This window comes from Pteronotus mesoamericanus, unplaced genomic scaffold, assembly GCF_021234165.1.
Source record: "Pteronotus mesoamericanus isolate MK-2021 breed Mesoamerican mustached bat unplaced genomic scaffold, CSHL_Meso_final contig_65, whole genome shotgun sequence".
In the NCBI taxonomy this organism is placed as follows: Eukaryota; Metazoa; Chordata; class Mammalia; order Chiroptera; family Mormoopidae; genus Pteronotus; species Pteronotus mesoamericanus.
Genome location: NW_026555228.1, coordinates 11,414,022 through 11,702,379, shown reverse-complemented (window position 1 = coordinate 11,702,379; position 288,358 = coordinate 11,414,022). Strand labels below are relative to the sequence as shown.

The 288,358-nt window shown below is 41.2% G+C and overlaps 2 protein-coding genes and 1 pseudogene across 2 annotated transcripts; 2 read left to right on the top strand and 1 right to left on the bottom strand.

Annotated features, from left to right (window-relative positions):
- The first annotated feature begins 54,521 nt into the window (after positions 1-54,521).
- On the top strand, positions 54,522-54,896 carry SPACA4 (sperm acrosome associated 4). The gene has a single exon (XM_054581206.1). It carries the CDS (start codon positions 54,522-54,524, stop codon positions 54,894-54,896), a length of 375 nt encoding a protein of 124 aa, XP_054437181.1.
- Positions 54,897-107,630: 52,734 nt separating this feature from the next.
- Positions 107,631-108,143, top strand: LOC129076988 (ubiquitin-conjugating enzyme E2 D3-like; annotated as a pseudogene).
- Positions 108,144-110,704: 2,561 nt separating this feature from the next.
- PHEX (phosphate regulating endopeptidase X-linked) lies at positions 110,705-272,502 on the bottom strand. Its single transcript, XM_054581205.1, has 22 exons — positions 272,385-272,502; positions 266,645-266,713; positions 259,268-259,429; positions 236,516-236,602; positions 235,245-235,471; positions 231,277-231,345; positions 228,688-228,804; positions 225,299-225,382; positions 224,000-224,145; positions 217,412-217,505; positions 215,103-215,231; positions 197,953-198,054; positions 173,223-173,300; positions 165,057-165,160; positions 155,828-155,886; positions 136,554-136,608; positions 129,716-129,783; positions 127,228-127,358; positions 118,673-118,738; positions 117,567-117,671; positions 113,388-113,464; positions 110,705-110,807 (listed from the first exon to the last, which is right to left on the bottom strand). Exons 1-22 carry the CDS (start codon positions 272,500-272,502, stop codon positions 110,705-110,707), a joined length of 2,250 nt encoding a protein of 749 aa, XP_054437180.1.
- Between the last annotated feature and the right edge of the window lie 15,856 nt (positions 272,503-288,358).

Below are 288,358 nucleotides of genomic sequence, written 5' to 3'. Positions count from 1 at the left end.
TATAAAAACATGTTTCTTTCGACTGTGTAGTTCAGAGCATTTTTGAGCATGATGCTTTCAACAGCCTTTTGAAAACTTCTGTTAAATTTTAATTGAGTGGTTTGTATTTTGCCTTTGAAGTAGTATTTTAAGGGAAGTATAATGAACTTTGTTGTATGAACCTACAGCTCAACAGCGGGAGGAACACCCAAGCCTGCAAAAATCACTCTTGGGATGCCCTGAGGGGCTTACGAAAGGAGAGAGAGTGAGGAGACTAAGGGGCAGATGGAGAAAGATGAAGGGCAGAGTGTGTGAAGAGCGTGAGGAGCGAGTGCCAGAGCGTGCCAGGAGCAAAAGGGAGAGCCAGGGAAAACTGAGGCGTGAGCGTGGGGCGTGGGGTGTGCACAATCCCAAGGCCCCAGAACCCAGTGATGCTCTTTCTAGCTGCTCATAATCCCGCCAATTCCTCTGGTGGGAATGGATGCAAACTTTCTAAGAAATTGGATTTTGGAAATGGGGAAATTTGCTGACTGTAAGACATGCATTCTTAAAATACTTAGGGAAAAATAAAGATATTGTCAAGCCCCAAAATACAGGAAGTATACATAACAGGAAGTGAGGAAATGAGGCCTGAATGCAGAAGTGGCTTTCCTGCAAATTCTAACTGGAGGCAAACCTTGGGGGAAACACAGCTCACCGTTCTAAGAGAATGCCTTGCCCACTGCTTTATAGAGCTTTTTAAGGTGAATATTGCTGGTCTGGACATTTACCTTCATTTGCTCCGGAAGTTTTCTCCCTCAAATAATAACAAACTACAGTAAAACAAAACTACTTTATCTGAGGTCATTGTTGTTTTAAAGTGGCTAAATAAATATGCTCAAGTTTCAATCAGTCCAAGAGACGTCATGCTTATTAAAAATGAAGTCTTTCTTAACCATAAATGTAGTCATCAGGTTTTCAGACACTTCTATTTAAACATGCGTAGATTTCAGAGGTTTAGAGGTGGTTAAGCTTTTCCCCATTCTTTGAAGAGTTCCACAAATGAGACATGCGGCCATTTTATAAAAATGATAAATTGGCCTGTTAAAAGTAGCCCAGGATCCTATTCCTCATGTCTATTTCTCCCCGCACATGGTATCATTTCCTGCAAGTATTAATAGTTGCATTTCATTTTCCTATATAAATATTTAAGGACCGTAATTCTGCCCAGTTGACACTGCAAGTGCCGATGCACGGCGATGTTTCATTATCCGCTCCCCGCATCAACATAATCTTGTCAAACTTTGTTTCCAATAAATAGGGCAGGCTGTATTTGGAATATTTTAATAACCAAGCTCAGTCATATTGCTTTCAATCACGGCCTGCTTACAAATCCCCAGCTAAGGGGTGCAGTTACATGGAACAATAACCCGTGAGCGGCGTGCCAATATATTTTCATTAGTCAATGACACCCAGCTGCAGAGAGAAATTGGGCTGTGTCCTTTCAAACTCATCGTTCCCTGGTGGCAGAGCCACAGCAGGCCAGATTGGCTTCACCAAACCTTCCTGCCATTGTTCGGCGAGTTGCTCCAGCTGGGTTGTGTTTATCATAAACCCTAAGTCTGCAATTTTTCAATTCCATATTAGGCTCGGATTCAAAGCCTATTGTTCTGACGTTATTGGGAAGGCAGACAAGGAGAATGTCATTGGGTAGCTATTGTCTAAAGCACTTCTCCTCACCCTATTATTCTGGGTCACTCGGAGAAATAACTTATCTATGGAAACCTGGCAAACAATGATTGGTTTGGCATTATGAATTTTTCCCTGCTCTTTTAATTCTTCAGCGATACTCTCGGGGCAGTCGTTTTTCAGACTCTCCAGGGCAAAGTGGCCCAAATGGGAACACTGGGAAGGAAGCAAACATTTCACACGGAAGCAGCTTCCTCTTAATTTATGTTCTCATCTTGGCTTTACTACCAGTTTATTTTTTGCTTTTTCATCAATCACCTTAAAAGCTAGGATATTGAAACCACATATTCCCCTAATAGACAGGCTGCCATTTAGATTGGAAAGACACCAACATCCCATCTCTCTCTCCTTTTTTTTTTCCACCTCTCACCACTCTATTTGCACCTCCTCCCGCCCTCACCGCACCTTGCACGTTTGCATCAGCAGAGGGCGAGAGGGATGGCTGAGCGGGCTGTGCTGGAAGTGCACCTGGCGGACACTACCAGGTGGGATGGCGACCCGAACAGATGGGCAGCCCGGCCTCTGAGGATGGCGGCTGCACTCAGGCCTGGTTTTCAGGGACCCCACAGAGGATGTAAACCAGCCACGAATGACTCCCAGGACCAGCTCCGGATTTCTCTAGGCTGATGATGCCAGTCCTTGCTGCTGGGTTCACAGCTTTTATAGTGGTGTTTTCCCACCCTGGCTGCACATTAGAACACCTGTTTTTGTCCGTTGTTGTTCTTTTAAATACTGATACTGGGGCCTCTCCCCCAGAGAATTGGCTCTAATTTCTCTGGGTTGAAACTTGGGACATAGGCGTTGGTTTTGTTTGTTTTTGTTTTTTGTTTTTTGTTTTAACACTGCCCGGATGATGCTAACGGGTAGCCAGGGCTGAGAAACACCTCTGGGGCATTTGTGAAAACCATGACTAAACACAGCAAAGGCCTTCTCCCTTAACTTGCTTATCTATTTTTAGACAATACTTTGACCAACTGTACTTCAGACTCTCGGCACTCTAAGCAAAAAGAAATGAGAAACTGAGCTGCACACCTGTGCGGGGTTCACACCACACTGAAGTTTCGCCACTGAGGTGTTCTCCAGCTTGGGTCCTCCTGGGCAATCAAACTGAAATAGCTACGACGACAGGGAAAATGATGTGGGAAGTGTGCATAGTGTGAAAAACAGCACGCAATAGCAGGAGTCATGAACTAGGGGGTGAACTGCCTTTCTAAAAGGGAGCGGTTGCTACTCAGATCCAGCCAATTGTTGCCCTGTAAGAGTGTGAGTCCCCTGTACCCAAAGATCTTGATTTCTTTCTTAGAGAAACTAGAAATCTAACATTTTATGTGAGATCTCCCAATTTGAGAACTTTGGCTCACAGTAAAAAATATGGCAGGGGACTGCCCTGGCTGGTGTGGCTCAGTGGATTGAGTGCCAGCCTGCGAACCAAAGGGTTGCCGGTTCAATTCCCAGTCAGGGCACATGCCTGGGTTGTGGGCCAGGTCCCCAGTGGGGGGGCGAGGCGCACATGAGAGGCAACCACACAGTGATGTTTCTCTCCCTCTTTCTCCCTCCTTTCCCCTCTCTCAAAAAATAAATCAATAAAATCTTTAAAAAACATTTCAGGGGACAAACAAAGCAAGTCACCATTGACCTCAGATCATGGCCAATGGGTAACTAGTTTACAACTTCCATAAAACAAATGAACAGATCTCTCATATTCTGTCTGAAGATCCAATCACTATTAGAAGCATAAATGTTACATCTCATATAAAACTAAAATAAATCCAATTTAACCTCATTATTTAAAAAATAGTGAAAGTAGAAAAAACATAAGAAACTTAAGCATTCAGAGATAATGTGAACTTGCTCATGATGCTGCAAACAGATGCCAGGATTTCAAATTCCTGGTCCAGACAGTCTGTATGGACATCAAAGTAAACCATTCTTGACTCTGTAACTCAGGACATTTCTTTTTTTCTTTTTTCTCTTTTATTGTTCAGATACATTTGTCTCCATTTTCCCACCACCACTTCCCCCTGCCCCACCTACCCCCACCTCCCACCCTCAATCCTTCCCCACTTCGGCTTTTCTAGATTGAAATGGCAAAGGCCATGCTTTGAATAACAAAAGCAATGACTGAGCACCTGGAGATGTCATATAATGTGTATGGCAAGACTTAAACACCCATGATACTTAAAGATATTAGGGGAAATACAGACTGGGATTTGTGCTGCTGTGGAGGAAAGAACTCCTCGGGTACAGTACTGACCCCCTGCTATGAACCACACTCTGGGCAAAGAGCTGTGAGTGAAAACTGTCCGCTAGTTCACCGTCAAAAGAAACAAAAACTAATCCTATCTGTCACCCTCTACTTGTAATTCTTCAATGGCTTCTCCAAGCTTTAGAATAGAAGACAAGTAAATAAAAACTTACTGTGAGAAGTTAGGCAAACAAAGAGAAGTTGGGGGTTATAATTGTAGTTACAGATGATCTGCACTTAATGGAAATGTTGCCCTGAAGTATGTATCTTTCAAGCAAACTAGGTATTCGGTTGAATCATACAAACTTACCAGTATTTGACTTTTTAACTACAAAACTAGCAATCTCAGATGACTCAATGTCCTACGTAGAACCCAAGCTTGACACTCATTATCATCACTGAGCCCTCTCCAGAGACTTCTACCTCAGAACTTCTCCTTCCTGAAATTCTCTTGCATTGGCTTCCGTTATGTTTTGCTTTTCTGATTTTGCCGCCTCATTCATTACACACTGCTCTTCCATCTCCTCTGCTGGCCCTCTGTTCCCTATCAGAACTCGAAATGCCCAGTTTCTGCTTCTCTTTTCTAAGCATTTGCCTATAATTTATTTAAAAATAGCTCTTTGTAGATAATGTCCGCATGTACATCTCTACCCAACACTTCCTTTCTAACCACCTTTCTGATACATCCAATGGATAACTTGATATTTAAAGTTGGGTCTCTTCTCCCGGGCATCACACATATATGATATTCAAGTCCAAGTCCTTGGTCTTTTCTGAAATCTGCCCCTCCTTCCTTCTCCATTTCAGTAAATGCTACTTCCAGCCACCAGACTGCTTAAACCAGAAAAATTGGAGTCACCTCAACATCTCCCACACTCGGACCAAGTCCTGATGGTTCTACCTACAAGACATTTCTCAACTATATCTCTATCCGTCTTTAATGTATCTGCCAGAGAGTGAGACACCTTTGGCTGGTATACTCTTGTAGCTCCCTAATAGTTCCCCTCTCATGCTTCTGGTCTGTTCTCCAAATCACAAATGACACTGATTGTTATATTCTTTTATTCATTCCTGAGATATTTGAGGGCCTACTACGTGCCAGACTGTGGCATACTGGAGATTAAATACTGGAAATAAATCCCCAATGAAACAAACACCAGATCATGACACTTTTCTACCTGAAACCTTTCAGTGACTTCTCATCCCACTTTGAAAAAGATCCAAACTAATTAACATGATGAAAAGGTCACATATGACATGGCTCCTGGACCCCGCTCCAGCGCCATCTCTCCGTGTATCCCCCTCACTGTCTGTACTTGTCTGTACTCCAGTCACACTGATTTTCTTTAGTTCCTCAAATAAGCTAACATCTTGCCTGATTTTAAGCCTTTCTTCATGATTCTTTCTCTGCCTAGAAAATTCGTCCTCATCACTCACCTCGTCACCGCCCCATCTCTCCTCTATCACCTCATTTAAATGAAATGGATTAAAAGCATTTAACTTCTTTCAGAGTGAAGTATTAAAACCCTGGAGTGAGTCCTCAAACCCTGGACCTAAAATCACGAATTTCACACACACGGCCTGGATCTGTGGAAGGTTTGCCATCAGTTGTCTCACTGGTAAAGCGAAAGGTGAACCGCAAGCCCTACCAGGGCTCGGCATTGAAGATTATCTATTGCAAACTTCTGTCTTACTGATGCAGAAATCAATGCTCAGAAGAGTTGAATAAATTTACCACAGTACAATAAACAGCTCTTTGGGTTGTGCAAACCCTTTCTCTAACACTGTGTGTATACTATTGGTCTTTGGAACTAGATAGTTGTTTTGTACTGAGGGAAAAAAGACAAGCATACTTAGCCAAGGTAGTAATTCAAAATGTCTGCACTAGTAGGTAGGCAGAAAATAACAGTAAATTAAGAATCTGGGATGCTTAGTTATACATATTAAAAATATGTTTTGTACAGATGCAAATATTCTTTGCAGCAGATGGATATACTGTTCATAAAAAGTGTTCCCCTGATCTATAAATTCTGAACCTTCCAATTCTGCAGTACTTTCATTAGTAGACTGGTTTAATGGCCAATAGGAGGAACTAAATTAAACTGAAATAAGGTAGGAGTGTACCTTAGGATGAAAAAACCAGCTGGATAACGTTGGTGGCTAAGGTTCAGACTAAATGAACCACTTCCTCCGAGACCTTAAAAATTTAAGTTTGCAAGTCTGGAGACAGAGGAATAATACGACAAGTGGCTCAGTCGACATGATGTTTAATTTCTGGGGCAAGAGTGTATCTCCAAGGCATCTCAAAAGGTAGTGATGAGGAGAGCCAAATATTTATTTTATGAACACATGATGTGTGGCACTATCACCATACATAGACATAGAGATAGTAAAAAAAAAAAAATTAAAAACAGGTCACCAACAGAAACTGCAGGAAACATTCATTTACATAGTTTAATTTGCAACAATTTGTAAAAACCTCTCATCCTCTTTCATAATTAAGCTATGTAGAACCCATCAAATGCCATAAATATAAGCCACCTTATTCAACACACAAGGTATAAAATTGAACAGAAATATTTCAAATAGGAATCTGAGGGAGGATGAAGATTTAAGTGTTTTAAAGTCTTGTTTACAGTACATTTGAAACCCAAATGAGACAGCATATAATAATTCTTCCATCCTTGAAAAAAAAATCACGGAGAATAAAAAGTTATCTTTGAGAAAAATAATTAATCTGGCTACAAAAAAGAAGTCATTTTAAAAGCTTTTTAAGTGCAATTCCTTTCATTTTCAATGGCCAATTCTCTCATCTAAGCCCATGTAAATCTCTCCTGTCTTTCAAGGTCAAATCCATCCCCCACCATAAAAACATGGAAAACACTCAACTTTTATGGGATTATAAATTAAAGATTTGATTTTCTAATTTTCAAACTAGCAAAATTTTTTATTACATTCTTCCACTACCGTTTATCCTCCTTAAGCCCCGCTCCCCTCCAATCACCACTCTGCTGTCCAAGGTCATGAGTCCTTTTTTAAAAAATGACACCAAAGCTGGGGAGGGGGCAGTGGAGCAGACTCTCAGGTGTTGCTGGAAGAGCGGTGGGGAATATACCAAGAGGCTTAAAGGACTCATATTCTTTGACTTAGTAGTTTCATTTCTGGGAATATATACAAAAGGATCTCATAATGAAGAGAAAACTTTTTACACATAAAGATGGCTGTTTCTGTTATTTACAAAGGAAAATTGGAAATATCAATATGTCCAACAGTAAGAGAGTTGAAATTACAGTATCAGTGATTGCCATTTTAATAATTTTCTGCTCCCTAGGTTTATGTTTATGCTTTGAAAATCGTATATGCTGTACTACATCTATAACACTATTTACATTTTATAATGCTGCATTTCTTTTACATTGCTGAATTACTTGTTTAACTTGTGTCTCTACAGGGAAGTCTTAGTTCTAGTTGATATTTAAGACAATTCTATAAAGCTGTATTCTCAGAATTGGGGACAACAGTGGGATTTTGACTGGGAATACTATCACCAAAGGAAAGTGAGGGAACACTGTTCTTGAGGAAAACTGACCAGTGTCCTTTGAAGACTAGAGGCGGGCGTCTCAAAGGTTTTTGGGCTCTTTCCTGGAGCTGGCAAGCGCTGCTTCTAATGTCACGAGGGAAAGGTTCTTATACTTATTACATCCTACCAAGGAGAACTAGAGAATTAGAGCATATTTGACGTTAGAGTGTTTCAAATAAAAGATCTTTAGGTCTAGCAAGCAGACTGAACAAATGGGTGCTATAGCCACAGGAACATGGCCATTTTTGTAAAAGCACATTAAGAATGCTTGGCACTGCCAGACAAGTTAGAGGTGGGCATTCGGAGGGGGATAATATATTCAAAGACACAGAGATGTGAAAAGGCATGCTGTTTGCTCTTGGGAGAGAATAAAGGGAAAATGGAAAACACAACATGAGGCATGAATAAAAGTAAGGAGCCAACCATGGAAGGCCTTTTGTGCTATGTTGAGGAGCTGGGAACGAAGAGCCACCGGTGTTTTTTCAGTCAGGGCCGAGATACGATCAGATGTGCTGCTTAGAAATATATCAGTGGAGAAGAAGGGTAAAAATGGAACCTGAGAAACCAGATAAAGTTTCTTTGAATAGTCCTTGAAAGACACAATTAGGATTTTTATGGGCTGGATGCATCTTCCGGACTTGAATATACATAAAGGTAAGTTCAGAAGATTTAGTGAATAAAACCCAGACGGTAATAAAATCAAGGGGAATGCACATTTGTATTTTCACCAAAAAGAACTGGGAATTAAAGAGCAATGACCATGGCAATAAAAAAATATTCAAATTTGAAAACAAAACCTTCTTATGTTTCTCTATTTAAGTCTGTGGTGGTTAATAGCCAAATGCTAGAAACAGCCTAAGTGCCCATCAGCAAATGAGTGGATCAAAAAACTGTGGTACATTCACACAATGGAATACTGTGCAGCAGAAAGAAAAAGAGGAACTCCTACCCTTCATGACAGCATGGATGGCACTGGAGAGCATCATGCTAAGCGAAATAAGCCAAGCGGTGAAAGACAAATACCATGCGATCTCACCTATAAGGGAAACCTAGTCAACAAAACAAACAAGTGAGCAAAATAAAGTCAGAGACATGGAAATAAAGAACAAACTGACAGTAACCAGAGAGGAGGGAGGAGGGAGATAACAGGAGAAGAAGGGGAAGGGGCGAGCAAAGGAACATGAATGGAGGACTCGTGGGCACGGACAACGGGGAGATTGACCGTGGGAGTCAGGGTGGATGGGGTACAGGTGAGCAATGGGGAAAAAGAGAAGACAACTGTAACTGAACAATGATTTAAAAAAGAATTTAAGAAAAAGAAAATATCTGCCAAAATTTTAAAATATATATGTGGTGGTTATACTGTATGTCCACAAGTTCTTCAATCCTTCAAAAAGATGGAGTCCATTCCCCCTCCCAATGAATAACCAGTCTTGGCAACTATCTCCTAACGTAAAATGGAGCTGAGATATAACATCCTAGAATAGACCATAAAAAAGCAATACAGCCCTGGCTTGTGTGGCTCAGTGGATTGAGTGCCAGAGCTGCGAACCGAAGGGTCACTCGTTCAAATCCCAATCAGGGCACATGCCTGCGTTGCAGGCTGGGTCCCCAGTTAGGGGCATGTGAGAGGCAACCACACATTGATGTTTCTTTCTCTCTCTCCCCGCCTTCCCCTCTCTCTAAAAATAAATAAATAAAATATTTTTTTAAAAAAAGCAATACAGCTTCTAACTCACTCTCTGCATTGGGATGTTCTCTCTTAGAATCCAGCCACCATGCTGTAAGGAAGCCCAGGGTAGATCGAGAAACCACTTGTACTAGCCATGTGTTTTAGCCATAGCTCAGTTGAGGTCCCCCTACACAGCTAGCCTCAACCTTAAAACATGTGACTGAAGAAACCTTTGAGTTGACCCCAACTCCAGCTACTACAACTGCAGGACAAACCCAGGACCAATCCCAGAGAAGAACTGCTAGCTGAACTCAATCAATCCCTGGAACTATAAAAGATAATTTCATAAAAATAATGATTTGTGTTTCTAAGTCACAAATTTTGAGACTAATTTGTTATGCAACAAAAGATGACTAGGGCACATCCCATACCTGTTTCTTTTAAAATGACAAGGGACTATTAAACCAGTTAGAAAAAGTGCATGATTCCACTTACATGAAGTACCTAGAGTAGTCAAATTCATAGAAACAGAAAGCAGAATGGTGGTTGCCAGGGGCTAGGAAGAGAGAGGAATGGAGAGCTATTATTTAATGGGGACAGAGTTTCACTTGAGGAAGAAGAAAAAGTTCTGGAGACTGGTTGCACCACATTGTGAATACACTGAACACTACTGAACTATACACTTAGGAATGGTGAAGAGTTTTTCAGCACAACCGAAATAAAAATCTTATCACAGCACTGCAAAAATCAACAAAAATAAATAAATACAGGACAGAATGTAGGTAATTGGGCAGCTTTGAACCTCAGGCCTAAAAAGAAAAGAACTCTAAGGAATAGAATGTCAATGAAGGATTCCAAGAGGTCTTAAAAAAACACTAAACAAAACAGGGCTTTAGCAATATAGAGACACAAAAACATGTTTATCAATTTTCAGGTAATCAAAGAAGTAGGAATAACTAACTCCTTAATGGTTAACTTAGAATTCAATAGCACTTTGATCTTGGTTTAAGAGAACAGATAATGTTGTGGAAAATACTCCTGGTACAGAATACCTGAAGAGGCTGGAAATGTTAATGTACATACATGTATATATACACACACATACACTCATATCTCCAATACATAGTCGATAGCCAGATAATCAGGTAAGTAGCCAGGTACATACAATCAGTGGTTGGCTGGATGAGCTGGCTAGAAAATGAAGGAAGTCTTCAGTGGCCAAAAAGAAGAAATCCAGGCAGAACAAAATGATAATGCCAGAAGCTGCCCTGAGGTTATCTTTAGAGCTTTGGCTGCCTAGTTTTCTCTTTTAGAGAACAATGACTGGGCCCAAGCAAAGCAAGAAGTTGGATAGGAGATTCCTTTATAATGCCTGGTCCCTCAGGATCTGTACTCACTGTGAAAAAGGGAAAAATTCCAGCTCACACAGAATCATGATGAAGTCATTTTGTCTTTGTTAGTGTTTTCTCTTTTGTGGTAGGGGGTGGTGGGGCCTCTCCTGAGAATGGATAGCTGCAAGCTGGTACTCATGCAAAATTGGATCTAGAAATAACACGATTTCAAAGAACTGAAAAAACAGGCAGAGACTTACTATAAGAGGTCACAGAAGTAAACAATCCTTTCTGGAAGAAAGCACAACGAAACCCAGGTTTCAAAGAATTCTCACAGATACAATTTCTACAAATATGACTACAAAAGAAAGGGAGGAAGAGAGGTCGAGAGAGAGGGAGACAGGGAGGGAGGAAGGGGATACAGGAGCAGGGGAGGAAATAGATCACAAAATACACAATGAAATAGACCACCGTTTTACACCAGTTCATATCCTCTTGGCTTTTTGCCTGACGCTTGCCCAAGCTGCCACTGTGATCGCCAGATCTTCCTATATTCCAACCAATTAAAAGCTATGCTCCTGAAGGCAGGAGCAACCTGACAGCGCCCCATTTCCTAACCTGGGCATTGCACCTCTTCCCTCTCTTCTGAAGCTTCCTGCGAATATCACCCAAGGACCTCACTGGACACAACACGGTTGTGTGAGAGAGCTAACACCTTGGTAGGGGGTCACACTTGGACCAATGGGAGCTAAAAGAGGAGGGGCGGATGGCTCTCCTTTATCCTAACCAATGGCAAGCTTGAGCTGTTGCCGATTTGGCTAAAGGGAAACATGACACTCGAGACAAACCGAGGGTATGCTAGCAACACACCTTCAGTAAAGAAATTCTAAAAAAGATGCACTTCATCCCGGGAGATGACGACCACAGCAGGCAGGTGTGGGATGCAGGAAGAAATGGTGAGCCAGAACTATGGTAAGCTGTGGGTGACTAAACAAATGCTGTCTCTGTAAAGCCAGAGTGGTTTTAGTTGGTGATATTAAAAACAAGATGTAATTACAGTAGTAAATAATAAAAGGATAGTCAGAATTGGGTAAGGAAAGTGAAAGCTTTCCAAAGTCCTCATGTTCTTCAGGAACAGGGTAACTATTCCTGAATTTCAGCCTCCATTAAGCTAAATATACAAGTGTAACTGGCTGTTCGGTTGGACTCTTCTTGGCTTGTTTTTAACTGAGACATCAGTAAGGAAATAGATACCAAGGTGAGTGAGTAATTGAAGCTCCTAAGTACTTCATTTACAAAGGAATATTCCAGAACCAGTTCAAGGACTTTGGATACTCCCAATCAGACCAAGAATACAAAGAAAAGTCAGAATGTGGACATGGGGAAGATTTGATGAAGATATTTCATCTCAGAGAGCTGTTGCCAAGTTGTGACTTCCCACGTGGTTGGGGAGGACTTAGGCGGTGTGACCTTCCAACCTCAAGTCTAATCCGAGGAACGTCCATGGTTCCACCCCGAGTGCTTAAGTATGTTTCCCATAATTAGAAAATACAGAAGACTTGTGAGTGTCTCATGCCTGAAAAAGTTAAAGCAACCTGTGATGGAAATGGCCACCTAAAGACTCCAGCAGCAGGAAGCTGATAGCAACTGACAGATTCCTAAGGAGCCATCAAAGAAAAAGAGACTCTATGGCAAACAGCACACTGTGAAAGCCAAACACAAATCCCCTTTGAGACTGGGAACAAAAAAGAAAAAAATGCTCCAAATTACCACTGTTATTCAATCTTCTCCTGGATGCCTTAATCAAGCAATTAGACAAGAAAAATAAATAAAAGTTATAAGAACTCAAAAGGAAGAAATAAACCTGAGAGATGCTATGATTGCCTATGTAGAAAAACTAAAATAACCTACAAATAACATTCCTTAGGAGAGTTTAGCAAGATTGCAACCACACTATGATACACTATTAACAAGCAGCAAATAGAGTTTTTCAAAAGATACCACTTATCTGCAAAATAGGAACAAAAGAATATGAGGCACATAGGAAAAAATTAAAAGTTGCTTTAGATACTTACTGAGAAAGTTATAAAATAAAACTATTAGAAAGCACTAAGAGAGAATTAAATAAATCGGTAAATCTATTCATAGAAAAGAGTATGATTTAATAAGGTTCTCTCTTCTCAAAAAATTCACCTATAGAGTCAATGAAATTATGATAAAAAACTTTAACAACTTTTTAAAAGATATTTAACAAGCTCATTCTGAGATTTATATTGAATAACTACAGACTAAGAATAACCAAGACATTTCTGGAGAAAAACAAGGAATGGAAGCTCCTATCAGATATCAAAGCTCTTTATATATTATAGCAATTAAAACTATAGTTTTGGCAAAGGAATACACCAATTGACCCCAGTACTAAAACAGAGAGCCTACAAACAGCCTCATCCCTAAACAAAAACGTGGTCCACGACTAAAGGGTCATTAGAAATTGGGAGAGAGTTTGGACTCTTGAACAATTGCTCATCCATAAGGAAGAAAATAAAATTGGCTTCCTTCCTTGATTAAAAAAAGAACTCTACATAATACAAGGACTTAAATGTGAAATGTAATATTTTAAAATATTTCAAAGAAAACATAGGGCTTTCTTTATGCCACTGGGGTAAAGAAAGATTAAACAAGATCACAAAACACCAACCACTCAAAGGTGTCTAAAAATAAAAATTTTTAAAAATGCAAAATGTAAACAACACCTCCCCTTGTGAACATCACACCTTAGGAGGAACAGTACCAAAGAGATCCGTGTCCACACAAGGATAAAAACCATGGTGAAGAGCCTGTAAATCTCACGTATAGAATAGATGCATAAACTTGGGATTTTTAATTTTTTAAAAAGAGAAAAATAGATTTACAGGGCAAACAATAATTACCTTCAACTATTTAAAGCACAAAAATGTTAAGAAGGCTTGATGTGTGTTGGGGGACAGGAACGTATGACCACATACCTCCAGTTTTCTTTCTTCTCTCCAGGAGGAACCATTATGGAAGGAACTCTCAGTTTCTCTCCTCAACCCACCCCCTCCTCTATATAGGAGATGAGGAAAGAGTCTCAGGAATGTGTAGACCCCTACCTTGCTTGCTTTTTCTTTTAGAGCTGATGGTGAGTTCTGTCTGCCCCATAGGAGCAGACAGGTAGCTGTCTGCCCTCCCTGCCAAAAAAAAAAAAAAAAAAAGTCCAGTTTAGAGGGACACTTCCAGTTGGCTCAGACCAAAAAGAAGAACAGTATGAGTAGTTACCCACACGATCAAAACCCCCGCCGGACTTTGGAGTTCTACATTTGTCCTTGATCTGGAAAGGATTTTAAACAACATGCTTTTCAGGAGTGGCTCTGCAAAAACAGAACAGAGAAGAAGGGGTAGAACTTCTAAAAAGAAATATTTCAATTTGAACTTGCTAGTATTGAAGAACATATTAAAAATTGGTTTGTGCAAGTGTGACACAAAAGTTTGCCAGCAGTTTTCCAGTGGAGATCACCAACTCACAAAAACAGGAAAGTATTACTATATAGTATCTGTGGCCTCTAGTGCCCCTTCTAACTGTAAGAGTTAATGAAATAAAATAAATGCAGGCCTAAAATGTAACTTCGTCATTAACGGTAACAAAGAACAAGAACAATGCATGGTTTTTCACCAATATCCTTAAGTTGCAAAGGAACTTTTTAAAAATTGTTATGCTGTTTTCTTTACATATTTTGCCATCAGAATCCCACAGGAAACTTTTTGACAGAAACTTTGAAGTGTGAAAACCACAACAGCAAGACTATTCCTCACAAAAAGAAGAATGTTCTTACCTGGAGAATTAGTCATCACTTGAAAGGTTCTGAAGACTGAGTCAGATGCCTGTAGATAGAACAGAAAGCATTCTGTATATGTAACTAACTTTATCTGCCTTTCCCCAAACACCCATTTTGCTTTGTTCTTCTGTCAATGCCATCTCTAGCTTTTCCTTTATGAAAATGGCCCCTTATAAGAGAGTAGGTTGATGTTACCACATTTGGTGGGTCCCGTGCTTGTCTGCATATTAGAATCACTGGGAATAATAATCTCAAGGTCCAGCCATGTTGTCACAAATGGCAGTATTTCATCTTTCCTTATGGCTGAGTAGGATTCCATCACTTGTTCTTTATCCAGTTCTCTATCGAAGGACACTTTGGTTGTCTCCATGTCTTGGCCACCATGAAATGTGCTGCAATGAACATAGGGGTGCATATATCTTTGTGAATGCATGTTTTCAAGTTTTTAGAATAGATACCCAGGACAGGGATTGCTGCATCATATAGCAACTCGATTCTTAATTTTTTGAGGAACTACCAGACTGTTTTCCTTAGTGGCTGTACCAGTCTACATTCCCACCAGCAGTGAAGGAGGGTTCCCTTTTCTCTATGACCTCTCTAACATCTTTTTTCTTTCTAACATCGTTTTGTTTAAGCAAAATAAGTCACTGAGAAAAAGCTAACATCCTTATGAGTTCACCCATATGAAGACTATAACACTGAAACTCATAGACACAGACAACAGTGTGGTGGTTACCAGAGGGCAGGGGCCTGGGGAGGTAGTGAAGGGTAAACGACGCCGAAATATGGTGACGGAAGACAATCTGACTGGGCGGTGGGCACACAATGTAACATACAGTTCACGTATATTTAACCAATGTCACCCTATCAGATTTAATTTTATAAAAAGAATCACCGGAGAAGTTCTAAAACATTCAACAATCAAGCCATACCCAAGACCAATTCTATTAGAATACCAGAAGGCGGGAACCAGGCACAAGAATTTAATTTTAGAGGCTTCCGATCAAGATGGTGACGCAGGCAGACATGGCTCACCTCTTTGCACAACCACATCACAATTACAACTAAAACATAGAACCACCATCACTCAGGAAGATCAGAAATCGAGTGGAATGGGAGTCTGACAACTACAGAATTGAAGAAATTATACCCATCCAGACTGGTAGGAGGGGCACAGATGCGGAATGGGCTGGCCCCACACCCAGACGGATAAAAATTCAGGAGGGATCTCTTAGGAGTGAGGAGTCCCTGACCCACACCAGGCCCCCCAGCCCAGGGTTCCACTGCCAGGAAGCTAAGTCCCCACAACTTCTGGCTGTGAAAACCAGCGGGGATTGAGTCAGTGGAGGAGGCTGCTGGAGCCCTAAGTAGTTCCTCTTAAAGAACCCACACATGGACTCACCTACTCAGACTCTCTCTCTCCGAGCTCCAGCACCAGGGTGGCAGCTTGAAGGGCACCAGTGGTGCACAGGGAGAGACTGAAGTGTCTGGCATGGGGGCGAGCAGAGGCTCTTTCCCATTTGCTGAGCCCTCCCCCCACAGAGCTGGTAAGCTGATGCCATATCGGAGACTCCAACAACCTGGCCAACACTGTGTGACCCGCCTTGTAGATCCCCAGAGATTCTGACCCACCCAACTTATGGGCTCACCCAAGCTGCTTTTCCGTAAGAACGGCTGGTCTTGGCTCCGAAATCCTACCAAACAAGCAACAGCTGGCTTTCATGGGCCCTAGCAGCAGTCAGATTAGAGTCACAGCTTGGCTTCACCTGGGAATCTCCAAGCCCAGCACGCGTAGCAGCCATCTCAGATGGCTTTATAGCTCAGGCAGGGTGCCCTGGGCAAAACACAAGTGAGGGCTAAACTTGGCCTGTGCCACGCAGGAAACCCCAGGGCCAGCACACCCAGTGGACAGCTACAGACCACCTCGGAGCACCACCACCCTGCCCCACACAGTTGATCCTCTACGGAGGGCGGAGGTTGGTGGTCCATGGTCACAGCCAGTCCTTGCAGCTGCCTGGCCTGGGTAAATCCCTCCCGTTGATCTGCCAACAGCAACCAAGGCTCAACTACAAGAGGAGAGTGTACTCAGCACACACAGAAGGTGCACCTAGAGTACCCAGCTTGGGTGGTAGGGGAGGCTGTGCCATGGGACCCCACAGGACACCTACTACATTAGGCCACGCTACCAAGACACGGAGTCATAGCAGCTCTACCTGATACATACAAACACAGGGAGGCTGCCAAGAAGAGGAGACAGAGAAGCATGTCCCAAATGAAAGAACATCAAAACTCCAGAAAAAGAGCGAAAGGAAATGGAGGTAAGCAGTCTATCAGATGCAGAGTTCAAAACACCGGTTATAAGGATGCTCGGGGAACTTCGTGAGGACCTCAGCAGCATAAAAAAGACCCAGTCAGAAATGAAGGATTCACTAAGTGGAATAAAGAACAATTTACAGGGAAACAGGAGGACGGATGAAGCTGAGAATCAAATCAATGATTTGGAACATAAGGAGGCCAAAAAAAAACCCCAACGCAAACACAGAAGAAGAAGAAGAAAAAAGAATCCAAAAAAATGGTAGCGTAAGCGGCCTCTGGGACAACTTTAAGAGGTCTAACATTTGCCTCATAGGGATGCCAGAAGGAGAAGAGAAAGAGCACGAAATTGGAAATCTCTCTGAAAAAAAATAGTGATAGAAAACTTCCCTCATTTGGGGAAGGAAATAGACATGCAAGTCCAGGAAGCACAGGAAGTCCCAACCAAGATGGCTACAAAGAGGCCTACTCCAAGACACATGATAATTAAAATGCCAAAGAGCAAAGATAAAGAGAGACTCTTAAAAGCAGGAGAAAAGAAGTTAGATATCGGCAGGTTGCCAGATGGGAGGGGAGTGTTGGGGGGATGGGTGAAGAGGTGAGGGGATTGAGAAGTACAGATAGGTAGTTACTGAAAAGCCATGGGGCCGTAAAGTGCAGTGTAGGGAATGCAGTAGCCGAAGAACCTGTACGCAGGACCCGTGGACATGAGCAGTGGTGGGGGGAGTGCCTGAGGGAGTGGGGGCGCTGGGAGGAGGGGGGCAGAGAGGGAAAAACCAGGACAACTGTAATAACATAATAAAATATATATTTTTTTTAAAAAAAGAATTTCTTTGTAAAGTTCTCTAGGCGATTCCAATGGTCAGACGACGTCGGGACTCACTGGGTTAGTGAACATCAGAAGTTCTCCAGCTGGAGCATGCACCATCATCTCCTGGAGTTCTTGCTCACGCAGATTGCTGGGCCCGCACCACAGGGTTTCCGACTCAGTCGGTCTGGAGCAGGGCTGAGGATTGGCATTTTCACCAACTCCCAGGTGATGCTGGTGACCGCACTGCAATGACCACGGGACTACAAACATGTGTGTGCTTTTGTCCATCTGCTTCCCAAACAGGCAGGCTTCGGGGTGAAAATCGTGTTGCTTGGTGATGTTTACATTGTGAGATAGATCCCCACACAGGCGGGCAATCAGAAATAGTTCCTTCTCTCTAGTTGTTTTTTCTTTTCAGCCTGTGTTTAAACAGGATGTCTTTTAATACCCCAGGCCGTCTCAGCATAGAGCTCACTTTTTTAAAAGATTTTTTATTGATTTATTTTTAGAGACAGGGAAAGGGAGGGAGAAGGAGAGGGAGAGAAACATCGATGTGCAAGAGACACATCAGCGGGTTGCCTCTTGCACACCCTCGACCAGGGACCTGGCCCCCAACTCACGCATGTGCCCTGACTGGGGATCGAACTGGTGACTGGTGACCTTTCGGTTTGAGGGATGACGCCCAACCCACGGAGCCACACCAGTCAGGGCCAGAGCTCACTTTCAACGGCTCTAACGCTGTGATAACCACAGGAGATCCAGAAGGACTTCCAAATTTCCAACAGCTGTGATAGAAACAGGTTGGAAAAAAGTCAAATCCAAAACCCGCATTGCCACCTCTTTAAAGGGGATTTTAAAAACATACATGTGCCTTATACATGTATATTCACTTTCTTTTTATAATACTATTTATAACTAAAATCGTGAAGCAATCTTTCTGTTCAAGTGTAATAGGTAATCTTGCCATTGTCGGCAAGCCACATCCTTGCGGTTTGAGATGAACAAACCCACAGTGCTCCCAGGAATACATTCTTCTCTGCCTATTTCCCGGGGTACTGAAGAACTCTGTGTGAAGGGAAATTCAAGGTGCACCTGCTTTTTCCATCTGTTTCAAGCCTTGATAGCCTTACAGTGTTTGGGAGGATTCGTTACTGAAGAACATAGGAACAAAAAATTAAGTTATTCCTGTGAAATTTGCACAATCAATCTCAGCAACCTGGCCGCAATCGTTGAAGCTATCTTTTCAAGCAGTTCTGGCCTCAAGTTTCAGATTCATGCAATCTCCCTGCTTTTGACAATCAGCAAGTTGTTTCAGTATCAAACCCTATGAGTAGAGGGCCAAGACTATTATTTTCTTTAAATTCAAAGGGAAAACTTTCATTTTTCTACTTTATATTCAGCATTTGCTGCCACATTCCGAATGTCTTCATTGCCTTTCACAGTCTTCTTTCAAGTTGGGAGTGAGAACCTAATGAAATGCAGGGAGAACAACATAAATGCAATCTCTTCTCCAAGAAAAACGTCAGCTCGTGCTCCTTGAAAATGTGCTTGCAGACCATCTTCATCACCACCCTCATTCTATTCTGGGCAAAATGAGAAAAGTATGTGTGAAATACTCGACAACATGCGGGTGGGTTGTTAGGACACCCAGACATGGGCTGCTGCTCAGATGTGGGATTCCCTTCCACGGTGACTCAAAGGTCGGTAAGGCTTCTCACAGCTGGTCCAACAGGAATAATCGGTAATTTACGTAGCTCTCACTCTCTAATGCATGGGGCTGGGAAGGGGAGTCCCATGGGGACTTTAAACTACTGTTTCATGATCTTTGGAGTATCAAACCGAAATTGGGTCTGTAATTGCGCTCAGATCCACCTGGGTAGGGCAAGGGGCACTTTGAAATTTAAGGCCTAACTCTAGCTGGCCTCACATTATAACCACATTTCGAGGGCAGGGGGTCCCTCTAATTCAAGCTGATTTACACACGGGCCAGAGAAATCCAGGGGCATACATGGACTTGCCTGGTGTTTCACAGTGACTTGGAACCAAGCAGGACCTCTATTAACAATCCTGCTGTCTTTAGCTAAAGCGCACTGAACGGAGGCCCAATGGTTAGTAGATAGGTAGAAAGGCAGATTCTTTTAATGCAGTATTTATGGATGCACATAGGAAGCTGGTATGAACATTGAGGATTTTGTTGACACGTCTTTTGAAAAACCAGTCTGCAAAGTATTTCCATCTGTGGTAAAGTAGGCCTCGTACCCATTAATAATTCACGAAGCTCAGCCAATGGAGCGGAGAACAAATCTGATCATTAGTGGGAACTACTGTCAGGGCTAATAAAGGTAATTAACGTCAATGTTTAAGTTTTGTGCTTATCGAGTAATTGGCAAGAGATTAAAAAAAAATAACTTCATGAGGAAATTAACCAGCCATCCCAGAACTCTGTACTTTTGTTCCATTGTTTTAAACATCTTAATTGCCAGGAAAGCTTAACCACACAAAATTTTAAAAAGAGGTTAGGAACTCAGGGAATGTGGTTCATCATTTTCCACGGCTTACTTTTTCCATTATAATACATTTTCCATTTTTAATTAAATGAAGAAAATAGCTGTGTTGCCTGTGAGATTATATGCATTTGCCAAATAAAGCTGCAGACATCTCTCTCCTTAATGTGCTTAGAGAAGACTGTTGTGCTGTCTTTTAAATAGACACAGTTTCTTCACTTATCTTGTTTTCAATTTGTACAGGCTTATAAAATCACAACGGATGTTTCCTGTGGGTCCTGGATACCAAATAAATTATACATCAGTTTCCCGTTGGTTTTCTTTCTTAGCAGTCATCAGATTCTTTTGAGCTCAAAACTGGGGAAGACAAAACCAACTCTATCTTTTATCTTCTCTATACTCCTGCATGGAGAATGAAGGCCAAGCTAATGACAATAAAACCTGGACATTCAGAACTTTGAAAAAGATTTTTAAGAGGAAAATGTGGACTACCTGTTCATTTTCCATTATATCAAAGTTTAAACTCAATACACCAATAGACCAACAGGCATTTACTCTGTAGGGAGCACTATCAAGGATGGAGAATGATGAGACATGGTCCCAAAATCAGGAGACTACCATCGAAAGTAACCACATTCAACGCAAGAGTAATACAGTGAGGGGAATCCTGGAGTTCCTCTCCCCAAAATTTGGAAGCATTTTCTATCATAGGTAGAGAGTTAGTTATAAGCAAGATGGCCACCCAAGTTTTCTTAAGTCCTAGAGTCAGACTTTATCCAGTTCTAAGTTGTGGGGACTTGAAATATTAGGCCAGAAAAAAAAAAAACCACAAAACACTAAATTTCAGCAGTGATACATGAGCTAGAAGAGACAACTTTGAAATTGGCTCTGCCATGCCCATGCATCGTTAAAATCATTTAGTATAATGATCACACTTGGATAGAGAGGAAGAAAGCAAGAAGGTGCCAAGGGTGAAGTCCTCAGTGAGTCTCCAAGACGTGTGAGCGTGATGGTGTAAAGAGAGGGATCTCGGGAATAAGGAGTTGGTGTGAACACTAGAGAAAGAGTGATTTCCCAATGACAGCGCAAGTACAATGGCCGTGCCCCTGGCAGGTCCTGGGTCTTGGAGGAGCAGTTATAGTTAATGGCACCGGCATGGCTGTAGTTTCAAGGAGGAGAAGGGGGTGTGATCGTGTAACTAGATTAAGTGCATTCATTTACAGTGCAAACATGTGCAAGAGGGGAAATGAGAAGTGGCAAAAGGTTAACTAGCAGGGGAATTGTAAACTGAAGGCCAAGACAGTCCCAGACTGGTTAAAGGAAATAAAAAAAAAAACTGGAGAAGTAGGAGGTATACCTTGGGTGACGGAGAAGCAGAGATTCTGGAGATACAACCATGAGGCTACCAAATAGCCCCTCCCACGTTCTCATTAATTATCCAAGCCTGGAACGGCTTGTGTTTCCCAATTTATAGAGGTGAGGCCGCTCCACGAAGACTGACAAACTAGGAATTGAAAACTTGTCTCAAATAATGTCTTTATTATAGTACAGGCCTCAGTAAGTGTTTACAACGTAGATCATAACTTCAAACTGTTCACATCTTAGCCCAAGGAATATATACCTTTATTACTCCTCCACTTCATTGTTTGGGCAACTCCCATCCCCAAATCTAAAGAGCCATTATCATTGTCATTTATAATTATAAAGATGGCCGATGATACGACAACCTAGAAATGACCATTTTTGGTATGACCCAGGCTTTGCAAGTATGGCTATGGCTAGTCCCTGTCACTACCGAAATTGCTTGTCACTACTCAATGCAATGCGTACATAGTGGCAGCGGCAATTGGAGAAAAGAATTTCTTGCTGCTCATCATGAAAAGTGTTCAAAAAATGTCTTCTGCAAGGCAGCTCTCTTCTAAATGTGACCCATTTTTGGAATTTTAACCATTTTGTTCTAACAAGTCAAAGGAGTAATAGGCCAAGGAATGAGTGCCCACAGAGCTGGTGACAGCCTGGCCTCCTTTGCACGACTTCTCTTGCCCATCCATGGCTCATGGACCGAGCGAACGGCCCACACTGGAGCCTCTCCTGGTTTCTTCCACACGCCTGGGTTTGCGTTCTACTGGCCCCAACATAAATAGCTGGGCTTCTGTGCTGCAACTAGAGTTTTCTTGACCACCAACCATACCTAAGACCTTATATCTCCCCCACCAACCACAACCGAGGACAATACCTGAGCACACCTGTAACCTGACCCACAGCTTCCCTGCCTTCTCTCTCATTTTCCTCGTGTTCCTATATGCTTTAATTGCCTGCCTTAGCTCTCATTCTCAATACTTTCCATTCTAAAACAGAAGACTCAGGCCAGGAAAAATATATGGTGTGCACTGCATCCTAAACGCTGCATTCTGGGCACCATCTTTGCTTTAACTTAGTCCTGACCCTGGAGGACTCATGCTGCCCTACAAAGCATTCGGCAGGACCTTGATGCCCTGTGCTATGTTAGTTGTCACTGTGTAATAAACCACCTCCAAAATTCAGTGGCTTAAAATATAATAACAACCACTTATTTATAACATGACTCTGGAGAATGGCAACTTCAGCTGGGCTCAGTTGGACAATTCTTCTGGGATCAGCTGTGACACCTCATGGAACTTCCTCAGCAGTGGGTGGGCTAGGTGGCTTTACTTCTGGGGTCGACTGGCTGTTCAATGGATGGCCTCCGATTGCCCCCACGAGGTCTCTCATCCTCCAACCAGGGCTTGTTCTCACGGAAGGTAGGTAAGGTTCCCAGATGGAACGGAAGTGCACATCTTGGTGCCTAGGCTCAGTGATGACAGGCATTTCTGCTGCATTCTATTGGCCAAAGAAAATCATGAGGCCAACCCAGATAAAGTGTGAGGAATTAGCTCTACCTCCTGATGGAAGGAACTGCAGAGTCACATTACAAAAAGCCTACATACAAAAAGGGGTGAAAAACTGCAGCCATTTCAGTCAGCAATCTATCACACCTTGCCTAGCTTCCCCCTGCCTGGGCCTCTTCCACGGGACTGGCCATGATTTAGAAACCCTTAGTCCATTTAATAAAAATTCCATGCCCAGTGACCCTATCAAAAACAACAGATATATCGGTAATAAACAATTAGGGAAGGCTAACATCTCGACTCTCCTGATGCTGTGATACAGACTGGGGCAAAAGCAGACGAATCAGAAATGTAACGAGACACAGCAACAAGAAGACCTTGCTAATCAAGAATCCTATATCCAGCAAATCTATGCTTCAAAAATGAAGATAAAATAAAGATATTCCCATATAAATAAAGTGCTAGTAAACAGCATTACTTACAAAAGCCAAGCTATGGAAGCAGCCCAAGCGTCCATCAGTAGATGAGTGGATAAAAAAGCCGTGGTACATTTACACAATACTACTGGGCCATATAAAAATGAAATCTTACTAAGAGTGATAGCATAGATGGACTTAAAAGGTATTATGCTAAGTGAAATAAGTCAGAAAAAAAGACAGATACTGTAAGATTACACTTGTATGTGGAATCTAAAGAACAAAACATACAAATTAACAAGACAGAAACAAACTCATAGACACAAAGAACAGACTGATGGCTGCCAGAGGGGAGGGAGTAGGGGGGGTCCACTGAGGGATTCCACTACACATGGAATGATATCTAAATAATTGGATAATTAGCCAACCATCTGCCAAGTTTCAACAGTCATCTTGATTTTCAACTATAGAGAGGTCTACACATGCCTCTGAATTCATTGATATCAAAACTTCTAGAAGTTGTACTGAGATTGTAACATTCCTTTGGCAGTGCTCATAGACTGGTATAACCTCCCCAAGGAGCCAGCCTCCATGTCAATTTCAGTTCCATCCTCTCCACTCCAACCCTGTCCTTGCCTTCTCTCTATCATGAAACCCTTCCTCCTTGCCCTGACGGACCCAGGTACCTTACACCTGAGTCTGCCTCAATGGCAACAGTCATGAAAATTTCTTATCAGAATCAGTGCTTTTCGAAGAATAATTCCTTCTACAAATGATGCTGGAACAACTGGGTGTCCACATGCAAAAAATAAAGGTGTATCACTATTTCATATCATATAGAAAAATCAACTTAAAATGGACCAAAGACTTAAATATAAGAGCTAAAACTATAAAACTCTTAGAAGAAAACATAGGGATAAATCTTCATGACTTTAGACTTGGCAAAGGATTTTTAGATATGACACAAAAAGAAAAAAAACAAAAGAAAAAATAGATAAATTGGACTGCAAAATTAAAAACTTTTCTTCATCAAAGAATACCATAAATGTAAAAAGGGTCCTGGCTGATGTGGCTCAGTGGATTGAGCACTGGCCTGCGAAGCAGAGGGTCGCTGGTTCCATTCCCAGTCAGGGCACATGCCTGGGTTGTGGGCCAGGTTCCCAGTGGGGGGTGCACGAGAGGCAACCACACACTGATGTTTCTGTCCCTCTCTTTCTCCCTCCCCGTCCCTCTCTCTGAGAGTAAATAAATAAAATCTTTTAAAAAAAGAATGTAAAAAAGCAACCCCCTAAATGGGGTAAATATCTGCACACCACGTATCTGATAAGAATCTAGTCTCCAGAATATACAAAGAACTTTACAACTCAACAGCAAAAAGGCAAACAACTCAAGAAGTGGCTATGGAATTTAGTGAACAGCTAACAGCCCCTGCAACAGATGAAAGTCAAGAGCTTGTGCCTTGCGTGGGGCCGAGTCACTCAGAGTTTTCCTGGGTAGCGTGGATTAAACAAAGATCAAAGTGGACAGGGCTAGTTTCACCCTGTGTTAGATTGCCTATTTTGGCCCCAATTCATCACAGCTTCCTGCATTCACATCCTTGCCACGGCCTCGTCATAGGCAAAATAAACCTCTCTGCCCCTTGACTGTTATTTTGCCCATGGGACTTGCCTGGGCCAATAAAATGAAACAGAAGTGATAGTGTGTCAGCCTAGGCCTTAGGATGACTTTATGTTTATGCCTTCTCTTTTGTCTTTTTACCACCACATTGAGAACATGCTTAGGCTGGCCCATTGATCTCAGTAGGAAGACAGAGCAAAACCAAACTGCCCCAGCTAAACCTGGCCTGGGTTAACCAATCTCCCGTCAACGCCCAGATTTGTGAGCCACATACACACTTTTGTTTGCTGAGATTTTGTGGTTCTTTGTTATATGGCATTATTGTGGCCATAATTAACCGAAACACCACCCCCACGCCATCACAACCACAGTTCTTGGTCACATGGCCCACAGTGTCCTCAGATATTCCAGGTTTGGGACAGCACTTTCAGTTAGCTACTTCAAGTTAAATGTCCTGCTGATTTTGTGGTAAAGCCAAATAGGGGCTGCATTCTAGAATCCATGGATGCCCAGGAAGAAATACAAACACTCCTCCTTCCCAGTTTATTAGGTACATGACGCTGCTGGCAGAATCATATTCCAAACCTCATGACTCATAACGCGTTCCACAGAGGAAGCAGATGTCATCTGGACAGGATTTCTTTGTTTTCTCACTGGATGCTTCAAGGGCTGCCCGTGCTCTCTAGAGCAGGCAATTTATCCAGAGATCAAGATTATTCACTGTGTTTTATTAATACATTTTATGCAGTCATACTGATTTCAAACAAAGGTGTCTCCTGTCTAATTGTTTTTGCCTCTGATCTGACGGGAGCATTATTTTAGAACAATTGTATCAATCCCAAAGTTATCTTGAGTATAAAATGTAAAGAGACTACACAAAGTGCTTCTACCTATAACAAAGTGTCAAAAACTTCCTGAATCTGACAGCCTTACCTAAAAATTGAGAGTAACATTTTGCTTTCTCCCCCTCTGTAATACCGTTTTCCTTTTTAAGCAGGAAGACATTAGATGCCATGGAATTCTCAAAAGAACATAGTAAAACCAGCTGCAAATCAAACTAATCTTTTTAAGCAGGCAAGTGGCATGTTGAAATTTTAACAACGTAATAATCTCTGAATTGGCCTTACCCTCCCCTTTCTACCACCAAAAGTCCCTCCCTCTTTGTGAAACCACTTTCATGTTGTGAACCGCCCCCCCCCGCTCGGAAACTCTGAATGCAGTAAGCAAACAGAGGTATAGATTGTTGGAGAGTCCCAAGAAGTCTGAATCATGTACATTATTGCAACCCACAGAATAACCTCCCAGACATCCAAGTACTGGGGAACTGGGCCCCAGCTTCTGTGCTCCGGGAGCCGCTGCTGCATTTGTGTGGGCCCACACCTCCCCCGGGGTGCTCGCAGCCAGTGACTGAGCATGGCAGGGGCACTAATTAAGGTAGGCCCCCCTCCTAGCAGACAGGGAACACCTCTGATGGCCAATGTTGGCTGGAGGACACCTTGACAATCTTCCAAAACTTTTATTTGACTGCACATCAGTCTAGGATGCTTCCACCCGACCTCTTACTCTCCTCTTCACTCCAGCTCACACACGCACTGTGGTCTGGTGGCTCTCCTAGCCTTGCCCAGCCCCCTCGCCATTTTCTCTCACAGGCATTTCTCTTAATAAAAGCCTTGCACACTTCATCCTGTCTTGACATCTGATTCTCAGAGAACTGGAACCAATACATACATATCCTCATCCTAACTTGTGGGCCAACTGCTCAGAGGATGGTCTCTCTGCTCTTAAGAAAACCTACTCTTAAGTAAACCCAATGAATTTTCTGGCTGGCCTAATATTAAATTCTCTACATTTGCTTATTATAATGTCTCTATGGTGAAGACTCTTTCCCAGAAAAGAGGGTCCTTCACTTGGTGGGGATGAAAGGGGGAGGGTAATTCAAGGGTTGGTAAACACCTGAGCAGCTTTAACATTCGATCACACCAAAACCCAACCTCAAAACTTTGAAGTCTTCTCATTTCGAGACAACAAAGTCCAAACTCCTTACCGTGATATATGTAACTCTGTTATGAGAGTCAAAATCTTTCATAAATGGTCCCAATTGACCTCCCTAGTTTCCGCGCCTCTGGTCACTTTCCAGGGCTCTGCTGTGGACAACTCCATTCTTCCTATCTATTTCCCAAAGAATTATAATGACATTTGAAGAATAAGAGCTCCTGTCCTGCTTAATCACAATAGTGACAAAATGGAAGTTGGGGGAGAGAGAGCGACACGGGGTTGTCCAGGAAGAGAAAGGGAAGAATAATTAGCATCTGAATGGGGCCCAACATCTAAGCATTCAGAACCTGTCTTTGTAATTAAAGCAGCGGATCACTTCAACATAGCTTTTCCCCTACAAAAATAACATTTTCCTTGGATATTCACCTTCATATTGACAAATAGCTGTTTTACAAATGATTTTTAGTTCTCAACTCACAAAGCAGCATTTTATCACAGTCTGTAGGAGAGTGACTAAAAGAAGCTAATATTGATTTGCCTCACCGATGTGCAGGGGCTAACTGAATGAGAATGCTTGGTGGGACCACATCTCCGCCCCTGCCCTAGCCATGAAACCTTATCTGGGATGCTCCATGCCAGCCTACCATTGGTCTATGCAAGACTCTTACTGCTCTGTAGGAATGACATAGTCCACGTCTTCCCATTTCCTGATGTCACCACTTTCTCTATCCTGAATTTCCAAACCCATGTTCTATTCTGGACCCCTGTGATAAACTTTTAGTTCTTATCTAATTAGTTCCCGATATCTTGTTGGTTCTTGGTCTGTGCTGTATTTTCTGTCTGAAGTGTGAGTGCTTGTCCCCTAAGTGCCCGGAACACAGGGCACTGAGGCACCACTGGCAAATGGCTCCATGTCAGGATGTAGAACAGACTAGAAAAGGCAAGAACTGGAAGGAGACTGGAACAAAGGCACTATCCCATTCCTCCCATAGAGCCTTATCTAGCAACATTAAGACTATCTGCCGCTTCTCTAAGGATCAAGCTCCACCCAGGTCATCTGTGAATGAGACCTCAACAAAGAGTACAGACTGGGAAGATCAGAGAATAAAAACAGACTTTAGGGAAGTCTTTTTTCACCAGAGCCTTTATCCAAGAAATATATTTCCCCAGAGTGTGATCCACAGGAAACCAGTTCCATAAGTCACTAAAAGGTACTGCATAAGAGAACTATGTCGTACTTTCACTGCGGGACTTCACCAGGCTCTTCTTACTTCACTTATAGGAATTATGAATTAGCAGAAAGTAGACACAAGATGCAGCCATTCTCAAAGTCATTTGGCCAAGGAAGCTGTGTTTTGGTTTGTTCTCAACGAAGACCCACTGATGTCTTACATAGCCTAGAGGACAGAAGATCGTGATTTGGAAAACACTAATCAAAAGCAATGCCTAGCATGGCTGGTGTGGCTCAGTGGATTGAGCACTGGCCTGCAAAACAAAAGCAATGCCTTGCAGTCAGATTCCATAGGGGAAAAGGAATGATGAAGGATAGCTTCTGAAAAGCCATGTTGCTCCTCTACCCCAAGTGATCCCACACAGTCGTTCCCCCTCATAGGAAACTATACTACTCTGGGTCACCACAGCACTGGCAAGAAGAGTTTCGCTGCAGTGACCTTGAGGAAAGTTACAAACCTGTCTCAGGCACGGTCCCTTCATCTATGACAACTGGCCATAGAGATGTATCTCCCTACCCTAGTTCCCAAAGCTATAAGAATTCATGGAGTCATTCCTAAAGAGTGGTGTGAGTTCCTTGGAGAAAGTCTCTATGTAAATAGAAGGTCTTGTCAACTAAAACGCTGTGCATTTATGGCCCGGACTACAGACTACGTAGCGACACCTCTGCAGAGAAAGCATTCTTGTTATTTTTCAAAACCATAGAAGTCTGATCAACATATTATTAGCCTTTTCAGACACTGTCATTTATAAACACTCTCCTTGCAAACACAGCCTTTTCACATGAAGTTAATATTTCTTTCTCTGTGAACTGGTAAGATGTGGCAGCAATGTCCCCATGGAAGCCAAAATTCTTTAGTGTTTCAGTCTTAATATTTCTAAGGAACAGAAAAGGTAAAGGACTTGCAATGTAAAGTGCATGTACATTACAACGTTTACTTCCGCAGCAGAGGGTGAATCGGGTTCTTCATTAGTTACGCAAATTGGCCTTTGAGACCTAATTCTTAAGTGTTCAATTGCATGAAAGGAAAATTAAAGCGAGGTTTCAAATTAAGTTGGCACAAAGCTATTTAATTGCATCGATGAATACAAAATGTTTTGGTGATGTGGATTTGTGGTATTTGAAACACTGCTTCAAACTGACTCTTATTTTTATTGCAGACCAGTTTTTTAAATGTTAAACAGCCAGACAAAGGAGGTACAGATAGTAGGATAATCATAAGCATGAAGATTTTTTTAAGTAGCAGCAACCAAGATAGAAAACACATGATGTTGACTGACTAATGTAAACTTGCCCACTGTCCTGTGGGTTGTAGGTGATCAAGAGCTAAGTGGATAGAGGACATATGGCTCAGAGGAAACAGCTGGTTACATTCGCATTACATTTTTTTTCAGAGATTCTTGTGCTTTGTACCTAATTTATTCTTGTGTCTTACCTGCCCCAGGGAATTCTTTGCTAGAGCTGAGTTCTTCCTTCTATATAAATGTATCCTCCCACCTTGAGATGCGCCATCTCCAGGACCACAATCGTTCCTCCGCCCAAAAGGCTTTTTAGCTTCTAAACTGTAACTTTTGCTCCCACTCTACCTCAACGAAAGTTTCTCAATACTTTGGAGGTAAAATGACAACTGAGAGGTCTTTTTAATATCTTATTGCCCCTGCAGTTTTTCTTAAAAACACTCACCCAGTTCAGATTCCAGGGCGTTTTTTGGACTCTGCCTTGTAAGTTCTGCATGTACCTCAGAGTGCTGATCTTAATTTAAAATACCAGATTCCTGCTTCAGAAGTAATGACAGTTGAAAACATTCATTGTCTTGCTTCTGATTCTCTGAAATGCCTCCATTAAATAGCTGCATGGCCTGTAGGAATTGTGGCATGATGCCGGTGAAGATGAGTGGAGCTTTGGGAACTTTGAATCTTAGCCTATTTATGTAATCTCTCTGACACCATAAGCATCCAAATATACAACCTGTGATTAATTACTAATGACAAAAGAATGTGATACCAGCATAAGAATTGTCTGCACAGAGCTCTCTGGGAATATCCAGAAGGAAGCCAGTCACTTGACATGAAAGAACGGAAGGAGCCACTCAGAGAAAGGGATGTGTTTATCCCTACTCTCTCCCTGTACATCATGATTCTATTCAATAAAGTTCTGTTTTTTCCAAACCAATTATTTTGACCTTAATTTTCTAGTTAAACTTATGTTACCTCTTTAAACTGTAAAATCAAAGTTCTGCTTCTCACTCCTACTTGTAATGTAGGGAGTTTAAAGGAGTTTTGCTTCCGCAATCACAATGAAAGAATTAACCATACCTCCAATTTATGACGTTTTCAGACCCATCAGAGAGCTGAAGTCACAGGACAGCCAAATGGCAATAGCGAGAATGCAGAGCAACCAGCCCTCTCATACACTGCTGATGGGAATGCAAAATGCTCGAGCCGTTTTGGAAAAGTTTGACAGTACTGATAAAGGTAAACATATATCCACCATATGTACCAGCAATCACACTCCTACATACCTGCCTGAGAGAAATGAAAGCTTATGTTCCCACAATAATCTGAACATGAATGTTCATAGCAGCTTGATGCATAATCACCCAAACTTAAAACAACCAGATTTCTTTCTACCAGAGGTATATAAACTGTGGCATATTTATATAATGGAATATTACCCAGCAATAAAAAGGATGGAATATTAATTCATACAACAATGTGGGCTGATCTTAAATGAATTTTGCTAAACAGGCCAGAACAAAAAGGCTATATATTGCGTGAATCCATACATATGATATTCTGGAAAAGGCAAAACTGTAAGAATAGAAAACAGGACTATGATTACCAGGCACTGAGGGGTCAGGGAGAGGTGACTATGAAGAGAGCAAAAGGAAATTTTTGGAGTGACAGGATTGTTCTGTCAAGGACTCTGGTGGTAGACACATGACTCTGTGTCTGTCAAAATCCATGGAACTATAGGCCACAAAGAGTGAATTTTACTGTATGTAAATGAAAATTTTCAAACACTCAACTAGGATGTGGGGGAGAAGATAAAATACAGACTATAACAAATCAAACTGTATTATAAATGAATCACATAACCATCGTGAAGGTAGTGAGGAGAAAAAAGAACCGACCTAAATCACTTTGGAAAATAGTGTCTTGATTGGATACTGTTAAGACTATAGATAAAAGGAGAAGTATACAAACACTACACTCTAGTAGGTAAATTTGTTTCTCACAGGATTATAGGTTAGCAATTATTCAACTATTTCTACTCTAGAACTTAAATAAGTAAATACACTGTAGATAATGAAAGTCATATTCTCACTGTCAGAGCAAGAAATTACAACTAAAGAAATGGGGAATGGTAGAATAAACCCTGCAGTGCTAGAGTCAGAAATACCAATATGGTCTCTCTCTCTCTCTCTCTCTCTCTCTCTCTCTCTCTCCATATATATGTATGTGTGTGTACATATACACACATACACACACATAGTCACATACACACGCACTCCCCATATATATAGTCTGTCTGGAAAAGGTCCAGCCATTGTTAATATAATGAGAACAGTTCGTGTGACATTGATGTCACCTGGCAGCCAAGGAGAGTGGACTGGAATGCACATGCATGAACAATGATGACTTCACTGTACTAGTCAGTGGGGGAGGTAGACACCATTGAGTGAGCATGTGTACTGTGTGGCCCTCGCATTCAAAAGGACTGAGTGAGTAGAGCAATGAATCTGCATCCAATTTTGCATTAAGCTTGAACATTCCTCCTTGGAAACTTTGGATGATTCAGAGGCTGCAGCTCTGGGCAACTGGTGATTGGCAGCTTCATCACGACAAGGTGCCCACTCACGCATCACATTCTGTGCAGAGTTTTTTGGCAAAACATCAAGTCACCCAGGGGACTCAGCCATCCCTGCAGCCCAGATTTGGCACCCTGTGATTTCTGGCTTTTTCCAAAACTAAAATCGCCTTTGAAAGGGAAGAGATTTCAGACCATCAATAAGATTCAGGAAAATATGGCGGGGCAGCTGATGGTGATTGGGAGAACTGTGTGAGGTCCCAGGGTGCCTGCTTTGCAGGGGACTGAGGCGTCATTGTCCTATGTACAATGTCTCTTGTATCTTGTATCTACTTCAATAAATGTTTCTATTTTTCATATTACATGGCTGGATACCTTCTGGACAGGCCATACACACATATGTATATATACATATCTGTTATACATGTATGTGTTATATGTATAACATATATATACAGATAGAGAAATACAGATGCATGTGTATATGTATGACCTCCCAGTAGCAGTGTTTAATCTAATTACCCAAATCTTGGTTTCTAAATACCATTGTCCAATAAAAGGAACTAGGGCTCCTTGAAGAACGGGCTGATTTGAGGGCTTTGGCAAAGAAAATGCCAAGATGAACTTGGAGCATGTTTTGGTGCCAGAAAGTAAAGAAGTATTCAGAAAATTAAAAATAAAAAAAGGATGAGGCTATACGGAAAGGGCATTGGAGTAACCTGAAAAAGCTCCCAATGGCCAAAGTCAGAACAACTCGAACAACAAAATAAATTGATAGTATTGGAATATAAACCTAAGAATAAATAAATATCCATGGGCCCATGATAATACAAATGAAACTGAATAAATAAACAGGGGAGAAGAGACAGCTCTCCCATAGAGAATTCTAATTAAGTAATATAGATGGAATGAGGAAAATTGAAAATAACCATTAGAACACCACAGTAGTAATTGCTACAGGCAAGATCCACCAATGGATGCTAAAATGAGTTTGTTAAAGTTTAAGTAGAAAGAAGATTGTTTGCCTAGTCTCAAAGTGTCTCTCCAAAATATTTAGTAATTACAAAAATAAACATTTTAAGCTTATAGCCAAGAATACCACTTGGCAGATGAGCTAAAGTGTTCAAGATTAACATCACAGTAACACAAAGGAATGTTATGCAGCTTCTAATATGATGCACTCAAGAGCGCGCCTCCCCTCTGTGACACCCTTCCCCAGAATGTGGGGCCTCAGCTTCATCGTGAGGAAACAGCAGGCAAATGCAAAACGAGGGGCATTCTACAAAAGGACTGACCAGGACTCTTCAAAAGTGTCAAGGTCATGAAAGACAAGGCAACAGTGTGCAAATGTCACAGACTGAAGGAGGCCGAGGAGACAAAACTAAAAGCAACATCAAATCAAGGGTTATACTCTGGAACACACACACACACACACACACACACACACACACACACACACACACACACGATATTAGGGTAAAAAATTAATGAAATCCAAATAAATTCAGTATTGCACAAGGTTAACTTCTCAGTTTTTATCACTGCTGTATGGTTATGAAGGATGAAACACGGGGGGAAGCTGGGTGAAGGGTATATGGGGAGTCTGCGCTGTTTTTGCAACTTATCCATAAGCCTACAATTATTTCAAACTAAAAAGTTATAAAACAACAATAGAAAAAAATCAGAGGTATAATTATTAAACTCCTGGGACTGTCTTTTCCCAAAATGGTCCCACTTGCTCTTCCAGAACCTTGGTATTCCCCTCTTAAGAGATGCCATCTATTTTCCCTCCCCTCGAACCCCGGCAGGAGTTTATGACAACTTCAAGGAAAGGAATAGAAACTGCAGGACTTCTGAAAATAGGTCATAAGAGGTTCAGCTTCTACTTGTCTCTCTCTGTCTTTCTCTCTCCATATACTCACCCTTGGAATGCACTCACCATTTTGTGAGCAAGCACAAGCCACATGAACAAGTCACATAAAATCACATAGGGCCCCAAAGCCAGCTATGGGCTTTCAGCTAATAGGTAAACCAACAGTCAGACATATGAATACACATTCAGATAATTCTAGCCCTCAGCCTTCAAGTCATCCCATCAGTCACTGAATGCAGCAGAGATATGCTGTCCCCAAACTGGGTACATGAGAGCATAATTATTGTTGTTATTGTTTTAAGCGACTCAGGCTTGGGGTGATTTGTTATGCAGCAAAAGATAACTGGAACAGCTGCCTTAAACTAATATGATTAACTGCTATTAGAAGATACTGGATTATATTCACTTCATCCCTTAAAACAAAGCTTGACACACAACAATAAAAAGAGAGTGCATAGGTGTGTGAGTTCGGTAGCATTTTTGCCCTTTTGTTTCTACAGTGATTTATTTTCCGATATAGTATCCCTTTCTGAAGGAGATCAATATGACAGGGAGTTATTGGGACATATCCATGGGTCATTAGGCCCATGACTCATTCTAAGCACATCCATATTCAAGTCTACCTGCTTGCTTTCAGAACTACATCATCCTGCTTGTCAGTGAGTAAGGGGCAAAGTGATCACTGTTCTCAGTTTCTCCCTTTCCTCTGCGCTCTATACTCACCCTTTAAGTTCAAACCAATAATCCCCTATTATTTAAGTTTCAAATCAATAATATGAATTCTTGCCTTCTAAGCAGAGCTGGGACCACACAAATAACTATCATTTGCTTGCAAAGGGATGTTTTAATGGTCTTCTATTAGATTTCTTCCTAAATTTGTCAAATTCCACACTAAGAATTAGGCTGAAAATAGAACATCAACTTCGTAAAGTATACTCATAAGAAAAATAACAAATAATATAGGTCGATGGGTCACTAACGATCTTAGGAATATTAGAGAATACCCTTTCCTTAGAGAGCCCCTAACTTAATTTTCACAGTTAAACTAAATTACTACCTTGGTCTTAAGGAAATTCCAAAATAAATCGTACCATCTTTGAGATATTAACATGGAGAAAACAAAACAGAGAATTTTCAATGCTTATTTTTTTTCTTAATATAATTAAGGAACAGACTAATATCCTAGGGAAATATATTACAAAATTATTTTGTTGTTACAGATTGAATTAAAGCAAGGTAGCTTTCAATATATCATCTTTGAAGTCACTGTTACCATCTGGGTGCACATGAATTTCTTGCTTCTTCCTACTTTGACAGCAAGGGAGACAGCATCGGAAGACTATTGAGTTTTGAATCAGAAATACCTGAGTCTGAATTCTGGTTCTCTATCATCTATTTGCTATGTCTCAAAATTTTAACATGCATCAAAATCACGTGGAGGCCTTGTGAAAACACAGACTACTGGAGCCCCTCCCAAAGGTGTTTGATTCAGTAGGTGTGGGATGAGGCCTGGCATTTGTACTTCTTACAACTTTCCAGATGATGTGAAGTTGTACACTCTTGAACAAATTGCTCGTTTTGGAGTTCAGATTCTATGGCTAAAAAAATTAGGAAGTTTCTACCTACACCATAAATATTTATTTCCTTTACATCAGGTAATACCCATTAAATGGGTTCAAGACCCCTTTCCACAATTCTGAAACCCAAACATTGCAGAAAACAGAGCTTTTTCTTTTTCTCTTAAGTTCGATTCCAATTCATTTGACAAGAAACCTGGTCTATTAACAGTCTTCATTTATTACATATTGTTTTTACTTAATATATTTTTTATTATATGTATAGTTTGGTTATTGGGTGCTGTGGACCTGCCCCAGTAAAGTTGTTTATTATACAAGCTACAAACCATATTACATTTCTAAAATGAGAAAAATGCCTGACTTCTAAAGTTCTGGCTCTAAATGATTTAGATAAGGAGCTTGGAACCTGTCTGTAGCACTTCAACATATTTATGTATTTTCCTTGACTTATTTAACTGTTTTCAGCTTTCCCAACTTGATTATAAACCCTTCAAGAGCAGAATCATGTCTTATGTGGCACCCCTCACATCACCTAGTACATACATATTTAGCACATGATAAACCACCACCAGTTTGAATTTGTTCACCCTAATAAGATCTAAGTAACAGACTGACATGATTCCATACTGTGTTATTTGAAAAGGAAAGATGAATTGAAAATATTGCAAGGCTCCTGAAATTGAAATTGTGACTATAATCCCCATAGTCCCAAATAGTTCTGACCAGAAGAAAATGTGATAATGACATTCCTGCTCTTCTTTGTCCTTGTCGCACATCACATACAAGGTATTGAAACTGCACCTTGTTTCCTCTCACCTTCTTAAGGACCTGTGCCCTGTTCCTCCCATACTTCCATTTCACCTCTCTCTTTTAATGGCTCCTTTCTATAAGCCTTTACATATTTTTTCAAATCTTTTTTCATCTTATAACATGAAAGAGCCTTTTCGATCAACTGTACTGGAGTAATTGGACATCCATAGCTCAAAACAAAAACAAAAACTCTTGACCTAAACCTTATACCTCATATAAGAATTAACTGAAAATGGATTAGGGATTTAAATGTAAAACATATCTATAAAACTTTCAGAAAGTATATATGATAGTATCTTTGGGACCTATGGCTAGATGAAGAGTTCTTAGAATCAACATCAAAAACATGATCCACAAAAGAAAAATTGATATACTGGACCTATTGAAGTTTAAAACTTTTCCCTGTGAAAGACCACGTGAAAGGCTGAAAACAGAAGCTACAGACTGAGGTGAAGTAATTGCAAATCACATATCCAATAAAGGGCTAGTATCTATGACACATACAAAACTCTAAAAACTCAACAGTAAAAATATCCAATTAAAAGTGGGCAAAAGATATAAACATTTCACCAAGGAGTATACATAGATGGCAACTAATTACATGAAAATGTTTAATATCATTGTACTTCAAGTATAACTGAAAAATAAAGTTTAAAAAAAATTCATCCCTGGATGATGTGGCTCAGTGGATTGAGTGCTGGCCTGCAAATCAAGGAGTCACTGGTTCAATTCCCAGGCAGGGCACATGCCTGGGTTGCGGGCCAGGTCCCCAGTAGGAGGCATGTGAGAGGCAACCACACATTGATGTTTCTCTCCCTCTTTCTCTCTCCTTTCCCCTCTCTAAAAAAATTTAAAAAAAAAGATATTCAACATCAATAGTTTTTTGGGGAATAAAAAGTATAACCACAGGGAGATATCACTACCCACCTACCAGAATGGCTACAGTAAAAACTAGTGACAGCAAATGCTGGTTGAAGTGTAGAGAAACTGAATCACTCATACATTGCTGGTGGGATGTAAAATGGTACGTATAGTCACTCTGGAAAGTTTATTAGTTTCTTAGTAAACTGAACTTTATTTGTTACAGCCCCAACCTGAAAACAACTTAGATGCCCTTTAGTAGGCAAACAGATAAATAAACTATGGTACATCCACACCGTAGTGAAAAGGAAAAGGATCGCTGACACACATAATAACTTGGAGAAATCTTCAGGGAATTTTGCTGAGTAAAAATGGCCAATCCCAAAGGATTATATCCTACGCTATCCCATTTATATAACTTTTTTGAAATGATGAAATCGTAGAAATGGAAAACAGAGTAGTTGCCAGGGGTCAAGGTCAGGGTGGGAGAAAGGTGAATGTGGTCATTTAAAGGAACAACATGAGGGATCCTTGGGACGATGGAAATGTTCTGAATCTTAACTGTGGTGGTAGATACACAAACCTACGCATGCGACCAAATTGTATGGAACTAAATACATACACACACATACAAGTAAAAGTGGGGAAAGTTGAATCAGGTCAGTGGATTGTGTCAATGTCAACATCCTGGTTCTAATGTTACAGTATAGTTTTGTAAGATGTTACCAATGAGATGAAAAGGCACATGGATCTCTCACTATTATTTTTTACAACTATATGTGACTCTATAATTACCTCAAAATAAAAAGCTGAATTTTAAACAATGAAGGGAAATGAACAAAATTTTCCTTCAACCCCACCGAATTCTCCATCTACCTCCTGCCCTACCTGTTTCTTCCTTTTATCAGCAAAACTTTCTCAGGGATGGTCAGATTCTCTGCTTTACTCTGTGACCTCCCAATCACCAGTAGACCAACTTCAGCTTGGCTTCTAATCCCAATACTCAACTGAAACAGCTATTGCCAAGACAATCAAGAATTTCTTGATCACTAATTCCAGCGGGCATCCGTAGTCCTTATCTTAATCAACCTCTTGCAGCATCTGACTGAATTGAATGCTTCTGCTACTGCTAAGTCTGTTACTTTGCTCTCCATGATGCCGAACTCATCCAGTTTTCCTCCTACCTCTCTGATAATTCCTTCTGAATTCCTCTCAATTTTTCTTTTTTTTTAAAAAAAAGTGTTCTTTAATCCCAAACCCTCTTTCCTTCTCACTTAACTCATTCTCATCATCTAACTGCCTGTAACTCCCTAATCTGTATCTCCAGGCCAGATCCTTGAAGCCCCAACTACTATAACTATCTACTACAGGCCTCTCCATAAATAACTCAAATCGAATAGCCAAAGCTGAATTGCGATTCCTCCTGCTTCTTTCCCCATGTCCCCTGTCTGGGTTACCCAAGCCCAAAGCACAGAAGTAATCACTGGCTAGTCCAGTGGTTCTCACCAGGGGGCCATTTGTTTTCCTGACCCAGACGGACATCTGGCAATCTCTGGAGGCAACTTTGGTTCTCACTGCTCGGGGGATGGGGACTGCACGTGGTACTGGCATCTCATGGGCAGAGGTCAGGGATGCTGCTAAACATCTTACAATGTAGAGGAGAGCCCTCAGATAAGCAATGATCCCGCCAATAGTGCTATGTCAGTAGTGCCAAGTTTGAGAAACCCTGAACTAGACCCTCGCCCTGACTAGCCATGTTCAGTAATGTCCATGATTATTCTATCTCCTGAATAACTCTTGAATCCATCCAGTATTCCCCAGTACTATTCCTCTAGAGATGGTCAGCATTATCTCTTACCAGGATTACTAACAGTCTAATTCATTCCCCTGTTCACAGTCTTATCCATTCTTCTCGCTATCATCAGAGTGAGTGTTTGAAAATATTAATCTAATCTTGTCACTCCCCTAGTTAAAATCTTTCAGTGTCTTCCCATTGTCTTAATTTTTAATAGTTTATTTTTATTGTATTTTTTCCATTATCAATTCTACCCCTTATACCCTCTTCCACCTCCACCCATCCGCCCCCGCAATCACCACACTGTTGTCAGAATGAAGACCACACATAGAAAATTCACAAAAAAATTACAAATAGCAAGTAAATGCATAAAACAGTTTGGTTCTTCTAGAAATCAGCAAAGTGCAAAGTTAAATAAGATAGATTCTCCCAATCAAATTCAGGAAAATACAAGATGAGGCAAAAGTAGGCTTACAGTTGTAGTACATGAAACAGTTCATTCTTGTATTATCATTTATTATTGTATTATTTTATGTATAAACCACTCTAAAGCTACTTTTGCCCCACCCTGTACAGAGAAACAAGTACCTCTTTATACTGACGGTGAAAAAAATAAAAATGATGTAAACTTTCTACCAAGTAATTTGGAAATATTTATCAGGAGCTTTGACAAAGGTCATACATTCTAACCCAGTAATGCAATTTCCAGAAATTCATACTTACAAAATAATGAAGGGTACAATAAAAGATGTATAGAGAAGAAAGTCCACTGCTGCATCATTTGTAATTTGCAAACTATTCTAAATAACCTAAGTGATTAATAGTACAAAAATAAAATAAACCATACATGTATACATGCATACACACATGTATGTCATGGAATACTGTATATATATTTAAAATCATCTCTCCAAAGAATATTCAATGGTGGGAAAATGCTCTAAAGACGATTTTAAGTAAATAGATCATGTTGTAATATTATATAGAGTATAGCCCTGGCTGGTGTGGCTCAGTGGGTTGAGTGTCGGCCCGCGTACCAAAGAGTTGCGGTTCAATTCCCTGTCGGGGCACATGCCTAAGTTACAGGCCAAGTCCCCAGTAGGGGGCGCACAAGAGGCAACCACACATTGATGTTTCTCTCCCTCTCTTTCTCCCTCCCTTCTCCTCTGTCTAAAAATAAATAAATAAAATATTTTTTTAAACATTATATAAAGTATGACTCCAATGCAACATGTATGCATTAAAACACGATAAGAACATGCACTAAAATGTTAATAGTGTTTATTTTGGAGTAGTAGGTACTATAATTTTCTTCTCTATGCTTTCCTGTATTGTTGAAACTATGACAACAGGCAAACATAGTATCTGAAATATAAATTACTAAAAATATTGGTATATGAACTATGTGTGGATGCACACATGCATGTCTATAAGGGATAAAGAGGTGGAGAGAAAGGAAGCATGTTATGCACAGAAGAACAAAGGTATTCTGACTTGAGTTGTAACATCCATGACACGGTGACATACTCCATTTGAGATCCAGGAAACAAAAGTAAGTTTGGCAAGCAGGGTAAGGACAGTCAACAAGGTCTTCTTTTTTTTTTTATTGACTGATTTTTAGAGGGAGAGAGAAACATCAATTTATTGTTCCACTTATTTATACATTCATTGGTTGCCTCTTATATGTGCCCTGACCAGAGATCAAACCCACAACCTTGGTATATTGGGATGATGCTCTAACCAGCTGAGCTACCCGGCCAGGCCCAACAAGGTTTACTTTCAAGAAGCTCACAAGAGTCCAAACTCTCACCCAGAAGACAAGCTTTTACTGGAAACTGGACACTAGGCTCCTGGACCATCGGTGGGGCAGTATGACAAAGCTTGTTTGTCCAGGTTTGCTTTATTGGGCGGTACATTTGTAGACATTTTTGCCCCCATGGTCTTAAGGTTACTACTCTTTTAACAATCCTTCTGTACTGCATCCCCACACCCAGAAAAGTCCCCTTGAAACTAAAAGCCCAAGTAAAGAAAAAAGCAACACTATTCACATGCAAGAATGGTGGTACAAACAAATTAACATTCTCATAAAAAATTTCACACGCCACTGCTTAGGCTGGACCACAGGACCTCCACTCCAGATATACGAAGTGCATCAGTGGGTTTTCAAATTAACACTTATTGAAATTTGAAACTTCTTCTTTTTCTTAATTTTTTCCCAGTAATATCTATTAATATCTATTGAGTTTCACAGCTGGTATTTTGAATAATGCACATGAGCTTGCAAAGGCAAGAAAATAGAGAATGAAACCATGAAAAGAGAAAGAGAAAAAGAGAGAAAGAAGGAAGAGAGAGAAAAGATCAGAATTAGCTATATGAAATTGTTGTGCTCTCATGATTTAATGTATAAAAATGGCAACCGCAATCTCATGTGGTTCAACCTCAAAATATATACTATTCCCCATTTTTATAAATGAGAGGCATTATACATAAGAATGATCTAGGTGTATATGGATTCTACAACTCTGTAATACTAACCATGATCATCCACTTTTAGAGATGCAAAAAATAAGTGTCCATTATGGACCAGGCCATGATTTTAGAGACCCACACGGATGGAAAGAAGGCCTTAAAAAGAGTGATATCAAAATGAATGACTAACGGGTCAAATGCTAGACCCATGTTTTCCTAGTTGCCATTCTCCCTTTAGATTCTTAACTCAATAAACTGTTGACTGCCCACTTTCTCGGAGACCGCTCGAATCCGTCACTGTGACACGGAGCGTTTATTCTTAGTGCTGCCTTTACTGCAAAAGACCCAGGTTTCCCCTGTGGTATCAGTCAGAGCGCCCAGGTGCCCATGGTCTGATAAAAGCATGCTGCCATTTCTATTTATTTCTTTGTTTCCTGGGTAAGAGCAAACTGCTTCCGATTTTGTCACTTGACAATTTGGCTTTTGTCAAGAGTCAGTGTCTCTCACCTTAGGGAGAGCAAAGGAGAGAAGGAAATAGCAATAACTGCTTTTCCTCCACACATATATTTTTCTGACACTCCGCTTTCCATTAGTTGAAAACTGGATCTTTGCCAGAGCCTCCGAATGAGGAAGGTGCTGTCATCGGCAGGAGAATAAATCGGGCAGTGGTTCTCGACTCTGGCTGATTAGTGCGCATTAAAACACACATTCGCAGGCCCCGTCCCAGGCCTACTGAGCCAGAATCCCTGAGTCTGTCCTCCTCGTTTAACTCAGTGGTTTTTGACTGGGGGATGATTTTGCCCTCCAGGGGACATCTGGCAACATCTGGACACAGTTTGGGTTGTCATAACTAGGCAGAGGGGTGGTACTAACAACTAGTAGGTAGAGGCCGGGGATGCTGCTAAACCTCCTACAGTGCGCAGGACGGCCTCACAACAAAGGATCTTACCTCAAATATCAATGGTGTCAAGGTCAAGAAACTCAGGGGTAACTACTGAGGCAGTTCTGATGATCCCACAGGTTTCAGACTAGCAGTAGAAGTAGACATTGCACGAAGATGCGAAAGACTGGAAAAGAGTATAAATGGGTCATTACAACTTGTTGTCAAGAATAGTTACTCACCACTGCACCTAGCCTATATTTCAGACACAGAGAGAACAATAAGAAAAAACATAGTACAAATTTTGCCCCTCTTGTTTCTTACATTAGTGTGTGTGTGTGCAGTGAGGTAATACACATATATTTGTATATACTATATATACAAATACATATTATATATACATATGTGTATATATACATATATTTATAGTATATTTAGTATATAGTATATATAGTACACTATATATACAAATACATATTATATATAACTACATATACTTAATCTTATTCTTTACATGTGAAAAAGTGGCATTATTAAAAGTAAGATGTGTACTCGTGGCTTAAGGCATATTCAGGGGGAAGCAATGTTACTAATGCAGGCAATGAACACTTGTATTTAGTTTTATGCCATGCCCAATCTTCTTTGTAAAAGTCCCGAGTTTTATAGTGAATACTGAGATTCAAATATGGAGTAAGCAGAAAGAGAGCTTCTGCTCTTCCTACCTGATACAACGGTTTCTACCAAGGAAAGTGAAAGGATTTGTGCCACTGTTATTCCTTGTTGGGAACCTTTCCCAAGGTTTCTGGGGACAGCAGTTACTAGTGAAGAGAAACCATCCCCAAAGGCTTAGAGGCAGGTTGGAGGTCCATCCTTCTTTAGACTGACTCCTATATCTCACGACTTCTCTCCTTACATGCATGGCTATTTCAGGGAATTTTATAGAAAAAGGAGATAGTCATTTGGGTCTTATTTCTACATCCATCCACCCATTCATTTCCACATGCAGTATTGCTTGCGAGTCTATCATCCGGGCATCAGTGTAGGTGCTGAGATATGTGGCTAGTTGCACAGACAGAGTGTTACCATTCCTGGAAAACTATTCATGCTTAGGGAAGAGTCAAAAATCAGTGGGCATTACTACTAAAATGAGGGATGTGCTCAAGGCACCGGAACTCTGTCCACTAAAACATACCGATAGCTGTACAAAGCGAATCAATGAACAGACACCTTGAGGGCCCGTGGGGAACAGGGCAAAAAGCAGCCCTCAAGGAAAGGGCTCTCTTCAAGACGTCTCCCAAGAGGATCCCCAAGACATGACAGAAGAGCAGAAGAAGGCAGTTCCAGACATTGAAAAAGTCCAAACAAGAGCAGATCTGTGCCTGGTAAGCTCTGCATGTTCTCAGACATGGCCTTTACATCTTTAAGACCCCAAGCAAGCCCAGTCACCTTATGGCCATGAGATGTCACAATAAGGAGCTGCATTTTTGTCTCTTTTGCTCCTTTTTTTCAGGAGCAGATGTTTTCTTCATACATCATCCAAAAGCTTCTGACATCCTGAGATTGTACAGCCAAAAGAAAAAGAAAAAAGAAAAAAGCTTAATTATTCTAATGTCTGGGTCTGCAGTTTTTAAACTCATGACTGCAGAACACCCTGGGAGCTTGTTAGAAATTTCACTGTTAGCCCTCTCCAACACCCAACACACCCCCCGCCCCTGCCCAAAGGTGGTAAATGGAGGTCTAGGGAAGAGGCCAGGAATATGCATTCTTACACACATCCAAAGGCATTCCGAGCCCTTGTAGGTCAAAGGACCTTATTTGGAAAACCACTGGCCCATCCTTGTCCACTTCTACCAAAATACCCTTCTCCTTACTGATAAAATGTGGTTGTCTGGGGAGAGGTGAAGACGGGAAATAAGACGTGGAAGTTGCTCAGATTGCCTTGTAATTGTCTCAGATTTTGGTTCCTGATTGCAGAAAGTTTGTGTTTATGCTCTTCTCTGTCCCCAGATTCAGGCAGTTCTTTGAATCAGGACATACCTGTCTACACGGTGTAGGATGAAGAGAGGTGGCAGGTGTGCCGACCCAAGGTGGCTGCTCCTCATGACATGCCCAGAACTGCATTCCACCTGGTCAAGTCAAGGACTCCCTCTAGGAAAACAGGAAGGTGCATCGGCCATACTGTGCCACTGTCAGAGACCCTTCAGGGAGCAGTAGGGAGCAATCCTGAAAAGGAAATCAGGAAGTACGTTACTGTGTCCCTATGGTAATGAGACCAATCAATCCAGTTGCCGCCCATGCCGACAGTCAGCTTGTATTTCTTTTATTTGACCAAAAGCAGTGAGTGAGTGGAAAGAGAAGAAAGCTGGGGGTAGGGCCCCACCCCTGCCACAGCCCCTGAGTAGCTGCGAGATCTTAGCAAAATTACTCCTTTTCCTGTGAAGGATCAGAAGGTGGACTTAAAAAACAACAGCAAAAACAACTTCTTCAGGCCCTTTGGCTCCCGCTGGTCATGAATCCATGAACTGAGCAGGGTTCATGTTTAGCTTTCACTGTGGAGATGACGGTCAAACACGGGTTGCTCTCCAGCCAGTAGGGGAGGAGCAATTTGTGACACGAGTGACAAGATTAGGTTGTGGGGACCCAGGGCATGAGGAGCCAGGGTGGAGGCAATCCTGGCAGGGTGGATATTCTGGCCCCAGAAGTTCTCTGCTGTGGGGCCGTCCTGTGCGTTGCAGGATATTTAGCCGCATTCCTGGCTTCTACCCACTACATGCCTGTAGCAACCCTCCCCCAACCCAGTTGTGACAACTAAAAATGTCTCCAGACATTGCCAAATGTCCCCTTGGCAGGAAAATTATTCCCGGTTGAGAATCACTAGTTTAAATGCAACAGAACACTATGGCTTTATCTAGCAATGACTATCCCATACAGTCAAAAGGGACATGTGTCATTTCTACCACTGTGCCCTAAAACTATCACTGCTTGGGTATTTAACTTGTGAACAAGGTAAATCTGAAAGGCAAAGCCTACCCCTTCTCAACTGCAACCTCCAACAAATTAAGATATATGTCAATCAAGGGAAGTGCTGGGGGTGAAGGGGTGAAACTCACCAAAGGAATAGAAATGGAGGATTGGAAAAGGCGTAAGGCAGGGCAGAACCTGGGATTATGGAGGGGCAGCCTTTGTTGTAAGAATGAGAAGACCCTTGAGGGCTAAGGGAGAAATATGAGGATGAGAGAGAAAGAAATCAGAACCTACAAAAGGAGGAGGAAACTTGCAAAGCTGGAGACCGGCCATAAGGCTGTGCATGTATGTGCGTGTCACTGTGTGCATGTGTGCCTGTGTGAGTGGACATGTATATGTATCTGTGTGCGTCTATGTGTGTGTGTGTCTGTGTCTGTGTATGCATGTGTGTGTTTTAAACAGGTTTCTCATGGCGGATGCAGAAAAGTCTGGAAGGACAGAGTTACCACACTGTCAGGCAAGGAGACTGGGTGGAAAGGAGAAGTGAGAGCTGAATTCAGAAGAGCACAGAACCAGAGGCTGGAGCCAGAAGAAACGGAAGCACGGGCAGGGTTACACCTGGGCACAGGACATCACCAAGACAGCAGCAATGACTTCTAGGGAAACAGAATCAGGACAGCCACTTCTAGCCCCAGCAAGCAACCATTGAGTTCGCATGCACTGAGTATACACTAAGGGTCTACTAAGTGCCAGGGAAAGTGCTACCAACTGGAGGTACAGAGGAAAAAAAATCCTTTGGCCCTGCTCTTGAGAAGACTGGTCAAGTTCATGAAGAATGAAAGAGTCCACGATTGCCTCTCGGGGAGGAAATGCTCTGAGACTCTCGCAGTCCCTGTTGCTTAGAGGATGAAACAGCAAAATCAGGAAACAAAAGCAGCTCCTATCGTGCTCCCTACCATCTTCAGTTGGCTTGAAGACAGAAACAGGGATAAAGGGCCTTATAGAAGGTTCCAGAAACCCTCTAGTGACCCCTCCACTTGGAGAACGAAGCTCAGATTTACAGCAGTGATTTTCAGGGAGACCTTCTTACTGTCAAGTCAGCTGAATTTCTGTGAATTTTAGATGCCCAAGGGTAGGGTTGCTGTTTTGAATTAGTTCTTCTTGCCAAGGGATATAAGAAAAGGCTCCCGAAGGAAGCCTGCAGAAACAGCTCATTACTGTGCAATCCATTCCCCCGCCACCTCGCAGAAGATTCAGGCGGAAAAGCTTTGTTGCCACCGTCTGATAACAGAGGTGGTGGCCTGAATACTAACCAGAAAGCCGCAGAGAAGGAAATGTTTTCTGAGAAAATGTGTCTCTTCGGCAAGGAGGTAAACAACAAGACAAAAAACCACAGGTCTCCGTTCACAAATCTCAAGTGGGCAAAGCGGCGAGAGTCTTGGGAACGGCTGGGAAGGTCAGGCCTGGGGGTCTGGTGCTGCAGGAGCCGTTTTCAAAGCTTTCCTTTTTGCGTGCTCACGTTCCGTGCAGTTGGTTTGCTCAAATGAGTGCAAACAAAGAAAAAAAAATTGTTTGGAAGGACAGGCTTCATTATACTCTAATTAATGTAAATCTCACAGAGAGGAACCAAAATAAATACAGTAATTAAAGTTGAGGGGTTTGGTTTGGTTTGGGGGAGGCAGTTCACAAGTGCCTCAAAAGGATTAAGATTTGATGTGGTTTTAGGAACTTGTTTTCGTATGATAATTTTTCAAAAAAGCAAACTACCTAAAACAATTGGGTTGTTATCCCAAATCCACAACAGTAGAAGCTTTCATCTCTAGGAAGGGAAATACATCATGTTCCCGCAAAGGAATTTCCAAAAACAAAGAGTCTAATGTTAAGTACCAGAGCTCCTAGAGATGTTAAAGAAAAAAAGCCTGAAACAGTGAGGGGGAAGGAAATGAAACCATTACGGCACTGTCGCACTGAAAGAACCAGACCGGCAGGGCTGAAAGATCAAAGCTGAATCTATTGCTCACTAGGGAAGGGGAAATCGTGCCAAAGTGAGTTCAGTGAGCATCCCCAAGCAGAAGGACTGGGTAGGGTCAAAGAGGAATTTTTGTCAAATAAAGTAGGAGCCTGAAAGGCATCATTTGACTGGTTTAAAAAGCGATTATAAACTCTCATTGGGGATTGATCATTGCCTGCTGTCTGCCACAAAAGCACAGGCAAATTCCTCAACGTGGTCCAGGGTGTGTTACAGCGAGGTTCTCTCAGGTTCAGGGTCATGTAGCAGCCACCTCAGTAATAAAACCCCAAGCCAGGGCTAGCGATTTCCAAGTTGTACTTTTCAAGTTTCCCTAACGATCTAACACAGGATGTCCGTGAGGCCAAGTTCAGTGCACACCCACATTTCTTTGACTGGCATGGCAATCAATGTCTTGCTTGCTTTCATCTGTGAATACCCACATGCCTGGTGAGGGAGCCAAACATGCAAGACCTCAGAGTGGGAGGAATGGGCAAGCGCAAAGCCCCAGAAGCTCAAATGAGCCTGGTGTGTTTGATAAACAGCCAGAAGGCCAGAGGGCTTAGATTAAAGTGAGGGAGAGGGGGAGTGATACAAAAGAGAGGAAGTAGGGTTCAGATCTCCCAGGACATGGACTTTTACTCCAAATGCGATTGAAATCCATTGAAGATTTTTGAACAAGAAAGTGACACGATCTGATTTACAACTTTTAAAAGGTTACCCTGTCTGAGGTGTGAACGTTCTCTAGGCGGGTAAAAGCGGCAGCAGAGACTCCAGCTAGGAGAAATTCAGAGAAATGTGTGGCTCCTAGTGGCAGTTCAGGAGACGATGGCGGCCCAGACTGCAGGAATGACGGGTACAGGTGAGATCTGCGGTCTCTCTGTAAGGTAGAGCTCACAAGCCTTGGTGAGGCATAGAGGGTGGGAAGAAAAGAAGAAAATTAACATGACTTCTGGCTTTTCAACCAAAGCACGTTTTAAAATTTATAGGCAGTGCTGAACACTAGAAAAGTAAAGGATTTAGGGGAAGATTGGAAGGCCACATTTGAACACGTTAAGTTGGAGATTCTGGTGAGACATCCAGGTTTATATGTGTACAGGCACACGTGTGCACGCACACACACATACACACACACAGCTGGATATATGAATTTGGAGCTCATACTAAAGGTAGGCATATAAATTGCAATCATTTTCATATAGATGTTATACAAAGTTATGGGACTGGTTGAGGCAATTTAGAGAGTAAATATTGATGGAGAAGGCAAAGGGGGGAGGGGAAACAAGGAGGGGAAAAAGCACAAGACTGAGCTATGCAGAGACCATGTTGTGGTTGTTTGTTTAGATGAAGAGTATGACAGCATGTTTCTACATTGCTGCTAGAGAGGGAAGAACATACAATGCACACAGAAAAGGAAGTGAAGGAAAAAAGTCTTCGGGTAGTTGAAAAGGCACAGGGGGATAGGTTGACCCTAGAGAGGAGTGGTAAGAGGCTAGTTGTGGCTGGAGGGAAGGGAAAACATAACGTTATAGATGCCCACAAGTAAGTTTCTAGAGTCAGTGGTAGTAGGATGAGGCAGTACTTTTCGGAGTACTTCTCATTTCTCAGTCAATTAAGAAACAAGATCGTTAAGAAGAGAGATGTTTGAGAGAAGGCACTACTGGGACTTTTGCGAATAGAAGCTTATGAAATAGTGGTGGCAGAAAGGGAAAGCAGCCCGATCGGGGAGACATCACAGAATGGTCCAAGTAGAAATCTGCTGTCATCAGCTTAAAGTGAGGCCAGTAGCAGGGGGCTGTGTGTTTTTCTCTGGTGACATGCAGCTCCTCAGATGTAAAATGGGCACGGATTTTAATTTAATCCGGATCAGGGCAATCAAGTACCTTAGAGGCCGGAAGTTTGAGTAGAAGATCTACTTGGATGTCCGAGTTCCAGGAGAGCAATCACCAGAGTAGCAGTGGAGAGGAAGGCGGGGAAGGAGAGCGAGCCACAGCTGACATCTTCATTGAAAGAGGGGAGGTGACTAGGAAGTTTGCAGATGCAATAAAAGGTCTGTAGCGGAATAAAAGGCTAGTAAGATGGTGGCATGTGCTTCAAAGAAACTGTAGGGGTTTTTTGGGGGGGATGGAGGGAGGAGGGGAGCGTCTAGTTAGAAGAGGCCAGGGATGCTGCTGAACACCATGGTGCACAGCACAGCGCTGAGGCTGAGAAAGCCTGACTTAGATCAAGAAGGTAAAGGGAATGCTTATAGGAGAAGGGGATTCTCAGTGGGCAAAGTAGAAGGACTTGAGGAGTGAAGAGGCTGTGGAAAGCCGAGTGGAAGGAGAGCCTTATGGGGAAGAAATGTGTGGGCATTCAGAGGGACCAGGGAAGGCTGGCTACTTGGTAGTGGCTGAGGGGGTACAATATGTCAAGGGCTTGGTTCTGAGGAGGAGATGGAAGAGCAGTTCTATTTACAGCCTTCTTTGGAAAGTTGTGGATGGAGAGAAGAGCAGGATGGGAAATGGAGGGAGCACCGCTGGTGCGCTCACCAAGCACAGAATCAGCCCCTAGGACTGTTCTTCTGTCCTGCTGTCAGTCCTAAAACAGCAAGGGATGGGGCCATCTTAACAAGAGATTAACCTAAATTCTCAATCTAACCCATGAAAAGAAGACAGAGTTTTATTGTACAGTATCAAGATAGATGTCTATAAATGGGCAAAACCTCAAAGCATAAATTCTGATGTTAAAATGTCACATTCTGAAAATGATGGAAACTGAATGCACCTTAAATGTGTCATTTGCATTTTGTCAGTTTCAAATGTTCCCTTTTTATCCTCTCCTTTGTGCTCAAACACTGCAAATTCAGAGAAATGTGTGGCTTTTGGTGTAGAAAGATGTCCCGCCCCTATCTTCATAGATTTATCAATTTGAAGAAAAAACTACAGGTTTCTTAGAAATATTTTCCCCAACACATATGAATAATTTCACTGAGATATTTTGAAAAAAAAATAGTATTAATGAGTACCCACTCTGTGCCAAGGACAGCCCCAAAGGAATACAGTACTTCAATGATAACATTTCTAGCTATTTCACTAAAACACATTTTTCATTCTCTTGGAGCAAACCAAAAGGCTTGAAACTTTAACATGATCATTCAAATTCAACTGTAATGTTTTTAACTTCACAAGAATTTTTAAATTTACCCATGTGGAATATTTTATATTTCAAAATGTGCCAGTTCCAATTTGAAATATATCTGTGATTTAAACAATTGAATGAGATTTCAATATCAGGTATACTAAAATTTAGTCAACAGTCAAAACACTGATTACAATCCTGAATTATTTTATTTCAAGTTCCAACTTATTAAATCGTGCATTATAAATCCAGATTGTTCAGAGATATTTCTGTAATGAGCAGATGACCAAATGGTATCAATGCAGCTGTTTGACTGATTGAGACCAATGGTGATTTGTCACGTGATCCTCCTACCATCCTTCTTTACCGCTTTGTCAAGACATATCCTCGGTCTCAAGGGGACCTGAGTTGCACCATGTGGATACATCAACAGAAATTCAGCAATACTACTGGGAAGACATCCTAACGTTGATAATGAGTGGGAGGGAAACAATGGAAGTCTCACCTTGAAACACTGTTTAAATATCAATAAGGTGTTTGGTTCTGTGTGAATGACAGTTGGTCTATAAATAACTGTTTCTGAGTAACTCTATTATTGAGGTTGTTGGTAAATTTTGGTGCAGGTTACCTCTTGCTAGGATGACCAAGAAAAGTATCATCTGTAAGGGAAGCTGTATCCAGCTCCATCTCTTCCTCCCAACAAGTAAATCAGGATGGAAAGGGATTGAGGTAGGCGAATTAAAAGGAATGAAGTCATTTATCCCTTTAGAGAGGGCAAAAGAAAAGGGCGTGGGTGGGAACAAGAAAATTACTACATCCATCTAAAACACCTTGGTAAAGACTTTTTTCCTCTTCTTTTTATTTGTCTGCCTAATTCAAAAACCAGAAAGAAGAAAGAGAGGGAGAGGGAGAGGGAAGGGAAGGGGAGAGGGGGAACAAGAAAGGGAGAAATAAATGCAAGGAAAGGTAATAGAGAGTAGATGCTCTATCGTTCTCTCTCTTCCCTGCATCCACCCCCTGCCGTAGGACTCCTCTGGCAGCCGATGGAAACAGAGACTGAGAAAGAAGCTGCGGTCCTGTTGTGAATGAGGAAGCTGTGAGGACTTTAAATCAAAGCAAAGTGACAGAGCAGTAAAACCAGGAGGAGCTCAGGGAGTTCAGCTCCACAGCAAGCAGATGAGAAAAAGGAGCCAAAGGTTTCCCTTTCTAAAGATATAAAAGAGAGAGGAAGACCAGACATTATCATACTTAACAAAGGGTGAATAAAGGAAATATTTTAACTTAGGCTGGCTAACTTTGCAAACTTCAATTAAATAACCTTTTTAAATGCTGTATATTTTATAATATAAGTTTAATAAATAGATGCACATTTGCTAATTGTAGTGTAGAAAATGCCCAGTCATTCATCCTTAGGAGAGAATTTAGGCAGAGAACACCATTCAAGCTTCAGGAAAGCTGTCATAACAGCCACAATGAAACATGAAGAAGGCATTGGCACCCAGCTGACATTCAATAAATATTTTTTGAAAGGATCAAGAGTGACTTCTGGTCAAGATGGAGGTGTAGGTAGACACGCTTCGCCTCCTCGCACAACCATAGAAAGAATTACAACCGTATCTCAGAAACAAATAGCACCCAGAACTGTCAGAAAATTGAGCTGTATGGAAGTCCAACCATGAAGGATTTAAAGAAGACACATGTATCCAGACAGGTAGGAGGGCAGAAGTTGTGAAGCCAGGGTGGAGAGGATGTGGTGTGGTGCACAGAGGCGGTGGCAGCATGGACAGTCCCTTGTTCCCATGTAGTAGATAAAAATTGGGAGGGATACCTTGGGAGTGAGTGATCCCAGCCCCAGACCAGACCACACAGACCAGGGTCCCAGCGCTGGAAAGATAAACCCCCATAACTTCTGGCTGTAAAAACCAGTGGGGGGTGGGGCAGCAGAAGAAACTGCTGGATTTTCACCACTTAAAGGGCTCATACACGTTTGGAACAAACACAAACCCCACAGCAGCAGCTGGAACAGTGCCAATCATATACAGGAGGTAGGTAAGGTCACTGGAGGTGGGGTGAGTGCCTGGCAGGCCTCAGAGGCCAGGCAATGGCATTGTCCCCTCTCTGGGGTCTCCCTCATACAGAACCACAGAGCAGTGAAGTGGGTTGCCCTTCCCTGGCAATTACCTAAGGTTAGACCCCACACAATTTACAGGGGCCTTTTCTACAATCTGCCAGGCTACTAATATAGGGAGTAAAAGCAGTTCTACCTAATACATAGAAACAAACACAGGGAGGCCATCAAATTGAGGAGGCAAATAAATATGGCCCAAACAAAAGAACAGAACTCCAGAAAAAGAACTAATGAAATGGAGATAGCCAACCTATCAGATGCAGAGTTCAAAACACTGGTGATTAGGATGCTCAGAGAGCTCATTGCGTAAAGCAAAAACATAAAGGAAGAAATAAAGATTACAGAAAGTGCAATAAATAAGAATGTAGAGGGAACCAACAGTGAAAGGAAGGAAGCAAGGATTCAGATCAATAATTTGGAACAAAAGGAAGAAATAAACATTCAACCAGAACAGGAAGAAGAAACAAGAATTCAAAAAAAAAAAGAGGAGAGGCTTAGTAACCTCTGGGACAACTTTAAATGTATAAACATCTGAATCATAGGGGTGCCAGAAGAAGAGGAAGAGCAAGAAACTGAAAGCTTATTTGAAAAAATAATGAAACAAAACTTCCTTATTCTGGTGAAGGAAATACACATACAAGCCCAGGGAACTCAGAGAGTTCCAAACAAGCTGGACCCAAAGAGGAAAACACCAAGACACATCATAATTAAAATGCCAAAAGTTAAAGAGAGAACCCTAAAAGGAGCAAGAGAAAAAGCAGAGAGTTACCTACAGAGGAGTTCCCATAAGACTGTCAGCTGATTTCTCAAAAGAAACTGCAGGCAAGAAGGGACTGGCAAGAAGTATTCAAAGTGATGAAAAGCAAGGACCTACCACCTATATTACTCCATCCAGCAAAGCCATCATTTAAAATGGAAGGGCAGATGAAGTGCTTCCCAGACAAGGTAAAGCTAAAGGAGTTCATCATCAGCAAGCTCTTATTGCATGGGATGTTAAAGGGGACTATGTAAGAAAAAGATGATCAAAACTATGAAGAGTAAAATGACAACAAACTTACAACTATCAACAACTGAACCTAAAAACAAAAACTAAGCAAACAACTAAAACAGGAACAGCATCACAGAAATGGAGATCACATGAAGGGTTATAAGCAGGGAGGGGAAGTGGGAGAATGGGTGAAAAAGTACAGGGAATAAGAAGCATAATTGGTAGGTACAAAATAGGGGAATGTTAAAAGTAGTCTAAGAAGTGAAGAAGCCAAGGAGCGTATATGCACGACTCATGGACATGAACTAAGGGGGGATTGCTGGAGGGAAGGGGGGGACCAGGCGAGGGGGCAAAGGGGGAAAATTGGGACAACTGTAATAGCATAGTCAATAAAATATACTGGAAAAAAAAGCATCTAGCACCTGTCTTGTACACAGTTGGTGCTCAATAAATGCCCTCTTTGGAATTAAATAAACCTGGGCTCAAGTCATTGTCTCATCCTGAGCCTCAGTTTGCCCATCTGAAAAATGGGCTCACAGTGGGCACTCGGCAGGAGCAGCATCCAGCACCTAGCAGAGTGGATGACTTAAGTGGGCAGGATGGCAAGTGTTGTGCCCCAGCGTTCTTACTTTGGAGGGGTAGACATGGAAATAAAGAACAAACTGAAGTGACCAGCGGGGAGGGGGATAACGAGAGAAAGAAGGGGAAGGAGCAAAGGAACACTCCCTGGTAAGTCAATGGGCAAGCCTGCCCCTTAGATTGTGACACCCCTCCCCCACGTATGACGTCACTCCGGAGTTGCCAATGGTAACCCTGAGGGCTCTGTGAGGTCACCCCATTCCACTCCACAAAGACTCATCGGGCCCTAGTCACTGGCTCGTCTCTGTCCCAGGGAAGCTGCTGAGACCTGCGGAACCGAGAGCCGTGGTCACGACAAAGCTCCTGAGAGAGACGCGGACTGTTGGGAACCAAGGACACTGCAAGTGGTGACTGTGGGAGGCCGGTACCAGGGGGAAAAGTCTCGTGGGCGTTAGTGGGGTCATTCGGCAGTTCCCGGGAGGCCTAGCTGGGGCCCTGTCACTGACGATGGCCATCATGGTCCTCGGTTGGCTGCTGTTTGTGGTGATACCTCTGCCATCCGGCACAACCGGCATTAAGAGCTGTATGTTCTGTGAGCTGACCGACTCTCTGAGCTGCCCCGGCATCCTCATGAGCTGCGGCGAAGATGAGGAGTGCTTCACGGGCGAGGGGACGGCTCCCGGCGTCGGCGCCATCACCAACAAAGGCTGCGTGCGATCCAGTTTGTGTGGCCGCGAGGAGCCTGTCACCTACCAAGGCGTCACCTACAGCCTCACCTCCAACTGCTGCTTCGGCAACATGTGTAACAGGGCCCCAAACCCCGCAGGCAGCCAGATGGCGGTGACCCTCATCGGACTTGCGCTGACCGGGCTGCTGCTCCATTGGCTGTGATGGCAGGGCCTAGGACTGGACTCGAGGCTCTACTGCTCCTTCTACCCCCTGCCTCCACCCCTTTTCCCCCATTAAATGGTGAAATGCCTTAAACAACTTGTGGTTCTGGCTTCACTCATTCCAGGGGTTAGCGGTTGGGAGAATGCGCCATGGGTTTCACTGTACTACTGTTATGTCATTGGTCCTAAGACGTGTATCTTTTCACACTTTGATCAGGACACTTCCTTTCATTGGTGATACCTTATAATTGATGAAATATGGTAAAAAAAAATAATATTAGGGGAAGGGGCAAAGGAACATGAGCAGAGGATTCATGGGAACAGACAAGGCGGGGGAGGTGGGGGAGGGTGGGGGGAGGTGGGGCGGGGGGGGGGGGGTGGGGGAGGGGCGGGGATTACCGGGGGGGAGGGGCCATGGAAGAGCAATGGGGAAAATGGCAGGACAACTGTAACTGAAAAATAAAGTAAAATAAAAATAAACAAGTGAATTGCTGAAAGGTAAAGTGAGGCAATAATATTAAAAGGTTTAAGAGTCTGAACAAAAATCAATTTGAATTGCGTAGTATCTAGTCTAGCAGGAAGAAAAGGACTCCAAGGAGCTGTCGAAAATGAAAGAGTTCCCTAGGCAAACGGGAACAGGAACCAAGACATTGTGCTAGACAAAAAAGCAGGTTGGTTTCTGCAAGGTCACTTTCCCTTAGGGGGTGGCAGGGGTCTATCAGGCAGATGACCTAACTACTGCTGACAAGGTGATTCCTGATTGGCTGGTGTAAGATTGCATTTCTGGGAGAGCTAAAACTGTAACCAAGTCTTGGTTTGGTAACATGGGGCTTAGCATAAGCAACTCCATTTTGGGTCTATTGTCTTAAAATAAATGGATGCATGAATGAATAGATGAATACAAGCAAGCTGGTCACAGAATCCTGAAAATTTCAGGAAAATGTGTTAAGATTGAAAAAGCAAACTCTGGATAGCAGAAAACCAAAGTTACAAAATAAAAGAAAATGCCTCCTCCTGTGGAGAGCATCACTCAGCTTTTAACGACAGACTATCTGCATATTTACATTGAACTAAACACATGGACTTGACAGCTTACTTTACAGTGTGTTCTCCTCACCACTGTGTTTCTTCAGAAATCTGCTAAACAAGAACTAAATGCCCAAATGTATGCACTGTGGCATTTCTGACGTTGAATGACAATGCACAACCTCTGTGGCATAATATGATAGGCATTTCCTCCCAAAAAAGCTTTCCAGAATGTAAAACTTGCATCCCATTTGCAGTGCTTGAGACAGAGTGATTTGCCCTCCATTAAACACACTTTGCAGTTAATCCTCTCAAAAGTGTGTTCATAAGCCAACCAAAGAGCTCTGTGCATTAAAAGATTTGGTCATGGCCATGTTCTAATGACCATCAGATCACCAGGCAGTGGAGTTCTTTTACCTGCAATTTTCCTCTGATAGGACCTGTTTTAAATATGCAGGTGCTGGGAGATGGCTGGGAAGCCAAGCCAAGAGGAGCAAGTGTGAATTATAAGCACATCAGAGCCTTGGAAATTGGCAAGCCCACTTCATAAGTAGAAATGTCCCTTAGCAGAGGCCATCTGTCTCACATTCCATGTTGAGTCTTTTACCTGTTCTTTTAAGTAACAAAATATGGCACAGCAGGAACTTACCACTCAAAGGACACGTCTTCAAGAACAAATTAATGGCTCCATTTAAAAGGCAGTCAAAATATTGGCTATGAGTGTGGGGACCAGGCAAGGCTGGCCTTCCCACACGCTTCCAACCTCACTTACCGCTTTTCCCTCCCCACACGTGCCCCCACACTACGAAATACACAGTCTCACCACAGTCTCCTCTGGCGTTACTTTGTGATTTTCACTTAGTTTTGGTCAAAGCAGCAAAGATAACGAGTCAGGTGACTTCCAGATTTGAATCTAAAACCTTCACTTTCAGGCAAAGTGGTCCTGGAAGAAATAACCTGAACCTCTCTAGGACTCAGTTTCTTCATCTGCAAAATGGGATAAAACTAGTACCTTTCTCGTGGGGCTGATGTGAGACATGGGGGGAAATGCATGTAAACTGTTTAGCAGAGTGGCGTGCAATGCATACTCACTGGATGGTCACCAATTATAACAGCAGCTCTCTAATACTATACTTATAGCGATCCTATGCAGTTGTCAAACCATAAAGTTAGTAGAGGTTTTAAGAGCATTAAAAATCAGAGTTCCCCATTAAAATCTACTGTTGTCATTGTTTTGTTTTGTTCTTAGCACTGATCCTCCAGGTTCCACCCTCAAGAGCTTGTGAATGAATTGATTTTGGTGGGTCCTGGGTAGTAGGGTTATTTTTAAACTCTCCCAGGGATCCCAAGTGCTGCCGGAGTTGAAAGCTACAACTCCCCTCCCTTTCACAGATGAGGCTGAGCCCCCAAAAGCTGAACTGACCTCCTCCAGGTCCCATGGCTGTTTGGTACGATCAAAGAAAAACCAGGGCTAGATAGCAGTGAAAGTAGTAGAAACGGATTCTATTCAGCATTGTTGTGATAGGGGCAAGAGACCTCGGTGAAGAGCGGGGCCCAATTCTGAATACAGCACAGGCAAGTGGGAATCTATAGCCAAGGTGCAGGGAGGGGCGCAGTGAATAAAAAATCACTAAGAGGAAACAACAGGAGTAAGGAGGAGACTTTCTAAACTGACCTGGCAGGGTTCTTTGATAAAGACAGGGTATGGTGGTCGGACATCACCTGGGGATGGTGGAAGATGAGGAACCTGATTTGATGCTGAGGGAGATTAGATATGAAGGATGAGGGCTCTTGCCAGACTGACTTAGAAAGGTTCTTGCTAAAACTGATTTTACAAAGAAATGCCCAGATGGGCCTAGGAGAAGGTCTAGGAGCCTGACTCAAGTTTGGTCAAGCAAAGGCTCTTGGTCAGTATGCTTAGGCCTCAGCCTCAATGTTGGTATTTGTGTCCCTTGCATATAATCCTGAAGTGTCTACTCAGTAAAGTTCTACCTGAGAAGACATTACTTATCTTCTAAAGAACATTTTCACCCTGGCTGGTGTGGCTCAGTGGACTGAGTGCCGGCCTGCAAACCCAAGGGTTGCCGGTTTGATTCCCAGTCAAGGGACATGCCTGGGTTGCAGGCCAGGTCCTCAGTAGGGGGTGCGTAAGAGGCAACAACACATTGATGTTTCTCTCCCTCTCTTTCTCCTTTCCTTCCCCTTTGTCTGAAAATAAATAAATACATAAAATCTTTTTTAAAAAGAATGTATTTTTCACCTACAATGAGGCTTTCGAAAAAGAAGAAAGATGCCCAGTCCTTAGCTGGTAGATAGCCCTCAAGGGACATCGGTTTAGGGACCTAAGAGTTTAAGGTTCTAGGACCCAAAGGTGATTGCTGGGTCCTGGCCAGTGAAGCACAACTTGTTTGGATGTTGTCACCAGAAGCATGTGTGACTGAGGGCTTCACCTCCTGTCTGGTGCTCAATTTAATAGCAGTCACAAAACGGACAAGAAAATGTCTACTACAGCCTGTTCCGTATCAAGGCCAGGGTTTTGCCTGCTTCTGTTTTTCTTTATTTTGGATCATGGATGTCTAAGTATGAAATCTAAAACTTAAACAACATAAATTCGGTTATGCAGCAGCCTTACTCCAGCCCAGCACTATTCCTGCCCCCGGGCCTTTGATTGTACTGTTCAAAGTGTTCTCCCTTCTCCTCCTTTCCCTCTGTGCAAAATTCTACCTGCTCACCAAGGTCCAACTTTGTCTTAACTAGCCGTAACCCTGAACATTTTTTTCTTGCCTATGAACTATCACACCAAGTCAATATCACACAGTTCAATATTTAATCGAATTTAGATACTCAATTATGAGCTCCTCAGGGTAGGGAATTGTGGGAATGCTTTTCTGTATATAACACTAGAATATAGCTGAGCACACATCAGACTTTTTGATAAACAACTCTGGTTTGGTTTAGTTTGGGTCTATTTCTTCTTAAAGGGGAAGCAATGGGTGGGTTAATGAAGGGAAAAAATGGTATGGATAAGCTAGAAATTAAAAACTTAATGGGCAGATCAACATTGTCAGAACAGATTGAGGAGGAACTAATAACAACAGGGAGGAAACGAGCATGTAAAGAATCAAAACCTCTACTCCAGAGAGCAAAAGTGGGCCTCCTGGAGGTAAAGCTTGGAAGAGAATATGACTCTTTAAAGCCCTCGCTCTCAACTCACACAGAATATTTACAAGGAGAGTTCAGAAAGTGCTTTCTTCCTTTTGAAATCCAGAGAGAAATCTGAGGTGCCTCCTGTAACAGCGTGAATTATTGCTGAGCAAATATTCCTTCTCCCCCACCCCAATTATGAATACACTGCACTTCCTTGGCCCCTTGACATTGGACTTCACCATGTGACTCACTTTGCACAATGGCATGTTGAAAGACATAACACAAGCAAGGCCTTAAATGTGCTTATATAACTGGGCTTGGATCATTCATCCCCAAATTCATCCATGAAAAGACCATGCTGTAAAAGCCGCTGCTCCTTCAGTCTGGGACCCATAACGAGATGCATGAAGCCAACCAACAACTTGGAGCCAACTCCAGCCAATGTGCAGCTGGAAGAACAGCCGCCCAGTCTTAACCAGCTAAACCACAATCAACTTACCTGTGGACAGGAGAACAGATGCTTGTTATAAGCCACTGAGTCTGGGGTTGTTACACAGTATTATTGGGGTAGCAGCTGGTTAATACACCTTACATAGTCTGAAGGAGAACATTGGGTTGAATGTGTTGAAAAGTAATAACCCAGATAAATTCATTATCTAAGTCTCAAACACCTGGTTTTATAGCTTACATGACTCGTGGCCCTCTAAGTTAGAGCCAGCTAGAAACAAAAGTTCTAACACGGAGAAAATATCCCCCTGCTCACGCCAACATTTTCTTCAATAGTAGCGCTGAAACTTATATATAAAAGCAGCTTTGGAGAGGTAATAGGCTGGAGGTGGGTGGCTACGGCGGAGCTTAAATCTCCACTTGCGTAACACTTAAAGGGGAACTGGCCGACGGTGAGCAGGAGGGAGGTCTGAAGAAGCCCTTATGTGACCATTTGGTCTGTTCTTTCCTCCATATGAAGCCATGGAGGGAAGGAAGGTAAGCATCCACAGGTTTAAACAAGACCCATCTGACCCTATTCTATTTTGGGGTTTGAAAGGAGGTACAATTAATAGGGACCACAAGAGGGAAAGAAAAGGAGAAGGTAAAGATAAAAGGCTAAAGTCAGGACTTCAACATCTCCAACCAATAATATACCATAGTACCTTTCAATTTTAAACACATATATTTACTTTTCCAAAAAGGTAATACATTCATGTAATGTAACATTCATACACACACACACACACACACACACGTCTGTGTGCATTTACATACATGTATATGTGTACATATACAGTGAAAATGCTCCCTCCCACCTTGTCCCACATTAGTCTACTTCCCCAGCCCCTAAAACCCAATTACTTTTAATTTCTCAAATTATTTCCGTAATTCCTTAAATAGAAATATGTCATTATAATTTTCTCATTTTTAACACAAAAGATAGCATACTATAACCACTGCTCTATAGTTGTTTTTTTTTAAACTTCAGAATATATCCTGGAGGTCTTTCCATGGACATAAAGATATTCCTCATTTTTAAATAGCCCCCCAATATTCCATTCCTTGATTGTTATTGTTGCCTTTTAAACTTCCAATAAGACCATGTTATTGCTTGAATGATTTCAAGTTTTATATTTCTGACAGGTAATTGGGTTATTAGTACATTTATTATAAATGGGATAATGATTATTCAAACTGAAAATGTGGTGATTACGGGATGAGTTTTATGGTGTTTGAAACAATCTCTGAGATGTCAGGAACCAGAAATTAAAAAAAAAAAAAAGCCTCCAGAATCCCCAAGACTTCTTGGCAGAAAATGTGAACTGAAGAGTAAGAAACTGCTCTGGAGGCAACATCATTACAAAACGGAGGAGTGGACCCGCATTAATGAAGCGCCCACCACTGTGAGCTAAGGGATCCAGTCCTTAGGTGTTTATGTTTTATACCTTTTCCTGGGGAGCAAACCTATTTGGGCCAAAGTCCTCTTTTTGCTTTCAAAAAAGTTCTGGGGATTTAATTACTGTTTCCACAGGTCTTTGGGGGCCATGTTTTCTCTGGTTTCTATCTTCTCCCAGGATACCATCTGGATTTGGATTTAGTGTCTATTCAAAACTCTCACTTTTATAAAATCAAAACCCTTGTTTTTCAAATACAAGGTGTTGAGCCCATTGTCCGAGCTATCATCAGTTATATGGCAGAATTTCGCATGAATTTCACCATATTACCTGGTAGGAGTTAAAGAATGGGCTTCACCAGGAAAAGGGAAATTTACAAAGTCAGGGTCAGGAAATATGGAAGCCACACATACCCCGTCCTCTAGTTTCCAGTAGAGAAACGTGCTAATACTTGGACAATCTGCTGGTCATGCAGCACGAGTCTGTCTTCTGCCAAAGCAGTGGTTCTCAGCTGGAGATGAACTGCCCGTTGGGGTCACTTGGCAGTATGTGAAGACAGTTTGATTGCTGTAACTGGGGTTGGGAGGAGGGACTTTTTTACCCTTTAGTGGGTAGATGTCAGAGATGCTGCCAACCATCCTACAATACACAGGTCATCCCCCCACAGGAAAGAATGATTGGGTCCATAACATCAGTCATGTTGAGGTTGAGAAACCCAAGGTAGAGGGACTCTCCCAATATGGAAGTCTCTCTCCAACTAGGTTCTGAATTTCAAGAGATCTGCTCTGCTAACATTGCATGCTACAGGAGAATGGGCGTATTGCCACCTTCTGATTTTAGTTCTCCCAAAAAGCAGAGCCTGAGACAAGGCTCTCATGGCATGACTTGCATACAGGTAGTTTATTTTAAAATGTAGCCTCAAGGAACAGAAGTGGAAGTACAGAGAAGACTGAAACAGGGAGGATGGGAAGCCAATCTAAGGGGACCTTATTAAGCTCTCACCACTGTGAGCAACTGGAGCTCAATCCTTCTGGAGATCCCTTGAGGGACCATGTTGAATGTGCCCCAGAATTGTCTACCCAGGGGACCAGTATTTGTCTCCTGCCTGCCAGTCCCCAGAGGTCAAGCATTTTCCCGTGGGGGTTAACGCCCTTCAGGTCTGCACATACCCTCAGAACACAGAGGCTACAGGACAGCCTTGGGTCAGCTCATGAGGTAAGTAGTTAAGGCAAGGTGCATACATCCATGTGCATAAAGCTGGCTGCCACCACAGAAATATATGCGGGCCAAGGGGATAGGTTAGACACAAGGTATGTCCAGTACATTCAGCTTAGCTATTTATTTTGCAGTTAGGAGGGGCCTCTGTTAGACCCTTCCTAATGCCCACGATTTGGCTTTACAGATAGAAATAAGCAATCAAACATCTAGCGATTTTCCTAGCCAAGAGTGAGGCGCTAGCCTGGAGGGAGCCTGATTTTCTTCCCTGGTAATGTTCCATTTCTAGCTGTACTGGGTTTTTTTCTAAGCAGCTCCTGGGTGATGTGCTTAGGATGTACCCAGCTGCCCGGATAGCATCCTGGGGTGAAAAACTCTCCATCCTCTGTCTTTGGGGCTCAGGGCTTTCAGACGCTTGAGGGGAGAGAGTGAGCTGCTTCAGCAAGCTGATGCCACCATTTAGCACCCCGGATTCTGCTCTCACAGTGAATCCACCGCCCCAGGATTTCCAAACGTCAACCTTCTCCATGTCCTAGTATTGTCAGATGGACGCGACAGCTACTGGACCTCCTGGGCTGAGTTGCCTAGCCTGCCCTCCCAGGGACGGTGGTAATTCAAGGTCGCCGTGGTCAGCCGCTGGCCTTCCCTCACCACAAATGAGCCTGTTCACCAGCCCTCCGGATACATTACCTGCACCCCCGGGAGGGGTATTCCTGAATTCCAAGGTGGCCCACTGGCCCCTTCCCTGCTGGACAAATTATTTTTTCACCTGATGTGTCAGGCAAGTCCACTGTGGTTATCAGGTCTTGTGTTAAAAAGACTCGAAACAAATTCCACAATGGCACACCCCATCATATGGAAACGTACAAGGCCAGGGTCCTAAGAGAAAAAAGGGCGCAAACATTCCTCCCTCCCATTAGGTACAAGGAGAAGCATGTGAGGGCCGTGTCACAGGTTTGCATCACAGGAAGTGGCACTGGCCCTTTCGTGGTCAATCTTAAGAGAAAACATGAAAGAAACCAGCCTTGTCAGACACACTTCCGGGCACCACGCTGGCTGGCTTTGGGTCCCAGCTGTTTGAAGGAGGTGCCTGAGAACACCAACCGGCAGGTAAGGGGGGCGTATGGGACCTATAGAAAGCTACAGCCACTTTTGGCCAGGTGTGAGCGCCACCAATCGCGTGGAAAGCTGAGCTTGGGTGAAGCCACCCCCCCTGGCAGAAGTGGCATGACTAGGCTGAACAAGCATTACACAGTCAGGTAAAATTGTCTGAGGCGTCTCTCTTTCTCTCTCCCTGCCACCCCCTTTTCTGAGAAAGATAATGATTTATTTCACATATCATACAACCTGTTTCCATATTTATGTAAATCATATAAAGAAAAAGTTGCTTTTTATTTGACTGCCACTTAGTTATTTTCATTATTTAGAGATCATTGCCTTTTTAACAAAGAGATGACATCATCAGACATATCTTTTCTTACTGTCGTTCAATTACAGTTGTCCCCATTTTCCCCCCATTACTCTCCCCCCCACCCACCCCTACCTCCCACATTCAATCCTCCCCTCTACCCCACTGTCCTTGTCCATGGGCCCTTTACACGTGCTCCTTGCCGACCCTTCCCTTTCTTTCCCTCGTTATCCCCCACCCCGCCCCCGTTACTGTCGGTGTGTTCTTTAGTTCCATGTCTCTGGTTCTATTTTGCTCGCTTGTTTGTTTTGTTGATGAGGTTCCAGTTATAGGTGAGGTCACATGGTACTTGTCTTTTACTCCCTGGCTCACTTCACTTAGCATTAATGTTCTCTAATTCCATCCATGCTGTTGCAAAGGGTAGGAGCTCCTCCTTTCTCTCTGCTGCACAGTATTCCATTGTGAGAATGCACCTCAGCTTTTTGATCCACTCATCTACTGATGAGCACTTAGGCTGTTTCCAGCACTTGGCTATTGTAAATAACACTACTAGGAATATTGGAGTACACAGGTTCTACTTAACTGGTGATTCAGGATTCTTAGGGTATAATCCCAGGAGAGGACGTATCTTTTAGGAAATAATTTATGAGCAAAGATAAAGGATTGGCAAGTAGTTACTGGGCACCCAGACACACGTACTGAGAGAAAGAGGGGCCCCAGTCCAGCCAGCTCATCAGCCAGGTCACCTAGAGCGGGCCGCCTGGGTCACTGTTGTATCGGTACAATCCGGCCCCTTGCATCCCAGAACCGCTGCAAAACACTCATCTCTTAGCAACGTCTCAGTGAACTACTTCAGCTAGCGGTTCTAATTTTATTGCTAGGAATGCCCTCACATTCGTGTGCATCACTCACTTTTTGCTACAACATTTTCCTGGCTTTGCACATGTACATCAGCTGAAAACCTCAGCTCCCTACACCAATCACAGAAAGGAATGTAACTCCAACTGGACAGATTTCCTAAGCAACCAGCTACATGACCATCCAATTCCTTTAAAAATAACAAAGAAATCGAAATATGTAAGAGAGGTTCACCATCGTTGCATTAAGACTCCAAAGAAGTCCATGTGCTTGGTTGCTAAAATACAACCTAGAAGCAGCAAAGGCGGCTTAGGCGACATTCAATACGGGGTTGGGAAACAATGGGGAGACACTAACAAGCAACGCATGGCCTCTGTTCCACCTCTCTCTAGCCACTACTGCATCCATTCATTTTCCGCCCGGATGACAGCATGCCTCCTAATGTTTGCCTTGCCTCTTTTATTTTTCTCAATCAGCTCAAGCAATCCCCCTGCAAAAGGAAAATAAAAACAAGTGCCTGGGAAGGAAAACACAAACAAAGCCTCACAGGGCTAGACAGACCGGTGCCGTCAGCAGCTCTTGACAGCAGCCTAAGAAAAGGAGCAGCCAAAATGATGTCGTTCCATTAAAGCAAAAAAGAAAGCAGGGAAAAGATGCAATGATAATGCATATTGATTGGGGAGGTCTCCTCAAATAAAGGAGGTCATAAAAAAATACAGCCATTGTGTTTGAACCCAGCTGATTTCCAGTGTGTTTATGGCACAGATGACAAAAACATGAGGGACTGCAAGTAAACAAAACTGCAAATGTCATTTGGTCCTGAGGGGTGCAGCACCCGAACAGCCAGCGCTGGAGAGAATCAGTAATCACATCCTCCTTCAGCCTGTGGTTAACAAATCAGATAGCAGCACAGGGCTCTCTAGGTATAATGGCGTTCTAAAAATAACCGCCTCGCCTCCTTATGTAACCCCCAGGCAATCTCATTCAGCTTCTAAATTTAGAGCCCTCAGCAAAGGCCAGTCTGGTGGGGAGGTGGCTGGTGGTGCCAGTTAGTAGAATGACTCATAGAGCTCAGCTAATCAAAATTACATTTCTCTCTCTCTGGAATAACACATGAAAGCATACGAGTGTGGGGACTGCTTTTAAGAGCCCCAAATAAGATAAAGTAAGCTCCATCACTGCAATCAGGGAGGGAGGGGATGATTCAAATTCTCCTGTAATAGAGACCAAAATCACACTATGTTTATCTGGTAATCTTACAAGGAGGAATTCTGCGAGCCATCCACTTGAAGCCACTGCTTGCAGACTGTTTGTATGTGTGGGTCAGCAACTGGGTTCCTGGTGACAATTTCTGAGGCAGAAACAAGATTTACTGACTTTGAAGTTTTCCATTAAACAGACACAGGCTTTCCTTCTCTGACCCTCCCGGGTGTTCATCTCCTGTATCTGTTCTAACAGCAAGTTTACAAACAGAACTGCACACACCAACACACACCCATATTACAAATGCATATCTCTGCCATAGCATGCTGGAATGCTTAAGCAAATAAAATCATCAGTTTTGTTGCCAGTATCTTTTCACTAATTTTTTTTTTATCATTTACCCTGGTAAAAAGCTTCCATTTATCCAGCATCCACACCACCAGAAAATTCCAACGGCCAGAACTCTTCACAGTAATATCCCATAGTAACATATGCCCACAATGGTGGCTGAACTGTTACAATAACCTGAAGTATCTTTTGAATTATGATAGAAAGACCGCTTTCTGGTTGGAAGGAAGTTGCTGAAATGCACATGGGCAAGAGGAATTGCCCAAGAGCTTCAGGGTGGAGAACCTGAGTTGGAGTCCAGCCTGCTAGCAACTCACTTCAGAATAATTCATTTAAACTTTCTGAGCCTCAAAAATCCTCACATATAAATAGGGCTACTAATAATTTCTTAGCAAAGTGCTGTAAGCATCAAATTGTTCAATTTTGGTTTTTATGCTCTAATGGCTAGGTCGAACAAAATTTGTCAGCATAATCCTTTCAACAACTATTCCAGATAAATATAAATGGATTGTACTTAATGTGTGCATTTGTACAGTAACAAAATACATCCACAAGGAAAGCAAACTTTTATCAAATTCATAGCTTCCACCTTTCATTTTCACATCCCTTCCCAAAGCCAATTATTTATTCACATAGGAGCATCTTCCCTCAGTAGAGCCTGTAGGGAAATGAGATGCTGGAAAACAAGGAAACATAATAATAACAACTACCACTTATATTGCCCTCAGGTTGTAACAAGTGCCTATTTTATACTGTTCAAGTATTTTGCAGACATCAATGCATTTAATCCGCCTACCCACCCTCTGAGTAGGTACTATTACTGGCTTTATTTTTTAGATGGGGAAACTGAGGTGCCGAATGTAAAAATGACTTTCCTGAGGTCTCTCAGCATCTGAGTGACAGCTAAGAGTCCCAAACGGAGTCCAGCCCTTGAGTCTGGGGGCTTCGCTCACTGCTATGCTGCACTGCCTGGACCTGGGACTGTCTTCCTCGCAGCAAGAGTGCAGTCTGCCGACCCTGAGTTTGACTCCACTTCCAGGAGCACCAGCATCGCCATCCGTAAACTGTGCTCAGTGAACAAGAACTATTAAGCCATTTCTCTAAAATTCTAGTGCTCTAAATCTACTGACTCAACTTAAGCAAACAAAGAAAATGAAAAGTACAAATATACACATAAGAACAAGTAGGGGTGATCGTAATGGACTTTCTGGGTCAGGCTCTAGGGCCCTGTTTTCCACTAGGGCCCAAGCCTTTTGGGGAGTTTCTTGCCCAAAGGAAATCCCCAAAAGTTCTTGGACCCTGTAGACATCTAGATAGGGTCCCCAAACCCACCCAGAAAGTCTGTTAGAATCATTCTCTATTTTCAGGTGAATCTGCCAGCTCAACAGAGAACATTTGCAAAATGTTAGCCCTCCCTAGCATATGATAGTCTGTCAGCCACACCCTTTAAAATTCCAAGCAGAACCACAGAAGCCACCCATTTGGTGCGCCAGACCTGGAGGCTTAGTGAGCACTAGTGCTTAAGAGAGAAGGAAAACCGATGGAGAGCCAACCACCAAAGCACCAGAAAGGAACGCTGTGACGGTCCCTACATTCAGAGCAAATAATTTATGAGGGAAGTACACACATACACATGCACGCACATGCACACACACAGAATATGGTCAAATTCTCTTGTCTGTAGCTAATTCACCTACACAGAAAGCAGGAAATTACAAGGAAAAAATATAAAAACTCCAAGCAATCAAAATAGATGATGCCAAGTTCATGTACAAAGCTCAAACACTCTGCTCATAAAAAAGAACCTCCACTCCTCACTGAGAATTTATGTGTTCTAACTTTACGTGCTGTTCCAATAAACTGAGTTACCTGGTTGCCACATTTTTTAAGAAGAAGAATAGCTGCAAGTGTGAAGGGGAGATTTGTAGAAACCGACATGCTGAGTGGGATAATAAGGAGAAAAAAGACACCTACAAAGGGAAACCCAAGGTAGGATTGAAAAGGTACAGTAATGGCAGGCCACTTAAGGAATCAAAGCTGCTTGATTGCATCAGCAGGGCCTGAGCACTCAGCGCAGCCATCACCATTCACGATGAAAATAAATCAGTCACTACATTTAGACCACGTTCGGAAGTCTCAAGTGAAGGAGTCAGGGATGTAAAAACACTTTATTATACATTTCCATCAAATAATTAAAATAGAATGTTGACATGCATACAGGTTTTCTGTAAATGGAAATTTACTTTGACTACATCATTTCCTCATAATGTCAGCACATTTACTGGTGATTATCCTGAAGAATCTTTGCAACGCACCGTACTAAGAACTCAAAGCAATGGCATACAAATTAGACAGTCGGACAAAAGAAGGAAATAGGGTTTAAGGTTTGCTCTCTAGACAAGGTTAATGGAGAGACTGAATGTGATGAAGAAGGTACAAATGATGAGACACGAGACCGAAAGAGCATTTGCAGCTGGAAAGACATTATCATTTTAGATACAAAACCCCTGGATTGATGATATCATTATCAAAGCTCTGAAATCCTAATCAAAATGCTTATCATATGTGAACAGATGCTCTCTCGGAAATTTAAATCCCTGGACCTGTTTGCTTATGATTTCTTGAGATTGCAGCACCAACACCTAGGTTTTCAAGGGATGCTTCAGATTCTCTGGAAGACAGCAATCTTCCAGAGAGCGCAGTCCCACACTGGCGCCGCGCAAAGGAATCTTCCGTGGGGAGCTTGCTGGCACCACAGCGCCTTTAAAGGCAGGTGGGCGAATGAAACAGCCAGAAGAGTTCTGGTGTGTGGACGAGCGTGAAACGCATCTTCTTTCTTCGCGCTTGGAGCTGGCCATGAAGCGCGGAGCAGTTAAGAAGCTTGTTTTGTGCCACCAGGGCCAGGAAGCTCAACAAATCCTAATATGTATATACACATTACACATTTAGCTGAGTCCACAGTATAAATGCTCTTTATTTCCTCCTAGAGGCGCAGCATATTGATTCAACTGCTATCCCTGGGCAGAGAGACAGAATTAAGATTTCATCTATTTGCCTTTGTACAGAAAATCCTTTCCATCCAACGGCACAAGCAGGGACTGCTATGTTTACTTTCTTCCTCAGATATTTGTGTTTCCCCTGTATATGTGTGTATATACAGCCTGGTTTCCCTCATGACTGTTGAAGTGAAAGAATTGGGAATACGATGATGGAAGACCCCCTCACAGAAACCCCTACTGCCAAGCAGCATCTCTTACTGAGTCATTTACTACTCTAACTGCCTATGAAAACGGCCTCTTCCAGTGAACTAAATGGCATCTCAAGTTGCTTGAGAAATCTAATGTGCCACCTTCTACCAGGCATCTGTTCTCTTTTCATATGTACCGTTCGGCCTGCTATCCTTAATTCCACGCCCACACAGGCTGTTACCTAGGCAACGACATCGTGGATCACGGAATGGTCAAGCCAAAATTTCCACCCATCTTTGTGAATCAAATGGGTGGCTAATATGATCAAACATACCAAAATTGACTTTCAAACTGTTATACAAGGAAATTTGTAAAAATAGCTGAAATCTCAATGGTCAAAAGGAAGGTTAACGTGTGCATGGAGGTGTTTAGGTGGTTTTCAAGGCATAAAGAGGAGATGTCTACAGGCCAGTAGAGCCAACACTTACTAATATTTAGTCTCCCCAATTCAAGTAGAAACCAAGGAGATGCTTGTAGTGGTTTGGGGGATTTTTTGTTGTCGTTCCTTAGACGAAAATACATGATATTGTATCACTTTTGGATCTCCCAGAGGCAGATCCTGAGCCCAGGATTTGGGTACAGGCGGTTTCTTCGGGAGAGGATACCAGACAGGCAGAAAACATGAAGAGGCCAACAAAGCACCAATGAGCTGGTTACAGCTGTGGACAGTTGGGGCATAATCCCACCGGCGACCCTATAGGGAGAATACGGAGCCTAACTCAGAACTGTCCGACCTGAGCAGGGAAGCTGGGTAACATGCTTCATCTCATGCCTAGCACCCCCTAAGCACTCCTTACGTAGTACGTCAGGGGAAGAAGGGGGCTAGAGTGAGCTTGTAGACTGGGGGTATAGAGGGTGTGAAAGTGAGATGTTTGATGATGAAGTTGGAAAAGAGCATCCTGGAGGGAGAAGGGGATGGAATCAGGAATCGAAAGCATTATGTCCCCTAAGAAATTCTGTTTAAAGTTCTCTAATAATGGTTCGCCTCGTCGTATTAGAATTCATTGTTTATGGGCCTACATTTCCCACTGGACGCAAGTCCTCTGTGAGTTATCTATACTTATTGAGCCCAACCTATGTGGCAGGCCTTGTTTCTGGCACTAAAGCAGCGAACCGAACAAAGCGCTGCCCTCGCAGGTCTTACAGTGGGGTGGCAGGGGACAGGCGTGAAGGAAGACATAAACGAGTATGTAACAGGAAGGGTACAAAAAAGAGGAAGAGGTAGGGGGGCGGTCAAGTGCATCGGGGAAGGCTTTGCTGACAAATGGACATTTGAGCAGAGAGGGATGCCAGTGAAGGAAGAGGTCACGTGCATACCCTGGAAGGAGTGTTCCAGGCACAGGGGAGAGCAAAACTAAAAGCCTTGAGGCCACGGGACCATCACTGAAGAGTGTGAGGTGAGCACGGCGGCCAGCGGGGCGGCCAGCGGGGCGGCCAGCGGGGCTGGAGCGCAGAGAATGGGGAGGGGGCCGTCTGAGCGAAGGTCCCGGTGATAGCAGGAGGCGGAGGTCAGGTAAGGCAGGGGGTGTCAAACTCCAGCGCACAGTTCAGTCACATGGGATGCTTTGGAAAATCCTGAACTTCAGGCTGTAGCACAAGCGGGATTAGTGAGAATCTGGGGGGGGACCCAGGCAGCGGATCCGGGGGGACGGATGTGTAGCAAAATATGGGAACCACTGACCTAGGACTTTGAGGGCCATTTGAAGGCCTCCTGCTTTGACTCTGAGAAGGGAGGACATTGGAGGGTTTCCAGCAGAAAAGGGACACTATTTCTACTGTAAAAGGCTTGCTGTGGCTGCTGCAAGTCGAACAGGCTAGAGAGGAAAGAGGAGCGACACAGCTGAAGCAGTCAGGAGGCAAACACTGTCTTATTGATTTTCTGTGTCCCCAGCACCCAGGACAATTGCAGACATAAAATTAATATCCCAAAGACATTCCCGCTGCCTGAAACCTCTCCCTCCAGACACAGGCATGGTTTATCACTGCGGTTCCTTGGGAAGGATGCGAGAAAAATTCAGGCCACCTAGTTATATTTGAATTGCAGATAAACAATGAATAATTTTCAGTATTGTATGAGGCATGCTTATACCCAAAATAATATTCATTGCTTATCTGACAGTCAAATTTAACTGGATGCCCTGTATTTTTATTTGCTAAATTTGGCATCTCTGCCTTCCGTACTTACTCAGAGAAAGCCTTTCCAGACTATCAAATATATAAATGAAGCACTGTCCCCCAAGGATCCTCTAGCTTTTTTTATCCCACTTCATTTATTTTCAAAGCTCTGATCATTATCTGACGTGATATACACTGATTTGTTTCTCGCTTGTCTCGCGCACTAGAGTGCGCTGCAAGGGAGCAGCAATGCTGTTATATTTGCTGCGGTATCCGCAGAACCGAGAACGGTACTGGGCGTACACTGTAGATACTCAACAGATATTCACAGAAGGAAGGAGGGAGAAAGGGAAGGAGGGAGATGATAAATGCACATAGAAGACAAGCATAGATGCCACTACAGGTACGTTTTCTGGAGGAGGGAAGGGAGTTTAGAAAGCTCAATTCTGACTTTTTTCCTCCAGCCACAGGAGTGGGGGTTATCCGCTAAAACTGTGGGAGTCCCAGTTGGGCAGAAAATTCAATGAGAGAGAAAACTCTTTAGAAAGTCGCAATGGAGAAATGGGGAAGTGAGTAAAGAGTGGAAAACGTAAAGAATCGTTGGAATACGGAGGGCTGCCTGAGGTTGATAAGCATAATTTGTAATAAAGCTCATCTGCATAGGCTCACAGTTATCTCCCATGGGACTCAGGCAAAGGGCTAAGCCTTGAGGGCCAAATGATCATGGACCCCAAAAAGCTGATTCGTAACATAAGATAACCTATAAGATTCAGGCTGGGGTAGGAGGAGAGAGGATCTCAGGGGCCGTTACTAGGGGAAGTAGCTAGGGGGAAGTACTTGGGGAGTTACTAGGGGGAGTGTGTCTGAGGAAGGGGCTGAAAACCAAATCTTGGTGTGGGGGGGGGGGTGTTATGGTAGGATCTTGTAGCTAGAAGAGAAGAATTTTAGAGTCTGAACCACCAGAAGAGGTAGTAATACTAGAGAGATTAATTGCTCAGCCTTTTAAAGCCAGTCTGTTGGAGCCTGAACCCCAACCCTGCCACTATGCAGCTGTGCAACTCTGGGCAAGCTTAACACTTTTGTGCCGCAGTTTTCTCGTGTAAAATACAGATAATAATCATGCTTGCCTTAGAAACTGTGTTGTGGCGATTAGAATAGCAGGTACTTAGAATAGCTTACAGTAGGTAGTTTGTAAGTATTAGCTATTATAACAATAGGTGTGGGTAGTTTCCATTTTGTAAAATAAAAGAGATTGTAATACAGGAGATCCACAGTGAGACAAATAAATCAAATATGCCAGATCAGTTTCATCTTGAGCAAAAAGGCAAAAATTACTCCAAGTAAAACAAAAGAAAGAAAAAAGAAATAAAACAAACATATAGAAAATATACTTGAAAACATCACAGCAGAACTCATCAAGACTTAGTTCCTTGGATAGCAAGTGCTGGCGAGGACGTGGAGGAAAGGGAGCCCTCGTGCACTGCTGGTGGGAATGCAGACTGCACAGCCGCTCTGGGAACCAGTGTGGAGGGGCCTCAAAAAAGCAAAAATGGATCAGCCACACAACTCAGCAATCTCATTTTCAGGCGTGTATCTCCAAAGGAAAAGAAATTATTATCTTGAAGACATATTTCCTACTCCCATGTTCACTGCAGCATCCTTTGTAAGAGCCAAAACATGGAAACAACCTACCTGTCCACGACTAGGTGGATGGATAAAGAAAATGTGGCATATCCCCCATTTCTGCAGGGCATATGCTCCAAGGACCCCAGCGGATGCCTGGAACTGTGGATAGTACTGAGCCCTATATCCACTGTGTTTTCTTCCTATACATATACACCTATGATAAAGTTTAATTTATAAACAAGGCACAGTAACAGATTAACAATAACTAGTAATAGAATAGAACAATTATAATCATATACTATAATAAAAGTTATGTGAATATGGTCTCTCTCTCTCAAAATATCTTACTGTACGGTACTCACCTTTTCACTTAAAGGAGCCACTTTACGGCTTCTCTTTGGCGAGTCCGATGAGCCAGCACCACTACCCTTGTGCTTTGGGGCCCTTATGAATTAAGACAGGGTTACTGGGACACAAGCACTGAGATACAGCGGCAGTCTAGCTCATAACTGAGGCTAAGGCTGCTAAGTCAGGGCTAAGTGGCTAATGCATGTGAATGTCTAAAGTGTGAAGACCCTGGAAGAGTCACGTCCCAGGCGGGATGAGGCAGGACTGCATGAGACTTCATCACTCAACTCAGAATGGTGTGCTATTTATTTTTTTTTAAAGATTTATTTATTCTTTTAGAGAGAGGGTAAAGGAGGGAGAGAGGGAGAGAAATGTCAATGTGTAGTTGCCTCTTAAGGGCCCCCTACTGGGGACCTGGCCTGCAACCCAGGCCTGTGCCCTGACTGGGAATCAAACCAAGGACCCTTTGGTTCATAGGCCGGTACTCAATCCACTGAGCCACACCAGGGTATGAACAGCATGCCATTTAAAACTTATAAATTGTTTGTTTCTGGAATTTTGCATTTAATATCTTCAGACCTCACCTAGATAGGCTCATAAAACTGAAAGTGTGCAAAGCCAAACCATAGATAAGGAGGGATCACCATATATACAAATCGAAAGAAGGACATCTGCCTTGCAACCATATGGATGGAACTTCAGGGCACTATGCTAAGTAAGTCCGGCAGAGAAAGACAAATAGTGCATGACCTCACTTATATGTGGAAACTAGAAAAGCTGAACTCACAGGAACAGAGAGTAAAATGGTCGTTGTCAGTAGACAGGACGTGAGGAAAATGGGGAACAAACTTCTAGCATTAAGATCAGTAAGTGTGGGGGATCTAATGTACAACATGGTGATTACAGTTAACAATATCATATGCTTGAAAGTTGCTGAGAATAGATTGTAAATGTTCTCACCCCCCAAAACAGTAATTATGTAAAGTACTGGTGGTATTAACTAACTTTCTGTTGTCATCATTCGAAAATATTTACATGTATAAAATCACCATATGTATACCTTACCCTTACACAATGTTATATGTCAATTATATCTCAATAAAGCTGGGAGAAAAAGACTTAGTTCTTTGGGAAGTAAATAAGTCTATTTTTTAAAGATTGAAACCAAAAAAATGTTTAAATAATGCAGGGCATAAAGTATAAGATATTCATATTTTAATAATTATAATCATACATGAGCTACCAGACAGCAGAGATTTTTATCTTTTTCATCTTTGTATCTGTTGTGTATTGCACTAGTGTGTCATCAAATAATTTGATGGATAAATAAATAAGTAAATGGAAAGAATGTTTACATCTTTTAACATTTATCTTCTATGATCTTGCTTTTCCCCCCTAATTTGAATAGGCTTCCAGCGGTAAAGGAATAACTGGCAGCAAAGCAATTTTGGGGTCAAGAAACAATCGAATGACCATATAATTATTTTAAAAGAGAGAAAGGGGGGAGAAAGGGATGGAAGAAGGGAGGGAGGAAGGGGAGGTCTGTTGGAAAGAATCAGAGAGCTGCTAAGGCAAATAGCAATACGGAAGAATATAAACTCAAATATATCAGTAATTGTATTATGTGACAAACTATATTACAAATATATACATTACAAATCAGTGGATTAAAAAACCAAATCCCAAGTATACGACAAACATCTTTTTACTAAATGCACTGGGATGACATTACATAAACTTTAGGTGTACGTCTTTATAATACAGTATCTGTGCACTCTACCATGTGCTCCCCACCCAAAGTCTAGTCTCCTTCCATCACCTCGTATTTGACCTCCTCTACCTAATTTGTCCTCCCCCACCCCCTTTCCCTCTGGTAACCACCATTCTGTTGTATCTATGGAAACTGTACAAGAGAAGCAGCAAGGTCCTTCTCCCAGCACCAGAAATCTACATGTCAAGTCCAAAAGCAAGTGGACATTCTTTGTAGCAGTGGCATGTGAAATTATTGATTCATTTATTTAACAGGCATCTATTGAGCTAGTTTTCCATACAGGCCACAGTAAGACACTGACGTAGACAGGAAGAGAAATAAAACGTTGGTACCCTGCTATCAAGGACTTTATAGCTTATGGCCGTATTATCACAGGAGATGCTATTCAAAAAAAGCACTGACTGGCAATACCCTAAGGTTCTTTCTGTTGTTTTTTTTTAAAGGTGAAGGAAAAAGAATGCATTTTGATGTTTAAATGGTATGGTCCTAAATCTACTCTCTAGGGAAGTTGCTAAAGATGGATGGATGGGAGGCCATCATGACTGGTGTGTACAAGGACCAGTCACCTTCATCTAGAACGGCAAGAGAACAGCCACAATCATTCATACCCTACAGCACGATGACTTCCATTTAAGTATTAACATTGTGATCACAGAGGACTTTAGGCTGCCACCAACCTTTAGCCCACATAGGAAGCACAAGAAACTTGCTCCAATCTATGTTTGAAAGTGTATTGATTTGGGGATTGTTGAAAGCAATATATTTCTTTTCAATTTCTTTAAAACAGGAAACTGCTGGGGCCTCCTGGGGAAAATAACCTATTCTCAATGCTGAGAGGACACTTGAATTAAAGTGTAAGGTACTCAATTTCCATGATAAATATACCTCATAGCAAATATGGCCTTGAAGTTTCCATTTGGAGCCTGAGAGGGAATAAAGTTATTTCTTAGAAGCATGACTTCTCTAAGGCAGCTGTATTAAAGGGGGGGAGGGGTGAAAGCTAGTCTGCTAAAACAAAACACATCCTACAAATCCCCGTTCTTAAAGGGCTATAGAAATGTGGAAAACCAATGTCCTCTTACATCACTCTCCTAATCTGTGTTCCTGTATAATGGGTGGCCCAACGGTCTAATTAAAGGTAGCATTTCTTAGGTGGTTAGGTAGTTGTTGCGTGGATTATTACAGGTGCCTGGTTAAGAGTTAATTTAAGCATATTCTATAAATAGGTAACTATAGATGTCGGGCATGTGTAGTCACAGAAAATTTCAGAGAGATTCTGGATTAACTACCACTTCTTTTTCACTAAGAAATGGATAAAACCACTGATTAAGGATAATCCAAGATAGCAAGCTTTTTATGGTTGCAATTCACTTTCTCTCTCAATACATTCCTGGTGCATTGCACGTAAATACATTTCTGTACTGTCCAATGCAGGCACAAGCTGGTTTGTACTGGACTCACCCCGCCCGCATTCAGAGGTGACAGACATTGCATTTGAGACATATGCTCGGTTTCCAGGTGGTAACTTATGAAAGTTCAATGTTTAAAATTCACGCCCTTCATCAAATGCATTCCTGCAGCTCCATTTCCATCGCTATTTGCTAGTGCAAAGGAAAGACATGAAGGTTGTAACTATTCTGCAGTATAAATGAGTTTTATAATACCTTCTGCCAAATGCCTACAAGGCAAAGCCTCCTACACAGTGTCTGCAGGGGTTATTCATCTCTCTATCTTCAGGCAAGAATAGGAAAAGTTATGGTTGTAAAGTTGTTTGCAAGAGTATCCCCGTTATTCAGGCCACTCTCAGCTCCCTAGAGGCAGCAGCTGAACTTAAGAGCTGCTGTTAAGATATGGCCATTTAAATGTTTTTGTCTCCTACACTTAATTTATTTAAGTAACTGAAGATGTGAACAGCCCTCTTTGGAAACCGGGGACCCAAAGTTTCTAATAGGGACAAGATTCTGGAAGCCAGGGCTGGTCACAAAAATGGAAAAGGGGTTGCTCTCAACTGGGAAGCATGGAACTGGAGCTGAGCAAACACATTCACGGGGGCAGGCAGACTGAAACACGCACAGGCAGTTCGATGGAACCTCAAATCCCAAGCCACATGGAGAGGGGAAAACCAATGCAGTAACGAGGCAGCCACGGACCACAGGGCTCTGGGTGCCTGGGTTCAGGAGACAGTCGTGAGGCAGGTCTGCACAATCACCTGGGGCTCTTAAACATACGCGACTTTTTAAAGGACACCTCTGGCCCTAACTAGGAATAAAAAGGGATACCACTCACAGAAGACTTGGCAAGTTGGCAAGTTTGACCTAAAAACAAGCTCTGGGGTGTTTGCTATTTTTTTTACTTTAAATTTTTTTTTTTCAATTACGATTGACACACAGTATTATACTAGTTTCAGGTGTACACCCAGCGATTCAACGTTACATAACTTAATAACTATCATCCCAATAAATCTCATGCCCATCATACGCAGCTATGGTATTAAGAAGCCAGTGTAGTGGTTACTGTCAGAATGGGGCACAAGGGACCTTCCGGGGTTGCTGGCTATGTTCTGTTTCTTGATCTGTGTACAGGTTAAATGGATGTGCTCGCTATGTGATCTATGATTTGCACACTTTTCTGTAAGCATGAGAAACCTCAATAAAATGTTGACAAGATCCACACAAAAACCTGAAAAACAAAGATAAATAAAACCAGACTCTTGAGAAAAAAATGTTAAAGTATTCACCTGCCCCTCCTCCAAAGATATGTCATTTGATAATACATTATTTCTCTTTTTAAAATATTTGAGTTGGTTGATTTTTAACACATGGATACTATTATTTTCATAGCTCATGGTCTCTAGTTGCCATCTGGGACCTGTTTTCTTGGGTAACCTTGAGTGGAGTTCAGATCTTACGGTCAGAACTATAAAATCCTGGGGGTAGGGGTACTCTTTTCAGTAAAATGTACTAGATCACCTGAAAATTTTCAAACCACTCTCGTCACAAGAAATGACAATCCGAAAAGGGGAAGCCTTGTTCTCTCCAAACAGTACATGAAGTAAGGCAACAGGTAGTATGAATTTTACTTACATGCCCAAAACTCAAGAATAAATGTTGTGCTAGGGAGAATAATGCCTCTGCCCCAAAATGCCGGCATCCAAATCCCTGCTCTCTGAATATGTATGTTACAGAGCAACATGGAACCAAGTTTGCTAGCAGCAGACCTTAAAATAAAAGGTTAGCTTGGGTTACCCAGGTGGGCCCAGTGTAATCACACAAGCCCTGAAACGGAGACGAGAGAGGCAGAAGAGTCAGAACCAGAGGGACGCCATCATGAGAGAGATTCAACGAGCTACTGCTGACACGGAGAATGGAGGAAGAGGTCACACGCCAAGGAATGCAGGGAGCCCCTGCAATCTGGAACAACTGAGGAAATGCACTCTCCCCTAGAGCCAACAGAAGGAACAGGGCCCTGCCAGCACCTTGGTTTCAGCCACCTGAGACCCATTTCAGACTTCTAACCTCCAAAACTGTAAAATAATACATTGATTTTTGTTTTAAGCCACTAAATTTGTGGTAATTTGTTACATGAGCAAATTAATACAAGTGTCAAAATGCTTTGGAGCATCCTGAACTTCCTTGGTGCTGCCAGTCCCTTTAGAAAAGCTGGTATGGAGGACAGTATCTGTGGAGTATTCATGCATCTCCTTGCGAATAATTCCCATGTTTCTTAGCACGCCACGGTGACCAGCCGGTATTTCCCTGTCCTACTAAAGGATTTGCCCCCAACACCAATTGCTGGGCTCTGCCCCGAGAGTTTCTGATCTGGGGTGAGGCCTGAGAATTTGTACCTCTAACAAATTTCCAGGTGAGGCTGAAGCTGCTGGTCAGGGGACCAATTGTGAGACACACTATTCTAGTGGACTAGAAAGGAGTGTAAAGAAATAATTAAAATACAGTATGATAACTGGCATGATGTAAACATACAAATGGTATCGTGGTCACAATGCTGAAGCATCCAGATCATGCACTTGGTTGGAGAAAGGCTTTAAAAAGAAGTGATATATCTGCTAAGACTGAAGAATGTATTCCAAAGAACAGAGAAGACAAGAAAAAGCGAGAGGGACGAGGAAAGGAATATCTGGCAGAGAGAAACCTGCATTGGAAGACACAAAGTGGGAAACAAACAGCTTCTTTTTTTTTTTTTTTTTTTAATACTAAGAAGGTGGGAAATGAGGCCACAGAGGGAGACGGGCCAGATAGGAGGGCCTTTCTGCGCTAAGTAAAAAAATTATCTGACATTATCCCGAACGTCAGAGCTGTACATTAGTGTCTATAAACAGACTTACATGTTGGAGGGCTTACCTGGCAGCTGTGTTAGATGAGTGCGGCTGGTTTGAGAACAGATGCAAAAGAAGTGCCAAGAAGGCTCTTCCCACAGTCCCCAGAGAAGCCATGCGCGCCGGCACTATAGCCAAGGTAGAATGTACTTACCATGGTTCCCAATCGGAGATGGGAAAATGAGGGAGGAGTGTGGAGGAGGGAGAGTGGCCACCAGGGTTCTGGCTTGTACACTTTTGGCTGCCTAAGGGAAATGGTTCGCCAAGAGAGGAAACACTAGAGGAGGCGTTTGCTGGCTGGGAGGTGATGACACAGTGATGGATTTATTGGGACTGGGACTGAGGTGACTAGATTCACCCAAGGCAAATTGGCCTGGTGATAGTCATCAACAACTGAGTCGCTAGTATACCAAAGCACAACGTGAACGTCTGCGTTCAAATCAAATAAAAATGTTACTTACAGACTTTTAAAAACAGTGCTGGTAGTTGTAGTTTCATCAGATATTTTTTGTAGAACAGTGCGCAGCATCCTTCCAATCCTCTCTCGCCTCATGTGTGGCAGGCCCCTTCTAAAGTCAAAAGCTTTGGGAAACAAAAAAGAATTGGAAAGGATTTAGTAATCATGTATTTGTGGCAAAATACATCTAATGGTAATTATACTGTTCTAGAGTTGGCAACTGCTTAGCTCCTTCTCCCCTATAAATACACAAAGACTAGTGCACATGTTCTGTGTCCTGAAGAAATAACCAGGTAGCCCTGGCTGGTGTGGCTCAGCGAACTGAGGCCTATGAACGGAAAAAATTGCCCATTCAATTCCCATTTGGGGCGCATGCCTGGGTTTGGGCCAGATCCCTAGTTGGGGAGCATGCAAGATAGCTGCACATCAATGTGTCTCTCCCTTTCTCCCTCCCTTCCCTTCTCTCTAAAATTAAATAAATAAAATCTTTAGAAAAGAAAGAAAAAAAAATAACCAGGTGTGTTGACTGCAGTGAAAGTATAGAGTTAATGTTTTCAATTTTAAGTGACCATATAGATATTGCATTAAGAATCTAAGTAATTTATTTTTATTGAGCCCTAACTAAAACGTATCAAATGCCATCATATATTCAAATGCAAATAAGTCATGTGGTTTTAAAAGATAAAAAGTAAAAGGACTCTCTAACAAATTGAAGTGATTATTAATAAAAAAGAAAGATGGTAGAAAAGAGGGGAAACTTGAAAACTTTTTTCAGAGTATAAATGCATATAAAAATATACACCAAAAAGTAACCTATAAAATTACAGATTTTAAGTTTCAATCCTTTCCTACATTGTACATTCAATAACGAACATGTATCACTTTTTAAAACTAAAACAATTATTTTAAAGCTATTTTCCCTAATAAAAAAATAGAAGTATTTTTAATTACATTCTTAAGTATATTCTAAACTGAAAACCTAAGATTATGCAGACATCTGTCCCTAAAACAGATGTTTGCCCAACTGCCTCCTCGCTGTTTAAAATGCAGCCAAGTGGTCTTGGTGACAGACATCTGGGCTTATGCGGGGCTGGGGGGAGGGGTAAGAGCTCACTTATATGTGACTGCAATATAACAAGGAGAGAGATGATCGACTTAGAAAGCCATTTCAGATTGTTGGGAGCCATGAAAGGATGGGGTTAAAAGGATGGTTTTCCTCCAAAGTAGCCCATGTTAGAGCTTGAGCCCCCTTAAGTGCAAAGATAAAGAATATACACCATAGCAACTATGGCTCTATATGCTTCCTGAACACACGGCCCTCAGTCATAAAGAACAGAACTTAATCTTCGCGATCAGAGCAGACTCCCATAGCTCAGCTGTTGCACAAATGGCTGCCACAAGCTTAGGAGATCCCAAGACAGCAATTCAGAAGAGACAATCTGGAATAAGGTTTTATGCTGATGAGCACAAGACTTTGCATACAGTCTTCAGTAGTTTGATCGCCAAGACTCTAGGAAACACCAGCTGCATATGTAATGTCTACTTAAGCTAAATTCTCCACAATTTTTTCACGGTTACTACGCAGTTTCTTGACGGTTAATCATCCCTATGGTTTGGATATTAATGAGGAAACTGGGAAATAAGTATGTGTAAATGACAAAATCTGAAGAACAGATTTAGTGTATTAAACCCTTTGAAAAGTACACTCTCCCTATGTCTGAACATCAGATAGTTGTAATCCATGTTTTAAAAATATCAGATCAGAGTAAATTTTAATTGTAACACTGAATAGTGTGCAATTCTTTGACCACAGAGGGAAGGTGAGGGCAAAAATGGCATGTATGAGTTAGCTATCACTGTGTAACAAAACATCCAAAACTCGGTGACTTCAAGCAATGAGCATTTCTGTTATTGCTCACAGAACTACAGGTAACCTGGGTGGTTCTTCTGGTCTCAGATGAGCTCCTGGATGGATGTGCAGTGAGGTACGGCTTGGGTTAGTGGCTCTGCTCATCTTAGCTGGGCACTCTCACATGTTTTGAGGTTGGCTGACTTTAGGCTGGCCTAGGATGGCTTTGAATAAGAAAAATACGCTCTCCTCAGTGCGCTCTCTCATCTTCCAGCAAGGCAGGACAAGCTGGTGGCAGAACTCAGGGACAGAGTGGAAGGGCACAAGGCCTCCAGGGTGAGAACTGGCACACTGACACCTCTACCACACTCTGTGAGTCAAAGCAAATCACAAGGCCGGCCCATGTTCAAAAGGACAAAAAAAATAAACTCCTCTTGATAAGGAATTGTGAAGACATACTGAAAGGGTGTGGATGTAGGGAGAGGTGAAGAACTGAGACCAATTTTGTAGTCAGTCTCCCACATACATAAACCAAACAGGAAATCCAAGTCAAATGTTAGGAAAAAGTTAAGACACAGCAAGCAACAGTCAACAAAGTAAGCAGTCCATCTTTTCCTATAGTGTGATGACGTGACTTAAAAAAAAAAATACTAGTTTCATTCAGCAGAGAAAAAGGGTTCTGTATCCCCACTTCATCCCAGTCACATAAAACTCCATTTACATCCCAGTTTTACCTAGGTCTGACCTTGGAAGGTGGTTAAAATACAACTGAGTTCTCCCTGAGTTAGAAATGATATATCTCTGTTGACCATTTTGTCTTTGAAAAAATGTATTCTTTTATTCATCATGATGTTTTTGCAACTGTTATGAGATGTGCCAAATTCTGACACCTTTCAGAATGATTCAGATAAAACTTTGCCAAGAAAATTCCAGTACCTGAGGCATTTTTCTGAATTATCCATTTAATTACCTATTGCTTCCCCTTCCTTCATTTTTGTAGACACGCTCCAAGCAGATTGGATTTTCCCATCTGTGTGTGGTTCCTGAGGCATTTGAAAATCAAGAATAGTTGGGCCCAGAGTAATGATAAAAATATTTAATGAGCAGGACGGCATAGGCACTGACCAGTCAGAACACAGCCTCTCACCAGATTTTGCTACGCTGGGACTCCCACCACCACCTCACTAGGAAGAAGGGACAGAAAATGCCTCCCATTTCACCTCTCAGGAGTGGGGCAATGTAATGAGACCAGTGAGAGGGCTAAATATGCGCTCTCGGGAACATTAGTGACACACTAGATTGCTCTCTGAAAAATGCAAGTCGCAGGATACAAGCAGACTAGTTTCTCTGACAGCTGAGGATGGCAGGGAGCTGCTAGCATTGGGATTGACCAGCACAGCCAGAGTGTATGAGGGAAAAGGAAGTGTTTCTCATGGGCCAGGTACTGCCCCTCAGTAGAGGGGGCCCGTGTGGAGTTCATGTTAGGTCCTGACCCGGGGGGCCACGTGGACGTGTGAACACTACTCAGCTGAGAAGAGCAGTGGGTATTGCCAGATTCTCAGGCACTGAAGGGTAAATAAGGAACTAACTGGAAGAGAGGCACTCATCGTCATCGAGGGAACTACAGGGAGAGATCTGTAGCAAGGAGAGCAAGTCTTACCAACTATGATAGTGCTCCTGAAAGAATCAATTCTTAAAATGTGCAGTCAAGGCCCAGAAAACAATAATCCTGGATCACGGAGGACCAACCCAGTAAGTAAGACCTTTCCTACCTCCCTCACGTCTCCTACCCCAATCCCTTGCACTCCAACTCTGGAGGCTCAAGACTTTCACTTAGTGAAATAGGGTAGAAGAAATAAAAGCAAATATGGGTAAGGCAAGAAGTCGACCACAATGTTCTCCCCTAACTGCTAGATTTGATTTCCACCAGCCACAGCTGGGGAAGTGGGGAAAGGCCTCACCCTTCAATCAATTCCGAAGTTGGACCATTGCATCGGACTGGTCCTTTTAATTACTAACTACAGAACTTTCTATCTAATAATGTAGAGAAAAGTCACAAGGTGGCCTCCATTTTCACCTGGGGCAAAAGGAAATATAACAAGAAGCAAACAGCAAGAAACAAAATAAAAGTATTTTATAATTACATATCACTCTTTGTCTTTATTTCATGAACCAGTAAGAAGACCCACCTCTCTTGAAAATGATATTCTTATGGAGGAGACAAAGCTAAGAAAGCAGGAAGTTATAGAACAGGTAGTGCTAGTGCCATGAAGAAAAATTAAGCAGGATTAAGAGATATGGAGGGAAGGTGGGGGTAGTTCCATTTTCCAGAGTAGCAGGGAAGGCATGTGAACAGAGACATGAAGTGAGAGAGCGAGCCACATGCAGATCTGTAGGGAGACGGTCCAGACAGAGGAAACAGCAAGTGCACCATGCAGAGGTAGGATGGGCTTGGTGGTCTGAGGATCAAAGAAAAGCGTGTATGGCTAGAATAGAGGGAGGGAGGAAAGAGTGGAGGTCATGAGTGTGGAATATTCACCAGGAGACTAATTGTAGAGAGTCATGAAAAAGGAATTGCACCTGAAGTGCAATGCAAAACTATGTGAGGGCCAATTTCCATTCTGAAATGATTACCGTGGCTGCTGCATACAGAAAAGATGGTGCACCCCTGAGAACAGAAGACTGGATGACTAGTGGCTAAATTTGTTGGGAAGCTGCTTGCAAATCACCTAGGATACTTACTGAAAGGGCAGATTACAAGCCCCACCTATCCCCCAAACCTACTGAATCAGAATCTCGTAGGAATAAAGCACAGGCTGCTACGTTTAGGTGACTCCCCGGGAGATTCTCTCATGCAGTCAGATTTCCACAGTGACCACTTTATGAGCAACCCCAAAAGAACTTCAGCTGAGTTATCGGACTTACGCTTTCCATGAAATGTGCGCGTTTTGACTTGCTTCTTTGCTCTAAGCACATTTCATGTAACAGTGACAACGGTGCAGGACCTTCTGGTTCAAATTTTACTGGTTCCAACTTGAATTTGGGCTTGATTTTATTATTTATTCTACCTTTATTACCTTTCCCCCTGATTCTTACTTTTATTTCTTATAAATACTATTTTTTAGTATTTATGCATCCATCCTATTGTTTTGAGCAATTACAATGCCACATCAGCAGTCTTCAGAGTGATATAATGCACTTTACATACATTTAATTTAGGCTTACGTTCATTATAGCCTCAGTCTTTTCTGATATAAGGCAGGGTTGACATTATCTTTTTCCTTGAAGAAACATTAACAGTAATCTGAATATCTTTCTACCCACCACAGCCATTCAAACAAAAACTGGATGAGTTTACTCCTAATGCCATTTAAATTTTGTCTGCTAAGACTTATTCATTGGATCTGCTTTGCTGCCTAACATAAATTTCCTAAACCTAACTGAAAATGAATCATTTTTAAAAGTCTACCTTTTTAGCATGTGAAATTTTATCATGATACTGATTTTTTTGTCCAATACAATGTCCCAGGCAGTTTCAGACCACATTCAACCCTAGCAAAGTTCAATAAAAGCAGGAGAGCTCTTCATAGATCATTGAGAAGGCTTAAAGTGATTTTGGCTATTTTCTTATTCCAGGAAGCATGGAATGATATTGTATCTTAACAGTAATATTTTAACAGCTCCTAAACTCGGGCAAAAAAGGGAATCAAGTTTATACCAGTCCAAGTACCTACGATAATATAATAGAAGCATTTACCACCACCGTTTCACACTATTGCACTCTGAGCTTCTAATAACAACGCTTTCTCACCAGAAATATTGCATTAACACTGGACTCCCAAATTGCTAGGTGTGAAAATATCACTTACTTTAGAAAAAGTGTATTAGTTATTTCAGACTGGTCAAGGTTAAAATGGCCATTTATATGATTTCTAACTTCAGCTCTAAGCTCGGAGATGTGTTGGCATTTGATCAGCCAAAATAAGAATTTGTTCTGCCTGTATCTAACAGGATAAAATGATAAATTAGCAATCAGTTCATCCTTTGCAAAAAAAAAAAAAAGTGTTCTAAATTCATATACTATGAACTCTCTAATAAATTTATCCACATACCATACACTTCATGTTTATATTATGCACCATTTAGGGGAGGAAATACTTCATGAGGCTTTACTCAAATGATATATAGTAATATCCTAAGAATGTCAACTCATATATATGAATTCTGTATAAAGTGTAAGTGGTCATCCTAGCAGGACTCTTAACAAGTCCCTAAAATGCAAAAGCTGATTTTAAAGGCACCTTATAAAGCACTGAAATTTAAATAATTTAGTCATTACTTTTCTCCAATACAAAGTTATCTGGTATCCTTCACTGTTAACATCATGCTAACATGTTCCAAGTTTAGAATCCTTTACCAATAAAAGAAATAGGAAAGAATTAATAGTTTTCTTTTACTTCGAGTAAAAGGAAAAATACTTACCACACAATAATAAAACCCAAGCAAATGTGGGTCTGCGACTATAAGAATGCCTATCATTAATACATTATTCAAACTCCTTCATGGCACTTAAATTGTAATTTAAAACCCAATAAGCAAGAAACCATAAGAAAAGGACCAAACTCTACCATGAAATAAGGAATTACAATAAAGTCTATTCAGCTCTAAATATTTAGTTTACAACAATGAGCAGAGTAGCACACGCTTCATCTAAATGACAACATTTAAACAGTGCTATAATATAATGCTACTGAAGACTAATAAGTATGGCACATTATGTGATTCCAACCATTCTGAAAAAGAGTACTAACAAGTACTGTAACAGCATCCCCACCAGCTTGGAGCCTACAGAGTCAATTACATTGGCCATATCTTTCCAAATGATTTAGGGATGCCTTTTAACGTTACAAACATAAATTTAACGCAGTGCTGGAATTCCGATGCATTTTTGTGCTTCTGGGGCTGCCTAAAAATGAAAAGGCATCCAAGTGAAATGTATTATATACTTACTATACCTCAAAGTTTCAGTGCCTAAAATGTGAAATAATTCTCTACCACTTAGCTGTCAGCCTTACAGTATATTCTAGATTTTTACTTCTAGGCTTTCCATTGCACTTTGGCGAATTAGTGGTAAAACATGGTTTAAAAACACAGTATGTGACTATGCTTAAATTTACATAAAAATAGCATTTTACAACTATCTTGAAATTTAATCCTGCACAAGGTAACAGAATGTATTACACAAATAAAACTAAACAAAAAACGATCCTTTTGAAAGTGAAACAATGCAAAATTGTTTCAGGGAACTCATATTAGTCACCTTTAGGTCAACATACCACACTAAGGGAACAAAGTTGTTAAAATACAGCTATGCTTAACTGAGCCATTTATGTGCACTATAGTATAGAACTGGAAATAAATCCTCAAGCCAGGGTTTAAAACCATTTTAAGAGACCAGGTCCTAAGTGTTTTATAGCTCTCTCTGTTAAGAAATGCTTTTCCTTCCTAAAACAGTCAAAGTTGAATTAAAAGGTTGACTATATCAAAGGTTTTTTCCCCTCATCAACTCTTCAGTTGAAAATACTATTATCCTCGTTAATATGGCCTGTACCTTGGCTGAGCTGAATGATGCGATCCAGGAAGTGAGGTTGGGGAAAGCGGACCTTGCACTGGAAGACGCGGTAAAAATCCTTTTGATGTAGGCCATGTGCCAGGATTTGTTTCATCTGGTTGTGTGAATGGAGGGCTCAGAGTTTCTTGCTTCTTGGTGAGGTATGGTAAAGGGTTAGGAGCTTGGTGGTGAAATGGGACACTTACAGGTGGGCCACCATTTTGAGACAGAAGAGATCCAGGAGAAGAAGGGTTAATATAAGGCGGCACCTGGGCAATAATATATCCAGGGGGAAGTTACTGGTAATGAATCTGAAGTCATGGGTGGAGGTGGCACTTGACTGCAGACCAAGTGAGGAGTAACTGAACCCTGGAGAGGATGTGACATTGGATGGCTCCCTCACAGGTGGTGGAGGAGATGAGGTTGGTGTGTGTCGCTCTGGAGGCAAAATACGATTAAGGGTGTGATGCCACAGGCTGACTTGTGAGCAGGTGCTGGGGCAGGAGGCAATGGCTATGTAGCAGCAGAATTTGAGTCATGCTGAATAGGGATGGTCGTTACACGGCCTTCTTCTCTTGTTGAAATCCTAATGCTTTCCTCATGAACCGGAGGAGGTGGGCAGACAATTCTCCTGGGGAAGCACAAAGACCCTCCGGTAACCCATTACCGTGCTGGTGTGGCCCACACATGCTGCATGGGAGGCGCAGACAGCACGGTGCACTGCTCCGGTGCAATACAGCTCGCACGGTCCCCGCCTAGCAGCATTTCGGGGGTATTGGCTGTCAGTGAGGCAATACAAGGATGAACTTTTTGCAGTGGAGCAGAGGTAACAAGTTTGTTAGCACTCTTATGGCTGCAGTTGACCCGAGCTTGTAAGTGCCAACTTACAAGAACGAGACAAGTACATTCTCTTGCATTCTTGGACAGTACTACGCATGAAGAGAACCTCTGGTATGCTCCTCAATTAAAAGCACAGGAATACAATAGCCTGGACACATCTCCATGTGGTTCGGTTTTTTGCATAAATGAGCACCGCCATAGCAAAAAGCATGTCAGCATGGAATCACTTGCCCACAGACTCTAACAAGAAAATCACATTTGTCACAGAAGGGAACTAGTGAATCATCATTTTCACCTATGTTTACCTTAGTCTTTCCAAAGGCACTTGGGAAAATTTTCTGTTTTCCCAACAGTTCAGCCTCCATTACAGTCATACCCTTCTTTGTTATATTCAAATTCTTCACCAGCAGACGCCCTATTCATAGTCCTGGGAGTTGGAGACACAAATCTGCCTTTGTTCACGTGCTTGAAAATGAACTTTAAAGGAATTCATCTTCAAACACCAAGGCCACCCGAGGATCCAGAGCTCTCAGCGCCTGGTAATCCATTCTCAGTGTCTGCGGGTCCCATGCTGGCATAACCTCATGGAGCCCAGGAGGCAGAAGTGAGATCCGATCCCCTCCCAGCCCATGTATCGTTTGCCTCCAAGGGCTCCCTTCCCCTCTCCCACCCTGTCCCACTACTCAGGTGAGGGAGCCAGGCACAGTTTGGACAGGGGACAAAGAGCTTCGGGGTTGAGGTTGCAAAGGATTCTTTCCATGTGCCCTAAGAGAAAGTGGCCCTTAACTGGAAAATAGACTGATAGGAACGGGGAAAGGGAACACAGCCAAAAGAATAAACTCCCAGCAGGCCCCACAGAGCATTGCCTTCTGGGATTTCCTGAGTTTTAACCTATTGCATTTTTATAACTGCCATAAATCTCTCAATGGTATGTGTGTATGTGTGAGAAAGGGTTTGTATACATATATGTATATGTGTATATATGTATACAGGCATATACTCATATGTGTGTATATATGTGCGTGCACATACATCTTTAAGATTCTGTCATGACACAATGCATTTAAGGTCATCTTTCCTTGAGGAAGGAATCACTATATTTATCTTATCAAGGAAGAGGCATGTAAAAATCAGTGAACATGGTGATTTCAGAGGGCTAGACATTTGATGTCCTTGCTTAAAGAATGATTACAGCAATTTAGAACAAATTTCCCCTGCTTTCACCTTCCTGCAAGTAGAAACTGGGCCACAAAAATAGCAGCAAACCATAATCACTTGACTCCACCCACTCCCCTAACTGTGGCTCCTCAGCACCTCAGGGGGGCTCTACTGAACAGGCAGGCATTCACCCTTTTGGCTATGTCAGCTGCCAAGTCTTTCCAGAAAACACCAGAAAAAACACTGATCAACCAAAGGAAGCATGTAAGACTTACTGCAGTACAGAAGAACGCTACCGTGACAAAGTCTAAATAGTGTCTCAGAAGAAGGATAGCAGGGTAGGACATCGGGGACTGGGCTGGGTGATTTTAGGGCAGGTCTTGAAAGATTAATTGGGCAGATTTTATAACATGACAGCTATAGATCGGTAAGCACAGGGAGGTGAGAATACTGAAGTGAGTATTAATGGGGAAGATGTTATTCTTGTTAAGTCAAGTCTTTGAGGTGGCTCACGATTTTATCCTTCAGGAAAAAGTATATCCTGGAACAGACAGCTAAATGCCCGAAGTCACTGCTGCCCAGCAAAGCAACAATACTCACTGGAGGCGCGGCTAAGGCCAAGGAGAATGATGGACTTCCTTTCCCTCTTTCCTTTCACTCTGTTACATGGACTACGAAGCGATTCAGACTCAACACTTCCCAGCATGTTAAAAAGATTTTTCTGAAATGGCTCTTTTAATTTTTACTTGTCCCTAACCACTGCCCCCTGACAAGGACTCAGGCGGTGCAAGCTGACGGCACGTGCTTTAAATCTGAATACACAATGCCATTCACCTCTGACACCCCCTCTGGTTCTTGAGCCTTTTCAGTATTCCAGCCATACTATCTTCTCTTAGGATCCATTCGCTCCCAGAAGGCAACTTCACCCCTCATGCAAACAAATTCCATGCGGGCCCCTCTCTGGAGTCTCCAAACACACCTAACCTGTCTAAGTGTTAAGGCCAACAAACTTTATTCTCTCAAGCCAGGCTTCCCATTATATGTGGATTTAAATTTTAGATCATGCGACATTTTGTTGGCTTTTAAAAAAAGCTTTATTTTTTTAATAAGCCAAAGTGGTTCTTAAAAAACTATGGATGTTCTTGCCCCTATTATGACCAGCAAATCAGAATTCTGATCAAAAACCAAAAGAATGAAGACATATGAAAATGTTCCTGTTTTACAATAGTAACTACTTATTTGCCAGGCTGTGTGTGAGGGTACAGTATTTTTTTAATTGATGTGCATATAATTCAAAGACCATGAATACAAAGGGAAAAAAAGTCTTGTCAAATATAATGTCCACAACTTCTTTTCTTTTTTGGAACCAGTGTTTTTCTGTCTAAACTAAGACATTTCTCACATGACAAAATGTTGTCCTTACACATGACCCTGAGGGAAATAAAGCCAACTTCCTTTCCTAGTTGGCTGAATTCGCTTTGGTTGCTCACTGGGTCTACTTCAAATTATTTTAGAGTAAATTCTAAGTTCAGCTTTTGAGTCATGAAAGCGTGCTCTCCTGTAGACAAGCGATGTTAACTTCTAGTCTACACATCCCACACTCAGCGGCTGCTCTGGTTCAGCACTTCCAATATCTCTGCTTAAAAGTATTTGCTTGTTTACAGCCGAGAAGCCTGACCTGAAAGTCCGTAATAAATATTATTTGGTGAAACTGTTGATAAAAACAAAGGGTACTGACGTTCCCTTTATCCCCACCAGATCTGAGAAGCTACCTTGCTACACATGGAAAAGCTGCTTTTACAACTTGATCCATATTTAGCGCTTTTAAACAGAAAGTTAAATGGGGTTCCATTCAGCCATCTCCTCTAGGGCAAAGAGACTCTGTCCTTCAATCTCATTCTCTTAGAAGTTGCTAGACTTACATTCCATTGACAAAAGATTCAGTGTCTGTCAGTCTGTAACAGGAATTGGATATTTAAAAAATCGGGTTTGGAAACTGAAGAGAAACTGGATGTTTGGAAACTGCCTGGATTCACGGAGGCCTGTTTGAATTCAGCTGCCTCAAAAATATCTAAATGAGGTTGGTGATGAAGAATTATGGACTGCACAACGAAGCTCAACGTGCACAATTAATGCTGGGAGACAGGTTGAGACATCTCCGTTTTGGCCGCGCTGCCATCTGGCCCAGACGCAGTCATTCCACCAGAGTGACACCAAAGGTCGGCGGGAGTGAGAACTGTATGTCCCTCTGCCAGGCTCCTGGATTTTATTTCTCATTTAAGGGAATCTGATCTGTCATTCCTCTAGCTCCTGTGGGCTTTAAATTCACATAATCAACATATCACTGCCAGAGCCTTAGTAATAGCTGAGGCAGTTTAAAGGTGAGTGGAGAATAATCGTGCTCCCAAGCCAGATGCCTTCAGTTTTGCAAAGAAATAAAAAGTCCATCTCAGGTCAAAAAAGTAAGGCAAATTGCCCTGTGCGAAAAAGACCTTGGCTGTCCTCCCAAATGTGCTAGTAGCTATATTTTATGTCCAGGGAGGGCTGCAAAAGTTTAGAGCACTGGTTCTCAAAATGTGGTCCACAGACCCCTGGGGATTCCCAGGTTCCCTTCTGAGGGCCCTTGAGGTCAAAGCTATTCCCATAACAACACTAAGATGTTATTTGCTTTTTGACATTTGTAACGATGCTGCGAAAGCAATGGTGGGTAACACTGCTGACGTCTTATCACTAAGCAAGGCAATGGTACCAAACGACACCCGTCATCACTATACTTTTTATTGCCACACAGTGAAAAGAAAATGTCAGATTGCCTGCAAGGTGGCACCAAAAGTCAAGAAGCCTAAAGGACCACCTGGAAGTTTGGTTGGGACCTTCCTCATCCAATATAAGACAGAATTTTTGATTATGGAAATTTGGAACAGTTTCTACAGGAAAAGGTTCAAGTCAATGGAAATATGGAAATCTTGGGAATGTTGTTCACACAGAACACTTCGAGAATAAAATCACTGTTGTTTCTGAGAAAAAGTTCTCTAAAAGATATTTTGAGTATCTTACCAAGAAATACCTTAAGACGACCGGTCTTCATGACTGGCTTCGCGTGGTTGCACCTGACAAGGAGACTGCCGAACTTCATTACTTCCCGATTAATCAAGATGCAGACGGAGCTGAGTCTGAGGACCAGGTGAAGCCAGCTTCTATAGGGCTTTGCTCACTAACGAAACAAAGGAAGCATATGAGAAAAACATCTACAAATGCATTTTTAGTTACTCAGTGAATAAAAAACATAGTACTCTAAAAAAAATGCCAGGTTCACGCCAGAATGTCCCTCATGAAACTAAAAATTATTAATTATGTTAACTCTAAAACCATGAATACACATCTTCTTGATATTTTGTGCAACAACATAAAGTACTCAGAAAGCACTTTTGCTGCCTACCAAAGTACAATGGCTGCCTCAGGAAAAGGCATTTATGTTCTCATCTGAGTTGCAAGGTGAACTGTCTGCTTGCTTTGTGGAATGCTATTTTCACTTGAAAGAGCAAGTGACAAACTATGGCTATTCAATCTTGGGTATTTGGCAGATATATTCTCAAAAATGAACAAAGTCAGGCCATCACTTCAAGGAAAAGAACTGACAGTGTTTGTTTGCAGTTATAAAATTCAGGCTTTTGAATGAAAATTAGAATTTTGAAAATCTTGTATTTGCCACCATGATCCTGACAGCTTCCCAGTGCTTATCTGATGAGATCAGTGGTGATTAATAATGAATGTAAATTTTTTGAAATTGTATGATGAAATGTGTCAACATTTAGAAGTTCTGCATAAATCAGTGGACCAATATTTTCCAATAGTTGATGTTAAAAAATCAGGCATAATTAAAAAACCCATTTAAAATCAAGACAACAATGAATTTTAATGTAACAGAGTATGAAAACTTCATTAAAATGTTTCAGATTCCATATTGCAACTAACCTTTAAGAAATTACCACTTGTTGAGTTTTGGTTTAGTTTCAAAAAAGATTACCCACAGTTATCTTAAAGGCTATTGAAATACTCCTGCCTTCTGCAAATCTTTAAGAACCTGGATTTTCTTCCTTTATTTCACCAAAACCAAATATCACAAAAGAAGGAATGCAGAAGCAGATATGAGAACCCAGCTGCCTTCTATTAAACTACACATTCAAGAGATTTGCAAAAATTTAAAAGCATGCTGCCCTTCTCAGTAATTTTTTTCCTTTGGAAAAACGTATTTTTCATAAAAATGTGCTGGCTTATTACTGTTATTTTTTAATGAAATAATAAAGAAATGTTTTTAGAGCTTTTCGATAGATAGACACCACATGAACAAAAAATCTTTGTGTTCATGAGTATTTAAGAGGATACAGGAGCCCTGAGGGTAAAATGTTCGAGAACTACTACTCGAACATTTCGACATGGCCCCACATTCACTGCCCCATACTCTGTCCCCTCAAAATCAAACTTGCCCAGAAGGTCCCAGCAAGTCTCCATCTTCAAAATAAGCAGATGGTGGCCTGGGCAGGGAAAGAAAGCTCAGGATCACTAAAACACCAAACGCTGCGCCATGGACCAAATATAGGGCATCTCATTTGATCCTCGCAACAGTCCTATGAAATAATACTATGACCAAATAATGGGGCATGGGGACACATGAGGAGCCACCGCTGTAGCAGAAGTCAGCAATACCACACACTCACTGAGAATGATCTGTAGATCAAATAAATAAAAGCATCTTACTAATTTTCCAATATATGTGGGTGTTGCTATACTGAAATAAAACTTCATTGAAAAGCATTATCAAATCCACAAAAGTTTCTGGTCATTACAGTTTTTTAAAAATTTCAACCAATGAATCACAACACATGTGGGAGATAAAAATTTTTTGACAGTGAAAAGGAAACAAAGGGATACTCATCTTGGAAAAATATTGAGAATCACTGAACCATAGCATTGTTGTGGTAGATAGCTATGCATCTTTAAAGATAGAAGTTAAATGAGCAGAGAGGAGAGTGAATGGTCTTCCAAGGGAATGACGTGGACAAAAAGTGATGCAGAGAGCACTTGAGTTCCAAGGGCAAGATATTTGGCTCAGTAGAGGGTTCATATGAGGAAGCAGTTGGGAGGTACAGTTGGGAAAAGTAGTTTATGGCTAAATGTTTGGAGGTGGGTCTGGATGGACTAATGAGGGGTGTAACTCACCCCATAAGCAATTTGAAACTCATCAAGTAAAGATAAAAAAGAAATGGAGTACAGTGTAGCATAGATTGGCAAACTGGGACAGAAATCACAAAGTCCTGTGAGGAAGCAGTTCAGGACTGAGACTGTTCAGGTCTGAGGGCAGAAACAGAGGCCAAAAAGGAGTACGAGGGAGCCATTGAAAGGTCACAGTCTGGTGATCTACTCAATGGCAGCAGGAAATGGAGAGGAGGCAAAGAGAGAGGACTCCCAAGTTTTCAAGCCCAAAAGACTATCACACAATCCAATTAAGGAAGAATCATTTGGCTGGGGGCACATCTACTTACTCGACATCCTCAAAGGTTTGGTCCTGGTTCACCAGAGGGTCTGAGGCCTATGTTTAGTGACATGGAGAAATTTTGTCTTGGCCTGAAAAGGAAATCAGAACAGTATTCCAAACTCAGCACTAATCAATTCTTCAGCTGTTTGGCAGATGCCTGCTCTTCCATGACAATGAGACCCGAACTTTAAGGCTGCCGCTGCCTACTCGCTGCCCTGGCCCATATCCAGGCTGCTCCTCTCCATGAGCAGGTCTCCCGGATTTTCCCTGGGCTTTTGGACCAGCAAGGCCTTTGGACTTGGCTTTGTTTTCTGAGGATGATACCTTGGATTGGAGACCCTGGTTTAGTACTGACATCTGGGCTCTCTGACCCATGGCTGAACTATTCTCGGCTTTCCTCCACAGCTGTGCACAAGAAGCACCTGTTTCAACTCTCTGTTGTTTTCCCAGACCCTGTTTAACTCTGCCTTTTCCCAGCAGATGAAGAGCGAGATCAGCTGGGCTTTTTGCACAGCGCTAGGGCCAGTTCTGGAAAGTGTACGGCAACAGTTAAAAGTACGAGGACCAGAGAAATGACAAGGAGGAGGAGGACAACGCAGAAGCTACAGATGAACATTTTCAGTCTGGAGAAGGGGAAGGAGGGTGGCATGATGATGAGATGATCGTCTTCAGGTACAGAGAAGGCTCTGCTGGAGAGAGGAAACATGGCTGTTCTTCCACCCAGCCAAGGGCCGACCCGGGGCAGACCAAGGGCTGAGTCAGAGCACCGGGGATTTACAGAACATAGAAGAATTTCTTAGACAAGTGAGGAAGTGGGTTTCAGAGGGGTTCTGTGTAATTACCTGCACAGGGGATCGCTAAGAATAGCACAGCTCCTCTGGCAGCCGAAAGACGAGGAGGTGTTCTGTGGAAAGCAGAGGTGACCCTGGGTCTATTCTCGTTGCCCCTTCCCTAACTCTCCCTCTGCTTTCACAGTAGGAAAATGGAAATTTCCGCACTCTGTTAGGCTCCTATGGAAGAGTAAAGGTTCTGGGCCAATTCCTGATATTTTTAGAATAAAATCAGCTAGTAAAGCTGTTGGCCCAGTGGTCACCAGAGCTCTGCGATAGCTCCGAAAGCCATAGAGGCAATTTCTGACTAAATGATATCCCAGGCAGACTAAAAATTGTTTCTTTAACTGAAGGGTTGCATGGCTGGTTTTTAATTAGAATGGATTAATACAGTGCTCCCATTTATAAAAACCAAAATTGAAAGGAAGGAAATGCAACAAGGTAATTAAAGTAAGGAAAATATCCTCCAGATCCGCTCCCACCCAAATATAACCTTAAGAAGAAAGGGGAAATTAAATAAAAATATGTTATTCTTTATATACGTAGACAATCTCTGTATCTAGAATTTTTAGAGTATCACACAGTTGTGTCTCTAGTGTGTGTGTGTATGCACGTGTGGATATACACATGCGTATGTTTATTCATGTGGGTATACATATTTTATACCTATATAATTATATATGGACATGCACAAATTGTTTTTTGCTCATAACAGTATATGACACCGTATACGGGCACCATCTTTTTTTCCTTTTCCAGAATGGCATTAACTCAGGGCTTCTCAGATAAACCACCTTTTTCCCTCTCAATGGACTCATTTGGCAAATTAAGAAGTTTGCGTGCTAGTGCACAAAATGACCTACATAATGCTCCACTGGAAAGATATGAACTGCGTCACTGAGTTTTCACTGTAAGAAGCAATGGGACTAGTTGGGAAGCTTTCTCTTGTCGCCCCAGCAATGTCCTTTGACCTGTGTAACCATAGAAAGGTGTTAAAAGGAGAAATGAGAGGCAGGAGGAAGGCTAGATGAATTCCAGCGTTTATCAAATGAAAGGCTACACCATTTCATTTACTAGGAGAAAACAGCATGTGCACGTATTACTTCTAAACCCATCGATTACCAAGTCCCACCAGAACAATTCTGCCTTGTCAACAGCTCTTGCATCTGTCCCCACCTCTCTGTCCCATGGCACCAGCACGGCACATTTTCAATGGATCAATGCAATGGCTTCTTAACCAGCCGCCCCGAGCCCAGGCTTCAGTCTTAGCCCTCTCTAAGTGTTCTCCACACCGTCACCAGCCTACTCCTCCTTAAACAGAAATCTTATTACGTCACTGGTTCAACTGTAATTGTTCAGTGGATCCCAGATGCCTACAGGGTCAAGTCCAAACTCAGCAGCGTAACCCTTCCAGGCCCTTCTCGATCTGGCCTCTGCCAAACTCTCTTGCTCATCACTCGCTGCTCCTCAGCTGTCCCTCCAGCTCCAGCTCTAGCAAGCCATTCCCAGCCCCTCCCAATGGGCTTTGTCTTTCTTTTCATTTTCTTTATTTTTGGTAAGAGGGATTTTTAAAATCAAATTTATTGAGGTAATTTACATATAATTAAGTGCGACTAAGTGTACAGTTCAAAGAGTTCTGACAAATGTAGACAGCCATGTGAAAATCACAGCGATCGTTTCCGTTATCCTAGACGGTTCCCAATTCATTGACCACTTTCTGTCTGCCAGGTAGCATGCTTAGTGATGCATAATATTCTTCATTAAATTTACTGGGGTGATATTGGTTAATAAAATTATATAGCTTTCAAGTGTACAGTTCCATGACACATCAGGTGTATATGGCAAGGTTTTTCCCACCGCCGCGTCCTCATGCCTTTCAGCCTGGTACTCTCTGCTCTCTACTTGCCCTCCCGACTCCCCAAAGGACGCTAGAGAGCTCAGGTCCCTCCTTCTCTCCTCTAGAGGGCTCCCCAGACAGAACCCCTGCCCAGACTGGTCTCTTACCTCCACTCCTACAACAAAGGCAGGGCTCCCCCAGAGTACTGGCAAAGCAAGAACTCAAACAGTGGGAGGGAAAAAGAATTTTGGAAGAATTTGATATTCATCGCTTCCCTCAAAAAAGCATAAAAACAGCCATTTGGGGGGAAAATTCAGAACTTATGTGTATTTTCTTGTATTTATTTTACTGTTTTTTTTAACTTTATAGTGAAATATACCTAGGTGAAAGTATAGAAATCGTTAATGTACTTAACATCCAGATTAATGAACCTAATATTATCAATATCCCAAAAGCCACTCTTGTGGGACCTTCCAGTCAATTACCTTCCAAAGGCAACCATTGCCCTGACTTCTAATGGCATGCATTAGTTTTGCATATTTTTGTTTCATATGAATAAAATCATAGAGTATGTTCTTTTTGTGTTTGGCTTCTTTCAGCCAATATTATGTCTGTGAGAAACACTCATACGTATGTAATTGTCATTTGTTCATTCTTGTTGTTATAGACTAATATTCAATTATTTACTGTTGATGGACATTTGGACAGTTTCCAGTTTTGAACTTTTACAAATAGTGCTTCTATGAACATTCTTGTACATGTCTTTTGGTGAGCATGTTTGTATTTCTGTTGGAAATACATTACATTCAATGATATGAAATTGTCAATATTCAACCATTTTGACCTAATAGGTTAATAATACCTAGAAATGAACTGACTGTGTCATAGGATACATGTATATTTTAGCTTTAGAAGATATTGCCTAATAGTTTTCCAAGGTGTCCGTACCAGTTTATAATCACACGGGCAGTATATGAGAGTTCTGCTCATCTAAATCCTTTAGCCCTTCTTCAGGGAAGGGTATGTAAATGAATCACACTGTGGTTTTAATTTGCATTTCCTTAATGACTAGTGAAGTTAAGTACCTTTTCATAGATTTTTGGGGAAATTTGGATATCCTAATTTTGTGAACAAGCTCAAGTCATCTGCCCAATTTCCTATTGAGTTGTCCTCCTTATTCATTTTTATTATTATTTTGATTTCACAGCTGGGGGAATTATAATTTTTTCATTGCTTACCTTTAGAAATATTTTTAGCCAGCCCTGTTCCCAAAGAAATCTTGTTCACCTGTATTCTATGATATATTATACTGCTGAAATTGTTATTTACATATCTATTTTTCCTTATGAATTGTTAAATAATTTTTAAATCGCTAAATCATTGGGAGCTACAACTCTTATTCATCATTATGTTCCCATCCCTAGAATAATATCTAGCAAGTGATTAAATAAATATTTGTTCAGTTACTTGATCTGCATTTAACATTGTATTTTTCCTAAACTTGTGGAAATTTTTTATACTCTTTTGCATGATGCTTAGTCCACCAAGGTAAATTATATGAAGTAGAGCATTCTGCCTGTCTCCACTACCTTACAAAAGAACACCACTACTTGCAGAAATACAAAGATGAGGAGGAGAGCAGAGCAGAGCAGTAGGATTTTTCTATTTAAATAAATGACTACAAATAATAAGCAATAAAATCTCATATAATAGACAAGGAAAAAAATCAAGATCGTAATAGATTAATGGACAAAGAACACTAATTGGTATGTGGGTAACTTACAGGAAGTGAAGTAAAAACCAAAAAGTTACTTAGTAAAATTAACAACCAGTTATACTTTTATATATTCAATAGATGTAAAATATTAGTAAAGATAAAATTAACACCAAGAGCTGATTGGATTTTGCTAAATGTGGTACCTTCTTATAGTAGTCTTCATTATAGTTGTTGGCTTATACATCTATTTCCCCCAATATGCTGTACCTTTGCTATGGTCAAGATCTTTTTCTGATCTACTTGTGTTGTAAAACAATATATGTATCCTTATATATACAATCTTGTTAGAAAGCAATTTGTTTATTTCAAAACAAATTGCTAGTATATTTCAAAAGCCACAAAAGCATATGCATACCCCTTAGATCAAGTAAATTCACTCTTCAATATTTATTCTAAAAAAACAATCAAGAGGAAAGGAGAAAAATAAAACCTCTACACGTTAACATATTTATCTGTGTATTATTTACAATAGTTAAAAATGAATTCAATAATAAATTTGTAATAATAAAAAATGACTGAATAAACTATGTCACAGAAACTCTAAAGAAGATTATGCTGCTATTATAAATGGACTATTATAAAGCACCATGGATGCGTGCCAATACTGTTGAATGAAAAAAAATCATGCAAAATCATATTATGCTCGTACTAAAATTATACCATGTAACTATGCCTGGACCCAGAGACAAACATGGAAAAAGACACATACAATAGAAATAATTGGAAATTTGAAGTAGGAGGATAATGGAGTTTTTTTCCTTAGATTTTGTTATTGTTCATTTATTGGCTCCCCTGCTGCACTCCTGGGCACAGCCGTCTCTCACCGGGACGATTGCCAACAGCCTCCTAACTAGTCTTCCTGCTTCTTCCCTGGTCCATCCACAGCCTTTTCTCAACTCAACCAGAACCATCCTGGACATCATGAGTCAGATCTTATCACTCTTCCGCTCAAAAGCCTCCAACGGCTTCCCATCTTACACAGAGCGAAGAGTTCTTAGAATGGCCTGTATGGCCATCGGCAATCTGAGTGCCAGTTTTCGTTCTGACGTCATCTTGTCCTGTGCTGTTCTTTGCTCACTCCGCTCCAGCGACACTAGCCTCCCTACTGTTCCTCAAAGTCCTAGTGATGCCTATATGGATATTGGTATGTTTTATTTTATGCAGAAGCCCATTTTATTTTTTTTCTTAGCTATTTTTAATAAAGCAAGCATGCATGAACATATAGTATTATTATCCATTTCTCCTAAAGACATATAACTGAGTCTTTGGAGAATTCATTTCAGATGAAAGGAATGTATTTCTGTCCACTTTGCAAAGCTGCCTAGGAATACATCCAGGAGAATGCTGGAGTGGCTTTGTCACGAATGCCCCAGAGGACATTTTCGCTTATTAGCAAGGGCCAAGAAGGAAGGAACAAGGGAGGGAGAGAAGAAGGAGAGGGAGAGGAGGGGATGCGAAAGGAGAGCTGGCAAAGGGTTCAATCTATGAATATGTAAGCTAGGTGCAGCGATAAGACTAGAAAGGTGAGGGTCCCAATTTTGATAAGGTTATATGGAAAACATGCAAAGACCACTACAGGCAAGACAGTAAAAGACCTAAGATGGAGAGGATAGGAGAAAGCTTAGTAAATCTGAGAAACAAAAAGACCAGTATAACTACCAAAAAATGTTATGGAGACATGACAATGGAGGACCTTCAGGTTAGGGTAAGTTGTTTGAATTTTATTGTAAATACAATGGAAAGATCACTGAAGAGTTTTAAAACAGGAATGATGATGCTGTTATTATAAATTGTTTATGAAGTTTGAGGTTAAAGTCACCAAACTCTGGGTTAATCAAAATGCAACACAACTGCTAGCAGTCTGCCTCATGTGTGACAGGCATACTTTAAAGGACGGTTGATTTATTTTTCTTATTCTGCAGTTAAATATTACTTCGCAGATATCACCAAAACCTGGATGAGGGAGTACGTTCATTATTACTGGCATTTATAGAGTATTTTTAATATGCTGAATGCTTTAAAATGGTTTTTACTCAATGTTTACAATAGAATCGAGGCACTGAGCTTTCACTTCCTAAAGAACCCTTTAAGCTTAAAAAGCCTTTTGATTGATTTCTTCCCAATGAGCTGTGTGCATTAACTCAAACTCGATGTGCACAGGAGCCTCCGTACGTGTGCAAATGAGGGATGAAATGTGCATCTGCAAGGATGGAACTTGGCCCTTGTTGACAAGTAATTTCCTTGGGAGCATTCATGACAAAGCCATTCTAGCGTTCTCCTAGATGTATCCCTAGGCAGCTTCGGAAAGTGGACAGAGGTACATTCCCTTCATCTGAAATGCATTTCTCCAAAGACTAAGTTATATGTCTTTAGGAGAAATGGGTAATACCAAAGTTTAAGCATGCTTGTTTTGTTAAAATAACTAAGAAGAAACAGGATTGGCTTTTGTGTAAAAAAAAAAAAAAAAACAACCCAATATTTAGCAGTTTAAAGGAAATTTTAGACTCTTTAGTCACAGATACTGATATACGGTATAGGCAATAATTCAGTACAGAACTATACAGCAACATTTCTTTCAAAATAAATTTTCATTATACAGTATTTTCCCATTAAAAATCAAAATGTAGGCTTCCAGTTACTCAGTTCTCGATGAAATACTCGCCTTCTAACAGAAAAGAAAAGGTGCTAAAATATTTTTAAAGACATGAGCCCACATGGACAAAAATAACAGACCCCTAGGAGCAGCAAGCTGAAGTGCCCTGTAGAGTACCAGAAGACCTCAGGCCTTGGAAGCTCCAAGTAACAGTGAATGTCAGTATACATGATAGGGTTAAAAAACAGAGCAATTGCTTAAAAGTCTGCAACTGAATTTACAGGCCCTCTGCTGCCTACAGGAAGGGTAGCGAAGAGAAGGTGACCTGGAGACATTGCGGTTTCAGAAGACTGAACAGAGAGCACAGGCAATCACAGGGCTGAACCCAGGTAAATCAGGTGAACTGGGGGCTTATCCCAGCCCAGAAATCCAGGACTGAGGGTCACCGCGACTATACATTTGCCTATGGGAGTGCTTGGATAAGACTGGATTCAAATCTGGCCCTGCTGCTTGCTAGCTAAATAATCACAGGCAAGCCACTGAGCTCTCCAAGCCTCAGTAACAGGATAACATTGGAGTTATTGTAATGATTTAATTAGATAACACTTAAAAATAAAGCAGTTAGTGTGTATCTGGCTGGCACATGGTACACGCTCACGAAATGGTACCTAACATCATCAGCGAAGAACGGGTTCTGCAAAGCTTTCTGAAGGACTTGAGATGGAACTATAATACCATCAGGCACAAATCCCTGTACACTGACCCCTGTCTGTGGGGCATAAGCTGAAACCTTCAGTAAGTTACAGGTCAAAATCAGGTTTGTGAATATTGTCCCATTTGCCCAATAGGGCATTAGAGAATGGGCTTTGAAGTAAGACAAAACTGACTTCATTCCTGGTTCCTCAAATTACTAATGTGGTCTTGGCAAATCGTTGAAACAATCCTCACCTCCGCAGTGACAAGGATTTGCAAGACTGCCGTGAGCATTAGCTGTAACGCATGCAAGGCCCTCGCACAATGCCAAGGACACGGTGGGTGTCAAGAAACGGAAGCCATTTTTATCATGATCGTTATTAGGAAAAATATCATTTACAAATGCCAACCAAAAATCTGGCCAATTTTGGAAAAATTTGCTCTGGGCTATTTTTTTTTTTTCTTCATCAAATGTCACTGGAGTGGGAGGACTGCGTGACTGTTCACTGGGTACTGATTCCGCTGACTTCTACATCAGTTTGGAAGTTGACAGAATAGACTTCTAAATGGTAAACTATACTCCTCTTTTTGCAGACATCTGCAGACAACTGGCAGCATCAACGATACTCAGTAGTTTAGGTAGCTTTTACCTTGGGGATTTTAACTTACTCAGTTCTTCTTTCTCTGTAAAGTGGAGTCTCAAGCCAGTATTAATTCCAACAGCACTTTTGTGACTTGTACGTGGGCGCTTATCTTCGTTTCTCGGACTCTTGAGCCCCAGTTTCCATATCACGTGGAGAAAGCACAAAACAAGAACATGATGAGCAAAATTTCTCACCTCATATAATCACTGGAGAAGTAAAAACAATTTTCACATAAATTCTCTAAAAATACTAGAAGATACAGCAGAATATTTTATTTCATAGAATATTTTATTTGCTGTCTCAATGGGATATATTTTAAAAGCTTGGAACATATTGTAAACCCATGGCACAGCCACAGAATCTTATATTCAGTTATCTTCCTAATTGAGACAATTAACAAAACAAAATACACATTCAAATGAAACATGTATCTAAACCATTTAGAAATAATTAAAATTATAGATCAGGTTTTCTTTCACTGATCACAAATTATGGTAATGCTGCTGTGGTGCTCATTTCCGAGCTCACTTTGCTGTGTTTATTAAAATACGGTATTGTCAGATCACAGGGAGTATCTTATTTTCATTTTCATATCTCTAATTCTAAAGGGGATTAAATTATCCAATTAAGCTGTTAATTAAAAAGACTCCTACAGAATAAACTGCAGGCTACCAATTGCATTTTACATTTCCATTGTGCTCTGCTCAAAAGCAATTTCCTAAATCCTTAAGAGCTCAAAGTTACTGCTTCATATTTCACTTTAGAAGGTATAGCTGGGATTGTTGGCCAATAGCCAAACCCATTTCCTCTTCTTTCTGGGAACACAGCTAGACTGTATATCCCAGCCTCCCCTGCAGTAGGCTTGGCCACCGGACTGAGCTCTAGCCAATGGAAGAGGAGCAGAAGTGACGTGGATAACTTCTGGACTTCGACCAAACCTTCCACTCAGTACTTCTCATGGCCTCTTCTCCTCCACCAGCTTCTTGCAGATGAGCATGTCTTCAGTCATGCTAAGAATGGCGAATCGCAACATGAAAAGTAACTATTAATATATATTTTATATGTAATGAAAATAAACTTCAATTAGATTAAACCACTGACATGATGTTTTAACAGCCAGTGTGACCTTAATAAAGAAAGCAGCTTAACCTGAGGGACATGCAAATACCTTAAACCTAATCAGAAACATTAGCTTCCTTCAAGGGTCGATCATATACATAAATCAAAGCATACTCAATACCTCTTGGTCTGTATGGTCTATAAAATCTAGCATATAAACTACAGCAAAAGAGACGCTCAACTTGTTGCCTTCCTTCCCCCAAAGCCCCTTCTTCTGTCCATGCCTCAGAGACCACTCATAAATTTGGTCATTTCCATTCATCTTTCCTTCTGCCACCACCCTACACACAAAAAACCTTACTCCAAGGATCAGCTCAAAAACTCAAGTAAACTCTCTAAGGAGGGCATTAATAGGCCATACTCTGCTACTAACTACCCGCCGACTGTGTATCCCATCGGATGTCTACCTCCTACACATGAATGCTATGGCATACGTGCTACAAACGAGCACATACTTTCCCAGATCTTTGAACATATACACATGCCAGAAAGATGTTTAAAATAATCAACAGGGGGCTTTACTTGCACTGCCAGCCTGATGCCAAAATGCGCCCTAGAGAAGTTAGTGTGAATTCTATGGCACGACTCTGGGTTTGTGTGGCCTCGGGCAAGGCAGCCAAGCTTTCGTTGTCCTGCACCACTAAGTCAACGTCCAGAGGTCGCCAGGGGATGTAAGCTCCCGGGTACTTACAGTTCTCTGAAAGCGCACGGGGCAAAGAGGCTCCAGGAGCATGAAGGCAGCCATCCTAGAGGGCACGGCTACTAAGACAGGAAAGCGCACAGAAGGTAAGGTTGGGGGACCCACAAAAGGGATTTGCTGGGATCTGGGCAGAGGGAGTGCCGACAGTGTCCAATGGAGGAGACAGGAATAATTGCTACTCTGTGCACCAAACCGCAACCTGATGTCCTTGTATATCATCATACTTGTCACAAGGGTGACTATAACAGGGCAGATTGTATCTGCCCCCCATGTTAGATCTGACTGTTCACTGAGACCCAAAGATTGCATGTGATCTGCCTGCACACAGCTAGTTCAATGATGTAAATGCATATAATGGGTGCTCAGGTACTGTGTGCTGAATGAGTGACTACAAATTGACTAGATTGTTAAAAAAAAATGGTAACACAGAGATATTTTGGTTGGATAGTAACTGTAATGTTCATTGTCACTGTTGCAAAACCAGCCCTATGCTGGTTGACAATATGCTCAGAAGCCTCTTTTTTCTCTCAATAGGAATATTACTGCAAAAGCAATAAACCACATCTGTTGACTTACATCCTACAAGAAAATACAATGATGACCTCACAAATTTCTCACTGTCTACAGATCAAGTTACTACATTAAAATCCCACTTTCCTAAGTCAAGAAACCTAATCCAGTACAGTGCTTTGTATACTTTTGGGGCAAATATTATTGTCTACAACAGAGGTAAATATGTTAATAGATTTAAATATTTTTTTAAGTAAGAGGAAACAGGGCCAGGATGAGTGAGGCTCAGTTGGTTGGGCATCGCCCTGCCAAGTGCAAAGTCACCGGATCAATCCCTGGTCAGGCCACATGCCTGGGTTGTGGTTTCGGTCCCTGGTCAGGGCATGTATCGAGAAGCAACCGATCGATGTTTCTCTCCCTCTCTTTCTCCCTGCCTCTAAAAATAAATAAATATTTTTTTTAAAAGAGAAAAATTTTCAACTTTTTTTCCCCTTATAATGACTGTTCACATTGTTTCATGAGCAGGGAAAGAAAATACAATGACCACTTAGATATAAAATGCATCATCCAAGAACACCTTTCTTTGAACCAGGGGGACACCACCACTGGTGAGGAGAAGGTCGTTGCATGAACTATTCTATAACTTAATATGCAACTGAGATATCATGCTAAACCTATCAAGGAAGAAGCTTATCAGATGTTGGGATTATAGAAATACTGATGGAATAGAATAGATATATTCAGAGATGTGTAACCTAAGAGATGAAGGTTCATACCAAGGTCGGCAGCCCAATACGAAGGCTCTGCCCTTCCTGGCTCTGGGATACCTGACAAGCGATTTCAAATCCCTCTATTTCTCTGGCACGAGCATAGCCTGTGTGGCAAGCCAGAGCTCCTACTTGCTTCTTAGCAATGCTCCAGGGCTAAATAAGAGAAAATTTATGTGCTGTGCTTTAAGCTCCATTGAGGAAAGGAACTGAATAAACCTCAGGATAATTTATGAATCTTGAGCTTGCAGTAATCCTGTCCAAGTCCATTTCATAAAAGGAAAAAAATGGAAGTTGGAGGCCAATGCTGTGTGGTTGGCGAAAACCTCAACTAACTTTGGGCAATGGTGATAAGTCCCAACAATAGCACTTTATATACATGAAATCCTTGACTAATCCAGGAGAATTTCACAAAAAGCTAATTCCTTCCAATGCCCAGATAAGAGTTCACTGGCAGAACATCTGGTATATGAATCAGAGAAGTGTGGTATGGCAGTCCTAGTCTGAGATCCAATGTCTAATTTCCTTTTAATTTACCATAATTATTTTTGTAAAACTCTATGGCTCTCCTCCAGTGGATGTGCCTAGCGAGGACTGCCAAAATCCTGTCTTCTCTTCAGAATCACATTCTTAGGCCAGCTTCTCCCTGCTTCTTTCCTTCCCTCCCAATTGCATTTTACCTTCTTCCCTCTATCACTTAATCAGTACTTGCATCTTTTAGCTATCTGTACTGAAGAAAAGGGTCAAGTGTATAATCTGAAAACTTCAACATGAGCATGTATTTGGAAATACAATTTTACTAGTATATTGTTCTAGCTAGTAGTGATTTTTTATTAATGCTTTGGTTTCATTTGGTTTTAATAATGGCCACCCTTCCTATAACTTGCAGCATAACTGAGTTATATCAGGCAAAGTTAGTCAGAACAAGGTAGCCTCATCATTTAGAAACTTCGAGGGCCCCAAGTGATCACCAACCAGTTTTCCTAAACCAACAAGTGACTAAGCGATTCCATTTTGAAAGCTATAATTCTATGCTTTTATCAAACACTTTATCTGATTTGCAGGAATGGGTTTATTTGAAGTTTAAAAAAAAATCTAGGAGACAGCTCCTGTAAGCCAGCCATGAGGTTATCACGAGACTGCCTCAATACCAAGCGCCAGTGTCTGGCAGAGCCGGTGTGAGACGAAGAGACAATCCATCCCTGCCGCAGGGATAATCAAGAGTTTTGGCCGGACCTCTGAGCACAGACCGGGATAGTGAGGAGCCAGATGCAAAGCAGAGACTATGGTGCTGAAACGGATTAATAAGGAACTTAATGATTTGGCCCGTGACCCTCCAGCACAATGTCCTGCAGGTCCGGTTGGGAAGGATGTTTCACTGGCAAGCCACAATTACGGGACCTAACGACAACCCATATAAAGGCGGTGTATTCTCTTTGACAATTCATTTTCCTACAGACTACCCCTTCAAACCACCTAAGGTTCCATTTACAAGAATTTATCAGTCCAAATATTAACAGTATGGGAAACATTTGTCTTGATATTCTAAGATCACAGTGGTCTCCTGCTTTAACTATTTCTAAAGTTCTTTTATCCATTTGTTCACTGCAATGTGATCCAAACCCAGATGACCTCCTAGTACCAGAGACTGCATGGATCTATGGAACAGAGATGAGTACAACAGAATATCTCAGGAATGGACTCAGATGTATGCCATGTGATGCTACCTTAAAGTCAGAATAACCTGCACTATAGCTGGAATAAACTTTAAATTACTGTTCCTTTTTTGATTTTCTTATCCGGCTGCTCCCCTATCTTTTTTAATTTTACTTTTTGTTTTATCTCCCTCCATTTATTCACATGCTCAACTGAGAAGACCTAAGATCTTCTACCTTTGGACAATAACTGATTTTACAAACTGTAAAGTACTTACAAGAGAACAGTTGCCCAAGATTCAGAATTTAAAAAAAAAAACAAACAAAATGGAACACGTGTATTATGTGGCCAATGTCTTCACTGTAAGTTGGTTATGACACTAAAACCATTCCTCGCTGCTCTAACATGCTGAAGAAATCACCAAGGGGGAGAAAATGGATGCTCAGTTGTCACATCAAAGGGAACAGCATTGTTCTAGCAGCATCCATTCTTGTGTAAGCCTTCCACTGCTAGAGATCTGAGGTTACAGGATATACTTTATGCTCATTACTGATGTGGCTTGAGAACTGGTATTGAATTTGTAGCATCAGCAGAACAGAAAATGTGATGTATTTTATGCGTGTCAATAAAGGAATGACCTGTTCTTGTTCTACAGACAATGGAAATTGGACATCAAACACCCTTTGTATTCTAAAATAGAGTCTCAAACATTTTGTAATTTTCATTTAAATTGTTGGGAGGCTTGGAGCTATTAGTTAATCTATCTTCCAATTTAACTGTTTAAAATAGCACTGAATTAAAAAAAAAAAAGAAGGAAAATGCTTTGCATGTAAGCATAACAAACCTCAGCTGATTTCAATGGCTAAATACAGGAATAAAACAAGGAATATCTTGTGTTACAAACACATCAGGGTGATTCTTTCAGAGAAAAGGCACCTACATTTCCAGTACCCCTAATTGTGCTTGTTTTGATAAATTACAAACAAAGGTCATTGTTAAGCCCTGGTTAAGGGGAGGAAAAGGTAGCTGCCTTTCAGAAGTTCATCCATTTGGAGAGGAAGAAGTCAAGGGAAAATCACTCTCCTCTGACTAAGGCAGTCTAATCATTGTCCTCATGATGGTTCCCTGCATTTTTCTCCCTTCAAAAGTTCCCATGGTTACAAAAGGACATGTCACACATGTGTGTGTGTGTGTGTGTATTTTTTTAAAAAGGATGACAAATCACAGGGATGCAAAATGGCCTCCCTATAGTCAGAATTTGTCATTTTGCTTTTGACACTTTCCTACTGGTCCACTTAATCCAGAACCACATAGACAACAAATACTGTAAAGGGGGGCTGGCTATTTTAAGAAACCAGAAATGCCAGGTAACCAGAGTAAGGCCATTATGATTCTATCCTGCTCGCACATGTGCACGCGCACACACATACACACACTAGTAAGAGTGGAGTAGTTCACTTGAAAGGATAAATCTCTAAAGATTAAAAACATGGTGCTGCTCTTTCTTACAAACTCTTTAGAAGTAAGACTTGAAGAGTAAAAATTATGTTTCTTTGAATTATGCAGAGAATTTTACATTTAATCAATAGATTCTAAAATGTCTTCAATCAAAAAAAAATTTCAAAAAGTTCCTTTAAAAGAAAAGTAACATGAACTGAGCCCAAACAGAAGGGCACTTCGTATCCCCCTCAGGGTAGTGTCTGGCCCTTTGCACTAAAATGGGAAGAAAGTTGTATGTTCCTAATGGGAAATTAGAAACGCACTTACTCAATGCCTACTCGTTGTAGAAACACGAGAATGCACACATAGGAGGGTAACATGACAAATGGAAATTGGGCTAAAGAAACATGTCTGGCAGACACACATAATCACTGGGGTTTGGGCAGGCTACACCAAATTTTGGACATTTCATCTCCTAGTGTCCCTGCTGTTACTGACCAATAGTTTTGATACTTCTGGGACTCGTAGATGTATCCCCCTCCTTTTTTTTTCCTATTTGATAAACTCAAGACCTTTACCAAGTACTCTAAATCCCAACTTTGTTCAAGCTGACTTGAACAAGGCAATCAGCTACGTTAGATACAAGCTGTGAGGCCATTTTCATCCCAATACATTCCAAAGCTAAAGGAAAGAACTTCATCAAAAAATTGTTAAAATGAAGATACAACGTATTTCTAATTTAACTGCCATAGACTTAATAAATGCTGTGTAATGACAACACATAAAATCTAGTACCGCATTTCACAGAGCAGGAAGACCTCACAGTATCCACACACACATCCATCATTGAGGGTTAAAAGTTTAATAGACTGAATTTTTTTCTGGGTACATTCTACTTAGGCCCCTGCAAAGCTATACATTAAAATGCTGTGTACCATTTAGCTTTGGCTTACACACTAAAATGGACAACTGCAGCAATTTAGCAAATAGCGTTTTAACAAAGTAAGTATCCTAGGGATTTCTTTTTGTCAGTCTGGTTTTCTAAAGAAATATACTTCGTTCACTTCTTGTATTCCATTTTTTTAAGCCTTACAACTTTGAAAACATACTGTTTAAATCCAAGCAGTACCCAAATAATGAAGATGCATTAAAAAGAAAAGTCCTCAGGGGAAGATAGGTCTAAAGCAGCAGGTGACGCGTGCTCAGCGCAGCCTCTACTGGCACTGTACAGCTCTCTCAGGACGCCACAAACCGGCAGTCCAGCTACCAGAGTCGGCAGGAGTCCGCGCCTCTGTTCATCGTGGAATTGGAGGGGCAGTTAAAAGCTTTCCGGAATTCTTCAAAGTTGCTAATTGCACCATTGACCCTGAAAAAGATGTGTCAAAGCCCATGTCATTTAATTCTTACATATCAACGGGTTTTGGACAAACTGTAGCAGCATATTGCTTGAAGGGATGTTGCGTTCATTTAATCTCTTTTCAGGGGAGACAACTGAAGCCCAAAATGGCTATGTAGACTTCCAAAAAAAAATTGACAGACCTGAGACTAGAACCAGCACCTCCTGAATGCTAGGCAACCACTCCTATTAATCTTCCAAATATCTTCAACTTCCTATAAACTGTAAAATTTACAATTCCTATATATTGAGTATAGGACTGTATATTCCTATAACTTTACAAATTCATATAAACTGTAGGATTTACCAACACTTAGCTATTGTATTTTTAAATTTATCTTTCTATGGAAGGTATGACTGATACAAAGTGCACATCTTAAATGTAAAGCTCATAGATTTTTTTCATGTGTATAATATACCCATGTTGCTACCACCCAGATCAAAACATGATATTCCCAGCACCTAGAAGGCTTTCTGGTGAGTAGTACATCGAAGTAGTACATCGAAGAATAACTACTAGTCTGATCTCTATTGCCATAGATTAGTTTTGCCTGTTTTTGAACTTTGTATGATAAGTACAGAGTAGGCACTCTTTTGTTTGTGACTTCTTCTACTCAATATTGTATTTGTAAGATTCATCCACGTGACTGCTATCACTATCTTTAAAGAACTCCTTCACTCTCCACAAATACTTCCCCTAAATTTGCATTATGTCTGAAGGCACCTATTTATCTAGAATTTGGTTTGTGCAACAATAAGCCAATGAATGGTGTTTAGTTGTTATTGATGAGTTAACTGGAGTTCACTTCAAAATCTGGGGTTCTTTCAAGTTCCCCCAACTGCAGTAAGAGTGCAGATTCCTACTCAGCACTCCTATTGTACCCGTCTTTTGGAAGTGGTATTTCCATTGTGTGATTTCCGCTGCACTCAAAATCTAGTTACTGCGGACACCACTGACAAGCCAGCACAAAACTCCCCCTTCATCCACTTCTTACTCAACTGCACGTTCTAAGGGCTGACTGGAGTCAGCATTCTGAGTCACTATTTCTTCCCTACTGATTCTTTACCTATGAGCATTTGAGTGAATATAATGGCCAATATCCCCCCTTCCCCCAAAAAAGACAAAAACAAAAACCCATAATCGCTTGTGTGTTAGCTAGAATGTCTAAGTAGGGTTGCATATTTCATGGTGTGATTCACCCTGGGTAAGTGTTACATAGAGTTTAGCTGATAATTAGTAAGTATGCTCTGCAAATTATCAGCTAAAATCCAACATTACAGGCAACTAGTTAGTAAAAGGAAATAGTTTCTAACAACTTGTCAGTTGAGTAATTAATCCACTGTGGGGTTTCATCTGCACCATTTGTCAGTGGGAGTACATTTTAGTCCATTAAAGACAGACAGCATTCTTGACAGTTTGACCCAGTAGGGGAGAATTTCTAACACAATGATTAGGTTTTATGCAATTGGGTAATTTATAGTCCACTTCAGAAGCATTTCTAAAGCAAGGTTTTAGGAATAAGACTTTTAAATGTAGGAGAAATTTTAGATGACTTCCCTGCAATATGCTAATGGATTCATTTAAACATTAAACATAAAATAGCCAGGTATAATATGTTCTAAGCAAAGAATGAATAAATATAAATTATTATGGTTTCATGAATTTCCCATTACAATTTTCTGTCCCCTACTATAGAAAATTTCCCTCAAACTATGCTAGAAATCCAGCAGAGGGTAAGTAATATTAACCTTAATTTTATTTTTACGTAATATTTTATACATTCTGACAATTATATAAGATTGTTATTCATAATCCTTTTCCCTTCATATTAGCACCTATTTCAAAATAAGATACCAAGTAAAAGCCAAATGTACAGCTTTTGACTCTAGATGTGTATTATAATAGCTACACATGACCATACATCCTCCTTTGTGTTCAGGGCTATGCAGAAAGTGGGAGCTCATTTATGTTTGTTGGCTGGCTGCATACAAGAACAAGATGCATTAAACAGAATATTCCATAACACAAAATAAAGCAGAGTTGGACGTGTTTTAAGACGCAGTACATAGGATCACATCCTTGTCTAAGAAAAGAGGCTTTTTGGGTACAAAAAAGGTAGGTGGTTGGATAAACTGAATATTCCAGTTTACGAAGCACCCATGGTGCTCATGGAGCCCACAGATTGCTTCCTTTCAAAAAATGAAAGATAATAAACAGGAATATTAAAACTATGATTTGGATTCTAAACTACCTTTGGAGTCTTGTACAATCTCATGGATCTCTTGATACGTCACTAGACTAGGCGTGTACAAATTCTCACTACAGGGATTCAGTTGAGAGAATGCTGCCTAAAGTAGCTTCCCACGGAAAGAAAAGATGCTTCGTTTCTGTTTGGCCAGTGTTTTTGGTCTGCAAAATGGAGATCTCACTATTCACAATACAGGCTTTTGTTCAGATTACCTATTTGGTCCAGCACTGGAATGGCTGCATAGGTGGAAAAAAGGGAAGATGCACAGTTAAAAACTAGTGTCACCCATTTGCCCTTTTACCTAAACTCAGGGGGACTGTGAGCACCAATTTGAACTTGTTCTCGGGCAGCTTCTGGTCTGTAGGAATTGCACCTTACCTAGAAGAGAAAAGCATCCTGATAATTACATTTCCACTCCAATTACACATTTTCTACTGCTTTAACTGCTCCAAATTATACTGAAGAGTAATTTTAGACCTGATGGATGACAGTTTTGGGAGATCAGACAAAACCTTCATCTGTAGTAGCATCTATTATTCTAATCCCCAGAGTAGAAGATTTTATCATTGTAAATAATTCCACAATTTGCGTAAATTAGGAAGGTTTACCAGACAAATGCAATAAATCAAGAGAACAGTATATGTGCCCAGTAATCAACCAATGTATTCATTCAATTAATATAATGCTTGGAATAGCCCTTATCAAATGTAATTACATTCATTTGAACAAATAAAATGAATCAAGCACCCATTACTGCGTATTGTAATGAGAAGTTAGTATTTTAGCAAGGCACTGTGGGTGCCTTGCTTGCCTCACCCTAGAGCAGCCCTTGGACAGGAGAACCTTCCTCCATCTCCTTTGCAGCTATGCATGGGTATATGACCTGTGCTGACCAATGACACGTGAGGAGAAGTGATGTATGTCACTTCCTGGAGAAGCTTTAAACAACTGGCGGGAGTTTTAAGAGCCTTCAAAGCAACTTAAAATGCTACATTAAGGGCCACTGCACATTTCCTCATACTTCTTTCGTACTCCCGTCATGACCTTGGAAGTATATGTCAAGATGAAGACCCTAAAACCCAGGTCCCTGAGTAATAATTACGAGCAGGGACCCACTACTGGCCCATGCTGAACAAAGAGCATGAACAAGAAATGAACTGCCCTTGTCTTGTTTGTCTCCACACCATAAGCTACTTGAGCCTGACTTGAAGGATGTCTTCAAACATGATATATATAGTCTGGAAGTATGAAAAGAACTAGGACGCATGAACATGATGGGGAGGCCATTCAAAGTGGAGAAGAAAATGGAAGCAAAGGCGCATCTAAGAGGGGGAAGAAAAGACAGACATTCAGTGTGGCTAAGCTGTGGCACACAATGGGCAGCAACAGGGGACCGGGGAGAAGGTGCCAGATTTCTGACATCCTGAGCAACAGCTCAAAGTGCTTAAACTATATTTAAACACTGTTATGAGCAGGAAAATGATAAAAATCCTATTTTAGAAAGATTTATCTGGCAGGAGTATAGAAAAGTAGAAGGAAATTAGAAACTAGTTAGATTATTTATGGTCCCCAGGAAGGTGCCCAATGACTGTCTACTAAATAAGTGGAAATGCAAATGGAGAGAAGCAGAAAGATAAGAATATCTGAGGGGGAAAACTGGCAGGTCACAGAAACTACAGGGATAGAGAAAGCAGGAAAGGCGATATGATGCTATTGCTTTTCATCGAGATAAACCATCAGTCACTGTGGTTCTGAATTTAACTTTGAAGTTGTTATTGTAAGATGATTCTTTAATTTCCTCAGAAACTAGCTACTGTGAAGTTGTTTCTGGCACTCAATTTTACCTCATTTTTTTCTTATGTTATTTCTTCTTATATTCTCACATTATTGTATAATATTAGTATTGTCTTTGCTTCCTATTATCATTTAAGAGATTGCTGTAAACACATTATGGTCGTTACTGTTTTCCTAGTACCTTTTTAGGAGGGGAGAAAACTTTCTTACAAGAAGACTTATTCAATGCACAAGAAACTGAAAATCCCCTCATTCTGTCAGTGGGAAAAGCTCTAAGACAAATTCCTCATTAGTGATATAAAATGGCTCTCCATTTATCCTAAATCTCTTTAGTTTATAATAAATCAGATATGGTTTGCAATTTTATTTGGAAACATTTCAAAAGTATGACTGCAATGTTGCTATCAGTTAGTTTTCTTCATCTACAAAGACATGTTGTGAACTAGGATGTAATGAAGATGAACCTTGAGTAAGTAAGAACCTAAGTAAGAATTGATGGACCTTGTACTTTGTCCTCTAGAGTAGAGGTCAGCAAACTTTTTCTATAAATCAAGAAACAGTAAATATTTTAGGCTTGGCAGACCATAAGATCTCTGTTTCAACTACTCAACTCTGTGGCTGTAGCAAAAAACCAGCCAGAGGCAGTAAATAAAAGAAAGTGTGTAGTTATTTTCAAATAAAATGGTATCTACAGAAATAGACAGCAGGTCTTATATGGCCATGGGCCCTGGTTGGCCAAGCCTTGCTATCGGAAGTTCTAACTATGCCTGTTGCGTGCTTATTTCAGCTTTACGAGGTCTGTCCAGAAGGGATCCAGCCATGTAATATGAAAAACAGACATTTACTGAAGAAGACACAAGATACCAGAAACATTATACATAGGACAATGACACCTCTGTCCCCTTCGAAGTAGACACCTTGGGACCTCACACAGTTCTCCCAGTCACCATCAGCTGCCTCATCGTATTTTGCTGAATCTCATCAACAGTCTGAGATCTCTTCCCTTTCAAAGGTGATTTCAGTTTTGGGAAAAGCCAGAATTCACAGGACACCAAGTCTGGGCTGTTGCGGGGTTGAGTCACCTGGGTGATTTGATGTTTTGCAAAAATACTCTGCACAAGACGTGATGGTATTTCAGTGGCATGTAAGATAGAAAACTATGAAAAGATACTAAAGCCAGGAAATCGTGCCATGAGGCTGGTGGAATAATCCAGAATAGAAAAGTTCAAGGCCTAGCCTATAGATGACAAATTAGGATAATGAAGAGAAAGGGAGGCTGAATCTGAAGAGCAGTTAAAAGAATAAAACATCTAGCTTTGGGGACCACATATCATAAAATCAAGGACAGATAAATCAAATAAGACCTAAAAATCCACGTTTTCTAACCAGGAAGACCCAAAGACTGGGGGTGTTTTAAAAGAAATGGGAAAACTAAAAAGAACTCATTTTGTTAATGACTCCAGTTTTGTTAATGTTAGATTGATAAATAATATTTTATTTAGGGTTGTCATGTCAGCTTTAAGAAATAAAACACCCCAGAGAGGTAAGAATCATTTAAGCAGAGTTAAGTGAAGAGGACATGTGAATGTACAAACTTACTGAGGACAGAATAGGAGGAATAAAAAAGGTTGCACTGATGAAAACTTCTGTGTAGCTTTGACCATACACATACACATTTGCCCACTTGAAGCCATGTGTCAAAACCTTCCACAACCCACCCCTGACTTCTTTGAAAATGAGGCCTACAAACTGGTGATGTAAGCCAGTGTGGTAGTTAGTAACTATGCAGTTCTTCTTTGAATTGGCACTTGCTTCATTAGCCAAACTCTCAAACTCAGAATTGTGCCTTATTTTGTGCACATCTTCTATTTCTGCTCGGAGAGCCCATTAAACTCGCAAGAGAGTCACATGACTCTCCTTGCCTTTGTTTTTCTCTTTTTTCTTCCAGCTCTAGTAGTCATCACGTATTCACTTGACAGTTGGGCACACGGCATGAGGGTCCCCCACAGGTTGAGCGTGGCGGGATAAAGTCAGCAAATCAGGCGAAGGAGGAGAAATGCAGGCAAGGGCGAGGTCATGACAGGCAATGAATGAGTCACCAGAAGTGGTTATTACAAATAGTTTCAAAGAGTAACATTAGAAGTCAGGCTGTATTTACACAAATATAAAGTGAGTTCCCATAGGGCTGGTAACCCACTTTATAAAAAATGCCAATAAACCTTGATTCAATTAGTTAATTATGTCTCATAGTCAGGAGAATGGGTGAGAAAGGCGAAGGGATTGAGAAGTACAAATTGGTAGTTATGGAATAGTCATGGTATATAAAGTACAGCACAGGAAAGGCAGTCAATGATATTGTAATAACTATGTATGGGCCAGGTGGGTACAGGAACTATTAATGGGAACACTCTGTAAAGCATATGACTGTCTAACCACTATGCTGTACATCTGAAACTGATACAAAGTAATACTGAATGTAAAAAAAGTGCTTCCAATTAAAGCACAATAGACTAAAGACTGATGTCTCATCAAACAGTAAGAAAATGAATCCTGAAAATAAACAGCAAGATAAAATTTCAGCTGAGATCAAAGTTATGCCATGAAATTTTTGTTCCAAACCTTTGATCAAGGAAGCAAGCCAAAGTCCCGCATTTCATCTTTGATGCCCCTTCCTTGGTCTACTCACGTGAGCGTAGCTCAGGAAGAAGAGCTGGTTGTTGGTGAACGTGATACCTGGCAGAAGAGGCTCCTCAACTCCCTGCCTTTTGTCATCTACCCATTTCCGGTAAGCCTGCCGAGAGAAGCAGAACAGATGATCCTCTGCAGCAAAGGTTTTTCCCTTTTCCCATCCAGTGCAGAGGTATTAAATATATCCTGTACTATGTGCAAAATGCACCTTGTCAGGGTTTCCATTAAGAAAACAAGCCTAGAAATGCAAGTCAACGTTGTACTGCTTAACAGGCAGGCAGGTTCCACCTGCAAAAAGACCTTACATTCCATAAATACCAAAGCAGTGGGGCCAAAGTGGTCACTTGTTAAATAGCATTTCCCCACAGAAAGATCTTGCTCTTCCTACCAGGGAACAAACAAATGTAACACAATGACAAGGCCTGTGGAAACAGATTTTGGGGTCAACATACTGCCAATTTTTTTATTTTGCCAAGTAAGAGGGAACACTATCATCAATCATCAACAGCTTGTAAAATACATATATTTTAACTAGAATAGAGGAAAGATATAATCTCGGAGTAACAGCCTTGGTCTTCATATTGAATGCATTTAGCTTTATGAGAATCTTTCCCTATCATCCTTATGTTTCTTGTTTGACCACGGACCAGTGATGATGAAAACATTATTATGGACTCCTACCTGGCCAGCTATATAAGAACCACTAGCCTCTGGTCATAATATAGAAGTTTGGTATTTTAAGAGAAAATTATAAGGAAGGAAACCTCCCATGAACCTAGCCCTGAGGAGATTCCTGTAGCATGCTTTCATATTATCATGAATGTTACTTTCTGAAAACTATCTTTTAAATACATGATTCTAAGTAACAAATATTATTCTTTGGAAGTGACTTTACAACCCAAAAAGATGAGAAAGAAAAGTAGCTTTATTCACATAACAGACTATAATAGAGTCAATGGCAAAATATAATACTAATTACAGAAATTCACAGAATTTACAGAAATCTTAATCCTCAAGAACATGTCTATGGTATAAATTGAGGTGCACCCATATGGTGTTTTAGAGCTTAATTTTTAAAATCACAGCAAATGTTGCAGTACATACCCTAAAAGCTTCCCGCAGGCCTCCATTGTCAGCAATATTTTCTCCCAGGGTCCTCTTCCCCTTCACCTAACAAAAAAGGAAAAGAAAAAATAGCGTTTCACAGTCAACTATCATTCAGTAAGAGACAGAAATATGATATCAAGAAAAAGTGCCATGTTTTAAAAAGGAAATTACATTCAATAAATAAGAGGTATTTATAATACAACATATTGTGAGATAGGAAACTAACCCCAGCAAGGTGCTCCTGAATAAAATCATTTCTATTTTATTATGCAACACATTTCTTCCTCACTCACCTCTTTATTCTCACCCATTTAGCCAGCTCCAATAAAATGTTAAAAATATTCTGAGTGGCTCTAGTTTAATGGGGAAAAATAGAAATGTCAATATACAGAATACATTATTTGATTAACTTGCATAATGTGAGTATTGTTTTCAGTGTGCTTGTGTTCCCAAAAACTTACCATCACATAGGAACAAGAATTCAAGACCAACCATCACCATTACACCTTCAGCAATTTCCAAGAAAAGTTAAAAGGAAGGTAGTTCTCATGGGGAACAAAAATCAAATAGAAGTAGCACAGACCACAAGATCAAGGTTTGCAATATGTATGATAACCAATAAAGCATCGTGGAGAACTTCTTCCCAACAGTTGTAGAGATTGTTCCTTAAACCCTTAAATAGGTCAAGACAAAAAATGTAAACCCATGCAGTCCAAAACCCAAAATCCAACCTACTGCTGTGTTTGTACAGGCTGCAAAGTGGGACTAGATTTTACATTTTTCAGTCATTGGGAAGGAAAGGAATCAAAGGAAACATAATATTGTGTGGCATGCAAAAATTACATGAAGTTCACATTTCAGTGTTCATAGTTCAAGTTTATTGTAATATAGCATTGCCTATTCATGCACATGTTGTCTGTGGTTGTTTTATCACTACCGTGGCAGGACAGAGTAGCTGCAATAGAGATCTTTCAGCCCCCGAAGCCCAAATTATTTACCATCTGGCCCTTTTCAAAGAAAGTTTGCCCGTCCCTGAATAGGAGGCTCCCTATTCATGCTCCCTATTCATGCTCCCTGCCAAAAGATTTCTAGGTCCTAATCCCTAGATTAGGAACCTGAGAAAATGTTACCTGATGTGGCAAAAGAAACTTTTCAAATGTGATTAAGGTGAGGATCTTGAGATGAAGACATCAGACTACATTGTCCAAGCGGGTCCAATGTAATTACAAGGGTCCTCTTCAACAGAGAAAGAGGAAGTCAGGAGAGTGTCTCAGAGTGATGCAATGTGAAAAGACTCAACCTGTCATTTCCAGCTTTGAAGACGGAATGGGCGATGAGCCAAGGAATGTGGGCCGTCTCTAAAAGTTGGAAAAGGCAAAGAAATAGATCCTTCCTGAGAGCAGTTAGAAAAGAAAGCAGTTTTGGTGACACCTTGATTTTGGCCTACTGAGACCTGAGTCAGACATACAGAACTACACTGGTATCTTTTCAGATCACTAAGTTCGGAGTGATTCGTTACAGCAGCAACAGGAAACAATACACCCTGTTCTAAACCTTCAAAGCCAAGGATCCTATCAACCCTTTAGTTTCAAGCTAGTCCAATCACCCAGGTATCAGGAAATAATAATGAATGAAAACAAACCTTCAGATAACACTGATCTCTCTAATCACCCAGGACCTTCCTAGCTTGAGTCTGCAAAGGTTTACTTACATTCCTGATTTACTTGCATTCTTTCACTACAATCCTAAAGGTAGGTGCTATTATCACCATCCTGGCTTAACAAATGAGGAATCTAAGTTTCACAGTGTGTCACTGATGTCATTGGGGGTGACACACCTGGTCTCCTTTCCTACCAGGAATGGACGTCTATTCCTGCAACTGCTATCAGCCCAGGAAGACCAAGCTTGGCTTAGGGGAGTTGTCTCACGTGGAGATTCTTGGGAGATGATACCCCACCTCTCAGTAGCTGACTGATATGCAGTTAGAACAATCCCTTACCCTAGGCTGAACGATTTCTATGCTACAATTCATGTTCCAGGACCCTCTCTGGGATAAGGCTGAGGCCAAACTTCTAAAACCAACATGTTTTCCTCACCCTCTTATAGGTTTCCCCTGAAACAACTTCCACAATAAATCACTTACCCGAGAAGCCCCTTCTTGGGCTCTACTTCTAGTGAATCCTGCTAAGACATAATTAACTGAACTGCCCACATATCACAGGGACTCAAACCCAAGCAGTCTGTCACCAGAGCCTTTGCTCCATAACATGCTACTTCTCAAGTCTCAACTAGTACAGACTCTGGTGCTTCTCTTTAAATCCACTCGTGCTGAAATTTAATCCTTCTTGTTCCCTAAACTTTACCTAAGTTAGAGGTTTGGGGAGTGGCTCATCCCTCTGGTTCCCCCTGCTCTGGCCCACTTCAGTAAGCCGTATGGCCCTAGGTTTACCTCCAGATTCGACAGCTGCTAAGAGTCTGCTTCTGTGGTGCTCCACTGAGCTCTCCCCAATTCGCTGCAAAGAAGGATTCAGGCACAGAGGTCTGGCCTCCACAAATGGTTTAAAAATCAGGAGAACCACGCCAGTGTTTATAAACAACACTCCTTTTCAAAGTGCACTGATTTTTTTTTTTTTACCTAAAGTCTTCTACAATGGTGAAAAAAAACTGAAAGTATAGTAACTTTAAGGCACAGCAAAGATTTGGGTGCTTTCCCAGCCCTAGTAAGATATCAGAATGGCATACATGCTTAGTTAAGGAACCAAGAGGCCCTGGGGAAGCCATGTGACAATATACTACTGATATACTCCAATTTCCAATGTGTGTGGTCCTCTGCTTCTCTTAGGTGCCGTGCCCTTGAAGAGATGAACGAGGAGCATACAGTGTGTACATGTGTGGCTTAAAGGAAGGTCTTCTTACACATCCATAAACTACCAACAAGTCTTCCTCCTTGGTCTCTTATCGCCAAACACAACAAGACAAATTTGTCTTATAATTAGGAAAGCAGAAACAGGATATGAAATGAAAAACTACAAGAAAAAATTAATAGTAGGGGAACGGGCATGAAAACTAACTTGATCAAACCAACAAAATGAAGAAAAGGCAATTGAAATAAAAACAATGTATAAGAGATAAACTATATAGAGAAACTTATAAAGCTGTATTTGAAAACCTAAAACAAGAACCAAACAGGTGGGAAAGCACACCATGTTCTTGAACAAAATTATATCATAAAATGTTAATTCCAAATGTTTAATGTTATTTAAGTTGGAATCCAATGGAATTTTCCTTGGGCGGAAGGAAGCACAGGTAAAATGATTTTGGAGTACATAAAGAGGTATATTTGCCTGAAAATGGCCCAGAATATAAAAGAACGGTGAGGGAGAGCTTGTATTGACAGATACCAGAACAATGCATACACCCACAGTAATGAGGCTTTGGTACAGTCCAACAGATAGATCAGGGAAATAGAATATATAATCCATAAAGTTATCTTAGCATATATGAGATTCTCATACTTGACTGAGATTCTAATAACTGACCAATGTTCAGCTCAGCGAGGAAAAAAAAAGGCTTAATCAATGATGTTAAATCAATCGGCTATTCTTTTAGAAGAAAACAAAAATGAACGCTCGTATCAAACTCCATAGAAAACTAAGTTTCGTATGCATGAAGATTTAAATGTATAATAACAAAACAGCAAAAACCTTCTCAGAAAAGCTAGGAGACTACATAAATGATTGGAATGGAAATGCAGAAACCATTTCTTAATGTAGAAATGTTTAATTTTTATGTCAAAAGATATTGTATACAAAGTCCAATGAATGAGTAATATTATTTGCAGGGAAATACTATAATGTAAATGACAGACAAAATTTTAACACCTGTAATAGTTAAAAAATTCTCATAAATTGACAAAATAATAAATGCTATTTCATCCACAACTGGTGGGAATATGAACTATTATAATGTGGTGGTAACAGTAGGAACTATCTATCCTATAGGGGAAAAAATATGTGCATAATAAAAGTATGTACTGCGGTGGCATTTGTTGTGGAAAAATAACTGGAGATAAATTATAACCCCTCAACAAGAGATTAGCTGAATATGCTATAGTACATTCATACTGCAGACTTTCAGGCAGCCATGGAAAACAGTGAACTAAAGCGGGGGGTGTTGTGTGTGTCTATATGAGCATGAGAAAAAGTGTACCAGGATTATTGCGATGGATTACATGTAGGTAAGGAAAGGGTGATGATAAGGAAAGGCTCTGTCACCAGAGCCTTTGCTCCGTAACATGCTACCTTCTCAAGTCTCAACTAGTACAGACTCTGGTGCTAGTGGAGGTGGCAGTGAAGACAAAAAAACAAGGAACAAAATTTCATACGCATAAACAGTGCACGTAAAATTTCATTCATGCCTTTATGGGAATTTATATATGTACATATAATAGTAAGTAAACAATTTAAAAGTACATTTATTTTGTTCAAAATTCTATAAGAACTCTTGACCAATTCTGAGTAATTAGTTCAAATTAATGAGGCTTTATTTCAGTGATTTAAACGAAGAGAGGATTGGCTGCGGGAGAAAGTTGTGAACTGGGTGGAGGCGGGCAAAGGGGGGAAAATGGGACAACTGTAATACAATAAATAATAAAAAAAAATTTAAAAACAAATCTATTCTCTAAGCTGGAGATAAACGAACAAACAAAACAAGCCTATGCAGTAGTTTGAAAGAAAATGTTTTTAAATGAAATGGAGTACAGATTTTTAAAAATTTTGTCTCTGATCTTTGCTGCAGGATTTTCTTCATTATTCTACATTAATCAGAATCTAGGAAAGCAAACTAATGGTTAGGCCTGTGATTCTCAAACTTTACCTTGTATCAGAAACACTGGAAAGCTTGTGGCAAGACAGATTACCGGACCCCACCTCCATGAGAGTCTGGGTCAGTTAGTCTGGAGTATGACTCAAGGACTTCCATTTCTAATAACCTAACTTTACACATAAAGGAACTAGATAAAGAAGAAAACAAGGCACAAAGTTAGTAGAAGGTAAGAAATAAAGATTAAATCAAAAATAAATGAAACAGAGACTAAAAAGACAATAGAAAAGACAAATGAAACTAAGAGCTGGTTCTTTGAAAAGATAAACAAAATTGACAAACCATTATTTATACTCAGCAAGAAAGAAGAGAGAGAACTCAAATAAATCAAACCAGGAATAAAAGAGATGCTACAATTGATACCACAGAGAGAAAAAGGATCATAAGAAATTATGAACAATTGTATGCCAACAAATTGGACGACCTAGAAGAAATAGGTAAATTCCTAGAAATATACAATCTGCAAAGATTGAATCATGATGAAATAGAAAATATGAAGAGAGTGATTACTAGTAAAGACACTGAATTAGTGATCAAAAATCTCCCAACGAAGTTCAGGCCTAGACAGCTTCACTGAATTCTATTTAAATAGTCGATAAGAATTATTACCAATTCTTCTCAAACTCTTCCAAAAATGGGGGGGAATTCTTCCAAACATATTTTACAAGCCCAGCATTACACTGATACCAAAACCAGACAAGGGTGGCACAAAAAAAGAAAATTACAGGCCAATATCCCTGATGAACTTAGATAAAAAATCCTCAACCAAGTATTAGCAAAACAAATTCAACAATACATTAAAAGGCTCATACACCATGAGCAATAGTATTTATTCCTGGAATGCAAGATGGTTCAACATCCACAAAATGTGATATACTAAATTAACAAAATGAAGAATAAAAGTAATATCATCATCTCAATAGGTGCAAAAAACATTTAATAAAATTCAAAATCAACTGATAATTTAAAAAAAACCTCTCAACAAAGTTGGTATAGTGGGAATGTACCTCAACATAATAATGGCCATATATAACAAATCCATAGCTAACAAAATACTCGGTGGCAAAAAGCCGAAAGCTTTTCCTCTAACATCGAGAACAAGACAAGGATGTCCACGCTCACCACTTATATTCAACATATTATTGGAAATCCTAGCCAGGGCAATTAGGCAAGAAAAAGAAAAGACATCCAAATTTCAAAGGAAGAAGTAAAACTGTCACTATTTGCAGATGACACGGTATTATATATTGAAAACCCTAAAAACACCATCAAAAAAAGAAAACAGAACTAGTAAACAAATTCAGTAAAGTTGCAGGATATGAAATACAAAAAAAAAAAATCTGTTGAATTTCTTTAAACCAAAAATGAAGGATCATAAAGAAATTAAGAAATTAATCAGATTTAAAATTTCATCAAAAAGAATAAAATACCTAGGAATAAATTTAAACAGGGAGGTGAAAGACTATATATTGAAAACTGCCAGACATTAATGAGAGAAATTGAAGACAGAAATTAACGGATATTACATGTTCATGGATTAATAGAATTAATAGTGCTAAAATGTCCATACTATCCAAAGCAAAAACACAGATTCAATGCAATCCCTATAAAAATTCCAATGGTATTTCTTACAGATATAGAACAATCATAAAATTTGTATGGAACAACAACGAACTCCAAACAGCCAAAGCAATCTTGAAAAAGAAGATCAAAGCTGGAGGCATTATGCTCCCTGATTTCAACTATATTACAAATCTATAGTAACTAAAGCAGTAGATCAATGGAACAGAATCGAGAGTCCGGAAATAATCCCAGGCCTATATGGTCAAATGATTTATGACAATGGAGCCATGAATATATAATGGAGAAAGTACAGTCTCTTCAAAAGGGTGGGAAAATTGGACAGCCACGTTCAAACGAATGAAACTGGACCACCATCTTACACTGAAAACAAAATTTAACTCAAAATGGATTAAAGATTTGAATATAAAACCTGAAACCATAAAACTCCGGGAATAAAAGAAGCAGTAAGTCCCTTGACACAGGTATTGGCAATGATTTTTTTTTAAATCTGACACCAAAAGCAAAAGCAACAAAAGCAAAATTGAACAAGTGGGACTACATTGAACTAAAAAGCTTCTGCACAGCAAAGGAAACCAGAAATAAAATGAAAAGGAAACCTCCTGAATGGGAGAAGATAATTGTAAATCATATGTCAGATAAGGGGCTAATATCCAAAATATGCAAAGAACTCATAAGACTGAATAGCAAAAAACAATTTGATTTGGAAAAATGGACAGAAGATCTGAGCAGTCATTTTTCCAAAGAAGACCTATAGATGGACAACAGGTACATGAAAAGATGCTGAACATCATTAATTACCAAGGAAATGCAAATCAAAAACACAGTAAGAGATCGCCTCATGCCTGTCAGAATAGCAATTATAAAAAAGACAAGAATTAACAAGTGTTGGCAAGGGTGTATGGAAGAGGGAACACTTATGTGCTTTTGGTGGGAATATAAATTGATGTAACTACCATGGAAAAATGATATGAAGGACCCTCCCCCCAAAATAAAAACAATTCCACTTCTAGGAATGTATCCGAAGAAAATGAAAACACTAATTCAAAAAGATATCTTTAACCCCACATTCACTGCAGCATTATTTACAATAGCCAAGATATAGAAACAACCTAAGTGTCCACTGATGATGTACGAATGGATAAATAAAATGAGATACACATGCACGCACACACAATGGAACACTACTCAGCCATTAAAAAGAATGAAGTCCTGACATTTACAACAACATGGATGGACCTAGAGGCTATTATGCTACATGAAATAAGTCAGACAGAGAAAGACAAATACCACAGAATCTCACTTACATGTGGAATCTGAAAAAAAACAAACTGAATTCATAAAGAGAACAGACTGGTGGTTGCCAGAGGCGGAGGGTGGGGGTAGGGGAACTAAATGAACTGGGTTTTGTTTGTTTTGTTTTCAGTTTAAATAAACTGAATTTAAAAGTATTAGGGGGAAAAATAAATGAAGCTACTGATTCTCTTCACAACAGCTCCCTTGACACCACTGCTATTCTGCCAGTTGAGAGAACAGTTCAGCTGCGTCCCTGATCGTTGTGAGTATCGGCTAGGGTGGAAGCACACCTTGACATTTTTCATGGAAATATTTGAGCAATATATGGTAAACCTGCATAAATTCATCTAGTCCTAAAAGGAAGTGGATAGACTTTTTATAAGGCCGCTGTTCTGTTTCAGTATTAAAAATAAAAATTGAAAAAAAAGAACAATGGGTGACTAGATGTGTTCTTCAGGACCAAAAGGTATTTGTCTCTTGCCCCCCTGTGGCTACCAGATGACTGTAACGGAAACCCATGCCTCTTTCGGTTAATACCTAATATCCCTTGGACAACTATAGACTTGGACTTCAACTTCTCCCAAAAACACAGCATGCCTTGACACAATCTTCCTATCCAAATGTGAGTTAATTGAGGGGGAAAAAAAGAATCTGCATTCCTAACAAGTTCCCAGGGGAGACTGAAGCTGTTGGCCTGGGAACCACACTTTGAGCGCCAATGGTGTAAAGCAAGCCAATGTCCGAAAGAGAAAAAATGACCCACGAGACGCCCTCTTCACCGCAGCTATACTCACATGTAAGCCAGCTTTCTTCCAGTAATAGTTGCTATACTGGTTTACCATGCACTTCGTTTTTTCCTTAAACTTTTCTTCTGAGTCAAGAGACCACCAAGGATCCAGGTTTCCATTTTTATCATATTTTCTACCTAGCAAGAAAAAAGTTAACAGATATTTGTGTTACTTATGGAAATTAATTTCTTCATCTTCCCTATGCTTCACCTAGACAAGCCTTGAAAAAGCAGTCTCAGCAACAGGGCAGCAACTCCGCCTTCTCCCCAGCGTCACGGGTTAATTGTGAAAAGAGGGAAAAGGAGAAAGCAACTTGAGAAACTTCTTTCCTTCTAAGCAACAAAGAGCATTTTAATAAGACTCATCAACTTATGGCACACACCATTCTTAACCAATCTTGGATTCTTTATTTTCACCTGATCTGACCCAAAATGTTCTCTGGATTATGCCGTGAAATGGCTTCATTCAGAAAGCCCGTGGAGGGGGCTGGAGCACCGCTTCCAGTGAAATTCCCAATGATCCACAGGAACAGCCCCCGTGAGTCATTCACACTCTGCAACCGCAGCCCTTGACTCAGCCCGACGGGAACGTGTTTCCCAAGTTGCCAGGAACTGAGAAACACATAAAACCTGTGTTATGAATCATTCCACAGCCATCAGTGTGGATGGAAGGGCCATCTGTCCTGCTTTGACAAGGAAGGTTGCTCTAAAAAGAGAACTTGAAACAAGAATGGAAATCTCCAAAACATAATGAGAAAAAAGATTACCGTATTTTGCCATGTACAATGTGCACCCACGTTTCTGTGCGCATAATACATGGGGCTGTTATACCCATGGTATGTAATCATTATACCCATGTATAATGCACACCCTTATCTTTCTCTCAAAAATCTGGGCAAAAAAGTGCACACTATACATGGCAAAATGCAGTAGTTATACATACACATATGGGGTTTGTTTTGGGGGGTTTTGTTTTTGTTTTTTTGCTACAGGCTCACTTTTCACTTACTCTACACCCTTCAAAAAAATGTTTGGGTGTATCTGAATTATCTTCTAAACTCACTCAAGGTTACTAATGGTTTAAATTTAATTATGCTGAGAACTCTTTGTTGGGCATATAAGAAAGTTCCCTAAGCAAAGCCGTTCAATAATGCTGGATGCCACTACCACCCTCCTGGGAGAGCACAGAGTCTCTGTCCTCCACCTACTAACCAACCAATTATTCAGTAGTTATTGGGCATGTCCTTATATGGGCAATATCCTGTTCTAAGTACTGATTACAGAGGGGAACTGCCATCACTAGGTTTTGTCCTTTGAGACACAATCCTGAAGGTCTCCAGGAGATTGAGGGAGAACTGTACTTAAATTCCCCAGGAAGAAAGGCCCAGAACCAAGAGACCACTACTAACTTTTATTTCTTAGCTAAAATTATCTGCTCAGATAAACCAAGCACACAATGATAGACGGTGCAGCTCTGCAGATTCAGATGACTACAAGGTAGCTGTATTGTAAGCGGGGGGAGCGGGGGAGCACAGAAGATACATGACTAAGGGCTGGCTGGGTAGTGGGAGCACAGAAGGAATTGTCCAGAAGGAGAAGAATCAAAAGGGTCTCTGACTCTGGGGAGGCACCCAGGAAAGAATGCTGGCGAGACCAGAGACACGGCAGAAAGAGGTCCCTCTACTATATATCAGCTTGGGCCAGCTGGGTTCTTGAGTCCTTGAGTAAATCTTTGTGTAGTTGTAGATGTGATCATAATTTGCTGCTAACTGACAGGTTTTAAAGATTTCACATGGCTTTCCAAGAATATTGCAAAGTTAAAGGAAAAAGGAGTGTTAATTTAAAATGATGAGAACTCTCAAAGAGTGATCGTTCCTTTTGTTTAGGCCATATTCTGCTCTTTCCTTTTGCTTAAATGTCACCAGGGTACACAGCATATTCTATATTATGCATTATTAGACAGGTGTAGCCTTTTAAAAAATCTGAATATATGCCGGCATAGAGGACAACAGAGATTAAGCATTGCATAATCCTTGGAACAGTATAAAGGAACCAGTCAGCCAAGCTCCAGACTCCTAACTCACCTTGTTCTAACTTGGCAGCACATATCACCATCCCCAGAGCAGAGCGCACACCTCCGGGGAAGGCGTCTCAAGACGGTGAATAAAGAAATGACAAAGGGAGGAAGCTATACAGTAATTCCTATAATTATTGTCGCAGCTACAGCAATTCTGATCTAAATGCAAAGCTAACTTCAATGAAATTACAAGGTCATTTTTTCGTCATTCTATCTTATCACCGATGGGAACAATGATTTATTTGTTGTACGCTAACACTGCAAGACATGGGGAAAAGTTTTCAGTCAGCAATCATACTGCACTGGATAATCTTCAATCTATGATGATGCCACTATGCGAGAATAGCAGCAGCAATGAACATCCATATAGTCAACATCATCCCAAAAGCAGCAGCTTATACAATGAACCAGTACTTACCATTATTATCAAATCCATGTGTAAATTCGTGTCCAACAATCACTCCTATAGCACCATAACTCAGAGATCTACAGCATAAATATATAATTTGGAGAAAATTATAAGCATGAATCTCAGAGCATAATCCTTTAATATTTTTTCAATGAAAAGCCAAGATAATCTGCTTTCTAGTAACCATGTGAATAATCTAATAAACACAAAGCTGTAAAAAAAAATTGAAACTTCTCGTCAAAATGGACATAGAAAATATAAATCCTAACATTGTCATTATGACCATGTATGGGCCTTATTTCTCCTACCCTGTGAAAGAGATGGTTTCTAAAGTCCCTGCCAGTCCTAAGGTCCCTATGATTCTATATCAGCTCTAGCTGTAGTTTATATTTATAAACACCCAAAGCAGTGGCAGAATTTAAAAAGATCCTGTCAGTAAACATACCATTTATTTTTTATCTGAGAACCTGCTGAAAAATCACTATAGACACAGAAGTTAAATTGTTTTCCAAATGTAGTCATAAAAAAGGAATAGAGCAGAGATTAAAAGGGATCACTCTGCTGTCACAAGGAGTCACATTCCTCCACTTCTGTGACAGACAAGCTCACAACTGAATGGCAAAGACTGTGAAGCCTTAACCACACTTGGAAAAGACAATTTTATCATTTCTCTTCACCTCCGAAGATGCACGTGGTAGATTACTGACAAGGGTCACCGCGGACACCTCCAAACGGCCTGCACGCATGAGCCCCCTCCTCCCATCAAGAGGCAACCTAAGGGTCCAGCGGAAGTAAGACTTGCTTGAGTGTGGTTGGGGGGTGTGTGTGAATGTCTCGCACAAGCTGGACAGCAATTTGAACATTTCACCTAAAATGTCACATGGTGTGCTTGAGTGTGATATTGTTATGTTGCAGAATGACACGCTTATGATTTTGTAATAAAAGAGTTTGTAATAAAAAAGGGGCTTTATTTGTGTTGGACCCTATATTTCCTTTCCCTTGAATCTGGATTTCCTTTTTCCTTTCAGGACGTGCTATGACCAACAGAATGCAACAGAAGGGGCTGAATGCAGCTTCTGGGCCCAGGCTGGGACAGACCTTGTAGCTTCAAATTTTCCCCCCTTGGAAGTCAACTGCAATATAAAGAAGTTGAACTAATCCTATGGAGATGGAGAGGCCTAGTGAAGCAAGCAAGTGACACCAAAAGTTGAGAGACTTCTTTTAAAGTAGGAGGGGCCCAGCCCTGACCAGTGTAGCGCAGTTTGTTAGGCATCATCCTGCAAAGAGAAAGGTTGCCAGTTGGATTCTGCACATGCCCGGGTTGTGGATTCGGTCCCAGGTCGGGGCCCGTACAAGAGGCAACTGATCCATGTTTCTCTCTCACATCCTGTTTCTCCCCCTTTCTCCCTCCCTTCCCCTCTCTCTAAAAATACAATCGGGGGGGGGGGAGAGAGAGAGACAGACAGACAGACAGACAAACAGACAGGCAGACAGGCCTAGCTAGGCCCCAGCCATTCAAGCCAGTCCAACTGGGACACCAGACACGTGAGCGAAGCCATCTTAGATCCTCTGGTCCCAGTTAAGCTGCCCTAGCCAACAAACACCATGTGGAGCAGAGACAAAGCTGTCTCAGCTGAGTCTTGCCCAAATTGCAGAGTCATGTGACAATAGAGGTTGCTCGGTGGTGCTTTGTTACGTAGTAATAGATAACTGAAACAGAAGCATATTAATGATAAATGAAGACATCAATAAATGTGTCTGGGATCTTCTGTCTCCGCTTTAAGTTCCATGAAGGTCAAACCCTTATCTACCTGAAGGCTGCTAAATTCTCTGTACCTAGTACATAGTAAGAAAGTAACAACAATTTAACTAATTGATTGACTTGATCATTTCATGCAAGTGAGAGACTGATATGTAACTTATTTTACTCAGTTAATGTGTAGATGAGGATTACAAACAACCTAAAATCCTTCTTAGGAGGATACTTCCTGAGATTTGCAATTATGCTAAAAATATTTCACAGTTGCTTCCTGACATGCAACATCAAAGTAACCCAGCAAATAGGTAGGACCCATAAGTGGAAGGAACAACAATTTTAGAAGCAACAGTTATTACAGGACATAATGATCCTTAACATGCTAATTGTTTGTCTCAACTATACCCAAGGAAGTGCTGTAAGATTTAATTTTTCCCCTTGGTGGAAATTCTTTCCTTTGTTATTTCTTTCCTGCAAGGTAATTTGCATTTGAAAAAAATGCTTCCTACTGTTTTTCCATCATTGCAAACCTTCATTAAAGAAGTAAGAGTAAAATTATGCATTTCAATCATAGAGCTATCATAGCAGTGTGGGACAAACTTGTAATTTTACATAGTGCTAATTTTTGCAGCAGTAGCTATCACTGTGCAGCCTGTAACACTTCGTTTTTCCAGACCTCTCAGCCCTGAGAATCATATTAGAAGCTCTACAAGCCTTGGTCAATGCTGTTGACAGGATGAATTTAAGAAATGAACAATGGAGGTTTACAGCAACTGTTCTGCAATAAATGTCCCTTAAGAGGGACTGCTCCAATGAGCTTCCTATTTGCAAAGGGTTATAGAGAACTCAGAAAATGATTGAATCATTGTAAGTTCCAATTCTCAATCACATAACTGAAATCCTTTGGACAAGAGACAAAGGAGTAATTTTATATGACTAAGCTTTACAATGATAATGCTTCATGATACTAAAGTCACATCTTCTGTTTTATCAATGAACATTATTTAAATTAGCACGTTGTAAAAATAAATAACCTTTATGCCTTTTAAAATGTGACTGGCTGACCACGACAAGAAATCTCCTGAAGAGGAAATCTAGCCTTCTAAAAAGAAAAGGGTGAAGATGACAATTTTCCCACGCACTCAGTCTCTCATTTGTCCTCACCACCCCATGGATTTAACACGTGCACAGGGTTTGCCGTCAGTAGGGAATAACTGCATTGCTGCCTGGAGCAAAAAGGACCTGAACTCAGGGCTACTCTATGCCTGAAATGTAATTCCATTAAAACCTCAGCAGTGGAAGCGTCTTTAAGGTCATTTAGTTCTACTCTTTAGCTCAGGCATAAGCCCCCTCTACAAAAGCCCATTCAAATGGTCCTAAGGCTTCTCCCTGGACGTCTTTGATAACCAGGAGGTCACCCTGCCCCCCCTCAGGTCGCCCAGTCTCTCTTTGGGTGGTTCTAAATGAAACAGATCTCCCTCATGTTAACCTGAAGCCTCTGTCTTCTGTCTTCTATCCATTGGGCTAGTGTACTCTCTAGCTGAATACCCTCTGAACGTCCCCCACCAAATATAGTAAAACATTCTGCCGCCTTAATTTTCTTTCAAAAAATATGAAGCTGTGAGATTCTTCAAGTTCTTTCAACTTTTTCTTTAGTCTTGAGTTCTAGACCAGCATTTCTTAAAACATAGAGAAAGGGGGATTTTAGGAACCTCTTGGTTAAATACATTTAAATAAGTTTCTTTCTTAGAGAACTTCTTAGGAATTTTTATGCTGCCAAGTATGTGATTCTCCAAACTAAGGCGGGGGGGGGGGCGGGGGCGGTGACTTACCTCTATTACTACTTCGTGGAACACACACTTTGGGATACATTGTCTTAGGCCATTTAAAATCCCAGTTCCCTCCTCTGACAACAATTCGGCTTACCAATTTACCCATAATTAGGCCCAACACTCAGGGGAGGACTAGGCTGACCGGTGTAAGCGAAAGGACAAGCACTAGCTGGTTCTGAGCGCCACCCATCCAGATCGCATGCATGTGTGGGACTCCATCTCACGGAACTAAGATTCCCACGTGGCCAGCATCTCCATATTTCCACCACCGACCTTCACAGAGGAGGAATGGTTTCAGTGCCAACACAGAACTCCCTAGGGAAAAACGCAAATCTCTCCCCCATTCAAGTCTCAAACACAGCTCTGCTTAAGGCTGAACAAACAGACACTAATATTAATCCTGCGTTCCTGGGATTTTGACTTCTATATCAGAAAATCATCTTACAGGCCCAATAAACATATTCATTGAATCAATAACTTCAACACCGAACCAGACTGTTTCCAAATCTCCAGGTATATAACCACAATAATAAAAGCTCAGTTAAATTGCTAGTGATGAGCAGAATCAAAGAATCCTAGGACTTTTTTAGTTTGAAGGGAGCTTAGAGAATATTTAGCTTAAATCTCTAATTTTATATAAATATACCTTAATTTCTAATATTAACAATAGGGAAAGTTGATTCCAAATATCAGAACACTAATGAAAACTATGCAACTGAGGCCTGGGTTGATATTAATGGGTTTGGGCGCTACAAGCCATTTTCCGGTTCATTTATGCTAACAAGGGTGCTTTCCTACAGCAGGTTTTCTCGATGCCTGCTCCTGTCCCCTCGGCACTCATCATTCCTGAGCACACCAATCCAACAGCTTCCGAATGCCAGCACCTGAAACTACAGGTGCTCCTCCATTTACAATAAACCCATCGTAAGTTGAAAATACTGTAAGTTGAAAATGCATTTAACACACCTAACATATAGACATCATAGCTCAGCTTAGCCTACCTTGACCATGCTCAGAACACTTACATTAGCCTGCAGTTGGGCAAAATCATCTCACACGATGAACACACTGGGGAGCATGCTTTGTGCAGCCCCGTGATCACACGGCCGACTGGGAGCTGCAGCGCACTGCTGCCGCCCAGCATCATGGGAGAGCACCACACGGCATGTCGCTAGCTCAAGAAAACGTCAAAATCTCCTGTGCATTTTCCACTGAATACGTATCAGCTTAACACCATTGTAAAGACGAAAAATTGTAAGTTGGACCATCAGAAGTCACAGACCATCTCAGTTGCTTGAGGACTTTCTCCAGCCACCAGAGCCCCCTTGCCTAGGCTGGGTAATGTCAGAGAGGTGTTACACCTGGTGGGAGCCTCCACTCGATGACAGAAGGTGAGCTGCACGATAAATGAAGGGAGCCCCAGCTCCCTTGCCCCCGAGATGCAATCACATGGAAGCATGTTCTACGCCTCCGCAGCAGGACTGAGCCCCAACTTCCCACAGTGATAGCTGGCTTTGTAACAGATGCGCCATAGGCAGAATAATAGCCCCCCAAAAATGTCCACGTGCTAAGCCCCGGAACCCATGAATATGTTATTACCTGGCAAAGGGGAATTGAGGTTAATCAGCTGAGCTTAAAATAGGGAGACTACCCTGGATTACCTGGGTATACGCAATGTAATCACCACAGTCCTTGAATGTGAAGGCGAAGCCAAAAGAGGAGAGTCAGAAGAAGAGGTGACTATGGATGAATGGTCAAAGAAATGTGACTTTGCGAATTTGGAAGATGGAGGAAAAGGGCCATGAGCCAAGGACCGTGTACCACCTCTAGAAGCTAGAAAAGTCAAGGAAATAGATTCTTCCCCAGAGCTTCCAGAAAGGACTGAGGCCCTGCTTAGCCCAGTGAGACCCAGGTTGGACTTCCGACCTACAGAACTATAAACTAATAAGCTGACACTGTTTTAACCCACTAAGTTTGTCATAATTCATTATGGCAGCCAGAGAAAACTCCTATGACACAATTTATTGGCTTTCTTCCCTCGTGTCACTTCTCCACTCCCCTGCTGGTGTCTCCTGGTGTCTCCTCCCAAAAGAACTATTTGCTCTTGAATCCTTGTTATAGGGTCTGCTTCTGGAGAAGTCCAAATCAAAATATTGCCACTGTATTTAACCATATTCAAATTGTCATGTATCCAAGCCAAAATATGACACTAAACTTCTCAAATCAAGACAATGTTCTGTCCATTAAGTCACCAGAGCAGGCAAAGGTACATAATAAAAGTGGTGATATTATTGACAACGAATATTATCAGAATTGCCACTATATAAATTCTGAATTACACAAGTCTACAATCTGTTGCTATTAATGGCCTTTAAACTAATATCTCTAACTCCCGACACTGTCAATTTTGGAACTACTGTATAGCTACCCAGCTTATGTTTCTAAAGACAAATCTGATTACCTTGCTCAAAAACTTCAATACTTTTTTTCCATTTTTAAAAAATATCTTTTATTTATTTATTTTTAGAGAGGAGAAGGGAGAGAAAAGGACAGGGAAAGAAACATCGATGTGTGGTTGCATCTTGTGCACCCCCTGCTGGGGACCTGACTTGCAACCCAGGCATGTGCGCTACACTGGGAATCGAACCGGCAACCCTTTGCTTTGCAGGTCAGCGTTCAATCCACTGAGCCACACCAGCTAGGGCAAAAAACTTCAGTATTTTCTATCGTCTATTAATGTCCAGGCTCCTTACCTGGCATTCAGAGTCCTCCAATATCAAACATCAACCTTCTTTTCTAGACTTCTTTTCTACTGTTTCCCTTCATATACCACTTGGACTAGCCAAACTAGACTCTTTGCTGTTCTATAAGCACATTTCTTTCCTTTGCTCACATTGTTTCTTCTACCTGGAATGGTTTTAGAGCCATCACCATCAACTCAAATCCCAACAATCCTTCAAAGTCCAAATATTTGCAGTTTGAGTCAATGCATAAGCGAATAAATGCATAAAAACAAAAGCTACCTCTGTACTAGTTGGCTTTTCTGTCTGTCATATACCCTGGTAACAAGAATCAGAAAACAAATCCCTAAAATGGTGAGAGTAGAGCCAGCCCATGCCAGGTTCTATGCTGTCTTTTTGCTGAGCAACTACTGGCTTCGGATTGTTTTTGTTGTTGTTGATTTTTACTTCTACACTCTGCCGAAGCAGCATGTTCTTCCATATTTGTTGATGACTGGTTTCTTTACTCATTTACTTACCGAGGATATTCTGTTCCCCAAAAGAAAGGCTTCTGGAGCTCTCCTGCTGGAAACCCTGGGAGAAAGACAAAGAAACAAAATTGTAAGGGATACAGAGATTGATTTGATGATATTAAGTACCTGGTTCCAGCGTCAGCCTTGAAGTTTCAACGGCCCATATGAAAGGTATTCATGGAGTCAGGGCCCTCTAAGAGATCCAACTGTCCCTAAGATGATATTAACTCCACTGAATTTGAAATAAGTACATTACCTCAATTTCAAGGAAACCCTTTTGCATGGATACACTGCTGGCAGTGACCAGCCTGCTATGACCCGGATTCCTTCCTACACAGAGCATGCAGGAGGCTCCCCGCTATCCAGCAGCTTCCCTAATACAGAAGGGGCCACCTAATACACAAAGGTGGCCCCACAACCTGTGCAATCACCCAGGGCCTCCCATGCAGACGGACCTGGAACCTGACTTCATGCTCTGCTGTCACTGTCCTGAAACTCTTAATACTTTTATCTCTGAATGTGATTTTTGTTAAGGGGCATCCAGGGGGACGCACAATATGCGGGCCCCCCATTCCTAGGTGTCCCATTCGCATAAGGCATTCATGATGCTCCCTAGGAGCACGGAACCCCTGCAGACCCACACTGTGCGGGAGTTCAGCCAAACTCAAAGCGAGCACAGGGTGAGCGTGTCATATCCAGGCCCGAGCAGGTGGGGGCTGGCAGCCCCAAAGGGCTCTTTCCATTGGAAACCGGGATTGGCTTTGATAACCAAAAGGCAGCAATGGCATTCTAAGAAACAGGAATGGTTAAGGAACCCTGTCATATTCTTTTCTTACTCCTATGACCTCCCTATATTAGCCAACGATATAACCCCAAAAATGGTGACAGAGAAGAAAAGGGAAAGATAGGGAGAGCCATAGTTTCTTTGCCTTGCAGTCCCGAATCATCAGCAAGCCAAAGGTAGAGCGCTGGTGGAATGTGTGAGCATTAAGAAGTGAAATAAAAACAGCTGGGTTAGTTTTGTGCAGCGTTTCTACTGTTATGGTAAGAACAAAATGCATGCACGTACAAGCTACAAAATACAAACTGTATAATTTCAGGGATTCCACATACGAGTTGAAAGCTCTGATATTTGCATTTAAAACTGGCATTGTAAAAAATAAATAGTAAAATTATGCTAAAGATTTAAAATTTTAATTTTGCTAACAGCATTAAATAGCCAATTTTTAAAAATGACAAGTCTAGAGAACAAGAGGCCACAGAAGGCAGGATAAAGCTTTATATTTCAGCACCTTTAATAGCACTTTTTCCTGCCTTCTGAACAAGGAGCCCGCCTATTTTTATTTTACATGGGGCCCTGCAAATCACGCAGCTGGCCCCGGGGACAGATGAGTGGGAGAAATGTTTTGCTTTGCCATTGCAGCTCACTACTAAGTTTAGCACCCAGAGCGGATCCTTGGAGCTGCACTTGCAAGTCATCTCAAGAATAGAAACAAAAACAGAGAAAAAGAGACACGCCTTCCCCAATGTCCTTGCCAGAGCCACTATGCAAAGCCCCTTGAGACTGAACGTTCTTTTTATTAGTCAAAATGCTTTATCAACATTCTTTCTACCTATCCTCCGTGGCAGGCTACTTTAAGAAATGAGGATAGGAAAGCAAGTTCTTAATTTAGAAATGAAATGTGAATTCTATGTGATTTGTATATACAATATATTCTTTACATTCTCTTAATAATGCCATAGTCTGAGGTTTCAAGATGCAAAAATCTAATTGCAAAACAGAAATGATTCCAGAGAGTAGTTCTCTCCCTGCTTGCTCTCACATAAAGGAAAACGCATCTGACTTTGAAGGGCAACATCATATTCATCTTCTTAATCTCTCCATTTCCTTTAATATCTTTTGCATCTTTATATCAATATTCCATCCTCTTGTTGGCAATTACTTTTAGTAACTCATTCTGATTTTGATATATATGCCCGTATTTTGCTTTGTATAATGCATACTTTTTTGCCCACATTTTTGAAAGAAAAATAAGGATGCTCATTATACATGGGTATAATGATTACATACCATGGGTATAAGAGTGGGTATAATAATTCTGTGTATAATGCATACAAAAATGTGGGTACACATTATACACGGAATGCATTCTACATGGCAAAATATGTGTGTATGCACATGTATTATATGCATATGCAAACCACAGTGCTCATATGAAAATTCCATCTCACACAATATATCATCAAAAAGGTGCTACTTCCTAATAAGAATAATGATCATAAACCAATGTGATTTAATTACTCAATCATTCTGGCTTTCCTGCTTGATAATGTGCCCAGCTGGAAGCATTTCTGTCCGCTGCCAATCTCTTTACAGGAAAACATCTGACACCTGCAGGAGCCTCCACTTCCGGCGCCTTTGCTGTTGGGGCCCCTCACTCACAGGCGGCAGGCCTCACGTTTCGGGATCAGTTGTATCTTTCGGCCTGTCGGGGCCATGGAACCCAGCACGGATCAACAGAAGAATCTGATGGCCTTACGACTGTTTCGCTGAAGTGAATGGATTAACAGTTTAAGCTGCATTTTTGGAGATGTCAACTGGCAAGAGTGATAGATTGAATCCCAACAGGGCCAACTCGATATCTTATCTCATGAAGTGGATTAAGTTGTGTTTAGCAAAGGTAGAAGCAACATAAATAAATAAATAAATAAATGGAATGGGGGGATTCTTTTTCTCTCTTCTTTTAATAAGCTTCCTTGGTTTTCTCGCTTATCTATTTCATTTCCCTTCTTCCCCATTTCAGCTCTGCCTCACCACCTGTTTCACTTTTGAAGCAGCTCCTTTTTCTATCGGTGTATTTATGGGAGGCATTCCTCCCAGTGTAAATGTGTGTGTACACACCCATATATATATATACACACGAATATAAGAGCTATGAGAGGGAAGGAGAAGAGAAATTTAATTGTTGGGCTAGCAAAAATTAATAAATTTCATAACAGCTAATACTGTCCAGGGTGTAGGAAGCGTGTTGGTGGGAGTATAAATCATTGCAAGCATTTTGGAGAGAGCAATTTAGTCATCTCTTAATGCTTTAAATACCATTTAAAAACTTAGTAAGTGCGGCTCTAGAGAAAGCACAAGAAGATGTTATTAAATGAAGAAGGGAGATAAGTGAAAAAACAGCATTCAGTGGTGTATAGGGTCCATTTATGTGTAATATGTGTAAACGTATGTAGATAAGACAGTTCTGCTTATAACACTTGTACTGAAAAGGCAAATTTGTTCCAAAATGACTGATATATTAGGGGAAAACTGGGGCATTAACTCCAATTTCATGTTTGCTTATGAGCCATTTCCTTCACAAGAAATGCTAGATGAAGGCAGCAAACTGCACCCAAATGAGCTGAGCCATGTAGGAATACAGCAAACACAGACATCCCAACATGGACCGGCGACCTCCATTCACTGCGTATGTTAGAATCCACACCCATCCACACATCTGATGTTAGAACTTTCCTTCCAATTTCAGGTAAGTCTCCTTCCTCCACTGCACAATAACTCACAAGCTCCAAGTCCTCCAGCGCCCACTTCCACAAACAAACCAGTTCTCTCTAGAAAAAGCACCATATTTACTTAGCATTTATATATTTACCGATTTAACATGGGCAAAAACTGTGCTATTGTTTTTATTAGGCACCTAAATTTTGTTCTGTGTTGTTGATCAAGTTTCTGATTATTGTGTCCCCAACCCCTTTTTCCCATAAGCTGTGTGGCTTTTATGGTACAATTTTGCATAGCACAGTGATGTTTAGGAACACACATGTCACATTATAGCAGAACTGTGTATGTATACACATATATTTATCATGTATCTATGTGCATATGTACACATGTGTTCCACTAGTGAGTTTTTTTAAAGCATAGTGTAGCATATGCTTTACCGTGCATCGGAATCACCTGAGGGGCTTATTGAAATGCAGATTACCAGGCCCCGGGCTATGAGTTTCTGAGTCAGTTGGTCCTGAGGAGGGGGCGAAGAATCTGCATCTCTACCAAGCCTGCCTGTGATGCTGATGCTGCTGCTGCTGCTCCAGGGACCACACTTCAAAACCCACTGCCCACTCACTGGCTCATGTGCACCGTGGAGTCATGGGTTAACCCGCAGATTGCTGTGTTGCTGTAATTAAGAAAAGCGTGCAACGAACCAAATATCCATCAGGAGGGAAGTGACAATTATGTATAACCACATTATGGACTGTGATGCAATGAATGAAAAGAAAAAGGCAGGCCTTACTAGTCTAGCATGAAAAAATCCAAGACCTATTGTTGGAAAAAAGCAAGGCACAGATACAGATATATAAATACCATTTATATTTTTAAATAAATATCCTGTCAGTGTGAGGATACTGGTGGGTCAAAAGTCAGTTTACAGTTGGGAGTATGAGAAACACAGAGTTTATTATTGTATTATTTATTAATTATTGTATTATTTGCCACATGTATAACTGTAAACCTAGTTTTGCCCCACCCTGTATGTATGTAAATGTACACTAAAGGTCTGTAAAGTGATCAGAGTGGTTACCTCTCGGAGATAATTGAGATTTGGGGTAATGGGTGGCTAAAGGAGCTTTGGGCATAAATGTAATGTTTTTACATTTGATTAGTCAAAGGTAATCGATTTGTGTCATTAAAATTAACTCTTTTAGAAATAAATGTGCATATTACAGAAAATTCTAAATGTTCTCAAAAAACAGTTTATAACTAAGTTTACGTAGTAGTATTTTGTTCTTGCATTTGTTAACACCTTCAAGTTTCATTTCTATTTCAAGCAAAAATACAGATGATTATAAAATCCCAAACACTAAACTTTTGACAAAAGAAAGTATTAGTATCTATATGTTGTGATAACCTCATTATTTGTTAGCAAAAATTTCTCTTTTTCCAATCTGTACCCAGGAAAACCACTGAGGCCTGCTTTTGATTTTCTAGTTGAGTTAAACTTTCACTTTTACAAGAGTTTCTCCTAACTCTCTTATCAGTGAATATTGATTAACCTGGCTGGAGTTTTAGCAAAATGCTGACCATTAAAAACATAGAACGTTTGCTTTAGGGACACAATGTCCACAGAACTGATCACATTCAGTGAGCAATTAACCCAGGCAGGTTCAACTATTTGACCTTTATAGCCATAAAGTTATATCCTAACTACAGCTACAGCTTTCCAGGAAAGGTTAAATGCCTCAATGTGTCTGTGCTTCAGTTTCCATTTTATTTACCACACAATGACATTAATTAGGAGTTTCAGTATACACAAATATAGAGATGAAAACAAAATTAGCCCATTAGCCCAGAGCTTAGACCTAAGGAAACAAATACATATATATATTCAGGTATAGCATGTGCACACTATATGGGAATACAGGGAAAAATTAATAATTTCCCTTTGTCCCCACTCCTACCCTACCTGGAACTTTCTTTCCACTGCTATCTGCATAGTTAACTTCAGATATTTTACTCAAATGTCACTTCTCACTAAGGGCCTCCCTGGTGCTTTTTAAAGGAGAGAAGTGGTATCCTCTCGTCTTTTCTTGCTTTATGTTTCACCATAATACTACCATCAATGATACTCTACATTTGTCTTACTCTCTAAAGCATTGTCTGTCTTTCCCCGACTAGAATGAAACCTCCGTAACAAAAGGAATTTTTATTTTACTTATTTTTCACAGCAAACCTCCAGAGCTAGAACACTACCTGGCACGTGGTAAGCACGCAAGAAACATTTGTTGAGGGAATGGAATCTGCACCTTGTGAAACTCAAAGGGGTGACCGGGTTCAGCATTACCTATATTATGAGCACTTCTCGCTAGCCAAAGTCCAAAACACTACACGACACCGTTAGCACGACCAACGTGCTACTTGAAGTTTCCATATTTAATACCAGAACTGGGATGGGTTCCATTATTCGAGTTTCGGTTTTCATTTTCCTTCTGTGTTAGGAATTTCGTTCGGTCCATTCTCTTGCCTTTGCAGCGTAACTAGAACAGTTTTGAGGTCAGCACAGTTATTACAAAAAAGTCTCAATTAGAATGCGGTCACCGATGAAAAGCCCTGCCCAGCTCCCTGCAAGTTTCATCCCTGTGTCCTCTTAGCCCTCCCTGCTACTAAGGAATAAAAGCAGGATGTTCCCTCTTTTTATGGTTGTAGCATGTGCTGAAAAAAGAAAGTCAGACAAAAGAGAGACTTAAATCAGATTCCCTTGGTCTAACAATACCAAATAAAATTTTTCCCCTATGTTCTTTGTATGCTTTCATTATTTTTAATGAAGTTACGCAGCCTCATTAATTTTAAGTTCCATACCCATAAGTGTATGTTTCAGGAAAATTCTCATATAGCAAATATTTGAAAACATTTCCTTCCGAAGTTTTATGTTATTTGGAATTTCTGGAGTTTTTATTTATTGGGGCACTTACAAATGATTATTTTACAACAACTGTGGCCAAACTTTCACATCTTTTTCTGTTGTTTCCATGTTTGGTCAGATTTAACAAAATGGTAGGCGTCCAACTTTCACAACCAGTCTGCAAAAACCCAGAACACTTGCTTCTTCCCTTTCTCTAGAGTAAACTTTGGTAAACTTACTAATACGATGCAAGGCAACTCGGACTCATGTAAATTTGGAAACAGTTCATTCTTAAATTCAATCTTTTGACTCCTTTGGAGGAATTAGCACTATGAAATTTGTTAAGATTCCTCCAGTCGCCTATGGGCAGAAGTGGTACAGCCAGCCAGGGGCAAATGACAAAGTTCAGTCCAAAAGATGGTGATGGAGGGGAAATTCTAAGGAGAATCCAAAAGGCTTGAGAATCCATGGACTGGAATACACACTCAACTGTTTCTTTAATTCAGTCCATTTCCGTATTTGCTATAGTTGCTTTCACCAGAGAGATATACTTGGGTTTCCCAGTGAGTCTGTATCTGTGTCTGTTTTCTTTTACTATGCGTGTTTGTAATATTTTTGCTAAGGGACCGACTGTATCACTACATTCCATTGTATTACTGGTTTTGTCAAATAATAGGATGTTTGGTGTTTTGCATGGATATATGGTTGTATTAATGTGCCTTTATTCTAGCACATGGTATAGCAGTTATTTTCAAAAGCCCAAGTGTATGCTTATATTACTGAACTAATCCACATATCAATCCACATTTCAGGACTTACTGCAACGTTATTATACTTCTTGGTGAGAGTCACTTGCAGTTACTTTTGCTGACCTATTTTACTTTACTTGTCCTGTACAATTGCTTCTAGTTCTATAGTTCACCAAATAGACATATTTTATTACTCTAATTTTAGAGATGTCACTGTATTTAAATCCCATTATAAAAACAACTGGGAATTGTTGTGTTTGGTTATGATGATAAAATTTCCATACATAATCAATGACCACTAACACTTACAGATCCATGATGTTCCAAGCAACATAGGTAACTCTGAATGTACATATGTGCTCAAAGAACTTACAATCTAGTGAGAGAGAGAGGATATAACCAGGAAAAAATCCTATTTTGCAAGATCTAGAGATGAAGGACAACTGATACCAAACCTCTCTAAAGTGAATTTTTAATTAAAATGTTTTAAATTCAGCAAAGAAACAAAATGCTGGATACATGGGAGCAGATGCGCAGAGGTGTTTTGGGAGAGGGAGTTATCTACACACAGGTCCATACCGAGGGGAACAGGTATGACTGCAAGAGCAGCTGCGGGCTGAGGTAGGATAGGTTTAGGACACTGGTCCTCAGCATGAGGTCTGAAAGCATCAACAGCAGCGTCACCAGGACATCTGTTAGGCATGCAAATCATTGGGCCGCACTGCAGGCCTACTAGAAAAGGGAATCTTGGGGTGGGGTCCAGAGTGTTCAACAGGCCCTCCAGGTTATTCTGGTGCATGCTGAGACCCACTGGTTTAGGTCAGGATAAGGACTCTCCGCCCCAGCTGCACATTAGAATCCCTGAGGAGATTTTTTAAAATACAGCCATGTCCAGCCCCTGCTCCAGACCTATTAAGCCACAATTTTCTGGGATGGAGCCTTGAGCACCGGTTTGCTTTAGAAGCTCCCCGGGTGATCCTAATGTGCAAACAATTTCAGAACTCTTTGGTTTATTTAGTAAAAATAAGGAACCACTTATATTTAACTTGGCCGATATCTATAAATCAGCCTTCCTGTCTCCTTCTCCTCTCTTCCCCACTTCTCGACACCATGCTGGTAACATACGACTAAATATTTTTATTATAATTTTGCAGAGTATTCTTTCAAAACCAAAACTTTACATGACTTACAAATTATGACTGTTAAAAAAGACAAAAACAGTTTTAATTGCACCTGCTTGGAAAATCCAGGATGAATGCTCAGTCTAAAAAAGAAAGGGTGTTACATCTTATTCAGGATTAGTTCCTGTAATCACATAAACCAGATACCATTCTTCTAGAATCTAAGGGGCCATCAGTTGAGACATGGAAATTGCTGCAATTACTGAGCACTTTTGGTTATGTTTTTTGCTGTAGAGGGATTTCTTTGTCATCACTACTGAGATTAATAGTGGCTTTTTTTTTTTTCAATTTGGCACCTTGCAATAGTTTGGTGAAAACCAACCTTCCCCTTTCCAGAAAGTATCAAGTTCTAACAGCTGTGAGTCACGTCAAGGGATTCAGCAAGATGCCTTAGCCATCTGCTGGCTGCCTGCAGGTAGCCTCCCGCCACCACATCTATCAGCCTACAACTGACAAGCAGAAAGCAGCTTCTAAAATCTGCCCTCCGTCTTGAAACCTTCTCTACTGGCCCTTCCGCTCTTCTTCTGCCATAATTACCTTCAGGCTGCAACAAAGAGAAGCTCCTCTTCTTCACCAGGGTGACTCACTGCCCTGTTTGCCCAGGACTGGATGGGGCTCCTGGGGTGTGGAATTTCAGTGCTAAAACTGGGACCGTCCTGGGCGAACCAGGATGAATTCATTCCCCCATCTTTCCTCAACCCAGCTGGACCTCTTTTGAATTTGTTGCATTTTTATAGCTCACTGCTTCCCAAACTTCATCATCTAGCAGAGGTTTGATGGTTAAAATCTTAAAAACTTGAACTGTCATGCCCACTCCGAGAGTTTCTGATTGGGTACGTCTGGGGTGGGACCAGATAATGCTCACTTATCGCAAGTGATGCTGATGCTGCTGACGGAGGGGCCACACTTTAAGAACCACCGCTATACTTCACCATCTGGCAGAGAAAACACAAATTTCCTCCCACTTGAAGCTCAGCGTCTGATACTCCACTCATAGTCCAACTATGCCTTTCATACACACAATCACTGTCTTAAGTATTCAAAGCTGACGCTAGAGGCAGTGATGTTTAAGCCCAGGCCTGGGAAAATAGTAGATTGTCAACAAATACTTGGGTGGGTTCATCATCCATATCTGGGTGTGAGAAAGTGGTCTCAAGAATAAAAATGTAACTAACACTTTCTGCCATGTCAACTGGACAGAAAAAATGTGTCTCTTTATTCATGTCCTCCAACAGCATCTTTACAATGTATGCTTGGTAAGAAAAAAAAAATCTCATCTACTGTTAGTGGAAAGATAAACTGGTACCAGTTTTCTCAAGAGAAATCAGGTATATTTTAAAATCCCTAAATTGGTCATATTGATAACATTTAACTCAGCAATTCCTCAACATCTAGGAATTTACCCTTAAAAATAGTCTCAGATTTACACAAAGACTTAGCCACAAAACATCACAGTTTTCTTTACTGTTATTCTATTACAGTTGTTCCAATTTTCCCCCTTGGCCCCCCTCCACCCAGTCCACCCCCCGCCCCCACAGTCAATTCCCACCCTGTTGCCCATGTCTATGGTTCACTCATACATGTTCATTGACTAGTCCCTCCCCCTCCTTTCTACCATTATTCCCTTCCCGTCCTCCCTTCTGGCAGCTGTTCATCAGAATCTATACAGGTATTGGATTTTTTTTTTTTTTACAACAGTGAACAGCCTAAATGTCTGTTGCTAAGAAATTAAAGAAAATTAAATGGGTTTTATTTGGTGGAATACTATGCATAATGACTTAGAAGAACATGTAATAAATGAAAATACCCAAGTTACAATGTTCACTGGGGAGGAGCAGTATTACTGAACGAGTCCATATCAAATCTGAATCTAAAACATGTCTAGATAAACATGAGCTTGAGGGGATTTCAACAGAATTATTAACTGTGACTATTTTTAAATGATATTAACTTTACTTTTTAACTTATCTAAAAGTTGTCTATGTTTCTTATGATAAACATGAACTGCTTTCATCATAAGGATCAAAGACAACTGATTTTTCTCCACGGGAGGTTGTGTGAGACTGTGAGTATCCAGATAAGCCGGTGAGATCGCCCCGACTCCCTGCCCGCGCCCGCGCCCTCGCCGTGGCTCTTTCCCGCTTCCCTGCGCTCTCCTCACTCTGGCTCACACCCAGGCGGCTAGCTTCCTCTGAGTAACCTGCTCACCTCCTCCCTCTTGCATTGGCCCTGATAATCACTCCATGCTTTCTGCTACCAGCCCTGCGGCAAACCTGCTCAGTCCTCTACTATCTGGAAACGACATTTGTCCTGGCCCACGAGTGTGTTTTCAGAGTGCCCTGCAGGTAGCAAATGGGTCCCTCCGGGCGTTGGTCCTGGGACTAACCACAGTAGCAGGAATGCCAGGAGGCTGCTGGGCTTCCCAGCTGAGGGTGTCCTTATCCTGCAGCAACACTGCCCCCGATTTTATTCTTGGCTGCCTCCTTGGCCAGGCCTCAGAGACAGGAGCTGTAGTAGGACCTTCACAGTCCTCGGCTGGACCAGGACACGAACGCCTTGCAGCGGGGACCCTTCGACATTGCTAACTGCATCATCTGGCAATTTTGCAAACTAGTCCAAGTTTGTTCATGACTTAACTTCAGCTCACGTAAAACTTTTTAAATCTCACAGTAAATTTTGTCAAGGAAAACCTTTTTTGAAAGTACATATAATTATTCTTTTATAAGTAGCTTATGACATCTCTCAAATATTCCCCTTTCCACTTTACCTCACTCCAAGGACGCAAGGCGATGATGCGCACAGCCAGAGGGCTTGCGGAGAACAGCACGCTTACCGGCGGAAATCATTAAGTGCTGTTCAGTACTGCAGCCCTTCGGGACAAGGAATCAGCAGGACCCAGGGACCACTTGGCCTCCTGACCCTCACCTGGCTGTCCCCACATCCCACAAATCTTGTTCCCATACCAAACAGAAACAGTTCCTTGCTGCACGGCCAAGGACATGATAATAATATACATTAACATCATGCTTTTCACCCTTTTCAGAGTGTGTTCACATGTACCATTTCATGTGATTCTCACACTTCCGATCCAGAATCCAACAGCGCAGGGTGAAGACTAACAGCACGCAATCAGGAAAGCTGAGTTATACTCCCAGCTCTGCAATTTACTAGTTGTGTGGTGTTTGGCAAGTTACTTAGCTTCTCTGAGCTTCAGTTTCCCCTTCTGTAAAGTGCACTCACAATGCCAAGCTTCCCAGCTGCTGTGAAGGATAGAGACAGATAATACAAGGTGGGGTGAAAGCAGATTTCAGTTCGTACAAAAAACAATAGTTAATAAATAAGAATATAAGAATACACTCTGTTTCACATACTCACAACTGGAAGCCTACTTGTGCCCCACCCTGTACATGCTAAAACATCTGGCACGGTGCCTGGCACATTAATGGTTCTCAGTGAAGAGCTGCACAGAACACCTCTCACCTCCATTTTATGGGAGTCCTTCACAGCCTCAGTGGCAAAGTTGGAAAGCTGCTACCTGCATTATCACTCCAGAATTATTTGAGAACCATCTTTTGGGATTTAGTATTATTCACTCCCTTCTCTCCCTTACCACTGTCAGTGCCTAAATTTACAGCCTCTCCATCCCTCCGAACCATCTACCAAACTCCTAACTGGTCTCGGTGCCTCAATCTACCCCTTCTACAAGCCCCGATCTTTAAGAGTAAGACTAAGGAGAAGAAACTTGTTTGTTGCCTCCCAAAGAAAACAAACTATATGAGCTCCCAATGGCCTATTCCTCAGTATGGCTTCCAAGGCCCCCACCTACTTCTTCCACATATCATCTCCCATCATTCCTCCTTCTCCCCCGCACAGCACTTGTGGCCATATCAACATCTGTTTCTGGGCCATTCTCTGCTGGACCTGCTGCCTTTGCAACACCCATTCCTTCTTCTAAGCATGTCCTTTATGCTCCAACCTACCTTCTTTGTCAAGAGAATTTCTTTTCCCTTTCAAAGCCTGCTCAAACGTCACTTTCATGGAGAAGCCAATCTTGACTCTCCCAGATTATTCTTCCTGTGTGGCTCCCAGGATGCATTGCCTACCCTTCTGTTGCATATTCATCATGGTATCTTACAAATGACTAATAACAAGTCTGTCTCTTCTAACTCCTCAAAAACAAGGACTCTTAATAGCTAAGATTTACTGAGGATCTACTATAAATCGGTTTCTCTTCCAAGCACTTTATGTACATTGTCTCCTTGAATCTTCATGACAACTTTATAGGACAATCACTATTATTATCTCCATTTTTAAAATAATTAAACTGAGGCTTAAAGATATTTAAGCCATGCTCAGCTGTTTATAAATTGCCCAAGGTTGCAAGTTACTAGTGGCCAGGCCAGGAATTAAAGTCAAAGCCCACACTATTAACCACTACACCATAAGATATTATATACCCTAGGCACCGAACTCAGTACCTTGCAAGTTGTGACCTCTGTATTCGTTGTCTCTTGCTATGTCACAAAGCATCCCAAAATATAGTGGCTCTAGGCCATAAACATTTACTGTCTCTCAATTTCTCTGTGCAAGGAATTCAGAAACAGCTTACAGGGGCGGTCTGTCTCAGAGTCTCTCATAAAGTTGCTGTCAAAATGTCAGCCTGGGCTGCATCCTGGGAAGGCTCGACTGCACTGCTCCCAGATGGCACACTCACTGGGTGCTGCTTGCCGGCAGGAAGCTTCAGGTCTTTCACATGTGGAGCTTTCCGCCAGCTTCTTGAGCGCCTTCGTGACATGGTTGCCAGCTTCCTGGAGTGGTCAATCCAAGAGAGCAAGGCAGAAGCCACAGTGTCTTTTATGACCTAGCTGCAAAAGTCACACTCTGTCATTTCTACAGTACCCTACTGGTCACAGAGGTCAGCCTTATCCAGTGGGAGAGGGATAACACAGGGGCTAAATGTCAGGGGGTGAGATTCACTGGGGTCTCTGTAAATATTAAGTGAATAATTGGGAAAAATTATTCCCAATAATTCCCAGAACTAAGAGTTGCTCTGAGTGCCTGGATCTCTTCTAGATAATGAGAAGTTTGGAATTGCATGGCCATGTCAAATTTCCTTCCTTCCAGTGCCAAAACTATGGAAGACTATTCCAAAAGTGCCCCCCAGTGCAGCAGCAAGTGGATTCAGGAATTTACTTTCACTAAATTCCATAGAGGCCACAGGTGAGTATTTGTTAACTTAGCTTCCACTTTACGGTTTCAGACAGAGTCAGCGAAGTATGAGAAACTCTCCCAGCTTGAAACATAGTTATTTCCTTAACAGCAAAATAAATCTATGTTTGATTTCAGGATTAATTTTATAGTTTGATGCTAACATAAGCCCAGCCTCTGGACAAAGGCTTATGTTCTTTAGCAGAATATTTGTCATTAAACTGGGGCAACCAAATCTCCTATGTGTAACAGCAAAGATAATAAAACCATTGTGTTAGCCCTTAGGCCTTGCCTGTTTACAAGCTGAGGTTTTATTTGCTTAAAATAACTCCTTAATTTTATTTGAGGTATATGAAGATAAACTAAAATGAGGCACTTTGCAGATACATATTGATATTGAATATATAAAAAGAGTTTTATTCTAAAGACCAATCCACGTTAGTAGAAATGAAAACCAAACGTGAGCTGTTCACTCGACCATCCTCCCACTTCTGGTACCACCACCTGATTAGATGCTAAGCAGTTTAACAGCTGGGTCAGAACACTTGTCAAGGCTCCCTGGATCTCATCCTCTAACCAGGCTCTACAACAGGGATTGGCAGGCTACAGCCCAGGTAAATAGTTTTAGTGGAACACAGCCATGCTCAGCTGTTTATAAATTGTCTACCATGGCAAAGTTGAGATTTTTCCACAGAGACCACATGGCTCAAAAAGACAAAAATGTGTACCACCTGGCCCTCTACAGAAAGGTTTGCTGATCCCTGGTCTATACCTCTGGAGGCTTGGCCTAGGCAACCTCTTATTAATCCAACATGTCTATGCAAGCTATACACTGTCGCAACTAGTTTTATGGGGGGAAAGAGGGTGCCACTGTTTATGCTGAGGCATTACATACATACAGTAAAGGCACAAATTTAAATGGTAGAAAACATGTTTCTACACGTGTATCACTTGTACAGCCACCTCTCAGATCAAGATACTGTTTCCTGTGCCCCTTCCCAGGCAATACCACAACAAAAGAGCCATTCTTTTATCTTCTCCCACTTAAATCACAGATTCATTTGCTTGTTCCTGAACTTAATGAATGGAACCACGCAATGTTTCACTGCGTGTTAGGTCAGTGGCATTCTCACATCCCGCAGCATGGAGCCACTTGCTCTTTTCCATTGCTATATAATATTCAACTGTTATGACTATGCCAATTTCTGTACCTATCCTTCTGTTGATGGACATCAGGTTCTTTCCAGGCTTTTGCCATGATGAATAAAGCTGCTATGAACACTTGTGCACGTGTCTCTTGGTAAGCATAAGGAGCCATCATCAAAAACTGGAATTTCTGGGTCATAGGAGATATCAACAAACTCTCAGACACTTTTCCAAAGTGGTTGTATTTCTCCAGTACACAAAAATAGTGTTCTGATTCATAAAATACTTTGAGATCAAAAACTGAAAATAGTCCCCTCCAAATTTTTCATATGTTGCTGTTCGTTCTGTGACAGGTGGGCTATCCTGGGGGTTACTGACATGCCAGTTCTAGGCATACAAACCCTAACCATGGCAATGTCTTGGTGCTTTTCAAATTCCTCATTAAATCCTCACCCAAAACACTGTGGGCTAGGTAACCTCAGCGTGTAGCAGATCAGGCAAACAGGGGTCGGGAAGCAGAAATACCTTGACCAAGGTCATACAACTAAATCAGTAGGCTCTAGCAATTTCTCTACTAAAACTAGGTAGACCAGTCTTGCAGTTATCACCAAGACAGAGAAGCACAAGCTTGGGCACCAACACCCTCAGCTCCTGTTTTCTTCTTTAATCACCTTATCAGTTCAAATATAATTAAATTCTGCAAGAGTGCCTGAGTATAACTCCACGTATAGCAGACTTCAACCATTATTATTTCGTTGTACTTTGTACCTGAGGACATTGTCATCCAGCTTGACAAGGGTAGAAAAATAAGGAACTCTATCCACCCTGTAAAAAATCTAACACTGAAAGAGGGCCACAGATCATAGAGTTTCACACAAAGGCATGGGTTTGCAAAAAAAAGAAGAAAAGAAAAGAAAAGAAAAAAAAACCACTTTCTATTTTCTAGTCAAGTCTCTACTGCATGCAGAAGCAGGCTTAAGTGGCATAAATCAGAAAATGATAATGGGAACTGAATGAAATTCTCATAAATCACGTTACTAAGTATAGTTACATCTTAGATGTGAAACCCAATTAAACAGATGGCCACATGCTGTCAGAATCAGCCCCTAATCAATAAAGATGTTCATTTTAGAAAATCACCTCAATTTTTCATTTCTTCAGTGAAGCAAATAGAAGGCAGTTGGGGGCTGGGGGAAGCCCCAGGAAACCCAGTAGGGAAATGTATAAGAAGGAACTCCACCTGTCTTAATTTGTAGTCCAGAAAAATCAGAAAGGAGAGAGGAAAAAAAAGTCACCCAAAGGATTCCTTGTCATCTTGCCTGGGAATGTAATTTACAATGAGAGCAAGCACTGGTCATTAGGAAAATAGAAACAGCTTGAATCTCTTAATTAAAATATTGCTTCAAATTGTTCATCGCAAACCCCCTCTGCTCATGAGCTTTCAGAAACCACTGGGTTACCCTGAAATGGCGGCTTCTTCAGGAAACCTCTGATTGGGTCAGCTCTTCCCAAATAAGAAAAAGGTTGAGCATGGGTAAATCCTGGAGACATACATATTATTAGACATACTTAAATCCCCAAAGGAGCAGTAAGCATTCGCTGACACCGGAAAGTGAGTATGGAAACAGTGGTGAAGAGTCTATCTCAATGCCTTTTCCTGCATAAGGGCTGATTCACTAAACTAGTGAAAATTGCCTACCAATGCAAAGGTGATGAAAATGAGAGTTGACGAAAACACTTCTGTACTTTGGAATATTAACTTTGGAAAACATTTGGTGTTATCTTGTAAAGTTCGGCGTTTGCATACCCTACAAGCCAGTAAATACAGCAGTGCTGTTCATAGCAGCAAACACCTGGGGGGAAAATATAAGTCTATCAACAGAAAAGGTCTGTAGAACAAATAAGTAATCTGGGATACAGTCACATGATGGAATATTACATGGCAGTGAAAATGGAAAAAGCTATTGCCACATGCTACATGAATGAGTCTTAATAACATGTTGAGAAAACAGTTGCTTAGTTTGCATACAATATGCATATCATTCTTATGCTAAAGCAAACAAAAATAAACAATATATTGTTTAGGGATACGTAAGTGATTTAAAACTTATTTTAAAAAACAATGATATCAGGAATGTTCTGGCTCTTGGTTAGTGGTAGATTCACAGGCACATATATGTTTGCTTACACTTTATAACTATGTATGTTCTAGCATGCTACATATATTCATTTGCATGTACCAAATATTATATGAAGCATTTTCTTTTAAAATAGATAATATAACAATTTTGTATTGCTCAATAAGTTATTGCAAGTAATATAACTCATATTATATAATTCATATTGTTATAGTGGTTATAATTAATATCCCTAATGCCATAAAGTTTCCATATGCAGCATAGTTCTCAACTTGAGGCTAGATCAAAACACCATGCTGTATATTGTAAATACAGGCCATTTTTATTTGTCAATTATATGTCAATAAAGCTGAGGGGGAGAAAGCGCTGGCATTTTCATGATAATAATGAATATTTGTATAGTAAAGAGAGACATTCAGAATATTTAAAATATTTAACAACTGACTTAGTTATATAAATTCATGTAAAAATCAAAAATTACTGCCATCTGCTTGTTTTCCTTCTGTTCACTACCCTCCTAGACCAGTTCTGCAGAGACTGCCATTCCCAAATGTGGCCACATGAGGGCGACTCTACGGAGATGTGCCTGCGGAGACCCAGGGCTGCTCTGTTGAGATGACGGCTAGTGCGGTGGAACTTGTGTGAGCTGGCAGGTCACCTCACTGAGAAGGTGGCATTGGAGCAAATACTTGAAGGAAGTGGGAGTGTGAACCTTGCAGACCACTTGGGAAAGTTCTCCTATGCAAAGAGAGCCCAGAGTATGAATGCCAGGAGGGCAAATTGTCTCATGCTTTAGAACAGGAAGGAGGCCAATGTGGCTGGACCAGAGGGGAGAGAAAGGCAGCCTGGTAAGAGGTCTCTGGCCATTGCAAGCAACTTGGCTCTCTGAATGAGACAGGAAGCTGACAACAGGTTCTGAGCAAAGGAGGGAAATGAGATGATTGCAAAACATCTTAAAATGGCTGCAATATTATATTTAGAATAGACTGAAGGGGCATAGGGAGAGAAGCCGAGAAGCGAGTTAGGAGGCTATTACATACAGGTATGGGGGGCATGGTCAACCGTGGCAAGTCTTTATAAATTCCATCCCCCACATTCAACAGACAGCACAGAGATGTGATTAACACCAGGAGATTAGACATTATTGCCAAACGAGGGAGCGAAGATGGAGACCAGAAAAGGTGCAACGGGCAGCGGGAATGAAAAACTAGCGAGGGCTCAAGCAGGAGCGGCCCACCCTCTCCACAACGAGTCACCACCAACCTGAACTTGCCATTTCTCATTCTCGTGAATGTCTTCATACTTTTACTACATATACAGAACCGTCCTGCATGCTTTTCAATCTTATTAACATAGTATCACACTCGATATTTATTTTCCCAAGTTGTTTTTCCTCCACACAATCTAATATTTGTAAGGCTCATCCATGTTAATACATGTCACTCTAGGTCACTCACTCTTCACTGCTACATGGCATTCCTTTCTGTGAACATGCCACATTTGATTCATTTTCCTGCGGACGGGCACGCAGTTTATTCCCTTTTCCCTGTTATTATAAACAATACTGTTATGAGCATTCTCCCATGGGCCTCACTGTATGAGACTTCTCTAGGGCACTGGCTCTCAAACTATGTTAGAGTCACCTTAAGGGCTTAATAAAACAGATTCCTGAGCCCCGCATCCAGGGCACATTTCTAACAAGTTCCCCGGGATGCTGTCGCTCTCGGCCTCAGGACCACACTCGGAGGATCACAGCACTAGGGCACATAAGAAGGATGCAAGTGATGGTCAGAGATATGCATGGACATCTTCAGCTTTCTAGGTGTTGCCAAATTGCTCTGCAAAGTGAATGGACCAATGCACACGTTCTCCAGCAGTGACTGCCTGTCTCTGGTGCCAACGCTTGGTGCTGTCAGATGTGTACTTTGTGCCAATCTGATCTTTAATAATTTTTAAACCTACCACAGCATTTATAATTACATGTGCCCAAAACATGTAAATAAAAGAAACTCAAGGCAACATCCTAGGATTAATCAGGGTATTTCCAAACTTTTCTTATATACAGATAGTCCCCTCAGGTTCTATAATCTTCCCAGTTACCAGCATGTTTTTCCCATCAGTCCTAAAAATAAACAAAATGGTATGGGCAAAATCTGCAAGACCACTATGAGAGGAAAGTGTAAGCTTGCTTCTTTTCATGGCCAACTCCATTTTAGTTGTTTTTATTGTAGGTTGTTGGGGGTTTTTTTACTCAATGGTGATACAAAGTTTAAAAAAACTTCCAAGGTGAAAGGAGTGAGGAAAACTGGGCACATGGGTATGGAAACACTTCCTTCACCAACATACCTGGCCATTTTGGGGGTGAAATAAAGAATGCCCTACCCTTAATCACAGTCATGGAAAAGTTCCTTCCATTTTGTACCACATTTACAAGGTGACAAGAGGCTAAGTACTCACGGATCTGGTTGGTGGATGCACTATAGAAGGCGTTGACAGTTGTTGGATTAGTAAACCACCTGTAGCAAGAGAAACAAGTATCACCAAGTGATCGGCATTATCCAGGCAAGAGGGCAGCAAGAACAAACACAACATGTTGGAATTTGTTAGCAAATAACCAGGGAACAATGGGGATATGGGGCACATGGGGAAATTACCGCTTCGATTTAGGGCTATTGCTCTGCTCAATAAACAATCTCATCCTAAATTGAACATAGCTCAGTGAGAACATATTAATATGCCTGGTTATTCACTGTTAACTTAACAGAAAAAGTCAGTGCCAGTGCTTCTGAAACAGCTTTAATGAGACATCCTAGACTCTAAAGGGCTCTCCCCGCAGATGCAAACACAGCGACAAGCTGATGTTTGCCAGGCCCTGTTTAATGGGTCCACTGGATCGCTCAGTTACTAGGCCGCATAGCCTCTGATCTGCCCGTATTAACAACTTCTGCACTAGTGTTAACCCAGAGGTCCATGTAAGGAGAGATGAATAAAGTACAGCCACGCTACTCAGAGGCTCTGCCTACTCTGGTACCAAGTTTGCTTATTTAAGAGTCAAAAGTACTAACAGCTTGTCCTGCCCCTGTCACCAACGATCTGGGCTGTAGTCAGACAGTTGCCTGCCTTCTTGGGGTTCAGCTTTAGCTGCGAAATTAAGGTATTACATTAGGAGAACTTGGAAGTACCTTCTAGCTATGAAGATTCTACACTCCATTTTATTTTATTTTATTAGACTTTATTTATTTATTTTTAGAGAGGGAGGAAGGCAGGGAGAAAGAGAGGGAGAGAAACATCGGCTGGGAGAAACATCGGCTGGTTGCCTCTCACACGCCCCCAACTGGGGACCAGCCCACAACCCAGGCATGTGTCCTGACTGGGAATCAAACCGGCAACCTTTCAGTTGGCAGGCCAGCACTCAATCCACTGAGCCACACCAGCCAGGGCGAAGAGTCTACACTCCATTTTAAATGTACAGTAGGTTACTTAGATCAGGGCTCAGCAAAATGTTTTGTGTGTGAAGACTCAGATGGTAAATATTGGGTATTTTGCAGGTAAAGAGGCAAAATCAAGAATGTAATGTAGGTACTTCTATAATGAGAGAAATTTTTCCACAAACTTTTAATGCAATTCAAAATATAGTAAGTACAACTTATCATAATACAGGCCTGTTAATGAGAAGAATGGTATTCTGTGGGGACAGGATAACATTTTGCTTAATTGGTGTTCAAAGTTCGTGGTTTCCATTCTCAAACCAACTGCAAACATTTATCTGTAAAAGTCCTGCTTGGCTCATGAGCCAGACAAAAACAGGCAGCAGGCAAGACTTCGCCCACAAGCCACAGTTGCCGACCCCTGACCCAGATGGCGGTGAGCTTCAGCCATCGCCCTTTATGATTAAAACCAAGCAATTCACTTTAAACTAAATTGCTCCAAATAAACTTGTACAAATTCATTTTCAGAACATTTTACTAATTTTATGTTTAATAGGATAATAATTTATGTCAGTAATATCAAACTAGCAGGAAACCCAAGTGTTGATTCTAGTTGGTCCACCCACACCTTCTCCCCACCTATAAGGAAGTTTATGAATATGTCATTTTATTATTATTATTATTAACTAACGTTCATTGAGCACTATGTCCTAAGCACTTTCTAGTCTATTCATAGGCTTTTCTCCATAGCAGCTATAACAATTATTAGATCAATTCACAGATGACAACAATGAGATTTACAAGCATTGTATACTTGCACAAAGTCTAGTCTGTCTGACTTCAAAGCAGTTCTCATAAGTATTATATTATACTGGAGACATTACTGGACATCGAGAAAGAGAGTGCCCCTTCTCCCCTTCTCTTGTCAAAGCCGAAACCTATACTTCCTTTCTGTAAGTGTCTATTTGTTTTTCTCCTTCAACTTTAGGATTAGTATTTCAGTATGCTTTAATGTTTAGCACAAACTAACTGGACTATTTTCCTGAGGAAATAAGTGGGCAGGAAACTACCTTTATGAACCTAATGTTGCTTCCTATAATAGGTAGAATTATGGCTCCCAAAAGGACATGAACATACTAATCCCTGGATCCTGTTACTGCAGGTGTAATTAAGTTTAAGGACCTAAAAATAGGGAGGCTATCCTGGATTATACAGGTGGGCCCATCCAAATCAAACTCTTACGAGCAGAAAACCATCTCTGACTGGAATCAGAGAGATGCAACACAGGAGGAGGAGGAAGCCAGAAGAGATGCTGCAGAACAGGGAGCCAGAGAGATTCCAAGAACGAGAATGATTCCCCACACTGTTTCTGGCTCTGAGATGTAGGGTCATATGCAAGGACCAGAGAGAAACCTCTTGAGGGCAGAGTGGCTCCCAACTAACAGTGCACAAGGAAGGAAGGACCTCAGTTCTGCAACCACAAGAAACTGGGTTCTGCCAACACTTGATGAGCTTGGAAGAGGGTTCTTCCCAGAGCCTCCTGCTAGGAGTCCAGCCAGCTGACGCCTTGATTTCAGCCTTGCAAATCCTGGACCCGAGAAACCGGCCAAGGCAACCCACACTTCTAGCCTACAGAACTGTGAAAGAACACATTTGTCATTTTGAGTTGCTAAAGTTGTGGCAATTTATTACAGCAATAACAGAAAACTAATATACTACCCAAAGAACCAAGCATTTGTATGTCTGCTGTTTGAGTCAAGAGAGGAAGAATCCAGGTGTCTCTCAACTTATCTTTCAATGACATTGGACCGAACATTGTATGTACTGAAGATTAAGTGTATTAACTAGAGTTCATCCCTTCTCTTCCCATTCCCCCAACTCCACTTCCTTTTGCAAAGAATAAAACTTTCTGAACATTAGGGTAAGAGCCATGCAAGGAAAATGTTCCTAACTGCCGATGGGCAAAGGTGGACAAAACAAAGAAATCAACCAACCACATGGGGCCTCTGAAGCTTCAGCAAGATTACCTAAAACATTTTATTTGAGACACATGACCTCACCTTTCCTGACCTCCCAGAGCTCTTGCTGATTCTAGGGCATTTTTGGAGTCTTGATTATACCCAGAGCTCATATTAAGTGGCTGCACCAGTAGATCCTACCACTTATGGATGCTGTTATTTCTTCTTATTGGTCACTGCCCACACCAAAGCAGCCATTAAATATTTTCTATTATCACCCTGATTATATCCCAGTTTATTATACATTTAGATTTATTATTCTCTAATGTAAGAATACCTGTGCTTGTTCTAAACTGTTTGCAATTTTTTTATACTCCTCCCATGAAGAACTGGAATCTAAATTCCTCTCCTCTTGATGATGGGCTAGCCTCGGTGACTCACTCACTGCCAAAACATACAATGCAGTGAAAATGACACCGCATGACCTCCAATGCGAGGCCGCTAAAGACGATTCAACCACCCCCCGACCCCGTGCACCTGCTCTCCCCCTCTCTTTCTTAGAGAACTGGTTCTTTGAAGTTTTGTGCTCAATCAGCATGCTATAAAGGAGCCCAGTGCCCACAGAGCGCTACAGTAGGCATTCCAGCCACCAGTCAGCACCGCCCACGAGCCCTGCAAGAGGAAGCCTCCCACACGGCTCCACTCTCAGTCACTACCTGACTGAGACTACATGAAAGACCATGAGCAAGGACCACCCCACTGAGCCTAGTGACCTGCAGAGCCACGAGAGAGAACAAACAATTACCGCTGTTTAAACCCTCTAAATTTTAGGGTGGCTTTTTGTACAGCGGCAGATAACTGAAACACTGGAAAGTTGCCTGTCCACAGACTTAAGTGCTACCCAATAGGTTGAATTTTCCCACAGAAAATGTTTCGTTTGCCCAACACAATGGTTTCGAGAGATATTGAATTGGAATGCCTTTAAATGAGGTGTACAATCACTGGTGCTCCACAGTCCTCTCCACTCCCATCTAGGTGGTGTGGGCAGATCACTGAATCTATTTAAATGCGTGTATTGCTATGTATTCATCTGTTTGAATAAACAAGGAATGTCGTTCATGTGCTTTAAATTCTTACTATGACTTTCGGGTGTTCCTGCAGGCTATGTCTGGGGAAGGATAAGGGCGGGAGAGGTCTCATATAAATTTCAAATCCAAAAATACAAGGAAATGAAATTATACTGGATACATGGGGTACATAAAAGGACTGTAATACTGAAATACAATAATCTAAAGGAAAAGACATTAGCACCCTGATTTCTTTGGGCCCTGTAAAATAAACATACATCAAGTTTTACATTTTGCCTGTCAACTCTTAAAGATGGTCTAAGGAGTATGGAATAGAAAAACCATTGAGTATTTATTGCTTTATTTCTAATATCCTATAGGTTATATCCTTCCCATTCCATATTATAGATAATGCTTTTGAAAATAAAAATTCTGAGCAGGACCATAATTTGTATAGACATTTGATGTATTTTTGCATATTTTTCAGAAGAGAGAGAAAGAAAATCCAGCAATGTTTAGTCACAGGGGAGTGAGAGTGAGTTAGTAGGGAAGCTCAGTTAAAATCATTTCTGTCAAAGAATGGGGATCCTGAGGGAAAGAAATTACTTTTGAGTCAAGCTGAGAAATGAAGTAAATCCTCCACTTTTAAGCAAGCTGATGAAGTGACAATTCTGAGAACCAACCCTAGATATGTACCTTCAGGGATGACCATCCAATTAATTTCATTCTTGCTGACATTTATCATCACATTAGAAACTTCTTAATGCACATTAGTGCAGCAAAAATGGATTCCATGAGGATGAAAAATAAAGGGTATTTATCTCCTACACTCACAAAGAGGCAAAATGTTATTTCAGAGCTTTGTAAAAAGATAATCACGATATGCCGTACTAAGTGAACTAGTGCAGTGGAGATACTCCAGAATTGTTCCCACTCGATTAAGTCATAAACTTTCAGACCTAAAAGATGTCAATTGAAGCGAGTGGGTATCATGAAGCTAAAATTAACTACCATGCCTGAAACGAACCAACCTAAAATTTTTTTTTTAGAAAATTAGCTATTATATCACTTAACCACGTAAAAAGGACCTTAAATTCCTTAATGATGCTTTCCCTGAAATAGACATATAGTCAGAGGAAACAATAATTACTGGCATTGTACTGATTTTACATTTCTGGAGAACTTTCCAGAAACATTAACCAATTCAATGTCCTTCTGAAAGAGGTATTTGTTTTCATTGACAAGAGAATAAAACCATGCAAACCAGTTTTTCTCAGCCCACAAAGTCAGCCAGCATTTTTCCAAGGCATGAATAAAAAAATTAGGACTAGCCAAGGCTGTTCGAATCTGACAGCCCATCAGTATTTTAGGATGATGTTAAAGATGATACATTTAGGAGTTTTTCAATTAGCAACCCAGGCTTTGCTACACACCCAAATGAGTAACATCATTTTGAAAAGAATTAACTTGGCAGCATCTCCAATATGGAGGAATCCCTGAGAAGACCCAGAAATTTCACAGAAACACTGGTAAGAGCCTTGAATTTTCCACAAGTGGCACAAAAAACAAAAACAAAAACAAAAAAAAAAAAACCCGACTTTGAACTAACGTGAAGTACTATGGATCTGAAAGGGCAGGATGATATTCATAGATCTATGACTACCATACTATATGTAGATGCTCATTGGGATATTGGAAACCATCTGCTGAAGTCACTGGATTTGAGAGGCTAGTTTTGGACCCCTAAATGCAAAACTGCTATTGAATAATTTTGGTTGAGAATAAAGTAGGAGAGACGGCCTAAGAGATACCGCAATGAGAAGAGAGAACCAAGGACAGCGGAGCAGCTGGCTTTAAACCAGCTGTCATTTCCAAAGAAGCTCTAAAGCCTTCTGCTTTCTTCCTGTGTGCTTCTGACCAGAGTCAGGGACAGGTAAGGGAGTGGACTGAGCTTAGGCCTGCTCCTTAAGTCGAACTCTTTTAACGGTGTGGATGTGTGCTTGTAGAAAGGCTTGAAGGGCAGGAGGCAGGATTAGCTAGATGGGAATCACGACGCAGAGGGAGAGGTGGCAATCACAGCTTAAGCCAAGGGAGGGTATGGGAGCCAGAGTGTCCAGAGGCCAGGACAGAGCAGGGAGCCGGGAAGAGTAGCATGAGACCCAGAGAGCATACAAAGGGCCAGCCAGACACACAGAGGCTGGAGAAAGCAGCCAAGTTTGATAAAAGTGGGCCATGAAGAGAAGGGGGCACAGGCGCCAGGCTTCCAGCCAGGATGCTACAAAAAGGTCAAGAAATCCTTTCTGCAAAAATCAAGTATAAAACTGGACAAGGTTGTCAATAAACAACAATTAGGGCTCTGAGAGTAGATCAAAGGCAAACAACAACTCAAAAAAAAAAAAGGTTTAATTTTGAAAAACTGCTAGAGCTGGAAGAAAGTAGAATAGGAGCCCATGGCCATCTAGCCTGGGACTGCTCCCATCCCTCCCAGGTCTGTCAGTGAGAACTTAGCTTTATTAGCACAGAGCTGACTGGAGAATCAGCAGCTTCGCTGCCACAGGGGGTGGACTCAATTGGGAGTAAAGATGAAAACCTGCAGCTTTGTCAGCTAAAAGTGGTGACCTTGTTAAAAAAAAAAAAAAAAAAAAAAAGAGGAAAACCCACAGCTTTGCTAGCTTGAAATTAGAGTTCCCATTATAGGGAGAGCAAAGGACCAGCCAGAAATGTAAAAGGGAGACCCTGGAACTAAAAGAGTCTCACAGATAAAGAGCAGCTCACCACACAGCCCCAGCTGGCTGCAACACCAGGTGCATGCACGGAGGACACCAGGGGGAGCTAAGTAAGGGGTGAAACCCAAGGCCGGCTGAGAGCTGGCTGTGACTTCACCCTCCCCACCCCCTCAGCTGGCGGAGGGGAAAAGGCCTACAGGCTAGAAGCGTTTGAGCACGAGCTCTGTCCTGATTCTGTGGGCACTAAACTATGCAGACACAGGGACAGACTCTAGGAAGTGGGGCTCAAAAATACAAATGGTTAACAAGTTTCTCTTGAGGGCAGGCCTTGTTAGGGTTGGAGGGGTAGAAGGACTGAGCAAAAGAGAGAAAAAAAAAAGAACTCAAGGACAGGGACAACAGTGTGATGATTGCGGTGGGGGTAGGGGTGGAGTGGGCAGAGGTGGAAGATGGTAAATGGTAATGGAAAAAATACAAATAAAATAAAATAAAATAAAATAAAATAAAATAAAATAAAATAAAATAAAATAAAATAAAATAAAATAAAAAGAATTTTTTAAATGAGCAGAGACATTCATGGCTACATACTATAGGGGAGACAGGTTCTGCAGTGCAAGCCCAGGGAAGTTACTTTTTTTTTAATTAATTATTTTTTCCAAATACATTTGTCTCTGCCTACCCCCCACCACTTTCCCTTGCCCCCTCCCTCCCTCAACTCTTCCCCTTTAGTTTTGTCCATGAGACCTTGCTATATGTTCCTTGACTTCCTTTCCCCTTCCCTTCCTTTTCCCCCGCCCCCCTCCCTCCTTCCCTCTTGTCTCTGTTGGTTTCTTTTCCTTTCAGTGTTGCTGGTCTTATTTTCCTTGCATCTTTGTATTGTTGGTTAGGTTCCACTTATAGGTGAGATCATATGGTATTTGTCTTTCACCCCCTGGCTTATTTCGCTTAGCATAATGCTCTCGAGTTCCATCCATGCTGTCGTGAAGTTTAGTAGTTCTTTTTTTCAGGAAAGTTACTTTTAAAAAGCCTCAGAAAAAGAAATCAGAATCCACAGTTTCTGTAATATTTTATCTGAAATATCATTTTCTTTTTAAAATTAATTAATTTATTTTTTCAAATACATTTGTCTCTGCCTACCCCCCACCACTTTCCCTTGCCCCCTCCCTCCCTCCCTCCCTCCCTCAACTCTTCCCCTTTGGTTTTGTCCATGAGTCCTTGCCATATGTTCCTTGACTTTCCCCTTCCGTTTCTTTTCAACACGACAAAAAATTAAGCAATGCAAAGAAAGACAAAAGTATAAAACAAAAAAAAAGTGCAATCATTAAAAACTGGCTCTGAATGAGCCCACATGTTGGCTTAGGTGGACAAAAACTTGAAAGTAGCCACTAGAAATTAGCTCCAAGAATTAAAATAAGCTATATTCAAAGAATTAATGGAAAATATGATGACAATGATTCAACAAATCACAACAGAGACAAAAAATAATCCAAACAGAAATTCTGTAGTTGAAAAGTCCAATAATCAAAAGGAAAAATTTACTAGATGAGTCAAAAGCAAATTTGAGAATGCGCAGGGAAGCATCAATGAATGTGAAGACAGATCAACAGAAATTATCCAGTCGGGAGAACAGAAAGATAAATGCATTGGAGAAGAGGGCCACAGCAGAACAGAGTTGAAAGTACCAGCCAGCCAGAACGAAAAGTCATCTACACCGAAGCTGAGGAATTTCTCAATTGTAAGCCTCTTGTTCATTTGTGAAATGGGGATAATAAATACCACCCACACCTCACAGCACCAAGAGGATAAAATGAATTAAAACACGCAGAGCGCTCCCAGGCACACTATAAAGACACAGCAATTGTTAGCCGCCACCACTGTCGTCATGGCCATCGCGCCCGTTTTGCTAAAAAATTTTGGGCAAAAAATCACAGCCAGCCTGACCCCAAAGTTCCTAAGAAAACCTTCGTACCTGTAGGGAAAGTTCCTACAGGCAAATGGGAAGAAGGGGAATAAATCATAACTACTATTGGAGGAAAACAACAGAGCTAAAGTTTCTTTGACATTCATCACCTTAATTTATATCATCTAGTTATTTAAAATTACACAACCACTTCTGTATTTGTATTCATACTTTATTTTTAAAATATCTGTTCTTTTTGAATATCTTCAAAAGTTTCTATCTGAATGTGACATTCTAGAGAAAAAAAAATATATATATACATACATACACATATTTATCAAGATCTAGAAATGATTTGAACTCTGGCATCCTAAGAAGCCTTCTTTTCCTATGTGTTGATGCTAGGAGGGAGGGAGCCATATTGAACAACTGACTCATATAATATCAGAAATAAGATGCCAAAACATAATACAGATTTTGCCAAAAAAGATAACTGGCAAGCCAGCTACTCTGACTTGAGGGGAATTACAAAGTTTGATCTAAAGAGAATCCACTTCCCACCAACAAATTTCTCTTTCACTTTTTTTTTTTTTTTTTTTTTACTCACTCTGTTTTTGGCACAGCTTTTCTCAGCCAGAAGAAATCAGACTGTGCTAAATACTTGCGGGTTTGCAAAACGTTGCCAAAGTAGTCCGATTCTGAAAACTTGATCTGAATAAAACAAACCACAATAGTCATTGTTCTAAGCGCAGATAAGAGGTGGCTCTGAAAAAAGACTTCAGCACACAAAGGAGCGAGCAACAGAGAAGCTGCACTCCTCACAGTACCTCTCAGCCATCAATGGTCAGCCCAGGATTCACACAGCCATGAAATTTAATCTCAGTGATTTTCTTTTAAAATAAAAAGCTCAAAAATCAATATGGTCATTTTTGGATCACAGTGAAAAACAAGAGAAGCTGCAATGATTTACACTGTGTTTCATTTGCTTTATAATCGAAAAATCTACTTTAACCCTTACAAAACATATTATCTTAGGTTTGAAATTTCTTGGCCCACATGATTCTTTGATCTTTTCTAAAATGTATACTTTATTTATTTGTCATGTAGGTTCTTCTAATAACATTCAGTTTCGTCAGCTGAAAGCTCATTTAGCTTATTGATGATGATTTGGTCAAATGTTAAATCTAATTTACTATAATCAACATTTGCTCATGAAGGAAAAAAAATGGAAGCTATTCAGAGACTTATTTTCCATGCCAAGCACAATGGAATCACCAGAATAATTTAATTATTAATAGAATTTATCACTTAACACTCAAAAATGCTCTGGTCACCAAAGATTAATGAAATTACACAAATAAGAAGTCACACCTTGCATGGAAAAACAGAAAGTTATTGACTCACAACAATGTTGTCTATCAAAATAGGGAAACAGACATAATTGATTCTTGAGTTCTTTTTCTTTTTTGGAAGAAAAATGGCAGGCAGTTTCAATTCTATAGGTACTCCATATATAAAACTAGCAGTATTTAAAAATTTTTGTAAAAAATACCTGTGTAAAAGTCAAAGCAACGATTTGTAATGATCTCTAGTGTTTTCGTTTTAAAATACAATACTGTAGCAATTAAAATAAGAAAAATACACATTTGAATAAGCAAATAATCAAAAAGAGTAATCAAAGTCTTATTAGTTGTAATATTTTGTAAATGTAAACTATGACACTCTTTTAAAAGTAAAAATTAAAATACAGCAAGTGAATATACAGGAAACCCAAGGGATCGGAGTACAGATATGAATGTGTATATACAACTTGACCATTATAGACTTGACAGCAGCCTATTTGTTAGCCACTGTCTGCCTTGGGTTATCTGTTCCCTAACATATGGTGGGTATGTATTACGTCTGTAGAGTAACTTTTGTTAGTGATTCATCTTAACAGTCTTTCAGGGGGCCAGGCCAACATACAAAGAAAGGAGTTAAGCAACTAAAAGCACAGGGAGAAAGGTAGGAATGAAAGTATCAATTCCTGGCATCCTTGGTGTTCCACTTGCCCGACACATTATAAGGATATAACTTTAAACTGTCCCTCCCTCAGTCCTCTTATGGAGTTAGCTGATAAATACATTGTGGTTTAATCACATAATATAAACCAGTTTAAACAAACAGTCTGTATGCATGAACATAAGATACTCTCAAAAGCAGTGCTAAGTAAGACAAGTGTATGTATGAGAGGATTTCAAGTTTTATAACGTGTAAAACAATATCATATGTTGATTATAGAGAGGTACCTATGTAGCAAAAGCATAAAGAAATGCATGAGAATGACAAACACTGAATTCAATATAGCATTTTTACCTAGGGAAGGCAGCAGACAACAAGGAAGAGCATTAGGTCAGTGACGATTACACAAAGGATTTCCAATGTATTTGTTTTATTCATTTAAAATGTATGTGTGCATGTATAAAGCTAATACAACAATATGTTTAATATTTGTTAAAGCAATTTGTTCAAAATATGATTTTGCATACTTTCCCAATGTTTGAAATTCTTCATAATAAAAAGAGATCTTACCATCAAGTCTATTTTAAGATAGATGTTTATACTCAGCCTCAGAACACTCAAGAGTAAGCTCCTTGTTTTACGAAGCAACCTCAGCTAGCAATCCCAATGCATTTCCAAACCATATAGTTTAAAAAACGTGTGCACTGTTCAACCCTTAGCTTTTCAGTCTGGTTCCCAAGATAGCTCTGCCGGAACTCTCAGAATGATTGCAACTGATAGAAAATTCAGATCTGTTCTTGGGCTCAGAACACTTTCCATGTTCTCCCAAAGGAATTTCCTTCAAAAATATCAACTTTTTTGTAATATCAGTGAGGCCTGTTGTTACTTTTAGAAGTCTGCTATTTGTGAAATTATCCTGTTAATCTGAGAAGAAAAAACTTGATATTCAGGTTGTTCTACAAGAGATATCAAAAGAAAAACGATCCACAAATTTCCTAAAGAAGAGTCCTATGTCTAAAAGTTCTTTAAGTATAAGGTCCTATCACAGCCATAAAAAAAATAACCATGAGAAGCAACACTCAGAGGTAAGCAATCACAATTTCCCCACGGCTTATCACCTATGTTTAGAAGAAAAATTTAAAAACTTTTATTAAACTGAGAATATTTGCAAGTTCCTAGCCTGGTTTAGTTGATGTATTCCATTTATTTAATGTAAGTCACAGGTGATAGGGGACAAATTTTTCCTGTGAGACAGGTTAAGTGTGGGGGTAGAAAGGGGCCAGCCAGTTATTACCTGGTGATGGATGGGACACAGCACTAGAGTAATTATGCACCTTGGCAAAGCTATACGGTCCAAACCATTAGGTTCCTACTTCAATGTTATTTTCATTGGTCCTAATAGGAAAACCAGTGATTTAACAGACAGAGTACAGGGAAAGAGGAGGAGAAGGTAAGAATTACGGTGAGAGGAGAAGCAGTGACTAAATAAATCATGGTACAATTTACTTAACACATGTAGTAGTTAAAATGGTAATGAAGGCTACAGAAGACAAGGACAAAATAATATGTTAACTATAAAGATCAGTATACAAAATTATATATAAATATTACAGTGATAAAAATACACTAAAATGGATGTATTATTATATTTGAGTATCAATATTAGGGGTGCTGTCTCATTCCTTTTCTCTATTTCCAAAATTTCCATCATGTGATAACACTTTGATAATTCCAAATATTTTACAGGCCTTTGAGTGAGAAAAAACTATGAAACAGCAACCACTGGGAGAGCTCCACTTGTAGAGACCACAACAAGAACGAATGCACGTTAGTATTTTAAAACCACTTGTAATCTTCAAAAGATGTTTAAACTCCACAAAGGACAATAGTTGGCTCCAAAGCCTCTTGTCCTTTCAGTTACTGGTGAAAATCAAGGTCAACTTGGTACTGACTTTTAATCAATTCTGTCTCCTGACTTTTCAACTGAGTGACCTTTGGAAAATTAATTAGGGCTCTTCTGTCATTTCCTAGGAACAGCTGTCCAGATCATGAAATGTAGGGGAATCTGAATTTCTCACTAAATCCCACAGACTAAATAGAAAAATAAAGCTATTCCCTCACCAAAGGTGAAGAACAGGTAATAAGGGCAGAACAAGGAAGTGTGCCCAGCTTCTGTGCAAAATCACCAAATATGTGTTCATTAAACGCTACATAAGCCAATAGGATGTACACATTCTAAAATACTTTTTGCTTATGTTAAATCCATTTAAAGATACTTAGAGACATATCCAAATGTGTATAAGAAAGATTTTATATCAGGCACACTAAAAATTTTCTGAATACATAATGGAACCAGATTTTATATTTACATTTTCCCTTATTTAAATAGCAAAATAATATGCAAAACTGTTTTGTTTGGATGGCTCTGCCCATAAGTTGTGTGTGTGTGTGCGCGCGCGCGTGCACGTACACCTACATTCAAAATGTTAAACCCACATACATGCTACACTGCGGAAGATGCAGTTCCCGCAGCAGCCACGTAAGGGGGGGCAGTAGTTAGCACATTTGCCCCAACTAGATGGAACCAGATGCCCTGTCGCCACCACCAGGGGTAGAGGGAAGTCTTGGTTTGCTCTGGCCAGTGGAACACCCTATGAAGGCCAGTGTGTGGGAGTTACGGAGGGCTGGCTGGAAGGTTGGTGGGTGCCCCCCTCTCATGCCCACTCGTGGCTCAACAGGGCCATGGTGCCCAGCGATCGCTTGGGAGAGCTGAGGGCAATGTTTTTGTTTTGTTTTGTTTTGTTTTACTAAACAGTACAGAAGTACCTGTATGTTTTAACAACCTGTCTTTATAGAGCATGTCACCTAATGTTACTTCACTCTTGCATAGTGGCATGAGCACTTCTGAACACACATAACACACACAATGCATAAAAATACTGATATATTTATATTCTCTCTCTCTCTCTCTCTCTCTCTCTCACACACACACACACACACACACACACACACACACATATGAGTGCTCCACTGGCCAGAGAAGACAAAGACCCATACCACAGAATATTATATTGGTTCACATAATATCTATGTATCTGTATATGCATATTTCTATGTATGCGTACTCATATCATTCACCAGAAACACTGATCTTTTCTGAAAACTTACCCATATCCAATTCTCCCAAGTAAATGGAGGTCAGCTGTGAGTCTGACTTTAGTCCCCGCTACACTTATCCATTGGCTTTCACAGGAATGAGTGAAGTGCCTAACGATGCCATGTATTTACCTACTGTGTCTCGGATGCGTGCCCAGCCTTTTCCTCTGTTTTGTGGTGCTGGGGCTGGGCATGTGAAGCTGCTTCACAGGGGCCATTGCCATTTGGCTCCCTGCCAACAGGAGGGACTGGGGGAATCAGCAGGTGGCAGGAGGGGAAAGAATGCTGTGCTTGGGCTCTCTCATTCTCTGGCTCTCTTTCCTCTTTCTTCTTCCAACAAGGACTCTGGAAGCATTTCCACTCCCCCCACACCATAGCCCCAGTTGGAGTAGCAGTTCCTCTTCTCTTCTCCTAAATGATGGTGCCATCACTTCCTCCCTCTTCTGCCCCTAGACGCAGGGGTGAGAGTAGCTTCCTGAACTTACTAATCTCTGGTTCACCTTCCCGATTTTTGCCTTCCAATGTATTTCCTGTATTAAATCTCCTCTCTTTGAAATACTGTGCTTCTGGATTCCTTGCCGAATGAGTCATTTTCCAAGTTGGTATCATACTGCTCTTAAGTCTATTTCCACCAAGGATCAATGAAGGAACACTTAATAAGGCTAAATTTGAAAGTGGACCGACCCCTACCTTTTTAGGCCAACTAATAGGCTTTCCTCCATTTCCTTTCTTCTTGCTCCTCAAAGACTACAGAAAGATTATTATTCAGAAATAATTTGGGGGGTATCTCAATTTACCTTGTCTTCTTCAAAGAGGGTAAACAACAAATTTTCTCTAATTCTTTACATTTGCCTCTAAGTTCTTTTCCATTTGCTTTTATCTGCACATAATCCCAACTTAAGTTTTCAACCTTTCTCCTTGACCTTCATCTGATCTGTTACCTAATGTCTATCCTCTTTCCTTTTGCATTTGTACCTGATGAATCATATCTGCACTTGTGTCAAATAAACTAAGCTGTTTTTCATTTCTAAAAGCCTCTCATGCCCAGAGTTTGTACAGCCAGACATATCCTGTAGGCCTGATAGTAGTCCTTATCTACATGTTTCTCAAAACTGAAAATACAGCCCCATTGTGTACCCGGCAATACTTGAGTCCTTTTGCTATTAACCTCAGTGACACTATTACTATCACATCAAGCATCCTTTACTATTCTCAGGTTGGATTTTATTCATTTTCTCTATCAGTTTCCGAACACAACTGTATTTTTATTTCCTCTATTTGAATTTTTTTTCACCACCTATTTTTTACAGTGTTAGAAACTCTTGGGTGTGATTGTGCCTGCTTTGGCAATGAGTCACCTGAAAGCCATTTCTTCACAAACATGCTTAAAAATCTCAGTGTCTAATGGGTTCTGCTCAGGCCCTGGAGAAATGAGGGAACATACCCAACACTGCATCCTGTTTGGCACCTGGTTTCACTTCACAAAAGGCACTGCATTCAGTGAGTCCTTCAATTTGGGGCACTGACTTTAAACAGTAGCACACTGCCAACAAAACTTGATGAACTAAACATTGTGAATGAGCTCTAAATGCTATCTTATTTGATTAAAGCTTGAGACTGTCGCATTCGTACAGCCTTTTAAAATCAATTCGGGGCATCTGGATACTGTGTGAGTTAATTAATGATGATTTTTCCAAACCAAAATAATTTACTATCATAAATGCAAATTGAAGATGTCATAACTAACACTTATATTGTGCTTATTGTGGATGAGGGTCAGTTCTAAATATGTATGTTAACTTCTCTGATCCCCACACCAGCCTTATAAGGGAGGGATTATTATCATCTCCATTTTAACATGAGGAAACTGAGGTACAGAGATCCTAGGTCACACAGCTAGTAAACAGTAGATCACTACATCAAACTGCCTCTCAAGTTTTGTTTTCTGTACCCTTGGACTTAGGATGTTTGCCAATCACATGTAACTGTGCAGGTTCCCTTGCTATGGTACTCTGTGCCCTAGTGATGCTCTTCTTAGCAGCGACAGTTCTCATACTGATCCTCATTTATAGGAAGCTTACATATGCACCAGACATTATGTTACGTGATTTTTACATTTATATCATGCCCTTTAATCATCCCAACAATACTACGACTTGGTTATCAACATCTTCGGTATCCAGATAACCAAAGGGAGGTTACATGAAGTAATGTAACCTGCACAAAAGCAAACAACTAATAAGTGAAGAGGCCAAAAGCCTGTGCTCTTAACCACTTGACAATATGACCTCTTCTCTCCTGTTCTCACTTCCAACCAGACCTAGGCAAGCAGTTCCCACCAATTCTCCAAACCCACTCCGCTGTCCCTCCAGTGAGGCTGCCTGACTAGGACCCTGCTGAACCCCTCCCTCCTCAAATTACAGGCAGAGCCTCCTGGGTCCAGATTTCAGTCGTGGCTCTAACACTCTGTGGACTCAGGAAATCACTCCACTTTGAGTCTCTATTTCTTTTTCTGCAAAATGGGGCTAAGCACCGTCTAACTTCACAGGATCACTGTGAGACTTAAAAGAGAACACACATGAATGTGTCAAATGCATCAGTGTCTTTATCATAATAATGGTGAGATTTTTCATTATCAAAATAGTGTATAATAAGATGGGCTATCTGAGCTTTGGGATACTGCGAAGCATAATTATCTTCCTGCATAGCAACCGGATCAATACTTTAGAAGGCCGTATCTTGGAGGCCAATGGAGAAACTTTCTAATTAAAGTGTTCTCTCACTTTTGAGTAATTTTGCAAAACTCTGATATTCATCTCCAAAGCTGGGATTGCTTTCAGATATGCAACTTGTCAAACCTCAATTTCAGGAAAGAGCTACACCTCAGAATCATCTTTATTTAAAGAATTCCACACCAAAAAAAACACCCTACTTTTTCAAGAAAATCCAGTGAGTGTTAAAAACAGGGGTTTGTGAGGAATCAAAGTTCTTTATCAGAACTATTGATAGGAAAAGAAATAACAGTGGCTGCGATTAGAAAGGCCTATAATGAATATATCTACTGAAAAATACATGTCCCAAAATATAGAATAAAAAAGGAATTACTACTATCATTAACTTACTGAAAATACGGAGTCCAAATCACAATAAATTATAGTCAAATGTATATGCACTTAATTTGCAGAAACACTCATAAAGTTTAATGAAGTTAACTCCCAGCTAGCAGATTTATTACTAGCCATTTAATATGAATGAAGCACATAAAGATTGTTTAACAACAAACATCATACATTCACCATTAGAACATGCCCACTAATTGTAAAATACTCGATTTGCTTAATTCTTTCCTTTATGATAAAAGCAGGCCAAATCCAAGTCCATTTGCTTTATGGTACCCACTCAGCTATACATTCCTTCCAACACTTCCTTTATTTTGAATCTGCTCTAAATCTTGTGATACGCCTGGCATATTGAGGCTCATATCTAGCCAAGGAATGAATCAAAAGTTGGTGCTTTCTGGCACCACCAGGTTTAATTGCTTGGACTTGGGTTAGTTGAAAGGCATGAGGCCAGTAAAACTTGCCAGAAAAAAAAATACAGTAAATTTAGCACTTACTGCTTTGAGGTCTTCATTAACATGAGTATCATTCATTATAAACTCAGGATAGCCAACTTTTGCCAAAACAGCTCTTGCCTATAAAAAGGAGAAAGAAAAATGATGTCAGAGTTTCAGCACTTAAATCATTAATAATCACAGGATTTAGGAAAGCAATCTTCATCTGAAAACTCCATGTACTGAATATCTACTATACGCAACCCGCTGTGAAGGGCAAAAAAAAAAAAAATTAAATTAGTCACTGCTCTAAAATACTAAAAAATTGAGCGAATGTAGCAGATAACTATACATAAGATAAATAAACGTTTTAGTAGAAATAGACAATATTGTTATCAAAATCCAGAGTGGAGGTTATTTCCCTATGGAGAGAATGCTTAATGGAGAAGGGGGCAAACTGAGTCTCAAAGAATGGCCGGGATTCAAACTGCAGAGCTGAGCAGAAGGACACTCCAGGAGAGGCGGCAGCAGGGGCAAGTCAGGGAGATGGAGACCAAGGGCATGTGGGAGAGGTGGCAAGTGACTGCTGTAGTTGGACCAGAAAGCACAGGAGTGGGGAGCAGAAAGCAGTAGAGAAAAACTGGCTTGGGCCAGATCACAGGCATTCCCGAATGCCACGCTACAGCGTCTACATTTTATTTCACAGGTAACAGAGAACAAAGTATTTTTAGTGAGAGTAAAATGAGAGGAGTCACCCTTCAGCAAGATTATCCGTGCAACGTTGTGAATGATGAGAGACTGGAGGCAGGGGTCCAGGCTAATGTAGGATGCACCATAACCGGTCTTGTGATAACCACCCTAATTACTCCCTGTGTTTTACAGCACATAGGGAATGGATTTAAAAAAAAATCAGGTTAGATACATACAAGGAGTCTCCATAGCAGGGACTGGCAAACTATGGCCCCTGGGCCAAATCTTGTCCTCCCTCCCCGTATGTCTTTATAAATAAACTTTTAGTGTAACACTGCCATGCGCACTCACTTACATGTAATCTATGGCTGCTTTTGCACCTCAGCGACGCTGTTGACTAATTGGAACAGAAATCCTGTGGCCCACAAAGCCTCAAATATTTACTACGTGCCCTTTATAGAAAAGGTTTTCCAACCCTTGCAGTTCTGAGTGAAAATTTTTCTCTCTCATTGTTGGGGCTTTTCCCCAAGTCCCCTGGGATCCCTTTAATCACTTCTGTACATCCCTCCCCAGCATCTGTGTTCTTTTTCTTCTCTAATAACCAGCGCCTGAGACTCTCTGAAGGCCCCTGCAAGTTCACCTGCCTCCAAACACACCCCAAGGCCAGCGGCCCTCAGCCAATGACTGACTGTGCAGGGGAACGAAAGCCCAGCAGCTCCTTTGCCGCAATTCGGGACAAACTGCGAGGTCTGATTGGCACTGCAGAGTTCCAGCAGGACCGGGGAGTCTGAGACTTCCCCTCAAATTTCACCCTACCGGTCTCTCACCCTTCCCTGTCTGGCTTCCCGTTTGCCTGCTGGTTGCTCTTGGGAGCACTGGCTGAATAAATCATAAACCACTTGCACAAGAATCCACATCTCCAGCTTTGCCTCCAGAAGACCCAACGTAAGACTCCAGGCAACCCCAACCGTGCTGCTTCCATCCCAGCTAAGCAAACGAGTGACCTTCGCACACTGCTCTTGGTAACAAGGTTTTTCCTCTACTCCCTTTTCAATTTTCCTCACTCAGGAAATAAACAGCGTAAGGTAGTACATCCTCCTTATCTTCCTTGAGATAATTCAACTATTAAATATCAGCAAAAATCTGAAACTCAAGACTCAAAGGATTTCGCAAGTGCCGCAGGACACGGTCATAATGGGCTTTTGCTGTTCCAGAGACTCCAATGTGGCACAGATCAAATTCTGCCTTCAAAACCCTGTGAGTTACGTTGAAAGCCTGATGTGAGCTGGGTACCAGAAAACTAGAGGTTACAACTCTCTCAAAACTAAGCAATACGTCATGTGTATAATTTACCTTGTCCCAAAGTGTGTTTATTATTATCCTCATTGTATTTAATGCCTCACTGTACTTTATCAGCTCTTCACAAGCCACAGGCATTAACTATAGCAAATAAAGAGCTCCAGACAGTTTCCCCCAAATAAAAACATATACAAGCTGAGTCATCCACAATTGTTTTCTGAATGCTGGTCTCTCCAAAGCAAGCTGGTGAATTATGCATTGTTTTACAGACCTCATACTCTAGGACCCCCACTGCATTATGGAGCTTCACAGAATACATTATCTTCTGCCCTAGATATGCAGGTCACTGAATCCTTTGTTTTTATTTATTTAGCAACACTATGACTTGATGAGAGCAGGAACAGAGATACAAATAAGCCTTATCCATCTCCCAAAGACAAATAGGTGGAGTGGAATAAGGTAATAACACTAGTAGCAACATTGCCAACACCTGAATAGAGTGCTCTTCTGCCCAAAATGTGCTCAATAAATGCCTTTATTCAAATTCAAATGCTCCTTCTGACTGACAGTCTGTTGTCAATTCCACGTCATCCCACTCCAGCCCATTCTCCATTCTTCCCTGAGAAGCTTCAGAACTACATCTCTCAAAATCCATGGGCACAGCTCCAGATTAGACTCTGCCAATGAGAAGCACTAGCAGGAGATCCAAAAGGTAGAAGGAGCTGCCATTTACTCATTCATTGTTGGTAGCCATGGACAGGCACAAGGGCATTTGTAGACAGCAGATACGAACCTTTGCCAGAAGCTTCCAGACATTCTCCTGAGAAGACCCCTTTTGTGTGAGGGCAGCAGAAGTCACCGGCAGACTCTGCCTTCACTCCTCAGTCTTCCCAATGGTTGCATAAGCCTCCAGTTCCCCACATTACATATCTTCCTGTTCAATATCCTTAGAAGGGTATTCCTTCTCCTGAATAAATGCTGATATACCTTCCAAGGCAAATACTGATCACATCATTTTTTTAATCCTTACCCAAGGATACATTTACTGATCAGAGAGGGAAAAGGGAGAGGGAATAGAGGGAGGAGAGGGAGAGGGGAGGGAGGAGAGGGAGAGGGGAGGGAGGAGAGGGAGAGGGGAGGGAGGGAGGGACAGATACATCAGTGTAAGAGACAAACATCGATTGGCCTCCTGCACATGCCCCAACCTGGGATTGAACCTGCAACCTAGGTAGTGTGCCCTGATTGAGAATCAAACCTGTGGCCTTTTGATGTATAGGACAATGCTCCAAACCAACTGAACCACACAGCTAGGGATGATCATGTAACTTCTTTTTTCCCAGAATAAAAGAAATGAAGACCAACGTGCTTTGTTGAACGGTTAAGTATTAGTGAGGCAGGGCTGAAATCAATTATCTCATGGGCCACACGGGCAAGAAAGAAAGGCAAGCCCCACTGCAAATACTGAGAAAACAGTGGTATAAATGGATAGCAGACTGTATATTATGTCCTACAAAAAATATTTCCTAGGCTGCTTGTGGCTGATCAGAAACTCCAAAGTCTCCTTAACCAGTGCATGCATTTCCATCCCTTATTCACACAAACTTCTGGAAATGGGTTGCTCTCAACAACCGCCCATGATAACTGCCTACTGTCTACCCAATACCCACCCTCCTTTTCTTGCCTTACTATCAGACCCAAATTCTGCTCTGGTTGACAATGGATCCAACAAAAAATAGTTGCACTTCCCAGCTTCCTTTGCAGCTAGAGTTGACTATGCGATGAGATTCTGGCCATTGACATACAACAAAGTCCTTGTTCCCTTCCAAGAATCCATTTTAAAAGAGGACAGACTCGGATGGCATATGCTTTCTGCCTTTAGACCAGTTTCTCTGCCTTACAACTATTGACATTTCAGGCCAGATAAATTTTTTTTAAGATTTTATTTATTTTATTTTTAGACAGAGGGGAAGGGAGGGAGGAAGAGAGGGAGAGAAACATCAATGTGTGGTTGCCTCTTGTGCGCCCCTTACTGGGGACCTAGCCCACAACCTAGGCATGTGCCCTGACTGGGAATCGAATCAGCGACCCTTTGGTTCACAGGCTGGCACTCAATCCACTGAGCCACACCAGCCAGGGCTCAGGCCAGATAATTCTTATTGTGAGCACTGTCCCTTTTTCACCCAGCCCCACAAATGCCCCTGCGTCTGACAGCTGTCAGTCTGTTCTCTATGTATGAGTCTGTTTCTATTTTGTTTGTTCACTTATTTTGTTCATTTGATTCCACATATGAGTGAAATCACATGATATTTATCTTTCTTAGGCTGGCTTATTTCACTTAGCATAATGCTCTCTGGATGCTGATTACCAGAGGGAAAGGGGTTGGAGGGAGGTAGAAGAGGGTAAAGCAGGGATAAACGGTGATGGAAGGAGACTTGGCTTGGGGTAGTGAACATACAATACAACATACAGATGATGTATTATAGAACTGTACACTTGAAACCTATGTAACTTTTTCACCAATGTCACCCAATAAGTTCAATAAAAAACAAAAAACATGTAAGAATAAAAATTACTTTAAAAATTAAGAAAATCTTTAGAGACACTAAATTGTGAATCTCATGTATTTTTATGTATCATGATATATTCTCCTTCTTTTGATTTCTTTAAACCATTTAAAAATACAAAATCCATTCTTAGCTTTTAGGCCATACAAAAATAGGCAGCATGCTGAATATGGCCTGACAGCCATAGTTTTGCTGGGCTGACAAAGATAATTCAATGACGGTAGACTGTTCAGTAAGCTGCCTCAATTAGAGGCATAGGGCCTAGTACACAGTAAGTGCTCAACAACACTTGCCAAACTGAACAGCATGACATGTGTATGTGCGCATTTGCGAGTGCACACACATGTGGGCTTGTACACGTGTAGTTTAGCAACTTTTAATGTTTTTGTTTTGCTCTTCGCTATTACTAATGTGTACGTGCAACAAATCTTAATTGCCTGGGAGTTTATTCCTTGCCCTAAAATCTTAAGGCTAGAGCTTTAAAAATCACAATTTCTGTGGAGACAACAAAGAGTTTATACAGATTATTACTTGGAGAGAGAGAGAAATATCACAAATGAATTCAGAAAAATACGGAACATTGGAAATTTAAAAGACAACATGACTGAAACTCTCAAGCCACCCCTCCCTCCTAGAGTTTTCCACAAGGCATACTACAACTTGGTAGTGCTGGGAGAAAGAACAAAACCGAACGTAATTCTGCTTTATTTGGCTATGAGCTCTGAAACAGCATACAATTTTTACACAGAAGACCAAACTGATTTAAAGATTGATTAAGTTGACTGCTTTACTCCTGAATTTTCAAAGGCACTTAGTTTAAGCTGATCGGCAGAAAGCAAGAAGGAAAGCTCATTCGTTTTAATCCCCACTGACTTGGCTCTTTAGGAGAGTCAGGTAAATTCTCAAACGTCTTGCGTGTATTACATCAAAAGGATTGCTTTAATCACTTAATTAAACAGCTTCGTGTTCCTTCCACATAGTTAAGTCTCAGCATATTTTTCTTTTTTATTAAATTAACCAACATAAGAAAAACTGGAACTGATGATCAACTGTCTCTTTACAAACAACTTATAGCACAGCATTCTTCAGTCTGCAATGGCTTTGAAAGCTTCAGTCAGGCCTAACCACACCGAGGCCTCATTTTCTCTGATGAGTTCTCTAATAACTAGTACACATCAATCAAAAGCCTGAGCTTTAAGCACCCAGAAGTTCAGGAGACGGTGCATAAATTATGCTATCCTTCAAAACAATGGTAATTTCCATAATGCCAAACAAATGATTGGCTGAAGATATTATCCTAAGCACAGCTAATGGTATTGATGAAAATTAGCCTGGGGAACAGGGTTTAATATCCTTTGGGGCTATCTGCATCCCACAAATAATAACAATGCAGTTATCTAACAAATCTAATTTTATCGTCTCAAAAAAAATGGCACTGATGTATTGTGAGTCTTCAAAGACTTTAATTCTGCAAATCGCTTTCGGGTGCGGTTCACTGGCTCGTGCATCATGCCAGGGTGGAGTACAGGTAAGCATCCCCGTGAAACAGAGAGCTGTGTAAGTACCAGTCACAGTTCTGACTTTACAAGAACTGGAAGACAGGAATGCTCAGATTTCAGGTCTCCCATCCTTAACCCTGCCTGAGGAACATTCCAGCACAGAAACAATCCCCATTCCCCTCCAATACAGACAACATTCTAGGAAGCGTGTTCCGAATTATAAACCAGCTCCATCCATCCATTCTCTCTCTTGAAAACACCAACTCCAAGTATCCTGGAGGTAGGCGGTTTTCCAGTCCAAAAAAGGAAACTCCTCAGGCCCAGGTAAATCATAATTGAGCCATAATAGCACTAACCCTTCCCTGGTGTCCTTGTGATGGCCCTCTCACTTGGGTGAGCGCTGCGTCCAACAGAGTTAAGGAGAGACATCAATATTTGGGTTTTCTTAGTAAATAAATGGAGCAGGGAGTAGTAGCAATAGAGTTAAGAACCCAAAACCATCTTACGATTAATCCATAAAACAACATATCCCTCTGAGGGTAGGGGCAGTATTATCTTAAAAATATAGGCAACTTACAGGTACTCCCTTCAAAACTGAATAGGAGAGTGGCCAGATCCTATAATTTTTTAAGTAATCTATGTCTTTTTATTACTTTCAATTACAGGTAGTAAATTGCACTCACAGTTTTTTGCAAATAGAACAGCTGCTAGGCCTGCTCAAATCAGTATCCTAAGTCTCAATTAGCTAGATCCATTTGTCTAGACATAGCCAAGATAGGTATAAGCCCAAGAACCAGAACAACTCTATATTATAGTCAGGCTTTTATATGGGCCAAAACAAATAGTATCTGTCTCTGTCCAACACACGGGGTTCTACCACCAAGGGTCAGTAAGCTGCAACCCGCAGGCCAAAAGCAGCCTACCACCAGCTTTTGTAAATAAAAGTTTTACTGGAATACAGTGAAGGGGTCCAGGATATGCCACTATGACATAAGAATTAGTATCTGTTGACCCGAAGACATTTAAGAATCAACAAATGCTGTACTACCCTTATCTGCCTAAAAGCAGAGCTTTCCAACAGAATTCCACGGAGGCTTCCTATTCCAGGAGGAAAGAATGGCTCCTATCACCAGAGGTGAGAAATTAGTGCCAAGAAGAGAAATGGCATTAACAGACCTTACCTTCCATTAATTTCCCCGATATATTTCTCAGTCATTTCCCAACATTTATTGTCCCTTGTCTGTCTGATTTATTTCGCTTAGAATAATGTCCTCGAGTTCCATCCACACTGTCATAAATAGCAAGATTTCATACTTTTTATGGCTAAGTAATATTCCACTGTGTATACAAACCCCATCTTACTTATCTATTCATCCATCAATGGATACTTATGCTGCTTCCACATTTTGGCCATTGTAAAAAATGCTGCTATCAACATGGGAGTACATGTATCTTTTTGAATTAGTATTTTCATTTTCTTCAGATAAATACCCAGAATACCCAGAAGTGGCTCTGACTGGTGTGGCTCAGTGGACTGCGCCTTGTTCTGCAAACCAAAAGGTCCCCTGTTCAACTCCCGGTCAGGACACATGCCTGGGTTGCAGGCCAGGTCCCAGGCTGGGGGCGTGAGAAGAGCAACCGATTGATGTTTCCCTCACACATCGATGTTTCTCCCTCTCTTCCTCCCTTCCCCTCTCTCTAAAAATAAATAAATAATGTCTTTTTTTAAAAAAACCCAAAAGTGGAACTGCTGAATCATAAGAGTTCTATTTTTATTTTTTTGAGGAAGCTCCATATTGTTGCCAGTAGTGGCTGCACCAATTTACTTGCCCCCAAACAACGACCAAAGTTTCCCTCTTCTCCATGTCCTCACTAACCCTTGTTATCTCTTGTCTTTTTGACGACAGCCATTCTAACAGGTGTGAGGTGCTATCTCTTTGTGGTTTAGATTTGCACTTCCCTGAGGATTAGTGATGTTGAGCATTTTTTCATGTGCCTGTTGGCCATCTGTATGTCTTCTCTGAAAAAATATTGATTCAGAACCTCTGCCCATTTTTTAATCAAACTATTCGGTTATTTGCTATTGAGTTATATGAATTCATTATATTTTTTGGATATTAACCCCTAAAAGGTTAATGTTTTTGGACAGTTTCATCAATATATAAAACTGTGATCAAACTTGTATAACGCTCCAAGTTTTGTTGAGGTAAATACCTGAATTTCAGAAGAGAGTCATCATAAAAATATAAACCAGAAATGGGAATCAATACCATGGGGAAAAGATCCATATACTTCTTGGGGTAAGTGGAGAATGTACCCAAATTATTAAATATCACTTGTAAATGTCAAGATTCAAAGAGCTTAGAAATGCACATGCAACATCTGGTCCCTAACACCTAACATTTCTCAGATAAATTTAATCAGCTACTTAATCCTCCTCCAATTGTTAAATTACTTATTTAAACAAGAGGCAAGCTAGAGATTAACTTAAATAAGCATACCCCGTTCTCTCATCAACAGCTCAATTGAGTGGGAATTGTTATCATTCTTTCCATTAGGATTTACCTCTGAGAAAGACAAGTACCATATGATTTCACTTATATGTGGAATCTAACAAAATAAGTTAACAAACAAAATGGAAACAGACTCCTAGATACACAGAACAGACTGACAGCTGCCAGAGAGGAGGGGGTTGGGAGCTGGGTGAAAAAGATAAAGGGATAAGCAAAGGAAAAATACCTCATACACAGTATGGTGATTACCAGAGAGAAAGTAGGGTGGGGACAAATAGAAGAGGGTAAAGGGGACAAATGGTGATGGAAGGAGACTTAACTTGGGGTGGCACACACAATATAATATACAGATGAAGTGTTATAGAATTGTACACCAGAAACCTATATAATTTTATTAACCAATGCCGCCCCAATATATTCAATAAAAATTTTTTAGAAGAAAAAAGATTTACCTCTGACATGAACAATTCTTTATTGGCCTAAAAAAAAAAAAACCCTTTGAACTACCTTTCTCATAACATGGGGAGAGAGATCCAAAGAGACAATGCTTCTAAACTGTCATGTATGGGATGCGGTAGGGTCAATGCCTGTACAATACTGCTTGTTCCTTTGACACCGGAGTCCTCTAGTTCAGGGCTTCTCAAAGTTCTGGTCTTGGACTGGCAGCATCAGCATCACTTGGGAGCTCATTAAAAATGCAAACTCATGGACCTACCTCAGACTCACTAAATCAGAATGTCTCTGAGTTGCAACCAAGAAATCAGCATTGTAACAACTTTACCATAAAGTAGGATTTCTCAGCTCAGCACTACTGACATTTGGGCCAAATTATTCTTACTTGTAGGAGTTTGTCCTGTGTACTGTGGGATGTTTAGTGGTATACCTGGCCACTAGCCACTACATGCCAGTACCTCTCCTCTCTATTTTCCAGTTGTGACCAAAAATATGTCCAGACCTTGCCAAATGTCCCCTGGGTGTACAACAAGCACCCTGGGTTAAGAAGAGCTGCTGTAGGAGACTGTCATGCGTGCTCACATTTGAGATACTCTTTGCTCTGGACTGAAACTTACCAAGGTTTCTAGACCCACATCTGGGACTGTACTATCCAGTCATAAGAAGAGGGCTCATCCGCTCCTTCAATATTCCTCAGGGCTTTTACTAACAGTCACTACTATGCCATTAGGAGCATGTTATGGAAAAAACACCATGCTATTCTCTCCCACCAATTTTTTAATGTGCCTCAGGTATTTGCAGTTCAACTTAATTTCTGGCCAACGGCACCTAAATCCCAGGATGATAGGGGCAAAGAATTAATTAAGAACTGGAAAATGCTTTGCAACTGTAAGTCACAATACACATATACCCTAAGATCTCAGAGTTGTTTAGATTAAAAGTTCCATTAACTTCTCTCTCAGTAATTTGGCAAAATCCATTTTTAAGTACTTTGAGTCATCTGAAATCCATGTTAATACAATTACAGTTCACTGAAAAATTAGCATGCAATCCAGTTTGAAAGCTAAAATCAGTCATAGCAGGGTAATATTCTATTTAATTATAAAGATTAATTCAACCTTCATTTATTTGTGCATGTGTTTGGTCTTTTCATTTTTCACAGAACACCCGAGATTCAAATACCATCTGGTAGAATTGCTGCACAAGTGTCAGTCAGTAGCATCTATTAGAGTTGCAGACTTTATTTCAAAGTACAGTTGATAAAAGGACAAGGGGAGGGAGGAAAAAGACGGAGGTGAAAGCAGTAGAGACTCAATTTAAAAATGAGGTTTTCCACCAATTTGATGGGCCTTTATCCCTCATTCTCCTTTGTTCCCTGCATGCCACCTGCACAAATGGTCCCAAACAACAAATCCTGCTATTCCAATTTGCCATATTTTCTGAAACAGGTAAAGATTCAAAGCATTGTGAATAATAGTGTGAACTAGAGTTATGAATTACATCCACTGAATTTTTCAAATTGTATTTACAGCTTCCTTAAAACTTGGCCTTTAATCTTCTTTAATCACCTGGTGATTGAGACTGACCGCACTTTGTTCATCGTAACATTAGTTCAATCTTCAACCTTTTCTTGAATGACTACTAACTGCCAAACAAGCACTGCAAACTGGAAAACGTCATTTAAAATTTTTATTGAATTACAGCATAGACAAAAGTACACATATATTAAATGTAGAGATCGAAGGGTTTTTAAACGCGCGCGCACACACACACCTGTATTTGCAGCTCTGAGAAAAAATTCAAAATATTTACAACACCTAGAAGTCTCCCCTAGGATGCTCCGCCAGTCAGTAACCCTTCCACCCACAAGCTCCCCACGATTCTGACTTCCCTCCATAGATTAGTTTTGCCTGTTCTTGAACTTCAGAAAAAAGTGTGTATTCTTTGGTGTCAGGCTCCTGTCACTCAACAATACATCTGTGAAATTCATCCGTGATACACAGTTTAATAAACTGTATTCCTGTCCTCAAGAAGTTCACAGTTGGTCACATATGGAAAACAGGATGCAAAAAATAAAACAAAATAAAATAAACCCACTTGAAGAATGTAGAGGATGGGATGGGACAGAATGGGGCTGGAATGAGAAGGGAAGGGAAGTAGCTTGTGAAAAGATCACCTTCAAAGAATACCTCACAGCTAAATGAAATCAGCAACAATGGAAACAACACTCTTAATAGCAAAATTAATTCTCTTCCCTGAACCCCTACTACAGGTACTGAGCAAGATGCTTCACTCCCTCATCACATCGAAGTTTTACCTCAGCCCCCACCAGGTGGGTACAGATCATCTCCATTTCACAGCTGAGGGAGCTTAGACTCAGGAAGAAGTCAGTCTCCCCAAAGTCTACAGGCAAGAAGGGCCAAAACCAGCTTCTGAACCCTGATTAATTTAGTTTTAATCTGACTTTAAAAAGCCCATGTTTTCCCAAAATACCCTATATTTTGAGGGTTGAAAAGTAATATTCTATTATATGAATGTTAATAATTTTTATAAATCCAAATAAACTAAAAAATGTGTACTATACAGACCACCTTTGCATCAGTGACCACTTTCAACATACCAAGAGAAATAACAGTTTCAGCTGTAAGAATGACAAGATGCTTGCAAATCGAGTTTAAGTATACTTTTAAGAAAGAGTCTATGAATACCCAGTTCCTTTCACAGTCACCAATACTTGATATTACCAATATTTTTAATACTTATCAATCTGATTGTGACAATGATGTATATTTTAACTGTTCCTTTATTATTTGTTGAAACTAAACCTGTTTTTGTAGACTTCTTGCCTATTTCTATTATTTTTAAAAAGGTTTAAATGATTTTTTGGTATCCTTTATCCACTTTTTGATTAAATGCTTGTAGAATTTTTTTCCCTTAAAACAACAAAAACTACTAACCCTTTTTTAGATGTGTGGTAAATATTTTCCAATTCTATTACTTGTCCTTTAACTTTTTTATATGTATATTACTACATAGAGTCTTAAATGTTTAATATAGTCACATTGTCAATATTTTACTTTATAGCTTCTGGGTTTGAATATTTTACTTCAGGGTAAGAATAATATTAGTTTGTATTTTCTCCTAAAACTCCTTAGATTTTACATATTGATTTTTAACTCACCCTGAATATTTCTTGTACAATGTGTGAAATAGGGCTCTATATTTGTTTTATTTCAAGTAATAGCGGTCCATGCACCTTATTTGTTGAACAAGCCTTATTTTCCCCATTGATTAGAAATATCCATTTAATCATGTATTTTATTGTTAGACAAATATATATGTTTGTTTCTAGAATGCTCATTGTATTTCATTGATGTACTTGATTATTTCTGTGCTGGTGTCATGTTGTTTTAATTGCTGAGACTTTATAATGGATTTAAATTTTTTAATATTTTATAATAGATTTTGACATTTAAAAAAATAAAATCAATCTGCATTTTAAAAAAAAGAAAGAAAGAAGGAACTCCTACCTTTTGCGACAACATGGATGGAACTGGAGAATATTATGCTAAGTGAAATAAGCCAGTCAGTGAAAGACAAATACCATATGATCTCACCTATAAGTGGACTCTGTTCAACAGAATAGACTAACAAACAAAATAAACCACAGGCATGGAAGCATGGAGCAGACTGAAAGTGACCAGAGGGGATTGGGAAAGAGGACAATGGTGGAAAGAAGGGGAAGGGACGAGACAAAGAACATGTATGAATGACCCATGGACATGGACAGCAGAGTGGGAATTGACTGTGGGAGTGGGGGGGTGGGTGGAGAGGGGAAAAGGGAGAAAAACTGAGACAACTGTGATAGAATAAACATGATTTAAAAATTTAAAAAAATAAAATAACACTAAAAAAAAGAAATTCTCCATCCTTTCCTAAAAATCTTACCTTTGAGCTTTTGGTTCTGGATACCTATGGGACTAAACTTTAACTAAGAGCCACTGGCAGACCAAGGCTTGGCCAAGACAGGAAGTCAAAAGAGAAAAGGAAAGCTAAAAAAGGATTTGTAGTCGGGAAATATCAGTACTTCTGTTTTTCAGACCAGTCAAGGTAGTGAGGGAAATGAGATTTCACCAGTAGGAGAAAGGTTCCACAGGATGGGGCCCTGGGGAGAGAAGGCTGTCAACCTCACAGAACAGACCTACTGGCAGGAAGAATAAAAACACCCTGATACACGGAGTCTAGCATAATCATCCCTGGCCCAAGGATTTTTGGCCCTCATCTTCCTATTTCAAAAGAGAAGGAACATCTCTCCCTCAGGGATCTTAAAACTGTCATAAAGACAAATGAGAGCCAGCTTCAATTTTGCACGAATACAACTCAAAACTTTCCTGGAGCTTACCCTGACTGGCTTTGGGGTTAGAAATGCAATTATGTACCATAAGCACCAAATCAGGAACCTTTGAACCTCACCCCAAAAGCCCATGAGATGGAACATGGACCATCTGAGTAATGAGTCCCTGCTTCCAAATTTGGGTCCCCCAAAACTGATAATCCAGTCCTGCATTATCCGCTTGTAAGAATATTACCAGCAACATGTAACTTTTTGCTGCTGTAATAGCCAAACCTATGGGTATGTCCTATGTCAATGTGAATTCCATGAGTCCAGGTGCCTCGTTGCCCTCTGCCTCTCAGATAACCGGAGTACCAGTCTCCATCCCTACGGAGTGAATTGCACAAGTGAATGGCAGGAGACAGATAAAGGAAGTGCCACCCAAAGCCACCCTCTGCCTCCACAGTTCAGACCTGGTGATTTATTCTGAAAGGCCCATGAGCCACATTTTGGAACAAACCCTAGCTCTGTTCTGCTCTACCTTTAAAAAGACAGTCTAAGGAGGAAATCAGAAAGGCCACCTAATCTCAAGGCAAAGCAATGAGCCACAGCCAAGGGACAACGTGGGCTGTTTGTAAACAGCAGCCTAAATGTCATCATCAATTATTCATCATTCAACAAAGCCACTGAATAATCTCTTACAAAACCACTTAATTCTTACTCAAGATTCAGCGCAACAAGAGAGGAAAGCAGCAAGATATTAGTCAAAAACTTGAGACTAAGGAAGTTCTACACTATATGGGCAAGCCATGGCTTGCAGGCCAAATTCCAGCTGTTGTCTGTTTTTGAAAATAAAGTTTTACTGACACACTCGCCTGTTTGTTCCCACATCATTTATGGCCGCATTCATATTATAACAGATTTGAATCGATGCTGCAGAGACCACATGGCCTGCAAAGCCCAAAATATTTACCATCTGGTCCTTTACATGAACAGTCTGTCAGCTCCTGCTCCACACTGTCACTTCTCAAAGTAGGGTGCAGAGGCATCAGCCTCACCTGGGAGCTTGTTAGAAGTTCAGAATCCCAGACTCCACTCCCAACTTCCCCCAAATCTGCATGTTAACAAGGCCCCTGAGGGACTGGTATGTATACTCCAGTTAAGCAGCACTGATCTAACAGGGCTCTGCTTCCCAAACTCGACTGCTTCATTATTTAGTGTAGCCAAAACATGGAAACAACCGGTGTCCACCACGGAATCACTGAATGTGACTGACACATACATATGAATATTATTCAGCCATAAAACGAGGAAATCCTGCCATTGGCAACACATGGATGGACTGTGAGGCCATTATGCTGAGTGAAATAAGTCAAAGACAAACACTGTATGATCTCTCTAATATGGGGAATCTAAATTGCTTTTAAAACCCCAACTCATAGGAAAAGAGATTATATTTGTGGTTAACAGAGGCACGGGGTAGGGAGAGAGGGAATTGGAGGAAGGTGGTCAAAAGGTACAACTTTCCAGTTACAAGATAAATAAGAATTAGGGATGCAATGTATACCATGATGACTATAGTTGACAGTGCTGTATAACGTATATAAAAGTGAAGAGAGTAAATCCCAAGACTTTTCATCACAAGGAAAACACTCTTTTGCTTGTTTTGTTTTGTTCTGTTTTCACTGTATCTCTATGAGATGATGGATACTAACTAAACTGACTGTGGTAATCATTTCACTATATATGTCAAATCATCATGCTGTATACCTGAAACTCATACAGTGCTATGTGTCAATGATTTCTCAATAAAACTGGGGGGGGGGAGTTTGCCTGCTTTCTGGAATCACCTTTGAGGAGTTGCTTTTTAACTCCTGATGGCCTAGGTCTGAGGGGGCTCCAGGCTCAAAGTTTGTGGAGCTTCCAGCTCCTCCTCACAAGGTCATGTGGTGGCTCCCACAGCTCTTCTTCTCATCAGACGATGAGAAGGGACACTCAAAATAACTAAGCGATGGTTGGGGAGGGTTTGAAAAGTGGGGAGAGAGGAGGGGAAGAGAGTCTTTCCTCTTCCATCCTGTCAAGTTTTCTCATTTCAAAAATGCTCTGACGAGCTCCGTTTTGTGAATAACTTTTAGCGGAAATCAGAAATTACTTAGGACTGATAGGACCTTGTTAAAACACAACTTATTTCAGATTTATACAAACCACTTTGTCAAACTTTAACTTTCCTTTTCCAAAGCCTAAAAGAACCAGCCAGGTGTATTCCATAAACTTGCAGATTCGTTTCATAACATCCGAATTACACAAAGGTTCTGGTTCTGCGGACCTAAAAAACAAAACCTCAGCATTGTCCTCAGCTCTACTCCGCTCTGTGACAGTCCCATCCGGCTCATTATTTTAATCCATCAAAGCCCCACCAGGAAGTTCTCGTTAGCCTGTGTGGTGAGTGTCAGCGCTGGGAAGACCAGAATATACCAAAAGTGGCCCACCTGCTCCCTTTACCTTAGATCAGCAAGGTAAGTGGGACACATATTTCAATGTCAGGAGTCGTTAGTTATGGAGTATATACAGGAAGTCAGCGTAGGGGGTATCTATCCTAAAAATGAAGTTTCTTTACTAAGGAACTCAAAGGTAAAACTGGAAAAGTGATCTGTCTGCTAGGATGGGGTTGCATTCCTTGTTGCTTAGTCCAGCTCTGGGCTCTAAAGCCTAATGGTAATCTCTTACATCTATGCAGGAAGGTCTTGCAGCCTGAGCCTGAGTCCTTTCCCCATCATAGTTCAACAACAATTAGGTTTACCCCAATAAGTCTGTGAGTCAATGTATATAGTAGTCTTGAGCTAAGGAAAAAATTCAGTTAATACTAAGAAACAACCAAACCAGTAGAACAGGAAAAGAGAAAAAAATACCAAAGACACTCAGTAGTTAGGTGTTAAAGAGGTAAAAATAGTTCAAAGTTCTCTAATGTAAACACAAAAAATTGAACACAAAAGAATACAGATTGTAGGGAGGTAGTTTCCAAAGATGGCTGCCGACAATGCCTCCCCTCCCTATGTGTTCACATTGCCCCTTATATCAAGAGATGGAGTCTTTATCTTGTCCTTGAATACAGGCTGGCCTTGTCCCTGGGTTTGACCAAGGGAATGTAGCACAAAAAAAAAACAACAAAAAACATTCTGGGTCTTCTGAGCCCGGATCTTAGGAAGACTGGCAACTTCTGCTTCCTTTCTCTTAGAAACCTTAGTTCCTCCGAAGAGTGTCACACTATCCTGCTAGAAAGAAGCCACATGAAGAACTCTATGGTACCAGACACTTGACTGAAGAAGCTACTGGAATGTCCAGCTGTGGCCGCCATCTGAATGCAACTGCATGAGGGACTGCAGGTGAGGCCAGCAGAAGAGCCACCCCGTGGAGGCCCAGCCAACTCACAGAATGCTGAGAAGCACTAAAACGCTGCTGCTGTAAGCCGCCAAGTTCTGGGGTGGCCTGTGACACAGCAATCGGCGACTGAAACACAGAACTGCTGCAGCAGGTGAGTCGTTCTACCTGCCTGAAGAAAATTAAAATCTGCTCTCTTCCCTCTGGCAATTGACCCAGAACCAAAACGAATAGCACAAAACCCCAAAATCCTCTATAAGGAATTGATCCTTCCATAATTTCCTTTAAAAAAAAAAAAAGGAAATTGTGTTCATTTGAAACACCAAAAATGATATTTTAGATGAAACCGAAATTGATTTTGTAAAATTGGCGGTGCCTCTGTGAGAATAATTTGGTCATGCTATTTCTTCCTAGCATTGCTTCCAACCCCAAATCTTTGCTTTTTTTTTTCCCCAACTTCTTTCACGCTTTCTACTGTTGGTATCAAACTGTTTCTCCTGTTCATGAGTGAAATTCTGTCACAAGTGGATTTGCTGTCATGCCCTCAGCCTGCCTTTACCCAGCTATATAGGGTCTAGGAAATGACAATTCACAAGACTGGGTTAAATACAATTTCTCTCTCTTCACCTATTTTCCACTATCTGCCTGTCTGGCCCTCGGGTTATTAATGGAACTGACATTCCCATACAACTGACTGAGCAGGACCAGCAGCCAGATAAGAAGGGAGCCACTGACAGCAGCAGGCACAACCCCAGAGAGAGCAGATAAGCAGACACGTCATGGCTATTAGTTTCATCTTGGGCTGAAGAGAAGGAGCATCACAGAATATACACAGAACTTGAACATCCCTAAAGAACTCTTTCCTGCGAAATTAAAAATCAATATATCAAAACTGATTCTTTTTATTAAAGTAAACTAAATATGTATTTTTTTAATGAATTCCTAACAATCTGGATTTGGACCAAAAACAAATAATGAAGACAAGCATTAAACCTCCTACACCCATCCCATGAATGAAAGCAATAAATATTCTCCATAATTTTTAAAAAGCAGCTTTCAAAAAAAAAAAAGAAAAAAAAAAGAAAAAAGCAGCTTTCAGCTTTGGGTCTCTGGAATTTCACTCTGAGGAAACTACAGCATTTCCCAAGTGCTTTCAAAGGTTTAAATTCAACTGATCCTTTGTCCCAAAATAATCCCTCACATACACTTGAAAACTAAATATTTTTACAGTACCACATTTAAACTATTACTGCTTTCTGATATTGTAAAATGTTTAAGTAATTATTATTCCAAGTTTCATCTTTTAATATAGTTCTACTGCTGCACACTGTTCAAAATAGTTGTATTCCTTGGCACTAGCATTACTATTTTTTAATGTATGGCGTGGTCATACACTAGTTAGACACTTATTTAGATAGTTGCTGATCAACATTAAGAACAAACACTGCAGGAATTTTCAAAGACCACAGAGTATATATAACATGTATGTCCACTGATATGCCCCTTACAAGTGGTAATTCACATCAACTTCTCACCCATATTTCTGCAAATTTGCTTCTTACTGAAACTGTATTTTAAGTTGGTAAGGAGCCTCTCTCCTCCTCCATGACAAAAAAAAAATCAATATGCTGCTCATTGGTGGAAGAACTAATTAAGGCACTGATTATAAATTGTTCAAAACAGTTTATGATTAAATAGAAGTCAAACACAAAAGAGGGTATTTTGTCATGCCAGGAAACACTGTCTGGAACGACTGGACTCATGTCCAGATTCCCTAAAGGAAGAGCCTCAAGTTGGCCAATATGGGACAAACTGACCTATAAAACAATGATGACTATAGATTTAAACAAATCAAATACATAAAATCCCCTGAGTTTATCATGGTATATACATATATATTTTTTAACTGCCTTGGCATCTTTGGAGGTACTAGGGTACCAACTCATAGTGCAAACTGATAAATACAGACAGACATTTACATGCTGCCTTTTCAGCAGTTTCTATCAGAATAAACTATATGTCAGCATCATCGTGTACTTAATGACAGAAAATCCTTTTCACAAAAAAATTCCAGCTGCTAAATGCAGAAAAAATGATAGAGTTTTGAAAATTGCTAGTTGCAACCCCTAATGAACTCACATATTTATGCGGTATTGTACGTGACTTCAAAAACAATCAAGACAATGGTTTTCAACCCTGGCTGCACACTTGTATCTCCTGGGAAACTTTCAAAAATGCTGCTGCATGGTCCCACCACAGAAATCTGATATCATGGTCTGGGGTTTGGTCTGAGCATTAGGTATTTAAGCTCCCCAGCTGATTCAAAGGAAGAGCCAGAGAAAGCCTTGCCCACAGGCTGCAGAGACACAGACAGCGGTGAAGAAGCGGGGCAGCGCCGTGGGCACTCCTTGAGTCCAGTGCCCCCATATAGCATGCCTGGGATCCTTAGAAGCTTCCTTCCCTAGACTCCCAGAACCACAGTGTGTTGCCATCACATTAACTAACACTTCTCCCATTCACCTGGTGTCCCTGTCACTGCTGTGCTCTCCTAAGAGTCTGAAAACCCCCGCAGAAAAGGGACTGCAGCTGATCACCACTGAATCTGCTGCTCCTGGTACATCGTCAGTTCCAGAAATGTTTGTGGAATTGAATTTGCTGAAGTGCTGCTACCATCTAGACGCAGCCCAGTGTGCTGCCACCTCAAGGCGAGCAAGGATAAGAAGAGCACATATCCCAGGGGCTGGGTCCTGGCTGGGAAGCCCCGGAGATAGACCCTGAGACAAGGATTCACATGCAAGGTTCATTTGGGATGGGGAAAAGACACCAAACAGCTGTAGAGGACCGGGGAAGTGAGTGGAAAAAGGCAGGGTGTCTTTCTGAGCCAGCTGTCGGTGTGAGCAGCTGCAGCTTACCCCACTGGGCAAGCTCCGGGAGCCTGTGTAGAACACACACTCGAGGGAGGAGGTGGCAGGGACACATACATGACAAACCCCTTCAATCGTTAGGTGTGCTCATTCCCCAGACCAATGGGCCTCTTGTATGAGTGGCACAGCAGGCTCCAGAAGGAAGAGAAAGCTCTTGGGCAAATTCAGGTGCAGCCAGCTGGGAGTCAGACCGGTGCGCAGTGATGCCAACAGCAAGGGCAGCAGGCCTCAAACCTAAGTGTGCATCAGAATCACCCAGAGGGCCTACTAAAACACAGATCACAGAAGCTTACTCCCAGAGCTCAGAAGGTCTGGGGAGAGGCCCAAGAATTTGCATCTCTACAAGTTCCCAGGTGAGGCTGCTGCTGCTGCTCTAGACGCACACCTTGGGATGTGGGCAGGGCACCAATACAGTTGGTACAGGCTGGATACTTGGGGGAAATGTAAAACCTAGGGTAGCGCAGAGCTTAAAGCTGAAGGAAACCAGAATGTCACCCCAAAATATGTCCCTCCGACATAAAAATTATTTTGAGCTGGGGACAACTGAGAAGCAGCAGATGCAAGAAAGCTCCCTGCCTTCCTCCAACATGCCTTGTCCCTCCTCCCCTCTCTATTAGAAGGGACAAAAGTGAATCACTGGAGACCACTTTAGACCCTAATAGCCAAGAGATAGCAACAGAGGAATCTGTATAACAAATTTAACTAACTAGCCTGTACCTACCATTAGTTTCCAGTATATTTACCTTCCCACAACTGCCACACTTGGAAGCCTAAAACCATTTTCCTTTGTCTTGTCATTTCTCTCCAAATACATTGTTTGTGGAAGATACCATATAAGCCCGAGTTCTAAGCCACCTCTTTGAGTTACTCATTTCTATGAGTTTCTCTCATGTATGTATGAGATATACATGTTAATAAACTTGTTTTTCTCGTTAACCTATCTTTTCTTACACGGGCCCCAGTCAGAAGCTTAGAAGGGTATTAGGAAAGATCATTTTTCCTCTCGGACAGAAACATCAAGCCAAAGAGGTGAGACATACTTTTGTTTGGACCCTGTATAGGAAAATTCTTCCCACCTCACCCAAATCCTGTGCTCAGAGGTCACATGCCTGTGGAGAGCAGACCATGCAGAAGGAACCCTCATACCTGCTGTGGCCAAGGTTAAGGCCTCTCACAGCATCCTGAGGGTACAGCCACCCTAGGAGTTCCACCAGGGTCTTTTTGTCTGGGGGTGGCCTGGTAAGCATAGGTCCCAGTGGCAAAGAGTACAAACAAACAATTTTTCCAAAGGATCCAGCTTTTGGCTTCAGAATCAAATCCAGCTGGTGACCAACTGAGTTCAAGAAGTTGTTCCTCTTGATCAGACACAGAGCGTGCCAGCAGAAGCCCTGGTCCCACTGCCAGGACAGTGGAAGGCAGTGCTGTGTCCCTTCCTGTCAGGTCTCAGAATCACTATGTAGTGACCTTGACCTCCTGCTTTGTTCTGGAAAAGGCAAATCCTTCAGAGGACACCCCCAAAATAATGTGTCACCTTACACTCATTCAACATCTATACGATAGCCAGAAAAATAACAGGCCTCCTATCCTTTAGCGCTTGTTTACAACAGGAGCACATACTGGCTGGGAATCCTAAGTAAATACTGATGCTTTTTTCACCATACTAAATTTCCAGTTGAAACCTACACTGTTGGTTTCACAACACAAAACCAATCGTGACCTCTTAAGAGATGAGGGCAAAAGGCAGGGAGGCAGAGATAACAAATTTATCCTTCACAGGAACAGAGGCATCCTCATTTATCTTTTACAGTGATCACCCCTAGCAAAAGAGCACAACAAAGCTACATCCCCACGCTTCCATTTTGAGACCTGGGTCACTGCCACAAAAGCCAGGGTGTTAGGCCTCAGCCCACCGCAGATATCTGGACGCTTCCAGTTCAGGCCAGTCACTACAGAAATGCTGAGGTCAACACTCCTTAGGAGGCGGCACTGTAATTAGCTGCAGTCCAGAGCTGAACAGTAAGGGAAAGGAAAGCTTCTCCCCCTTGCAAATCAGAACATTTTTTCTAGCTTTCCCAATGGGTTGCCAAGTGACTCAGCATTGGCCTGTGTGGGCACTATTATTGATGAGAAATCTTCTGCCTGGGTGATATACTGCATATAACACATGCCCAAAGAACGGTGCCAAGTCATACCAGGAAGAGCAGGCGAATTATTCACCTCCACTTCGAATGTGGGCAAATCCTGTCTTAATGCAGGGGCTACTCAGCATCAGAAAGACAAAGCCCTAAGATCATCAGAGATTTCCTTCTAAGATTCAAGGAATTATTAGGCAGAGTCTCTCCTTTCTTGTTGACTATTAAAAGGCAATCAAATCGAGGACAGCAGAGAAAAAAGGGCAAGAAAAAAATAATTTTTCAAAAACAATCCCAGAGCAGAAAACTGCATAAAAGCCTTCAGATCTCTAAGTGTGGTCTTTGTGAGTACTACGAGCTCCACCCAGAGGTCATTTCTAGAACTGCATGTTCGTTTAATTTGGATAAAGAAAATCTCCAGGGCCTGACTTGCCTTACAGAACTGCTGGGAATTCTTGGACAACATTCCCTCTTTCTTGCCTTTCATTAAAGGAACTGCCCTGAACTGTGAAATACAGGATATACTCAGGGACAGGATAAGATCCAGCAGGACAATAGCTTTGATATCTGCACTCCTGGCAGGTTGAACCCAGCTAAAAGACAGCCCAAACTGTTCAAAGAATACAGCAGGTCCTCAAATAACATTAATTAATTCAACATCGTTTTGTTACAAAGTTGATGAGTTAAGTTACCATAGTTACTTAACTCTCGTTTATATCAATTAGCCTATGGTAAAACTGGTCTCATTATACATCGTTTCACTCAAAGTTGTAGAACCTATTGCTGATGTTAAGTGGGGACTTACTGTGCTTTTAGAAGAAAAACTGAGGGCTCTCATGGAAAGGAAATGTAAGAGTGGAGAGCAACTCAGGATGGGGGCAAACAGAAACATGTCTAATATTAAGACCGAGAACAATCCCCCTTCCAGCGAACCCATTGGTCACTTGCCTAGAAGGCCTAATTAGAAGGCCTCCGCTCCCTTATGCGACTCAGAGGATCTCCCCAAGACAATCGCCATCCATACTTCCCGAAGACCTGACTGCAGTCCCCTGATATCCCTCCATTCGTAACAGCCACACACCCCTCACCACTCCACCCCAATCCTCCACAATGGCAACCCTCGGTCTACGAGGGGTCAGGCTTACATCAAAAGCCCCCAATGCAGTGAGCTGTCAACTACCCAGTGGAAAACACATCCTGTTCCAGATATCACAAGCTAGCCCAACAAGAAATGAAGCCTTCAAAAAAACAAACAAAAAACAGTATGTTGGTGCTGAAAGTTTCATCTACCATCTGGAAAGCTTCTCATCACAGCCTGCATGTTCCTGCCTTCATCAGCTTGCACCTTACATGACTTAAGACAATTCTGACAGATTCTGAAGGTGGAAAAAATCAAACTTGCCCTTTGTCTTCCTCCAACACTCCCCAACCCCCGCTGTCTAATTCTTTCTTCACTGTAAATACTGAACAGCCTTTTCCTGTCTATTGACAAAAATATCTATGGCAATGTTTATCCATCTCAGGAGTATTAAAGCTCTTGAAAATATCCTTGCTAAACCCCTGCATGTTCTTATTTGAACAAGGCTAAGTATTCCCAGAATGTTGCCCTTTTTTAATGGACTTTACATTTTTAGAGCAGACTTAGGTTCACAGCAAAATTGAACACAAAGTTCAGAGATTTCCCATGTACCCTCTGCCCCCCACACCTGCATAGCCTCCCCCATTAACAACATCTGCCTGAGAGCAATACATTTCTTACAATCGATGAACCCGATGAACCTACTTTGACACATCATCATCACCCAAAGTCCATAGGTTACATTAGGATTCATAGGATATTGCACATTTTAGGGGTTTGGACACATGTTTAATGGCATGTATGCACCATTACAGTATCATACGGAGTAGTTTCGCCACCCTAGAAAGTTCTCCCCTTCTTTGTTTCTTGACCATAAAGCAAAAATATTCGTGCTCAGCATGACTCAATATGACTCTAAGCCGTATTCCCTGGGCCTGCCTTGTGATAATCATCGCCAGGGAGGCTGGTTATCACACATGCTTAGACTGCACCCTCAATTCACTACATCAGACCTGGCTGGGGAGGGGTCCAGAAAACTACAGTGCGTCCAGACACCCCAGGTGATTGCTATCATCAGGAAAGTTTCACAAACACATCTCTAAAGGAGAGATGCTCCTAATTTCAGAATCTCCCAGCTGCACAGAGCATGTGTTAGGAATGCAGCAGGTGTTCCCTACCCACTTGAGCTCCAGTTCCATCAGAATACCTAGGATTCAAGATGGGTCCCATTCTTCATTTTCAACAGCATGGCTGCTAATACTTTTCTCATTCATTCCCTTATCTTGTTGCACAGTACCAGAAAATTTTATAGGGTCTAGGAAGTGTCCACTTCTATTAGGAAATACTTCTCTATTCCTACACAATTGTCTACCACTGGTCTGCAGTTTACATGCATGCTAGTTGGATCACTTGTGCAAAGTGATGGGTTAGAAAGCAAATTTGCTAAGTTATAGGAAAGGATTTGCCTAAGGACATTTGTGCACATTATACACAGAACAGAAGGACACAAGGCCAATATGGGTTTGTCTCCTTTGTGCCTTGAGGGCTCTTCTGCCAGCTGCTCCCCGAGGCTCCCCACTGCTCTGCATTCTGCCACAGCCAATGATGGTTTATGGCAAAAATTCGCTGGGCAGCAGGCCATGTGTCTCTTACAGACGGCAATTAGGAGAGAAGGAAAGGCTGAATTACAAGGTGTTTGAAAATGCAGTTCAAAAAAAAAAAGTCATCGTATTTTCTCTTACCTGCTGGTGATGAAATCTATGTATTCATCCCAAAACAGACACCTAACTTTGGGGTCATTCAGAGTCAAGAGCTCAGTCAATAAAAAAAATCTACTACACAGTGTTGTGCATGAAAATCTATTAAACCACAAGTCAGGGTTTGGGTTTTGTTTCGTTTTGTTTTGTTTTTCATTAAAAAGAACCCTTACCTTTTCTTTGGCTTTCCTTTTGGTACCTGCATCCATCCACTCATTTTCTTTCTCCAGCATGTCAATAAAGGCCCAGCGAACACCCTCAATCAACTCCTCCATCTACAAAAACAAACAAAAAATACCCAAAGAGGCAGGTCAAAAACCAAGAAGCTTCAGACAAGGTTTTCTAGGCCAGGAGAAATAGTTCGATGCTAAACGTGATAGGAAAGAGGCTCCTTTCAACTTGACTCCATACTGTGGCAACATCACCCTTCCTAGGAAAAAGCTCCCCACCTACACCCGCCACCCCAAGAAGATAATTAACCATTTCTTTCCATCAGAGTAATCACTAGCCCGTCTTCACCAAGGTGCCACTAATTTCAATAGTTTAATAAGGGTCTGAGAGAGAGAGAAGCAAAGACATGTGCTGTGTATTTCAGACAGGTATGGCAGGATCACGTGAGTGACCCATTGAAAGAGATACTGGTAACAAAGAGACAGGAAAGGAGAACCAGCATCCCAAAATGCACACCTCCAATATAAATCACACATGTCAGGACCCCAGTTCTTTGCAAATTCAGTGTCAGTGGTTAAACCAAATGCCTGGCTATTCTCTGCAGCCTTCCTACTCTCCTCTCTCCTCCCATGCAGCTCAGAAAAGTCTTATGCTATTTCAAATCTCGAACAGTAGGTCTAAAGGGTGCGCTGCAGAAAGGCTATCTTTGGAAGGACCTGTCCCAAGTGTTTCAACAGTGAGACCACACCCATGTTCATGGCTTTTCTCCCAGTGTTCATTGTGCATCAGCAAAGAGGACTGGGGGAGGGGAGGTGATGCTATCTAACACTTAACTTCCAAGGCCCACGTGGAACAGTCTGGTGAGGCCCTGACTGTTTATGGATGCAAACCTCTTGAAATTCCATTCTCCTGCAGAGATGCTTCAGTTTTATTAATAGGAGACTCAAGAAAGAATAAATACTGGGTTTAGCACCAGAATTAAATTTTTCATTTGAGATTATGGGCTGGCAAATCCATTTTTAGAATTAATTCTAAAAGGAAAAAAGTTTCGATGTTCCCTTGGTTCTATAATAAATTGTCAGCACAAAGCTCAAAATAATTTTTTTCTGTTTAATAAGTTTTCAGCTATGTTTTCAGTTCAATAACAGTTGTAAGGAACCAGAGCTGTAAATCAGTGGGCTGGGTTCCATCGTATGTAAATAAGAACAAACAGCAGATGGGAAAGGATGGGGGGAACTTCACAGCTATTTCTTCCCAACTTTGTAGAAACATTAAGAGAAGAGAAATCTCAACCTCGGATTGGGACATGATGAAAATATGAAATGACAGAAGAGCAAAGACCTTTTAAAATTATTAAGTCACTGGTTCTCAATCTTGTCTGCATGCTGGGATCTTTGGAGACAGCTTTAACCAATCCTGAGGCCTGAGCGTCAGGAAGCTGACGGCACTGGTCTGGGTGCAGCCTGGGTGTCCAGAGTTTTAAAAGCTCTTAGGTGACTGTGCAGACAGGGTGGAGACCCGCTGTTGTAGAAGCCGTTTATTTTGCGGACAAGGAAATAAAAGTCCAGAGGATCCACAATCTGTTCCAGCTCTTACAGCTCAGGAGGGTCAGAGCCAGGACCCCACCACAGTGCTAAATGACAGTCATGAGCTCAGAGCTCCTAGGAGCAACAGAGGCGTCCCTAATAAATCAGAGGAAAATGTTAGGGAAGTGGAAGGGAACTGACAGAGAGACACAGAAGTAAACATTTCAAACAGAAAAACTACACATGGAGGGTGTTAAAACGACGAGGAAATCTCCAGGGACTAGATCCCTGCCTGTGCAGTCACCAGCACACCTGCGTCATTATGTCTTTGTCATGCAGCAACACGCAGTGTCCCGTCCGCTACCTTCACATAAAGAGGTCTCTTCCCAAACCAGGAAGGGGCCAGCAGGACGGAAGGAGGTGGGTGGATTGATTTGAGAGGGATTCGGTGACCGAATCCCTGGAACCCCAGTGATTGCTTTGCATGTGGAGAGGTGAGGAAAGCAGGGAGAGTCAGAGTAATTCCCAGGCTTCAGGCGCGGGCAACTACATGCACCCTGCTGCAATTTCCTAAGACTGGGAATGTTGGGAGGGACCCACCCTCCCACCCTCCCAGGATATCCTTCAGTAGGTTATTAAATGGGTAAATAAACTGTGGTACATCCACAGAATGGAATTTTACTCAGTACCAAAAATAAATGAGCTATCACCTCCTAAGAAAATATGAAGGAACCATGAGTGCATATTACTAAGTGAAAGAAACCAATCTGAAGAGGCTACATATTGTATGATTCCAACTATATGACATTCTGGAAAAGGCAAAACTGTGAAGACAATAAAACATTAGTTGTTCCCATGCATAAAGGTGGGGAGAAGATGAATAGGCAGAGCACAGAGGAATTTTAAGGCGGTAAAAATACTCTGTACGATATTATAATGATGGATGTAAGTCATTATACTATTTCTAAACTCATATAATGTACAACACCAACAGTGAACCCTAAGGTAAACTATGGACTTTGATTAGGAGGTACAGATGCAGCGTCACCTTTGGTAAGCAAACATACCCCTCTGTTAGGTGACGCTGATAATGGTGGAGACTGCACGTGTGGGGTCAGGGGTATATGAGAAATGTCTGTGCATTCCCGTCAATTTTGCTGTAAATCTAAAACACTCTAAACAGATCCTTTTAAAAATGAAAAACAGCTACTGATAGAAAAGATCCAGTGAGGAGGAAAAAATGTTGAAAACGTGGCAGCAAAAAGAGATGTAAGTGGTCCGTGAGAGGGCAAAGCGGGACAGTCACCAAAGAACACAATTGGCCCTTGAACAACACAGGTTTGAACGGCGAGGGTCCACACAACACAACGTAGGTTTGAACTGCTGGGGCAGGGGGAGGTCCACTTATATGTGGATTTTAAAATGCCATTCCTCAGCGTTATAGAATGCCTATTAAATTAACATTTTAAGCATTTTGCATAGGTTTTCCAGAGCTCTCTGTACACTGCTGATGGGCATGCCAAATGACCAGCAAAAGAGGCAAAAAAGACTTCAGCCTACGGCCAGGATAAAGAATGACAAATAACTGACTCATTTGCAGCTTCCTCCTCCCTTTTTCTTTCCTTCTCCCTCCACTACCTGTGTCTTTCCTAAATCCATGCCTTGGTAATTCAGTATCTTTGTGGCCCTCACTCATAGATGTCAAAACCCAGGTAGTAGCCACCTCCCTCTTTGCTTTCCCAAGAGCCTCAGCTGGTGTCTGCCTGGCCCGCTCAGGCGCTACTTAAAGCAGAAGTCATAGGGTGAAGTTACCCATACAAAATATTTATTGAGTCAAAAGTCAAAACATAACATATAAAAATTAACTCAAGTGTTATTATGATAAAAACCTGCCACATTCAGGATAAGGGCCCTCCAGGCAAAGCAGCGATTTGTTAAGCATCTATTTATTTCAGATTTTATGGATCTACACTGTGAAAATATAGTTTGTTTGATTTGTCTACGGGCAGTTGTTAGTTTTTTACCTCAAACACTGTTATTTAAAAGTTGGTCCCCCTTCTCCCTCTTTGCACCCCAGGACTTTGCCCACAGTGTTCTCCATCGGACACTAGGCACTGGTGAATCACACAGGCATATGCATGCCCCTGTTACACGTCCATCAAAGGTTTTTTGCAGAGATTTTCCCATCTTAAATTACAAATTGTTTCACCTGCTGCTTCTCTTGTGCCCTCTCCTTACCCTTTCTCCCATCACATGGACATAGGAATTTTGTGTTTTTTATAAGCGGCCAAGATAGTTCGATGAATATATTTAAAGGGGCATACGCCAACACAGGCATCCTTGTTGTGTTGTGTTTCACTCTACTGTGTTTCACAGTCACTGCATTTTCATCAACATTGTGCAGGACGCCCCCACCAGCAAATAAGACTGCTCTATACTGAAGGCTCAGGTGATAATTAGCATTTTTAGTGATAAAGTATTTTTAATTAAGGTATGTAACTTTTTTTTTAGATCTAATACTACAGCACACTTAATAGACTATACTTTAATAGTGTAAAGCTTTGTCTCTGGCAATGAAGACATCCCGCATGGCCAGATCAGATCCTACCCTCATAGGCATGAACCCCAAACAATTAAACCCACACTTTCAGCCCCTTCTCTGAGTTCCTGTTAGGCTTATAATCAGAATAGAGGTGTGTGTTCAATTGCTATTTATATTTATTTGGTTTGTCCAAAAAGCTCTGAGAACGGGAATCATTTTTTCGATCAAAAGAAATCATGGATACATAAGCAAACTACAAAGTGTTGAAGGGGACCAGAATTAGCCACCCCAAAATATGCCTCTTCGGCATATGGATTATTGTAGGCTGATTATTGTTAAGAAACAGCAGACATAGGAAAAGTTGTGAAAACTGAAAAGTAACCCTTTTATAAGAGACATTTACATTTATAAGGCAAATCGTTTGTCAGGGTGTCTCCCTCTCTGTACCAGGGAGAAGAGAATGACTCAATCTCTAGAAACAAAATCTTATCACTGGAGAAAGCATAACAACCTAGTCTCATCTACTCTGCTTTTCCTGATCACCATCCATAACTGGCTTCCCTCCCCCCTCGAAATATCTTTTGCCTTTAGCTGGGGATGGTATTTAAGGTGGTGTCTTGGGCCATTTTGAGGAATTGCTCAGTTTTCCTGGGTCTCTCCCATGTATACAGGAGGTAGACATGTTATTACATTTTTGTTTGTTTTTCTTCTGTTAGTCTTTTTTAGTACAGAGGATACTCAGCCAAGAATTTAAAAAAGGTAGAGGGAAAATTAATTTTTCCTCCTCTATGATGCTCTGTAAACAAAGTGGTTAGTTTTACAATCTCCTGTCTCATGTATTTTTCACATGATATGATTTCATCTCTCACATAACACACATAGCAGATGCTCAATAAATACAAGTTGATTTATGCCTGTCAAAACCTCCAGTGGGTATCTAGCAAAGAAGTGAAATTAAATCCAATAGTGTTTATATATGCTGAGGTATAGCAGTTATCCCTGCAGTAATTTCAAACATAAACTTTTGTGGGAATCAGATGACTCAGTACGTTAGCCCAGTGCATTCTGAGATTGGTGATTACAGCACGGTGCAGAACAGATGGCTGAGAATGGTTACCATACACTACACATGCAATAGATTACATGTAGTAATATATCTGGTAGAAATAATTATAGGCTGATAGAGTTCTTTAAAAAGAAGAAAAAGGAAAATCTTCAAGGTCGAGTGTGTTCAGTAATCTTAAAATAATGTAATTTTAATGAAAATCTTAAATAGAAGACAATGTTGAATAGATTTTTCCCCTTTAATTTAGAAATTGTAAGTAATATCTTAATAAAACATAAGATTAAAAATTCTCCGGTATCCCCATTGGTCTAGATCAGGGCAATGTTCCTTAAGTTATAGCCACTTGATTAGTGAATGTGAAAACTGAAAATCATTATCATTAATTTATGTGGTTAGCCCTGAAGAAATAGACTACGATCTGAGGAAAATCCCTAAAAGTTTTCTTTCTGGAAATTTACTAGAAAAACAGACATTAAGTAAATCAATGCACCAATTAATAGTAAATATTGTCTCATTATTTATTAAAATGGGTTGAATTGATTCCTGATAAAGATATAATAATGGCATTAAAATAGGAAGTAAAGAAGAGACCCATACTGATGTAGGAGAGGCGGTAAGGCCAGAAAAACTAAGCATAGTTAGAAAATGCTGAGGTCTCTGGCAGCCAAGCGAGCTAATAAAACAATTCATACCAGTTTGTCAGGATTAACAAACTTGCATAGCTATTAATCATGTTGGCAAAAGAAAAAAAAAGAACATCAAGCTATTTGAGCCCCAGACACGCTATAAAGCATGTCAGTTTGGTGATGCAGACGTTTAATGTGTCCTTTTATCAGAAAGCCTAACTGGGGTGGAGGCAATAAGGACTAAAATCCTATTTACTGCCCTGGCTGGGTGGCTCAGTTGGTTGGAGCATCGTCCTGTACCCCAAAAGTTTGCGGGTTTGATTCTTAGCCTGGGCACATACCTGGGTCGCGAATTCAATCAATCCCCAGTTGGGGCACATACCAGAGGCAATCACACGTGCATGCGCTCTCTGTCTCTCTGTCTCTGTCTCTCTCTCTCTAAAACATATTGTTGGGTAATAAACATATTGTTGGGTAAGGATTTCTTAAAGTCCTACTTAGTAGATATGAACAGATAGGCTGTGTTCTAATTTTGTAACTCATTTTTCCTTATTTCCCACTTTGCATCTCTGAGAGGGAATGGAACAGAGACCAGAATAATATTTAGAAATCAACCAGTCTCCTAATGATCTAGCCTTTGGCTGTGGATACACTTCCCCCAGCAAAATAATTTGGCCTGGCCCCTCCCAAATGTCAGCTCTGTTGGAAGGCATAAATGCTTTCTTCCAGTGAACGAATTTCCAGTACAGGGTCTTTGCAGCCCACAGATCTGCTCAGATATGCTTGACAAGACTGTAGGCGATAATGTGACAAAGGCAACAGCGTCCAGTATTATCCAGTGATGTAGACAACAGTAAAGGTGGGCCAAATGTGTCATCATTGTGGCAGCACACTTAAGAACAAGGGCAAGAGTGGTGTCCACACTTATTTCAAGAGAATTCCCAATGAGATATCTACACTATTTGTTGTGCTGGATGTCATTTTGTCAAAGGTTGCTTAAAAAGAGCTGTCAGAATTGGGGTCTGATGACATTCTTGTAACAAGATTTAGTCCTTAGAGAGTTGTGAAACCAGGATCTGTTACAGAAATTACATTTGGCTCCTTGAGGAGTTTCATGAGACTATGAGTCAGATTCAGCATTAAATGACAGAGCAGGTTCTGGAATATGGCCAGGGCACTGGCATTGAAAGTATCTTTACCCCAACTCAAAGCTACTACACGGGGCATGTATGTAGGACTAGAAACAGCACAAAACCCACGCACTTTCCTCACTCTTACTCTTTCTAAGAGAAATCAGAAAGAGGAGATCTCAGTGCAGGAGAGTTGCCACAGTTCCTGCCTGGACTTTGATGTTATGAATTGTCTCCTTATGATTAACCTTAGTCACGACACCCAGTAATAACAATAGCTAACAATCACTGGGCACTCACTGTACACCAGGCAGTGTGCAAAGCCTTCTATGTAAATTATCTCCCTCAGTCTTCACCGCAAACCAGTGAGGTAGGTGCAGTAGTCCCCTTTATCCGTCGTTTCCCTTTCTGTGGTTTCAGTTGCCCGTGGTCAACCATGGTCCAAAAATATTAAATGGAAAATTCCAGAAATAAATAATTCATACGTTTTAACTTGTGTACTTCTCTGAGTAGCGTGATGAAATCTTGCACTGTCCCACCCAGGATGTGAATCATCCCTTTGTCCAAAAGACCCACAATGTATATGCTTCCCACCCGTTAGTCACTTAGTAGCTGTCTTGGTTATCAGATCAACTAGGAGAGACAGACAGAGAGAGATGGGGGGCTGGGAGCGGGGAAGGAGGGAGACCACGACCACGATCACATCATGTAACTTTTATTATACTATATTTCTATAGTCGTTCTATTTTATTATTAGTTATTGTTAGTCTCTTGATTTATAAATTAAACTTAACCATAGGTGTGTGTATACAGACATACCGCATTTTATTGCGCTCTTCTTTATTGCACTTCACAGATATTGCATTTTTTACAAATTAAAGTCAAGACCCTCCACCAACAATAAGGATTACGATTCTCTTTATTGAGGTGGTGGTCTACAACTGAACCCACAATATCTCCAAGGCGTGCTTGTATAGGAAAAACCATAGACACGTAGGGTGCAGTACTATCCGTGGTTTCAGGCATCCACTGGGGGTCCTGAAACATATCCCCCACAGATATGGGGGACTTCTCCTTTTGAATCCCTAGCTTTGATTCACTGCAATGATGATTTAAATTCCATACCCCCGCTTTTATCCATACCCTTTCCTGTGTAACTTTGGAGTTCCTTCCACTAAAAATGCAGAGTCTACTTCCCTACTCTGTCAGCCTGGCCCGGCCTTGGGGCTTGCTTTTTAGTTAACAGAATGCAGATCCGGTAATATGGCGATTCTGAGCCTCGGCCTCAGAGGCCGCAGGGCTTCTGCTTGCTCACTCGCACCCTTGCCACCGCTATGAGGACGTGGCCAGGCTAGCCAGGCTGAAGGGAGTAAAACACCTGGAGCAGAGCCGCATCATCCAGACCACCTCTGCTGAGGCCCACCTAGGCCCACCAACCCCCAGACATTCGAGAAGCCCAGCCAAAATAAGTAGAGTTGCCCTTGTGGACACCAACCGACTCCTGGTGTATCAGCCACAACTGCTTGTCGGTGATGCCCGCTGAGGCTTTGTGACTGATCATTATGCAGCATTACTTTAGCAGCAGAAACTCATGTGCCCTTTATAGACAGGAAGACAGAGGCACAAAGAGGCTGACTAACTTACCCGAATTAATAAAAGTAAAGCTGGGATATAAGATGCTAATGCAACTTTGCAGAAAATCGATGTAACTTCTATATGAGGTCAATATCTTAGAACTATATTTTTTAAAAAGCCCTTTAAAACTCAAAGCATTTTGGTTAGCCTTAATTCAGACAGGTCTTCAGCAAAGACCCAGAGAAACTGATCTTGACATTGTAGCTGTTACCACTGACTACACAAACCGAAACACAGAAACTTGGGAGCCACAGAGAACATCCTTAGCATGGCTTGTGTAGAATGGCTCTACTGAGACCAACCCTCATGAGTAGCAGCTTCTGCAAGGAACGAAGGACCCCTCCGTATAAGGGCATTGCTATAATGCATGACGCTGACTTTATTCTGACTTCTGCCACCAACACTAGGGTTACATCTCATTTACTCTACTGAGAGAAACCGTGAGGGGGGAATTGGAGAACTTGAATATTAATGGCAGCACATCAATTCAATTATCTTGGCTCACTAATGAGGTGAACTCCTAGTGTATGGAGGTTGCAAGTTCAAACTCCACCACTGCAATTGGACCCATGTGGGCACTTAAGTCTTCAGCACCAGCTGCAGCGCTATGGGGTGGGAGGAGAAACCTGTTCTTGGGCGAAGAATTACTACAGGAATTGCTCACGCAAAACAGCCCAGAAAATTGGAAGATACTGTAGGTCGTCTATTTCATTACTTAGGAACATGAACAATGGCTTTACCATAAAGAGAAAAAAGGATAAGCTACCAGAGTACAGGGGCAATTAGTGAACTCTTTCACAGAGTAAGTAAAGTTTTAATTCTTCACTCAGTAAAGTCTGTATCTGAAGTGTAGTAAGAGATTTGTTCCTCATTAACTAGATTAAACTTCTGTATAAAGAATGTTTAATGTATAGTAAGAGCCCAGTGACTTTGGCTTTGATTTGAGGCTTGACAGAGGCCCTCTCCTTGACTAAACTGCAGCCAGGTTCCTGTAAGCCGTCTTCTTTACTGGGCCTTGACCTTGACCCCCGTTCTGCTCATCCCAGGCTTGCATAGCCCCATTTTATCAAGAATCCCGATTAAGTCAGTTTGGAGAGAATCCTCCACTGTTGATATCTGAGCAGCCTCCATATCTGGTCCAATTCCTTGTCCCCCACCCTTGATATGTGAGCACTGCGACCTGCCTTCAGCAAAAGTCCCCCAGCCCTTGATGTCTCCTCAGTAATTTCCCACCCCCCCATCCCCTTAGTCTGCTTGTTCGTCATAAATCCCCAGCTGTTGAACCCAATCTCTCTCCCCTACTGTGAAAGTCTTCACGCCTTTTGCAATAATCCTGAATAAAGTCTTCCTTACCACTTTAACAAGTACTGGAATATTTTTTTCATTGCCCTTTAACAAAAACACAGAAAATTTGAGGGAACAACAAAAATTGCCTTTTGGCAGAATTGACATACATAAATAAACCTAAGTACTTTGGGACACAGTGTCTATAGTGAAGTAAAATGATATGGTTTATTAACTTAGCTCAGCCAAAAGTTTAAATGGAAACTCCAATACTACTGAATTTTCTAGAAATGACAGTAAAAGCAGAAAGATCTTTTTGTTTTCTTCTTCTTTTTTTTTTTTTTTTTTTTTTGGCTTCCACACTTAATAGAGAAGTCTTCTTGGATGTATATGTTCACATTTCTGCCTTAGTAACTAAAGAATGGTAAACATTTTTAAAAGACTCTTTCATAAAAAGTCTTACAGAGCCTTGGGTCACCATGCCAAACATCAAGGATCACTCCTCAGAATGATATATGTAGAAAATACTGGAAATTGAGCTCAGTGTATAGACTGAGCCAAATTGAAAGTTGCTCTTAGATGAATTTTCTGATAATCAACTTATTTTATATTGTTTCTCTCTTTCTTCTGAGTATTGTGTGAACACAAAAGTGCAATGTCCATTGGTTGAATGTGAATTAAGATTTCAACTGTATTCGTCTTTAAAATATTGACATACTAGATATAAAATCCATTCCAACTGTTTCCTATCTCTAAAATGCTAAAAAAAAAATAGAAAATGTGTGTCTTTTATTTTTATAGTATCTCAATATATGAATAAATAATTTCCTGATAAGGGTCAAATAATTATTTAAAAAGCCACGAAGTCTCCTCATTATGACAGGTCTCCTCATTCCAGTCATAAAAATGGTGACAATGCAAGTGTTTTTTAGAGAGAAGCAAGGGAATAGAGCACTGGCTCTATTGGGGCATTTACTCTCTGAGCCTCAGTTTCCCCATCTGGAAAATGGGAGAAGGAATAGCAGGTACAGGCCCAATGTGAGGATTAAATGAAGTAACACATTGAAAGCACTTAGAAGAGGGCCGGTCAGTTAAACCTCAGTAAAAGTTAGCGGCTTTATTATCATCACCAGATTTTAAAAACATTACATCCTGACCATCGCAGTCACACTAGGCCCGTAGTGAGCAGCCCTTCCCTTCCCAGCCATCCCTGGGGTCTCCACCTGCCTTCCGTGGATATGGCTCTCTAACTAGGAGCATGTATTCATATATTACAAATATAAATCATCACTAATAAAAAATGGAAGAGAAAAATAATGAGTAATAACTTTAGACATCCACATACACACACACACCCTTAATCCCCTCTCCTGTCATGTAGATCATGAGTATATGGATCAGGGTGTGTCACAGTGGGACTGGAGCATCACCTCTCTTTATAGTGATGACGCATCATGAATTCTCTAAGGATCCCCAGTGTATAACTTTCCACTCAAACAGCTTGTAAAATATTTAGCTAATATGCTGTATTTTAAAATTATGCATGACCTTCTACTAAATAACATTAAAAAATTAAAGAAATTCTCTGACATAAAAGGTCCCGATTTTTGATTGTGAAGATTAGAGAGAGAATGTTAGTTTAAAGGCACAAAATGGTATTTTTCCAGGACATATTTAGTTTGGCTTCCAAAGTATTGACCAAGATTTAAAATGTGTGAGTTTCCACATAATAATCTGTACTTCTGACTTTTCTTTAAAAAACAAAAATAAAAAAACAATTCCAGAAACCTAGCAACCCTAATCGGCACCCTGAATGAAGACAGCCTGGGCGGAATCACGGACAGCACGTTCATTCCTACCCACCAGAACTGTGTCCCAGACACCAAGGCCCAGAGACAATTTGCACTCACCTCTGTGCTTGCCCGGGCTCTTGCTGATACCCAACTAGCTTTATTCCTGTAGGTTATTTAATGCCCCTCTTACTGGCTGTGAGAGTATCTGAGCGTGGAACCCCTGGATTTCGTCTTGACTGAGTCCCCTGCCCCTCCCAGGCACTGAACACCTTTCACTTGCAGACTCCACTCCACTCATTCCCAGAGCCAATGAGAGCCAAGCCTCCAAGGTGCTCTGTCAGAGCAGGGTCTGGAGGTTCTCTCCTCCTCTAAGCCGATGTGCCCGGGAACCTGAAACATCCTCACCAAGCAGCAGCTTGACTCGCACTCCCACCCCATTCCCAGGCCCAGAATCCCTGTCTTGTTTGAGTCTTTTCCTACTGACAGTAGAGCCCTCCAGGAAACCCAGCTGGTCAGGAACCAACAAGCCCACCTTCCAGCCCTGGCTACTAGCACCTGCTCACCCAGGGAGTGATGTCTGAACTCAAGGGATCCTTCTTCAATTCTTCAGATGGTCACTGCTCAGTATGGTAACCACATGTCCAACAGGATAGCCACACATGGCAACTGAAGTGTGGTTAATCCAAGTTGAGACATGCTCTAAGTACATAATATGCACGGGGTTTCAAAAACTTAGTATGAAATAAAGCATGTAACTGTAACATTAATAACTTTTAGATTAATTACTTGTAATGATATTCTGGGTTACTTGGTTAAACATGTATTATTAAAATTAATTTCACCTGTTTCCTTTTGGTTTTTTAATGAGGTAACTAGAAAATGCAAAATTATATATGTGGCTCATGTTCAAGTTCTATTTAATTACTTGCATGACTTGATGTGACAGAGACAAGCACTGTCCAGAGAATTCTGCAAGTCCCTAGTCTCACTCCCCGGCTGGTCCCTCAGGGGCAAGTAAGGCTTGCAGCAAGTCCCACGTGCGTTAAGGCCCTGTCCCACTGTCCAAGAGCCAGCAGACTGTTCCCTATTGCCTCCTTAGGTGGCTTTCTGTTGAAGGATTCTCCTTTTCCTACATGTTATCCTTCCCGTTTCTAATCCAATTTGTCACCCCCCCCCAAGTTACATGTGAGCGAATAAATGAGCGCATGGTCTGTATGCACACGAACACTTGCGTATGGTAAGCCATAGGAAATGCGGTGGAACTGTGTGCTCCCCCCTCCCCGTGAAAAGGAAGAGCACTCTGCTAGCCTGGGGGTAGGGGATTCCCTCTCCTCCAGAGAGGAGACCTCAAAGTGAAATGCTCTCTCCCAAACCCTATGACAAAGGGCGCCAACCAGAGGCAATCTTGCCATGAAGAGGCTGTAGAAATGGAAATACTGAGAAACAAGAAGCCCCTTGGAGGAATCTAGGTACCAATTTTCAAAGGAAAGCTAAATAGTTCGGGGGGGGGGGGAGAGGGGAGGAAAAAAAAGGCAAGAAGCAGCCTGGAGGCCCTCACACAGGGTTTGGCAAAATCCACTTAAACCAATCTGAATCAGGGAAAGTTCACTGATCTGAAAACTGGAGCAGGTACTTGTACTAATGCAATAGGCTTTGGTAAGTGAAGTACGGCTGTCCCACTCAACAGCCGGCCCTGCTCACAGGAGTCACCAGGGCAGGGTTTCTCAGGGGTAATGGTAACTGCCTGCAAAGGAATGGATGATTCCAAGGCCTCACTCCTTCCTCCAAGTGTGATCCCTGGGCGAGAAACATCAGCGTCACTGGGAAGCTTGTCATGCCAATTCTTGGGTCCTACCTCAGACCCAAGTGAAAAAGATCCTGTTAAAATGCAATGAGATCCTTGTGTGATTCTTGTACACATTAAAGTCTGAGGAGTACCTGAAGTTTAACCTTCTGACTGTATTCATTTGCTTAACAACAGATTTTTGTAAATACAACAAGGGTAACCTTCCTTCTGAGTTAGAGTCTCTGGAATTTGTCCCATTGGGGATCTTTCTGTTTTTCATTGTCTTTGGGCTGTAGCTAATAATACAGAATGTGTTTTCATGTAAATCAGTGCTTCCAGGTGGTTCTTGGATGGGAGCCCTCTAGCAGGGTATGAAAAGCCAGCTATTTCTCTTATAAATTTCCAACATGAGTATTCCCTAAGGCAAATAGCTTCAGATTAAGGGATGCAAATAATTTTAGGTAAAATAGATGAGTACCTGTGCAACTATCACACTATCTCCATGTCCCAGGTACATGAAAATAAGGGGGAAACGGCCAAAATCAACTTTGTTTTCAAATGTTACACCCTAACACGTGAAAAGGGAATCACACCAAAACTTTTGTGAGGAAAACAAATTAACCCACATACCTTTCATATTACTTAGAATTCTTCTACTACCAAAAAAGTCCTGATATATAAAAAACACCCCCATTATCCCTTAATTGTTTTCATATCCTGCCAAGAGGTTATGTTACCACAGTGACTATCTGATAAATCTCACTCCATTTACTTCAACCAAGGAGTGAAAGAAAGCACACAATGGGAATACTGAGTATTTTGAAATAAGACATTAATTGTTCAGTGGAATTATTTGCAAGAAGAGGACTTTCAGGTTCAAATATAAAGTCTTGAACTTGGCTTAATTCTCCAAAGCATCAAAAGACAGCAATAATCCAGGTAAACATTTAGATTTATGACATTCCAAAACACCGAGTTGGTATTATTATGTAGCACTACATAATACTAGCCATGTCAATTATCATAACTGACATTTTTACCCTTTGCCTTTAAATTCAGTATTTATTTACCACCTGCATCCAAGCTGCTCATCTATTTGTATTTGACTGACTATAATGGATTGATATTAGTGAAGGGGAGCAAAATATACCACCCCAAAATATGCCTGTTTGGCATAATGATTATTTGGGGCTGATTAGTTTTGAGTGACTGCAGGTACAGGAGAAGCTCTGAAAACAGAGAAGTTACCCTTTTGTGAGGGAAATGGACATCTGCAACGGGAATCTCCTTTTTAAGGGGGGGGGGTGTGGGGTGTGTGTGTGTCTCTCTCTCCCTCTCCCCCCCTTCTCTCTCTCTCTGTACAGGAAGAGGACAATGGTTAAATCTCTAGAAACCCTTATCAGTGGAGAAGGCAGGACTTCAATCTGCACAGCAACCTTTCTCTTGTTGACTGTGCCTTTCCTGGTCACCTCCCAGAACTGCCCCTCCCACCCCAACGCCTTCTTTTGTCTTTAGCTGGGGATGGTATTTAAGGTGGTGGTTTGGGCTACTTCAAGGAATTACTCAACTTTCCTGGGTCTCTCCCAGGTACACAGGAGGTATATATTTTACTAAACTCGTTTGTTTTTCTCTTGCTACTCTTATCTTTGATTACAGGGGATCTTAGCCAGGAACCTGGAAGGCTAGAGGAAGAACTCTATTTTCCTCCCCTACATTTGTTAATCATGCCTAGGTATTTTACTTCATGCCATCTGTAAAATATAGTTCTTCACAAAGAAAATGCACACCAAAGAAAAAAACCTGGCTAAATCGAAATTTCTAATTCAAAATACACACCCTCCTCCAAGGCAGCTGAAACAGATGAAGAAAAACATACTGCCAAGGTGAGGAAATGGGAACAACTGTCATTGAACAACAATAAAAAAAATTAAAAATAAAGAAGGAAATTCATGACCTTCAAACTCGCCTAGACCTTTACTGCTTCTGGGCAGCCATACTCTACTCCCTCAGCCTCCTCATCCTCCCACTCCCCTCGACAACTAGTTCACACCTTCTCTCCCATCCAGCCTTCAACCCTGACCTCTGTCCTGAACTCAAGATTCATATACTTTCCTGCCTCTTTGACATCTCCAGCTGGAAGCCTGGTAAGTTTTGACATGGCCAGAACTAAACTCCTGATCTTCTCTTCCAAGCCTGGCCTTCGCACAGTACTCCCCATATCAGCTAACAGCTTCACACCTCCATTCAACCAGACCTGAAGCTCTTACTCTCACATCCATCCTTCAATCTATCAGCAACTGACGCTACACTTCCGAATGTAGTCAGAATCCACCCGCTTGTCACAACTGCTACTGCTACCGCCTGGTTCAAGACACCATCCTCTCTGGCTTGGTCCCTCTTAACAGTCTCCCAATTGCTCCCTGCTTCTATCCTCAATGCCCTATCGTTTCTATTCAACCAAACAGCCACGGCGATCCCTCAACCTAAGTGGGGTCACATCAGGCCTCTGCTCAAAAGCAGGCATGACCTCTCCACTTCACCCAGGGTAAAAGCCGACATTCTTACGGTGGCCTACAGGCCTTCCAAAATGCCACCGTCCTTATCCCTACCCTGACCTCAGGGCCTACTTCTCTCGCCCGCACTCGCCCCACTCTGGCCTCATGGACCTTCCTGCTACTCCTGGAGCCCTTCGGGCATGTACCCACCTTACGGCTTTTGCTGTTCCTCCGGCCGAGAACACTCTTCCCCCAGATGGCTGCCATGTCTAACTTCCTCACGTCCTTCAAATCTTTGCCCAATGTCATCTTCCCGGTGAGGCTTTCCTTGACCATCTTATGTAAGCCTACAGCCCACTCCACATCCCCACACCTCGTAGCATGCCTGATTCTTCTCCGCCCTGATCACCTTTTTCTTTCTCAGAGTCCTTATCATCTTCTAACACACTTGTTACTTTACGCATTGTGTTTTCTATGTCTGTGCCCCTCCCCATTTGGATGTCAGCTCAATGTGGTCGGGGGTCTTTGTCTCTTTTGTTCTCTTAGAATGCCATGGCCTAGAACAGTGTCTGGCATGTAATAGGTGTTCAGCAAATACTCGTTGACTAAGTGCATGAAACCACACCTCAGCGCTTATTAGGTGTATCTGGCTGGGCCATCAATGCCATTGCTGCAATTACAGATGGCCAGGGACCAGGGTACCGGGAAGCTCACAACACTGTTCTTTCCACTTTATGTTTAGAAATTCCCAAAACAAAAGGTTTTAAGTTTATGAAAAAAAATATACACAAAGTGTTTTCTGTGAGATAAGTACTGCACTCCTTTAGTTTTTAGAAAATAGCATAAGGAGAGAAGGAAAAAACAACCCTGCATCTTATTTCTACTTCCAAGCCACTTAATAACTGTTAAATATGTTACAAATCATTCCATTTCTGGGTCTCCAGCTTCCTCATCTCTAAAACAGACAGGACTGACTAGAAAATCTCCACCTGTTATAATTACATCAGTTCAAAAGTCTAATCATAAAGTTATCTAGTCCCCTTTTTTTCCCTAAACACGGGTTTCACATACGTCATTTCTGTAGGAGAAATTCTGACTCTATGTGGCAGGATTTCATGCTTTTCTCACTTCTAGATTTTCTTACGTTTTCTAAATTTTCAGTCTCTGTTTGAATGTTTGGTTACCATGAAAGTGACAGCGGCCTGCCAAACGTCCCCGTGCGGGAGCTCGTCAGCTGCCTCGGGTTTGAGGTTGGGGGGCAGCACTCACCATCTCCTTCTTATCCTCCTGGAAGTGCACGTCCACAAACATTTTCCCAGCAACATAAGGAAGGGCGCTTTCGATGAAGTTTACACATTTGTCCCACTGAGGCAACAAAGTTGTGGTCCCCTGGATCACCTGCAGGAGATCATCATTTCAGATTTAGTTTTCCTTGGATCAAACCTATGACTGAAAAAAATTCAACCACCTGAAGAAAACAGTCTATGAAACACTGCACACTCCAACCCATATGTGTGCGTCTGACAGTGGAAGCAAAGGTGAAATCACAGGGAAAAAAATTCTGCTTGTCCCCACTTATATTTAAAACTAAATGAAAATATTTTGACAATAGAAAATAATGGATTTCTCCTTTCCTTCCAATTTTCCCCAATAAACAAAGGATTTAGACAATAGCATAACTTTTCTGCAGTTTACAGGGATGTAAGGGGATGCTGTCCAAATGTCTGGCTAATATCTGATATCGACTGAAAACTAAAGTTACACCAAGAAAGGGCTGAAGTCAATAGGTGATCAAAGTCCCTGCCCAGCGGGGGCGTCCTTGCTCAGGGTAGTACACTCACAAGGCAGGCCAGGAGAACAGGGCCCACCATGAACTACCCAGGAAGCATATTTACATTGTGTCATAACAAGGAACACACTGGAAACCAAGTAAAAACCAGATGTAAATGTTTTTCCCATCTGTCCCAATTAAATCATCGTAAGAAAACATTTACAAACAAGTAAAGAGGTTCCAAAGAAGGACTTGCAAGGCTCAAAGGTTTACTCTTGGGGATGAAACCAAAGAAATAAATATTATTTAGCTGCACTGGGAGGTTGGGAGCTCAGAGCACTCAAAGCGCAAAGTGAAGGCAGGCAGCAAGGAAGGGGGGACCTGAGAATGGGGGCTGGAGGCGCCCCCTGAACAGCGTCAGACCCAGGCTGTTGCTGCAGGGTGGACGGGGCTAACAATTAAGTTCATCTCTTCTCCCTCCACTCTCTGGGAAAACAGCCCCTCTCAGAGACCAGGAATGAATCTATTTTTAAAACCTCTAGAGAAAGAGACCCTATAACTTTCTTTGGCAAGTCAATATTATATTTAGCACTTCACACTCAAGAAACATCCCCTCATACCTAACCTCAAAGTGTTCACACTGTACTCCTTACACTTCTCCCTCTCTGATTATCTTCACAGTGGGAGTGAAAAGCAACTGGGTACCATCTTTTATGTGAACCCTAGGATATATGGAGATACATACACACACACGCACACGCACACGCACACATATTTGTGTTTATATATGTGTAAAATCTACTTGTTTTGTAGCTTAACCCTTTGATATGACCTAGATATATATCGGTGTTTTATGCTGTTCTGTATAAAACTCATGAATTTATATAGTGATTTTAAAAGGCCAAAATGTATTCAAAATAATTGTTACTACTCAATAATGATCTGTTAAGAATTTCTGTACTTACCAGTATCTGTAGTAATTAAAACATTCGTTCAATGAAATCAGAGCTTATAAAATTCATCATTCACTTAATTTCAAATTTAGAGAAAAATAAAACACTGTTTAAAGTCACTAAATTCTTAAAATGTTAATTTTTTTTTTAAAAAGTCACAAAATCCTGAAGTCCTCTAGTGGTGGGAGAATTATGCAGTCAAAAGCTTCTGAAACAAGGACAAGAGTGAACACCCATGTAAGATTAGAACAAGATGGGGAGAAAAGCAAATATCAAAGAGCCAGCTGAGGGACTGGGAGAAGAATGTGTTTCAGGCAGTTGAAGGAGGTCTCTAGGGAGCGTAGAGTCAGGCCTCTTCAGCCTAGCAGAGTTAGATAGATTTGGAGATTGAAAAGATCAAGGTCAAGTTAAAGACAAAAATCTATCCCTAAATTACAGGTAAAACTTTATCATCTAATACATATAGCATGCACATTTTGAATATTCAGAATACTAAAATGAAAGACAGTTACAAATACATCACTGAGAAATATTACAGCTATAATTACAGTGACCCAGTTAAAAACACTGAGAGAAAATGGGAATAAGTTGGAGAGTGAAAACTATATGATGGTCCCAAGGACTGCCCTACACGTCTTCATACAGCCCTGTCAAAGTAAGGCATGAGTGTACCTTACTGTGTGTAAGGTTTACCTCAATAAAAAGAAGTAAAGCAAAAAAAGGTAGAGATTGGCCAGCAACACTCCCTCTGCCCAATCCCTAGAGATGACTGTTACTGGACTAGTTAACATATGGACTATTCCTACAGGTAAAGTTACCCAGTGATGTAACATTGCAATCTTATTAAAGCTTACCCTTGAGAATTCCAGCCACCTATACTGAAAGCGCCTGCTAAGGTTGGGAATTCTGGAATAAACCATCCTCCACACCAAATAGTTGGCAATAGTCCTGTTAACAGAGAGAGATTGCACATTTATTATACTTAGGTTGCTATCTGATGCTCTGCAGAAGACCATGGGAGAAACTGTTGGCAAAGCTCCATGGAGGGACCTCTTGCTTATAAAAGACTGCATAGCTTTCATTTGAAAAATGGCATAGGATGATACAATGTCAATAAGCTCAACCAAAATTGTCCTGCTTTTTACCACCTACTAGAGATAGATGAAACAAATATTCCACCTCCAGGCCTCACTGTAAGCATTTTGCTTTCCCTCTCAGGGCATGGAGTCCACTATGGCCTGACCTTTCATGCCTAGAAATTATCCACACCCACACTTTCCAATTATTAGGTGACTTAATAAAAATGCAGATGAATTCTTATCTTTGGAAACAAACAGCAAGATGCTGGCGAACAACAATTATCTAGATTAGCTCCCAGGCTCTGTACTTAGTAAATATGTGAACGTGGGAAAGTCACTTAAGTTTGCTGACTGTATCATTCCTTGCCACACAGCTGGAATGATCCCTACCTTACAGGGTTATTGTGAGGTTAATGTAAATAAGAAAATGCTTGACAAAGAGTAAATTCCAGATTTCTGTTGTTTTTGTTCACTTCCAAACATATAAACACCACCATATGCTCATGTAATACCCATAATACACATTTTAAAAATCTATTACACTTTGTTAAGTGTTGGCTTTTTCTATAAGAAAAAGATGCCTTGACCTCAGAAGGATGTGTGATCTAAGTTAATTTCTAACTCATCAGTGATGATGAATTTTTAATGACCCATCTCCTCCCAGCTGCGCCATTATCGCAGTGACTAATAACACACATTCCTGCAGCAGCTCTTGAGTCAGCCAGCCATGCGACAGCAGTGTGACGTGATGACAGTAACTGGCCCATCAACAACACACACTCGTAGTAGACTTATTGCGGTGATCACTTCATAAGTTGTATAAATGCCTATCACTATTTTGTATGTCTGAAACTAATATAATAGTGTATGGCAACTGTAACTGAACTGTTTAAAATATTTTTTTTAAAAAGAATACTCATTTGCATGGCACTTTAATGCAGCAGATGTGCACTCCTAGCAATAAAATATGTTTCAGCATATACACACAATGTATGTGTATTTATTTCCATTTACATAGAGATAAACTAATGGACTCATACATTAGAAATGTTTTGACAACTGTAGAAATAGAAATTTTGAAAGATAACATAAAATAAAAATATTTTCAAAAATTATTACTTAATTGTTCAAATATCAGTAGTTAACTCTTCCAGAAGCATTATCCATATAGGAATAGGGGGTGCACGAATGACAGCGGGTGTAAATTGACAGTCCTTATAGTTCTCTTGACTACTTCAAAACATTTTAAACCGGGCCCTTGTCAGATCTGGTTAGACCACTACTGTCTTTGCCTTGCCGTCGGTCTAACCAAGATGGCACACTAGCCTGGGAAAGGGCCACTTCCGCCATTCTCTTGCCATCCACTTGTGCTTCCTTTGCCAGCAGTAAGTTTCAAGTCCTGTTTCTCTGCAACAGTTTTTAAAGCCATTTGTCCACTTTTAATGATTAAACTAGATAATAAAAATTCATAAATCTATACATATATGTAAACAGTTCAAGATTGTTTTCATCATATCTAATGAAAACAAACTCCTGAGGGTGACACTGTCCCTCCCCACCCCCTGCACTCATGTGCGCCACATACAGAACAAATGCAGGGCCTATGGCCATTTAGACAGAACTCTAAAACCTAATTATTTTTTCCACAAAAATAAAGACATGTAGAAACTTTAAGATTTTCTTCTTGAATTGGGTGGATATTGTTGGGATACGTGCACCCCCCTAGGGAGACCACCGCTGTCGTCCGTAAAGGCTAGGCTTTATCCATGCCCTGTTGCACCTACTATGATAAACGTGTAGTTTGACGTCATTCCCTTGGATCTTTTGAGTTCACGTCCCTACTCATGAGCAAGACAAGAACTGCTCACTGAGCACTTACTGTTGCCCAAGTATCATTCCAGATGCCATGAGGAATGTAAAGAAACAGGTACCCGGCGCCTCCATCCACAGCACTTAAAGAGTCTAGTTGGGGCACACAGGACTTCAGATTTCAGCCTATTCATATAATCAGGTTTCTGAATTGAAGGCACACACAGTGAGCACATATGAGATCCTTTCACTTGATCAGCACATCCTGAGCACCTAGGTAAGTACTAACAGTTCTAGGTACCAGGGAGACAGAAAGGTGAGAAAGATAATAGTCCCTGTCTCCTGAAGCTTGTAGCTGAGCAGGGGAAATGAGACAAGCGCTTCAATAATGACTTGCAGACCCTGACACCCAAAAGTGCATGCCAGACACATCACCAGAAGGAACACACAGCTCAAGCTGAGGGATGAGGGCAAGTCATGAGCAGGACAAGAGCTATGCCCAAAGGATGGGGAGCTTGGGGGTGTGAAGCAAGAACATGAACTGTGGACAAGCTAAATAATGAAGGAACAGCTTATGTGTTGGAGCGGACTGTGAGCAGAGTCATCACTCTCACAGCCACAAGGCCACTTACAGTGGGGAAACACAGGCGGGAACCAGGGTCCAGTGTAGAGAATGTCAGTGGGGCAGAGCCTGACCTTAACACAAGGTGTATATGTTCTTCAGACTTAAAATTCTGCTTGCTGGGTGTGAGAGCTATGCTGGATCCATAGGTGTGGATTAGAAGGTCCACAGCCAGCAGATACCCTCCATGAATTCAAAAGATATTCCCTCAAGGGGGCAGTGATGAGCCAGGTTAACTGGGGACATCACTGTTAGGATGGGGCCTGAGGGTGGTAGGAGAGGCATAGTGGTGGTGGCCATTTTAAATACAAAGAAACTTAAAGCCTAGAACCATTAAGTAACTCCTCATGATTATATAGTCAGTGGGTCTCCACTTAATAAATCACCTGGGGAGTTTTAAAGGTCCACATGTTCCGGTCCCTCCACACCACCTACATGAAAATCTCTAGGGTGTAAACCCAGCATAAATAGTTTTTCCAATTCCCTCCAGCTAATCCCAATGATCAGCCAAGTTGGAGAGCAAGTGTAGTAAGTGATGGAGGCTCGACCAGACGCAGGTGTGTCTAACTCTAAGCCTGCGTGCTCTTCCCAATTCTATACAGTGATGCATGACTGCCTGTAATTCAGCACAAATTTCCAGACCAATCACAGAGACCCCAAAATACTCTGACAAAGGGACTTAGCAGAAATCTGTAGGGACAAAGAAAGAACAGTGAGGACTTTACGGGGCCAGGAATTACTAAGATGTCAGCATTACAAGGCCTCAGGAAGCCGGGGGATGGGCTACGGGGAGACTCACACAGTGAGACAATGGCCCAGAGAGCTGCTCCAGTGTGAGACACACACTGATGGGAGGTGGGGGGGAGGCGGGCGGGAGGCGGGCGGGGGGGGGGGGCGCCCAGGCGGGGGCGCCCACAGTCTGAGAGTGCTCCTATTACCACGCCAGGAGCAGATCTGACCACAGTGACTGAATTGCTGATACATAATGCTCTGACACACCAAAAAAAAAAACAAAACAAAACCATGTTCTGTAACAGTCCTTGAAAATAACAAATACTGTCTCTTTTTTTTTTTCCAAAAAGCATTTTCAGCAGTATGGTAATTTCCCCAAATAACAATAAATAAAGCAGAGGACAGCAAAGCATCAAAAGAGAACCCACCACTATGAGAGCCACATGAAATCATTTCCCAAAGCCTCTGACTAGGAAGATTTTTTTTTTTTTTAAGAAGCTTTTGCTGCCCTTTGTTCTCAGTTAGTGGCAGCTTACGTTTGCATTGCATTTCAAAGATCATATCTTTTATGAGCCTCATGACAATGCTATGGGTAGTTATTATCATCTCCATTTTCAGATGGAAAGAAACAAAGGTCAGAGGTCAAAGGACTTCCAAGGCTGTGTCAAAGCCAACACTAACATTTAGGTCTTCAGATTCCAGAGCTTGCATTTTGTTCTACCTCAGGTGAGCCAAACAATTTCTTCTCAAAACTCAAAAACCAAAGAAATCTTAAATCCTAAAGGCTGCCCAGAGCTATGCCTAAGACTGGTTCCCAAATTGTGTCCCCAGACCAGCAGCTTCAGCATCACCTGAGACCTTGGTAGAAAATTCCCGGGCCTCGCCCCCAGACTCCCTGAATCAGAAACTGTGGCGGTAGGGCCCAGCAGTCTTGTAACATGTCCTCCATGGGATTCTCGTGCTTGTCAGGTTTGAGAACCCTTGGTCTAGGAAAACTCCATCTCCTCATCTTTCCACACACACACAAAACTAGGACTTTCTAAATCCCAGATCAGTGCTCCTTATACATGAACGTGTATGAATCTGCTGGGGAGCTCCTTAAGTTGCAGATTCTGATTCAGTGAACATGGGGCAGAGCCTGAGGTTCTGCTCCTAACAGGCAAGGCCTGCACTGCTCTCCGTGGGCCATACATTGAACTGCAGAGCCCTCCACCACCCTCAGCTTTGCTGACCCCGTGAGAGGTCCACATAACAGCACATTTTCCAGGTAGCCTCTAGAAACATCTGTCCAACAAGAGTCATCTAACTTTAATGTACACTGTGCTTCTTTTCTATGAAAATGAAAGTGAAGACAAAAGAGATCATAGAGGCTTGGCAAAATCTCCAACGTTTTCCTTTTGGGCTAGCCTGCTAAACGGACACACACAATTCTGACGCAGATGACCTCCACTAGGCCAGGCCTTGCCAGCAAGAAGATCCCAAGTCAAATCTGTCTGACCCCATCTTTCCTCAGCCTCCCCCCTCCCGTTCTTGATCCTCAGACCAAATTAGATGGTATTGGATTGGCCAAAAAGTTCATTTGGTTTTTTCCGTAAGATGGCTCTAGTAGTGCTTGTCTTTAACTTCACTGGAAGTAATTTTGTTAGACAGTATTGTGACAGCTGTCCTATCAGTGTGCATTTAAAAAAACTTATCAAAATTGGTGAATTTTTGTGAAGCCATTTTAATACTGAAAATGGAAGAAAATAAGAAACATTTTTGGCATATTATACTTTATTATTTCAAGAAAGGTAAAAATGCAACTGAAATGAAAAAAAAAAGGATTTGTGCAGTGCATGGAGAAGGTGCTGTGATTGAACAAACGTGTGAAAGGTGGTTTGTGAAGTTTCGTGCTGAAGATTTCTCTCTGGACGATGGTCCATGGTCGGGTAGACCACTTGAAGTTGATAGAGATCAAATTGAGACATTAATTGAGAACAGTCAACATACTCAAAATATTCAAACCAATAAAGATATTGGTGAAAATGAAAAGCATGTCTTTTATAGGAAAAACTAAACATATTTTGGCCAACTCAATACTTCACTGGCCTCTAGAGAGGAAGGGCCTCAGAATCTGCATTTTTACCACAGGCAGCTGGCATTACTGGTCCATGGAGCACAGTTTCAATAGCAAGGCTCTACCCCACCTACCTACCTCTAGATTCAATTTCCACTTGGAGAATTTTCAAAGAATGATTGCTTATCTTTGGTAGAATTTCAAGTGAACTTATTGTTTCTCCTCTCCCTTTCTCTGTATGTATACTATTCCGTATGCTTTCCCCAAAGAACATATATTGCTTTTTCCATAAGAAGATATCATCTTAAAAAGAACGGTAGACCTTCACAGGTGTCTAAGTGCTTCTGTAGGTGGGGATGGATGCTGAATTTTATTCCTAGGATTTCTGTAGGCACCTTTGTTTAAAACATAACTCTGGGCAACACAGTCCTCACTAAGTCCAAATAAGAAAATAAGATTTTTAATCATGGCCTGGTGATTAGCCTTTGTCTTTGAAAACTAGCTGACCTTTCTGTGCTTCATTTTCTGAAGTCAAATGTAAAGGGCTTCATGAAGATGTGAAATTCTCTTTTCTGGTCATTTTAGGATTTCCTTGTTTTGTAGTGCTGAAGTAGCACAGCAACAAATCCTAAAACATTCTTTCAAATAAAAAAACGGTCAGTGCCTGAAGTTGTTTCATCAGTGCAATTTCTCTACAGCTCTCAGAGTGATCTTATGTCTTTCCAATATAGGTACTTCGGTTTATTGCCAGAAAGTGACTTATTGGCTAAAAAGAAACCAGGAAAAAAAGCAGCAAGAGACCAAGAATGAACTGGGGGGGGAGATGTTTATATAGAAGTCTCAGAAAAACAACATCATTATATAACTATTTCCCAAAACTAACAACTTAGGTTTTCAGAGAGAAAATATGAAGAAAAACCAGAAATGAGTGGAAAAAACATTGTGTATGTGCTGTTATTGCAGCAAGTAAATTACACCAGACAATGGTTTTAGTCAATTTGTCACAAAGGGCACCATGATTTTCCCCAATACTCTTTTGATGTAACTTGCATTAAAAACAGTTTCCAAAAGATGTGAGAAGGAAGGCCTTATTATTTTAGAGGAAAAACAAAAGTCACAGCAGAATACACAAGAAAGCTCTTACTTCTTCCTCTCAGAGCCTAGTATCCGAAACAGGTCCTTAAAGTACTGCGGGACGCGGACCACCACGTTCTCTGAGGGGCCGATGTCTTTCAGGTCAGGGTAGAGTCTGACATCGATGACCTTCTTGATGTAGCCCAGCCAGTCAAACTGAGAAAGAGAAAAAAGCAGAGTGAAAGTACCTCTTGGTGGCAAGTGGGGCAAATAAATACACAGTCAGTTAAACATACTCCATCGCTTCTGATTTCAAACCAAATAATTAAAGACGCAACTGCTCAGATCTATAAATTAAATGCCTGATCACTGCCACCCAGACCTACTGCTCGCATCATAAATGGAACGTGTGTTCTGTACCATCTGCATGTGGACAAGTACACTCACCGGGTAATACGCACACTCTGCCGGCCCCTCCCGCACTCTCTCCCCCTCCCTCCTCTCCTCTCCTCTCTCTTCATTCTCTCTCCTCCTCCGCTCCTGCATTCCCCCTCCTCACCACCTCCCACACTCTCCCTGGCTCCCACGTTCACTCACTGTCTTGTTCACACAGGCGAAGATGCCTCAGGATTACTGGTCTTCCCTCTGGCACAGCCTTTCTTACACAGGGAAAACAAGCAGCAACAAAAAGTGACGTGTCCCCTCTTCCGAGCATCATTATCTTCTTGTTGTAATGGGCTACCCCAGAAGTCATTTCCAAACCCCTTTTTCTCCCTCCCTGGCCTATGTCCGTTATCGGAATGGAAAACTGGTTACTCGCTGGCCCAGCCTTCCCTGTAGGGTAGGGGATGGCCATGTGCCCCTGTTCTATTCAATAGGAAATAAAAGGAAGACATCTGGGGATATTCTAGAAAGGCCATCAATGTCCCTTTCCTGTTCTTCCTACCTCAATGACAGATGTGATACATGGGCCTGTGGTAGGCCCATTGCAAGCCTGCGTCATCAAACATGAAGTCAAAAAGCCAATACACTAAAGAGAGTGGAGTAGAAATAAACAACTTGGGTCTTCGACAACATTGTTAAACAGTTAAACCACCCTCAATATCCACCTACGTCTGGACTTCAGCCATGGAACAAAATGGGCTGTAAGTTTTTAAGCCATCGTAAAGGTTTTCTGTCCCCCCTAAGAGGAAGCACCCTGATGCACAGATAAGGGGTATTTTATGTGATAACGGACGAAGATGATGATAACCGAGGAGACAGATAGTAGGTTTTACAAGGCAAAAATTTACAGAGATGAAATACAATAACTTGTGAGAAAAAAAAAAAGGCCAGTTAAAATAAAGTTCCCTGGATTGTTTTCACCAACCTGGGGAATCATAGCACTCAGTTGGGAAATGTTCATTTTGTTGTACATTGCTTCACTGGTTCGGTTTTCATGTGGAATCATTATCTGTTGGAAGGAGATTTTGGTTATTTTTTCAAAGGAAACATTTCTTACGGCATGACGCTTTCTATAATACATGTGTCCAAACATCTGCATGGTATCATATGGTTTTTCAAGATTTTGGTGCAGTGCTGAACTTGGGAGAGAAAAAAAAAAAAAGACATCACTTTAGGCAAAATTAAGAAAATAAAAAGGAACTTTCCTGTCCTGTTCAGTGTGAAACATTGTCCTCAGTGCAAAAATAACTACCCAGAATCCCTTCCTCATTTATAATGTGGATGGACAACATTTATTATTGGCCCAGTTTTGACAGCCAAACTGAGGTTCGTCAATTGAGACAAACATCCCACCTTCACCTGTGGCGTCCAGATAATGACCTCAGTGTTTCATGAACTGCAGACAATCCTTCATCCCTAGGGCCCTATTTTCACTGAAGAACACTAGCCTATCTGGACACCGCTGCCACCTGTGATCATTCTGTCAACAGCTCATCGCCTCACTTCCCGTCTTCCCTCTGCTTTCTTTGGCCTTGAGCGTCCCCTCGCCCCACTGCTGGGGGTATGGGTTCAGTCACCATCCAGATACAGAGTTCCAAGTCTGCATCTCCAGCCCTGACTCTTCACACTCCTTCCACTCCCAATATGCCTGCCCTTGGCCATCTGGCCAACCCCAAAACAAACTGAAGCTTCTAGCCTCTGTCTCAGTTAATCGAATCTAGTCAGAGGAGCACTGCTCACCTTCCTCACGGGCCACCTTCATCACCTCCACGGACAGGCATGCTTAGCTCCCCATGCCCAGCCCCGAGTCATGTCATCTGGCTCTCTTGCACTAAACTTGCCGCCTCCCACCTCCCACAGGACTCTCCTACCCTTGCGCACTCACCCACCATCACCACGCCAGGGTCTGAACTATGATTGAAGATGAGATTCATTTCCTCTGTCAGGCCTTTCCTTTTAACCCCACCTGGCTCCGATCATAAGGGCCGCTCCATCAGTAAGGCCTCCCCCGGTGCGCACCTCTCTCTGGCTGGGCCTGGTTAAATGCACACTTCCAGGGCTGGATTTACAATGACTTAATTTGTGCTTAACTAGGCTGTCCTGCCTCTCCAGGGAAGCTTCAGAAGTTCCCATAGGACTATGGGCAATTTTGAATGTCCCCGGTGACCTGGGGTGTAACAGACGTGAGCATCACTACCAGCCAAAAATTCACGGGTTTTTCGAGGCAAAGTCACAGCGGGCTGAGTGGCAGACACGCGCCCCTCTTTTCTGAATGCTTTGGTGCCCTTAGCTTCTCCCCTCTCGCCCTCCCCAGGAGAGAATTCCTGTACCTTGCAAACATCTCACTGGCTTCGTGTGAATCATTGCCTCAGAGACTGTCCACTCCTCCCTGTCCTCAGCTCCCAGCCTCAGGTTGGAGCCCTTTGGCCTCAAAGCTGTTTTCAGCTCTCTGCCAGCTGCTTCCCCCCACCCTGTGGATTTATCACTTCATTTAGCCTCTTGACAATTCCCAGTCTTGCCTCAGCCCAGCTGTGTTTAGTTCCCTTTTTGGTCTAGATCCCTGGCTCAGGGCAAGGCCTTCCCCGATGCATGAGAGCTTCGGTCTGAATTGGAGCTCCGGGTCCCCTGCCTGTGAAGGGAATCCAGACAGCCTTTAGACATGGCTGAGATGCAGTCTTCAACTCCAGGACATTGCGGTGGTCTTCACACAGTCTTCAAAGGTGGCGTGCAGGGAACGCCTTTGTGTGCCGCAAGTCAAAGTTTGGAGAGAGGGACACACATACATCACTGCTATTGAGAGAGGCTAGCTCCTCCTCGGCCTTATCCATCACTCCAACTCGACACTTCAACACCTCGCCACCATTTCACCAAGCACGAAGCTGAGCAACACTTGGACTCACAGGCCCTTTCGGATTTTTCCCAACTTGCTGTAGGAGCCTACCAACTCATATACAAGTGGCTCTTGCCAGAAGTTTGTTTTTTTCACTACAAGGTAGCCCAACAGGCAGATCTTGCTATATTTGTTCTCTCTGGTCCTGGGAATATATAGGGATTTTACACTTTGGTTCTTCTAGGAAAAAAAGTTATTCTGTAAACAAAGCTAACCATTTAGGATCTCTCATTCTCCCTCAAGTTTGTTCTTGTATCGTTTTCTTTCCACCGTTTAGCCTGAAAGAAGTTAAGGTGACTTACACAGAACACAGGAGATGACACAATGACATTCATTAAAGTGGGACAAGAAAAAATAATAAAAAACAGGAATGGGTACAAAGTAGCACCAGAAAGGCGGCTAAAAATGCTCACCAGCGTGCCCCCCTATATACTTTCGACATCAAATTATATGCAGTATGGGTGGACGACTTCCCTAAGTCCGTATCTTAGGTCAGACTGACCCTGAGTGGGAATGGTGTCAAGAGCAGATTAGAGTAAAAATTAATCTAATTTCCTTCCACTCAAGTCAAATCAACAAGGATTCATTAAATACGAGGGGGAACCCAAAAAACCTGGAATTTACTTATTAAAAAATTGTGGATTTCTTCTTACATGTTTAAACTTCCATCACCTTCAAAATACTCTCCAACTGATGCAATACACCTATTGAGACTTTTTTCCGCTGCTCAAAACAGTTTTTGAACTTGTCTACTTTGATGCCTTTTAGTGCTTATGCCGGTTTTTGTTTCACCTCTTCCACATCGACAAAATGTTTCCTTTTAAGGACTTTTATTCATCCAGGGTAACAAAAAGAAGCCACTCAAGGACAGATCAGGTTAATAGTCAGGGTGGGGCAGGAGGGTCATGCCATTTTTGGTCAAAAACTGCTGAACACTCAGCACAGTGTGAGCAGGTGAGCTTGTAAATCTCCCATCAAAAAAATTACCTGAAGTGGAACGCAGCCTCTCACAACGCGAGCTGGTACAGTGATACAGATGGGTTCCTACAATACTCACCTAGCAGTGGAAGCCTGTACTACAAGGGGTGCACCCTCTAGAAAGAATAATTACAGTTTTGGGGGAGGGTCCCCCTCATATCTACTCTTCTATTGGAGCTACAAAGGAATTTCTCTTGGAAAACATAGTCAGAGGGTCTTTGGCCATAGCTGAGCAGCATATGGACATTGAACGGGCTTCAAGCAGGGAGGCAGAAGGAATAAAGAACTCTTTTTTCTGTCATGGTTCTTCCTATGACTTGCCAGTGTTCTTTACGTTGGACCCAAAGGACAGTGTCACAGAATGCGATTTTATACATTTTTTTTCATTCAGGATATACTGCCTTTAAAATAAGAAAAAGAAAAAAATAGATTTTAGATTGTCTTACCTCAGCTATCTTAATTTCTAATCTAAGCACCGACTTCATGTCATGCTCTGCCCGGGAGCTATTAGCTCCCAAAAGTACGGCAGTATCCACCATGAACTTGTAAAGGGCATCCCGATACTGTAAGAGATAAAGAAGCAAGTGACCATGACAACAGTCTATTGGAAAGTATGTTTCAGGGACAGAGGAGAGCAGAAGCAGCAGGTGGCAATAAATGCCCTTCATTTTCACGTGTACTCAATGTACGGTACAGGCATTTCGCAATACCAACCACCCACCTACCATTTGGGGAGAAAGAGGAGTGACAGCTACCTGGATACTGTTTCCATGACAGACAGAGATGTCCAGCCACCAAGAATCAAAAGAACTAGTTTTGTGGCAACCAACAATATTATGGACCTGTGAAACATCTCCAAATGTGCCCAGAATAGAAAGTTAAAGGTCAGACTCCCTCTTCCAGGCAAGGGAGGCTTTAATAAAATAATTGGAAAGAACTGTTGCTAAAAGCAGGAGGCATGACTAAAAAAAATTAAAGACCAGCAACTGCTGCCTTATGTCTTTTCAGTTTTGTGTAGTTTGCACAAAGTTCTCCTCACCACCTCAGAGAAAAAAGAAGGGAGAGATGAGAGAAATGATGAAGCAAAACTGAGCAAATAGCAAATACAGAATTTCCTCCCTGCATGTTCATAAACCCATTTTCATGATATTCATATGTCATTGGAGGGAAGAGCCTTATTTTGTGGGAACTGAGGAATCTCATTGGCGGTCACCTCTCCTTTCAGACATACTTGTAAGGGCTCAATATACTAGGTCTTAAATTATCTCAACTATAGGAATAGGATTTCCTGATATGCACCTTGATTCTGTAAGCTATCCTGACTGGGTTTATGACCTTGGGATGTATACAGTGCTTGGCATATAGCAGGCCCTTAAAAACTACTTGTTGAATCAGTGGGCAGGCTCTGCAAATACACTTAATTAGAAACAATGCTTTGCAATTCCCAGTTCGATTTAAAAAATATTTAATAAATCACTATATGTGCAAGATGTCTTGCTAGGCATTCTGTGAGTATGGGGGGAAGGGGGTGCAGATGGAAAAGTAAATAATGCTTAAGTCTAATTTCCCAGTGTGTGATCTGGTTCTCAGTGTGTGAGGGAGATAAACATGTAATTACTAACTGTAACATTAGAGATACCAAAATAATTTCCTTAATAAAGCTGCTAAGTGCTTGAAAACTCAAGAGCTGAGAAGAATTACAGCCTGGAGAAATCGGGGACCCGGTGTTTGAAGAAGACAGGTCCGGGAGCGGTGAGGAGACCTCCTTTGAGATGTATGCGCTGCCTTTGTTAGGGAAAGAATAAACAGCTGACACAGCAAAGGCGGCTTGGGGGTCAGGTTAGGTCATGAAGAGGTCCTGAACCCCCTCTGCAGTGTTTAGCTCCCAGCTTGTGAGCAAAAGCATGAGGGGAGCTGCACTCTGAGGAGAGATTTTATCAGGTGGTGTACAATGGAAGCGATGAAAGGAATGAAGGGAAAGACATAACAACTAAAGGCTATCTGCTGTAATCAAGCCAAGGACCGGACTTAGAGCAGTAGGGAGAGAGAGGGGGCCCCAGGTGGAAGGGAGGTTTTGAAAGCAGAATCCATAGGCCGTGACTGACTGGTTGTGATAAAGGGAGAGGATTTCAAGCCTGGCTGCTGATAGGGAGGTGACCCCAGCAGAAAGAGAGGTGCCCCACACTGACAAAAGTTCATTCCGTCCACTTTCCAGAAGAAACACTTGCCCACCTTCTTTGATGACTGTCCTCAGTCAAAATTGCCTTCCTGCCCTCCAGAGCCTTCTAGCGTTTAGTATCAGCAAAGGAACGGAGACTTACATTGTGAGCCAGCACCTCCGAGTCTAAGCTCCTGCATTCTCAGCCTGGGCCCGAAGCCTGGGGACCCCGGGTCTGAGGCTCCCTTGGAAGTTTGACAAAGTTTCCAAAATAAAGTCAAAGTGTCAGGAATGAACCGGCTGTCATCTAATAAAAATCTAGGTTTCCAAGTCAACCCAAGCAGTCCAACCTGATTGACCCCATCCAGTTCTCATTAATCTGGGTCCCCTGTTATGAAAACAGACTCCTGGGCCCCACTTCAAGTTTACTAAAGCAGGCTCTCCAGGGCTATGGCCCAAGAATCAAACATTTAATAGAAGCCTCCCAGGTGATTCTTAAGCAACACCGTCAGAGAATCATTGGTTGCTTCGGTATCCCTCCCCAAACATGACTTCTGGGATGTTCACTGAGCTCTCTTGCACTTCTGTGGAATGGCTGCAAGCTCATTTCTTGGTTACTTCATCATTTGGGAATGCTATCTCCCCAGCTCGATCAGGAGGGTGCTGACACAGGCACCTGTATAGCCGTGGTGCCCAGACTACCAGAAACCAGGGAGCGCCATTTACCGAAATAAAAGGCCTTTGCTTCCTGCACTGGGAATATGGTCATCAGATAGCCACACTGCTCATTTCCAGTAAAGAGTCAGGAATTCTTGAACAACATATGAACCCAACAAGAGCCTGACAAGGTGCAGAGCTGAATGTGAGTAACACTTACAGACTTGGCTTCTGTGCTGTTATCAAGGTAGTCTTCCCTCACAGCTAGGGAGAGCGTTGCTTGGTCCAGCTGTTGAAATAAAAAGTGAAATAAGCCAGTCAGCGAAAGACAAAATACCATATGATCTCACCTATAAGTGGAATCTATTCAACAAAATAAACTAACAAACAAAACAAACCACAGGCATGGAAACATGGAGCAGACTGTAAGTGACCAGAGGGGAGGGGGAAGGAGGGCAATGGTGGAAAAGAGAAGGGACTAAACAAAGAACATGTATGAATGGCCCATGGACATGGATGAGAGTGGGAACTGACTGTGGGAGAGGGGGTGGGGTGGGATGGGTGGAGAGGGGTAAAGGGGGAAAAATTGAGACAACTGTAATAGAATAAACATGATGTAAAAAAAGAAAAAAGAAAAAACAACAATGTATTTTGCTTGCACTGTAAATTTTTACATACCATGTCAACAAGAGTCATGAGATCTGCATCCTAGTCATATTGAGCTTGCGTTACCATTACAAAAACAATTCACTACACTCAGAGCTACATGTAAATAGGCACTTCAGCAATGACAGATAGTATCAAATACCAGAGACATGCCTCTGCTTCCCCAATTCATGGGTTTCTAACGCTTTCCAGGTTCTATCAATACTACATAGCATCAAAGCTTTTTGAGTGGGAGTAGCTCTTAGAAATGATCCAGTTTCCCCCCTCATTTGATGGGTGGAGAGACAAAGCCAGAGGAGTGATGTGACTTTCCCACGGTAACGCGGCTGGGCAGAGCTCAGGGGAGAATCACTGTCTCCTGTCGCCCGATTAGCAGTCCTCTCACTGCAGTAATTTGCAAAATGTCAATCTGATTAATTGGAACTGATTAATGAGATTGTCCACTTTCCCACCCCTAAAATACTGTGTTGCATTGTTTTATTTGAAAGGAATCAGATGACGATTATGAGAAATCTTAGCAAATTTTAGAACCCTCTCTGGAAAGCTTAGGAGAGACGGTAAAAATACAAATAATAGACAACAAAATAACTAGAATTTTTATGGAAAAGTATAGCATCAATTTTGTGAATTAAAACTTTCAGCACTGTAAAGGAAGAAGATAGTTCTTTCAAAGAATGTGCTAGAACTGGACATCCACATGTGGAAAAAAATGAACCTCTACCCATAGTTCACACCTTGCACAAAAATTAATTCAAAATGGATCACAGGCCTAAATGTAAAACCTAAAAACTCTAAAATTTCTAGAATAAAACATAAGGGAAAATCTTGTGGCCTGAGGTTAGACAAAGAGTTCTTAGACATGACACCAAAATCGTAATTCATAAAAGAAAAGATAAACTGGACTTCATCAACACTGAAAACTTTTGCTCTGAGAAAGAGAATGAAAACACAAGCTACAGACAGGGAGAAAATATTTGAAAAATCACATACAGAATGGGGCAAAAGTAGGTTTAGAGTTGTTCATATGGAAAATAATACAAAAATTAATAAATAATACAAGAATAAACTGTTTTGCAAACTAACAATGGTAAACGTATTGTACTTTTGCCCCACCCTATAGATGACAAAGGATTTATATCCAGAATAGACAAAGGGCCTTCAAAACTCAACAACTCAATTTAAAAGTGGGCAAGAGATCTGAACGGACACTTTACCCATGAAGATATGCAGACAGAAAATAAGCACATGAACAGATGCTCAACATTACAGATGACTCAGCAATCCCACTCCTAGGTATTTACTGAAGAGAAATAAAAACGTACCCCCATACAAAAACCTATATGTAACTTTATCCATGATCGCCAAAGACTGGATACAACCCAAATTTTCTTCAACTGGTGAATGGATAAACAAACTGTGATACACAATGGACTACTACTTGCCCATAAAAAACAGTGCACTACTCTTACGTGCCGTAACAGGCAAATTTTTACCACATTCTGAAGAGACAAAGCTATAGGGACAGAGAACAAGGTTTGGGGCTGGGGAAACTGGCTGACTGCCAAGGGGCAACACAAGGTAATTTCGGGCGGTGATGGAACTATTCTGTTTCTTGATTATGGTGGTGATAACTCTGCATTTGTCAAAACTTAATAGACACATGCACGACGAAAACTGAATTTAACTGCATGTAAATTTAAAAATAAAAATTTTAAAAGATCTTACTCTAAACCTATCATCTTCTCTCTTGAATATCAACAACTACCTAAAGACTAAATAAAGTGGATCCCAACAGCAGATTTTCTCATTTAAATCTGATTCGCACATTAAAAAGTTAAATCAAAAAAATTGATAGCATCTTAATAAAAACTGGATCCCATGTTCTCATATCATTAGTTTATACAATGTTAGATTGCTTGGATCTATCTCTACTTTGTTATTCATATTAATATAATCTCAAATATTTTCTTTTTTAATACTTAAAATCTGTTTAGGTTCATTGTTTTCCATGAAAATCCCCTTCATACGCAACAAATTCTACAAAGGCCAAGTTAAGAGTTAGTGATGTTAAGAAAAACTCAAGGAAATATATTGCTTTTGTTTCAAGAGTAAAAAAGATGCGTTCATAACATCCATTTTGTCTGTGTTACTAAAATCCTCAAATTATTGTGTTCAATCTTCTCTAATTGGCCCAAAACCCCAAGTCACAAGCCAGCCTGGCTTCATCATAACACAATTCCCAATCTACCACCATTTCTTCCAAAAATTAAGTAAGCCAAGACCACAAAGCACAATATTATGATTAAGATGCTTTGGCTTTCAATTATATTTGGAACACTTGGAGAATCTTTTGATCTTCAGTCTCACAGGAAGGGAAGCTGTGTAGACAATATTAAGAAAGCCAAAGCTTCCCACTGATGAAATGAAGTTTAATCCACTTATTATAAAAGTCTCAATGATTCAAATGAAGTTACCAGACTTTTTTAAACCTTCAGATTGTTATGGTTTCTAGGGAACATTTTAAATACACCAAACAGATTGAATAAGGTCTGTCAACTAAATCTCATTAGAAACACACAAAGTCTTGAGGCAAAAGGCTTTCTCAAGAGGCCAACATTAGGACACTGTGTTATTTGAGGTTTTTTTAATCCTTGCATCTGAATATTGCAAGCTGAAAATAAAATATGTGTTTAGCAACCCAACACATTGAACTGAAATAAGAATTTTTTTCTCCAACTGAAATAAACCTCAGGTTAGGAAACAAAGTAGTAATACAAAAAGAAACATCTGACACATTATGATATAGGAAGAGGAAAGGCAAAGAAATTAGAGGAACTCCATTTCCAAAAGAGCCCCTCCTTGTCATCCTTATGGATTTCGCTATGAGTCACACAAATACAGGTCACTGAGTGACGATGACTTTAAGTCACTGTTTCAGTAACACATATATTCAAGTCTTTTACTGTCCCTTAAATCCTCAGTTATCTCTTTACATAAAATAAACCCGAACACATGTAACAAGATATGGTTTCGGGCACTGGCTTCTGTCGTTTCCTGTATGTTTCTATTTAAGCCTATGACAAATCCTACACCATCTCGCCACAGCGGGGGTGGAAAGGAAGTCTAGGTACACTGAAGGAGGACAGTTTGAGGTAAGAGAGACTTCTTGTAGAGCAAAAAGAGGATCTCCTAGGCAGCCAAAGAAGTTCAAGTTTCTCCTGAGCAGAGGGACCAGTCAATGTCCCTAGAAAGTGGCAGCATCTGAAAGTGAGTGAGAGGCCCAGGCCCCAGTGGCAGGAAAGCACACGTGAAGGGGCAACAAAGGCTGGGACAGTGGGTTACTTTTCAGACACAGGTAACTGATGACTGGAGGGCCTCCTAGTCCCCCAGAGGAAGGCTGAGAAATGGGGCACCCAGGAGGCAGAGGCATGCCAAGGCTGGCTCAACTTCCCACTAAAAGGTGGGTGGGAGCTCAGAGTCCGTGATGACTGAACAAACAAGGCGACCGAGTCCTCGCTATACCTTCAAGATGTGTTCATTGGAGGCCTTGTCATCAGGGGACACATACAAACGGATGAATACAGAATTGCTGTATTGACCACGAAACGTCGCGAGTGTGTGCAGAAGGCTGAACTTCCTCTCTGACCAAACTCCTTCAGGACCGATGTTAGACTCGAGCACAGGCCAGCGAAAAGGCGAGTGCCGCAGGATGTGTAGCAATGGCTTGGCATCTGCTTTTTCAATCGCTTCTGAAAGGGAGCACATATGAAGGGAGAATTAGAATGGCAAACTGGATCACCAAACTAGAATGTGAGAGTATCTTCTCAAGAGAAAACCCTGTAAGACCCCAACTTAACATTTCAGCTGTTACGGAGATGTGCAGTGGACTGAGGATAAACAGGGACAGAGCCTCCTATGAGTCACACCGCAATGTAACTGTCTAAAGCCGGTGTTCTCGCCAGAAGAGCTAAGTAGGGAACCTGCTGGATGTTCCCTACGATAAAAGATGGGCTAACTACATTGACCCCAGGCGACAAGCGATGTTAAGCTGGTAATACTCTGCAAGACTAAGGAACAACCCCAGCTAAAGGAAACTGCTCAATAAAACCAATCACTCCCCAATAAAAGTGAATTAATGCTTCAGATTCTTTCATCATTTTTTACTGCCCTCTTCTAGCTAACAAAACAACACCCCAGAGCCTACACAAGTTAACACAGAGGCGCTGTCTTCTTCCTCCAATGGCCTTGAGAATGCAGACCAGGTAAAAGGACAAGTGTCTCTTAACTCAAATCAGACCCAAGATACTGAAACACGCCTAAGACACCCACCAAAAGTGACTATTGGGCTGGTGGAGAAGCGGAGCCTGGCCTGCCTGGAAATCTGGATTTCTTTAGACCCCGTAGGTCATTAGGGGATGTAGTAACACTCCCAAGTGTCCTCACTCCCTCCCAGGCTCCTTCTTGGACCGCACCTGGCTTCTGGATTCTGGTTTCTGCACCACATACAGTGGGGTTTGCCCTTCTGATCCGACCCAATTTTCTCATGGAATAACTGACACCCAAAAGAAGCTGAGCCGTAGAAATAGAACTATTTTCTCCACCACGCCAGCGAGAGAACATTAAGACAGGGCCAGTCAAAAGCCAGTTTTTGAGAGCTGTTCCTTTCCTTAAACAAAACCTTCAAACATTAATAGAATTCTTAGTTCTTGTTTTCCTTAAACAATATCTTTAAACATGAAAAGAAATCCGAATAAGGGTGGTGGATATTTTATTTCTTTTTCTTTATTACTCACTCTCATTCATGCAAGATGAATAAAGGATTTTGGCTTTCTGAATGGCTTCGGTGTCCCGCCTTCTACTGATCGATTTCTCCAGAAGTGCTAGGAAGGTTAAGAAAGGATTCATTAGTATCCACCGGCATGTGGTGCTGAGTTGAAGGGCATTTGATAATCACAGTCTCAGCCTCCAGAAAATTAAATGTAAAGACAGGCAACCCTAGAAAAGATACATCTATAAAGATAATGCAGACAGCAGAACCGATTCCAAGTTGAAGTTCAAATAAAAACAATTTAACATTCTTTTCTCAAGGGTTCTCCTAACTCAAAGAAACCGAAAGTTCAATTTCCAACTGAGACTGGACCTTCTGCAGGGGTTAATGTTTTCTGCCACCTACACAAAAGGAAACAGAATTCATTTATTCAAGAACCAAAAATAACTGAATTCTGTTCCTTGTTTCTGCACCGAGTAATAGTCTCAACGGAGGCAATTTCATCAGGGTCGGGTTTCTCAGGATTTCTTCACAGCCCAGCCTCTCAGGAAGGTCACCTGGAAGAAATTTCCTATTAGAAGTTTTATTCAATGTTGTATAAACATGCTGTGGACATGGAAGGAGTAGTTTAGACAGGAAATGGAGAGGCGAGGCTGGAAAGCCTACCCAAATTGCCTGAAAACTTACCATTTAAACATTCAAAGTCCTGACCATTTAAATGAGGCCATGTGTACAAAATGGTCGCCAGCATAGACATAAGCCTGCCGAGAAAATGGTTTCTATTTATAAAAATCACTGATGCTATTGTTTCAAGGTAGAAAATGACAGCTGCCACCACTTCATTAAATAAGGAAAGAGGAAAGCCAAAACTTAATAAAAACCACCCTCCCCACAAAAGAACACTTTGGTTATACTTGAGAGTACTAATTCACCAACATGAGGACAAGACCAAGTGTCCCTATGCAGCACTGTGGCACTGCCTCCGTCAGGCTATGTCTCTTGTTGTCAAGGCATTTGGGGTTATTTCTGAAATAACCTAGCAGCCTCCAAATGGCGATACAACAGATGCTCCTACAGTACTTTGAATAGCGTCAAAACACAATGTACAGTGCTAATCAAATTAAGAAATAATTACATAGTCTCTGAAGAGGAATCAACTTCTAAACTGTAAGTTCTATATTTCAAAAAATAAAATGCAATCCAGACCTCCTGTCTAGCTTTTTTAGGCACCTGTACATCCAACACGTCCATGTAATTACATAGATTCAAATAAAATAGAGTTGGATGTGAGCATTCTCTATTATTTAAACTTGTATAGTGCTTCTTTCATGTGTATGACACAGAAATAAAAGCAGGATAACTAGCTCCAAGGATAAAGAATGGAGTATTTTTTTTAATAAACAGAAAGCTCTATAACTATACCCACATATATTTCTATTCAAATCAGATCACACGCCTTTCCGCCATATTGCTTCCACAGCCAGTGGTTGGATTGTTGGGGAGACACACCTGGAAGTAAATAATCCAAATTTCATTTCGAGATGTGATATTATTCCAGTGCCATCAACATTCCACAGGCTGCAAACATGAAGGCCCTGAGGACCAAAAACAAGCCATGGCAGCAAAACAACTCGTATTAAATATCTACATGCGTGAGATATTCTGTATCACATGGAGGAAAAAAGAGGACCATGTAATATGCTAAGTCGGGTAATCTCAAAATGCTAACCATGCTAAATATCAACAATTTGTACATATCAAAATTCTGGTTTCTGTACCAGAATTTGGCTTTTAAAAGAAATTCAGCCACCACGGGTTACTTGTCTCGCCCTTTCCCTTGTCTTCTTTTTCTCTTCATCCCCAAGCAGGCAGGAGAGCACTGATATGTAGACAGTGGTGTGGCTATCAGCTGGCAGCATCCACTTTACGTACCTCTGTATTTGAATTAGTGGAAACAGAAATAAAATCTAGTGTAGGGAGTCATTAATGAACAGAAAACAAAGCCTGCCTATCAAAGGCAATTACTCAGGTTATTAAAATATCCCTAAAGCAAAGAGACGGGCTCACAGGTCACCCACACAAGGGCATTCCTACCATAATCTGTGTTGTTTCATGGAAGATTTCTCATTCTTCTCTCCACCCCACATCCAGGTAGTCCCCACCATGTTACAACAGAAAGGAAAACTCCAGTTTATAAAAACCTGTGGTGCAGAAATCTCAGACTTTAAAACTGATTTCAAAGTGCTTCTGGACATCAAGTTTGAACATTACATATATTATGTAAGTGTTTTTTCCCATTCTTCCCAAACACAATTTTTTAAAGGCAACATATTGCCATGTCAAAGGGATGAGCTTTCAAATTGCACAGACAGGGGCTTCAGTTGCAGCTTGCTGGTACTTTCTAGCTGAAACCTGAGCAAGTTTATTTAATCTAATCCTCAGTTTCTTCATCTGTAAGTCTGAATAACAACAATGCCTACCTCCCAGAGTGGTGGTGAGGATCAAACATTATAATGCACAGAAAGTCCCAATTTCAATGCCTGGACACATGATAAGTGATCTATCAATGGTGGCTTAAAGAGGATTACAGGCTGAGTCAGCCATACCCAAAACTGTCACATAAGCTTATTTCTAGAGCTTCCTCCATAAATGGTTTTTCCTCTGCCTTTCTTAGGATATTGTAGCCCAAGGCCTTACGCTAACCCAAGACACGGACACTCCACATGTAGGATGACTCCACAAACCGGATGTGCCCTCGCCACCCTACAAAGTCCCACACTCTCAACACTTCCTCTGCTTTCACAACAGAGTCAATGCTCCATGAAGAGAGATTCTTGCAGTCAGGGTTAACCTCTGAGAATACTCTGTTCCTCCTGGAAACAAGGCATTTTCTTTTCTTATGTAAACTTTTTTCAATGAAATTACAGAAAAGTACACTGATCATAATTTGCAGGACTTTCACAAAGTAAACACACCCACATAACCAACATTATGACCAGAATCCCAGAAGCCCCTTGGGCTCCCTTCTAGTCACTAACTGCAATCAAGACAACCAACATCCTCTTTTGTGAAGTGTTTACTCAAGTCTATTTCCCATATTTCTATTGAGTAATCTACCTTTCATTGATTTTGTAGAAGTTCTTTACATACAAGGTCTGTCCAGAAGGTATCCAGCCACGTAACATGAAAAATAGAGATATTTATTGAAGAAGATACAAGGTACAAAAACATTGTACATAGGACAATGACGCCTCAGTCTCCTTCAAAGGAGGCACCTTGGGACCTCACACAGTTCTCCCAACTGCCATCAGCTGCCCCCTCATATTTTCCCGAATCTCACTGATGGTCTGAAATCTCTTCCCTTTCAAAGGTGATTTTAGCTTTGGGAAAAGCTAGAAGTTGCAGGGCACCAAATCTGGGTTGTAGGGGGTGAAGTCACCTGGGTGATTTCATGTTTCACCAAAATACTCTGCACGAGACGTGATGCCTGAGTGAACGTGTTGTGGTGATGAAGCTGCCAATCACCAGCTGTCCACAGTTGCAGCCTCCTCAATCATCTGAATAGTTTCCACTGAGGAATGTTTAAGCTTCACACAAAATCTGACACAGATTCATTGCTCTACTTGCTCAGTCATTTTGAATGTGATGGCCACACAGTACACAAGCTCCCTCAACAGCATCTACCATCCTCACTGACTAGTGCAGTGAAGGCGTCATTGTTCACACATGTGCATTCCAGTCCACTCTCCTTGGCTGCCAGGTTACACCGATGTCATGCAGACCGTTCTCATTATATTAACAATGGCTGGACTTTTTCTGGTAGACCTCATATTCTACATACAAGTCCTTTTTTGAATATTTGTATTGCGCCTCCCATTCCATAGACTTCATTTTCTAAATGCTATCATGTGATGACCTATAATTCTTTATTTTAATGTAGCCCAATTTGCCCATTTATTTTCCTTCTATGATTAGCACATTTTGTGTCCCATTTAAGAAATCCTTGCCTGCCCTAAGGTCACGAAGACATTCTCTTACGTTTCCCCCTAGAACCCTTACTTTTTTACATTTAGATCTACAGTCCATGTAAAATTTGTTTTTTCCTACAGTGTGAACAGCCATGCCTTTGTAGCACAAGCCTGGCCGCACAGGGGTGACTCATGTGAGAATTTTCATAAAGAAGGTACTTTTGGTCACTGGGCCTCCAATATTATCACCAAAAATACTTTTGGTGCATAAAATTGGCATTAAGAATGGCTATTTTCAATTAGATTGAGTACTGTTTGGGGCAGGGGCTGGCTCACATTCATCTTTGAACACCCAGAGCCTAATGCTTGGCATGGTTGATGCTCAATGCACATTTGCTGAGTTGAATTCCTTACAAGAGAGTTTTTCATCACACTGAAAAGAACTGTGAGAAGTTGGACTGACTTATTATTTCTTTTTATAATCATCAATGTCTTGATTATGCTAACATCCATAATCTCCATTTCTCACATTTCAGTCCCTATATCATACAATGAAATCCAAGACACCATCTATTTTCATGAACAACAGTTTTTAAGATACCGAACTTTCATTTCACCGATGGTCTCAGCTTAATCATCCACTTCTACTCACTGCTAGGCTGGGAGCAGGGGATTCTTAGTATGTGACTTCCTTAAGCGCAGAAGCCAGACAGGACTATCAATTCTACTCACTCAATTCACTTCTCCTGCTTAGACAGGCCCTTTATTTAGAGCTCTGGAATAGGAACAGAAAATTCTCAAGGAAGAAAAATGAGACTCCTGTGGACTTGGCACTCCCCTGATAAGTCAAGAGCTCAAACAGACATTTGAAGTTTCTACAATATTTAGGGCCTTCCCGCTACTACTGCTTTCAAAAACTCCACATGCACGTTGCTCTGGCCAGTGTGGCTCAGTTTGTTAGCACATCGTCCCATAACAGAAAGACTGCGGGTCTGATCCCTGGTCAGGGCACATACCCACGTTGCAAGCTTGGTCTGCGGTCCGGGCACATACAAGAGGCAGCCAATTGATGCATGTCTCTTGCATCAATGTTCCTTCCTCTGTCAAATCAATGAAAAAATGTCCTCAGATGAGGATTTAAAAAAAAAAACTCCACATGCACAAAGTTTTAGGCATTTGAGCAAACACCTACCAAGAACCTCAATGCTGAGCTGACACCATTTTAACGAGATGGCTTGAGAGCGCAGAACTGTTTCAACACATGCTCCTTTGTGCTCTTTCTCTGACCCTGTACTCCTTCTATGTACCTGTTCTAAAGGGACTCCTCTGGCTACTTGCTGAGAGACAATAAACGCTGTAGCTGCTTTCCTCATTTGCTTAACAGAAACAGTAATTGCAATCTAAAACCTTCGTGTCAAATGTCATCAAGGTGAATTCTCAACTTCACGTAAATTATGCCAACATTTCTCCCTTAGAAATCAGGGGGAGTGTCCTCTTAATTCCAGTGAGAGAAAGAACACAAAAAATAATAACTTTAGGAAACCAAATCTACGTTTTTAAGGGAAGGTATGCCCTTCCACACCTACATAATGAACAGAATGTCCTCTTAGACATATGTATTTTTTAAACCTATCATAGCAGAGCCTGGCTTCTCCTTCGGTGGTGCTTAAAAACCACCTTTGGACGGTCCATGGTTAAATGTCACCTCTAATCTTACTATTTTTAGTCCTTGTTGATTTTCCAGGCTACAGACTTCAATTTGGTTTCCAAGCTCCTCAGTTTATTTACCGTGCTGAAAAATTTCATTTTTCTAGCTCACACTGCATGGGTATTAAGCTCATATGCAGTTAAACCTAGAGACTCTGAATCAGCTAGCAAAGCCTGTTGTTATTCTCATTAAATAAAATTCAAGTTAACTAAGTCATGGTCTGCGGATCCCATAACCCTTGCGTTTTCACATGAATTGTGCGGCACTCGGCTCCACAGTTCCTAGGTCCCACCGCCCGTCAGGCATGGGATGAACTGAGTCTGTCTGACAGACTGAAAAGACAATAAACGCTGGGATTTCTCATTCTTCTGAAAAACTACCCCCTCAGTATAAGGAGAGCAACTGTCAGGATTCTTTTCTCTGCTCATTTTTTATGATCGCCTTATAAATGATAATTGTTGGTTGGCATCAGCTTAAGAAAAAGGGGCAGAGATTATTTTAGGGGGATCAAAAGCCTCTAACTCATCAATCTAAATCACAGGTTACCGAATAACATAGAAATTCCCCACTTTCAACACAAAGGACCCCTTTGTCCATAATTAAATCAATTTTATAAAATTTCCAGACACTACAAAATTCCAATAGAAGGTAACTCTTTCATTATCTTCGCTTATAAGTTATAAGGATTAAACTTATCAGAGTTACATTTCAAATTTAAATTAAATTTTAACATTACTCTGTGATAGCACAGTATTACAATGAATCTGCCAATATGATATTTTAACGCATAAAATTAGCCTTCCTACTTAAGATAATTTGTATCTTAGCAGATAATTCAATGTAAGGCCTGTGCTGAACTTAAAAGTCATTAAAATCCACCTTCAGTTCTTTTCCTATAATAAAAACCCTAATTACATTTTTCCTGCCTCCTATTACTACCATCTTACTATTAAGGAAAAGGCCATATATGGTTATATACTCCCTGCCATGGTCCTTCCTGAGCAGTCCTCAGACATCCAAGGACCCAAAGGTGACAGCATTCATTTATTAAGTACCTGCTCTGAGCCAGGTATATGACCTCAATTAATCCCTGACCAACCCTAACAGGCAATATCATTAACCCGATTCTATAGGTGAGAAACCTGTAAGAACTTATCCAAGGAAACTCAGCTAGTAAAGGTTAGAGCTTGGATTTGGACCCAGGTCTCTAACTCCTGCTCATTCCACCAGCAGGTGGCCAGTAAAATCCCACAAACTGCTTTCCTGGCGGCTACCCTGGAGGCAGCACTGTCCCTGCGAACTTCCCTGACAGACCTCTCAATCTAACTGAAAGAAAGGCCTCCCCTGGTTACTTAAGAGACTTGTTACCTGAAGGGGTGGAGTGACTCTGCGCTGAGCCATCCAACCCCCGTGCCCTGTCACCCTGTTTGTGACCAGAGACACACACTCCTGAGGCACCTCGCTAGAGATGGGAGGCCTGGTGAGGTTGGAACACAATGGTCAGCTGGCCCCTAATGCTGGATCTCACGTGATGACCTCGTCCGAACCAGTGGTTCCCGCACTTCCGCGTGCAGCATCAGTATCATCAAAAGGTCTTGTTAAAACAAGTGCTGGGTCTTTTCTGCCAGAGTATATGATTCAGCAGATCTAGGTGGGGCCCCAAAATCTGCATTTGTAACAAACTCCCACGTAATGCCAATGCTGCAGGTTCAAGGGAACACACTTTGAGAACCTCTACCTTTAAATCAACAGTACTCACCAGTCCTTCTTTTGTCCCCATCTTTATTGAAGTACAGTTGACAATTATCACCAGTCCTTCATGCCTGTGATCCAAGGACAGGTCACCAGCCCAGATTCCTTCCTCCCCCAGGGTCCACCCAAAGCCAGAGTCAAATAAGGAGCCTTTGTCTTGTCTTTGCCGTTTCACTCTGCAGGTCCATTTCCTCAAGGATATCGCTACTGTGTTTTATTCTGGAATACTCTGTTTACACTGGCCCACGCAGGTCTCAGTCAGTGAGTGTCTCAGTTCTGCATGGCCAGCTTTAAAAAGTTCCCTTCATTTTCATTGAATTTATTGGTGATAACATGGGTTAATGACATGATGTAAGTTTCAGGTGTACGCTTCTAAAATACATCATCTGTATACTGCACTGTGTTTATACAGCACACCCAAATGCTACTCTCCTTGTCACTGTGTATGAGACCCCCTTTACCCTCTTCATCCTCACCCTACCACCACACCTCATATATGGGATATAAAAAAGTTTTTTTACCTTCCTCAAAGATGAAATGCAATAGAGGTTTGAGAAGACAGTCAATTCTCTGGCTCAAGAGGGGAAAAACTCAGCACTAGACCAGGAAGACTCCTAAAGTGAAAAAAAAACAACAGCAACACAGGGCAGCTATTTTCAACTCCAACTTACACCACACCCTATGAGGAGGAAGAGTGGGATAAATACTGCATCCCTAAAACCCTAAAAAATCTGAGCTCCAGACTTCACAATTCCTCCCTTCATCTATGACAGCAGCAGCAAAATACTGTAAACACAGGTTTAAAAAGCCACTTCCCAACTAACCCGTTTTCACTCCCACCTTCCATGAGGAGGTGAGCGCAGCAGAGGTTCTATTCTTGGCTGCTCAACCCTCGGTGTGTGGTTGAGGGAGGCTGTCCGTCTAAAACTGGGTATCTAACAGTGAGGGATTAGGAGCTGAACTCTCTCTCCTTCTCTATCCAGAATCCTCTCCTCTGAAAGAGGGAAGGCAATGGCACCTTTGACACAAGTGGAAGACCCAAAGGAGGGAAAGGACTGGCGAGACGAGAACTCACTTCCACACCCACTGGCTGCCGCTGCAGCTTCCATAATGGCTTCTGCTTGGCACAGCGCCTTTTTAAATTCAAAGAAACCAGGAGCTACAAAGACAACACAATGACCCTTCACTGCTAAACTGAGGAGAAAACAGAGAAAAGGAGACCAAATAATGCTTGGGGGGTTCTGCAACAAGGGAGACAAATTCTACCTTTGTTTCTGGAGCCAGAAAACAGAACAGCATGATGGGGCCTCCTGAACTGGTCCCCATATGTCAACGCCTTCCTCCAAGCCATTCTCCACATGCAGCCAGTGTTCTATGGAAAAACACATCACTCATCGGGCCCCCAGTCATGACATTTACAAATGGCTTCCCATTGCCCAAGCACAGAGGCTGAAGCCTTTACATGACCTACAAGGTCTGCTTGCTCTGGCCCTCGCTTTCTTTTCAGTTTGGTCTCTTGTACCTTTTCCCTTACAACTCCGAGCTCAAATCACACTGGCTTCTTGGGTTTCCTCAAAGGCACCCAAGCCTCTGCTCATGTAGCTCTTTCCGCCTGGGTTAAAATGGGAGACATTTGAAATGTTAGACCCATAATCTGTGGGGGACAAATTATATGGCTGGATTGGTTTGGGCAACTCACATAATTTCCTTGACCTTCGCTTCCTCGGATGTAGGGCAAAGACAGAAATAAACAATGATGGCCGACATCACAGAATTAAAATGAGGGACCACAGAGAAAACAAATGATTTGCTAAAGGAATAAAATTAGTAACAAAAAACATCTGGGCCTTGGGGAAGTGGATTTATGAATTCAGAATAGAAAGCGGGTAGTAGAAGCAGTTCGATGTGTAACTTAATTTCAATGACCACTACAGGAAGTCTCTGGTGAGTGACACAGGCAGACTTGTGAGAACACTAGCACATATCTGTGTGTGTGCATATGCATGCATGCACACATGGGCACTTCTCTCTCTCATAAATACAAACTTCCACATTTATCTTAATTGTTGATGAAAATAAAAATTGCCTTCTCATTTTATAAAAGGTCCGTGCATGTTTTCAAAAGTATCTCTCTCTGTGCAAATGTCAACACCAATGAGGCTTTCCAAACATATCTTGTTTGTGACAAGCTATTATCTAACCAGCATATAATTAATTTTCCTGTTATGGGTAGTGCCTTTTTTACATGGAACGTTCCCTTGACACTTAAAAACAAATAGTCCTTCATTACTAATTCATTAGCCATTCACACAGATGCTATTAATCACAATGAATTAATGTGCTATTAATAGGTAGGTTATTAATCTGCAATTACAAAAGATTTTCTAATAAATTCAAATTGCCCACGTGTTTTGAGGAAGAAGGGAAAATGAAATGAACAAATCTTTCAGAAAGCAAATTAAGGGGAGAAATAGCTCTCCCTGTATCGTAAGACAGGACATACAAAATTCTTCTCTTTTTATCCTAAGAAATCTTTGTAGTTACCAAATACAATGACATTTACAACATACAATGACATTCGATAGGTCTTCATTGAAATAATATAAATGGAGGAGAAACTAAACTACATGCACTGTGGGAAGGTGCTAAATTTCTTCAGTGATATATATATACTGTGTCCTTAGATGTAGTAAGGCCTGGCTACTCAACATGTGGTCCCCAGAACAGCAGGGTGGGCATCACCTGAGAACCTGCTAGAAATGTAGACTCTCAGGTCCCTTCTCAGACCTACTGAACCAGAATTTGCATCTTAACAAGATTCCCAGGTTATTCATATACACTTTAAAGATTGGGAAGAACAGTATTAAAGCACAGCTTTATAGTTGCAAATTGGGGTGGAAGAAGGAAGTGGGGGCGGTATTGCTTATATACCATTGGATGTTAACGGCTAGGTATGCTGAGTAGGGACCATCACACAAATCTCACTGAAATTCTTTAAAGCACATAAAGAAGGTGGATGTGACAAAAAACTGGGGAGACCAGATGATCGGAAATACAATTTACATACCATATTTCATCAATTCTAAGGAGCACATCTTCCCCACCTGAACATCTATGAAACCGGAATCCATCTTAAAACTGTCAGCCAATCACAGACATGACGTCGTGTCCATCGCCTGCCCACGTATGAACTTGATCTAGCAATTCTTATAGTTAGCACTTCAAGTGAATTGGTTGCACGGCTAGGAAACTGTCACTTAAAATACCTGCAGAAAGATTTCACTACAATTTGGCAATAAAATGAAAACTTAACTGCATATCCAAAAAGGCGGTCTTGGAGGAAAACCCCTGAAACTATTGGCAACACTTTTTTTAAGAAATGCTGAATCACTGCTGTTGTTGATGGAAAGAGGGCAGTATTTTGTGAGAAAAAAAAAAAAGCATTGCTGATTTAAAATAAAAAAAGAGCGTGAAGAACTTTCAGGAATACCTTAACGAATCTCTTTTGCTTGCATTTTCCATTTTAATTATATTAGTACATATGATAAAATTACTAAGTCCAAAAGAACGCTTTCAATGAAAATAAAATTAAAACCTCAAAAAAAATCTCAAATGATACGAAAGCATTATGTAATAGCTTAGTCTTTATTAGCATACATGAAATAATGGTACACCTACCATTGTTGACAGTATTTTTTATTATTTTTTATTTACAGTATTAATATGGTATTGGCTCAGTTAAGGCTATGAACGACTCAGCAGTGTTTGAGTGTTCTCTGGCTTAATTGTAAGTCAAATAAAGTTAACCAAGAAAAGTGCATGTAACTATAGTGTTACTACTAGAGAAGACCAAGTATTTTTTTTATTCTGGGAAATAACGTGTCTGGAATAGCACAGCTGTGTTTGGATTTGAATAAAAGAAGGCATTTTGCAAAAATTATTCCAAATTATTCCAAAAGCATTTTAAGGACAACGGACCCTCCGGGTGAGATGAGACGTTTGAATTCCTGAATATCAGGTTTCATATTCAGGTCTCAGGGGCAGGAACACAAGCGTGGCCAAGCGGGAAGGTGGTGTGAGGCCTCTGGCGAGAGGGGGGCTGCGCAGCCTGCAGACCTCAACCAGAGCCACAATTGCCTCCTTTCCTCACCCAGCACTTCCCACGCATTCCCCGCTAGACATGTTTCATTCTGGCGACAACCTGCAGCTTTCAAACCCCAACTTCCTCTTCTCCACAGCTCAGAGGTTCCGGACGGACACCAGCACCTTTGCTCTGAATTAAAATAATAGAATTTTATGTCTTTATTGACCTGTATTGGAGCATTTAGATCAAGGGGGGTCATGGGGAAGAAATCTCTTCTTACGTTATCCTGGGACTTCGCCAAAATGTTGGGAAATAGAAATTGAGAAAAAGTAATAGAGGGCATTACCTGGCATTCTTTAATGCCAACTACAAAAAGCGTATTGCCAGAATGGCTATTTTGAATGATTCTCATTTCAGAGAACTCACGGAAACTTCTCCAATGGATGGTGGTTATAGTTCTCTACTAGATTAGTTTTGGCATTGCTCTTGAATAGGTACCCAACCTTGGCTGACTATTAGAATTACCTGGGGGAAGTGGTTGTTAAAAATCCAGAAGCCCAGGCCACACCCCAGACCCATTCCATCAGAACCTCTGAGGATGGGACCCAGGCGTCTGTTTTTAAAGCTCTGCAGTGTGTCCCCTATGCAGCCAAGGTTAAGAAGCACAGCTCTAGAAGAACTGCCCCGTCCAGCACAGAAGCCAGTAGTCACATTGGGGCTATCAAGTGCTTGAAATGTGGTTGCTGCACGTGGAGACGTGCTGCAAGTATGAGTGCCAGATTCCAAAGATTTAGCAAAAAAGAAAGAATATAAAACGCCTTGTGAAAAAAGCTTTTTTATATTGATTACGTGAAACAGCAATTTCTTGGATATGCTGGGTTAAAGAAAAGAAATAAATTTACGTGTTTCCTCTTTACATTTTTAATGTGGCTATTTAGATAATAAGTAAAGTTACATGTAACTTGCATTTGTGACTCATTACATTTCTTTTGGACAACGCTGTTCTGGGAGGTGCCTTTAGAGATCACTAGCTGCATGAATATAAGTGAATTAACTCAACTCCTTTTAGCCTCGGCTTCCACAACTGTAAAATGGGATAAATCATCTTCCTAGTTTTCAGGGTTTGTTACCAGGCACTAAGGGTCAACCTGTGTGAATTCTAGTCCCAGCTCCATTACCTAGTAGCTGTGTGATCTTGGGCTGGTTATTGTACTGCTCTGTGCCTTTATTTCCTCCTTTGTAAAGAGTGGATAAATCTTACACCTTATAGGCCTATTGTGAGGAGTTTAGTAAAACAAATAGTAACTAAAGGTATTATTAAATAAGGTCATCTCTATAAAGTGCCTGGCCTGTTAGGCTTTACTCTGTGCAATACACTCATTTACAAATTTTCTTGGAAATATGCTAGAGGCTCACTTCACAGCAATGAGTATAAACGCCCCCATTAGAAGTAAACTGGGGGAGAAATGGAGATTTTGCCACATTGTAAAGATGTTTAACCCATCCACAACTTCAAGTTGCATTTGAAAATTTCTCAGAATTGAGGGTATGACCACAGCTGAAGGCATTTCATCACGGAGTTTGGAAGCACAGGGATAAAACTGTCAATTCAGTCTGATCATGCATTTTTGTATGCAACCAACTTTTTAATTTTTCTAGTGCCCATTTTTGCCATTGACCAATTAGGAGTATAGAAAAGGTAAGGAACTGACCCATTCCTCTAAGAGGCAGGTTTCAATTCAGGTCCCAGGAAATAGGAGTCATCCGTTTCTTGCATGCAATCTGGATGACCCTTGGAAGTTTCTGCAAAAATCCCATATTCTCAACTCCATTATTATTCTAGCTTCTGGCAACCAACAGCAAGAATACATGGGGACTTGAAGGAGCTTCAGGAGTCGTTCCCACGAACGCTCACGTGGGCCTACCTCTGAAGTGTAACCACCAAACCCAGCAGGATTTTTCTTCCCTTCCCGAACAGTCCGTCCTCCTCTTTTGGGAAGTGGCTTTTCAAAAACAGGCAACCCATCTACTAGACTTATCAGGGTGATCACTTCACAATGTATACAAATGTCTCATTGTTATGCTGTATACCTGAAACTAATATAATGTTGTGTATCAACAGTAATTGAAAAATAAATGTTAAAAATACGCGACCCCTCCAAACAACTGACAAGTAAAATACACTTATACACACCAACCATGCAAAATGGGGCCTAGGTGCACGCAGGCTGAGAGGTGGCATTGTAGGAGCACATATGTGTCTCTCAGGATGCACATATCCTGTGTCATTAGTCATGCCAAAGAACTTACATTTAATCAAAAGCATCTAAATGCAGTTGACAATCTTCTGAGTAAAATGTGTCTTTCTCCACACAACAGTCAAGCTCACTAGCAGGACCCTTTTCATAATGCATTGCAATAGTCACACTACAAAAATGCCCCCTCGCCTGCTTTTCTGCTCCTTTTTTCAGTCGATATTCCAACGCATAGCATTTCCGGCTGTCACTCCACTTCTCAGAACCCTCGGCATCCCCGTCACCAGTCAAAATCCCCCGAATGGACGCTGACATTCTTCACCCGCCCATCTCACTGCTGTCATCTCTCACCAACAGCCCTGGTCATTCCTTCCTTTCAACAAAGCCGAGTTATATTGATTCGGTCTTCTCCTTGGAACTTTGCTCACAGCACCTGCAATTTTAAAATCCCTGCACTGCCCCTACCCCTTCCAAGGTCAGCCAAGAGTCCTTGTCTTCAAGATCAGATAATCAACAAGCTTTTTCATCTACCACATAACATGTACTTATGAACAAAGACTCTACTTGGTATATTACTATTTTCAATCATTTGCACTGTTCACACGTATCTGTAATTACACCACAGCAAAAGCTGTATCATCTCGAGTTGGCCACCAACCATTTAACTCTCTGTTCTCATGATAGGTATGTGGCAACACTCTGGGATTTAATCAATAAATATATTTATTCCACGGTTTAAGGAATCCCTTAAAGCTTGCACTTCATCCGTTCAAGCCTTGGCGCTGGCACAAATCTCCTAACACAAGTCTTTGGTTCCATGTCATGTCCTTATAAATACAAATTAACTGTCAGTAATGTGCCCATCATGCAGGAATTCAAGGCAGTGGGCTGTTCAAAGATTTGGGTATGAGTGGACCCATGGGGCCACGTAATGGCCAACTCCACTCAAAACGCCTGAATTAGGATGCATCCATCAAAAGGGTGGAATTAACTCCAACTATACCTTCTTGAGGCCTGCCCTAGTGATCCTTACACATGCAAGGGTTCTTAGTCTTCTGTGTGCCACACATACCCTGGGCAGGCTCTTAAAACCTTCAGACCATTCTCAGAACTATGTTTGTAAGTGTGTAAGATGAGGAACATGGGCTTACAAAGGAAACCTATTATTCAGAAACAGTTAACAAAACAGTTGTTTTACTGTCTGACATCATAATATTTGTGATACTTCATTAACTCATTAAATAAGATCCAGCATTGGGTCTAGCCACTATTACAATTTTGAAGGGGTGATATATGTAGATAGTATTTCAAGATATGTGTAACGTGTGTGTTAAGAGAAATGATGATGACTTGCATTGATAACAAAGTCACAGCTAATAATATCAGAGTTTGTTGCCTAGGTTCAAATAAAGAAAATGTTAAAGTTCTGTCAGAGGTGAGTAAAAATAAAGACAGGGCAGGTGGCGGGGGAACAATACACATAAGGGAGAAGAACAAGGAACAAGTGAGCCAGTGCAGAAACAAGATATTCTCAGATGGCTAGAACTGCCACAAAGGGTACTAAAAGGGCAACAGGATACAGAGGCACTAGAGATAGCGGTAGGGCATTTTTTTTAATAAAGGTGACCTCTGCCCCTTTTCTATCACTGAAATGCATCTGGATTCATTCCCAGATAATTCACCTTTCTAATGGCCTCTTCTAGAGCAGCACTGTCTCATAGAAATATTATTGGAGCCAGATATGTGATTTTTAATTTTCTTGTAGCTGCATTTCAGTAAGTAAAAAAGGTGAGATTATATTTAACAATATATTTTATTTAGCCCAATACGCCTTAAAATATTATCATTTCAGTATGTCATTGAAATTAATTGGGTATTTTATATATTTTTAAACAAAGTCTTTGAAATTTGGTGTGTATTTTACACTCACAGCACATCTCAGTCCCAGCTAGCCACATTTCAAGTGCTCAAAGACACATGTGGCTGGTAGCTATCATAATTGGACTGTGCAGCTCTACGGTCTTGATTACAATACCTATTGAAACATTTTGTGATGTGCAGATTTTTTATTTCCACAAAGATAATCTTGGGGACTTTATTAATCTCTGCGCTTCTGTATCCTCCGGTATCTAACAGGCTGTCTCTGCTAGACGTGAATGAGAAACTGTAAATTCTGGTTGTTATAGGCAATAATCTTCTAACAAAACAGCCTTAGAAAGAAGCATGAGACAGCGGATGTCAGAGTAGAGAGAGAGAGAGAGAGAGAGAAGTGTGATCCTTAATGACACAGTTCAGCTGCTGGATCAACCCTTACCTAAAGTCCACATTATTACTAGACATTTTGGTTACCTAAGCAAGAAATTTTTCTTTCCTCTCTAAGCCAGTTTGAGTTGGGGTTTTTGTCACTTGTGACTGAAAGCAATTGGTGCCAGGAAAAAAATGCTTGGTAAATAATCTTCAGGTCACAGATTAATTAACACAGTAACAGTGCTATGCATTTCAATCTATGTAAAGTGAATGCATTTCCCCAAAATTAAAGATCACACAATTTAGAATGCATGTAATGACTAGATCTGGTTCTTATCAAGCATACCCAACTTACGTGTAACATTAACCACTATGACAGAAGAGCTGCATACAAGCCAGAGAGGATAAGATCAGATCTTAAAATTAAATGCTTGGAACACGTCAAGAGTCCAAAAGTAAGACAAGGAGATGCACTGGCTGTGAAACACACCACACACACACACACACACACACACACACACACACACACGAAGAAAACTGTGAAAACTACAAGAACACAAGCTTTCACATGTCAAGGCCATTCTCACAGCCTCTTTGCTTCCTTCGGCCATTTAAAAAGAGAACATATCTTTGACCATGAACATTATTCACACTCTTCAGGAAGAAATTCATTTCTGTATTTGAAGTGAATGTCTCCTAACGGGACATTTCTAAACTGGTTTAATTTGCCAACTTCTTCCCCTTCCTCACACTCCATACATTCCTACCCTCATCCAAGCTCAAATGGTGGCTTGACATTAGGAAGAAAGTAAACAACAACAACAAACTTTTCAAGTAAAATCATTTGACACTCTGAAAATCCTCTATACAGGCGCAAGTCTTCATGCAGCACCGCTCTGCGCACCCAGGACCGACGGTGACATGGGTATAATCTAGCAATCTGCTGCTTCCAGGGTGGCCACCTGAATAGGAAGCAGCGTGGTCAAAAAATAGAAATCTTCCCTGAGTGGGCACGCCCAGTTTAGATAGCAGATTATTGAGATTTACAGGGTCTGAGTTTTCACCAGGAATAAAAAGCCCACCACAAGAGCTGGGCACTCCCTAGCATTTCCCCACCACATCCCCATTTTGCTTTTTCCCAGTCTGACATCATTTGTTTCAAAAAAACTTAATGGTATCAAGGCTCAGATGGGTATATCATTACATTGTGTTCATGGTATGAGGAAAAGGACTGTTCACTGTATCTTCAATAATCTGATCTTCCTAATTATCAAATGACTTTACAGGAACTGAACACAAGTTTTCAGCTTCCTCTTATCTGTAAAAGTTGATTTGGCTAGGATTATTTCTAGGTAAAAGAAACAAGAGTATAGTGTCATTTAATTACGAGAACCATTTGAATCTAAGCCAGCAGGTATTTACAAATAAATAACTGATCTATGAATCACAATCATCTTTCTCTGCTCATTAATGCATAAACCCTACTTCATCTTATTGTTCTGCCAGTGCTGTCTGTGTTTGAACATAATAATATACTGCATTTCTTTATAAAATATTGGCAAAGATTGCTATTCCATAATAGAGATGAGCTGGCCCTACCTTAAGTCATCTGTCTTCTGTTTGACACAAGTGTTCTATCTCACTCATTGCCTCATGTTTCATAAGTGCTCATTTGCAAAATTTTTATCTGCTCATTCATAAGCAACGCATGCTCTGTCATCTCCATGGTCACATGAAGACAAATATGAGAGGCTTTGAAGGAAGGAAATTTTAAGACATTCAAACACATGACTACATTCAGCCTTTTTAAGATAAAATCCTGCTTCTTGAAGAAAACAAGAAGTAATTTTCTTTTCCAAGTAGAAATCTGAGTCTTATATGCCATTTAAAGAAAAAAATTCACAAAGCCAGGTTGCTGACTTCAATAGAGGGCAATTTTTCATCAGCCAGGTCTGTCAAAACCATTTTATTCCACAAATTGGATAGCCATATCTGTGTGTTCTCTATCAGTCATAAGAAAATGGTTTTCTTTTGATTGGTAGTATTGGGTTTTATTTTTGGATGTTCTCTTTATCGAGAGCGAAGAGAAATATCTAGACAATATTTAATATTTTTGAAAGCATGTGATATTTACAAAGGATAAGACCAGAATAAAACTTAAGGGTTTGATAGACATTACTTTGTGAGTCTTGGAACTATCTTTGAGATAAAATGGAGATGCAAAGGACAAATATTGATTGAGGGCCTGCTATATAAAAGTAACTGGACCAGGAAATTTATATGGGTCATCTCCTTAGTGGTCACAAACCCTGTGAATTAGGTATTCTCAACTCCATTTGAAAGATAACAAACTTGAGCTAGGTAAGATAAGTAATTGGCCAAAAGTGACACAGAGAAGAAATGAAAGGGAGACAGCATTCAAATCCAGCCCCGTGGCTTTCACACTCATGCTCTGAGTAGCTTACCATAAGGACAAAAATTTATAAACACCCCAAATGGCAATGTCAGAATTGCTTAAATAAATTGTAGTATCTCCATACAAAGCAGTTGTGGCAAATGATGCTATAGATCTATTTTCATTGACATGAAAAGATGTTAAGATGTAAACATCAAGTAAAAAGAACAGACTATAAAAATAGAACATATTATATGATCCCTTTTGAGATACATATATAATTTTATATGCATATTTGCATTTAAAAACTTATCATCGGTGATGGGTTTTGAAATGTGTTTCTTTTCGTTACTCATTTACTTGGTGTAAAATTAGCTTGTAATACCTGGACGGTTGGATGAATGGATAGATAAAGTGACAGATGTATAGATACATACATAGATATAGATATAGATAGAATTTAAAGATCTAATGTTTAAAAAATGAGATTTGTCGGCACATCTGATATTTGAAAAGCTGGTTTATATACTTTAAGGATAATCATCTGCAACATACTTGCAGAGTTCAGAAAAACACATCTATAAGGGTATCTGTGTATCAATATCTATATACTTATATTATTTTTCTCACTATCTATATATAAATGTACACATATAGACAAAGAATGAAACAGTATCTACATACTTAGAATGAAAGAATATTATGATAAAGGAAATACAGCAAAATGGTAATGATCGGGGAATCTGGATAAAGGGTATATTGGAGTTCCTTGTGCTATTGTTCCAATTTTTCTGTAAATGTCAATTACCTCAAAATGTGAAAGTTTAAAGAACCAATCCACATTTTGTATTTCCAACACAGAGCCTGGTACAAGATAATACCAATTTAAACAGAGACACTACTCCACTATTTGGTCTCCCTATTGGCACTTGAAGCAAGTGCCTGTGATCAGTTTTTTAGTTCACCCTTTACAATGCTTGTCACAGGAATAACTTGCAATTTATTTGGCTATGTCTTTCCCAGAGCCCAGAAATAACGGGAAGCGTCCCATTTGGCTTCCCAAGGCCGGCACAGTCCTGGTAACGGAATGTAACAAAAATCCATCGACCAACATGAATCTTCAATACAGACACACACGTATAAAATAAATACTAGCTTATTCAAGTCTAGTAATGCCTTAAAGGAAAATAATAGGTAGGGTTTATTTCCAGATTATAAGGGAAGTTCGGCATAAGAAAATCTAGAGAAGTTAAAAGAGATACTCCATCTGAGTCTCTTGATAACTAGTGAAAAGGTTCTTCTTTAGCAACTCCCTTCTGCAAACTAAAAATAACAGAACACAGTAAAGAAGACTACCTATTACAAACAAAAAAGAAATATATTTGGGGAAGGGGACACTAGAGACATTACCACCCAAGCTCGGAATAAGAAAAACATACCATTATCATTGCTATTATTCAGTACTGTTCTGGAGGCTCCAGCCAATATAGTAAAAGCAAATTATAATTATTTCTTAATTTTATGATAGCCTATCTAAAAAAATGCCAAAGAAGCCACCAAAAAGCTACTGATTAATATGACAGTTTTAATCAGATCCAGTATAGATATATCAAAGGTTTATGCCACAGATCAGGAATTGGCCAACTTTTTCCATAACGGTCAGAAAGTAAATATTTTAGGGTTTGTAGACCATATGGGCTCTGTAGCAACTATTCAACTCTGACAAGCAAAGCAGCCATTGCCTATACATAAATGAATAGATGTGTCCATCTTCCAATAACATTTTTAACAGTTCATTTTTATTGTATTTTTCCGTTACCATTTATCTTTCCTATGCCCTCTTCCACCTCTACTCAACCGCCTCCCCCCATAACCGCCACACTGTTGTCCATGTCTATGAGTTCCTTCTCTTTTTTGCTCGGCCCCTCCACTCCCTACATCACCCAAAAGCTGTCAGCCTGCTCTCTATCTATGAGTCTGTCTCTATTTTGGATAAAACAGTAATGAAACATTTACACAATGGAATACTACTCAGCTGTAAAAAAGAAAAAATTACCCTTTGCGACAGCATGGATGGACCTGGAGAGCATTATGCTAATGAAACAAACCAGTGAGAGAAACACAAATACCATATGATCTCCCGCACATTTAGCATGAACAAACTGAACTAACAACAAGGCTTTATTGACAAAAACAGACAATGGGCTGGATCTGGCCCACAGGCCACAGTTTGCCGGCCTCTACACCACAAAAAAACAGCTGATGGAGAAAAGTTACCACGTCAAACAGCAAGAAAATTTATAAGTAACTTTCTAAAGGGCACAGACATATTTCAGTACAGACATAAAGATGTGTACACATGGATATTTATTACAGTGTTATTTGTCATAAGAAAAATATCTAATGACATAATCCATGCCTATAACAAATAGATTAATTTTTTAAATTTTTAATTTATTGATCTTAGATAGAGGAACGAGAGAGAGAGAGAGAGAGAGAACACATCAATTTGTTGTTCCATTTATTCATGCATTTAATCATTGCTTCTTGTATATGCCGTGACTGGGAATCGAAGCTGCAACTTTGGTGCATAACTCTGGAGTATCAGGACAACTCTCTAACCAACTGAGCTACCCAGCAGGGACTGAAATACACAATTTTTCAAAGCAGGTGACAGACTAGTATGTATACCAGCTAATTTTTAAGAATATGGGTGTACAATGAGGTTATACATATGTATGCACATGTGGGAATAAACATGTAAAGATATATATATCCAAATACTTTTACGGGTGGACTTATGGGTGATATTCTTCTTACTTTATGCACATTATTTTTGCTCTTTTTTATCTCCCATCTGAGCTTGGATATAAGATTTTTCATTTTTAAAAGCAGCAAGCAAAAAAACCAGTGCTACTCTGAATAATTTACTCTTCTATGATTTTTAAAGGAGCCCATATACAACATCCTCCTCAAACAAAGCACATCAATACTGATTTTAATTTTTACATTATGACATCTTCAAAAAGTTCTTCAAATTACTGTAACTGTTTCATGCCCTGAAGATAGAAATCTTGTCTATTTCTTATCCTTCAGTGAGATTTCTGCAGGCATGACTGCGTGTGTGCACACATCTCTCTGTCTAGGAAAAACCACCAGAGAAGGGAAATAGAATAGGCAAGAATGGCAGGTGAGAGCCCAATGTGAGCTAGTATCTTACAGGGAAATTAAGTATTAGTAAATTCATTCCTCAAGGTCCTATTTATGGGTCCATAAAATGGGAATATCACCTGTCGGGTTGGGGTAAAACTCTGACATTCTTGAAAGTTGTCATTTTTAACTTATAAAGACTAAGTTGCCACTCTTAGTAGAAAATACAAGTCCATATGATTTCTATTTAGTTGTGAAACTTAAGCACAATTTTCTTACAATTGATAACAGGTATCTATTTTGCCAAGCTTCAGTTGTTATCATACATGTATAAATCGATACATACTTAATTTTCATGTACTTAAAATCTTGGGGGAAAAGGAGACGGAGAAGAAAAAGGAAGATCCTTATAACTTCTCAGAAATTCTTTGGAGGTGTTACTGGACATAAGTTATATGGCATAACTCGTAGTTACCAAAAAGAGAAAAACAAAACATTTTTTTGCCTCCTCAAAACAATGACCTTATCTGGCTTTGAAATCTACTAATTTCCCTCCTGAAGTGGCTTTCCCCAAAAGCTCAGCATAAAAATTAGATCCATTAAAAACAGAAGATCTTCTAGGAAAATACATTTTCAGCTTCCGCAGTGTGTGTACACACACATATGTGAGCGTGGGTATGTATGCACATGTGAGTATGTGTCATTGCTAGAGGGGCCAAAGGAAAAAAGACCCTTTCCCCAGAGCCAAGTTAGAAATTAACAGGAACAATATGACAAACACAAGGTCATCCAGAGTTCTCAAAAGTGATGTCAAAAAACAATGAGGTGTTAAGTCTATTTTGTAAGCCATAAAAATGCAGGACACAATGAGCAAGTGATAAAGTTCGCTCTAAACACAACAGACAAATAAGGGCATTGATATAACGTGGTTTTCATTAACCATTCCTTCGCTCCCAATCTCAATCAGATGCTATTTACGCTTCAGCAGCAGAAATCACAATTGTCAAACATGAACATAATGACCTACACTAAGCTTGTTTTGAGATTGAGGAGATTGGCATTCCACAGCTTTCCTTTCAACCTGACATTTTTTAAATCTTGAACATAAATTCAGTATAGCTAAAAAGTGAACAGTCATGCTTCAAATCCAGAATTATGTTTTTCTTGTCAAATACCGCCCTCTGTGAAGTGCATCACCAAACCCCAGTAGAAACTTACCCTTCAACTTGAGGTCGACATTATGTCTCAGCCAAGGATAAACCCCATAGCTTGGCATATCCTCAGGAATTGGATTACTGTTTATCCAGCCATCACAAGCAAACCGGAAAAAATTATCACAAGGGTCCACAGATGGATTTACTTTACTCAAGATGGCAGCAGCTATTTAAAAAGAAAATCACAGGATTAATGACAATCACTGAATATTGTGTACTGGCCTCTTCCAAATTAAACAATGGTTTCTTATCAACCAGTTCCCAAGACTTGGCTTTTACATTTCCCCTTAAATGACTCCCTGAATCAACTGCACCATACCAAATGACTACATTCAGAGCGAGCTGGTTAAAAGTTTGCTATTATTGCTACTGGGCTTTGCAGGACCACTCCTGATCATCTTTGGGGCATAGGGCAGGCATACAAATGGAGTACATGCTAAACTGTTTGCAAAGATGCATGCGACATTTCCTTCCAGCCCTCTCGTCCTTCTGCAAGGTGACTTTGCCACTCTTTCCATCAAGCAGTCTATTTCCCCTGCCTTGAATCTGGGCTGGCCTAGCAACTTGCTTAAACCAATGGAATGTGACAAACTAACGTTTCACAAATTTAAAAGCTAGATCTTAAGAGACCTTGCATCTTCCATGTCAACTCCCTCTGAATGGAGCCCTGAGGCTGCCCTGGAGGAGCTGAGGCCACATGGAGAAGAATCAAGCCAGCACCAACTGCCAGACTGAGGCTGTCACGGACCTCCCAGGCCAGGCAGCCCTCCAGGTGAATGCAGCCCAGGCAGTATCAGCACAGGGACGCCCACCGAACCCACGGCATGAGAAATATTAAATCACTCCTGTTTCAGGCCTCTAAAGTCGGTTTGTTCTACAACAAAGGCTAACTGAGACAGAGGCCCCTATGTCATATCTAAATATTTTAAAGATATATTTACAATACACCTTCATAAAGACCCGGAAGGCCAGGTATGAGTCCTTGAGCGCCTTGGCATTCAGAGCAGCTCTCAGAGTTATGAACTCTTCTATGAGACCCAAACAGTCCCTGAAGGGAGGCCTGGGGCTATCTAGCTGGGGACGGGGCTGTAGGAGGCTGCTGACTTGGCCCAAAAGACCCCTTGACTAGGGAGGAGGGCAAAGTGGGGCGTTCTGAATGAGGAACCGAAGGCAGAGACCTCTCTTCCCCAGGTCTAAGGGCTGAGTATTTGTATACGTTAACAGAAAGATACAATAGACTGATACATCATTCACTTCCTCGTTTATAAGCCCAGACACAACTGCATATGAAAGATAGCCAATAGGTAGGAAGTTTGTGCAACTTTAAATGTTTCCGTGAGCTTAAAAATAATCTTTCATTACAAAATGAGAGGGTTCCAAAATTCCCAACATTGAACTCCAACTCCCTTCCAACTGTCATACAATTGCTGGCTACCACTCGAGCACAGAGATATGCACCAACTGATTTTTTTTAAAAGACAGCCAATATTTTAATGACATCGGAAAGAAGACATCCTGGGTAGTTTTCATACTCTAATTAATGTGAGAATACATTTTTGTTCAAAGTCATGAAAACCCAATGAGTCTTCTGCTAAATGTGAATAAATTGCCCCCCAAAAGTATAATCTTCATAAATTTAGATACAGATATTAGTTTGGTTACATATGTGGTTGCTCCAGGTTTAAAAATAAGGCTAGATATTTTTCCTGCCTTGACTTTCTATGAAAATTTCAAAGAGCTTTTGTCTTCAACGAAGTAAATAATATACAAACACCCTAAGTTCTATAGAACTTCAAAATCCCTACCATTTTCAAAGAACAAAGAAAAAATGGTTTAGAAACCAGATGCATTTAAAATTGGCTTAATATTTTCATCTTTCAGAATTCGCTTGTCTCCAATAACATTTTCACTTACTGCTATTCTTCCTTTATTATTTAATATGCAAATACGGTATGCTAGATCTCACAAAATCTTCATTTCAGTTTCTACTTAAAAGTTATGCCAGCTGCGCAGCTACAGAATAAATATTCTATGTGTCACCTCAGGGTCATTGATCATACAAGTTTCAGTCCCACACAATATTTACACTCACACAAAGGAACCTTCACACACATTTTTATTCACATAAGCACACTGTTATCTGGATGCCTCCCAACCCTCAAATGGATCCCTCCCCATCTCCTCAGTATTCTTGCAGGTACCTAGAAAAACTGCAAGATCAGCTCTGACCTCAGCCCTGATATACAGTGGAGGAACACATCACTCACACAGAATTTGGAACTGAGCCCGCTGAACGGGAAAACTCTCGCTTCAGCCTCCCAATTCATCATTCACAATTCACAGCTGGGCACAGAGCTGCACCTTCAGAAGGGGAACTGTGACTTCAAATTGCAAGGGACCATAGTTGTCAAGACACCAAAACTCCTTTCTCCATACTCAGCTTCATGGAGAAAATCCAGAGAGTCTTGTTTTAATAAAAGAAATATGGTGATAAAGAAAACCTGTTCTATGTATTCTCTCACGTCACTGCATGTAAGATAAATTGTTACATGGTTTCCAGCTAGTGTTGACATAGTAGAGCTGGCGGTACCACCCCATATACCAGGCTGAGTTTGCAAACTTAATCAGGACTCAAGAAAGAGAGGGAAGCTGTTAATAATAATAAACACCGGGCATTTCCCCTGTGCCAGAACTATGCTAGCCCTTTTCAGGCAGGATGGCATCATGGCACACTGCGGAGCCAGACGACCCGGGTTTGAATGCCAGCAATACCACGTGGTAGCTATGTAACCTCAGGCAGGTTATTTAACCTTTCTAGGTCTTAGTTGCCTCATATGTAAAATGGGGCTCATAACACCCCATAGGATTTTCATGAAAATTAAATGAGTAAATGCATGTAAATTGCTTAGAACCGTGCCAGGAACACCGCCATATAGTACAGCTGCCAGGTACAATACAGGATAACTAGTGAAATTTAAATTTCATATAAACGACTACTTTTATAGTATAAATTCATACCAAATATTGCATGGGACAGACTTATGAAGAAAAAAAAAAGGAGCCGTTGTATATCTGCAATTCAAATTTAACTGAGCATCCTGAATGCATGTGTGTAGCTAAATGTGGCAACCATGCATATAAACTTTCAATATTACAATTTCACAAACACTGATCTGAAACTTGAGGCCAGATATTTCAGAGCTCATAGATTTTGATATTTTAGAAAAGTAATACAATGCATATACCACAGATTATATAATGCCTCCAGCAACATCTGGAGTGGCACTCCCGAAACAAGCACATTAATAATTCTATTGGGAACATATACATATTCTCATAAGTGAGAAAAACAAAGTCTAAAACAGCCTCACATAAGTTAAGATCCACGGGAGTTGCGGTCGGCTCCAGTCCTGCCAAATGCAAGTTACCATCCTTTCTGGGTTTGGGGTTAAGGATCTGGAATTGTGGACCCGGGATACTACTACCACCATTATTATTTTCTTGTGTTCTCACAACTAGCATGAAAGGTTAAAAACTGTTACTCCCACTCTATAGATTGTGAAACTGAGACTAAATTTAGATGGCTGTATACTTAGCCCAAGATCACATGGCTTGTAAGTAGCCAGATCGTGCTTCAAACCCCAGCCAGACTGTTTGCCCTTATCCACTACCATTAGCATACCTGTTCCTTGCCAATTCCTTCGTTTTCCTGTATTTTTTCTCCACTACCTATTTTAAAAGGCAGGTTAAAATAGGAGGAAATAGAAAACAGGAGGGAAAGAGAACTACAGAGAAGACATCTTAGAAACGGTCAGAAGCCAATCACTTCCTGCCACGTGACGCCCACACGAGCCCGTGGCAACCACGCACGCACGCACGCAGCGCACGTGCAGGCACGCTGGCACGCACAAGGCGCACATGCACGCACACACGGCAAACACACACACACAAACACCGTACGCACATGGCACCACGCATGTACGCATTCCAGCATGCACAAGGCACGCAGGCACAGTGCACGCAAAAATGCAGTCATCACAAGGCACGCACGCACGCGGCACGCACGCACGCGGCACGCACGCGGCACGCACGCGGCACGCACGCGGCACGCACGCGGCACGCACGCGGCACGCACGCGGCACGCACGCGGGCATACAGGTACGTACAAGGTGCCCACTCATGCACACACGCAGTCACATAGTGCCCATGCACTTACAAGGTACTCACACACCACATGCAAACGCGGGCACACACAAGAAGCCCACACACGCACAAGGAGCCCACGGCCTTGTTTGTGCCTGAGTTCGTGCACGCACAAGGTGTGGACGCAAGCACGCACTCAGGCACAAACAAGGCAACCACTGGAACGCATGCATAAGGCCCACATGCACAAGGCCACAGGCACACACAAGGCGCCAGTGCATGCACACAGCGTTGTTCCGGACCGTCTTTGGGCCACAAACGGCGCGATGTGTAGTCTGCAGCGGTTCTGCAGACCTCTGTGCACAGTGGAGCTCCTGTTACACTAAAGAGGACTATATCTTTGGTGAGCCCTTCACTAGAGAAACAGCAAAAATATTTTTTCAATATTAGAAAGCCATTTCCAACGTGAAAATTAAAAACAGACAGCAAGGCAAAACACACTAGCTGGCAATATGTGACATTACCAAATATTATGTAAGTTTTACTCTTGCCTTATGATTCATTGTAAAAAAAAACAATTCATGAAATTAGTGGCCCTCTGCACGAAAGGTTGACTCAATTCAAATTGACATTGTATGCGTTCAAAAATTTCATTTTCACACATGTGCAAAAACCGCACCACAGCAAAAGCACAGGGTGACATAAAGTGTAAAACCCAGCCTCTGATAGTCTCACCGGGTGCCCCACCCTATGATACGTCGTCTCCTCTGGAGAAAACCCTAGGCCTGCTCAAGCTGGGAACAGGAAAAGGCCTGGGACTTATATCTTTCTCACCATTCCAGGGACAAGATCAGGAGGCTGAAATGGTTGCCCAGTCAGTAGACTCTTGTAGATCTAGTATTATGAAAAAAAGAGCAGGACAGGGCGAGGGTCAAAGAGAGTTACCTGGCATGGTCTTGTGGCACTGAGGCATGGATGGAGAGGAGCCAGACATGAGCTTTAAGTCCAGCACTTCTGCTAACTTAGGATGTGACCCTGGGCAAGGTAGTTAGCGTCTACAAGCCCACATTTTCTCATTTGTAATTGAGCCTGGTGATAGCACTGACTTCATGGGGTTTTTATGATGATTTTATAAGATGGCACATGCAAGTCACTTAACACATTGTCTGGTTAAAAATATAACATATGGATCAGAATGGGACAAAAAAAGAACTCTAACAACATAATTATCTAACCCGTCACCTTTGCATAAGGCCTCAGTTCAAAAGCTCTTTAGCCTAGGTCTCTCCCGTCTGAATAAATGCTACCACCCAACCACTGCCAAAAATCTAAGCATCACCATGCTCTGCGTTTTCCCACAGCCCACATCCAATCTTTCAGCAAACCCTCCATCTCCTAAACCTTCTAGTTTCCCTTTCCATCTCTTGAATTCAAGACAGCCTCACCTCTCACCTGGCTTACCAAAATAACCTCATGACCAAGCAACTTCTTGCATTTTGACTCCCTATAGTCTCTTCTCCATGCAGAAAAACTCTCAGAGAGTCTAGTTCTCCAAAGAGAGATCTTTTTAGATACTAATAACATCAGACTTTCCAATCTAGCCATCCTGTCACTTGTTATCACATTATTCTCTGTTAATATTTTCATTTTCTGCATAACATGTATATCAGCTGATATTTTTCTTGCGTATCAATTGCATTGTGTGATTGTTCGTTGTCTCTCTTCCCTTACCTGGTCATTCTGCTCCACTGCTGTACAGGCAGACCTCAGAGATACCGCAGGCTTGGTTCTGGACTGCCACAATAAAGTGAGTGGTGCAATAAAGTAAGTGTCACAATAAAGGCGAGTCATAATCTTTTTGCTGGTGGAGGATCTTACCTTCAATTTGTAAAAATAATAATAATACATCTGTGAGGAGCAATAAATTGAAGCTCAGTAAAGTGAGGTATGCCTGCATTCCCAAAACTTCACTCAGTGCCTGGACTGCAATAAATATGTGGTGAACTAATTCATTAATCTCTTAAGGTCAACAGGAAAGTTAAAGCGTCGTGTCCTTAACTTATCATATGGCTTTCTCTATGGAGAACACGCTAGTGTCCCTGTCCACCTAAAGAACACGGGTAGGGGCTGGAATCTAGGTCGTGCAAATCTAGGCCCTAGCACGGGTTTATGGGGGAAATCTAATAGCTGTGACGAAACTGAGACAACTTTAAGCACTCAGCTTCACTTTAGCGAACCCGCTGCTATATAGCCTGGTCACCTCAAGAAAAATTTGACTTCTAACATGGAATAGAAGGACCCAAAGGGATTCCAGGTTACAGTGGAATCATGAACTTACAGAAGGTCCCTGCTTAGATGCAAACAGTTTAGGCCAATCAGCCAGAAGATTCAGGAAGACTGCTTAAGATAAATAAAAATCTGTATCCAGTTGAGGCCATTGGAAGGTTAATGGGCTCCATCTTTGGGCCTTCAGAGAGTCCATTCAGCCCTGGCTGGTGTGGCTCAGTGGATTGAGTGCTGGACTGTGAACCAAAGGGGCGCTGGTTCGATTCCCAGTCAGGGCACATGCCTGGGCTGTGGGCCAGGTCCCTAGTGGGGGGCACGTGAGAGGCAACCACACAGATTAATGTTTCTCTCCCTCTCTTTCTGCCTCCCTTCCCCTCTCTCTAAAAATAAATACATAAAAATCTTTTTTAAAAAGAGAGAGAAAGTCCATTCAGCCTTCCAAGTGCCTTCCCGACTTCCTTATACAAGAAAACACTGGGGTCTTATGAGGGAAGTTTCTTTCTTTTTATTAAATTTATTGGGGTGACATTGGTTAATAACATTATATAGGTTTGAAGTGTTTTTATTGCACTTCGTTTTATTGCTCTTCACAGATGTTGCCTTTTTTATAAACTGAAGGCAAGACCCTTCACCAACAAAAAGATTACAACTCACTTCTTGTAACACTCGCTTTATTGCGGTGGTCTGGAACTGAAACCGCAATATCTCTGCGGTCTGCTTGTAATGACTTGGAATACCGCACAGCTGTTTTTTGCGAGGAAAAAGAAAACAGGAAACCTGCGCTCCACGACTTCACACCAAGACTTGAAAGTAAACTTAAAATTTCATCAAAATTGCATTTCGTACTTGGTAAACCTCAAGCAAACAGAATCCTAAAAATACCACCTGTTTTCTCTTCCACTCCCCAAGGTACCATAATTATAACTTGACACAGGATGGAAAACTGACTTACCAGCTTCGATGCACTCTGGCTTCAGGCAGTACTCCTGTTTAGCTTGGAGACTTAAAAAACCTTGACTCACTGAAAAAACAGACCAAAATAAAGAAATGACTGGCTTGAAGCAGACCGCCCTCAGGTAACCCACCATCAGGCATATATGCAAGACATTTGACATGACTTCATCTTTCTCAGTACTGGACACGGAATTCAAAAATCCAGTGGGCTCAGTATCACAGAACCAAACTCTGGTCGCTAGGTATGTAACCTTGGTGGCATTCCTGGTTGCTCGGAAACTCAGTTCTCTAGAACATAAGATGGATAATTGGGCACAATTGAACCAGTGCTTCCCTGGGCAGTGGCAACAGCATCACCTGGGCACTTGTTACAAATGCAAATTACTGAGCCCTGCAGGCCTGAATCAGAAACGCTGGGATGGGGTCCATCCTTCTGCATTTTAACAAGCCCTCCGGGAGATTCTGATGCATGCTCACATCTGAGAACCACTGGGCTAGAGGATCTCTCAAGTCTCTTCCGTCTCCTACTTTCTGTGATTTAAGCCTCAAAATTTTACTCTTTTTGTTTACAACTACCTTCTTGTTTTAGTGATGGGAAAATTGAAACTTATGTCATGTGGAACAAATCCTGAGGGAAAGCAGAAAGCTAACATGTGTGGCATTTAAAGTCCTGGATCTTGTCTAAACCATCCATACAGATAAGGCCCAGAGGGGCAGTAGGTAATAACAGGCTCTGGCAGGAGTAAGGCCTGCTTGAGTGTGGCTGGAACAGTAATACTTTATATGGGTGTAATACTTTATAGTTTTAATTTAAACATTTCACCTAAAATGGAATCTGGTGTGCTTGAGTGTGATATTGTTATGTTACAAAATGACAGGCTTATGATTTTGTAGTAAAAAAGGGGCGTTATTTGTGCTAGACCCCTGTATATTGTATATAACTCAATCATCTGGCAAGAGAGTCATCATCTGCCTGCCCCGTACCACACACACCCTCCTCCCTCCAGACCCAGCCTAGCTGCCAGGCAGATGCAGCTCCATGAACCAAGCTTCCAGCTACTTCCACCAAAACAAAACAGAACAAAACCCCAGCAAGATGGAAGCAGCTTTTCACCAATAGCTTAATTTCCCCCATCTGGTGCAACATTATCTAAATGGATTTCTGCAGGAGTACAGAAGGGTGCCCCATTTGTAAACTCCAGGTAGCACCTGGGCATTAGCAAATGTGAATTTAGATTTCAAAAATATTTTTGGTAGCCGAGGAAGTTGCGGGGAAATCATCGTCGCTGTACTCTGTGGGCAGGAATAAGGAATCATTTGGACATGTGGTCGTGGGAAGATGGATGGGGGGCGGGGCTGGGGGAAGGAGGGCCAAGGCCTTTCCTGGCATCCTCAGCTGAGAAGCAGGTCAGAAAGCTCGGCAGTACCTACATTTCTGCTAGAGCTGGAACATCCGTACATCACTTGCCAGCGCGGTGATTTGTATTATTTATGAACCCGCATTCTGAGAGGAACTGGCTTTTTCTTTCTTCTTACCTCTGCTGCCATCCTCCAAACAGACTTTTACTTGTTACATTACAGATTCCAAAAACTGCCTATGGTATATCTCAGGCCTGCTTTTAAGAAAAGGAGTATCATAGCATAAAGGTGTGTTTTGATTTCTTTAAAAAGCAAAGAAAAAAGGTAGAAATATATCTGTGCAGTGTGTAAAGATTAGTACTGAATATTTTAGTGTGCCTGGGCGGTGGAGCCACAGAGGGAACCATCCCTTCGGTCTGCTTCCATATGTCTACCAAATGTTCTTTAATGAGCATGTGGTTTTTTTTATAAAGGAAAAATAAACTTTATTATACATAATAATGTCTTTAGGATTCTGGACAACAGTTTCTTGATACTAGCCTTGTTTTATTTTAGAAAAAAGATAAGGAAATATTTAAAGACTTATTACTTTCACGGTATAAACTTCCAGTTATAAATGGGTTATGGGAACGTGATGTACAGCATGGTGACTCTTGTTAATAACACTGTATTGCATATGTGAAAGTTGATGAGAGAGTAGATCTTAAAAGTTCTCATCACAAGAAAAAACTATGCAACTATATACACTGATGGATCACTGTAGACTTACTGTAATCATTTTTGCAATATGTATAAATAATGAATCATTATGTTGTACACCTGAAACTAATGTCAATTATATCTCAATAAAAAAATTCAAAGATTTATTCCTTTCATGGAAAATCTGGTTTTTTTTAAAGATTTTATTTATTTATTTTTAGAGAGAGGGGAAGGGAGGGAGAAAGAGAGGGAGAGAAACATCAATGTGTTGCTGCCTCTTGTGCACACCCCACCAGGGACCTGGCCCACAACCCAGGCATGTGCCCTGACTGGGAATCGAACTGGCAACCCTTTGGTTCACAGGCCGGCATTCAATCCACTGAGCAACATCAGCCAGGGCCATGGAAAATAATTCGTGACACAAAACCTCTAAGGAAACAGAACTAAAACCAAATATCTTTATATGATGATGAGTAAAAGAAAGGTTTAGCCCTGGCTGGTGTGGCTCAATGGATTGAGTGCCAGCCTGAGGACCAGAAGGTCACCAGTTCAATCCCTGGTCAGGGCAGATGCCTGGGTTGTGGGCCAGGTCCCCAGTTGGGGGGGTGTGAGAAGCAACCAATCAGTGTCGCATACCGATGTTTCTCTCCCTTTCTCCTTTCTTTCCCCTCTCTCTAAAAATAAATACATAAAATATTTTTTAAAGGTTTAAATTAAATAATTAAGATGGAAACAGACCCAACCCCAAAGCAAGAGCATTATATCCATGGGGGGAGAGGTTATCTTAAGATCCTGCAAATAAATAAAGGTCAACAAGCCCAGATATTGTGAAGGTGTAAGTGAATGAAATAGAGACAACAAAGAAACTTTTTTTCATGTTGGAAATGAAAATGTTAGTTTTTACTTTTAAAAAACTGAAAGAGCAGTTTGGTTTCTCATTTTAGATTTCTCTATAACCAGCAGAAATGACCTGAGAGTGCAGCGGAGTGGGGCCCTCCACAGAAGGAGAACATGAGAGTGGCCAGACGTGGGGTCAGCAAGCATGGCCCGCGGGCCCAGCCCAGTCCCCTGCCTGTTTCTCTATGGCCCACGAGCTAAAAATGGTTCTTACATTTTTAATGACCGTTTTAAAAATCAATTAAAATAGGATAATATTTCGTGACATGTAAAAATGGTCTGAACTTCAAATTTCAATGTCCAGAAATCAAATCGTACCAGAACACAGCCATGCCCCTTTGTATACATATCGTCAATGGCTGTTCTTGTGCTACAACAGGGTCAAGTATCTGCAACAGAGACAGTATGGCTCAGAAAGCTGAAAATATTTACTATCTAGCCCTTCACAAAGAAAACTTCGCCACTTATTGCATTGGAGAAACAGACTGTAGGGAGGAGGGGTGGGGGGAGGGGGAGGAGAAGAAAGGACATTTTAAGATAAACTGGCTATAGGCATATCATTATACCTGACATCTCTAATCCTAGTGCTCTAAGTTCTCTAAGACCACCCCAAGGCAATCCCTCTTACTGTAGAAGGACTAAGGTTTAGAAAAGAGATTACCCCAGAGCCTAAAACACAAAGAGGTAAAGAAAAATGCTAGAAATTGCAGACATGTGACTGAACTTGAACAGACAGAAGACTATACCACAAAGTCAACCCGGAAGCACCTTGAAGAGAAGAGGACCTTAACCAGGATATTGTCACAAAGAGCATTGCCTGGCAGGGGTCCCAGGAGATTTTCAGGCAAGGACTTTGCTGGGTGCAGGGTGGAGGTAGGGGGCAGAGCCTACGAAACCAGGTAATGGAAAGAGTGGTAAGAACGGAGAGTCTGAAATAGTGCAGAGACATTTTACAAAAATATCATTTATTTTTAATTTGGGAGTATAAATATATTTTAAAGCAAGTGTCTCTTTACATGCAAACGGATGTGGTCATGTGAAGCAATGCTTCTCAAACTTTAATTTGGTGAAAATGCAGATTCTGAATCAGTACGTCTAGGGGAGGGTAAAGCGCTGGCTTGCAAGTGATGCTGATGCTGCTGGTCCATGGCCCACACTTTGAGGAACAAAGGTGTGAAATGGTCACACCCTTACTCTCTAAAATCATTAGAGCTCCTCTTAAAGATTCATGGTGAGAGCCAGGTTATTGGGCACCCTGTAAAGTCATTTTTTCCTATTATATGCAGACCTACTTACCCATAATAGTATTGACTGGCTTGGTAAATTTTCCTGCACTCTAAAAACTTTAGAGGTACTCCCAAAGAATCATGTTCCCTCAAAGAACAAGGATGTGCTGCCATCAAGAACATTCCAATTAATATGCTACCACCCCAGAATGTAATCATAAAAATGGAATTTCAAAAAAGTTTCAAGCACCAGTAGTAATATCATTAAAAAAAGAGTACATATTCTAACATAAACAATCATCATTTGGATTTTTAAGTTGGGAGTGTTTTCAAAATACAAATAGTGCAACTCTGTGGTCACTTTGCACATGGTATGTATAGTCCCTTGGTGTGGCCATATTATTTTTCCTCCAGTTTTGAATTTTAGGATAAGACACTTGCCTGAAACCCAGGTGCCAAGAAATCTCATAACAGTTTACAAGAGCCACACGTTTGGTTGCAGGAGTAGGAGGTTTAACTGTACCAGAAAGCTATAAACCCATCTAATTCCCTAAATTTTCAGCCACAGAAAACATGGAAAGATGGTTTGCTCGTTTTAGCAGAGTTTTCAACCACACAGCCCTAACTCTTTTAAAGTTTAATGACTGGTTTTCCCCTTCCAAGATAAACATGGTCTCCTGCATCCTGTGTATGCCAAGGAATGTTTCCAGGCATGCTACATTTCAAACTGCACCTAGAATCTCCTAAGTATAACGCTTGGTCCTACACAACTTTCAAACTAATGAAATTGTACAGGCCACATGAGCAAAATACAAAGACTGATAGTCAAGGGTTCACCATGCCTACAGTCTTTCCAAAGTAGTTCATTCTTTTTCATAAGAATATGTTTTCATCATCCTATATTCTCCCTGGGTACCTTATTCTCACCAAGAGTTATTAAAATAATTGAATCACTATCCTTTTCAAATCTGGGAAGAAAACTTCTGTTTTCCTTCATATTAATTTCTAAATCTAATAGAAACATCAAATGAAAATTTTATCCCACCAGAGTTACTGGATTAGAAAGGAATTGAAGAATAGCATTAAAGGTGCATTTTTTAAAAAATGAATTTGTATTTTGTGAGTTAAATTTTACGATTCATTCAGGCAAAATTGATAAAAATCAAATGGGAAGAAATTCCAGCATGGTTTTGATCACAGTGCAAGTCTTTCCTCACAAAATAAATGAAAGTATCTGACTATGAATTCATAAACACTCATTTTGCTAAATGTAATACAAAAAAACAATGTTTGCGTGGTACAACTGAATTCTCCAGCCACTCAAAGCCACTTTATACCCACTTCGCATTCTACACTACACACTGCGTACTTGCATGTATTTATTTAGCCCTCTAAAGAAAAGGCTCCCTCTATTTGCATATTTAATAGAAACTAAGGATGCACCACCTACCAACACAAGCAAACAGCCCTCCACCTGCATCCTGACAAGGTCTGACAGAATGAAGCACAAAGAGATTTCACTGCACTCAGTTCCCTGGCCTCCAGCGTCCCACTTACCTAGAAAGAGGACGGTGCCCAGCACCAGGGTGCTACCGATGAACATCGCCAGGGCGATTCGAGTGCCTCTGTTGGCCGCTTTCCCAGTCTCCATGCCGCTCCCCGTTTCTGCTTCCATCGGGAGGGATGTGGAGGCCACGCCAGAAGAGAGTCACCGTTTGTGGTTTGTTGGCTGGTCTCAAGAGTCCGTTAGGTGTTGACATCCAAAGTATTCTTGCTCTTCTACTAATGGGCAGCTTTAAAAAGTCCCATCAGGAAATATCCCCTCGCCACCCCTTCTCAAATAGTTCTTCACAAATGAAGTAAAAGAAACCCAAAATATTGGTTGCCTTGGCTTTCCCCCTGACCAGACAAAACAAACACTGGTTGCTTTATCTTGGTGTGCTCCCCCCAGCAAAGTCCCTCTCAAACGATTGTTTGGCAGGCTCTTCTCTCAGGCGTTCCGGGTGTACATGTTTTACTGTGTTGCTGAACAGATGTTTTAGCTATTTAAATGTATAGTCACTTGGGGAGGAAAAAACAATTGTCTTTATCAAAACTGGATTCTCATCAAACTCCCCCTGACCATGATAAGTTAGGTGGCAACGATTCTCCGGACCCACTGCAAGATCACAAGGAATCACGTAATTCTTTTTGCAATAATCGTTCTGCTCCCTTGAATTCTCTTCATCAAAGATAATCTTTCAGTGAGCAAGTCTCTTTTTAAAGCCTTCTAAGAGTTCCTGGGATATCCTGGAGCATTTTATTTTAGGAACTTTGTGTATGACAGCATGTGCCAAAAATCAGAGTCATAGTCCAGTGCAGTGCAAAGTAGCAATTAAGACAACCTACAGAGGCTGATGGTTTGGACTGGAACTTTTTATTTTGAGGAGGAAGGAAAAAAGCCCGACCTGTGTGTAGTGCTAAGAATTGTACAAAAGACAGGTAAGTTTTCCAATTAAGCATGTTAAGCAAGAAAAGTATGGTAAAAGATTTTTCTTCCCTGCATGGTTTGATGAAAAGTGTCCCCTGTGTATTTTGTCCTCTAGCCCCACTCTAGGCAGCCATTGGCTACTATGTTGTTGTGTTTACATAAAGCATCCATTTCGACAGATTCCCGCCCCCCAGGCTGAATTCAAAGGCAATTGGTTTCACTGGAAAGACTAAGTATTGGCTGGGTCTTTGACTTCTTTTATTAAGCTAATATTTTTAGGTTATGAAAATCTGCTTTCTTCCTGGGAAAGGGCAACCAATATTCCAATGCTTTTGAAATGATATACATTTTATGATCCAATTACTGGGCTGGGCAAAAGTAGGTTTACAGCTTTGAGTACACAAGAAACAGAATTTATTCTTGTATTATTTATCTACTGATTATTGTACTGCCTATTATTATTATCAGGCTACTTTTCCCACCCATGTATATAGATATCATTAACTCACAACACAATTATTACTTACCTGTTCTTGTTTAACTTGAAGTCATGAGACAGTGGGACTGAGCAGTGGAGGATTTAGCTACATTTAGAAACTAGAGGAGCATTTTTCTCATACAAAATTTGTGCCTATGGGCCTGGAGGTCACACCAGAGCTCAGTAGACACTAATGAGCCCAGTATAACATGACCCCGTGTTCGCAGTCTTATCTGCCTGATCCTGGTCAGGCTTTAGACCCTTAGCGTGGGATTCTCCCAAGATTTTAAACTTATTTCATAACACATCCTACCTTCTTACTTTCTGCTCAGTTCGTGTTGCCTTAAAGTCAGAAGAGCATAACACTTGTCCAAATTATGACATCATAGCATGCTATAGACATTATGTGCTTGTTGGCTGCTGAGATATATAGATATAGATATAGATATAGATATAGATATAGATATAGATATAGATATAGATTTGTTGTTGTTGTTCTTGTTGTTGTTATTCTATAACATATCCTAGCAGGCCTTTGGCTCCTAGGTTGTTCTCCCAAGAGTTTTTGGACTTGACTCCATAATACTTCTTAGACTGTGAGTTCCATGAGGTGGAGAATCATGTCCATGAGGTTCAGGGCTACAGCTCTAGCATCTATAGTTCCTCGCCCATAGCAGCGAAGGGAGAAAATAAGAGCAATGAAAGTAATCCAACTTAGTCCTAGATATTTGTTCTTAAACAGCAGCTTCAACAACCTCAGATGCTAGTGGCTAGGGGGGTTTCAGCCTCCTAATTCCATCTAAATGCTCAAATAATAGTGATATTTCACATGGGCATAGCACTTTCATATCCCATGTTAACCTCAGGGCAAGCCCATATACTTCATAACAAGGGTATTTTCTCTCCGGTTTGCAAATGAAAACACTGAGGCCCAAGGACCCAGAAAATGGAAATATGGTGAGGGGGATCACTGCCATACACATTCTCAAAATCTCACACATTTTGGGTGCATCCGGACATGCAATGGTGGCCATGGGCTGCCAGCTGGAGTAGCCTTTACCCTCCTTAGACCGGCAATTTCTCCACAGGTGAGGGCAACTGGGGCTTACCCTGATATCCACCTATCCATCACTTATCAACATAAATTCTTTTTTTTTAAAGATTTTGTTTATTTATTTTTAGAGAGAGGGGAAGGGAAGGAGACAGAGAGGAAGAGAAACATCAATGTGTGGTTGCCTTTTGCATGCCCCCTACTGGCGACCTCGCCCACAACCCAGGCATGTTCTCCGACTGGGAATCGAACCAGCAACCCCTTGCTTCGCAGGCTGGCACTCGATGCACTGAGGCATACCAACCAGCGCAACATGAATTCATTCCCGAATATTCAACTGCTAAATGAAAAACCATAAACTAAAAAAGGAAATAGTTTCCATAATTGTAACAGAAAAAGTATAATGCATTCCATCCCAAACTAAGATATGCAAATGCAGATAGAAAAATGTACTAATTGAACAATGAAACAACCCTATGAAAATAATTCACAGCTTTCACCCTGGCCACTGTGGCTCAGTGGATTAAGTGCCAGCCTGTGAAGCAAGGGGTGGCTGGTTCGATTCCCAGTCAGGGCAAATGCCTGAGTTGTGGGCCAGGCCCCCAATAGAGGGCGTGCAAGAGACATCCACACGTTGATGTTTCTCTCCCTCTTTCTCCTTTCCCTTCTAAAAAATAACTAAATACAAATTTTACAAAGTTTTAAAATATAATTCACAGCTTTCAAGATATTGAAAATAAATAAGTTGTTTATATTGATATAATGTAATGCAATGAAAGTTTATTTTACTTACCAAAGGAATAAAGGAAGACTTGAGAAGGGGTGGGAATTGGTACAGGAAAATGTATGGGTGAATCATTCATTATAAGGGGCATTCTTTATTCTGTGCCATTTTCCACATTAATTTCCAACCTTTTGGGAGATGATGATTATCTTGCATTCAAACTGCACTTAAAAATAAAGTTGTAGCACAGAAAAAAAATTCTCTTAGGGAAAAATAGAGAAGTCCAAAACACAGAAATAATGAGTGTTCATAAAAGATGAAAACAAAGGTCTGCATACTATGGCACATGGGCCAAACCTGGCCCACTGCCTGTTTTTGTAAATAAAGTTATATTGGAACAAAGTCATACCTATTTGTTTACATATTGTTTATCATTGCTTTCATGCTACAAGGTCATAGTTGAGTTGTTTTGCAACACATTCAATATGGCCTGTGAAGCTTAGAATATTTACTCTCTGACCCTTTACAAAAAGGTTTACTGACCTTTTTGGTGTGTATGGTTATAGGAAAACACATTTGCCAGTAATACATCTGATAAAGGGTTAATTTCCAAAATGTGTACAAAACTTATTCAACTCAACACCAAGAAGGCAAACAGCCCAATTAAAAACTGGGCAGAGGACCTAAATAGACACTTCTCCAAGGAGGGTATACAAATGGCCAATAGACATATGAGAAGATGTTCAAGGTCACTAATCATCAGAGAGATGCAAATTAAAACCACAATGAGATGTCACCTCATACCTGTCAGAATGGCCATCATCAATAAATCAACAAACAACAAGTGCTGGCGAGGATGTGGAGAAAAGAGGACCCTCTGCACTGCTGGTAGGAATGCAGACGGGTGCAGCCACTGTGGAAAGCAGTATGGAGTTTCCTCAAAAAATTAAAGATAGAACTGCCTTTTGACCCAACGATTCCACTCCTGGAAATATACCTTAAGAATCCTGAAATACGAATGAGAAAGAATATATGCACCCCTATCCTCATAATAGTGTTACTTACAATAGCCAAGATCTGGAAACAGCCCAAGTGCCCATCAGTAGATGAGTAGATAAGAAAGCTGTAGTACATTTACACAATGGAATACCATGCGGCTGTAAAAAAGAAGGAAATATTACCTTTTGTGATCGCATGGATGGACCTGGAGATTACTATGCCAAGCGAAATAAGCCAGTCAGAGAAAGGGACATAGAGTATGATTTCACTTATACGTGGACTCTAATGAACAGGATGAACTGACAAACAAAATAAAACCAGACGCAGGGATACATGGAACAGACTGACAGATCTCAGAGGGGAAGGGGTGGGGAAACTTGAAGAGATTAGCCAAAGAACATATATGATATATGCATAGCCCATGGACACAGACAACAACAGTGTGGTAAAGGCGGGGGGGGCAGAGACTGGGTGGGGGGGCAAAGGTGGAAAAAATGGGGGACATCTGTAATAGTGTCAACAATTTTTTAAAAAAGATTTACTGACCCCGGACTAAAGAGTAGTAGATGATGCTGACTGTTCACCGCACCTACGTGGCGCACATGATCAAAAAAAATATTCATTCACACTTGACCGGCTTCTCAATACCATTCCATTCAGTGTTCTCTAAAAACAAACTGTTGTGTCAGGGAAATTGGTAGATGTGTTTTTGCCTGAAACTACAATATTGAAACTACAACATATTATTTAGAGTATCTTGGGGTAAAAAGGCATTATCCTGGGAAAAATGGGGGTGGGCGGGTTGTCCAAAATTTTATTTCTCAAGACCTGTGAAAATTAGTTAACTGAAGTCACTATGCACATAAATCTGTTATTAACCTCGCCTGCACCCACCCAACTGTTTCAATGAAGAACTTCCAGAACTATCTTGAGCCTTAACTGGAATCAACTGATGAATGTGAATAGAAGTTTCTTAGTATTTGTTTCCTCACCCTGTGCGAGGCCCTGTGAGGGAAAAACAAGAAGCCATGCCAGAGATTGTGGACTAGTAAACTGGGCTCGGTCATGAGAATATGCAAAACCCTTGGCAACGTAGTTACAGAACACTAAAAGCCAGTAAGTATCCAGAGAAATAGAAATCCCTGAGCAGTAGGTATGCTGGGAAGACTTCCAGAAGGAGGACCTGCAAGAATGGGCAGCTTGCTGATAGGTCAAGACCCACCCTGAGATGGGAGTTACCTAGCCATTTGTGCTTCTCCCTGTAGGACTCACAGGTAAGATGATTTATTCAGAGATAACTGGATCCTGCAACCTCAGTGCAACTTCAGTGGCCGAGATGACAACTGAAGCTGAGCCTTTATGCTAGACAAGAGTACATCTGGTCATTATTTGGATGTGCGGGGTCTTCTATTTCAGGCAGTAAAATCCCACGTGGGCCGCAATTTCAGTGAGAAAGAAGGAAATGATTCAAAGCTTGAAAAATGTATTCATCCATCCCCTGGAGGGCAGAGGGAGGGAGGGAGGGAAGAGAGGAGAGGGAGAGGAGAGCTAAATGCTGAAAACTCAGAGCTGGGGGTATGGCGGGCCTCAGTGATTTGTTGGCAGGTCCTTCAGACTAGGGAGGCTTGAAGTCCCAGGCCTTCACTAATGAGACTCATTACTCACATTATATCTGATCTTTTTAAACATCTTTCTTAGCGAAGTGTTCTATCTCCCTTTACAGATGAGGAAACTAAAATTTGGAACTGTTAAATGATTTGCCCAAGGTCACATAGCAGGTATTTGTCTTAAGGCCTGAGGGGTTTCCAATTCCAACTTCTTTTCTCTCTGCCACATTACTTGATAAATCTGCTTATCTACCTCAGGTAATTAGTGAAGGTAAGTATAGCATGTCAAAATGACACTTGAGCCAAGGAAAAGCGATAAACTGTGCTTCCTCTAATTTTCTTGTTGAAAAGACTAATTATCAGGTTTCATTTCCTTAACAGGAACAGCAGCCATCATTTAATGAGGGAAAACGATTTTCAGTTGAGGAACAAAAATAGCAATACACAAACTATCTCCTGATTTGAACATTATGAAGCACATATACATTTGAAAGGCTATTATATTTATTGATCTGTGTATTGTACTTGTTCATTTCCAAGCCTCGAGGGGAATTTTATTCCTTGATGGCCTCATATCCTTGGCCACACAGCTACGGTCTCTTCAGCGTGCACTCACTTCACATGTATTATCACCAGTCCTTACAGCAAGCAGTCCTATGGTATGGGAATCTTTTGCCATATTTTACAGCTAAGGACACTAGAGCTGGCAGAGGATAAAAAACATTCCCAAGGTCATGTGATGGGCAAATGACAGAGCCCAGTTGGAACTCAAATCTCTCTGACTCCTATTTTAAAGTGTCCCTGGGCTTTGTTTTCATCCGGCACTGTAAAAGGACAAATACAGAGATAGCTTTTGAAAGAAGAGTTTATTACCCACAGTTTTCAAGAGGAAGGGGCATGCCATGCAGGCCACGTACGGAAGCACCAGAGCCAATCAGGTGGCAGGAGTGAGGGGAAAGCATGGACAGAAGCCTGGACTGAGCTTTTCGGGGGAAGAAATGGGTGAGGCAGAGTAAGCAGCTGAGCAGGTTCAGGGTTGGATAGTCTGAATAATTTCAACAGGCTCTGGTCCATAGCAGTGGTCTCCAGGTGTCCAGTACCTGGCCCAGGGGTGATTTAGGGCAGGGGGATAGTGACCTGGCCTGCAGGTGCCTGATGAAAGGATGTGGGTGAGAGTGTGGACTTGGGATTGCTTGGTTTGCGTTTCAAAGGCATTTCACGTCATTTGCTATCTCTAGGGATTGGCTAACTCTGGGAGGGGCAGCCCCTCCCTGGATCCACAAGGCCCCCAAGATGTCAAAAAATCACAAAACATAGAAAAATGAAAAACACGATGAATAAAGCTCCAAAACCTGTAAGACCTTTTCCAAAGCATTCCACTGCATAACACTTTTTCATTGCTTTAACTATTCATCCAACCAGTGCTTACATGCTACATCCTCAAACTGATCAGACCCACCCTGACCCCTTAGTCAGACTACAAATCTATAAAAGTTTCTGCTTTTTATTAATTACAGCTATTTGCTCAAGGATGGCTTACTCGGATGTTTATGAAAGCAAGAGGCATAGGGAGAAGTGATTCTCAGATGTGAGTGGTCAGGCATCAGAATCCTCTAGGAGGCCAGTTAAAACACGGATTTCTGGGTTCTCTTCTTCTGGGGTCTGGTTCAGTAGATCTAGGATGGTTTGACGTTTGCATTTCCAACAAACGCTCACATGAGGCTGAAGCTGCTGGTCTAAGGACCACATTTTAAAAGCCAGTGGCTTCGAGAAATCATTGAATGTTTTGATGATGTAGCAACATGAACTGAATAACTAACAAAACTAAACAGTAAGTTTATATAATGAAATTGGGGATGACATTTTAAATATTTAACAACCCGTATGGCATGGTACTGACCGGGGGACTAGTAGGACTAGTTTCAGTGGCCACTTAGATTCTATTATGATAATCTCTATAGAAAACTGTTCTGTTAAATTACAGATACGTTGAGGGCAGGCCTTTACCACATCACATCGATTTTAAGAGGGACTTTTTGTCGAGCTTTAACAGCTCTGCAAATTAGCAACTGGTGGTGTGGCATAATTTGACAGGATGTTTCTCTCTTAATGGTACGTTGCATTGTGGTACATCTTAGAATCAGCTGTAGCTTAGATTCAATGAATTGAATTTTTCTTCTCTGTATCCACGTCTCCTTGTGCAATACTGAGCATGTAGGATATGTTTTTACTCTGACCCCAGCTCTGACCTTCCAGCATGCTGAGCGTCACACAGGCAAACCTTGTTACCTGAGTTCCTGTTCGATTCTGTCCACGGAAGGCATTAGCCTGCTTTGACTTTCCTTCACTGCCCCTACTTTCACGTGTAGCTCCGGCAGGCAAGTGTGGGCTCCTACAAGAGTAGAGCCAGACATGACAGCAGTGGAGGCATACGGCTGCCAGTGCCCACAGACTCCAGTAGCAGCAGCGGGACTGTGTCTCCGGGGGTCCTGCTCAGCAGCAGCCGCTGCAGGCGTGAGTGCGCCGAGCACTCAGGCTCCGCGCGTTCCCTGCTTTGTGGCTCCAGCCTGAAGGGCAGGAGCAGCTTTCCACCATTACTGACCTTGGGTAGCACCATCCCCTCTGTGCTCCTCCTGTCCTTCCAGCACCTTTGTAACCAATCTGCGGCAGTAAACACACTCTCTTTGAAATACCTCCAGCGGTTTCTGCCTTCCTGGCTGAACCCCGACAGCTCCCGCTCGCTTCTATAACCTGTGCTGGCAGCATTCAGGTCGATGTACATTGCCACACTGCCAGGCACTGCAGCACAGTGGTGACAGTGGCTCAGTGCATGGGATCCACGACCGAACTCCCCAGGCTGGATTCCTAGCACTCACTGCCACTTACTTCTATGCGACCTTGAGGAATGTGCTTCATCTCTCACGGCCTCAACTTTGTCATCTGACAAATAGAGATAACAATAGAGTCTACCTTACAGAGTTATAAGATGAAATGTTTAAAATGGTACCTGAAGGAATGTTAGGCATGATTGTTGTTGTGCTTATTAATATTGCATACATTTTATCACCCATGGGCATACACATAGATTAGATGCCTTCTATTGTGGGTGGGTTTACATTTTTTATTCGGGGCTGTGTGTGCCTATGGGAAGTATTCAGTGCAGATCTGTTGGAGGACAGAAGGAGGAAGGGAGGGAGAAAGAATGGAATGGAGAAGAAAGGAAGGGAAAGGTAAGGGATGAAAAGGGCATTGGAGGAGAGGGAAGGAGAGACTAGGAAAGGGGAAGAAATGGGAGAGGGCCGCGGGAGGCATCAAGGGCTCATGGCAGCTGAAATATTCCAAGGGGCATAGAATTATTTTAATCGTTTTAAGAATGAGCACAGCCATACCTTTGCTTCCCTGCAGAACATCGGCCCAGCTCCCTTCCTCACCCATTATTTTCTCCTGTCTTATAGATCTTCTTGTATACAAGTGGATTTTTTTATTTTCCAGCTACAGTTTCCATTCAATATCATTCTGTATTATTGTCAGATGTAGAGCAAAGTGGTTAGAAAAGCATTACTTTACAGAGTGGTGCCCCCAATGTTTCACTCATCTAATATCTTAAAGTCACACCAACTCCCACTCTTCCCCAACACAAGATGCACAAATTAACTCTGCCAAAGACATTGCCGGTGGTTTTCTCTCTGCCTGGAAGGTATATAAAAATGGTACTTGTCTTTCATATCCAGAATATATACAGAACATACCCAAAGCAATACGACAGATAGATAGAAAAAGTAGACCAAAGACTTAAAGAGACACTTCAAAAAGAGGTTATCCAAGTGCCCAATAAGCCTACATAAAGGAGCTCGACTTCATTACTCATTAAGAAAATGCAGCCCTGGCCGGGTTGCTCAGTTGGTTGGAGCATCGTCCCATACACCAGAAGGTTCTGGGTTTGATCCCCAGTCAGGGCGCATACCTAGGTTGTGGGTTCGATCCCTGGTCGGAGCATGTACAGGAGGTAAATGGTCCATGTTTCTCTCTCACATTGATGTCTCTCTGTCTGTCTCTGTCTGTCTGTCTGTCTGTCTCTCTCTCTCTCATCAATGGATATATCATCGGGTAAGGATTTAAAAAAATAAGAAACAAAAAATTTTTAAAAGAAAGTGCAAATTAAATCCACAACAATGCCCACTCCTCTCTGGTCTCTTTTGCTCTTCAATGTAGACCCAGGTCATCCTCCAAGCCTAGTTGGTTGTGCTCCTATTGGTACTAAGAACAGTTAGGTATGAACACACACCTTTCTGTTTCCTCCTGTCTTTGAGTCACTTCAGGGCTGGAATCATGATTTGGACATCTTTATATCCCCAGGATGTGACAGAGAAGGCACTTAACATTAGGATGGATGGAGCTGGAATCCCAGTGAGACTTAGTCATATTAAGGACTAAGTTCACTAGACTAGGTTCAGAATATGATTTTGCAGTGAGAATGAAGAGAAAGGGATAGAGGTAGAGGACTGATAACGGGCCCTTTCTCTGAAGTTACTAGACATGATCAAGAACAGGAAAGAAATAATTTCTTTCAAGGTCATGGCTGAAGAGTCTTGTTTGTACCTTCTCTGCCATAATAATTCACCACTGGATTCCTTAATGACAAGTGCTCTCTGGGTACATTGAGCCTGGCTTTTGTCAAATGAAGATATATCCTGATTCTCTAGAACTTTCTGCCAAGGCAATATTCAGTGGAAAAGAAAAAAAAAAGAATGAATGGACATTAGGTAGGGCATTTTCTACAAATGGAGGAATTTGGTTTTTGGGTTTTTTTGTTTTTTTGTTTTTTTGTTTTTTTTGGCTTCTTCCCAACCATCCCCACATTAGAGAGTCCAGTCAGAACCAGGTGCCTTGGCCTGAGCTGCCCATGAAATGGCAAGGTCTGAATGATATGCCAGGCTTGATTTCAGGATGAAAGCAAGGGTCCACCAGACACTGCCGACCCATCCCTGCACCCTCAGGCCAGCTTATCGGTGGAGGAGATTGCTCCGGGGGCTCAGGCGGCCTCTGAACACCCAGCGAGCGGCCAGCTGGCCGACTTCTTTCATACGCTGACCTCTACTTAAGGAATAGGCAATGATTCTGTTTTACTGTAAGGTTTTGAAATTTCAACTAATTACTTTCAATTTTATAATGCATTTGAAAGTTTTTGACTCTGAAAAGAGCTTGTTTGAGACACTATAACATTTGCCATTATCCCTCCAAACATAGCTTAATGAGTACTCACTGTGCACATTTTTTTTTTTAATATAATATAGTTCCTCAGGCCCTCTCCTCCACAGTGGGGTCTGAGACCAGAGTACAAATGGAGGTCCATCCACATACCATTTAAAGCTGTAAATCAGGCTATAAATGTTAAATCAAAGACATCCTATTCTCCTAACTAGAAAATATACCTCATATCCACCTGGAAGGCCAGGTTCCAATTCAGAATTCTCAGACTCTGTGAAGTTCCATGCAAACACATGTTAGCACAAGGCCCTCAGCCCACTCCCTCTTCTCTGCTCACACCCCCACCACTAGCAGCACCTTAACCATTTACCAGTCCCTGGAGCCTGAGCAAAGTCTTCCATCCGGATGATAGGGCAACAAACTGAGAAAGAGACCCCCATGGGCCCTGGAAGTGGGCTCTGAGCAGTTTGGGCAGGAAATGTCAAGTCTCAGGGATACACAAACTATTGTGCAAGGGGGAGCAGGCACTTCCCTTGGCCCTGCAGACCGCTCACCCTGTGGCGTGGGGCAGAGCCAGAGGCCGGCGAGAGGGAAGGCCTCTGGCACCGGGACCTAGGGCTAAGGGCAAAACGGGAGTCCTCATCACACAGCTTACAACTGTACTCCTTTCACATCAAACATACCCAAATAGACTTAAATTACAAGAATCTTTTAAGACTTTATTTGTTTATTTTTAGAGAGAGGGGAAGGGAGGAAGAAAGAGAGGGAGGGAAATGTTGATGTGAGACAGAAATATCTATCTGTTGCCTTTCATCCGTGTCCCAACTGGGTACTGAATCCACAACCCAGGCATGTGCCCTGACTGGGAATTGAATGTGCGACCTTTTGGTTTGTGGGATGACGCCCAACCCACTGAGCCACACAGGTCAGGGCTACAAGAATTTTTTTTTTAAGCAGAGAAATACAGATCCCAGAGGTTGGGGATGAGCTACCTACTGCAGTTGAGGGCCTTGACCTTTAACGCAAAAGGAAAAAGAGCTCAATATGGTGTTCTTATTATGCAAGTTCATTTGTTCAAGGAGACAATGTGGTTCAACATGTAGAATTCCAGGAATATTTTATTGTTAAATCAAACACATCCTATCCTCCTAACTAGAAAATATACCTCATATCCACTTATATAAATACTTATATAAAATTTACCAGGTGACATATGAATTTCAAAAATGTAATACATTATATAAACAGAAAAGGAGATAATAAATACTACATTACACAATAGCCTACCTCACTGATATTAGCCATGAATTCCTCGTGGAGTTTACTGCTCATCTCAAAGACTAAGCATTTTAACTGCAATAACTCCTAATCATATCCACTCAGATGATCAATTCTGTTTAATCACTGATGCTCCCGTAATGGTGAAAAGGCTGGATTATTTTTGTTTGAAGCTAGCACACCAAGTCCCATAGTACGGTATAATTAAGAACAACTGTTTACTTTTTCTTAAATTCAACACCCCTCACCCCCACCTCAAAAGCTAGACATTAAAGTACTAAATATAATGATCTTGGTAAACCAAATTGCTATGTTCCTGGCAGCCCTTCCCTGCTGTTTCCCTTAAACATTTCTATCTGAAATGATGAATAAAAAAAGAAAAAGAAACCTGGAAAATATACAGCTACCCCTCCACTGTATCTTTCACCTAACCATCAAAGTTTCCGTTCGAGTGTTTCAAAACACTCACTCCTTCTTTTTTTGGTCTCTTTTTGGCCATTTTAGATTGTTACTTGCATTGTTTCAACTGTCTATGGGGCACACATGCAGGATCATGAGAACCCAGCCCACTATTTTATGTCTGTGAGTTAGTCTCCCCACGTAGACTGGGGCATCTTTTTGAAGATCTTCAGTCATCTTGGGTCACTTGGTCCCTTTGCCAGGACATAACATATAGGAAATATTCTTAATGTTATTGAATAAATAAATGATCACCTTGTTGCCTTCATGAACTACATAGTACTGAGTTACTCTGGCATAAAGAATATCAGAAACAAGTAAACAAATGGGACCACATCAAACTAAAAAGGTTTTGCACCACAAATATCTGCCAGGAGAAGATATTTGCAAATGGTATTTTTGATAAGGGGTTAGTATCCAAAATGTATAAAGAACTAGTAAAACTCAAAAACAACAGCAACAGAACAACCTTATTAAATTACGGGCTCTGGCCAGAGTGGCTCAGTTGGTTGGGCATCATCCCGCAAACCGAAAGGCTGCCAGTTCAATTCCTGGTCGGGGCACATGCCCCGGTCAGTCCCCAGTCAGGGCACGTGCAGGTGGCAACCAATCAATGTTTCTCTCTTACATCAATGTTTCTCTCCCATTCTTTCTCCCTCCCTTCACCTCGCTCCAGATCAATAAAAAGAAAAAATTTTTTTAAATGGATAAAGCATGTGAATAGAGATTTTTCCAAGGAAGACACAAAGATGGCCAACAGGCCACATGTAAAGATGTTGACCGTCACTAATTATTAGGGAAATGCAAATCAAAACCACAATGAGATATCACCTCACACCTGTCAGAATGGCCATCATCAATAAATCAACAAACAACAAGTGTTGCAGAGAATGTGGAGAAAAGGGAACCCTTGTACACTGTTGGTGGGAATGCAAATTGGTGCCGCCACTATAGAAAACAGTATGGAAGTTCTTCAAAAAATGAATAATAGAACTACCATATGATCCAGCTCTACCTCTTCTGGGTACTTATCCAAAGAATATGAAAACACAAATTCAGAAAGATATATGTACCCCTATGTTCATTGCAGCATTATTTACAAGAGTCAAGATAGAGATACAACTTGAGTGCCCCTTAACATTTGAATGGATAAGGAAGATGTGGTACATACATACAATGGAATCCTACTCAGCCATAAGGGAAGATGATATACTGCCATTTGTGACAACATGGATTGACCTTGTGGTTTTTATGCTAAGTGAAGTGAGTCAGACAGAAAAGGACAAAAACTAAATGATTTCACTCATATATGGAATGCAAAACAAAAAGATACAAATGTATAAACAAAACAAAAACAAACTGTTAGATGCATACAATAGATTGGTGGTTATCAGAAGGAAAGGGGTGTGGGGAGAGGAAGGCAAAATGGGTAAAGGGAGTCAGACATGTGGGAATGGATGGAAACTAGATTTATGGTGGTATACATGCTGTAGTGTATGCAGATATCAAATTTCAACATTGTATAACTGAAGATTATATAATGTTATTAACCATCATTACCTCAATTAAAAAAACAGCAATATCTACCACATTTGATAAAATATTTGATGCACAGCATCTTCAGCAATTTTTTATAATGCAGTTATTTAGCCTTTGACAACTGATCTCACATAAATGTTAATTCAAATGTTTAAATTTAATGTTTAAAGATAAATGATATAGTGGGCCATCAGAAAAAAATTTTTTTCATCTACACTGTGATCATCTTTTTCCTTTTTGTAATGTTATAAGATAAGCATATGGCCCCTTTTCTAGCACAAAATCTTTTATTACAAAATGATAAGCATGTAGTTCTGTAGCATAATATCACACTCAAGCACACCATATGACATTTTAGGTGAGATGTTCAAATTAAAGCTATAAATTATAATTCCCATGTTATTACCCTACCAATCACACTCAAGCAGGCATTACTTCTGCAGGACCCTGTATAATCCATTGACATTCTGTAGCCACCTGTATATCTTGTTTAAAGTACATTTTTGGCACACAGCCTCATTAACTAACACCTTCTCCAAGTGCAAAAAAGCTGTTGGCTCCAGAAACAGGTCCATGAATAAATGAATAACTTAATGTAGGACAACAAATGCATTTGAAATCATTGGGGAATGAATGGATAATTTAATCAAGGGTACTGGGACAAGTGGTGATCACATTGGAAAAAAATTCCCTTAAAAGTCATAGCATTCCAAAAACAAAAACGAGAAACAAAACGCTCCTCATATCCTGCCAAATACAAAGGGATAGGAGGGAATGCCAGATAAATGAAAGACCTAATTATGAAAAATAAAAGTTTAAAATACTGAAAAAATATAATTTAAGGGAAAATTAGGCTAGGAAAAGGCTTCTAAAATGAGACACAATAAATACAAACCATACAGGAAACAGACTGACAGGTTTGACTATATTAAAATTAAAAACTCATGTGCATCCGAAAATACCATTAATAAATGAAAAGACAAAGCACAGCCAAAGCCAGTCTCCTGACAGTTATAAAATATAATTAAAACAAAATGCTTCTGAAAAAGATTTCAAAAAGGCAGACTGGGAGTAGATACTTGTAACAAGTAAGCAACACGGGATTATTATCCTGAAGATATAAACACAATAGATCAATTAGAAAACAAAAGCTCAACAGCCAATGGACAGAAGACAGGCACTTTCCCAACTGGGAACACTGGCTGGCCAAGTAACTTACAAAAATGTGCCCAGCCTCATTAGTAATCAGGTGAATGAAAATTTAAACAACAAGAAATCACCATTTCACACCTCCAGACAGGCAAAACTTAGAAAGTCTAACAATGCCAAGTATTGGCAATGGAACAACTTCAGCTCTCACGCCCTGATTATAAGTGTATAAACTGGTACGCCACTTTGGGAAGCAATTTGGCAACATCTAATGAAGCTGAAGCCTAGGGAAGCAAACATGTGGGAAGGTACTGGAAGTGGGGGGGGGAGGTTGTTTTTAATAAGTCTACAAGGAGGTGGCCATTTCTAAAGGAAATGCAAATTTAAGGCCTGGAGTCAAGTAGTTGGGGGAGCAGATAAGAAAAAGGATACAGTTGTAGGTCACCTCTGATAAACTTTGCAGAATGCCCTTCTAACTTCTGACAGCTTTTGTTTATTAGCCCTTCACATGCAGTGATGTTTCAAAGGAGTGGCTTTTAAAGGAGCTCTTTGGTGCATAACAAAAACCT

Bases quoted from the DNA above. Each gene is read 5' to 3' on its own strand.
- PHEX (XM_054581205.1), bottom strand. From the start codon at position 272,502: ATGGAAGCAGAAACGGGGAGCGGCATGGAGACTGGGAAAGCGGCCAAC. The intron at 259,430-266,644 runs GTAAGTCAGTTT...CTTTTTAAATAG, and splicing joins GCCAGAGTGCATCGAAGCTG to CTGCTGCCATCTTGAGTAAA. The intron at 118,739-127,227 runs GTGAGTATAGCT...CTTTTTTGTTAG, and splicing joins GGAAGAAAGCTGGCTTACAT to GTGAAGGGGAAGAGGACCCT.
- SPACA4 (XM_054581206.1), top strand. From the start codon at position 54,522: ATGGTCCTCGGTTGGCTGCTGTTTGTGGTGATACCTCTGCCATCCGGC.